The sequence below is a fragment of the Strigops habroptila genome, chromosome 2 (genome assembly GCF_004027225.2).
Source record: "Strigops habroptila isolate Jane chromosome 2, bStrHab1.2.pri, whole genome shotgun sequence".
Lineage (NCBI taxonomy): Eukaryota > Metazoa > Chordata > Aves > Psittaciformes > Psittacidae > Strigops > Strigops habroptila.
The window spans coordinates 80,895,062-81,129,493 of NC_044278.2; the positions used below are offsets into that span (position 1 = coordinate 80,895,062).

Genomic DNA, 234,432 nt, shown 5'->3' on the forward strand with positions numbered 1-234,432 from the left:
TGCCCTTGAACACTTATTTTACACTCGATCTTTATGCTGTTGGGTAGACAAAACTTAGAAATGTCCATGCATGCTGATACACAGATTTTTTCACTTTCAAATGTCTGAATGGCAAATGTAATTTTCTAAATCATCACCCTCTGTGTTTTATAGAGAAAAGCAAGGCCTCTTCCAAAAGTCCTCTGATAGTTTTCTTAGGATGACATGGAATGTCTTCTGGGAATATTTAACACAGGTCTTATGAACTGCCCTCTTAAAAAATTTGTTTCCCTAAACAGAAAGTAAAAGGAGCCAGCAGGATGTATAACTCACAGTGAGGTTTTCAACTCTAAGATCTGTGCACCCAGGGGGATGAATTCCAGCCACAAAAGCAAATGTTTACCAGAAGATTCAGTGCCACCACGACCTAACTAGGGTTTGTAGAACAAAAGGCATCCTTTAAATTCCATGAAGTTCTGTGGGTCTGTAGCCAAAAGCATGTACTGAGAATTTGCTGAGAAGACACTTTTTTTTTCCTGAAAACATTTTAAATGTTGGCAATACAGCACAGTGATGTCCTATCAGTTAAAAGGAGGAAGGAAAAGGACACCAGTACATATTTCAGTTATATACAATTAGTACCTGAAATATATGCCAGAATCCTCTTTATCTTCACCCATGTCTAGTTCACTCAACTCTCTTGATAAGGCAAGAAGGATTTAACCTTTACGTGCACTGGGTGATAAATCTGACGACAATCCTGCTAATGAATACAAGCAGGAACAAGCCCAGGTGCAATCTTTGGATCTGGATTGGAGTCTTAACCATATTGTTTCTGGCCTCCTAGCAAAACCTATTTTTTACTGCATACGTGCTGATCTTCACCAGCTGCTAATCCTGCCCACCAGGCAATTCAAGAGTGGGCATGGAGGGCAGCAGAAGGCAGTTGGACCAGCCCAGAGGTCTGTTCCCTGGGTAACTTTCTCACCCCTGACTGAACTGAACTGAACAGGCAGTACATCTGCTCATTACTTCAGCCGTGTTTTATTGGTGCCCCTGGCTGGTAAATCGCATAGTTCCCAGTGTCACAGAATTACAGCTATGACACATTCCTACTGCAGGTTTTTTAGCAGCTTTGCTCTAAATGTGCGTGAGTATGAACTGTATTTTCACACTTATTTAGACAGCACCTGGCAGTCAGGCTTATATCTGTGTGCTCTTCCAAACAAGTATTAAAAAACAGTGATAATTCTAATAGTAATATTCACTTTGAATAGAAAAATATGTAGTTATATTGGAGAGGCAGAAAGATATTCCTAGAGGACTGAATTCCAATGGTTCTTCCAATCTTATTCTTCATAACTCTTTTCTAGGCAATGTACCTAGATTTTTGAGAAAGAATAATTTTTTCTTAAAGCCAGCTAAAACATTTTTGCAGTGAGTGGTGTAATCTTGTTTTTGTCACATACAGAATTATTGAGAAATAGTAGCATGATTTCAGATCCCAAACTGAAAATATATGTCTTACATATATAAGATTAGCCATTGTACAACCATAACCACAGAAATCTTTCATTTATTTGAAACAAGATATGGTCAGTTATGTGACTACCACAGCCCTGGTATTAACATAGTCCTGGTGACAATGCCTCCGTTGCTAGGCTTGAAAAACCTGCATAAATTCTTCTGGAAAGAGCTACTTCTGCATGAATCCCCTCCCTCTATGCTTTTCTGGCTGGAATACCAATAAGGTCCATTAGCTAAATCTCCTTTTGACCAAAATATAGTGATGGGGTGAGTTTGTAAACCCTGAATATGCAAATACATCCAAGTATAATTTTAGTAACATTCAGATAATCACCCTTACACAGTGAATTAAAAAAAAAAAAGTAAAAAAATCTGTTTGCTTAGAGGTTTTAATTACTATTTATAGTCATTTGAGGTCATTTAGGAATTGTGTGATCTATCTTACAATTCTGAAATGTATTTTAAGGCTCTTCCTGAGCTAATAGTTCTAAGTTCACTGTATGTGGATTGTATATTTATAGGAAAAAGCTATTGTAATAAGGCCCTGATTAAGTTCAATTATTCCGGATTTGCATTTATTGAAACATCTCGTACTGTTCATTAAAAAAATTCATGAAGCTTTTTTTTATCTTTAGCAACAACAACAACAACAAAAAGGCAGAGCATTATCTAGAGTTAATCTCTGGAGGATTTGGTTTTACTTCATTGTGGTAAATTAGAGTTGTGGTTTGAATTGATGTACAAAACCAGGGGCTCAGGGCCTGAGTCTGTTTTTCACACAGTAGCTCCACCCATGTCAGAGAACACCACCTGGCTTAAGCTACTGAAGGGAAACCTGAGTTACTGCAGTGTAACTGAGAGGATAATCCAGTCAATTAACCAAAAGGATGTAAAGGAATTCTTACACCTTGGGCTAAACTTTCACTTTAATTTACATAGATTTGCATTAATTATACTTTTTCAAAGCTATTTATAGAAAATAAAAGGTATTTGGCCAGTGATCCCACTCCAGAAATAAGTAACACTTATAACATTTACAACCCATATCACCATCAGGCTGTATCCCCAAATTAAGATAGTCTCAGTCCACCTGAGACAAACATCTCCTCTGGTTTAGTCACTTAATATACAAACAAACAGTAACTAAGTCAAGCCCTTCCTCAGCCCACTATTTAGCAGGGTCCATTTACATTTAGTAGGGTCCATTTACATTTTGCATCTCTCCTTGACTTTGAAACAGTTTGCGGGTAACATCCATACAGCTAGAAACAGCTTTAACATATGGAAACATTAAATTGCTCTTAGGGAAATATAAGGACCTCAAAAGCTAAAAACACACATTTCATTCTCAGTTCAATAGACCAGATCAATTTCTACTGCTTGGAACATGAAGTCTCCTGCAGGTCTTTCTGTGGTTCTTATTAAACTGAGGACACGGTCAAGATCTGGATATCTCTTACTGCTGCTGTGCCGTGTGCCAGCTCTGATCGTAATCTAGCCACGACTGGTTTTTTATCCCCTCAGTGTCAAAAAAAGTATCAGGTCCTTGCTTACCAAAGCTGCTGTTTTTGTGACACTTGGACGAGCACACCCAGGAAGATCATATGGGCAATAGTCAGAAGTTTCAGAAACTAATTGGTGACTGAAGCTCAGTTTCACGCCACCTTCTCATGTGTGTGCAGGGTAAGTTTGTTTGGTGAACTAAGAAATGTAGCTTTCCCCATTCAAAGTGCAATCACTGTTCTTGTCCTGCAAATTCATCCCTGAGTCTGCATAATTCTAAAAAGCAACATGCAAGGTCAGTGATTGTGTAGAGAAAGAGGGGGTGATTTTTCATTTATGCTGCTGTTCCTTTTGTAGTAGTGTTTTAAAAAGAGTGATAGCTGGCATGCATTCTGCGTTTGACTAGCCTGTTTTCCACTTCCCTTCCCTACGTCTTCTTTCAAGCTACTACTTATTTTGTTTCTTTTCAGATACTTTCAGAGGTCCCTATTGAAAAACAAAACCAAAAAAAACCCTTCAACATACAGAAACCCAGCAACAAAAGAAATCTAGGAATGACAAAATGATAATGCCAGGGAACAAACAGTTACTATTTATGGTGTCTTAAATCTCCAAGGGAAAAGAACACATGGAGGAGCTCAAAAAAGGCAGGTGGGAGGGAGAGATGTTCTTGCTGAACAATAAAAAATTCATTATTGCTCCTTACTTGTGTGTTTGCACTTCATTTGGAAGAGTGGTATCCTACTGTTTTGATGCTGAGCTCAATTAGAAAAGAACAAATTCCAGGTTTCATTCAGAAGAATGGCACAGGCCATTAATATCCAACAGGCCACAGGCCAGAGCTGAGGTCCTTTGCTTTGCAGACAAGAGTAGATCTAGCCTTCCACTACAAAACTACTACTGCAAGCTAAAAAAAAACCACAAAACCACCAAAACCAGAAACTTGCACCTCCTGATTCTCAGTACTTCTACATGGAGTTTGTTCCAAAGACAACCAAATATCGTTGTTTGCACAATGTGGACATTAAAAATCACAGTTTGGGATCTCCGCCAGCAGAATCACTTTGTTGAAATGCAGCAGCCTTTGCCAAGTCTCATCAGGTAAGGATCTGATCATGTGTCTTCTCCTGGCTCACAACATGACTTTGCAGGCAATACAGTTGCGGCAGGTTGCCCCCGGCTGGCAGGTAGATGCCCACCCAGCTGCTCTCTCACTCCTCCTCCTCAATAGGACAGGGGGAGAAAATAAGATGAAAAAGCTCATGGGTTGAGATACAAACAGGGAGATCATTTACCAATTAACATCATGGCCAAAACATACTGGACTTGGGGAAGATTAATTTAATTTATTGCCAATTCAAATAGAATTGGATAATGAGAATCAAAGACAAAATTAAAAGAACACTTTCCCCTTCGCCCCCATTTTTCCCAAGCTAAACTTCATTTATTCATTTCAACTCCTCTACCTTTTCCTCCTCTCTGAGCAGCTCAAGGCAATGGAGAATGAGGTTTGAGGTCAGTCCGTAACAGCTCATCTCTGCTGCTCCTTTCTCCTCATACTTTTCCCCTGCTTCAGCCGGGGGTCCCTCCCTTGGGATACAGTCCGTCAAAAACTGCACAGGTGTGGGTCCTCTTGAACGGATGCATTCCTTCAGGATAAACCTGCTCCAGATTGGTCTCTCCACAGGCTGTAGGGGAATCTCTGCTCTGGCTCCCAAAGCACCCCCTCCTCCTCGGATTTTCTCCTTCCTCCAGTAGTCAACTACAATCAGGTGATGGTAATACTAAAAATGAAAAAATATTTTAGTTGATTGGTAACCATAATGGTCAAGAGTATAATAGCAACATGACACTTTTTTTCTCGTCCACTCCAGTACTTCTGTGTGTCTAACAAATACATTTTTTTCATTTGAAATTATTTTGTAGAGAGGTTCAGAAGGAAATTAATCATTGCAGATTAAAGCTATCTCTAATGCTGCAATTGTAAACAAAATGTACAGTATGACAAAAGCAAAATATGTACTCACTTTCATGTTCAATGTCACACAGTGATTCTAATGTTACTAAAAGTAACTTACTGAAAGACATTCCAGTCTAAAACCTCTGAAGTGATGGGTTTTTTCAGATAGTCAATAAATAAATAAATGTGTCCATCTGCTGTATATAATCATGATAAAGTTGGACCTTATTAGTGTGTTCCAGTGGAGTTTTCAAGCACAATAAGCTGAATTAAGATCTGTGAGTTACTAGGCATGTTTTCCTACTTTATTGTGCTTTATCAGGCTGGAAGGGTCTAGCCCTGCTCTGGGTGCTATGGGAGAGCACAAAAGAAAATTAAACCTATGCCCATTTATCCATTGTTAAGTTGCTGAACTTACATGAAAATTTGAGAAGTTAAAAAGAATGAAAAATAGTTTGTGTCTACATAACTAAACTGGTGATTAATAATATTAAGTTACTTTGCCTTGAGAGATAGCAATAACTGGAAGACAAAAAAATTGACATGTTCAAAGCACAGAAAGCGAGAGGCCAATTAGTGTTAGCAGAAGAGTGCCTTAGGGATATTTTAGGCATCAGATGAGTATGGTCTGGGAGATACAATGCTATAATACTTATAAATTATGTCCAGTCACTGTACTGTGGTACCAGAGATGTACCTGGCTCCAGGCTATGCCCAGATGCCTTTTGAGAAAACTGCCTAAACCAGTGCGTCAGTAGGTGGTTCATTATCTCCACTATTTGTCAATAATTACCCTGAAGTGTTAATTCTGTTTCTAACTAGAGTATGGTCTCAGGCCTGGGCAGAAAGGAAGGAAGGAGCTGCGCTGAAGGATAAAAATTTCCCTAAAATCTGTCATTTGTTGCTTTGTATCCCATTTTAGTGATTGTTCCACTTGTGTTGGTGGAATATTTTGTCTTCACAAGTGTATTACCAAAAATATATATAGAATCTTTCTTTTTGATTTATGAAATACTCAGACTGCTCAATGAAAACAGAGGAAGGAGAGGCTTTATGAACACTATTCACTGCACTACTTAGCAGTGTCAGAAATTAGGTCTGGGTTGCCTCCAGTGCCTCAGACATTGAAGTACACCTAGTCCTGCCTTCTCAAATGGTTCTGACTATAATTCTATTTTATTCTGAACAAACATTTAGCCCTCTGAACTCTCCTTTTCATTGCAAAGACATCACTTTCCTTATTCCTCTGTCAAGCAGGAGCCTAGTTGTTCTTTTCTCTCTTTCCCAGTGAAGTATTATCAAAATCTGAATTTCCTTTTTTTTTCCCTATTGGAGAAAATACTGAAATCCTGTGGTGGCTCCCCTTTCACTCTCATCTTGTCTGAACTGCTTTCTCCTCCAAACCTCCTTTATTCTACATCATCTCTGTCCTCGATTCTATGGGTTGTTGGCATTTGACTTCATTTATATCTTTTAATCTTCCCCTGTCACTCTTTTAAGCTGCTATTTCAGGCTTACCCCAGTCACCTGTCATTCACTCCAATCCACTTGCATTCTTTTATTTTAGTGAAGCAACTTAGACATGCGTCATGTTAGTTGTCTAACAAAATACCCCTAAAAAACCCTCAAAAAAACTTCAACTAATACACAAAGGACTAGACTGTGTTTTGCTGTGTCTATACATACTAAGTTACTTAAATGGAGAAAAGTTATTTTAAATGTGAGAAGGACTGAAATCCCAGTCTCAAGTGTACTTACTGGAGCACTTTGAAAAAGACAGATGAGATCAAAAAGCTGAGTGGAGAAGAATAAATAACTGGGTACCCAACCTCTTTTTTTTTAAATCTCAGCAGACAGTAATGTTTTTCAATGTAAACACAGAAAGAAAAAAAAAAAAAAAGCCTTCTTCAGCAACAGTTTTGAGATTGCATGAAACTTCATAATCTTGCCCTACTCTACACTGGGTTTGGAAGAAAACAATTTAAAAAATGGTTAAAAAAATAAACCACAGACAAATTTTGAAGCATCCCAAATCTCTCTTCGATGCTTTCCTGCCCACAGTTTAATGTAGACCAGTACATCATGATCACAGCAAGTATGTTACTCACATGTCAAAGAACTCACAGGCTTTAGCACCTAATTTGTTACATCTACTGTGAATTGGTTTAAATGCCATACTACTAACCATAAGCAGGTTAACAAATGAAATAGCTATATACTGAGCAAAATAGGTCAAAAGCAGTAAATAGTCTATCAATTTAGGTTAGCAGTACAAAGGTAGAAAATTATTCTTCCCGTTATTCTCATTCAGAGAACTATGATGAGTGCTGTGGTTCATCCTTACAAAGATCATGAGATGAACTCAATTTCACGAAAATAAATCATTTCATAAAAGAGCATTCAATCTTTTCTTGCTTGTCACCTCAAGGCCATAGCACTGATGTCTGTAGTATTTATGATGGCGGCTGAGACATAAAGACATTTAACAAATGGGCTTTCTCTACTCTGACAGCAGCTTTTCTAAGTGCTTTTGAGTTCTGCTGAAGGAAAAGGTGCACAACGATGATTTTGCTTTCCCAACTTCTCCTGCCTTTTGACCACATGCAGGAATAGCATCCCGCAGCGCAAAAGGAAAACATCCCTGATATGTTGTATTAAGAAGTGAAACAAAGCAATAGACGAGCCAACATGGCAGGACATCACATTTTTAGCACTAGGCTGTTGTCTGGCAGCCTAGTGAAGACCTTTTCTCACACATCTTTAGCTCACTGCAGACAGTGGTTCTGAGTTCCTGTCCTTCATGCACTATTTTTGTGGTTTTACTTGTTGCTGAATGGTCAGTGGCATGAATTACAACCCAGAAATTACAGTGTATCTATTACAAGAGCAGTTTAAAGTATCCTGTATACAAATTTCAGTAATAGCCAAGGTCACACCAGAAACCCAAACCATCCAAAAAATTTACAAGATAAAAGTATGCGAAACCTAACATCAGCATGAGTTTTACACATGAATTGAAGAGGTTCTGGAATTGTGCTTAGGGTTAGTGCTATGATGGTCAATTTATTATGTTCAATGCACAGCAATCAAATGGAGGTTCAGAAGGCCAAATATGAATTACATGTCTTGCAGCTGATGCTCAGAAAAACTGCCAGTGTACACTCAATGTCGTAAAAAAATACTATTATAAGAAGCCAGCATATGCTCTACAGGATCCTGTGTATCAGGATAGCTGTTTTTTATGTATACGTGCCACCCATTTCCTTCATACCTGTGGCTAGCAGATAAGAACCTGTGGCAATTACTTGGAACTAACTCTCTGCAGGTATGAATTGCTGAATGTCCACTTAGGACTGTAGGATGAGAGTCTAGATTTACATAGAAAAATTCAAAGCACAGGGGGTTACTTATTAGAATTTTTATGTCATACCTACCCATGTCAAAAATCATGGACGTAAGATGAGTATTGCAGTGAGCAGCGGTTTGAAATCTTCTTCAGTATACTGATGGTGAAGTTTGCAAAGGAGGGATGGATACTCATGGTCCAGATTTAAGCCCACTGTTTTTTCTTAGTTTCCTTTAGCAGAACCCTTGGAAATCAATAATAAAGGTCCCCCCCTTACCCTAAGGCACAGATTAAACCCTGCAGTTGTAAATCAAGTAAAAAGACTGGGGAAAATAAACACACCCTTTCTAAGGCTGGACAAAACCACAGAGACAAACCGATTCAATATCAGCATGAAAAAGCAGGACAGGGAAAAAGGCTCTGCTTTATTGTGAGCTTTCTTGAAAACAGCTCTGCAGTGGAAAGCAGAGAGACATCCCATTATTCTCCTGCAGCAGTCAGAAAGCTCACACATAGACAGCCATTTCCTAAACAAGATGTCATTATTAAAAATCAGGTTTGTTGAAAAAGAGACAGAGGTTGTTTAAGGAAGAGATTTAAAGGAACCTTTTCAACTCAAATTATCTTCCTCAGAATTTAGATTTTGTAAAATCAAACTTTTACAGAACTGCGCTTTTGGCTTTACTTTTAGACACCTATGGAAATAGATTGGTTTTAAACAAATAACATATTCCCCAGCACTGCTGGCACCTAAGCTTCCTCAAACACAGGGCCTGAAAACAAAACTGATATTAAACAAAAACGCAGGTAACCTTGATGTCTAAAATGAGTGAAATGAAGGAAAGGAAATAAAAAGGCTGTCCACGTTAGCTGTTTAATATCTTCAGTCTTACTGTTGATCTCATTATTACTCAAATCAGTGAAAAGATTTTGCAGGGACTTCTAGGGAGCTGTGTATTAAGCCTTCCATTATTACGACATAAAATCTAATGTGTGTTTAGCAATGATTAGTAGCTTATTTATTAATTATCAGATTCTGTAGGATATATCCATCTAAAAATGCAACAAAAAAAGTTAACTTCCAGTATCTTTCTAAAAGCTTTATGGTAACTGCTTTTTATAGTTTTGCCAGAGAAGTTTTTTTCAGGCTTCTTTTGCTGACAATCCAACACAATATTTAAATATAAACAATATTCAATACCATATTGATTTGCTTGTTCCAAACGTGAGGATCGAAGCTATTGATGGATAATATTACACGATTACTAATAAGTTATCTGGATTTTGGTTAACACATCACAATAAAAAAAAAAAAAAAACAGAGGAAATTTCTCCAGTCCCATCCCAAAGACATTAGCTAACGCCTGTTTCAAAGCATTGCCAAAGTAATGCACACATCTTCCTTTGGTCTGCTATCTCAGCATGTGTTGTATTTCAAAACTTAGGACCTAATATCATGACAGGAGAAATCAGGAAAGAAATGGGAGATGAGACAAACAAGGCATCCAGTAGCTTACAGCCAAAGCAACAATTAAGATCATGGTGCTTAGCACCGTGATGAGTATTTTATACTGGAAAGCTAAAAGCACAGTACAAGTACAACCTACTGCTGTAAGCAGAGCCCTCTGCATTCTCATAAAGAGAGCAAAACCTTTAATGCCCTGCATTCATTTTCAAGTTTCCTAACAGAAAGCAGTAACATCCAGTGACGCTCCTCACTTTGCTGCCAGGCTTTGCCATGACTGTGACTGCTTGAGGCCTTTTTCAATGCTCTGTACCAAAGGGAGAAATGAAATAGCAACAGAAAAGTTGCTTCTTAAGTTCTCATTTCCTTCAAGCATGTGTTGAAAGAAATTTTTCCAAGAAGAAAAGGCATTTCTCCCATATTCATTGTGAGGTGGAGTCTGATTAGTTTATTAAAAGAATTCCATGGTGTGGATTACCTGAAATGTCAGGACTCATTTTCCCTTCAGTCTAATTTTTCTATGGAATTACTTCCATGCATGCATAACTATATGCATACATACATATATTTTAAAAATCTAATTTTTAAAGCTTTATAAACACATTTTTTGTATTTGTACCTTTTTTCCCCTTTTTTATTTTTTCCAAGGGGCAGAAGGAGCAGTAGCAACCTGCACCAGTGACTCATGAGTGCAGAGATACCAAAACTAATAGTCCACTTTCCATCAGAAATGACTGCTGACATTATGTCATCTAACTTTAAAGGCATAGGTGGAGACTCTTTACTCCTTATGCAATCAATGAAGGAAGAAAAGCATCAGAAACGCATCTAAATAGGTAGGGAAAAGTGTATGTAATCTTACTGGTCCAAATTACTCTCCAGAGTTAATTCTTCCCATGGCTCTACAGGGAACTTCAGCTTTTAACCTAAAATGACTACCTAAAATGTTCTTACCCTAAATGTTGGGAATACACTCATAATATCCCAAACTTCAGTCCGCAGCTTTCTTTCCAGCTTATAGAGAAGATCAGATAAGCCAGTTAAATGACTCCCTTTTTTTATTCAGAAAAAAAGCACATTTATCCTCATGAATAGCCAGCTGTGAGTTAATGTGTATGACCACTCAGTACGTGTCATATTCAGAGAGTGATAAAACATATAATCCTTACTGCAAAAGTAACTGGATAGGCTTAAATGTTTGGGGGTCAAGGTTCTGTACTGTTTTGGGGTATTTTTAAAAAACTGATTAATATAGTCAAGGCCAGAAAACATCACTGCATATATTTAGTCTGCTTTCATGAGCAATAGAAGAAACAGCTACTATTCAGTGGTTCATACAGAAAAATCTGTACTTTCTGACACAGTCAGAAGATTGGAAGCAAATCTGTAGTCTGAGCCCATTTACATTGTGGAAGTCTGTATGTATAGATCTAAATACCAAATTAGGCTAATACATATTCAGGGATTTTTTAAAATCTGGTGCATTGATATGTTTTAACTTTTAGCATCTCCTCTAGACATACATTCCTAAGTTCATAAAATGTTTACTAACTAAACTGAGGAGAAGCAGAGTTCTTGCTCCATGCTGCACAGGTAAAATTCCATATTAAATATCATTTTGATATCATGTGGACCATAAAACACCAGTGAATTGTTTTTACATAGATAATATAAAAAGCACAGACTTCTGCCCAGAAAATCTCTGTTAAAAACAGAAACATGCTGAAGTTTAGCAGCTGACTTCAAATTGCAGGGCTGGGCCAGCTTTGAATTATTTTTAGCGTATCAGGGGAGGAAAGTATGAGACCACATTCAGACGTTAACAGCTAGACACAATGCCTGAGTTCAGTAAAAATACAGATCACCCCATCTTAACAGCCAAAGTCATCAACACTTGAAATGGTCTAAAAAACTTTCTCCCAGCACGGATAAGATACCATACACCAAACTAGAGAGATCTGTGTGGTTGAGCTAAACTGAAGAGAGCAAAACAGCTCTCAGGTTTCCTTATTGGTGTGCTTTTTGGATACAGCAGTCATCTCTCCGCCATTCCCCTTCAGACAGACTCGCTTTTCACAGAGGCTTCAGACCTCACCTCCAGCAAATTCTGAAGTTACATGGACCACCTGCATGTAAAACATCTCTGGTCGTGTCATTGTAATCGTGTTGTGATCCCCCAGTATCTTCTGCTTCGGTCAAGTACTGGTACATACTACATTACTTTCTCACCCAGCCCCGAGGAGTGGATCCCTCCAGCCTTTTTCCTGCAGAGGGAGCGGTTGCCCTGGCATTAGCTTGTTCTCCGCAGGATCTCTGTCTTGCCTGCGGAGGTGGAGAGAGGAGACGCTTCATACAACAGCTGCTAAAGGAAGAAAATAGCAGCAGGTCCCTTCATGCCTTTGGTCTCTTATTGATCACATCAATCAGTAATAGGGATGGGAACCCCCAGTTCCTCACGTGTCAGGATCAGTGGTCTTCACTTCTACAAGGTATTTCCAGCCAGTTTTTCTAAAGGGAAGAGGTTTGTGTTTTCAAAAGTAACCAGTGATATTAGAATCCTTGTACTTTGCCTAGCTTACTTAAAATGATTTTGTTTTGAAAGTAATCTGCTCCCATCCTTAGATTGTAAAGCCTATTATTTAAGGTATCTCACCCCTTGAGTACCAAAAAAAGTGTGGATGCAGCCAGACTCTAGTTCTTAACCAAAAGTCACGCTAACAATTTTAATAGCAAACATCAACTACCCTGTGTTACCCATGCAGACATGTGCCAGTTATTCTTTCCCTCTGCCTCGTGTAAGAAATAAAAATGTCAGAGCTAAAAGGAAAAGGGTGAAAACACTGAACAATCAATTGCTAGATGTGTCACTTAAATGTCTCAACTGTGAAACTTTCTGAGGATCGCCTGCCGACATTTGCTCACTGTGTTTAGTCCCAGATGCTGGGGGACTCCCTGTGCTTCGATTTCTTTGTAAGGCAGGTCTCTGCTTTGCTGGTGGCCCTATTACAAGCAGTTCATGCCAGAATTGCCCTGTGAAGAATTAGAAAACACAAAGCCTCCTAGGAAATACATGATACATAAAGGCCATGTCAGCAGGGTGCTGTCATGTTTTCTTTAAAAGTAAATGGCAAGATGCTCATTGGGTTTTCTGGTGACAGGATTTCATAGCATGTACACAAAGTCCGGGTTTGGGGGCTGCTGAGGTTTCAATTTCATTCCTCAGGAGTAAGAAAGATAGTAGGAATATTTAAAATCCTAAAACCAGCTTTGATACTTCAGTGCTATCTCATGTCCCTGCAAGAAAGCCTTGTGTATTCTTGTGGGGTTTTGAATAATTGTCATTAAAAGCTCATTCTCCTCATCCTCACTCCAACATAGTTTGCTGTAGCGTTACTTTTTAATCTTAGCTGAAATGGCTTAAGATGGCTATGTTATGCAGAGCATCTCCAGAATAACCAAGGAGAAAGCAAATTCTATGCTTGTGAGAAAAATGAGAACAAAACAAATGAGCTAATGCTAGAAAAAGGGCAGTTCCCTCAACAGCAGAGGCAGAAGATAAAAAGAAATTGCAATAAATTAGGGTTAAATCAACTAAGACCAGTAAAATAGTGCTTAAGTGCAAACTAGTTTCTGTTCAGAACTGATTCATCTAAAATGTTTTGAATTTGGCTTTTACCTTCATTGGCACAGTCTCTGAGTGCCTACATGGCAAAGTCATTAGCTGCTCAGTAGAGCTCTTCATTATGACCTTCATGTTATTTAATTTCTACAAACATCTGACTGCTACATAGGTATTGTTTAAAGTGTTGGGTTTGCAATATGGAGCCCCAGACAGTTTGAGACCTGCTCACTTGAGAGCATCTTTTGTAGTCATACAACAGCTGCCTCGACTATGGAGCAACTTCATCAAGCCCTGGGTTGGGGTGCTGGGGTTTGAATCTAGGGGGGAAAAAAATCATGTGTTTTCCATTTTTTCTGGTTTTGACCCTCTTGAGTTACACTGGGTTACCCACCTACTTTGTTAGCACACATTATACATATGGGATATATATACAGATACTTTTAACAAAGGTTAAAGTCACCTTAAAATTTGGAACACTGTCTTGAACACCTATTTAAATAAGTGTTCACATCCACAATTAAACATCTTTTCTATCCTCTCTGTCTGACATCAGCTGTGCTGTGACATTAGCCAGCTAGTCACTGATACTTTCCAGACACTCCCTCTCAGACTGTTTGGAAACAATTTCATTTGCTTTCCACATTATCTCATCTCTCTTCAAGACTGTTTAAGGTGAAGAATGCGGAAACAATGTTCCCAGTTTTAAACACAAACTCTGGTGAAAGGCAGGGAAAAAAAATTGGGGGTGGGGGGGTGTTAATCCAAGTGAGCAGCAAAACATAAACAATGTGACAAGACTTTTCAATACACTGCAAAGCTATTTCCATTTCTGTTCAAAAACGACTGCTTCCATGAGCAGCAGAAGGGTCGAACTGCTGGCTGCCTATGGGTTTGTGGCCTCTGTTCCAAAAACCTCTCCACTATCACACCTCTGCCTTCTCACAATCCCTGCAATATCTCCATGAAGAGCCTGGGATGCCTGAGAGCCACCCAACTGATGCATGTCAGCCAAGGCATGCAGCAGCCGAGCCTGGAACCATCTCTGTTTATTAAAAGCATCAGTGTGGGCACTGATTTGGGCCTTTTCCATCCAGTCAGCATTTTCACAGAACCCCCAGGAATGTAGTTATTTTGAGATTTCCACATCTTTGCCAGGTTAAGCAGATGTTAGCCCGCAAAAGCCTGACAGACAATCACAGAAGCCTTTTACTCATAGGAAAGCAGAAAAAAGCAGGATTCGAAAGTATTTCCCAAGACAATAGGGAACACCTTCTACTTCACTCACAGTGGAGGATGTGCGAATTGAAAGTGGTGTACTTCTTCAGGTGAAAATATTTAGCAAGCAAAATATTTAGAAGCAAAAATTATGTTTGATGGTGCACTGATGTCACAGAGGAAGAGTAAGAGCCATGCTAAAATAAACGGCCACAACATAAATGCTCTTTGTTGGGGTTTGTCTGCGGACATTACATAGAAAAGGTAAACCTTTATATTTCATCCAGAAGTTTCTGGGTTTTTCCATAGGGAACAGCAAAGAGCAGAGACCAAGCATACCTGCCTCTGGATTCAAAAAGAAAGAATTAAAAAAATCAGAAAGTGAACAGTAAAAAAATACAGAGAAGGAGAACTAGAGAGAAACCACTGTTTTCCTGTTGAAGGCACGCAGGTAAAATTTAAAGTGGATTCAGAACCAGTTAGGAGAAGTCAATGTTAACATCCAGTATTTCTTTACTTCTTTGCTACTTACTAGCAAATAAGATCAGAAAAAGCAGTTTCGCTGAACACAAAAGGAGTCAGACTGCAATAAGCCACAGCCTGGCTCATCAGAAAGCAATTCCTGACCATGGGAAAGTTTGTTTTCTCAGCAATTGTTCCTTTCTAAGGGAGAATAGTGCCATGACCTCTAAAAAAATTGCAAGACCCAGCAGCCTCCATGAATATGTAGTGGCTCTGTGACTATAGCGCTTGTGCTGGATGAAAAAAACTCAGGGATTGGTAGTACTCTCTGGGTTCCCTCATACTGCACCTCTGAGTCTACGTACTCTTTTGGGATTTGTCTCTGCATTTTTGCCCATTGATATAGACCTAAAATGCCCCTGTTTGAAGTTTCACTGAAAGCCCTTTGGAAATTTGCTTTAAATAATTTGTAATAATTTTCTGTTAAAATCTTTTCCCTTCCATTTCAGATTTTTAAAACATGGTGTTTTTCTACTTGCAGCTCCAGCCCTCTTTCTTCATTCAGAGGGACATTCTCTGGGCTTTTCTGGGCCTATGTCCCTGGGCCTGGGTTTGGCTTTAGGCTGTCCTTCCTGTTTTCAGATACATGCACATGTTTGCTCAATAACCCCAAACAGGACCTTTGTGTGTTACACTCTTTGACTCCTAAACAAAAGAGGTGGCAGCAGGGAAACAACCAAATGGAGTGGAAATGGAGGAAGAAGCAGTGTGAGGTAGATGCTTTTCCCCGTGCGAGTTAGAGATCCCTAAGCAAACACCATGAGCACCCTGATTTTTTACATAGAATTGCACACATTTTCAGCACAAGCAGCAATTTTAATCCATATAAACAATCTTTTGGTTTGGGTTTTTCTTTTCCCTTTCCTTTTGCCTGGAACAGGAAAACACGGCAGCTCTTCTCATAGTTTTTGAATACCCTAAATTAAAGTTTCACCACTTCTTTATCTGCACTCCTTATATGAACATGTCATGCAGTGATTTGCCTGTGTCAGATCTGAGGTAAAGCTAAAACAGACTTTTCCAAAGCAAAATTGGCAACAAGGAATTTTTGCAATTATGAACACATTTTCTCCTCTCTTCCCCTCAGGCAATGATGTATTGCGATGTATTATTACATGTAAAAAATTATTTGTTGGGATGACTATTGTTTTGTTATTTGTGAGATTTACAAAGGTCTTCCTGACAATGAGCTTTTAATGAAATCTTTAAGTAGAGAAGAAAAACAAATGAATTATCAAACTCTGGAATTACACTGCACAACAACCCACAAAACCATTTCAAGGAACAATCAGTCAAGATGTAGTGAGCGTTACTTACTAATGAGGTAATGGCTTTGCAAGCAGAGACATTCACTTTCAAGAGTGAGCAGACAACACTTTGGGAGCATATCAGCCATGAGTGGATATGCTTCCTTCAAGTTATTGTCGCAACTCATCTTTATATGAAGAGAAATGGGCAGCATTAAGTGGATATGACAGAGGTTAGCTGAATTAAATGTCTGTGTTCTTGCAAAGCTTTGTTTTTTTTCACGGTTAACCATGCGAGGGGATGTTGGCAGTGTCAGCTGTATCCAGGAATGTCTGGATTTGCACAGCAAAGAGCCATCGGGGCCTCTACAACAGGTAGATAAACACTGCAAAAATGCAGTTGTGAATAGATTAGTCAAGAAAAGACAGATGGCAATGAACAATCGGTGTTTTCTTTATTTTGTCAATTAAGACATTATAGATTTCTCCATTCCAGTCCCTCTGAGAGTTTCCCCCTTATACCGATGAAGACATCGCGACTCCTATTTTCTCTGTTCAGCAAAACCTGCATGAATCTGTGCTCAACAGCTGTAACCCACTTTCCAAACAGCTGGCAGAAGATTTCCACCAGCTGAGTGGCCGACCTAGATATTTAGTCTAGAGATTCTTTATAGTATTCTTTCATTACTCACTAAATATTTTATTGGAGTCAGGCATTTCTTCTCCAGAAAGACTGTCAAGTGGGTTTAACCTCTACTACTCTATGGAGAACACCATTGGGCCGTTAAGCAATGAATATTTTGAGAAAGGCACTTTACATAGCTCATGGACATTAACGGGGGAGTCCATACCTGAGCACAATTGTCATCTTTTCCTATGAACAGCTGCAGGATAAAAGAAAGCCCAGTAACATCTGATGGTACAAATCCCTAATGTTATCTGCACAGCAGTTACACATTGTAAAGCATGAACTGTCCTTTCCACAGGTGCAACCCTTCCACAAGACTTAGTGAGGTGCTAAGTGATAAATTTGGGCAGCACAGGTGTTTACTTTGCCTGAAAGTTAACGAGCCAAATAAACAGAAGTGTCCCATTAGCCAGTAGATTTGTTTTTATTATGGCTGTCTTCTCTACCTTGAGGGAGATTCCCAGTACCATGTGCTAGAGAGTGCTGACAAAAAGACTAGCAATGGTGAACCCTTACCACACAAAGGCTTTAAATAGCCAAGAATTGTCATCTTTTTATTTAGGGGGAAAAAAATAAAAAAATTAAAAAACCTACCACAATCAACATCTGCAGAAGCAGACTAGAAGAATTAAAATAATAATATTAATAATAATAATAACATTTATATACATTCTTAGTGAATTAAGTCTCTGTCTACCAAGTCCACTTGCAAAATTAGACACAAAGTTCATGAATGACTTAACATGCTACTCATAAAATAGCATAAAATACAGCACTATTTACTCATTAAGACACAGTAAACTACTTAACATATCATTCAGGTCATGGCAAATTGTTGTGGTTTAACTCCAGCCAGCAACTAAAGTACCATGTAGCTGCTCACTCACTTCCCCCCATCCCCTGCCGGGATGGGGAGGAGAATCAGAAAAGGCAAAACGCATGGAGAGAGGAATAAAACCCAACACGCCCAAGTGATGCACAGTACTATTGCTCACCACCCGCTGACTGAAACCCACCCCTTCCCCGAGCAGCGACCAGGGCCCCCTCAGCCAACTTCGTCCAGTTCATATACTGAACATGGTAGGGAATACCCCTTTGGCTAGTTTGGGCCGGGTGTCCTGTCTGTGATCCCTCCTGGCCTCTTGTGCCCCTGCTCACTGGTAGAGCATGAGAGACTGAAAAGTCCTTGACTTAGAGTAAGCACTATCAGCAATAACCAAAACACCAGTGTGTTATCAACATTATTCTCACATTAAATCCACATCCCAGCACTGTACCAGGTACTGGGAAGAAAATTAAATCTACCCTAGCTGAAACCAGGACACAAATTTAAAGGTATTTCTGGAAGAAAATTTTGCAGAATGTGTGGCCATGATAACTAATAAAAATCATTGTCTATTGTTAAACTTAGTACTTACCAACTTATTAAAAATGAAAGGAAAAACCATTTCAAGTAGCCAACGTGCTCTGTGATCAATAGCTGAAAAAATAAAATGCATGAGAAAATGACTATTTTTTCTTTCAATTCATAATCTGCTTCATGTTTGGAAGTAACAAGAGCAAAAGTTTTTTTAAAAAAGATAAGCTACTGTAGAGAGAAATTTTCACTTTTTCCAGGCTTTTTTCTAACTTTTGAAGAAATTGACTGATCTGGATTGATTTCCTCTTTCACCTCAAGCTGCTAAAGTTCAGAGCTCTTGGAAAATCATCGAGTATGTCCTTCAAAAGCTACTTTGTGTTGAAACTAATGAAAGATCAGATCCATTCTGATAAATACACATCCATCAATTTCTACAATAGGTGGTCTTATTGCATATGAAGAAAATGAAAGTAGTCTCATTTTTAGAAGTAGCCACTGCCCTTTAATGTGGGGCAATAGAGAACAGAAATACTTTCCTCTGTTCTTAATACAGAGCTCCCAACTTCTTTCTCTGTGATGTGCATGAAACAATTCTACAAGGGTGACTTTTTTAGGAAATGGCATTTAAGCATTCCCTGAAATTATTTCCAAGAAATAATATTTAAAGAATGAATCTCACAAAGAAAACTCTGAATTATTTTTAATGCCTAATTTGAAAAGCAAGTGATAAAATCAAAGAACAAGTATTTTATTTTTAATATATGTTCATTGTTACTTAACTCCAATATAGCAAATAAATACGTTTGAATTACTGGGTTAATTATCTGAAATTGAGAGACAGTCACTGCCCTTCAGTTTCAAAGGTGTCAGGAAGAAAGCTGAAGATTTGGTCCAGGCATTTCACTAATATTGCACAGGAAAAAGATAAAAGAGTATATTTGTGCACATATCCAGACTTTACAAACTTACAGCTCCTATGTAATTTACCACCTGGCTACATTCTGGGAAGAAAACATTGTTTGACATACAGAGATAGAAGTGACTATTAGAAGGCAGGTAGAGGGAATATAGGCTTCATAAGGTATCATTCTTTAATAAAACTCTAAGTACTGCTTCTTACAATCACATCTAAAAAATTAATTTATATTGGCTTTCTGTGTTACGAACTGAAAGACTAGAAGAACTTTAATAAGAGTCTAATTAATAATGTATGTCTCAGAATTTCCTTTTCAGACTATTTTGGGGCAATATCTTTAATGACCTGGAAAACAGAATATATTGAATCTGAGAATATATTCAGTATATATTTTGGAGAGGTATTCTTGTGACCACAGGTAACGAAGAGGAATAATGAGTGACTGTTCTTAGAAAACTCAGATCAGCACAGGACACATCTGTGCTACATAGAGGCCAGCAAACTGCAGCAGGAAGGGTGAGCTGTGAGAAAACTGAATACACGATGTTCATCTTAACTAGATAGGAATATGATAAGCACGCACCTGTAGTTATGCAGAGTGAAAAAGGCCTAATGCATAGGTAACTAACATCTAAATTCAGCCAGAAACTGGATTTTTATAACATGCCATAGAAATAGATCAAGAAAGTTCAAGACCATTGCTTCTGTCCTTAATCCTGCCAGCAACAGAATATTTGCGTTGTAAAGCTCCCTTTTTATCCTAACATGTCCCACATGTTAGCAGAACCCCAGTTGTCCTGCCTGGGAAGGACTCTGTCCCAGTCCCAAGAGTGGCGATCCAGTCAATCCTGAGAATGATCAAAGCACATAGGCCTGGGACCTGCAAAATATATAAATGCCATTAGAAGGACCAACACACCCTACTCATGCCAGTTGTTGTAGCCAAACTAGCATGCCCCAGAAATCATCAAGGGAGGGAAGAAATTAATTCTGGTCCTACTAAACAACCACTCCCTGACTCCCTACCCCACAGATAATCATATTAAGGCAAAATTCGTGTTAAAATCAACATTTCTTTCACCCCCTTGCAAGATGCAAACATATCGGACACAAAGGGATCTGGGCTGAAAGATTATTTTTTCTATGCCCAGGAACTGCTCAGTTTTCTGCCATACACGCTCCTCCATACATCTCTGAAAGCCCATCTGCTCTCTATTGCCCTGTTTGGAAGACTAGCTCAGAACTCATTCTTCAAATGGTCAGAAATCTAATTTCCAGTCTAAACTTATGACCAGTGTACAACTTTGAGCTCATGCCAGTACTTCCTCTTAACTCGAAAAGATCTAATCTTTTTACCCCCTTCCCTCTCCTGAACGCATTTATACATGAATCATCATGTTCTCTTTCAACCCTTTGCTAGGCCAAACAAATCTAGAAGCAATGGGACCACGCACACAGCATTCTGAATGATTAAAAAAAACTAATGTGACAGTCTGCCTCATATGGTGTGTACATGTATTATAACAACCACATAAGATCTATAACAACTTGCATTTTGAATATAATTTAGAAGACTTAGTCTTCTCCTCTTCCATTTATTAGAGTTCTAAGTGTATGCAAAGGAAATAAAATTGATCATTATCTGAATTCAATCTAAAAGCAAAACAAAACTCAATCTTAACAAATCAGACTGGTAGCAAATAAAACAGAAACTGGTATGTTCACCTAATTGAATATTATACTGAGCTATGAAATCAGTTCATTAACTCCAATAAAGTTTCTCAGCATAAAAAGGCAATTAAGTATAGTGTCATTTTAAATAAAAATCTTTAAACTCATTCACTAAATATATTTAAATGGCATTTATGGAAAAAAAACATGACCTTTTCTTAAATGAATCATAGAACCATTGAATACCAGATTGTAAGGGACCTCGAGGATCATGTGGTCCAACCTTTCTTGGCAAAAGCGTGGTCTAGACAAGATGGCCCAATGCCTTCTCCAGCTGAATTGTAAAAGTAGCCAATGTTGGGGAATCCACCACTTCCTTGGGGAGATTATTGCGATGGCTGATTGTTCTAACTGTAAAATTTTTCCTGAAGTGTCCAACAGGAATCTCCCCAGGAGCAACTTGTACCCATGACCCCTCGTCTTTTCCATGTGATTCCTTGTAAAAATGCAGTCTCCATCTTCTTTGCAGCCACCATAAGTACTGGAACATGGCAATAAGGTCTCCCCTGAGATATCTTTTCTCAAGGCTGAACCCAGTTCTCTCAGCTTTTCCTCATATAGCAGGCTTCCCAGTCCTTGGATCATTTTTGTGGCACTTCTGTGGACCCTCTCCAGCCTGTCCACATCTTTTTTGTATAGTGGGGACCAAGACCGAACATAGTATTTTAGGTATGACCTGACCAGCAGTGAGTAAAGTAGGATAATGACTTCTTTGTCTCTGCTGGTGATGCCCTTGTTGATGCAACCCACCATCCTGTCGGCATTCTTTGCCACAGCAGCACACTGTTCACTCATACTGAGGTTGTTGTCCACCATGCCTCCAGGCCCCTTTCAACAGAGCTTCTCCCAGCCGGGTAGATCCCAGCCTGTGCTGCACTCTTGGAATACGTTTTACCAGGAACAAGACACTACACTTATCTTTGCTGAACTTCCTAAGTTTCTTGTCAGCCCACTCTTCCAGCCCGTCCAGGTCATCCTGCAGAGTGGCTCTCCCTTCTGAAGTGTCCACTCCCCTACCCGGTTTGGTATCATTGGCAAACTTGGTCAGGGTACACTTGATCCCATCATCCTGATCATTTATGAAGATATTAAACAGTGTTTGGCCCAATATCGATCCCTGGGGGACTCCACTTGTGACAGGCCTCCTGATTGAAAAGGAGCTATTCACCACCAGCCACCCCAATTGTCAAGACCATAATGCATCAGCTTCTCTAAGAGGAAGCTGTGGGAAACCATATCGAAAGAAGCTTTGGAGGAATCTGGGTAGACACTGCTCACTCCACGTCAACTGAGTAGGTTACTTTATCATAGAAGGTGGTCAGACCTTCATGCTTGATTTGGCCTGGTGAACCCATGCTGGCTTTTCCCAATCACATGCTTCATTTGGCTCGTGATAGCCCCAAGCAGGGTTCATTCCAACACTTTCCTGGGGACTGAAGTATGACTGATGGACCTATAATTTCCTGGTCGTACTGCATTTAACCCGAGCAGATGAAATTCATGCTGGCTGACAAGATTTTTGAGGGTGAAGAAGAGGTGAAAAGAAGATAATTATGTTGCGGCAGAAAATACATAGCAGTTTGTGTTAATGGATGCAGTCTTGTAAAATCATTTTAGTATTAAATTTTTCCATAAGTGACCATTACACTCTGTGAGCCTCTTTGGGCTTTGATATCTGACTCATGGCTTCTGAGTTTAGGATCAGACCAGAGCACACATGGACAGCAGAGAACTCAAAGTTTGAATGCACTTTTAAAGAAAATGTCCATGTCCCTTGGCCAGACTTAACCAAACTAGAAAGACTGAATCAATTGTAGTTCTCAAACATAACAACAGCTGAAGCCAACTCAAAGCAGAACAAAGATTTCAGCTTTTTAGTATTGTCTCCTTTTTTCTTCTCCACTTCCTGCATTTTAATTAAAAATTAATTAAAAGGCATATCTAACTCTTTAATCATGTATGGGTCTGCAAAGCCAGAGGCATTGCCTCAAATGCCACAAGGGAAGCAAGGTCAAACCTACAAAGAGAATGGATATGAAACCTCAGAGAAAATATACCATCTAGGCAAGAAAGTGTCAATTACAGATAGTATAAAGCCAACATTGTTTTCATGAAACGTGGAATAACTGCTCAGTACTTTTCAGATAAAAATCTCCAAAATTCATCTCTTTCATTACTCTAGTGCTAGTGGATCAACCACACCTGTCGCTGAGTCAGTCCCAGCCAAATTCTTCAGAGAAAGGCCTGTAGAAAATATGTCTTTGATTGACATACAAAAGGAGGGGTTTATCACAGCCTAAAAATCCCTCAATAAATCTAACCTATGATACCTTCTGTGGATGTAGACAGTTTCACATCCAGTTGCCCACCCTGTTATGCAAGCCATATTTCCTCACGTAGTCCTCCAGTAGAATGAGGTTCTCATCATACTGGTTATAACCTCTTAGAAAGAGGAATTAATATGCATCTGTCAAAAAATGCAAAAAAATTGTTTTGCATCATGTCATTACCCTTTATGTTCTAATTTTGTTCTTTAATGATCAAAGGTACACCTCAAGGTATGATAAGGGAAATAGTTTTTAATGACTGCAATCAGTGAAGTTGAAAGCTGCCTTCCTCTATTCCGGGTCCAGCCCTTTCCTGCTGTGATCTTCCTTCATTCAAATTCCTGCAGTCAGCATCTGCCACCATACTCATCATATCACCTAAACCAACACACTCATCACAGTACCACCTGAAAACAGGAGGCAACTCTTCATACAGTTCCCCATATTTCTGCTCTTCCTGGGGATGGGATACAAGAGATGAGTATCTCCCCTGATAAACAGTTCATAGTTGTACTTTCTTTACTCTAAATTTATACTGTTCCTCCAGTACCTGATTTAGTCAAAGGGTCAAAATGTACTGCTCCCTGGGAGTTTCTGAGAGCAGAGGTGGCTCCTGCTGAAAATAAGCAACTACCATTGCATGGTGGCAGAGAGATATACAGCTGATAGAAATCGGGAAATTCCCTAAGCATTTCACATTTTAAACAGGTAATTTATAAAACCTACAACTTGACTTAATTACAAGGTCAATGGGGAAGAGCTCTTTTCAGCACACTGAATGCAGAAAAGGAACCCAACCCCCAGCTGAATCTATAAAGTGGTACTGAAGTAGGTCTGAAGGAAAGAAATAATAACTTAAGCATCAAGTCATGCACGGGCTAGCTGCCAAAGAGACAACACTCCTTCTTGCCAGCAACATGACCGTCAGCAGATAATCACTGAGCCAACCTGACAGTGCAGTAGGAGAGTAAGGAGATTGCGCTCTCCAGCGTGACTGCAAGAACCCCAAGGCTTGCTGTTTGGCAAGCAAAACACTTCAGTTAATTACTGACGTTACAGGAAGAGGTTGATAGAGGCTGAACATCAGGTTTCCTCCTGTTTCAGCTGTCAGGAATGCAACAATCTGACTTTAATGCTGGAATATGAGCACAGAGAAGATAAAACCAGCAGCCATGCTATCGGAGTGCATCCAACCCTCTTGGCCAGAGCCACCAGTGAAGAAAATGCACCAGAAAACACTGTTCTGCCCAGAAAAACGACTATGTAAATTGATCAAATTCTGCCCAATGCAACCCACAGGGCAAATCCTGTACTGGCAAAAAGAAGAGAGTCCATAGTCTAATGCCAGAGAAAGCAGGACGGAAGAACTTCCCAGCACTTACCTGTCCTGGATGTTATCTGCCCTGTCTTGTATTGATAAGCTGGTAGATGAAAGCCATTTCTACCCATTATGGTTTCTAAGTGTTCAATCAGGTCTCAGGGGTTTGGGGTTTAATATCTGGGCACAGAAAAGAAACAAACACCACTCCTTCTAATCTGACCCAAGGCAGTAGAGAGGGACTTGTCTGGCAAGAGATTTGAGTCTCAAAACCTTCTACCACTGCTGGAAATTATATATTGCTGTTCAATCTCCCCATCCCCACAGAGAGTGTTCTCCACACAGAGAAACGGAGTGCCAAAGAGGAAAAAGTTTAGATCTTGGCCAAACTTAGATCTAATATTGAACAGAAACATTTATCATCCTTCTAAGCATTCTCTTCACAGGTTGGTTAGTTGAATACTGAAGCTTACTAGCAGCTGATGGGTGCTACAAATATGTCTAGAAAATTTAAAACTTGAGTCCTTATGTGAAAAATAATAATCAGTACAGCTACACAGATCCATGTTATAAACATCTCACCAGAAAAAATAGAAAATACTGCCCAGAGACTCCTTTTAAAAGTAGTGGGGGACCACAAACCCATCACTCAAGAGTCCAGGACCAGCAGATTATCTGAGATTCATTTTATAATTTAAGAAAGAATTCAACATTGATATATCTTTTGGTAAAGCAATGATCTATCGAAGGCTCCTCACACTTTATTAGCTGATGAAACGCCAACAGAAGTTAATTTTTTCTTCAACTATCTGTTTCGCTCTCATTGTTTTCTTGCTTTAAGGAGAAAAAAAGATCACCTGATTCATAAAAATTACCATTTAATTAGTCAGTTTGAAATCACAGGCTTCAAGAATATCACAAAAGAGATTTATAATCCAACAAAACAGGTGAGCACTCAGCATTTTCACAAAATCACAGTATATTGTTTCCATCATTCTTTTAAATCTCCATCTACTCTCTTAAGCCCCCAACTCCCCTCTCCCCCAGTGATACTTGTATGCTTGTATAAGACCTATACAACACTTATACCAAAATTTAAAGTAGAGATGAGGATTACAAGGTAGTTGTAATTTCATCTGCACCATGCATATAGCCCCAGCTGAGGCAAACCAGTGCAGTTCTGTTCACAACAACGGAGCTAATTTTTCTAACACTGTCCAGCAATGTAGCCTTTTGTATTTAGCTCAGTCAAGGTTATCGCTTCCCAGCCTTACTAAGGGGCCTTACTGATCCAAGTCATATTTCTGTTCTAGCTGTCCGGTAATGCAGTAAATCTCCAGTGATGCAGGCTGTTGTTTCATGCAAGCCACTGGAGCTTATTGAACAGCAGAATGTACTCATGGGTTGAATGTGGAAATCTTTTTCCTAGGCTAGAGAACAGCAGTGTTGTTGCAAACAGCAACATGTTCCATCATGGGAGGCAAGACGCAGGCAGACAACTCCCAGGCTTACTTTCATTGAGCGCTCTGCTTAAAACCAATCAGGCTCTGTGGGAATCAGAGAGCTGTAGTCGATCTACATCCATGAGAACAGCATTATAAATGCAACTGTTTTGCTGCCTCAGCATGAAGCCTGATCAGAAGATAAATATATTTGCTGAACAGTATAACCATTGTTGTCATCATGGAAAAAAAACAGTGAAGTAGGACTTATGAGAGGAAAAAAATAATACTTTGACTATGAAAATCAGTCAGTGTAAATATCTGCTTCTTGGGACACTGACCCAGAAGCATTTTTGCCCTTGTCTATTGATACTTCTATGCATGCACATGGTTCCAAGGTCCTAGCCTTGAGACACCGCAGGAAATAATTCGAATGTTCTCTACTGCTAGGTGAAGGGATGCTGGTTTGACAAGCTTAACGAAATTAGCACCTTCAGTTAGTACTTTATACACAATTTGGCCTTATGAACAATTCATGATCTGGCAAGGTGATTAGGATTACAAGATTATGTAAACAGTGTTTCTGAATACGCAGGTTTCTTGGCTTCGAGTTCAAGATGTTGAAGAGAAATAGGATTCAAGAGAACATTAAGTGTGTATGATACCAAGAATATACTATGTGATAACACCGCGTACCTTCAAAGTGTTATAGGGCACAATTAAAGAAAGCATTAGTGTAATAAGGGTAAACGGACTGTGTAGCCTTTATATCCCCTCTTGTTTAGCATCTACCCATCTTTCCAGTACCAAACTGGTGTTTATATGCTTATTTTTTATTTCCTATTTAGCACTACATCACTAAAAGAAGCAGAAGAAATGAAAAAGATCAGGTGATGGTGAAACTAAGGTGGCGGGTGTAACACAGAATGTTCTGGACAACCTAAATACGTGTGTACATGGACAGGGATAACATTCAGTCCAGAATTGCCTTTCTTTTATTGATGAGTTGACACAGTACTGACGGAGAGGAAACGCAAAATTGCAAGGTTTGCAAGTGTTAGGCATGCCATGAACTGTCAATCATAGGCAACAGAAAACTCCAAAGAACACTGAATCCACCAGTAAAAACCCAAAACCATTCAGTTACCTGAATACCAAAGGGCAAAGAAGTGCTTTGTCAATTTTTTTGCTTGCTGAGGTCCAAAAGTACTTGTAAGCATTCAAATTACTGATAGAAATGCATGCTCATTTGAAACATGAATTTTGCATAAAACATGCTCACTGGCATAGCTCGTGACATGGAGTATGACACACATGCAAGTAAAAAATGTTTGTCTGCAGGAATTGTGTTTACATGGGCATCAAAAGACAGTACTTGTTATTTTTGCAGAACTAGAGACTGATGAAAGGTTGCAAGTTGGACACCTTCCTTCCCCCCAGTCAATACCTGCCAAACATAGCAGGAACTAATTGTATTTTGAGGCTGACACTTCATGCTGAGAAATAAAAATGGAATGTGCTTTTGTACCCTTGTCAATTGAGACATGTCAGAATGGGAATCTCTTACAGATGCTTCCCCAAGACAGGAAAATTAGCAGAACCACACAGGAATTCAGGCCTGGTCATTCCCACAAAGGTAATTCAATGCCTCACTAATTATACCAGAAAAATTTATGCAGCAAAATTCCCTTGTGGACATAAGCTCTAATTTGAACCTATGCATTACGCAAAGAAATTCTTATAGAGCTCAGATTTTTTTTAATGCTCTTAAAGATTATTTCCCCTTCATTCTAGATATGTTCCCAAGAGAGTTTCAGAGTTCACTGAGAGAGGGTCAGTCTATCCACAGTATCCTCCCAATGGAGTAATCTTGCATTTTCTGATTGATGTAAGAAATGAGGCTTTATGTACAAGCATAAGAAAGAAAACTTAAAAGAAAATGGGGACTGCATCAAAGTCACATGTACAGTGTAAGATAGAAAAAGGAGAAAAAGTTAATCAAGTTAAATGAATGAAAATAAAATTCTAATAAGCTAGAAAGCTCATTAAAATAACTAAAAATAAAATTAACATTTTTAAGTGTTAATTAACCACTGGAACAATTAATGTTGACATGTGGTTGATTCTTCACCATTTGCATACTTCAGATCTGCACAGGGCTTCTTTCCAACTGAGAACACTCTTGTTCATACAGAATTTGTGTGTTCAATACAGGAATTATTGGGTGAGAGATTCTGATCTTTGTACAGATATGGGCAGATCAAATGATTGCAGTAGCCTGATCTGACCGTGAAATCTGTGAACTTCCATCCTGGAAGGGCCATATGCAATTGATACACCAATAAACAGCCCTTCTGGTTGACTGCCGAAAGAAAATTCCAGTTCAGGGAATCAGAAACACTTGCTCTAGCACAGCTACTTGCAAAAGGCCATTTAAGATGGCTCGCTGAGCTGACCACAAGCCTGCTCTTGCTACATTGTGTTTATGAACTGTCCATTCAACAGCCCTAGCTTTTTCTTTCTTTCTTCTATTACAACTAATAAAGAGAATCTGTGTGTACACATACCCTTGTACATACTTTGTTTTGTTAAGTGCTTTGGTTCTTTGTACAATGTTGACTGCTAAGGTAAACCCATAGAAGCCATTAATTCACATTGCACGATGCACATCTTTTGAGTGTTTGTTGCCTAAAGCAGCTATTTAATTGTCAAGTTTGTTTCCAGTAGGTTGAACCAATTAAAGGAATTCTTCAAGCTTTAATAAACTGATAACCTACTGCTCATCCTAGAATTTTCCTTTGTGAGCAAGTGCTCTACATCATCCCTCTATGTTGTTTTACGTTGGTGCCCCCAGCTCCCAGGAAGCATGAAGCTAAAATGAAAATGCTGAAGATCTTCCAGCAGGAAGCTGCTCTGTCATGCAATTATGCCTGCTGCTAATAGCCTTCCATTACAGCCACGGCACAGGTTTTGCTAATCCATTATAAATGATTGGATGGAATTTAAAACACTGCTGCAAGTGCACTAGTTTTCTCAAGCTCAATTTGTCACATTTCAAACCCTTTTACCCTCTGTAAAGTGACAAGGTGGTCCATGTTACAACAGCTATTACCTAAGGGAAGTGTTGAACTTATCACTTGGACCTTCCCCAGGGTTCGTCTGTGAGGTACTTTCCTGAAAATAATGAGACTGGCTCTGCCCATTTCTGGCATCATGGAGCATGAGCTCCCAGTTCAGACACGGGGGTCCAACAAAGGGCTTGCTGCATAAATCTCGCCACTAACCAGCATTGCCTGCAGTGCTGCAGCTTGCCTGAAGAGATGAATGCATAGGTAATTGAGCTTAAAATTTCTGACCAATCTTCTATAAAAAGTTTCTTAAAGAAATCTCAACGTAATGAAGAGCATGTGCAATACCTTGAATTTCACTCAGAGATGCTCAATTTTTTTTTTTTTTTTTAACCTATTAGAGAAAACCCACAGTGAATTCACACTGAAAGAAAACATTTTCTATTTTTGAAGTGCCACTTTATTTAAACACTGCCCATGTGAGAGCCACTATCCTTAGACCACTCGGTTCCAAAGTTATATACAAATGTACATTGGAAGTAATTAACTGGCAGCCTACAAGCCTAAAGATATGGCATAGATGAAGGATTTAGCTGAATCAGTTTTCTCAGACATTTTGGAAGAATTCATTCAGCATTAAGATGGCTAAACATATGCATGTAAAAATGTAAGTGTCTATGCGCAAGCCAGGGTCAGTAAAGCTTAGACAAACACCTCACCTGACAGTGGACACCTACTCACTGGCCCATGAAATCAGACCTTTGCTCCACTGCCTGTAGGGAGTTGAGCTTGATTCTGTGCTGGCTCATCAATCTCTGCTGCCCTGTTCAGAAGCTCTAAAGCCTCCCATGAGACATGTGCTGGCAAGCTGCATGAGTATCTCCCACACTTGCACCACATCGTCCCCATCACCAGTCTAGATGTCCTGGACAGCTGACAACATCTCAAGCAGCACCAGACACTCTAGAGTACAGGACAGAGCACAGCTCTAAATCCATTCAGGTTTTAATAGCAATGCAGAGGCCTAGCTCACCTGTAGACACCTGCATCTATGGGTTTTAAGCTTAAAACAGAGTGCTTGAAGCTGATGAACAGAGGGAGAGTAATCGGTTCTTCTTCCTGAACAGCATCCTAAAAAAAAAAAAAAAAATCCAACAAATACAGCAAAACTCTCTATAGAAATCATCCAGTTTATTTTTCTGCGCGGTAAGTATTCCTTCACCTCTATCCCTGCTTAATACCGTTTTAAGTAGCAGTTGATTAATGAAATGGCAAACAAAATCTGAGACTGCTCAGATTCAGCTGCACGTCACGCCTCCACCATGCCAGATGGGGAGAAAGGCCCAAGATTAAGAGAAAGTTCTCTCTACAGCTCTCATTACTTTGCAACTTTAGTATCATTTAGCAAACGTGACCTTTTTTTATATACAATCACAGCAAAGGCTTTTTATTGCACGAGCTGCACTTACACACTGCCATCTTGTGTTGCAAACTGAGTATCGTTTTTGCTGAGCCAAACACACTCCAAATAGTTCAGCAAGGATCAAAATACACACATATTGCATTTGCAAAGTGGGTTTCTTTGCCTGTTCCTATCCAGGGGAAGGAGGGGAGGAAGGAGCTTTTATTGCTCACATTTGCCAACTTGAATTAGCAAATGCAGTTTAAAGGAACCTTGTTAAACCAGGCTTTTAACATGGGGGAGAGACTCAGCTTCAACTCTGCAAGAGTTTCGATTTTGGCTCTTTGAGCCCCATTAAATCTGAAATTCCACTCACTGTTTGCTCCCAGGCAAGCAGTATGGTGCAAGCTAATGTAATAATCCAGTTTTTCCGCAGACATTTTATGGGAAAATGAAATTGGAGCCTGCATGGAAACTCTTGACACTGTTTAGGAAAAGTGAGCCTGGCTCAGAGCATGTCACTCCAGGCTGCAGGAACACCAGTCAGGCAGTCTAGCAGCACTGGCGAACTGCAGCTTGCTGAGTTTTCTTTTCTCCTTCCATTCTTCACCCCAAAGTGATTTCTGTGCTCAAATGATTCCCAGGGACAGGGCAACATGACTAGGCTCAAAATGCAAAAGCTACCACAGCCATTCCTGTGTTTTCCCTCAGCTTTGCTGCATAACACACCACCAGGACAGGGGAAATCATGCATAGGCTAGGATAAATTCATTCATGCCTTGGAGGCTGAGAAACTTTGACTGTGACAAACAAATTTTCTCTCTCTATTTCAGGGCTGATGATGGGGATTTGTGGTATCTAGAATATATTTAGATGTATTCCACAAGCAGCAGAGAGGATGCCAGGCTCCCAGAGAACTGCGTGAGCAAGTAGTGTGAATATCCCTCCACAGTCTGTATTTGAGGTCTTTCTACATTTGAGGTACACTCTGTGGTATGAAGGTGTACAATGTCATTCCTTACCACAGTAGTGGAAACCAACTTAAATATCTTTACCTGTCCACTTTACAGGAGACACTTCAAGTGAATTGGGGGTTGGACTGGATGAGCTTTGAACTGAATTGGGGGTTACATTAGATGAGCTTTGAAGGTCCCCTTCAACCCATACTATTCCGTGATTCTGTGAATAGCAAAAGCCAAGGCCAAGTCACAAAGTTGGTTGAGCAAGGAGCTTGGCAACATTGGGTTGATGAGGCATTTTAGTTGTTTGGTTTGTTTTTATTTTTCCTTTTAAAGCAAAACTTGAAAAAAATATTTGGCACTTTGTAATTCAGCATGTATTAGCAGGAAGTTCCTTGGCGCAAAGCAGAACCCATATGTTCAGGGGAAAGATCAATCAACCAAAGCAAAACAGGAGATGGGTGGAGTTACAAGCAGAAGTTACAGGAGGCCCACACAGGTAAAGTTTCCCCACTTCATTAAATAACAGCATGATCTTGCTTGCTGCTCCCAGCTGTCACAACCATAACCTCTGCCCACAGTCTGCTAGCTCTCCTATCTGTCCCTGAGATCTCCTGAGAGGAACTAGCACTCTAAGTTCCTTTGGCACCCTTATCACGGCTCCTCTTGGTGGCATATACTAGCTCAAACTCAGAGCACCACCGCCCTTCCTACATCTCCTCTCCTTCCTACACTGTCCTCTTCCTGTTTCATCCACAAGATTCTCCCACAAATTCCTCTCATCCACATCCCATGTTTTCTTCACTGCTTCCAAGGAAGGGTATGTAACTGGGCTTGAAAGGATTTGGGGAAGCCACTAACCAAGCAATTTGGGAGCCATTGCTGAAAAACACATAGCACACATTCCATCTGCATTTGCAGAAGAAGCAGACCTAACCCAAAAAATTTTCAGCACCTCATTTCTAGCCACAGCAGAGAAGTTCTGGGGAACTTCTACCTCTTCCGAGTGTTGTGCTTCAGGGATGAGCATAAAGGACAAAGAATTTTCTCACCACTTGTATTAAACGCAAAAGGGAAAAAGCATGAGGAGCTTGACAAGAGAACTATATACAGACTTTGATGTCTGCTGAAAGGGAATGAGAGGAAGGTACATGTTCTTGCACATATTTAGGTGGACATCCTAATCCTTTCATAAAAAAATATTTTCCCAAGATGAAATTCAAACAATTTTGTATTTCAGCAAATCACATTTAGCTGGATAGAAAGAAAAAAAATAATCTCATAAATGCAACATCAGAAATTTTATTTACAAATATACTGTAATTCAACAACCATTCTCCACTCTGTTTGTGGAGGCAAAAGTGATAGTTACATTTTTCAACTGGGAAAAGAGAACTCTTCCCTTTAAATGGATTCCACAGAATATTATGCCAACACCACCGAGCAAACAGATTATTCTTTGTGTTTAAGTTCCAAAAAAGCACATAATTTTAGAAACCAGCATATGGAAAGCAAACACATTTGTGTGCATTTAAATGCAGCTTCATATTAACCTAGAGAATTCACTTTCAGTATATGTCAAAAATAAAGACAGCAATTGCAAATATATATTTATATTAAGCTATTTCTCTAATGCTCATTTCAAGAGCTTAGAAACAAAATACCCTCTTCATATACCATCGGAAAGTCAACTAGTTGATTATAAGCCTCAAAAATATTTTGCAGTTATTACTGAAAATATATTTATTTTCTCTTGTGCTCTCAGTATTTGAAGCTGAAAAAGTGAAAGCATTTTTCCAGATATTTCCTTACTGCAATTACTTTCTTATAAATAAAAATAGTTATAATAGAGAATACAATGCATTGCTATGAAGACTAGACAAGCGTTACTCTTAGAAAACACACACATACACACAATGTATATATTTATAGATCTACATCAGCAGCAATTGCCTCTTCTTTTATCTGCAACAGTGGTTTCATATCTTCATTTGCTTCACATGGAGGTTGGTTGTCCAGCTGTTTGAGAGAGACAGCAGAAACTGTAATTAAAGTCTCACTGCTAAAGAATCTTAATGACAAAAATTAAAATTTCCAGGTTAAAAATAGTCAGATAATGGTACTTCCAATATCTATTGAAAACAGTAACACAAAGGTATACATTCCGAATCTAGCAATCCAAATTTAATGAATAATACAAATTTGAATTTAATCCAATTATAGCACTGCAAGTATTTCAGGCCAAGTAATATTCCACAGAACATGCACCTTACCAAGTTTTTAAGAATTATTTTCAGTATTAGCATAGAGACAGGGTGACAGTTTTTCTAAATTTACCCTGCAAGAATTAAAATTTGTTAAATAACTGTAACAATATTTTTTAAAGAACTTTTTTATCCTCTCTGCATGTATTTGTGGGCATTTGCCAATAAACTGGTGTTTCGCTACAATGTTCCAAATTTAAACCACAAAATTAACATAAAAATGTGCAAAAATATCACACCATAAAATTACACTGTGAAAAATATCAATCCTAAAGTTTTTCAAACCTTTTAGCCAATATGTTCACATTCCAAACTAACAGATAATTAGCCAGGCTGATGTCAAATGCCAACTGCAAACAAAGTACTCTGCATCAAAGACCGGTGCTGTGCTGTCAATATATTTTCATTGCAGTAATTGCATAGCTGGTTTTTGTATTAATGCTAATTTCAATTACTAATCACTAATTTAAATACTTTTTTCTGTACTACAGGTTCCTCACAATTCCTGATTTACTCATCACATACAATTATGTTTTGAGGTACCCACTGCTCCGAGTAGATGCAGTCTGAAGGGAAGGAATAGAACCTTTCCTCACAGATCAGCTCTGCTTCTGAAACATACTGCTGTGACTTTATGGGCTCTAATGTCAAAAAGAAACTAAATAGCAACTTTTCCATGATAAAAGTTTTGGTTACTGCCATCACCAAATTCCTGAACATTGTCTTGGCAGAGAATAATAAAAAAAAAGATACTTCCCCCCCCCCCCCCCCCCCCCAGTACTTATCCAACTCATCCAGTACTTTTGCCCCCAAGAGAAAAAGATAAAATAACCATGAGCAAGCTTCAGATTGAACCTCCACACACTGGGGTGCTTCAAAAAGGAACACGGTCACTTTGGTGTAGTCTTGTTATCACCAAGGAGATAAATTCCCCAAACGTTATCTCAGAGAGAATGACCCAGTGCTCTGGATCACATCCAGATGGGAGTGATTCTCTTCCTCCTTCCCTTGATCACAGTGGCATCGCTACACCCAACATTAGCCTCTGTGAATGCAATGTTAGACTCAAGGAGAGGTGCAGAGTTTTCTGGGTTTAGTTTGGGCACCACAGAATCACTTCTGTGGTGCAGGCAGCTTTTCCTCTCCCTGGAAACCAAAGAGCCTGAAAACAGCAACAGCATCAGATGCAGAGCTTCTCTTTTTTTGAGCTTGGCTTATCAGCCAGCAGGTGCCCAAGTCCTGCCCAAGTGCTGTAGCAGGAGTATCCTGTTCCCTTCACTGCCTTCTGGTCCACCATGAGAAAAATGTGCCAGGTTCATGAAGAAACACGGACATGTTTCCCAGGAAGTAATTCAGAAATGCTTTCCCTTCACTGAATTTCATAATTCTAGAGAATTCTGTATTTGCTACATAAACACAGTCATATAAAACTCCTGAGACTTGTCAAAATCAGGAGATTGTCTACCATCATCTATGACAGCAGAAAAAAACCCTCAACACCATTATTCAAAGCCTTCACATCATGCTCCAGTAAATCAGAATTCTGCAAACCATAATAAAGGAAAAAAATTATACTGCACCTTTTAATTAAGATCTGTAAGTAAACCAATTCCTCCTGAACTTGAACCTAAATAAATAACCAATCACAGACCTATAATTCCAATAATAATAGCATCGCAAAAAGAAACCAGTATTTGTGCCACCTGCACAGGATAAACTAATAGCTTTCCAGGTATGTAATAGGATTGAGTTAAATACATATTCAGATTACTTTTTAAAAAATATAGACAACTTTTCAAAAAGACTTCTCTGTTATCAAGATAAGCCTGTTCAGCAGCTGACAACTCCTTGATACCACTTTCTCAGATCTATTAAGAAAGCAGGATGACTAGGTTGTCTGCTTGGAGCTGCTCAATAACAAGGTGGTAAAATCAGCTACAAACAAGTTACAAGTTAGAAACGACTACCCTACAAAAGACAGAAACTGGCAATCAAACCTTGCTGAACCCATTCAACCTAATATACAACTTAAAGCTAAACATGAAAGCTATCGAGTGGCTCAGCTGTGCGAACATTTGAGGTTGTAACAGCACAGAGAAGAACAACAATCATGCACACTGCAGTTTGATTGCCTTACTTTTAAATCTGATATAGCAGTCGTTGCAGAAGAGTTTGTCGTTTCGGATCCTAACTTCAGCTCCAGAGCGGGATCCTCCGAGGTCACATCCACAGGCAACACACTATATGACAGATGAATAAATTAGCAAACTCTTACAAAAATATCAAGAAACAAAAATGCTGTTCAAAAGCAGCTTGGATTAAGCTCAAAGCAGCTTGAATCATAAACCCACAATCACTAGAAGCAAATGTATAACAATTAGTTTGTAAAAAAGCAGCCAACCCTGAGAAAGTATTTTAAGGTGACGACTGGACAACGAATAGCAGAGATACACCAACTAAGCAAACATAAAGCAGACAATTTTTTAGAGATTAGTTCATTAAATCTAATTTGAACTTCAGTATCTCTGAAAACTAGAACTGGCTTGACACACACACAAAAAATTTGTTCTCTAGATGGCAACAGCAATTTTGGCACAGAACACCTGGGTGTCCTACTTGCAGATTTCCATGTGGCACTATCCACTGCTAGTGTCCTCAGCCCTTGGCACTCAAAGCAGCAAATACTCAGGCACGCCTAATTTCCTGGGTTTGCATCTTAGAAACAAGAGGGAAGGGGCTGATTTCATTTTTCTTGAGTAAACACATGAATAAGGGGCTTGGATGGCTTTCATGCTAACATTCAACTATGGTGGCTGAATATGTATTTGCTGTGAATACAAACCACCTCTGGAAGGAATGTAACCCAAACCATAACACAGTCCTTACTGAATTTATGAAGCAAAATACTCATAAATACTGACTACACAAGAACAGATAGTTTACCTGCTTAAACAAATAATGAATCTTTTGGATGGCAGTCTGTTCAACAGCTCATTAATCTTCAGAAATTTGAAAAACAGAAACTTGGTATTTTCTCACGTAGGCTAGGAGGTACAGGTGGACTACCTTGCACAGAATACATGTTCTGCGGAAAGGGAATGACAACTGGTCTCAATGGATCACTCCTGTCTCTCCTTCTCAGGCAGGCAAGACCAGGAAGAGCTTTGAATCAATGCCTTGTAATACTCCAGATGATGCATCTGAGCTGGGCACAGAAGTGTTCTGAACCAGATACAGAAGTCTCTTTCTTAAAGCCATGGAAGAAGTAGGGTCCCACAGCACCTCCAAATCAGTCTAATTCCTCATCTGGTGTTAAGGCAGATGTCTTAGTGTTTTTACATCTTCTGCAGGCAGGCATTTATTCTTTCAGCTCTGTGTATACCCCAAGCTGACTGAAAATCATGTTAACTATGTCTCAGTGGTGCAGCTTCTGACCAGGGTTGAGTAGCACTAAACACTGCTGCTGGTTTGGTGCCGGGTTTTATCCTGCCAGATTAATGCTGTCAACATGTCTTGTCCTGGGAAACACCACAGGAACGCTGTTTGCTAGGATTACCTTAGAAATGATGGGTCACCTTAAATGATTCAATTGCCAGGGTTGGTGTAGGCTGAGAATTTATCGATTTATTTTTATTTATTAATAAGGATCTGGTTTCTCTGGGAGAATTGCTTCAGCCACTTCTGATTTTTTGCTGTCTATTCAAAAAAGAAAGACCTTTGATCCCACTCTCAACATGCCCCTTTTACTTGTCAAAGTCCTACTTGTTAGCTCTGGCATTTAAGAAATACTTCTAGAGTTGAGTGCTAAATGCCTGTGGATAGGACTGCCTCATGGAAATATGCATGCACCACGCTGTCAAGAGTAGAAGGCAAAGCAGGTGATTAGTAGAGCCCCTGTGAGCATAACACCGAGTAGCCATGCGTGCTCCTGATTAGATCCTGTTCCTTCACGATGTGACTCTCAGCTCTCACCTTAAAGCAATGTAAATGATAACAAAGACCAAGAGACTCAATGATCATGGCTGCTCCTTTGCCCAGAACGTTATTACAGTATGAACAGATTTTCTTCCCACTGACTGACCTAAATATAGAATTAAAATCCTTAAAAACAGCTTGAAAAGGTTTAGAAGACAAAGAAAAGTTATCAAAAACCTTTTGAGATTAAAAATAAAAACGCACTGGTAAAAAAAGTGGACTAAAGGGAAAATAAACTGAAAATTAATATTATTTACAGTAGATCTGAAAGCTAGGGAAAGCTGAAGTGTTTTAATCTAGATCAAAGTTACTTAGGAACAAACAAAGAAATTCTGTCACATTCTTGGTATATTCACTGTATACAATACCTTCTACAAATAAACATAAGAAGCATATCGTTAAGCTTGGAAAGCGAGAACACAGGTTTTGCGCTCCTGCTTTATTTTTTATTTATTAATAAATTTATTAGCCCGAAGGCTAAGTTTTAGCAAGCACCCCTGCCAACTCCCACCATCTGCACCTTGTTAGATAACAGAAGGCTAGTCCTGCACATATTCTGTAACTCTTTGAACATAAGCCATACAGAGGTCAGATTCCAAAGATCTACCAAGATATTAGCAAATGGAAGTAAAAACAAGATAAGTAAACACGGTTAAGAAGGTAATTTTCTTACATTATAAAGCATGTAGGAGCCTAGCTTTAAAAAGAAAAAAAAGTCGATTTATCACAAACTGCCTGAGAATGTAAGAGCTAGTAAAGCAGTGTTCTGACTGTCGTTGTATGTAATATATGTGATTGTGCAGGGATGATTCTCTATAGTCTTATCCCAAGATATTTTTAAAATGTTTCAAGTACATAAACCAGCAGTTATCTACCCTACCACAATGGTGGGAATGGAACTGAATTCCATTTTTGTTTCAAAATATGTTGCAATTCTTGCTTTCTCCTCCTAAATTAAAAACAACATCCTACTCTCTAATTCTCTCGGGTCACGGGTTATGAGCATTCCTGAGTGCTCCTTGAGATGATATTGACCACATGCCAGAAAAGGGGGAGGAGAGACCAAGATGAGGGCCATAAAAAGCATGGGTTTCAGGAATCTTTTGTTAAAACAAACCTAAGAAAATAAATGTCAGAAATGCCATCTGGAGCAGGCTTTTACTAATCATTTTGGTAACCAACATACAGCTTGGAGACTGGAGATTTATTATTCCAGTTCCTTTATTTTTTTAACTGATGTTAAACAGTGATGACAAACCTGGGGAATTTTCTGAATGACTAGAGCAGGGAGGTAACACCAGCCCAGATTTCACCATCCTGCCCAGCCAGAAAATTCAGGTACTTTTCAGACTTGTTACTCAATATTATGGGCAAGAACACTCCTGTAGACCACCATATACAAGTCTGCTCATTATTGCAACCCAACATTTATACCTTCCCACCAGAAGGGCACCCACTCACCTGCTGCGTGTCTGGGAACCTGGCTGGGAAGCAGAGAGGGGAGACTGAGCCCGGGGGCCTGCCTGGGGCACAGAGGGGGCTCTCTGAGAGGTGGCCACTGGGGGTGCTTTGCTGGAAGGAGTGCACATGTAGGCTCGGTTTGAAGTGGACACTGGGCGACTGAAATCTTGAGTAGAGGATAGAGATGAAGAGGAGACAGACTGGTTCAGCCATGAGTGGTGCCTCCATGAACTTGTTCTTGAAGAATCAAGATTATCCAAAGATTCGCCTCTGTAACAGAGGTACACGTATAAATGTAAATGGCAGTACGGCTGGAACAGAAGTTATATTCTGATTTAAAAAAAAAAAAAAATCATTATCCTAGCATTTTTAAGATTTTCTAGCATGAATATGCTTCTCTGATCACCAAGGAATATTGTTCACATGCTGACTCAGAATGCTTGAGAAGCAAGTTATCCTTTGTGTACAGTCCTAGTCTCATGGGAAAAAAGCAGGCGAGGTGAAAGAGAGGTGGCACTTAACCACTACAGAATAAAGGCAAAACACTCCTCACTGCAGCCTTATCAAGGTGAACTGTATCCAAAGCCGTTGTACAGCAACGGTCCTCAGATACCAGGTTTGTTTTTGTTTTCTCCAAGGGATACCAGATCGAAAATAACAATCCACCCAGACTGGATAGCATCGTCTAGGTACAAGGTGTTGGCCCAATTGCCAAACACTCTCCTGACTGATAACTCTGCTGTTTCCTAAGTGACAAATCCAACATTCATACATTAGTTAAAGCAAGAAACAAACTCCAGACTGACATATTCCTATGTTAAAAAAAAAAACAAAACTATACTCTTTAGCCAGAATAATAATTTCCACAATAAATTGTCATGCTGAAATTCTTAAGCACATCTGTCAATGACAAGGCACACTATTGATTTCCATTGCTGGTATAGCAACCAAGAAATAAGCAGGTGAGTTATTTAGAGGTCACATCCACATTCCTTGCTTATAGCATCATAGAGTCAACTCAGTTTGAAAAGACTTTTAAAATCATAAAGTCCAACCATTACCCCAGGACTGCCAAGTCTACCACTAAACTGTGTCACTTGCAAAAAAAAAAAAACACATTTAATCCCAGCTGCAATACAGCTACTTTCTTCTGCCTGTGCTGCTGCGCAGTTCATTTTACAGCATTTCACAGACCTGATTTGTTTCTGTGCTCTGTAATACAAGCTGAAGTTTAGAATAACCAAACAAAAATATTTGATAAGAGACTAAGTTAACATTTAATGTGATTCCTACCTCCTCATACTACTGCTGTACAGACTAATGGGCTCCTTATGTATACTGGAGCTGCGCTGCCTAATCCAGCTGCTGTCTGTGTGTAGAGATGTTTTCTTTCTCATTTCCTGGAGGATTTGCTGTCTCTCCAGCTCTGCTGCAGACAGGTTGTGCTCCTTCTGAGACTTCTTCTGCGACTCACCCATGTTCCAGGACTTCTCTGAATACTTGCTCTGGGTACCTGTTTGGACAACAGGCACAAATTTCAGCTAGACACTTTAAGGCACAAAAGCAGTTATCACACATTCAGTACTCTGGCTAGAACTCCAAAAGCAGTCATTTACCATACTCGCAAGTTTCTCCAAGGAAGGAGACTCCCAAGTTTCCTTTTTACAGCTGGGTGACCAGTATCAAACACAGCAATACATCATTATGACACAATTCTTTTATTCATGTTGCATTAATGGGCCTTTTACATAATGCTTAACTTAAATACAAGTGGGTATTTTCCTTCACTTCCCAAGTGTATATGCATATACTTTTGTATGTACATATATATACACACACACAAAAGTGCATGATCTCTTTCAGTGCCACAATTTGGACTCTTCCTCCAATATGAACTAAAGCATTTATAAAATATATAGTTGAATGGTGGGATACCTTTTCCCCTTAAGAGTTCATATTCTTTTTTTCCGATAAGTCTTCAAGAATTCTTTCCTTATTCAAGGCACTAAACACATTGCGTTATCTTGCCTTATATAAACATATATGTAAGGGGGTGAGGAGAAGGAAATCTTACAGACGGTTTCTCCATTATTTGGATGTTGTGTTAACAAGTCAGTTTAAACAAGATTTATGGTATAGATGACTTTGAAATTTTGGAAGGGGAAAACAAACAAGCCATCCTTCTCCAATATGTGTTGACATGTTAGAAGGCAACAATTTTTTCTTTTTTTCCTAGATCCAGAAACTACTATTTACAGTCAGACTAATGAAGAAAATTACTCATCAATAAGTCATTCAATTGAAATTTCAATCCCTTTAAATACTGCTCTGACTATAGATTTGTTCTTGGGTTTATTGCTACAGATTACCATTATAAAATATTGTGGAAGTTTACTTGCTCATTAGTTTTAATGACCAAGCTTTAATGTGTGAGAAAACAACGTTGTTGATCTGCAACATATCCTCTAATACACCATTTACTTTTCTATGATTACTTGTGATTACTTTATTAAACCATATTTTAGACACAAGACCTTTTGGACATTTTCTACTGTAATATATTTATAAATTGGGTTTGTTTGCTTTGCACACATTCCTCTAAAAACACAGTAAGGTAACTGACGGATAACTCAAGACAGGCAGCAAGGAACTGGAGTCCAAGAAACAAGCCACTGTGATAGTATCAAGAGCTGACTGCAAGCTGTGTTACTCCTACACTAACTAAAGTTAAAAGAGCAAACATTTATATTAAATACATAAGCATCTTGGTATGTGTAGTTTTTTTTTTTTTCCCATTGACAGAGTTAACATATCACAAGCACATACATCTTCAACAATATACCTACATGACTGGTTTAACCTCATAATAAACATCAGTCATCTAAAATTTAGGCATCCAAGATCCGTTTGTAATCACAGCTATGGTCCTCAAGAGATCAGTTAATCATATTTGTCCTTATATGTTGACTGTATGAATCTCCTCTTGCTGTTGAAACTTCATTAAATTGTGGCATGGTATGAATTTTAATTGCAAAGCAGCTGTCATAAAGCCATTTGACAATTAATTTTCTTACCATTATTATATGCAATCCAGCTTTTGACAAAAAATGCATTTTAAAAAATAATGGAAATTGCATTGGTAAGCAGTCCTTACCATTTCTGATTGTGTTGAATTCATTCAGTTCTGAAGTTGACTTGGACTTATTCCTAAGGAAACAGAAAACATTCATGTTTCTTTCTCAACTAGGAGACCTTCTCATGCACAAAGACCTTATTGCAGAGCACAGATACACACTCCCTTTTTCACCATCCCTCCCATCAGCAACTTACGCTGTACTTAAAATAAGAGGCAAAAATACCCAAATAAAGACCAATAGGATATTAAGGGGAAAAAATATGCCAATATTTAGATGCCAATAGGTAACCACCAAAAGTATGTACTGAAAGTTCCCAGCGTCTCAGGTATAAGGGACCAATCATTGTGTTTGCTTCAATAAAGCCAGGTAAAAAACAAAGTCCTTCCTTGTGGAAACTTTGTGAAGACTATATTCAGTCAGTCAAAGATATAGTAACTTTCAAAGTAATTTTATAAAGGATTTAATGTCATAAGAAATTTCAATCGTGCTTCAGCACCATTACTACACCATAAGCAAAACACCTTCTCAAATACTTGCATGCAGATTGTTCTCGGGAAATCTATTATTCACTGATTACACCCAGCAGCATAATTTTTTAATGAGTTTTAGCCAAGAAATGTCATTCAATATATAGGAAGACAAATGTCAAAAAGCTGGTTTGCTGACAGTACAGAGCAGGAGCTTCAGTAACACCTCTGTGCTGTACGATCAGTGTCTAGTAACATAGACAGTTTCTTAGTTTAAAATATCTCAGAAAGGACCAGAAATCCTTCGCTGGGTCACAACCCAAAGCTGCTACATTCATATGTTTACAGGTAAAGCAATGGCTGCATGACAGTGTTTTGAGGGGATCTTGTCCTTTGTCTACAGGTAAATGATGCATAAACTGGGTCACATTTCTTGATCCCCCAAGTTGTGACTCTCTGCCCTACATTGCAGACCTATTTTATTATCTGTTTGAGAAGATGCAATGATTTCACTGATGCTTGTAGTAAACATGAGCTCCAAAGAGCAGGTCAGCCTTGCCTGGGATGTTTATAGCACCCTAATGTCCACCTCACGCATATACCCAAGATGTACTATGTAGCTCAGGAACCTTCTGAAGTTAGGTTTAGATCTTCCACTAGTAACAGATCTATTAGTTGTACGCTTTAAGTTTTGGTGTTCCTCTTAATATAAAAAAAGGTATGCTCACTCCAGCTATAGGAAAAAATGATTAAATACATAGCAGAGGTGACCTTTCAGAACTACTGTGGGATGCCATCTAAGGCAAAGGCTTGATACAAATGTTCTGGATTTAGGTGACCTCAGCATTTTTTAACCATAGCCCAGTGATTAAAAAGGAGAAGAAAAAGCTGTCTATTCAAAGTGCCCACATCTGCAGTGGCTAATACAGTCAATTGAAATAAAACAGAACAACCCCTGCCCCAAAACAATGATAAAACTCCCTAACAAGCCACCAAGCAAAACAAAACAGAAAATAGCTAAGAGAAGAGAGTGTAACTTAACAAGAGGCACATCTACTATCTTCCTGATAAATATGCTGCTGCTGTCTCTCACTTCCCTCCCTGTTTACTCTCTCTTAACTTGCATAATCCTGATTGGGATGACTGCACCTTAGTTTGTATAGAACATTATGACACAATCACAATATTATCTGAAATTGTTTTCCAGCCATATAAGTCTAGTACCACCCACATATTTACTTCCTTACAGTTCTGCTTCTCCCGGTAAAATCCTACTGACTAACTGTTGTTTACAGCACAGCATATAATTTGCCAGAAGTTTGGCTGGTTGTTTTCTCAATAGGAAAGCATGCCATAAAAACTGCAAAACACAGCAGCAATACAAAGAACACACTTAGCTACCATGGCTGAAGGTTATTGGAAGTTTCAAAGCTTTCTGACACAGAAACAGTGATGTTACAGTCTACACTGAGATACAATATCACACATACCTGTCAGCAAAAGACTGTCCAGGTTGCTCCTCAATGGTTTTAGAAACTTCATAACGCTCATGATGCCTATAGAAAGAAAAAGCATGCATTACGTTCATATACACAAAAAGACCTGCATAGACATAAATATCTCTTACTAAAAATATTTGAAACAGATCTTTAAAGGAAAAAAGGAAAAAAAAACCAACAAACTCAAGCATTTAAAGCTCTAAGGAGGCTTAATTTTGTCAGAAACACAACAAAATAAGGCAGGAAAGAAAAAAAGGTTGTCAGAAAAACTGCCTGAAATAACACTTTTGTAAGTGACAAGGAATCCAAACATGAGCATGCCAAAAAGGTTAATGTTTACTGCTGAAGATATTTCAAGCTGCCTATCAATTCAATTTCTTATTACCTGTCAATGACAGGATGGCCAGCCCGATCCTCTATTGTTTTAGATACTTCATAGCGCTCGTAATGTCTGGAAGCAAAATAGAGATAGAAGAAAACGTGTATTAAACAAAAAACATTTTCTAGAAATTGAGCAAATAGCAAACATATGTAGAGAAAATTCGGATGTGTTAGTAACATGAAAATACATGCACAAAAAAAAAAAACCAAACCAAAACCCAAAGACTTTTAAAGATGCTGCAAAAATTACTAGTTTTGGTATACGACAATGATTGTCTCACCTGTTTCAAAGCCAGGAGGTGAGCTTTGTCCAAACTCAGCAGTTCTCCAAGAGTTACATGTGTGTTTGTACATAAGTGCAGTTTGTAACCCCTAGAGAAACACCTTCCACAGACAAAGCTCTTCCAGCTGCCTGTTCCCAACCTCAGTGCTCTTTTCAGCAAGTACCATGCCTTCACAGATATTTATGTAACATTTCAGATCTCAAATAGTATCTTTGGATATCATCATAAAGCAGACATTTAACACCAGATATTTTAAATCCCAGCTTCAAATTCACTGAACTTGCTCCTTTACTATAAAGCAAAGCCATCCTTGTTTAGCTAAACGCATCCTTTGGCAACAACCTCAGAAGCAACGAAATCCAACTAAGACATGTATCAAGGATTTATATATGCAGATATTACAGCAGGTTAATAAGTTACTGCACAAAGTCCTATTATCTTGCAATTGGGGCAAGCTAAAACTGTAGAGATATGCTGGCACAGCTGCCAAGAAGAACCTGTTTAGCTATTGTAACAACTGTGCCTTTGCTTTGCTCAGCAGGGATCCCAAGCAGCAGTCATTTACAATGAGCTAAAGTAACTCTAAGTATCAATCTCCCCGCAAGTATATTCAATTTTATAATCATATTTTCTTCTCCTAAGACTTAACTTGATACTATACGTTATCTTCAGTCATATCTTACTACTTACGTAAGAACAGAGGAAAATCCTCATGATAAACAGCAAAGCTAGTAATACACAAGGCAGTAAGCTAAATGTACAAGAAGTAAGGAAAAGTTACTGGTTTAATCTGTATCAGACAGATTAATCTCCCATGATGCCTGCAACAGTAGTCTGAAAACTTCTGGGCAAGAACGTGAACATGTAAACTAATAGTTGGGGGGTTGCTGTTTGTTGGTTTTGTGGGGTTTTTTTATTCTAGTGTTTTGGGATGTTTTTTAAAACCACGCTGCTGAAGAAGGTAATGAAAGAAACTTCAATGTTCTAGAATAAACATATCCACAGTGGGTATTTCTAAGAGGCTACAATATCTAAGCCAGCATCTGTTCACTCACATACCATGATATCCCTCACTGGCAAATTAACCCAGCAGTGCAATTAAACTTTATTGTTGCACTGCCAAAGTAAAACGAGAGAGGAGTCTGGAAAAATCAGACATGCATTTGTTGCAAAAGAGTTAACTTGGTATTTCTTCTGAAAGCTCTGTATGTTGAGCCGCTGGCTCCCAATTTACAAGGCTTATCCAGGGTTCTTAGAAAAATCTTCAGACTAAGTGTTTCAGGTCATCTTTCATTTGGCTGTAATTACTGTATTTTTGCTTCCTATTTAAAAAACAAGCTAAAGTGGGTTAATAAAGCACTTGATTCATGGGGAAAGACTGTGTCTTATGCCTGATCCTTCTACCTTTAGAAAGAAAGGCTATCCTGTGGTATTTTGCACTGACTGATTACAGTACGCTCTTACATGAATACCTCTATACATTCAGGACATACACACTCCCCTTAGAAATGTATTCGAATTTTTAATGCAGAAGGAAGAGAGCACATCCCATCAGAACTGCACACCTTTGGTACTGAGGCACCTCCACTGACACCTCCTTCTGCCTTTCAGCCTGACGTCTCTGCTCCTCCATCTCTGCCTGCTGCCTCTGCTCCTCCATTTCTGCCCTTCGCCTCTGTTCTTCCATCTCTGCCCGCCGCCTCTGCTCGTCAGCATATTGCTGTTCCCTCTCTTTACGTTGTCTCTCAAGCTCCAGCTCTCGGAGCTCCCTTTCTTGCTCAAAACGCAGGGCTGCTTCTTCCTGGATCCTCCGTTCCTCCTGATGTCTCCTTCTTCCTTCTTCCTCACCCAACAAGCATGCTGCTACCTTGCTTCCTCCATCTTCTTCTGGCTCCTCAGGAGTATTTGCTTCTGAGCTTGCTCTCCAGCTGGACACAGATGGAGCTCGAGCAGGGACAGATGTGTTTAAGGTTAGAACAGACTGCTCCTGTAGCAAAGAAAAGAAAAAAAAAAACACCACAAAAAACACCGTAATGTTTTTAGGAAAGGGAGCTGTTGTTTAAACAGGTTACTCAGAAAGGTTCATTTATCCTACGAGAGAAGACTGTGTAAGAAGCATCCCAAACACTTGCCTTGCAAGACACAAAGGGCGTACTTTGGTTTCATGTTTTGAGTGCCTACTAGCACATTCTCCTAATGTAAGACCCTCATTCCACACAGCAGCCTTAGCAAGCGCCATGGGCAGCATGGCCACAACTATGTGAAATACTCTCCTTTCTAAAGGATCACATTTCAAGCCGTCACATTTCCACTTAAACACCCATGGAAAGCAAACTTCCATGATATCCAGAATTTCTCCCTACCATTTTGACTTAGAAACCTGAGACCTACCTAACAGTGTATACACAAAGATATACACTACAAGTGTACATGAGACCAATGAATTTCACATTTCTTCTCCACTCTCCTACCATTTGAATGTCAATCCTCAGACCTACCACTCTATGACTCTTCTCTCAAGTAGGAGAAAAGGTCTTTCAGTGGTCAAAAGATGTTTTAGTTGCAGAGAACAAATACTGCTTACAGGTCCACGAAAACCTCTAATAATAGAAAAAAAAAATAAAAATGGCTTACATTCTTGTACAGCAAAGTCCTCTAACAGCTCAAAGAGCTTTCTTATTGAAATCCTAAGCCTTAAATTACAGTCTACTTATTCATGACTGTATAAATGCAACTGATCTAGCTAGGATGCCTGAAGCAGCACTCGCATAGCAATAAAAAGGAGATATCTCAGACACCTCCCACACTCGGAAAAAACCTGGGCATTTTCCCATAAGCAACAGCCACAAAAGTCAGCCTCTACAGTGACTACATGCATTCAATGTTTTGAAACATATGTTGGCAAAGTTGATTTGATATGTAAATTTATCAGAGATAGGATGAACTGGTTGCCACTAACAAGCCAGGCATCTACAAACATGCCTCATGATGAAGTATTGAAGCAGAATTCCAACAAGTAGCATCAGGAGGTAAATATACAGCAAAGGCGACCATTTCAATCTGGTCACAATAACTAACACATGCTGTAACTTTTTGCCAGCATATTTCTGGTGTTAGTTACCTAAACAATCCATGCGGAAGTCAAATTCAACAGGTCTCAAAACATCCTGTTTACTCTTTCCTTCCCATTTTTGCAACCTCTTTTTACCAATTCACAGACAACAATGTATTTTACAGGGGTGAAGCCATACTCATAGCTTACCTCATCAAAATACTTGGAGCTCTCTTTTTCTGCTTCTTGCTTAGCTCGTAGCCATTCTTCCCTCAGTTTTTCTTGTTCCTGTTTGTACTTCTCCTGTTAGGTTAGATTGAAGTTAAACATGCAAATAAGAAACATGGTATTTTTTATTTGCATTGAAACGTACTACTGGTATTTAATACAGTTTTTAACAGACTAGTGTGGCAAAAACATGCTTGAGCTCCACAAGCCAATGAAATCCTGGCTGAAATATAATCCAAAGGAGTTCTGCAATTGATTTTGGAGAATCCAGGCTTTTTACACGCTACATCTCATAACAACTGACCTCAGGTTCGTTTTATTTCCTGTCACAGTTTAATTCCCATTTAAACAAAAATCAGCTAAGGTATTTCTTGAAAGATGGAGTGATCGTATTTAACTTGGAATCAGGCACATTAATACAGTATAAAGTGATCACTAAGTGAAATATGAGACAGTAATTTGGTTTGAGCAAGAACTCTTGGTCTTTTGGAATGTTATCTAAACAAAAACCAATTTCTGGACCTCCAAATTTGTCCTATGACTGGATTTCGTATGAAATCAATGTAATGCCTTAAAGCATTACTTAAGGTACACAATAAATGTTTTGGTGGTCTTGTCAGTCACCACTTACATCTTGGAAAAGGCAAAATATTTAATGATGTCAAAAGAATTCCTTCTAAGATATCGGAAATAAGAGAAAAGAAAGACTTCCTTTCTCTAATATTTAAAAAATCATTGCTAGGGTCATAGGGAAGAGAAAGAACGTTATTACTCTGGTCAAATTTACTACTTCAGGATTAGAAAAGGAGAAGCAAAGAAAAGAAAAGTGAAGGCAGAGGGCTGAGACTGCTCGCAAGAAAGGGGAGCCAAGGTTTACATTCTTTAAGGCCATCTTCAGGCATCAAATAGGGAACCCAAACCATAAGAGACCACAGATATGTTTAGGAAGGCACAGTTCTTGCCTTGCAGAGTTCATAAGCTAAAAGGAATGACAAAAGATAAAACATCCAAAAAGAAACAGAGTTGCTACACTGTACTTCCACATCACGGTTTCCAGCTGAATGCACCAAACTTAAGAAGGCTTGTGCAGAGTAAATAATGTTCACTGATGTCTCTTCTAACCAATGGACTTCAGATAACAAACTTTAACTTAATTTGCAGAGTTGTGTCTTGGTGAATGTGGTTGAATGGGCTTACGATTCACTGAAATGCGGTCTTTGTGTCTGTTTTTTGCTACCCTAAGATGACAAACATTGCCCCCTCCTCTGCAACACTTGCCCCCTCCTCTGCAACACTTCCTTCCATCTTCAGTAACTGCTTATCAAGGTGATTTTGGGTTAGCAGGTTCAGCTTCCTTACTTGGAGAGGTCCTGGGAACCAGGCTGATTCCAACTGATCAGCCAATTGCTAAACCAGAGGCAGGCATCTAACCATGGCACTGGCTGTCTTCTCTTCATCTCTGAATATAAGGCAGTATTGCTAATTGAAGGTAAAACTCATTCTAGAGACAATTTTCTTAACGGGGAAAAAATAAAACTCATATTCAAAAGTGAAAACTACTATCCCTTAGGTCTTTGCTTATCCTTTACATTTTGCTGCGAGTAAGAGCATACCAGCCTTGTAATGATTAAGCACTTCTGGCTGTAGTGAACACAGTCTTGACTTCATGAAGCTCATTAATGCATTGTTCTCTTTTTGCTGAGTTACTGCTAGTGTAAGTGTGCAGTTCAACAAATGTATCTGAAAGTCCTGTTAGGCCATCAGTAAGAAGAAATGTAGAAGTCACATTTTATTCTTCTTCCTTAACAGTTCCTGCACCCAAAGGATTACCAGCCTATGATCATGAAGATTAATTATACCTGCAGTAAACGGTCCTGCTCCTTTTGCCATTTTTCCTGTCGTTTTCGTTCTTCCTCTTGATCCCAAACCCGACGACTAGGAGCACTAATGGATGGGACTGGGAGCTAATACAGCACAGAAATGAAATAGCGTTAATCTTCTTCCATGTAATCAATGCTCTACATTTTAAAACATATTTTTTAAAGTGAGAAATAAAAGCTATTAAAAACACTACAGCTTTACTGTGACAAGGACCTAAATTAGCCTTTTCTTCAAAGGGACAGAAAGCAACCATTCCATTACACATTACAAGATCTTAGACAGTACTCCAGATTTGATCACAGTTTTAAGCAGTATAAAAAGCAATAGAAAGCAGTGGGCCTCTTGAAAAGACCAGGCTTATAGTACTTACTAGTAGTTTGTAAATAGTACTTACATCGGGCATTGCAGGTTCTGGGCCTCCTGTACATTTGGAAGGCAAAAACCAGAAATCATTAGAACCATACATACGCACTACTGCTAGACTTATGTAAATGGGGAAAATCTGAGCTTCAGACTAATTTTTGCATTCTTAGTAAGCCATGCTTGCATTTTGCCCTGCTGAACTTTCTTGAGGTCAGAATTCATTAAGGACTTTCAACTAATGTGCACAAGTGCTTAAAAGCTTTACATGCTTACAAGTGCCATCAGCAATTGCTTGAATAAGCAGTACATCTCCCACTGTGGCAATACAGAGGTTCTTTGCTACACCTCTCCTATTATTATTGTGAAATCAAACTGTTTAGCACGACTGACACCCATAACGCTGCTTCAGGTACAGCAGCTACTCACCTATTGCCCTAGACATGAATTAAGAGTTACAGACATCCACAGGCAACTTCTCTACCACAAACCCATGTATTTCCTTTCTCAACTGTCCTCCTTTCCTACTCCCAAAAGCACACTTGAATCCGGTGAGCTTGTCACCATTCACCACAAACTTTATGCTATTTGAGGCTACGTGGTCTTAGCTTGTGCCAAGATGATTATTAGAGATGTGTTATACTTTAATATTAAAGTTGAGAAAATGTGGAGAAGCACAGACTTAAGTATAATCATTTCCTAAGCATCATCACTAATTTTGTGATGGACGAATGGACACAATCTCCTGCAATTGTACCACGTGATGTTATCTTTGCTCCCTACTCCTCTCACCCCTGTAAGCTTATGCTGGCCTGTACAGCTTTAGAAAGAACAATCTTTTATACCATGGCGAAGCTAAAGTGTCAAAAGTTTAAAATTAACAAAACTGTGCTGAGTGCACACTCTAGAAACACACCTTTCTCCTCTCCCTCAAGCACAAGTGACATATTTCAAATACTGCTATGAAATGTATTAAAATAAAACCGAAAATTCATACTTCATAGCCAGCTTTAATAAAAAAACCCAAAAACCAAAAACCAACAAAACCAAAAAGCAAAAGAAAACAAAATAAACAAACAAAAAAACCCCACCAAAACCAGCCCCAACATCAAAATACCACCATATTGCAGATACAATGCAGCAGAAGTATTTCAAAGCAAACAGAACCACAAACACAGATATATGCTGTGGCACTTCACATATCACTTCTGGAAAAAATAGAAGCTATCACCACTGAAAGCAAAGTCCTGGCCCCACTAAAGTCACTGGCAAATTTCACACTGAACTTCCAGTGGGCCAGAATTTCACTCTTTCAGGAGACAGCAAAACAGCAAGGCATACATAGTCTGAAGACAGCATTAGACATACATTAGCGGAAGTGAGTTGTGACATGCAAAACACCAAAAAGCAACCTACAAAACCAAAATTGAGTGCCTTATTTTTTTGCCTTTAAAAGCTAGCATATGCAATTCAAAATTTATGTTGGTCTTCTTGAGATCTTGTGACATCACCACATAGTGGAAAGCCAGCAGCTGCCTTTTTCCACCAATTTAGATGAAAGCACAGAGCTGCAACTCAAGATAAACTCAAATCCAGAGTTAAGTATTTTATCAACAGCTCCAAGATATGTGCTAAGCCTCTGCTGGAATACTCAACGTTATTCTTGTTTTGTAGGTAGTAGCAAACCTGAACAAAGAGTGCTCTCTTTCTTACTCCTACCCAGTGAAAAAAAAATATGTATGAATAACATAGAAGAGATTTAAACAGCTACAGATGTAAGAGAACACAGAAAGACCCATTACCACAAAGGTAGACCCATGAATTGTAAGAATAACCTGATGACCCTGGGAAAAGAAAGGAAATTAATTATGTTGCTTTGTTGTAACTGCAACGAACAATGCTGAAGAGGTATAGTACCCAGCACCAGCCTTGTTAGCAAGAGTGTGCAGCAGGAATAATTTTGTGGAAGTACAGGAAATGTTAGCTCTTCGGTTTACCTTGCTCAAAAAATTGTGACCGTCTTATTAAGTTTTTCAAAGAAATAGGTTCAGATGCTATTTGAAAAATACAAATAATACAAACAAGTCAATGAGGTGCTTTTTTTAATTTTTTTAATTACTATCACCACTGGATAAGAAACTTCCGTTAGACCTCCAATCTACAGCAACATCTCTTCAGAAAAATAAGAAGCCCCTGAAACACAAAGGAAACCTCACCTTTCATAATAACAATACAATTTTTAGTAGGTTACATCATATACTGGTTAGTATTTCATTTTATCACTAACAATGTCCAACTATAAGAACAGCACAAGTGACAAACTTGGACTCAGATTCTCCCGGTCTAATTTAAGCCTCCTTGACTGAGATGCCAAACTGGATTGAAGAGACTAATCACCATTTAAGGTCATCAGAAAGGCATCTCCAGAGGGCAACTGATCTCTTGGGGGAACTCTTTTATAAATTGCCATGTGCATTCAAGATAAAATGAAATACCAAGTATCCATTTAAGGATTATTGTTCTACTGGAAACTATACATACCTGATTTCTCTCACTGTCATCTAGTAAGGCTATAACTGTTCATAGCATCATAAGTAATTATTATTCATACTGCAATCATCGATATCATTCTCCAGGAATAAAAGTAAAATTATAATAGCAAAACAACCACTAGCCCCAAAACCTCACAACTGAAATAGGGGGAAAGACAAAAACAAAAAGTTGAATACTCTTTAGACTCTTCCTGGGCAGTGAAATTAATCAATACTCATACTGAACCATTATCCACACAATGCAGTACCAATTCGAACAAATTGTGTGCCTGCTCCTTCTCTTTCACCCCTACCACACAGTAAATTTAAAACCACTAATGCAGGAGGAGGGTGGTGGGGAGTTGTCACTGCTTTGTTGTCAGTTTTCCAACTGCCTAACACATCGTGGAAGCAAACTACACTCAGTTTGAATGCAACTAGATCTCTGCAATACCTGTCTAGCTTTCAGTTCTTTAAGGTCTCACTTCACCCACTGTACAAAGCTTGTGATGATTACAGGTTTAGTGTCTGTGCTTCTTGCAAACCCACACAATTAGCAGATGAAAAGCAACAGTGGTTTACCTCTTTGTTCATTAGAGCCAAGATCTCCTTGCATTCCATTTATCAATTTTGTTTCTGTATCCTGAAAAACATAATAATAAAAAAACAAAAAAAAACAAAAAACCAACCAAAAAAACGCAACAAAACAAAAAGCAAAAAAAACAAAAAACAAAAAAACAAAAAAAACCCAAACAAAAAACAAAAAAAAACCAAACCAAAAAAAAAAAACAAACAAAAAAAAACCAAACCAAAAAAGCCAATGGGATTAGGCTCATTAAATTTGTGGAAGTTTATCCAATTACACGTCTCCCCTGACAGGAACTCTCTATCATGAAACACTTCAGAACACTTTCCACAGAAAGACACAAAACTATCTAAAACATCCTGAGTGTATTATATGGTAAAATTACTGCAGGCATTTGAGGGGATCAATAACCAGCTGGCTGAAATAAAAAACATTAGTTTGCAAGAAAATGCAAAAAGCTAAGATCTTTCTGTCTCATGGCAGGCAGGGTGTTATTTGCAAGTAATTTGGGGCTGCAATCTTCATTTATGCTAATAACAGAGATGAAAGTCTTTTCTAAAGAACAAGCACTCTATACATTCTAGTTAAAACTCAGTCTGCACGTATTTTAACATTTATCACCTAGTGTCCACTCATGAATGGGCACTAGCAAGTCTTTAAAACATCTTATTTACCTTAATATGTACATAGCTACATCTCCATATTTGCAATATCCTGTATGTTCCTTAAACAATACAAGTAAAAATAAGATTCCCAAGGTCTTTTCTCCATTCTCTCCCTATCAAGGCATTACATTTTACTTTATTCCTCACTCCAATCCCATGACCCTTCAAAAACATACTCACAGAACTTTGAAGGCTGCTGGATAAATCTCTTTTTGTCGATACGGTGGAAACATTTGAAATGTGTTCTCCAGAAGTTGCATCAATCCATTTATTTTCAGATGCACCTATAATGTCGGTAGCCATACTGGTGAGATTGAGGATTTTATGCCTTACATGTGGCAGGGAAGGCAGGTCTTTGCCCCAATCTTTTTGGTATGTGGAAGATCAAGAAATTAATGTAGACAGTAATGTCAAAGAACAGAACAAGAGTTAGTGAAAATACATTAAAATAACACACACAACACACACAGAAGAGGAAGAGACACAAATCAGGTGAAATTTGTGAAGACAGAAAAAAGGGCTTTTATGAGCTGACCGCCTTCCCCAAAAATGCAAGTGTTAGTCATAAGCCAGGTAAAAGTTTACCACATGTTTTGCTAACAAGGACCACAGCAGCTCAACATTACACAGCAATTAGTATTCATTGGAAACTATTGCATTAGCATTAGTAAGGATTGAGAAAATCTTCCAGCTTTACTCACTCAAGGTACAATTTGACTCATTATCCAGGGAAGTGTCCTTTTTATGCCTGTGCTCACCAGGAAGCACAGCATGGGGGAAAAAAGGCAGTCTAAACTAAACTACCAAAACTGATGAGGCAAAGACAAATTATAATCTTCTCTCAGATTCCATAATTTCTTCCCTCCCACTACCTAAGATTTATTCAGTGAGTTCTTCTCCACTAAACTCATTCTTTGTTTGTGTTAGGACCTGTAGAAGTGAATTGTTTCTTCTCTCTTCCTCACACCACTATTTTTCTCCCCACTTGCTGGTAGGTTATTCTACCTAGCTTCCCCCTAAAAGAATTTTTTGTATTTATACTGTGAAAGAAGTCATTGATTGCACCTTCAACTCTGGAAAAACTATTCTGCGACTTTGAAAGAGTATCCTGATTAAACCCATGGCAAGTCTAGAGATGCTACAAGGCTTTCAGACGGGATGGAAACCCTCACTAGCCAGAACAGGTAATACCATTCTGGAGAGATTACAGCATCACAATATCTGAGGCAATGGCCAAAATCATAGCACAATACATCACCCACAAGTTCATCCACTACCTGAAACACTCCCTGAAGAAAGGAACACAAGATCCTCCTTCCCTGAATAAAGGAAGGTTGAGGGAGAAAGGCCCTAAAAATTACTATCCTCTAGAGACCAGCCTCTCTTATTTTTGTGATGTGTCAGGAAAGAAAATGTTATATTCCCCCTTGTATGGTGGTTGCACACTTTTTTACCTGTGCATCCTCTCAAACAGGTCAGAGCACAAGAGAGGTCAGTAGTTCAGTGCTTTGCAGACTTGTTTGTCAAGACATTTCTAATGCACGAGTAGTTAAAAAAAAGCCAAGTGGTGTTAAAATGCAACAGACATGCTAGCAAACTACTTAGCTTAGATACGTATTACTACTGTAAGGCTAATAAGGACTCTCAGCTGTCAGGTACAGCACAGACAGAGCTTATTTGCCTTAAAGAGCATACTGTATCCGCCTCATGAAACAACTCACCATTCTTTCCATATCGTCTGACATCCATGAGCAGGTTTCCAGTTTCTAGCGCTTTGTTGATGGCTTCTTCCCACTGTCTATAGTCCATACATGAAACCTTTGTGCCATTGATAGCAATAATTTCATCATCTACATGCAGCTGACAAACTGATGCAGGGCTAACTACAGAAAACAAAAGAAAAATAAAATTAGGTCTCCATTCACCATTATTTTTCACCACAGTTGTGACTGGGGGTTGGGTAGGTGAAGAAATAACTCAAAGAAATTCTTATTGTTGGATATTCAGAAAGTCTTTGAAAAAAATCTATTACGCTGTAATGTAAGATCAGTAAACCTGGTATCAAAGTAGTGCTTCAATTTGAAACTTCTGAAAAAAGAACATCAGCCTTTTGGACTTGTAAACGTTCGTATTCTGGCTAGCCCATTTAATAAAACTCTGGGCCCTAGTGAATTAGAGAGGCAGCACCACAGTGTCTGGAGCCAATGATTAGCTGAAATTCAGCCAATGTTTAGGTAATCCTCTTACTTGTCAAAAAAAAAAAAAAAAAAAAAAAAAAAAAAAAAACCACCAAAAAAAACCCACTCCAAACAAAAAAACCAAACCCCAAAAAACCCAAAACAACCCAAACAAAAAAAAAACTACACACACACACAAAAAAACAAAAAAATCTAACCCAACCTCTCCCCCCCAAAAAACCAACCCCAACCTCCACCTTAATTCTAGTAGAAGCTGGCTTTCTCATGTTTTTATTTACATTTTCTGGGCTTTACTGACAAGAGCATGCTGCTTTGTTGTTTTGCTAAAATAGCTTGCTAGCTCCAATTTGACTGGTAATTGGACTCACAACATTGCTCTGTGCTGCCCCAGACTTCTCTGGATTCTACTTATTTTGACTATTAAGAGCAAATTTTACGGCAGATTGAACTTTGAATTCTACTGATATTTTGCAAGATAGGCTGCACTTTATACCCTTCTTCATCTACTACACACTGCCAGGTGATCTCACTAGCCTAAGGACAGAGAACATACAGGACCAGTTAATAAATTTTTTTCTATTTAATTCAGAAAATGTATGAGCTGAGAAACTCAAACTTCCCCAAGTAAGATTTTATGAATTACATCTGAATGGTTCTTCCATTAACAGTTATTCCCTCAGCAGAATAGAAAATGGAAAAAAGCCAAGTGAAATGAAGTTGAAGATTGTACAATAAATCCTCACGTTAATAAAATAAAACAAATTCGAATTACACAATGGAAGCATTTTCCAGAGTCAGTAGTGAAATTCAGACATCTTATTTAAATATACTGAGAACAATGCTATATTACATTATCAGAAACAGACGTGGACAAGCATGACAGAAGAATTTAGACATCATATGCTTCCTGACTCACTAGTAAAATGCTGCTATAAGTCTGGATCATCTGCTAAGGATTCAGATAGCTTTTAATATTCCTAGCACCCAAAGAAGTTAAGGAATGAAGAAAAACTATGCTTCCTAATACTGCACCAAACAGTGATCCATTAGTATTGTTTTTCTAGTGAACTCTAACTACTGTGTTAGAAGAGCATAGTTCCATATTCAATTCCTCTTCAAGTACACACTAAAGACTCCATTAGCAGTTACCAGTAAAATTTTCAAAACACACCAATTTCTTTTAAGCAATATTATAAAAACATGGGTGATAGTTAAACTGGAAAAAACATGCATCTCCTTACAGCCAGGAAGATGTTAAAGAATTAATGGGTTTTCTAATCTATTAGTGGAAGGTACTGTTAAGCATACTACTGATACACTACCACTGAAGTTACTATTTTCAACATCATCATTCAACATTTGGAATTGTGTCTGATTTAAAAATCTAAGATCTTTAATAACACATAGTTTGATCACATGTAGACTGAACATAGTACAGAGAATGCTTCAGGCTCAAGGGGAGACATCAGAACTGCTAATTTCCCTGCTTTGTGTTGTGACAGAAAGAGCTCTAGGAACCAAAAGAAGATTATGTTCATTTTACTCAAATAATTCGACAGGGATGAAACCTAGCTTACAGGTGAGAACAGTATACCTCAGCTCAGTTTTAGGAAAGGAAGGGAATTTAAGATTACATGGTTTCTCCTATAGTATCACCAGAAAGACATACCCAGACCATACTCCAACCATACAGATTTGAATGAATAGCAGCAGTCTCTAGATTGCATGTGTAGACCCAGCACAACCAGAACAACTTACGCTGCTCAATTTTTGGCACGTAACTTTGCCAGCTGCTCTTCCTCTATTGCCTCTGCAGTCTGTGAATAAAAGGGCTTCTCAAGTGTATAAACCAGGGTGCCTATGTTGGGCTTCTGCTCTGATTCATTTCCAGAGAAGCCTACAGCGACTATACAAAGCTGGCAATTCAGGTGCCAAAACAGGTTATGTTGCTAGTTGTCCTTCCCTGTCCAGCTCCTCCAAAACTATAGGAGACTGATAATTTATACTGCTGTAGAGGATTTAGTTTACATTACATAAAACAAGTACTGTTCTTTTTCATAAGTTTCCCTGAAGATAAAGGTAAAAGGTTTTTCTTTCTTACTACTCCTCAATGAAAATAAACCAACCAAATATTCACTCATTTTCCATATATATTTAGTTATCTCTAACATATCCTGACCTGTTGTTATTACAACAGATAAATACTAGTTCAGTCATACAAAAAAATTAAAACTTGAAGGAAGTGGGTCAAATTTACTTTGTACTGCATGCCTACAAGTGTTTGATCTCAGACACGTGCACTGCTACATCAACACAATCTCGAAAAATGGTTGCAAATAGGGTGGGTGGAAGGGAAAGGACTGAAAAAATAAAGATTATACGGCACTGGGGAAGTTGTCAGAACAATGTCTAGATTAATGACTACCTAATTTTTAGTATAAGGTTGAAAATCCCTGTAAAAAAAAATAAGAACTACCTTCCTTTATATGTAGCAAATGGATCTTGCTGTAACATGTATTACAAGCTTAACTCTTATTAAGCTTTTTGAGAACACTTATAAGACATTGCTTTTGCTTGCCAAGTAGTTTCCTTCACATTTTTTTGAAGGAAAAGCATATGTAGAATAGAGTCATAGTAGTAAAAAGATAAATGCAGGTTATCTATCGCCTGAAGAAAATCATATAGCTAGTTAGGATGACAAGTATGTCAAAACAATCAGAGAATGTCTTCCTGGAAGCTATTACTGGGCTCACAAAAAAGGTAACTGGGAACAGCTGGTGTGGATTTGCTAAGCCTAAATCATGTTGATCAACCCAGTTGTCTTCAATGATGAAATTACTAGATCTGTGGATGAAGAGAGAATGGTGGATACCATCCACCTTGTATTTAATGAGGCTGTTGGTGTGATCTTCCACAGTATTGTGGCATCAAAGTTGGGATGGTATTGTGTACAGGGCAGAACAACCAGATGGGTGAAAAACTTGCTGGGCTGTCAGGCTGTATGGGTAGCAGTTAATGGTTCATATTCTGCCTGGAGGCTGGTTACAAGTGAAGCTCCCCAGGGATGTATCCTGGGACCTGGCCTCTCTACCATGTTCACCAACAACAGGAAGTGGTAAAACACACCCTCAGCAAGTTTGCAAACCATGCAAACTTGCCAAAAAGGAGAGGGTGGAGAGCTGGGCTACTGTTTAAAGCAGGAACATGACATTCAACAAGGCCAAATACAGACAGTCCTGCTCCCGGGATGGACTAACCCCAGTGATGGTACAGGCTGGGGGCTGATGGGCTGGACAGCAGGGCTGGGGGGATCCTGGCAGTGGTGGGGCTATATGAACCAGCATGGTCGAGGGAAGTGCCTATCCCATTCAGCCAGCATTTGTTATACCACATCGACAATACTGTGTCCAGCTTTGGCTTCCCACTGTAAGAGAGACATTAATAAACTGGAAGGCCATGGGGATGGTCAGGGCTGGAGCACTTGCCCTGTGAGGAGAAGCTGAGGGGTATGGGCTTGTTCAGCCCAGAACAGAGAGACTGAAGAGGGACCTACAGCAGTCCCCCCCATTATCTATCAGGAGGTCACAGAGAAGGGAAAGCCTTCTCTATTGAAATTTATGGCAGGAGAACACAGCGCAGTGGTTATAAACAAAGGTCAGTCTGACTGGATATGCATAGAAAATTTTCTCCAAAAGGATAATTACAGAAGGCCCAGAGAGGCTGTGCAGTTTCCATCCTTCAAAGGTCTCAAACCCACCTGGGTAAGGCCCTAGGCAACTTAGTCCAAATTCAGTTTTGACACTTTTGAGCCAGGGTTTTCTCTAGGTGGTCTCTCAAGGCCCTTTCCAATCTGAATTATCCTTTAACTTATCCTTAAAAATATGAAACACAACATTCATAAGCACATAACAGACAGATCTTACTCTTTCAATGGGCTGTGCTTTAAAGGAAGCTGCAGCTATTGAATACAGATACAACATGAGCCAGTTGATGAAAAAAAGTGTTAAACACAAGCCATAAATGAGAATACCAAGAGACAGTCCATTCTCCATTCAATCTATACTTTGCACCCTTCCTTGTGAGAACTGTAATAAAGCATAACCAAGATAACAGCCACAAGGCCTTCATCTTCTCCTTGCCTACGGGGCTGGGGATAGAGCCCACATGGACCTTTGTGAATGACCAGCAGGAACACTCACCACCCTCAGACTTCTCATTTACAGCTGGCAATGCAAAGAGGCAGTTCTCTGCCTCCAAGTAACCAAATTAAACCAAAAGACTAGCAGCAAGAAAAGCAAACGGAAAGTTGCTCTTCACGCAAAGTGTATATTAGAGGTTACAATCTAATTATGAGAAGTATCCAGCTACAGCGAAGAGAGGTCTAAAAACTGTCTTTGAAATGGGGGGAAGGGGAAAATTAAGGCTGCTCAGTAAGTGCTGTTAAATGGTATTTTTTCCTCTCTGGAAAGCATAATGAAGGGCTAACTAAATGAGAAGTTTCCAGTTATTTCTCCTTTCTCAGGATGATCTTGTGTTAGCTGGAAGAAAGGGCACAATTAAATATTCTTGAAGTATTACTGGCAATGGGAAAGATCACTGTTCAGAAAACAAGTATTATATGTGATTTTCTTGGGTATTTGTGTGTTGGTATGCTTTTTTTTTTTAATGAAGAAAACAGAGCTTTTTCTCTGCAGAAGACTGTGAAAGCTTAGAAATAAACTTTATGTATGTTTCATTTCAAGACAAAAATGTTTGCTTTTCCTCAGTATCAAAACAGCTGGAAAAAAAAGAATCTGCACTAGAAATGAATTTAGAAGTCAAAACTGCTTAAAAGTATTAACTGTCTCCAAGATCTAACATGACTAAGAAAGGGAAATTTGAAATAAAAATACTAACTCCTAAGGTTCCTCTGCATGTGTTTACAAACCATATGAAGTGAAATCTTTTGAACTTAGCTGAAATATAATATATAGTATACTGGATTGCATCAAAAGAAGCGTGACCAGCAGGTCGAAGGAGGTGATCCTGCCCCTCTGCTCTCATGAGACCCCACTTGGACTACTGTGTACAGTTCTGGTGTCCTCAACATAAAAAGGACATGGAGCTGTTGGAGCAAGTCCAGAGGAGGGCCATGAGGGTGATAAGGGGGCTGGAGCACCTCCTGTATGAAGATGGGCTGAGAAAGTCGGGGCTGTTCAGCCTGGAGAAGAGAAGGCTGCGTGGAGACCTCATAGCAGCCTTCCAATATCTGAAGGGGGCCTACAGGGATGCTGGAGAGGGGCTCTTCATCAGGGACTGTAGCAATAGGACAAGGGGTAATAGGTTTAAACTTAATACAGGGGAAGTTTAGGTTAGATACCAGGAAGAAGTTCTTTACTGTGAGGGTGGTGAGGCACTGGAACAGGTTGCCCAAAGAAATGGTAAATGCTCCACCCCTGGCATTGTTCAAGGCCAGGCTGGACAGAGCCTTGGGCAACATGGTTTAGTGTGAGGTGTCCCTGCCCATGGTAAGGGGGATGGAACTAGATGATCTTAAGGTCCTTTCCAACCCTTACTATTCTATGATTCTATGAAAGGAACAATCTGGATATTGCCCCTTACTACTGTTCTCTAAGGAGCTTGGTGAATGTTTGAGTGCTCACATTTGTGCCTCTTCAGTGGTTATAGAAATATCCTTGATTAAGGAAATGCCTTTTAGACATTTGTGCATTCAATCAATTCCAAGAGATGAGGATTCACAGAAATACATTAATAAACTAAATACTGATTTTTCAGTTCTTCACCTGATATTTAAAAATATTAGCAGCATTCTTGACAGCAAATGCCTTCATTTAGAAGCCTCTGCAAACTAAACACAGGAACAAAAATTTGTGCAGTTAATACATATTTACCTTCTTCAACTGTCTTTACAAAGACCCCTGAAGAACTCCAATTTGTTGTAAACCCAAAGCTGCGACTGTGGCCAGGTCTCTGGTTTATACTGATTCTCATTTCACTGTACTGCTCCTGAAAAATAAAACATGACACTACAGTATCTGGTATCACAGGAATCTAAATGAGGGAAAGTTTATCCTCTAAATAGGTGAGGCTGGTCACAATGTACACTTTAATCATCTATTATTACCATCATAGACAAGGGAAACAGTGTTGAAGTCAGTTAACTAACTAACTCATCTGTTTTTTGTTCAAACAGGTACATTTTCAGTTTACATTCATATTTTCTTTACACATATATTTAGCTATGCATTTCTCTTATTTTAAATGTTTTGTAACACAATGCTACAAAATGTAAGGAGTTTGAGGACACTAAACCACTAAATGGGTCTTTACGGATAGATAGTCTTGTAAATTTGTGGAATGCGCTGCCTCCCGAGAGAACATGTCAGATGTGAAAAAGTCAAATAACAGGAATTCATCTGTACTTTTTGCACACCCTACAATGAGCATCATCACTTTCTTTTAGGTTCAATGCTGCAAGTAGATTTACTTGGGTGAACTATCATCTTTTTAATCTTGTGTGAAACACTACTAGTTTGATATGCATTTTGTAATGGAGGCCTCAGATAATAAAACTGATCCCAGAATTAGCTAGAATCCAGATCTTCTATTCTAGTGGACTTTCAAGATGCTTTTAAAATCAGAATAAAAACTTAACGTTACCATTTTAAACTACAGAAATATTTGATTGGGAAAACATTTTGGAACATTTGCTTTCAATCCCACACTATATTATGAACATGCGTTGCATACATAAACATTTTAATGCAAACTCATTAAAAAACAATTAAAATACTCAAATGCATGCTATTCACTTCATTATCATGGAACTGACACTGTTATAAAGGAAAAACAAAATAGACTTTTTTCTGTCAAACACAGTTAAAATAGATATATTCCAACCTATGCATGGAGGAAACTCCACATATTTATATGCGTACATTAAACATACAATTACATTTTAGTTGCCTAGTGAACCAGCCTTCCTGAAGGGTTAGGATTTAAAGCATTTATGTCTAGGTTTCTAAGCCAATTCCCCAAAGCTCCTATGTTGGTAGGATGCAGCAAGCAGCTATAGGGAGCACTGCACAAGCAGATGTAGCTAGCCAGAGAATGCTTCAGCAGTACCCGAGTGCTGGGTATGGAAGAAAACAACATTGCAAGGCAAAATCCTGAGGTTTCACCTTGTGTCACAGGAATGTTCCTGGCACAACATTCCCTGTTACAGCCCAGGGTAGAAAATAAGTCCTTTCTTCAAAACACAGCTACTAGCTTGCAAATGATCCCATACAACCCAAGTCCTTAGGTGAGTAACAGTATTTCATATTAGTTAGAAATGTGAATCTATGAATAGACAGGTTAGGTTTTTACACTGTGATAGAGCACATTTAAAGCTTCTGAATTTGAGAGTGTTGCTAGAAATTACTGTTGCTGTTGTTTTTACTTCCACCATCCCAACTCGGTGGGGTTCTTTAAACCTACCTCTTGTGAGAGGAGTAATACGACTTTGTGCACTGAACTTCATCATTTGGACAGGTCATCTCCAAATCACTTAGTACTCCATAAACCTGGTGTTATTGCCCTGATGACTATTGAACTGTATCAATCCCGCAACTCTGGCAATGATTTACAAACATGCCAAATAAAGCTTGCATTCCTTAAGTTATAGCTTGTTCGAAGCACAACACAAGCTTTTTTTAAACATTTCTATTTTTTAATTTTATTTTCAAACAAAACCAAAATACATAACTCATTTGCAGGAAGGATGATTTATAATCTTGTGACTAATGAAAAGAAGATAAAAAAAAAGTGGACCTAGTACACGTTGTTCTCATTTGGCTCCCTTAAAATGATACAAAGAACTCATATCTAATCTATGTTTTCACCGATTAGAACAGCAATTTCTCCGCCTGCTTTTGTAATAACACAGGAAAAAAAAGATCATGATCTCCTTCCTTATAAAACAATCAGAGTTTCAAAAAATTATGATAATTTCATTGCAATGCCCAAGGGGTATCAGAAGTATTAAGCTGAAATGTGTTCCTTTTCCACAAGTGATTAGGAAGAAGAATGGTTCAGTGTCTGAATTTATAAAAAGCTGGTGTGGGAAGTGATTTCATAAATCAGCATTTAAGGTCTTACCATTCTCACCCAAGCAACTGGCACAATTAACTTTTACAGCAGCATGAGGAATGCAAAGAATTCATCTCTAATCTGTCGAGCCATTTGAACAACCTCATTACATATTACAGAAAAGTATCAACAATTAAAGCTATTGCTCCGTTTTTTCCACATGTGAAACACGCGATCAATTAGAAGCAGCAGCCCTTGAGGATATATATTTCAAAAAAACCACTGAAAGACCCAACTCCTGGATCAGCACATACACAAAGAGATGGTGATTTGCTTTAAAATTTATTAATGTGAACATTAATTAGATTAATTTCAAGTGAATAACTAGAAGAAAAGGATGGGAGCTCAGGCCACAACAGATGGAAAAAAAGGATAGTTTGATAGTAATGTTTAAGGCTGGCCTTTAAAAAGATGATCTTTATTTTCCACCACCAGTTTAAAAGTGCAAATGAATGCTACAGCAGCTCAGATCATTCATCTAACTGACACACCTGATTGTGTGCACAATGTGCTACACTGGAGAATAAGAAAAACTTTGTAAGCATCACAGTGTTTAGAATAACTATTTTGAATTAGAATGACAAATAAAATTAAGCACACGACATAAAATGGGTAGGCAAAAAATGCCGCAAGAGCACCAATAATTTGCTTTCCAAATATTCTATTATTTCCCCTGAATTAAATCAAAGGAAATAGTAGTTCACAGAACTGTTTTCTTACTACCAAAAAATACTTGCATTAGATGTAATTTCACTTTTCTTTTACTCTACTGTAGCATTCAGTAACACTAAGTAATCACATTATTTCCACACTTACCTGGGATTTTGAATCCCCAGGCTCTGGCAGACTCACATTTTCTGCAGAAGATGCAAGTGAAAGAGAATCAGGAGGAGAGCAATACTCTGGTTTAAGAATACTGCTTCCAGCATCTTCGTCTTGGGATTTTACAGGTAATGCTGAACTAGGAGGAGGTGTTGACTGAACACCTTCTTTTTCCTCCTCCTCCTCCTCCTCACCTCTGCTTTTGAATGCACCAGCGGAGAGAGGGTGTGCAGAGTCTGGTTGTGAAAACGAACTGCTAGTGAACAAAGTTTGAGTTCTTTTAGGTTTTTCTACTTCTCCATTGTATTTCTGGGTATCATCCATCTAGGACAAAAATAACAGTTTAGTAAAAACATGCTTAAAGAACAACCCCAAACCGTAGTCTTTCAGGAATCTACACATTTGACAAAAAACTCCCTTTCATGCAAATTCTGGTTACTGTACCCATTATTAATTACCTACTTTAAAGAAAATACACTTTTTTTTTTCCTCCTGAAGTGCTTGCCGCATAGTGTAGACTTTTTAAAAGAAAAATGTTAAAGTCACCTGCTTAGAATGATTTGCATTCTTACCATTTTTAAAATTGAGACAAATAAGGAGTTAGGAGAAAGCTATGAATATCAACACAGTTAATCAGGGTGGAGGGAGAGTGTGGATATCAATTTCTCTGTTTCAGTGCTTTCCTGAGCAGGTAAATTTTAAGGTAGCATAAAACTTCAATTTCACCAGAAGTCAGCAGAGCAGGGGAAACTTATATCACCTGTAAAATTTGTCTTTAGCAGTTAATTATGTTAACTTAGTTTCAGGCAATTACATCTGACAAAAACAGGTTTTTGATAAGAAACATGAAGGAGACTTACTAAAAGTAATAAAAAGATTATTCTACCAAATATATTTATCAGCCTTATTTCTAGGAGTGCCTTTAAGTACAGAAACATGAGTAAAGATCTAAAGCCATGACAGAATTGCCTGCTCTATTAACACAGCCTTCATCAAACAGCAGATGATTTAAGAATAAATAAAATGTTAAAACTCTACTGTTCCCCCAGCTATCCAAGACCCCAAACTGCAGGAATGAAGCAGAATTTTACCGTGAATGACCGTGGAAGTGACGAGATTCCTCTTGAGTGGACACCAAAAGGTCTTGGTGTAACCACAGATGTTAACCTAGTGGTATCCGTTTTCTGGTAACTTCTCGGGAGAGAAGCTGAAACCTGAGCTGACCCAGTTTGAGCATTCGCTGTGTAGCGGGTAAACAAAAGAGCCGAGCTCTGCTCCTCTGCCAGGCTCTTTGGTGGAGAGGGAGCTTCATGAGCAGCCAAGTTCTCTCGCAGGTTCTCCTTGCGCTGTTGCGCGGCATTTGCACTTTTGCTGTCCTTAGTGATGTAGGTGGTATCTTCTTCCAAAAGGTAGTCTTTTGCTGCTGACAGTGTGGAAGGTGCTTTTTCTTCAGTAAACACATCATCGTTCAGTGAATATGTCCATCTGTGTTCGTATTTTCGCTGCCTGTAGGAGTCTTGATCTCTGTCCTCCCTATGGAGACAGAGCACATTAAAACACCAAAGCGACCAACAGGCAACCCCTAAGTCTTTCAACTACTGAATGTTTAAAGCAAAGCACAAACTGAGAAACACATCTCCAGTACGTGAAAATGAATGACATCATTCAATTCATAGTATTTTAATGTATTTTTAAATCTACCTTCTTCCCCTTCCTCCCCATTTCAATACTCCCATAACACTCAGGTGTACTACTGTCACATTATTAAGTTGCCACCATGACAGAAATCTCTTTGCCAAGAAAATGATATAGCTATTCAAGTTACATATCCTCAGAAATCCAGACTTTATTGAGGAAAAAATGAGAAGGTAGTCCCATAACACTGCTGAATTGTACAGTTCTGCTGATGTGCCTGCTCTGTGAAAATGCTAAATACTGAATTTTAGATAACAAAGATGGTGTCTTGAAGCTCAGTTGTTCAGGGTTTGTTTTCTGCTATTCATTCCTTTTGTCATAAAAGAACAACCACCACAGAGTTTATATTTACCCCATCATTTTTAAGATTCTGACAATTCTGGCCATTCAATACAACTAGCGTTTGTATTTTTATTCAAAAGACTAATTTTTGTACTCAGAAATAATTAAAAAAATCCCACCAGAAACACAAACCATTCTTAAATTTCTTTTATGAATACATGCCATGTCCATATTCCCTTCATCTCAGCCATACATGTATTTGAAAGACTGTTACCAGTAGAAGTGGTACTGTGCTACTCAGTTTACATTTTTGACTCTTTGGAGAGAATCTTGTTCTGTAAACACCCAGAGGAGCAACTGGGGACAGAAAGGAAATCAAGCAAAAGTCTACAGATCTGTGACATACATTACAATTCTGGCTGTATTCATCCACAGTGGCTAAAAGAATAGCAAATGCAGTGATAGAGGAAAGAGAAATAGTTAAGTTCATCTAGGAATAAAAAAGGCAGCTATTCAGTTCAATGCTATGGTTTTAATTTCTTCAAAGTGGGTGCAAATACTAACTTCTCAATACATTTATTTACGGATAGTAGAGTAAAACACCATTTATACAGCAAAACTGTATCACTTTCGGTGAAAACAATGCATTAGCGGACTATATTCCGTCCTTTGATTGCCTAGATTTCTGCGTTATGTTTTGAAACAAAAATTGTTGAAATGTCTGCAGAATCAATTGCAACTTGCCAGTAAAAGCTGCTCAAGAATTTAAGGGAATAGAAATGCTCAGAAATAAGTTCTTCAACATAATACTCCCATTAGGGTCATTACCTCTCCTGCTGCATTTCTTTCAGTGACTTGGTACTCCTTTCAGACACCTCAGAGGCTCTCCTTTCTATTTCTTCTCTCTCTTCCTTCTTCTTTTGCAATTCAGAAGTGAAGCTCTTTCTACGATTCTTCCATTTTGCTAGATCCTATAAGAATAACATGAACATATACAATCAGATTTTCTCAAGACTTCTTAGACCTACATCACACTACCTACTGCCCTGATTTTATTTGCATGCCTGCATTGCAGCACTATTTTCATGTACCTTCCCCTACTAAATGAGGAAGGGGCTCTTGTATTTCAGTTAGGGTTACAGGCTTGCTCACTGCCTGTTAAAATAAACAATTGTAATCACTGGACTACAAGTGGAAAAGTACATGTTTTGCCCTCCCCCCCATTAAAAAACAACACTTTCTAATTTATTCTAGAATATTTCACTCAGTGACACATAGTGGAAAACAAATGCAAATACCATTTGTATTTCTTTGTTGTAGGATCTGGAGTTTGGGATGATTCCCTCTGCCTCCCCCTCTCTGATCCCCCGAAATCACTACTATGTTAAACTGATACATTAGCTTGAGAACAAAAATGCTTTAAATTCTAAATTGAAAACATATACTTCTGTACTTTCTTCATTTCTGTAAAACCACAACGTGGACTGGCAATATTCTCCATGAAATACTAGAACTGAGTTAAAAGTAGTACTGAATATTAGAACTGAGATGGCTGAGGTGCTTTAAACAAACAACAGCGAACTTCTTGCTTGGTGTTCTGTTCTTAATTTCAGCTTCTTGTTGGTAATCATTGTCAAGCAGAGATTTTAATAAAAAAGAAAAGGTCTTCAGATACCATTATGATGCTGTGCAAAGCTATCACATCGGTTTACAATCTGGATTTTAGACAGAATTATTAAGGGATAGAAGCCTCGAAAATTTGCATGGGGAAATATTATTTCCCTCCCTTCTCCCAAAGGATCAAATGCTCAGACATTCAAATTGTTTCACTAAAAAAGTATTCACAAATTTCAGATAAGTCATGAAGCCCTAACTTTTATGTCCAGAGAAATCAAGCCTGAAGGCTTTATTACAATATGTACAAGTCTTAACCTGAAGCATTAATCAGATATTTATGATGATATTTAAAATAAGTTCAGTTCTGCATTAAACAGACATCCCTAGCAGTTGCACAAGACAGATCTTTTCAGAAGACAGCCCCATAAATTGCTGCACACATGCCAAAGCCTGTTTTCTAGGGACACTGAAGGTAGGCAGCACCCAGCCCTTCAGCAGGACACATGAGGAGGGGTAAAAAGTGCTTACTTCTTGCCATTTTAGATCTTGTTCTTGTAACTGTTCTTTGATCTTTTGTAGCTCTTCATAACGGATTTTGCGCAATGACTGCAGCTCCTCTGCACTGACATCATTCAAAGATTTGCTCCTAGAAAGAAAAAGAGTACTGGGCTTTATCACATCTTAGCCATCATCTACGCAAGTGAAACCTTTGAGAGAGAGAGACGTTGATATTAGTACAACTGAGTTCTCAAGTGTTATTTTGAACAGAGCAGGAAACACATGGGTAGCTGAATGAGCAAGGCTGGGATGTGCTCTATGGCCAGCATTTGAGTCACTAGTTGCATATTTGAGCAAATAAAATCAGGTTAAGGGAATAAGCAGCTCTGTAGCAGCTCCACGCGGATCGTTCACATCGAGCTCTTTGTATCCAACTGATTCCTTTGTTTCTCTCTTTATTGACCTTACTCTTTTCTTTGACTAAGAGGCACCCCGCTCCCAGAGTCCGAATTGCCATCCTTTCACTGCTTTCTCCAGTAACAGCTCTTGAATCACCTCCCATTCTTTCCTTCCTTAGGTTAATCATAAAATCAAGTCAGTCATTAAAGTTTCTAAAAAACCAAAAGTAATTAACTGCTCAATTCTCAGTTCATGCACATCACTAGCCTACTTTACTCCTCCCCAGGCCTCCCTGATGCTTTTCATCCAAGTCAGGATGGTTAACACAGCCATCTTCTCACTACTTCCTTCAACATGGCTACAAGTTTCTCCCCGTGAACTCCTACTCACTAGCTCCCCTTAATCAAAATTCCTCAAAGCTCACCTTTCATGCCTTCCCCCCTGCTTCTCAAATGCTATTTTCTCCTTTAGTCTTTCACACTGCAGTGATAAACAGAAGGACTTTTACTTTAGGCATAGGACAAGACTCCTGCTCAACTACAAGCCTCTGAGACACCAAGCAAAATGCAGGTGTTTCATCATAAGGTTCAATGCTGCAATATAAAAAGAAAGGTAGGCTTATGGGGCTTACCTTTTTTTTTTTTTTTTTTTTTTTTGCATTTATCCAAACAAAAACTGAATGATGAAGAGGTGTAACCAAGTTCTAAGAGGGCTTGGAAGTGTGTCGCTTCTCTGATACAACAGAAAATCAGGTTAAAACCAAAACTGATTCAGCACAGAGCCTTGCTCCAATCTGTTACATACCAAGAGAGCTCTGAACTAACAGATAAGACTCTCTCACCTCCTGCCAAGAGGCCCTGCTCACTTTCACTGGTAACATTAGACTTTGGCCTTCAGCCTCTAGAAACAGAGGCTAGAGCATTAACTCATTATACCTGTTTGCTTGTCTATTTTTTGACTAGGAGGAATGCCAAATTTAACACAAATCTCCTGGTCACTATTGCAGAAACTCTTTTCTTGTGCAGTTCTGGGTTTTTTTGTTTTTTAATTTGTTAAGTTGTATCATGTCTAGAAACAGTTTTGGGTAACCAAACTGTACATAAATATCAAAACTCTTTCCCAGGAGTTCAAGAAAACTTACATTACATGTCTAGGGTTTCCTTTTCTTTCTCTTGAGTTGCTACATCTGCCTGCAACAAAATAGGACAATCTAGTCCTAAATACAATATGCCTTAGTATATTCATACTAAGGAACAGGATGTTAGTTTCAATTCTAGTTTTAACTTTGAAAACTAACTAGTGATTTCAGCCTTCTGAGTCTCCCTCCCTTAACATCTAACTTCTTCCAAAATGTTTCTTGCTTCTTCTGGAAGTGTTTAGTCATTTACTAGGTTTTGCCTCAGGGTAAAAGACAAATAAGGAGATAAATAAATGTACAGTAAAAAAAAAAAAAAAAAGAAAAATAGAACATGCAGAACCAAATACTTAACATGCCATGACACTGTAAGTGGAAAAATATTTCTCTTTCAGTCACAGTACATCACAAACAAAGTCTAAGTTCACATGGCACTAACCAGTAAGTTTACCACTGAGGCTTCAACAACCTGAAGTATACAAAATAACCAAAGAACATTCATCAGTCCCATGATAAATACCATGTCATTAATTATCTTCAGATTATATCTGTACAGCCTTTGGAATAAAATATTTACTAATCTTCCTTTACATTTCTGAATGTTTTAAAGCCTAATTTAAATACCGAACACCAAGCACTTCAGCAGGAATAAAATACTAGAGCTGATTTTCAAAGTGCCTGATAACCCTAACTTGGATACCCTAGATGCCAGAGAGAACTTTTGATAGATGCATAGCTTTTAGTCTCTTACATTCGTCACATAAATTGCCCAAGCACAGAACAACAAAGCAGCATGCACAAGTTGTTTCCAGCATGAGTTTTTAGCTACTGTGCATGCACGAAAATATAGAGGCAAACATAGCATTATGATCTTTCAAGCTTTTATAAAACTTACCCTTGCTCATCAGAAAGCTTTTGAAACAGTCTGAGAAATCAGAAACCAAAAAAGAAAAGATTCAGTATCTTGATATTCGTAACATTAACACCACAAATATACCAGCACTCTCACTAAGTGAAGGGGAAACTGAAAGCCTGAGGACCAGTCAACATGGAACAGCACATCAGAGATCTGACACTAGTCAAAAGACAGATCAGGACTTGCGTGATGTGTAAGTCAGGCAGAAAACTGACAGAACAAGGCTGCCTACAACTTCTCAATTGTTCCAATTTAGCAATATTACATGGATAGAGCCTTGTATTAATTCTGCACCACTTACTCCAGTGCTGCTGAACAGCAAGATGCTCAGAAGATACTCGTTTCAAGAAATGAAAATTAGTGCTAACTTGAGTCCCAGCAAGGCTTACAGAGCCTGTTCTCTTGTTACTTCAACCACTTTTGATATTAAATGAAACTAAATCTTGGAATAGATAAAAGGCCTATTTAGAAGTTTAGCAGATTAAGTGAAGAACGAAATTAATCCAGTGTGATTCAAGTGGATTTTCAGTAGTCTTGAATATGAGTATTTTATTGTATTGAATGAATTCTTAAAACGTGAAATATTTTCAAGCACTTCAGAAATATTCCTCTGTGAAGCTCACACTTTGTTAACAGTATTAAGCTTAAAAACTAAACGCAGCAACATTAAATACCAACTGGAACATGGAAGTGTCTTAGTCACAAAATAATGATGCACAGCTGGGAGAAATGAAACTTGCAATGCCGTATTTTCTGAGCTAAGCAAATAGTTGATACCCTACTCTTCCCCAGGATGTACAAAATCCAAAAGAGACCTAGGAAGTAGTTAAAACCAGTATTCAGTCAGAGAAGTTTTGAGTATATCAGAAAAGGATTAGGGGAAAGTATTGATCAGGACTGTATGACAGCAGGAGAGAAACACTGGCAGAATAAAATATGTAACAGTGGAATTTAATATTACATGGACACACAACTTGCATGCACAGTGACTTAGAGTGGGCAAAACACTACTGATATTTTTTTCCACTCATCTAATTATCTCAGAACTGTGGCAGGACAGTTCACAAGCATTTTCAATTTAGGTGCAAGCAAGAACATCAGAATGCCTATTTCCGGAATCTGTCATCAAAGCATTCACATGTTTCAGAAGTGTTTTTACCATTTATATGGGGGAGAAAAAAGAAAATATTTCTAGCCTCCACAGTCTTTTGAATAATCACTATTTCTGTTGAACCATGGAAAGAAACTTATTCAGAACTTTGAGCCTGAAGGAATGCTAACATATTTTCCCTAAAATAGCAGCCTACAACTAGAAAACATTGTAAATTTTTTGTTGAAAATATGGTATTGCAGTCAGGAGCTTCTATTCAAAGCAAATAAAAAGCTTGTCCAGGACACCACGAACAAATAGCAGATTGGCACTCTACAAATGGCTCAGCACAAGACGATGCTTTTCTGAATGGAAAGGGTTCAGCTGCACTCAAGCACAATCCGTGCAGGACGCAACCTGACCTCTCCACCATCTGACGTTTCTTGTGTCTAACTTTGCTGGCCTCCCTGATTGCTTCCCACTTCTTCCAGTCATCTTCACTGCACGGACCCGGGATGAAATTTACTGGCTGGGCGTTGCTTCCCACCTTCCAAGATTCTAACTTGCGGGTCACCATATCATCCTTCTTATGGCGGGAAGATGGTGACAGCACTCTGCCGTTGCTCTTCCTTTCCTCCGGTGTAGTGTTTTTTTCAAGTAAACACAGAAATTTGGACCGTATCTCCTCTGGAAGACTCCATGGATCAGGAAAGAGTGCTGGATGATACTTGTCTGGAGCACCCGATAAAGGTACCTCTTTCCTCTGAGAGAGGATTTTACGGAAAATCATGTCATCCTTCTCCAAATCTGGAATCACAGGTTGGCCCTCTCTGGGTTGCAGAATTATCTCACCCTCTATGAGAGGCTCCTGCTCAGAGAAGTTTTTTAAATACCGGGGGTCTTGGAGAACAACTTGATTCACATGGAAAGCCCCGGTTTTCCGAATGAAAAAGTCATCATTTTCCAAATCTGGATACAGATACCCATTTTCTGCATCTCCTTGATTGCTTCCTGGTATAAAGGAAATATTCTTTCTACATTTTATGAGCCTAGGGCCAGAAGTAGGATCAATTTTGGTCTTCGTTTCGGAAGACAAGTAGTCAGAGTATTTTTGCAGAGCCTGAAGTAACGAAAACTGACTGAAGCATATAAAACAAAAGGAGGGAAGTAAAAATATCATTAAGTAGCAAGAGACAAACAGATCACAATGTACTGTGATATGCATTTGGTTTAGATTTGCAGCATCCCGAGCAGCACAACTACACCACTTGGCATTCACCATCACTAACTGTAGCACAGCACACATCAACCAACGTAAAGGTATCACGGCATACTAACCTGCTCAGAAACAGCACGCTTACATGCTCACACACAAAGCCAGTAACCCTATGCAGCATGTTACACTTTTGCATTTACACCTTCAAGAAGACCAGCAACTTATGGCTACATTTAAAAAAAAAAAAAAAAAAAAAAGGAGAAAAAGGTAACAACCAAAAAAGCGTAACATTACAGGATGTGGTTTAATTTCATTCAGCTGTTGCATATCCAGCCATTTCTTTTTGATGCAGCAAGAGTACAGTTCATGCAGCAATATCAACCTGGGCTGATCAGAAGCTTCCAAGATTTTTCCTTCTGCAATCTGTGACAATGAGCTTCCCATATAGTCAGCAGTTGGCTTATAGCTCTGATCTCTTCTGCAACTGCTGTTCCAGTCAAAACTTGGTCTTGGGTGATTAGCAACAATGGTAGAGCTTTGTTTGTAAGCAAATTCCTCCTCAGAATCCGATTTCTTTCTACTGTGTAGCAGCACAAAGAATGAGCAGAGGGAAAGAAAAATAAAACAAACACGAAGTGTACTCCTTGAGTAAAATGCACAGCAGCAACTGTGCAACAGTGTAACAGAGATAATATTTCAATTATTCTCCGGGGGTGGGGGAAAAAAAAAAACCAACAAAAAAACAACAAGAAAAGAAAAGGAGAAAACAAATCCTGCTGCTACACTGGCAATAAAAATGAAAAATAAAAATCAAGTCATACAACTACACTTTCTTTATAGGTTTCGCACACAGGAGAGAAACAGGGGCATGCATGAAAACGCACCTGAACCCTTGAATCTCTTTATACCAGGGTTTGAAAGAGGATTTCCTGATTTTTTTCCATAGCAATTCTTCTTCTGGAGTCCAAAACTTCGGAAGAAATTTGTCAAAAGCAACAACTGTATTTGCCGCTGAAGAACTTAGCTTGCGAAAATAGAGATCATCTTTCTCAATGTTTGGGATGCCTATTTCTTCATCCTCGTCCTCATCAAAATACCCAGATAATTCTGAAGGAATGTTAGCTCTTGGTTTGTTTTCCTCTTTAGTAGCCAACTGCCTCTGCCTCCTCTGGTTACTGTGCAAAATACCCAATCAGTTAAGATATTTCAGGAGCAACTTGACATAAAGAATGCAAAAAGACATGCTTTTTGGCTCAGGAGTTCAACCTCATGAATGAAGCAAATTAGTTCTCAATTCCACTGCAGCACCAGAAATAGTAAGATATATTAAAAAAAAAAAAAATAAAAAAAGTTAAATGGTTATATCAGCATCCTATCGCCTTTGACAAAAATATGAAGTTTGCCAGAAAAGCCATAACAAATTATCAGCTCTGTTAAAATGCCAATTAGACAGCTAACTTTATGGAGTTATTTATGGACTGCAATTTAGATAATGCAATAGTTACTGGATCTTGGATTAGTATCTCTGACCTCAGTGGTTCAAGCATTGCAGCTAGTGGACCAGCTGGATAACTTTCTTGTGAGCAAGATTTAGGAGAGTCATTGCGCAACATGAAATGATGTCCAGGTGTAGCAGAGCTTACAGGGCTCTTTTTGACTAGAAATCTACGATTTGCTAAGTCATCCATAACCAGGTCAGGCAGCCTTCTTTCATCTTCTGAATCAGAGCCACTGTCATACTCATAGATCATCTGGAAGGAAGCTGGATTTGTGAGCCCACACTCTGCTCTGCTATTTTGGCAGGAGGCTGCGGGATTCCTTTCATGTCCACTGAGGTTGACCAGAACAGGAACAGAATGAAGACAGTGAAGTCACGAAAGCAATGATGAAACCCAAAACTGCCCACTAATCTCATCCGTATGTACCAAGAAGCCGGACAACTGAAGTTCACCAGTGTATTTTGGAAGACTTTAATGAGAAACCGAAACTACCTCTCATGAACTTGCATTTAAGAGCATTAAAATCCCCTCTACCTAGAGTCTGACCAGTCTCAAAACATTACTTAAATGCCAGAAAACCAGTCAAGTTAAAAAAAAAAAAACACACAAAAAAAAAAAAAAAAAAACCAAACACCAAACCAAAACAACAAAACAAAATGCCAACCACGCCACCACACCAAAACATCCCCCCTGTTAAAACATGGAAACTCTAACACTTTACTTTGTATTGCAGCAACACCAGCTTTTCTTTAACTAATAAAGAAATAATTTATTTTTAAAGTCTTAAATCAAAGTCTACTTTACTAAGACTGCACACCAGTACCTTGAAAACGTTCCATCTGAGTCGGTAAAGACAGGACTTGCCCAGCTCCTCCTGTTGTCCTCATTCTTCTCTGTCCTTTTCTTCCTTAAGGGTGCTGGCACATATGCTGTCTGCTTGTTTTTGTTGGGTAAGAAGCGATTGAAATCAGTGGTAGGCTTCGGTTCAATCACAGAAATCCTGCGGTAAGACCTGTCATCTTTATGGGAGTCATGCATTTTGAAAGGCAGTTCTGAGTCTGTGTCACTGTCACAACCTTAGAAGAAAGGGGTAAAAAGGGAAGGCACAAACATTATTCTCTAGGTACAAGCTTCTAGCTAGAACATTGACCAAAATCTAAAATCAATTTAACTCTATATTTGGAGTGTCTCAGCCATGAATTTACTGATAGAACAGTAGGAGAGGTATTTTTAGAGGTTTGTGGCAAAGCTGTGATAAGGTCCATTAAGCTGAATGTAGCCCCTGCTACATTTGTTCCATTCTTTCGCTATCGCTGCTCCCTGCAGGAAACAAAGTGCTAACCTCTAGACATAAACCAGCATAGAAGTTTAATTAAATATACTTGACACTCAAATTTACTAACACAGACAAGCTACCAGCAAATAGCATAGCAACATGCTCATTTCACCAGATTAACACCTAATAGAAGCCCAGGTACATCACATATATAGCATGGCTACATATTGCTTTGCTCAGATCAGAATTTCTCTGTGTGACTTCAGCCCAATGATTTTGCGTCATTCACATGTAACAAATCCAAAAGCTCGTTATTTTTATAACTTTACGTTATACTACAAGTTTGTACTGAATTTTAAAACTGGGAGAGAAACACAGGTTAGAGTACAGCTGGAGGGATCCAGTGTCACAAACTTTCTCCTTGTTACCTTTCTTTCCATCACAAGCTATCAAAAGTAACATCTATCGTTCAGTTTTTAACTTAGGCGGGAAAAAAACCCTACTGAATATTGAATATTCACAAATAGAGTGAAGACATAGAGGTTTGACATATCCACACTAGGAACAAGGCAAGAGACTTTTGCAACTGTTTAGTTTTTAAGGCAATCCCATCAGGATGTGAACTATAACAATTTCCCTTCCTGAACTATGGGAAAATATCCTGCACGTTCACACACACTAACATGGCAGTGAAAGCAACAGTCCCAGCAACCCTTCCTAGGAAAAGTAATGCAAGCGTTGCTTTGTTTCTACCAACTGTTAAAGGTCAATATTTGCTGAAGCAGAACGCAACTGCAGCAGTTGCAAAACCAGAGTTGCCTTTCAAACCAATTTGAGTACCTGAAGTACTAGGTACATACATTGTCTTCTCCCACATTCATAATACATACGTCAACAAAAGATTTAAAAGAGGAAAACATACCTTCACTGCCACCTTTCAAGGTTATATCTGATGAAAAGCTTGTGGAAGATCTTGAACCAAGAGAGTCCAAGCTATCGAAGGAATCGTCTCTTTTATGGCTAGCTGAAGATGGAAAGGGCTCTCCCCGGTCAACGTACCAAATATCACCGTATCCACTATCCCTGCCACTTCTGTTCAGGTGGCTGGACTCTTCAAGTGCCTGTGAGAGTAAGTTTTGAAAGGTCTTTTTCGATAATTTAAGATGCAAATGCTAATATTGAGTTTTCAGTTTGAATTTTTAAAATGCATTTTGAGTGCACAAACTTTAAGACAGACTTTCAAACCCCTAAAAACAACATATACAACAGCTTGAATAGAAGATTCAACACAAGGTCTTAAATTTATCTTATCTTAGCCAAAGGGAAGCAAGAGTGGCCTCTTCACAATCTACTACATCAATCAGAGTATTCATCAATCTGAATTGTGGGATTATATGAGTAGCAGAAGAACCAGTGCAAGCTAAAAATCCTTCCTTTCACATGGACTTTGAGAGCAAGCAAAATAAACAAATCAAAGGGCTATGTTGTCCAAACTAAGAATAAAACTAAACCCCCAAGAAATTGTTTAGAGTTGATGCTGTAATGTATGGCAAACTATAAAATTCACGCTATTTGTTTGTTTATTTATTAATTCCTTACCTTAGTCAATGCTTGCCCTAATAACTTTTCAAATGCTTTAAGATTGAGGTATGGACCATTATAATGAGGGTTACTTTGAGCTTTTCTCCCAAGCCAGTATAATGTAATTAAAACCTAAAACCAAACAAAAAAACAAGTATAAGCTTAATTACTTTCCTCTTGTACCATATACCAGTATAAAAGAATCTCAATATGCTGTTAAAGATGTTTTCCCCAATGAGTTGTAAAATCTTGTTTACAATATTAGCTATGATCTCCACCAAAACCAATTAAAGAGTGTTATGATGCATCTCGTGTATCTCAAGCAAGCAGGTATAGCTCTTGTTTCTAATTATTACATTTATTTGGGAAAGTAAACGGCATAGAGACCATCCTAAGATGGAACTAATTTGTATCAGATAAAAGAACAGCTGAAGGATAACATGAGAGTGCAATAAAAAGAAGTGTTTTAAAAATATTTAGTCACAGTTAGTACGAACTTGTTTCAGAAAGCATTAAGGTACATGTCTTACATTTTTCACTCTTCTGTTGGTCTCCTCTGGTCTGAAGCAGGGCAGGAGGCAAGAAAAACAAAACAAAACAAAAAGGTTTAAAATATCTGACTTAAATTTAATTATTGTTCAAGATTTAAAAGTTTTCAAGCCAAATTAGAGGCAAATATAAAATATGCAACTATGGTTGTTCCAAAGAAAAGTATTTTGCTTTGAATTCCTAGTCATAACTATTTCAATTGTTACATGTTAAGCCAGAAACTAGCTGATCTATCATAGTTTCTGACTTGAGAGGTATTTGGAAAGGCTCTAGGCTTTTTTAATTATCTAAGGTTTTTAGTTACCAAAAAAATAAAAGTGGAAACAAGCTAATGACTTTGGGAAATACAGCCTCTATTAGCCAGGAAGATCTTCAGTTCCATATGAAAGCAGATGCAATTGTTTTTCCCTGATTTTATTATGTTTTCTAAAATATTTGCCTCAGACACAGAGAATGCTTCAACCTAGAGAGAACTTTTCAGACAAAAAAACCGAGCAACTCAAACTGGGACATCTAGAAAGAGCGTGCTTTTAATGCAAGATGTGTGTTTGTTGAAAAAATATTTAGTATGCTAACATCAGTAAGCTTCTTTTTATACATATAGACAATTTGTGGCACACCTCAGAAGCGCCGCAACACACACAGTGGTCCTGTTCTCGTCCTGCTCATATTAAGAACAAGAATAAGAAACTTCTTGGTTGAGAGCCTCCCAAAAGTGGGGCACCACAGATTCAGTCCCCAGGTGTAAATATTCATGGCTGGACTGCAGACAGAAGCTGAACACCACTCCTGCTTACACTGCCAGCTGTTATGGAAGGGCAAATGGCTTAAATACACCAAAATAACTTTTCACCTGCCCCAGACGCTGTTGGTTGGGGGCTGGTTCAGGGTCAAGCTTCATATGCAGCACAGTGAAGGGATTCAAACAAAAAAGTGGAGTACTAACATATGGTGTCAGAAAGACCTACACAGAGCCCGGCAACAGGTCAGATCAGTGATGTATTCGGATGCCTGTCCTGTTTCTGCCCGTTTAGGGGTACGTTAGTGAAAGGTTGCAGGGAAAAGGTAGAATAAACCATTCAGGGGATAGTTACGAGTTAGCAAAATGATGGCAGTGCCCAGTCAGCATAGGTGGCACTCATTGCAGAAATACAGTAATTTGATGCAATGTGACAACCAGCAGGGATGCAGGGACACAGACTGTCCCTGCTTCTTTCCTCCTAGTTTGAAAGCACTCACTCGACTCAGTGCAGCTATAACTTCCTTGCCTGTCCAGACACCATAACGACATCAGGCTGCCAGGAACACAAAGTCCTGAGCTGGATCTGACCTGCAAGTCCTCGATGCAGCTTCCACAATATCACACGCCAGAGATGCTGCTGCCTTTGTAGCCAGTAACCTCTTTCTCGTGGATAGGAAGGAACCTCTCTTTTAATGTGCAATATCTATAATTTTGTTCTAATATAATAATAATAATAATAATAAACATTTCTGAAACACATTGTTGTTCTTTTGTCACTTGAGACTATTTTGGAAAAAGAATTTCCTTTTCTTCAGTACATGGATTTCTTTACCCATGCCCATGCTGCAGAACACACCAAGTGCTGCCTAGAGACAGGTTGGTTTCCTAAAGCAGGGGATAGAAAATTATTCTTGTGCTGGTGTGTATCAACATTACGCTTCTCAAATCCAACAGAGAGCATTTTAAAAGGTTTAGATTCTTTAGATTTAAGGTCTAAAAGCCTTCTGCTAGCACAATTTCTGCTGTTATTTGCAATTATGAAAGCTGAGGCCCTTGCGAAGGATACCATCAAGTCTGCTTTCAAACTTCAACAGTTCTAGAAGGAGTGAAAAACTCCACTTTTAATCAGCTGGAGCCTGTATCCAAGAGGTTGCCAACCTTCACACAGAGCAAAGCTACATCACTGAACATTATGGTCACTTCTGCTTTCTATGAGTTCTCTGAGATCATTTAAGTTAACCATTTGCCCTGTGTACTTGGACTATAAACAGTGCAAAACTTAGGACAGTCAGATAAACCAGTGAGCACAGCTGAGACCCAAAATGCAGAGAGAGAGATATTTCACACACTTAAATGACAGACAGTGCTCCATTCACATGTTTGCTCAGCTAACAACAGAACCAAACGGACAAGATGCTTACTCTTTGTCAACAAAGTTTCTTCACTTGCATCTTTCTCTGAATTACACCTATTGGTCTCTAAACCTTTTTAGCAACCTGTAATGATAGACGTAGTCCAAGCAGAACAAAATAAGAACACCCCTGATAATCTAGAACAATCAGTTCCTCATTTATATGTGCATATATTAATTTTACAATGGCACTTAACCAAGGAAAAGGAGAATTCTGGATGAATGTACTGACCTAGAATCTGTGTAAAACAATAGGTATAATTTTAGAAGTTCTCCTTCATAAAGTGTTATAAAAATGTAAATATTGCACAGAACTGCAAAGAATTCAACTAGGGTCTTGTGTATAGCTCTGAACAACTACAGATCATAGCAGGGGACAAGACAGTCACCAACCTCAAACATAGCAAGTTCTTCGCTGCTGTGAAAGGAGGTGTGATTATGCCTTTGCTGTTGCTACCCAACAGCAAGCTCCTGCTCTCACCTCCACTCCCCTTCGCAAGTCTAGCTCTAAATACACAAGGCTGAAACACTCAGTTTCTCACACTGTATTTGAAGAAATCAGTTGGAAGATGGCATGCCAGAACTTCGGCAATGTAGCCCTTAAGCTTTTTAAATACTCCTGGACAATTATAACCTTATTTTGAATATGTCCCTAGCACTGAAGTGCTAACACAGCACTGGCTGTAGAAACGTTTGTCCTACAAAACCTATTCTAGTAACCGAAAAGGTAACCCACTTGCTGAATTATCTTCATCCATGCAAATAAACACCAATCCTACATTGGGCAATTGTGAAAGAAGTCTACTTTTTTGATGTTTTCATCCAAATCCATCAGAGAGCTCAGTTGGTGCAGACTATATTCTTTATGAAAATACTATTCTGTTTAACCTAATTCCTGGCTTGAATAGATGAATGAAAGTTATAAGCAGGCTGCTGCTTTGCTCAATAGGGCACAGCCAAGGCTGCATCTTAAAACAATCAGCTGAGAGAAGTGGGTTCCTCTCCAAGTGACAATGCAACACCACTTATTAAATCACTTTGTGTCATTTCAAACATTACCTTCTGTCTTCCCAGAGGTTTTCACATCTTCTTTCACTAACAATGCCACTTCACTACAGATGTCTGAACTAAGCAAAGGAAGCTGCTAAGGACAGTGGTTAAGATCTTGCAGAAATTATTTGATTACAAATCCTTCATCTGCTCCTGTCATAGTCTCAGCATTTTAACATTCATTCTGAAGCTTAAAAGAAAAGCAACGCCATCGTTCCACTTTACCTAACCTAACCCCAATGCCAAATCTCAGCTAACAAAGAGGTCTCAGAATTTTAGAAGTACAACTTTAATTCACACAGCATGAACCTTAATTGTTGGCAGTAGTTTCACAATAACAGTTTATGTACAACTTCAAGATTAGCCACCCTGGAAGGTATCTATGAAATGCAGCATGAAAGTCTAAAGGCCATGAGATAACAATACATGGGGGATATTATAATAATTGTGAAGCACAACTACACAAATCCAAGTTGCACACTGATGCAAAAATATGTGAAATAACCACCTGTGGAGAAATAATACCTTCTGTATAAATCATATAATCTACATTAATCCTTCAGCAAACAGAAAAAAGACAAATGGGATAGAGATAGCTCTCTCACTTGTTAGCAGGTGATACGTTTAGAGACCAAATAATTCCTCTGCCTTTGGACACAACACATTCACAGACATGACTTATGCCCAGCCAGCATGGACCAATGGATGTTTCTCTAACAAGGACCACTTCAACAGAAGAAAGCAAAGTGACACAGCAGATCAGCAGGCTGAGCCACAGCTCAAGGAATTTATTCTCAGCTCCACTGTTTGCTCAAGGTTAAATAGCAGAATTAGTCACCAAGGCCCTTGCCTGACAATACAAAGGCTTTGGCAGCAGCTCTAGCTTGATGATTTCCTGGTCTCCCTTTCCCTTCCAGCCGCTCGTCTTTGCTGCCCCTGTGGTTATGCCAACATAACTCTGAATTACGCTGCGGTTCCACACTGCCCATCAGGACCAGAGGGCTGTGCCTATTTCTTTGTTTGGGTTTTTCTTTATATACATTTTCAACCCCCAAATTAATTTGCTCATATGTTTTAGAGCACGCTTGTACAAGAGACCACATCAGCACCAGAGCAGAGCAAAGACACTGCTGCAGAGGAGCAGGCAGGGAGCTTGGTCAAGGAGTTCCTGTGTGATGGAACCCCAGCCAGAGGTGAGCTGTGCTTCCCGTTCATTCATCTGCTGACCCTTAGCTCCGAGGAGCAAGGAAATCTTGAAAGGATTATTTTAATGCACTTTGAGATATTTTAAAAATGAAAAGAAAAAAAAAAATCTCATACAAGACGTTCATGTATCTTACAGTAGCTAGCAGGCCACAGCACTTTAAGAAAGCATGAGCTAGACTTGAACCAATCATAAAATATATCCATTGGCAATACTGACACACAGACACCTCTCCAGTGCCTGCTTACAAAAGCACAATACCTTTTAAATAGCTTCCTTTAAGTTTGACTTATTTCAAAACTTGTAACAAATAAATTCAATAGTTAGGATTTTGTTTCTCTAATACATTATACAGTTTGGTTCCCCCACATCCTAATACATATTAAATTCCAGCAACTAGCAACTCATGATGTCAAATCTACTTTGACACTTTGCTTGGTTATTTTCCAGGGAGAACACCAACGCAGAGCTCAAGACCAAATCTGAGATACCAGAAGTCTGAGCAAAACTCTGGAAGATGATTTTACAGCACCTCATTCAAAAAGCATGGCTTCCCAAGGCTCTATTTCTCATATAGAAACATAGTTTAAATATAGATATGAATCTATAATTAAAAAAAAAAAACTGAACAAAAAAACATGCCACCAAAAAACCTGACTACATCAGAGTACCCTTCTCCCCTAAATGAGGGTTATCAGCTGAGAAGAGGCCATGTGGTCATGGCCAAAGAGATAAAACAAATCTAAATCCATTTACGGGGAGAAAGAAGGGACAGAGACACTCCCACTGATAGAAAGGAATGTGCCAGTGACAAATGCACCCTGCCCAGTGCCAAACCCTTCCCTTGCTGACGAATACTCCAGAAATCCCAACAGCTGCCAAAGCTATCTGTTTTCCACCCCTTCCTCTGTGTTACAGATCTCACGAACACAGGACCTGAACAGACTTCTGTTTAAAAAGAAGCATCCATGCTCTCCCTTTGAACTTCCATCCACGAAGGCAGCAGTTCCACCTCCCAGCTGCCCTTTTAAGGACTTAGAAGGGCCATGCCCCAGCCTGGAAGTTGGAGCGGATCAGCAGGCTGCAGAACAAGCCTGCTCCTGTGCTCCTTGCCAAGGTCCAGGTCTTCTAGCCCAACCCCAACCAGCTTCACTTACGCTTCCGAGGAGGACGTCAGAGGGTTTGAAGGATTCTCCACCCCCACCGAGGTATGCTGCGCAGGAGACAAATGCTGGCTGTTCAACTAGCAGCGGGCTTGTGCTAAATTTCAACCTCTTTGGCCACCTACTCAACTGCTATTAATATTGCCGTTATCGGATTTCACTGAATTCCCACGTGCTGCTGAGAATAGAAAAGCTCCAGTGGAAGATGGGGCTGCTGCATGGGTACAGAAACATGAGGACATTCTTCCAGCACTTAGATTCTTAGCGAACTGATATTCAACCCCACAAGCCACAGCTCACTGCTGAGATTACGGGAAATAAAAGAGTCAGATTATGGCCGCAGTGTTCAAGAACAACTTTTGCAAATGCACATTTCTATTTGACTATGAAAAGCACATGTCTTTTCCATAGCAGCACATCCACTGGACCCCATGACATACATATAAAAAATGATAGCAGAAAGCATTTCTCCATGCCCCTACAAAAAAACCTGGCTAAGAGCAAAAAGATCTGTGGGCCCTGATGACCAAGCAGCTTGTCCCCACCCCACACCCTCACCTACTAATGAAGAGCTGAGGGGTGGAGAAGAGATGCCCAAGAGGAAAAAGGCAGAGAAGGAACACAGCTGGCCAACATCCTCCGTGGGAAAGCATCCGCGTCCATCACTTCAGAGACTGTCCTCTTATAATGCCTCTTGAGCATTGTGCTTCCTTGCTGATCTCACCCATTATGCTTCCACACTATTCTGAAATCCCTTATCAAAACAAAAACAAGCACTTCTAGAAACGTGTATCAGCCCTGGCAAGTCACGAAACACATTATCCATTTCCTCACACTCTTTTCCGACCCCACCCTGGGTGGTCCATCTCTGCCAGCTTCCCAACATCCCAGTCTAATCTACGGGTTTCTCCTAACGAGAAAACAAATATTCGGGACAGTATAGGGCAGAAGACATGTCTGTCAAATAAGAAATAAACCCCCCAAAACCAACCCCAGAAGAACAAACCTGGGGAGTAGTCTGGCTGATAACCTGAGCACTCCTTGGCTCTCATCTCAGGGGTGGGCAAGGGAAGAGAGATGGAGCATTGCTTCAGCAGCAACTTGCAGAGCTGGAGGAAATTGATAGGATCCTGCAACTTCCTGCTCAAATATTAAGCTATATTAAATTAAAGTATTTATTATAAATAGAGTAGCTTTGTTAACTGGTCCCTTTTAGTGTTGTTTTCTTTCTCCATTCCTAAAAAGCCCTAAAAGTGAGCAGGTTCACTAATTACAGGCAATTAAACTGAGTATTCCTTATATTGTGTTGGTTGTTTGTTTTTTCCAGGACAAATATAGAATTTTTCTCCAGTCTGTTGCCTTAAATTCCAGGTACCTATGTACCTATGTACTAGTACCTATGCAAAAATAAATAGTGAGCATTCTATATCCTAAAGCTATGTGCCAGTCAAGTGCCATATACTTGTCCAAGAAACAGGAGGCCATCCATTGACTTTTATGAGAAATTATGATTTCTCCACACAAAGAATTAGAAGTTGTGGAGTTGACTCAAAGCTCATACAAAGTGTTTAAGAGTTCTCAAAGGAAATCAAGTTTGTTCACATTCAGAAGGACATTTGAATTTCAGAGGTGAAATTAATTGCCTCTCAAGGAAACAAAATGAAAAACCCATTTCAAAATAGTGTCTATTTGAAATGCGATTTATTATTTTGAAATGCGATTTAACTAGATTGATAGATAGATATCACTACTTACACACCCTATAGATTTTTATAACTACCAAAGAAGTTGCTGACAAGTCTTTAGACCTTGGAGCATATTACTTTGCTGAATCTCTCCTTCTTTTATCTCCCTGTTGCCCACCCCACCCCCTTTTTTTTACCTGTATATAATTCAGTTGACCCTTGCACCATGGTTATACTAAGTGTTACCACTTCTGCCTTTTTCATTCCTTGTAGCTTCTCAAAATTTTCAGATTTTACACTCCCCCCTCCCAAGAATAACTGACTTGAGCTCATCCTGTTGATCACCAGGATCATCATCTATGTTAATTTCTCTTGCATTTGGTTTTGAATATCCTTTTCCTTCAATCCCCTTCACCCCGAACTAGACCACATTGTGCAACTTTTGTAGATTAATTTGAAGAGACACCCATATGGAGAACACACAATCGTGCTAGCATTCTTTCCAAAAGGAATAGTTGGCATATCTGGGGAGTCACCTTGAAAAATAAGTATCAAAATAGACAATTAAGTGCAATCCTGTAAATATTTAGAAATATATATAAAACTACAGGAAGGTGCAGCTGTTAACTAGCACAGAAATAGTTCAACAGCATTTTGCAAAAAAATATTCTGTATAAAGTATTTATTTGCTTTAGCTAAGCTGCAGCAACCATGGCAACTCTCAGCATTTTTTCAAGACAGTACTGAAATTCACTTTCTCTATTGCCTGACACCTCTTTGCCATTATTAAATCAAATATTTCCAAAAATCGTCCTTTTTACTCCCACACTTACACCTTACTTAAGTATTTCAACATCCCCTCTTCCCACAGGCAGGTAGCAGAGGTAATTTTGTAGAATAGCCCTTGATACTGACTCATTTATTCCCTCTAAGCATCAGACATCTCTACGAACCAAGTCCGGGTACAGATAAACAAGTTACTGCAAGGTAAGTTAGGGTAAAAATTTTCCATCTACCAACTACTCCATAGCAACTGCCTGTGTGCACTCTTTTATCCTCAACCCCCAGGATTAATACAATTGTTCAATTTGGATAAAGCATCAAGAGGTGGTGCCTCGGGAAGAGCTAGGATTTGGCAAGTCATACAACTTTGCTTGCTCACAGAGATTTTTATAGCCTCTATAATCAGACAGAAGGAAAAACAAAAACAACAACAAAAACAACAAAAACAACAATACCTCCTGCATTCAATCTCCTCCCTTGGTCCATGCCACGGGAAAGATTCGGTAAATGTAATCCTTTGTTATTTTTGTGTCAAGCAAACAGGTGGTGATGTACAAGTCCTTGTGTATAAGCAAAACCACAGTTTACCATAGCTTGTAACACTCAATAGCGAGTTTTATTTAGTTTCTTGGTGTACGCAAACAAAAAAAAAAAAAAAAAAGATTAAAAAAACCCAACTCCAGTCTATACTGTAAAATTTATACCAACATTTGGCAATGAACGTATCTTCTGATAAAGAAAGGTGACTGACAGTAACTTACAGCGGGTATTACTATGTTCACACCTGTGCTAACATCAAGTTTCACCAGTCCAAAAAGCTAGCCACTCGGTTGCTGTTGTAACCATACACAGAAAACAACTCAGTCCAGAGGTGACTCAGAGAATAAACAGCAGAAACTACAGATGCCCTATCCATACTGTGTGAGCGGGAAGGAATCCAGACTTCAGTCCACTCACTCATCACCTCTTCAGGGGAGCCAAGAGCCATAAATGTCAGGTATACACAAGGATAGATACATCCTCCTAAGAGGAGACTGACATCCTGCATTTTCGGGGTACATGGGATATATCCCTGGGAGTACTCCCAGCAACTGGGAGTCACAGATTTCTGATGGCTCATTTTTCCCCTAGAGCAATTCCATCTTAGTCCTGGCAAAATTATTGCACAGGAAGGACAGAGAACTGTAGCGTTGTCTACCCCAGCCCCTCTTCTCAACTTCTGTCATATTATCAAAGAACAAATGCTTTAGCAGTTTAGAGGGGGGATTACTAAAAGCACAGCTTTTGGGAAAGTGTCATAGAGCTAGGATTTTGGAAAGAATTTAGATTTATTTATAGAGATCGAAAGAGCAAAGATGACAAAATGGAGGCACAAGGTAAGTACAGTTTATTCCATGATAAAGATTTTGGAAACAAGTTACAGTGATATTGGCATTTGTCCTTAAGTATAAATAAATCACTACTGCATGACTGCATCATTTAGTTTAGTCTCTACATCTGGAATAAAACCTTTAAAGGACTACTGGGTTTTCTCAGTAATATTTTGGCAAAATATTTCACAAGCAAAGAAGCAGCACCGAAGAAATTAGAATGCTTCCTCTTTGAAATTTTGCCATATTTTCTCTGTTTCTTTGGGTTACCCTAGCAACACAGAGCACAACATCATCACTCATCACACAGAGCACAGATGTATGAAACAGACTGAACCTGTCTTCTCTCTGCTGAAGTCGGTTCTCTATTAACTTAGGTTCATGCATATATGCCCGAAGAAGTAAGGTACACAGATAAAACCAAACTTTATTATTTCCTATGTTTTCTTGATCTGCCCTTCATTTGTGAAGACATATTTAAAGCCAGGAAACAGCACTTCAATGAATGCAAAGTCAGATGCTAATCAATTCATCCTTATCAGAAAAGAATACTGAAAGGGAATGTATTCCCTTGAACTAGCTATCCCAGAAGATATGCTGTGAAACAGCAACACAGTTTAAAACAAAAATGAGATACAAAAATCAAGCAAAATCCACAAAGTGTACTACTCTTAGCGAAAATGTATCCTTTTGTCTTGGGCAACAGACAAGATCTAAAATAAGCAGGTATTATTTTCCATATTTGCCACAATTCTCGCCTCTCATTCTCAGCTCTCAGCAACATCCACATGTAAGGGAGCTCCTTCAAGATGTAACTATTCTTATCCAGGTTCCTTAGGGCTTCAGGCTGATTTCTGTAATATCTGAAATTACTAAATTCAATTAGTTGCTATCAATACTACTGGATAAGTATTAGCTTTCTTTATTACTTTATTTTGGGGAAAGATGATTTGTCCGCCCCACTAGACAAGAGTGCTTTAAGGCTACTTAGAGCAGCCAAGTCAGAGGGTATTTTTAAACATTTGCTCAAAACATCAAGCTTTTTAGGCCAGGTTTTCTGGCCAAGTTTTTAATGTCGGAAAAATGAATGCTTCTTTGCTGCAAAGTGAAAGAACGGTAAAAGTCCAACTGCTTCCTTTGCCAGAATGTTAGAAAGCCTGTGTGGGAGGCAAAAGGGCTGGAGGGGGGAGGGAAGGGGAGGGAGAGTGAGCTAGTTTGACCATATACCTCTGAAGTTGAAGACTTTACATCTACAGCATCCCAACCTACTGAAACCAAATGTGCTATTACTCACTTAGGAGTTTCTGTCGTAAAGTTAGAGGAGTCTGAGAATAAAAACTTGAACAAAATTAATGATATGGGAAAACAATCCCAGCCAGGGAACTATAGATGATCTCACACCTCTCTTTCACTGGTACTCGTAAAGTATGTAATTCGTAACACAAAACTGATGACTGAGGGAAAAAAATAGCTTAATGCACCAATTAAGACTGCACCAAAATGCTCCAACAAGCTATTACAACTAAGTCTGGTGGTAAGGAGGGAGTGGAACAAAACGATCCGATTCTGCTCCAAGTGAGGCCATGGCAGTATTCCCAAAATCTTTAATGAGTGCATGAGTAAATGCTAAATTAGGAACCTTCCTTCTCATGAGAAAGAAGATACTATGTGCACCAACTCTTGGAAACTACAGTTAGCCATCTGCAGAATTTCACCAACTGTCTAGCCAGATGAAGCACTGGCGAAAAAGGCTCCTTAAAACACACATGGTGGTTGTAAGCTAACCTTCCCAGAAGTCGATCAAACTGCAGCACCAGGATAATATAGGTGTAACCCTTGGGCTCTGGAAGTGGTTAACAGAAACCTTGAGACTCTCATCTGGGAATCCACAGCTTCTGAAGACTAACGGTCTCTTGAAAACCCTGTGATTGGCAATTATTATTACATTTATCATTGCAAATAATCATTGCAAATATTAAAGCAAACTAATGGTCAAACTGCAAAGTATGTCAATGGCACCAGTTTCCTACAAGGCTCAGCTTCATAGGGGACAGTATGCATGTTACATTAGCAACTGTTAAATCCAGACCTGCTACCTTGGAAGCATCTATCTATGGAAGCTGCCATTTTGATCTCAAGTTTTTAGCTCTATTTGATTCAGAAATCCCAAGAACAGCAGCGCTGTCACTATATTCACTACTTTACAACTCAATGAAAAGCTAAGACCTTATCACCTCCCGATTAAGACTGATAATCTAGACAAGATAAGAAATGCAAAGGCAGTGTGATAAAACTAGTTGGATGTTTCTCCTCTTGATTACACTTAATTCTAGTGTAGCCCTACCCAAGACAAATTACAACTGGGAAAGAATCACAAAGGAAGCCATCTCAGAGGTCTCATCACCAAGATGCACATTGCAACAGTGAGACTCAGTAACTTTCAAGTTCTCCCCTCCTCCTTTTTGTTTGGTTGCCAGATGGCAAACTGTTGACCACATTATCACAACACTCAAAGGTTTTTGCAATATGCTTTGACTTTCTTGCTGCATAGCATTAGATAGGTCGAGAAGGACATGAAAAAAAATATTGGAGTGCTCTTAACTTATTATCCTATCTACATTTCTGTGTAGGTGCAGTTAGTAGCCCAATTAACCTGTTAGAGTATACATGTTAAAAATTAATTTAATAAAGGTCACTGTTGTAGATTTTTTTTTTTAGCATGTGAAGGTACAAAAACATACAACAGTCTTCATCATCAAGGAAATACATTTATGTCATAGTACAGTGTACAAGTTTTCTAAGATACTTGAAAATAGCCTATACTTCAGCGTAAGTTATGCAAGCCTTATCTTTAATAACATAAATCAGTACTATCAAAACCAGCTTGTGATATAACAAACCAGCCATCTGTTTGATGCTAATTTATTGGAAAACACTGATTCAGAACCACTGTAGTAGTCAGATATTTATTGCTTAAAAAGAAACAAAATGAATGTGAAGTCTTCTGCTACACCACATCAAAAGCTCTTCACTTGGAAAACACCACATTGAGTACCTGTAGAAGTATGCACCTCAAATTTTTTTTCAGGTAGGAAAGCATCTGTGGAAGTGTTTGCTAGGGAACAAAATCCAGAACTGCTGCATTAACTCTGGACAGAATGTCAAGTATGTAATTATTTGAACTATTATTAAAAGTAGCATAGTTATTACTTAAGCCCCTGAAGGAAAAATCCTAAACAGACACAGGATAGGCACACAGGTGAATATATTTTAACATTTTTGTATAATAGAGTTACCAACAAAAATCAGGCAATGCTTCAAATAGAAAAGCCACCAGGAAAAGAATAATAAATTAAAAGCACTGAGGTACCATTGTTTGCCAAGACAAAAAACTCCTATCAAAATTACTCCCAAATCACTTCTCTTTTAAGCAGTGACATTGAAATTTTAGCATTGATGCATGCTGTTACGATAGAAATCAGCAGCTTGGATGTGAAGTAAACAGGCCTTTTAAAATACATAAATGCACATTTAAATTCACGCTGTGCTGATTTACAATGCGTAAAATCTCAAATACACTCATTCTGAGTGACATACAAGTTCCCTTCAAAAATATGTTCACTAACACGCTCATGATTCCAGAGCAACTTACAGAAATAAAAACTGTTTTGAAATTCTGCTTTCTTCAAAAAGGCTTCTATTTTTGCTAATTTTGGCTTGCATACAGGACCCTGTGTTTCACGTGTACAACTGAGCCTTGCCAAAGTGTTTTCACAAGACTGGCCAGAGTACCACCAGTGGTGAGAGAGCTTTAGTCAAACAAAAACCCCAATTATCTATGAAAAATTAAACATATAATTATCCAATTATTTAATACTTACTCTCTTAAATAATCACTAATTTTATTTCCGGTACAAAGATTAGAATGGACTGCAACTTGCTTTGTTTAATGAGCCAAGTTCTTTTTCTGCTGTCTCTCTTCTACAAGGCTTTTAAGTTGACCGTCTATATCCAGTTTGTCTTATACTCGTCTCTGTCCCTGTATCTTGACGTGTTGACCAGTACTTAAAAAGTCACACACTTTCAAATCCTGGCTATAAACTAATTTCTGCTATATCGTTCACCACCAACAAAAGTACAAGGTAATTTTTTTCTAATAATTAGCCACTAATTATTTTTGTATGCAAGGATCAGGGCGTTACACACTTTTAATATGCAAATGCATGGAAATCTCTACAGCCACCTCCTGTAATATCATTAAATACTAAGCTCTTATAACTGCCACCTGCCCTCTACTTCAAAGTGTGCACTCTTTGAGGCTAACCCAGTGTTACTGTTTGTTTTGTGAGTTGCCTGGCAGAGACATCTGAGCAATGGAGAATGAAAACAGTGAGAAAGCATCTTCACTGCGTATCCCAGATTAGCTGGAGAGTTATCTGAAGGCTGTTCTGAATGACAACAGTGGTGGCACACAGACCACCTACAGCCAAGGAACTAGAAACTGAGAAGATGCTACCCATCTTCATTTACAGTAAAAGCAGATTCTAGATTATACAGGTAAAAATTAATACATTTGCTTTGAAACTGAAGGGAGTCTTCATAATTAAACATTTATAGTATTTAACATAATATAGCATTAACAAAGAAGTCACAGTACCAAGAGCTGAAATAACCTAAAGTAATTAGCTGGAGTACTCTCTCATGGAGAGAAAAAACACTGTTTAGTAGTTTTCTTCCACTGTTTTCACTGCTCCTTATTTCAGCTTATAAGGAGCCTAGTCTGTCCTGTGACTACAGATGCACAAACAACAAGAACACGTTCCACTAAGCGTTGCATGCCAAAACCTACATGCAATTAAGCTTGACCAAACAGTTTCTAGGAGCTTGAACATATTTGCTTTCCTGAAAAAAATTCTGCAAACAAAAGCTCTTTCTGTAAGTACGGTATGCGTGTCCTTGGTACATGTCCATCAAAAAGATTCCTTCGCCAGGAGATAAAAGCGAGCCTGCCTTTCTCTCTCTCCTCTGACTGATCAGACAGCAATACATCAGTTTTACATGATGGAAGCCACACAAACACATTCCTGGGCAACAAGAGACAAGAAAAAGTTTTCAGTGTTCACTGCTTTCCTACCTGTCCTGAAACAGAATTAAGCCAAGAAAGAAACTTTCATAGAATCACAGAATCATTTAGGTTGGAAAAGACCTTCAAGATCCTGGAGCCCAACTGTTAACCCAGGACTGCCAAGTCCACTACTAAACCACGTCCCTAAGCACCACATCTACACGTCTTTTAAATAACTCCAGGGATGGTCACTCCACCAATCCCTTGGAGCAGCCTGTTCCAGTGCTTGACAACCTTCCTGGGGAAGAAATTTTTCCTAATTGTCAATCTAAACCTCCCCTGGCACAACATGCGGCCATTTCTCCTTATCACTTGGGAGAAGAGACTGACCCCCACCTCACTACAACCCCCTTTCAAGGTAGTCGTAGAGAGCGATAAGGTCCCCCCTGAGCCTTCTCTTCTTCAGACTAAACAACCCCAGTTCCCTCAGTTGTTCCTCATAAGGCTTATTCTCCAGATCCTTCAACAGCTTCGTTGCCCTTCTCTGGACTCACTCCAGCACCTCAATGTCTTTCTTGCAGTGAGAGGCCCAGAACTGAACACAGTATTTGAGGTGTGACCTCACCAGTGCCCAGTACAGGGGGATGATCACTGCCCTGGCCCTGCTGGCCACACTATTGCTGATACAGGCCAGGATGCTGTTTGGCCTTCTTGGCTCCCTGGGCACAAGCTGGCTCATGTTCAGAGGCTGCCAATCAGCATCCCCAGGACCTTTTCCAAGAGCAGCTTTCCAGCCACGCTTCCCCAAGCCTGTAGCACTGCATAGGGTTGTTGTAGCCCAAGTGCAGGACCTCATAAAACCTCATACAATTGACCTTGGCCCATCGATCCAGCCTGTCCAGATCCCTCTGCAGAGCCTTCCTAACCTCCAGCAGGTAAATACTCCCACTCAACTTAGTGTCTTCTGCAAATTTACTGAGGGTGCACCTTGCCCAGCTTCCCTTGTTCTCTGCTGTTTCACTGCAGAGCCCTATCATGTAAATACACTTTCTGAGAAAACCAGTAAGCACCAGTGCTTCATTCCAGCTTTCCTCCTGATAAAACTCATGCTGCCCATTAAAGAAAGGAAGTTTATCAAGCAACTTTGGCAGACACCTCACACAGCACAAGCATGGAGTACTTGCCTTAGTTTATTTTGAGAGTCTGAACCAGCACATTCTTCCAAAGTGGTGCTGGCAAGCCAGGTGATGAGCTGATGTGTCCTCCAGTGCTAGCAGCCTGGTGCACAGCTGAGAGCAGCTACTGTGCACCCATTGCTCAGGTGGTACCCAAGCTCAGACATACAGACTCACGCTGTTGGATACCATCTGTCCCTGGATTCATAGATTTGAAATCTTATCTGATCAATGAAAAAGAATACCAAACAGAAAGGAGAAGTAGTAATCTATAAATGCAGTCACATCATTTTGGTGATGATCACCACCCTAGACTGACTACACCACCTGGATAACTGGAGATTTTTGTACTGGTTATTAAATAAACTAACATGTTGGCTGCATTCACAGGCAGTATTTGAGAAGACCGAATTAAACTAAGGAACTTGGTTGCAGCTCAAAGAGGAAAATGCTTCAGAAAGAAAATGTTGTTTATAAAAAGGAAAGTATCCTTTTTCCAAGACTTTTTTTTTTTTTTTTTCCTCTTGATGGAATAAAAGCATCAGAATGAAATGGCAAATACTAGTGAATCAGTCCTAAGTGAATTTTGTATGATTTCTCAACTGCACTCAACATTCAATATAAGAGGCAAGCTCAGATTTCAAAGAATAACATGTTCTGCACAGAGAAAGAGCATTTTGCAGGACGAGCATAGCAGAGGAGTATCATTACTGATGCATTTTATTCTGCGCTTATTCAATCTGGGTGGGTGTGCCTTCTGCATAACCATCTGATGTGTGATCTTACAGTTACGTTACCCATGCCACAATCAGTAACAAAACCTCTTAAATTAACTGATCTTTTTAGAACGAAAGTAGCTTTTAAGTAATGATGCTGAATATAGTATATGCAAATAGATGTGCCAGCTTATTTCAAGAGAATTCCAGCCATTCTTATTTATTCTTATGAAGCTTTTCCTAAAATTTCAAATGGCTTTGAAGAATGTTAAATAAAATGTTAAATTTCTAAAAATCCATAATAATATTTTACCTGTTATTACAAAACCTGGTCACATATAACAGTAGTCAGACACTGGTCTATATTAAGAGACCTACCATTATTTTATTTATCTTTTCAGGCACCTCTGCATACAATGTTCCATACTTGCTAACACTTAACAATGATAGACTGATTAATTGATTTAGCAAATCAAATTAATTGCTTCCACAAAATTTGCATTTGATTTTTTCCTTAATTTTGCTTCTAACAGGAGGTTATCATAGTTAAAAGCAGCTTTCATTGGATGTGACCTTTTCAAAACCACACACAAGAGAATCCAAAAGGGGCCAGATCAAAACTCTATCTAGCCCAGGATCCCATCCTCCCATGCAAACCCAAGTGGTTGCCCAAGGCAAGGTAAAAATGGAGCAGGCAAGATGCTTCTCCCTCAGGGACTTCCCAAGCTATATGTGGTTTTCCCATATTAAGTAATTCTTAAGAGATCTCCCTTCTGTGAACTTCTCCAGTACCCCTTAGACTCAAGTAAACTTTTATCACCCACAGCATCTGTTGACAAGGAAGTCAACTGCCCCTTCATCTGGTTCATTGATCACTCATATAAGATGGGACAGAGTGACTAGTTGATCCACTTCACCCATGCCACTTGCTGGGGGGCATGTTGTTTATTTGTTTTAAGCTTACTGCTTTGCCCACCTCTCCTCTTCATCCATCATCTCTCTCTCAGACTTAAGACTCCTAGCGTGTTTAACTAAATGTGCAACAGAAGCTATACCTACTTTTGGTCAGAGAAATGCCATGAGGATGAAGATATTCCAGTTCTGCAGATTTAATTTTGAAGGAATCTGGGGAGGTGAAGTGAGAGAGTGAAGAAAGGAAAAGTGATCAAAGTCCAAAGCTTCAGATGGTATTTACACCACCACCCAATTTCAGATTAATCACAGCAGCACAATGATGTGTCATTGTTTTTCCAATTCCTAATACTTCTTAACAACGCTTGGGATTTGTTTCTGGGTGGATATTGGGGGTGGATTTGTTTGTTTTGCTGTTGTTGTTGATTGTTTTCTTTTTTCTTTGCACTGGCACTGAACACTGAATAGGTGCCTTCACAAATCTCTCAGAAAACTCCCCAGGTCTGAGCAGCAGACCTCAGATCTGAGCAGCATCAGCTGTTCCAGACCTCAGAATTTTATACACAAAGTTAAAGTTGTTCTGATTTTCCTGTTCTTGCTTAAGTAACCCAAGGTTTTCTTCTATTTTATACATAGAAAAAGAACAGTTTCTGAAAGATTAACTGACAAGCTACTATTAAAAGCTTTTTACTAGAGTAATTAATGCTGGTAAATTTGGACAGATTAGGATTAGCTTGTGGAGTTGTACAGTAATTCCCTAACTGCACAGATCTGTGATGAAAATACATCATAACTTCAAGTCAAACCATACATAAATATACTGTGCCTTCTGTTAACTCAGGTATTTTTAGCTAGCGCTTTGCCAAATACATCACTCACCCCAGAAAACCACCACAGCTGAGAGCATCTTACAAACACCGGGTCACAGAGTTAAAAAGAATATATTACTGCACCATCAATCTGACAAGCATATTTCAGCATTTATTCACAGGGCACAAGTGGCTGTCTGTAATTTAATAGCCTTTGCAAAAGCAGAAGTATTTTGAACTTAGCCTCCCTTTCCCCGCCCCAGTTAAATATTTTATCATATAATGCATTGGAATCCACGTCAGTTGATGCATATCTGTACGTACTGGGTTCAAAGGTGTGTACATGTTTACATTTGCAGGATGTTTTTTCTAAAAGGGAAAGGAAAGAGGAAATATCATCCACATTAGTCAACCTTCTCACTCTAGTCCCAGCAACCAGCTGCAGAAACCTCCAGAATTTTTCTTCCTGAGTCAGTTTCTGATACTGCACTCCCTCCCCAAGCAGACAGGAGCGCGGCGAGGGTGCAGTCGATACGGCGAGGGTGCAGTCGATACTCCTGTAGAGTACTGGCTCTACAGGAACCTCATGACATTCAACAAGGACAAAGTCCTAGTCCTACCCCTGGGTGGACTTAACTTCTGCAGTGGCGGAGTGGGGTGGGGAGCTGGACTTGGGGGTCCTACCAGGCTGAATATCAGCCAGCAGCAACCCCAGCAACAGGCCAACAGCACCCAGAGCTGTATGAAATAGAGCACGGCCAGAAGGCTGATGGACCTGATCATGCCCTCTTTCCCCAGTGCTCATTACACCATGTTCATAATGCTGCCATCTCCAGTTTGGTGTCACCCAGTACAGGAAAGCCATTGATAAACTGGTTGAGGTCATGGGTATGGTCAGGGCTGGAGATCCTGAGCTTGATCATCCAGCTTCTTCAGCCTAGAGAGGAGTTCTCTGCTTGTGTTTTCTTTAGTTGTTGGTGTTTTTTTCCCCCCTTCTGTTTCTTAAAGACAACAGATCTCTATCTTTTAAAAAACACATGAAAAGATCATGTGTGGTTAAGCTTGGCAGCTATCTAGCAGTCTTCATTCCCCCCAACCCATCTCTTTTGTCTTCTATGGTGAGACATTGTTTCATTTAACCGGTTTCAGTGACAAGATGAAAAAGACCCTGCAACCCTCTTTAGATGGTCACGCGCTTTATAAAGACATTTTAATTTGTTAATACATTACCAATTACATTCTGCAGTATCCACAGTAGGAAACCTGTTAATGCCACTTTGAAGAATACTATGAGAGTTCCGATTAAGCAGTATTAACAATTAGAACTGAAATCTCTGAAAGCAATGTAACAATCACATCTCAGGAATAGAAATGTCCAAAAGTAGAGTTTCAGATGAAGTAGGATCCACTGTTCAGCTTTACCTTCTCTATTTACAGACTATAGTTAAATGACAAACTCCCGTATCCATGGAAAACTTCAAGAAGTCAGCTTCCCCCAGTATTTAAATATAGGAGCTCTTCCTATTGAGTTGTCTGCCTACAGAAAAGCTAACTGAACTTCAACAATTTAGATGTAAAGTGGAATGAAAAATAATACAATAGTGAACTTGCATACATGTTTCCATACAATTGATATTAACGTAATAAAAGCTTATTCTTTTTAGAAGTCCTTCAACTTCCAACCTCAGATACCAGCACTATTTTTTCGTATGGAATAAAAAAAATAAAAAGTCACCACAAAAAAAAAAGAAAAAAAAAAAAGGACGCATGCTGTGCATGCTTAAAATGCATATGAGTGCCTAAGGTTCAGATGGATTCCCATGGGACTCCTAAAAGGTTAGAGACACTTAACACAAAGCAAAAGAGCATTAAAAAAAACATGGCAAAGGCTTTTAGTAATAATGGTTTTTGTAACACAACCCCCCCCCCCCCAAAAAAAAAAGTTATTCCAGAGATACTTCTAAAATCTAATAGGATCAAAAACGAGGACTCTGAACAAACCAACACCTTTCAGCAGAAAGCTGCTGTAACCTTCTTCAGCAGACCATTCAGTTTTGTAGCTTAACTATTTGAATTCTAACATAGCGCTATGGATCTGTGCCACTAGAGTTACCTGAATTGCTCTCAGTGCAACTAACAGACACTATATGTGTTTTTTTCCCAAATTACTTCAGACTCCTCATGTACACTTGCAGGTACTGGTATACAATTCCAGAAGTTTTTTATTCTTGAAGCAGAATCATCTTCACAAAATAAATAAATGGTAAATCAAATATTAGCAAAGGAATAATCCCATAAAGGAAATGTAACTGCTAAATCACTCAACAGAAAAACAAAATTAACAATCTCAACATTTCTGGTAATGATCAGAAACTTCAGAAAATAGAAGGATTAAATAGCACCACACCCAACACTTTATAGACTTTACACTGAAGAGTTGGAAGAAAGTTTCTAGCAGGTATAGTCCAAAGTCTGGAACATGTTTTATTGCCTACAACGGTTTTACTGGAATGATTAAAAGCTTATGCAAATTAATGACATGAGCATGAATACTTTACATTAAGTACAAGTTTTACAAGTCTGAAAAAATATGCTCTATTTTCATTTTCTTTACCTCTGCCTAATTGTCATCAGTATTAACGAGTTAAGTGTGTGAAATAAATTATCCTTAAATTAGTTATACCATAAATAGGATAAATAGAGCATTTTCGATTTTTAGAATATGGCTATGCCTGGGAAGTATTACCCATTTCTACGAATATGTCGGGGGGGGGGAGGGGGGAAGAGAATTTCCACACTTATGTAGTCATAGGAACATTTCTAGAGTCATTCTAAAGTGAGGGTGCTGCAATTTTCCATTTCAAGGAAAGTGTCACTAGGAAACTCAGTTACCACAATAAAAGCCTATTACAACCACATGTGTAAGAAATGTTATTTCCCTGGATATAAGTGGAAGCAGCATTCATTGTTCTAATTAAATTTTGGTTAAGTGGCTTGCATTTCAGTTTTCAAGACCCACAAAACAGCCTTATTTCTTTCATCTCAACTTGAATTCAAAGACAGTTTTTCTTATACCTTTATGCTCAAGCCTTTGTGGTGATTGACTCTTCAGTCGCCTAGGTATAAGCTGGAGACCTTACACAGGTACAAGTTTTGGGCTAACTACTACCATACTTCTTGTATTGAGGCACTTGGCTTTTATCCAGTACACAACTTTCTATTCTACAGAAAATAAAAAGGCAGGAAAGGGTGGTTCTGTGTTGGGTGTTTTGGCTTTTGGTTTGTTTGAGTTTTCTTTACAGCCAAATGAGAAGTAGGGTCTTCAACTTATTAAAAATGTATGTTTCTTGGAAAAAATCAGTACAGAAAATTCAGGTTCAGCTCCATCATGTACTCTTATTATAAGCATGAAACTCTTAAGGAAAAAAAAAAAAAAATCAATAAGATCATACAACCATAGAATGGTTTGGGTTGGAAGGGACCTTAAAGATCGGCTAGTTCCAACCCCCTGCCACAGGCAGGGACACCTTCCACTAGGACAGGTTGCCTAAAGCATAACTCTGCAAATATAATAAATATAGAAGAAGGCCCAAGTATGAAATTAGTATTATCAACAGCAAACACCAGCTCTGAGCTACCTGTCCACAAATTGATTTGTACTCTCTCTCTTCCCACCCCCCCACCCCCCCGCCAAGTATCCATTTTCAGGGTATTTGACTCTGTCTCCCTTGAGCAAAACATGGCAGTTATTCCTGAAGGACAAAATGGGATACAAGTCCCAAAAGAGTTTCTCATAATTATACCTCAAGTTTCCAGGTGAGTCACTTGTCAGTTTAAAGAGTTGAGTGTTACTGGCAGAGCAACCCTAAAAAATTCTTCCAAAGACTGACATGTATTACTGCTTTCACAATTAGAAATGTGTATTTTTGGAGAGCTTTAAGAGTACTGACAACAACCCTCTACTCAAAAGACCATCTCTTCTATCCAACAGTTGTAGTATTCATCCCATAGAACAGAAATTTCAGTTTGCCTTTGTTGACCCTGCAGAGGCAAGCATCCTGAGTAGGAAACAACTGGAATCAGGAAATTCGGCATATTCCCCAAGACGAGACAGGAAGAACATTAAAGTAATGAGAAACATCAACTTATAAACCAAACTAGAACAAACCCCAAAACCAACAACAAAACAACCCTTTTTTCTAATTAGAAACTAAAATTTACTAAACAGCATGCAGTTACTTTCCACATGAAGAACAGGAATTTACTGACTGAATGTAGCACTGGAGGAACTACACCTGGATTCAACTGTTCTCTGCTACTGATTCACTGCCATTTTCAGGAACCCTACTATACCTGCACATTTAGTGGTTGCACCCAAAAAGACAAGTGAGGCACCTTTGTCACTGAAAGTTGGCACTGGGACCATTGTAACCTGAATTATGGGGTAAAGAAGGTGGGTACTAGAGAATGTTTCGTGTTTTGCTTAACTAGTCAGTGCTAGAAGGCTTCCCTTTTGACAGTCCCTAAATGAAGAGAGTTGTGTAGTAAGGGACAATAGTTATGATATGGCAGGTAGTGATTCTGTATATATGCTTAAAATTGTCAATGTTTGTATAATAGGTATAATCGCTTATTCTTATTTAATCAGAAGGAAATCCCATGAAATGTATCCTACTCCAGATGGATGAAGAGATGCAGAATATGTTCTTACAGCTGCATCACACAGCAACTATTTCATTTTCTCAGGCTTTATCTTAAAAGCATCTAATTTCTGAACTTTTGTGGTATTTTAAATTCAGAAAGTATTATCTCTGAAGTGAAATAGAGAGCCTGTCTCAAAAAAAAAACCTCAAAACCCAAATCAGCTGAAATGCATGAACATAAGGATGAACATGCCAGATAACAGTTGTTACTTGTCTCCAGTTGGCTCTGGTTATATAGAGCTTTATGCAACACAAAGCACGGCATTCAAATTTTTCCAAGGTTGCTTTTTGCTTTAGGAAATAATGAAACATAATTGTATCAAAGAAACATTAAAATGATAAGTTTAAACTATCCAAAAGTTAGAAATGCCAGGGCCAGAGTCAGAGCTCCATTATTTCATCTCATGTATGCACTTAATCCCAACTTCAGCAAGACTTGTATGACAGGGTTTTCTGTTCTCTTAATAGGACTTACACTTCATTTAATGAACAGGATTGATAATGAATACTTAAAAAAGTACAGAGCAGCAACAAGGCCTTATTCAAATCCCAAGTTCTGCAAGGTGCAGAGATACTTCTGGCTACCTTGGGAGACAGTTTGAGCCTCATTCTAAATATAACCCTGTAGTAAAAACATTAATAGAAGCCAAATATTTTAATCTGCTATTTTATTGAGGAATAAAATTGATATTGTAAAACAAACTTCAACATTAGGACTCAGGGGCTTGTGGTAGCTTTAAAAAAAGTTTGTTGGATTTATTAGTAGTATTTAATGAGACTCTTAAAGCGGATACCTCATTTTCCAGAATTATATATATTTTTTTCAGACAGAAGAATTAATTTGCTTGAAAGACAAGACAAATTTTAGTTTACACTCTCAGTCTGATTGTTCAGGCTGCCTCCTTTAAAACTGATAATTAGGATAACAAATTCCACCAGAATTGAAGTTTGGCATCTGCCTAAGAAAACTTGCCCTTTTAACTCCACGAATTGATTTTAAAAAGAACCCTTCCACAGCTGGGAACAGCTGGGTGTGTCACCTCTAAAGAGCTGGGTAGGGAAGTGCTTACATTTTTAAATAGTGACTGACAACTGAGAGTCACTAAGCTCATATTGCATTCTTACTTTGACAGGACTAAAAAAGAATCAAAAGAAGTGTGTTAAGACAACCTCACATTCATTTAAATTTAAAAAAACCTCTCAAGCTGCTGGGTTTTAAAATAACACCTCTTCCGATTAAAACTAATAAAATCCTAGGCTAAATAAAAATAAAATCAAATATACTGAGAGAATTGAAGAGGGACACCTAGGCATACACGTAAATAACTAGCCACAAAACAGTATGATGTGCACGACTGCCAAACATGGTATGTGAGGAATAAATCCATCTGGATAATCTTTATTGGAACACATGACACATTGCTGTACTATACCATTGAGCAATAACTTCTGCAGATTTACAGAAAGACTGAACTATAAATCTCAGACATTAATCCACACTCCCATTTTCATTGGCAGAAAAGAAACCATCCATGCCAGTATATTTTTTCCACATCACCCAACTACTAATCTCATTGCTGATCTGGCAAAGCATAAAGTTTGCAAGGCTTTGAAGAGCAACCAGTAATTTTAACCAACCCTCTTCACACAACCTTCTAAACAATGAAAATTTAAGGAGCTTTTTCTTTGCAAAAAGGATAATCACATAATCACTTGGAACCAAGAGTCTGGATATTTAAGAGGATTCTTGCCTCTCCCGTCCCAGATACTAGGAATAATTACAGAGGAGTTTCTCATTATCCCTATGCATCATCTCAGTTGCAACAGAAAACAACACACAAGTGAAAGTTGTAACCTCCTTACCAGATACGAAGACTATTTGCTTAGCACAGCTTCTGGCAAGCCATGAGCAACAGAGAGTCTTCACCTTAACTCAGGTGACAAAAGAACATCACCCCACACACAAATACAAAGTTCAGTATCTCTGAATGGCATTGTGGTGGTGTTGATGAGACAGAAAGACCAAGCACTTATCAGCAAAGGTACAGTGAAAGGTACAAGGAGAACTTAACTTTTCCTTCTGGGAAGAGAGCCTGCCCAGGTGGACAGGACCACAGTCTAAGATGCCAGTGGCCTTAGGGCATATGATTTCCCACAAGGTAAGGAGAAGGAGGTACCACACACAACTGCCAGGCAGCAGAGGCAGGAAGAACAGAAGGAAGGAACACCTCTCCACAGAGCACATCATCCTCAGAGGGCAGGCGGTCCTCCTCCAGGACCATCCCAGCACCAGAGGCATTGGAGCAATCAGAGAAGCCTACAGAAATCTACAGAAGGCCCAGCATGGCAGGGATGGAGACGCAACCTCCCAGCCAGCGTCAGAAACTGGTTTTGCTCTGACATAATATGACAACTCTCATGCCTGCCTTTGGCTACAGGAGCAGACCCACACTTTTAATAGTACCTTCCTCTTATCTCCTTTCCACATGTAAGGCAAATCAGGCATCTTCTTGTGCCTGGCAGTACATATGTGTATCCCGCCAGCATGCTGTTCTCAGCCTGAAAAGCTGATTGTTTCAGCAACAGTTTATTTAATCTATTTTGGGTAGATAAGCATGCTCTAATGGTGGTGCAACAGCGAACACAGCCGTACTGCTGAGGTGTCAAAATACACACCGCTTCAGGCACACGTAAATGTTATCCTGTACAACCTATCGCAGATGGTTTAAGATGCGGGCAATTAGCCTCAGGTGACAGCAGCAAAATGGATTTGCTTAGGAATGCTAGAAAGCCAAACATTAAATGTAATCTTTTATAAAAATCAGCATATAAAAAAAAGTTTTCCCTCTTTGGGACAAGAAATTGTTTACTTCTAATGCTGAAACTAAGGTTAACAGAGGATAATATGAAAGCAAGACACGAAATAGTATCCCTTTTCTGAGGTCTGGCATCTTACAAGTTTTGAAGAAATTGGTAATTCAGCTTGAATGTGTGAAGTTATTTATTTCTATTAAATAACAAAAAAACCTTATCAGATAAAGCTCCTGATCAGATAGCATTTCTCTCCTGACACACATATGACTCTCTCTGGAAACCCTCTGAAGACTAGCTTGCTCTCTGGGTAATTGAATGACTCATAATAAACTTTTCAATGGGCAGAGTTCTCTTCATATAACTTATTTACTGCATTTCCTGCACTAAAACTTCCCAGCCCCCTCCAAACTCCTAAACACATCAAAATGTGCTAGTATAGTTTAGGTTACCACTTTACAGCATGCTCAGATACAGAAGTTTTGAATTACTTTAAGTATTTTACACACACTGTGGGATTGTCATATGACAGTGTGGAAAAATCAAACTTATATTGAAACAAATTAAAAGAGCATGGCTATACCACTGGCAGCTTCTCAACTGTAACTCAGACCCCTTGCATTGCTCTCAGTAAGAAGTGCTCAATGGTTAAAGCTGCTTTTCTGAAAATCACTAATTAACCTGTTGCCAAGTAGCTATGATGTAAAACTCCTACTGCCTTATGACAACTTCAAATTCCAGCCTTACTCTCTGCTCCCAGAGCTGGGAGGGGAACCAGAAGAGCTGAAAGAATAAAACAAAACTAAACAAAAAACACCACCAACAAAACCTGGTTACAGACCCACTGGATGAATTTCATGGCTGACCTCACTTGGGAACTGCTGTTAAAGTAGGGACAAGTTGGACAACATACCTTGCACAACAGTTTGCTAACTCGACCTCCCCGGCGTTTCAGCTTGTCACTATTGACATTGCTGAAGACCAGCTCCTGACTGCCTCTAACCCTTCCTGGTGATACCCTTTGAAGCCAACCTCCACCAAAATAACTTTAGCAAGGGTTTTGTGGATAATTAAAGCATGTTAGAACCTACGAACCCTCCAGCTTTTGGCATGATGTAGGAACCAGCAGCAAGAATATCGGCATCCTGGTAAAGTGCCAAATCCCTAAATATGTTTTGGGTAAGAGTCAAAGATTGGAAAATGCATTGCCCTCTCAAGTATCAGACCTCAAAACAGTATGAACTTTCATTCTGAAACCAGGCAGAGAGCATGTCAACATGTGCTACCGCCCGATCCACCTACACAGAGATTTCTTTCCAATTAAAGCAATTGTGTCATTTCACAATATTTTTTCCTTGTATTTACAGAAGGATTACTGCCTATTTCTCTTTGATAAAACCAGCAATTTAAGACAGGAATCAATTCTTAACATTTAACCTGACAGGTTTCCAGCAAAAAAATCACTGAAGCTTCCCTCTCTTTTTTGGAGACAAATCCACCCTTTGTACTAGCACAATAAAAACAGCTAATACTGTAAGAAAGCAAGACGCCCCAGGACAATATTTTTCCATGACACATTTATCTTAAAACACCTGTTAAGTGTCTATACAGTAAAAATGCACCTTAATCTCCCAGAAACTAGTAATAGGACTCCTAATAAGAGACACAGCAGTCCTGAAATTTGAGAATTCATCAATTATATTTCTGAACCAAATCACTGCTATTTCACAGGAAAACTCTTTTCTCTGTAAACACGACAATTTCCCTTTGTGCAATTCAGTACTTGATTTCTACTCATGCACACACACCCCCATTGACAGGAGATGTGACATTTGGTAACAAACACCTGATTAATACCTGGAGTGGCGAGACCCGTGGTCCTTGAGGAACACTGTACCCGAGCCTCGGAGCCATTCAGGTAAGTATCAGAAGTATCACCTCAGCCTTTCAGATTTTACATCAGTAATCTCAAAGCATAAAGGGAAGCAACGCTTGTGATATCATTTAACAGTTAATTTTGCTCCAAGTTTAAAATAACCTGAACAGTTTCTCTCTCATATATTAAATGCTGTAAATATTCATTAACAATTAGTTTGCTTGTAAGGCATAATACTACTTCATTTTTCCTAAATTAATTTTGTGCAAATTGTATCTATCAGTCTCAACAAGGCTTAAACCCTCAGCACAGTATTCAGAACTGCTCGTACCAGATTAAAAGAATTTTCCATAGGCAACCATTAAAAAAAAAAAAAAAAAAAAAGAGAGAGAGAGAGAGACACACCGTGAAACAGCTTAGAAGGAGAAGGGGAGGGAGAAAACAAAACCACAAAACTCACTTGACTGTAACTCGATTGGACAAATCCTGAAGATCTCCTGGATGAAAAAGCTGAGCTTCTTTCAGTCCAATATTTTCGCACGCTTTCAGAAAAACATTTATATTATCCTGCGAAGAGAAGTAGAAAGCAGTTGCTTAGTTAAAAGCACTAAGCAGGTTTTGCAAGATGATTAGCAAGAGCCTTTGAATGTCAAAGTCCAGCTCACGTAAATAATACTGAAAAAGCAAGCTTCTGGATCATAGACGCAGGTCGTTCCTCATGCACACAGGCAGGCTGGGTTGCGATCTCGGTGACTGGGGGGTACGTTAAAGATTACCTGGCATAAGGCAGCAGTGAGCCAGTAGGCAGCAATCTCCACTTTGATGTCAGCTCTGCTCAGCAAACAAACGCCCTCTTCCTTGCTTTGCACGACAAGCCTCACCTCTTGCCTTTAAAAATAACTCCAGCTACTGACATTCACCACCCAGAAACTCTTGGCAGGGGAGGAAGAAGAGGAGGGACGCACTGTTTCTATGCTCACAGACCACTGAGGGAATACTGCACCTGGAGTCTGGGTTTGGTTGCTGAGCAAAGCTCCGGAGAGACAGAAACGAAACTGTATTCAGTGCTGCTGCTTCCTTACATCGGGGGGTTTTGCTCTCCTTTGTATTCCTTCCCCCCCCCCCCCCCGCCCCCAGCTCACACCAATATTACAGAATATAGGTGCAGGGTATTAGGGTATTACAGCACCACTCACTGCACCTGCTGCAGATCAACCCACCTGCAAGAGCAAGGTTAAACAAAAATAATAAATAAATCAAGCAATAGTGAGAGAGAGATTATACAACTTGTGATCTCTTTCCACTTCATAAACAATAGGCAATAGGCAAGAAATTCCTTCTCGTTAAGGCGGAATGCTATCAACAACAAAAGAATGTGCCCTCTTGCGCACTTGCTCCCTTCAGCTGGAAGCCACAGGAAAAGGTACACAAAGTTACTTAATTCAGAAGCTAGGCACAGCCCTGTCATTTAAAGAGTTCCTAAATCAAGGTCCTGGTAACAGAGTTTCACAATATGGAAAAGCTCCACTTCAGCAATTTAATACACTTTAAACTTTTTTTTCTTTTTGACACATAGTCACTGGCTGTAACAATTATACCATCATTTAAAATTTCTTTACAAACAAGAACCATAAAGAAAACAACCACTGCCTCTAATACAGGCTTTAAAAAGTAAAAGAAACCCAAGAATACCCACAACCTTCTGTTTTGAATGTCCTTAGGATTCTAGTATTTATCAGTCTGTAAACACAGCTTCATTCAAGGAAAATATTTGAACAAGGTATTCCCTGTGCAGGCTGCAGGCTCTGTGTTAACACATCCAAAAGATCCCAAGTGTCTCACACTGGAAAGGTTTTGCCTCAAAGCCTGACGTGTGATGTGCCACAGTGGGAGCTGCTCTGCTTTAGGAGGATGTGACATGACAACAATGAGGGGGAACATGATGTGGTGGCAAATGAAAGGAAGTGGCTTGGAAGCATGGAGAACAGGCAACCTCACCTCTGCCTGTGCATTAGCCTCTGCAGTGCCCAGGGGGCTGCCTGCTCAAGTGGCCAAGGAGATTGATGATGGGGGGGTATAACCTCAGGAGGTACATTTACTTTTCCTTTCCATGCAATGCCCCTTTTTCCTTTCCATGCAGCATAGGGAAATCTGACTAGATGTGTCAGTTTTATTCAAATAATATTTGAGTGCTGGTGAGGCACTGGCACAGGCTGCCCAGAGAAGTTGTGGTTGCTCCATCCCTGGAAGTTTTCAAGGCCCGGTTGGATGGGGCTTTGAACAACCTGGTCTAGTGGAAGGTGTCCCTGCCTGTGTTAGACGTGTGGGAACGAGGTGATCTTTAAGGTCTCTTCCAATACAAGCCATCCTATGATTAGTACCAAAATCCCAAAGACTTGAAAAGGCACAGCTTCTTCTGTATGGAAGAGGCCACAGACTACAGTCCCATTGCAAGAAGGGGAGCTACTTGGTAAACAACAGACATGCAACTCTCAGATCAGTGTTCAGGGGTCTGAGGAGTCCAAGAAACTTCTGCAGAGCAGAAGGAACAAGTAGTTGCAAGAGAGTGAACTGAAGTGACACTGACGCTGATCAAGGCAACATGCCCTGATTGTTCTGACCAATCACCCAAACTCAGAGTCAACTCCCAAAGCAATGGGTTACGTCAACTGAACTGCAGAAAATGAGCACATTGTCCAGGTAAACAAGGAAGAAAGTCAGAGATTTAGAGAAATGGATGATGCCTACACCCCTAGCACTAGGAAAACAAAGCCGAGGAGTTGCTCATCAGTGGCTGCTTGGCTGCACAACCACTGAACCGTTGGCACACGAGAAAATTAATTTTGAAGGTGTCACAGCAATTAAACCTACCAAACATCAACCTCCTGATATAGAACACTTACAGCCCCTGAGAACATCCATGCCAACATGAGTCGAGACCTTCAGAAACTGGTCAGAGGCAGGGGAAGACAACTCAAGAGGCAAACACAGCTAGCCACAGCACTTGCATGCAGGATAAAACATGGTTCAAAATCTGCCTCCCCCAGCTCCCAAGCTAGCAGTTTGATCACACCTACTATCTCACAGGTGACTGCCCCAATACCAGCTCTCCTCCAGTCAGGGTCTGGAACTGACCCCCCAAAAGCATCAGGAGATGGCACCCAAAAGGTTAGCAAATTGACTCAGGTTAGCAAATTGACATAAAAAGATATCATTTCAACAAATCAGCACTTGTAAATACTGTCCTTGCCAAGTTATTCTTGACCATCCCTAATCATCATAAATCACCAAAGCTACAGGTGTCAAAATAGCTAACAGCAGTTTTAAACTCTACCAGAATAATGAACCTTAAAATTAATTTTAAATAGCACCACAGAAATAAGCAGGGGAAAAAAGACAAGCTATCAACCTTGCAATTAGATTTAACATTAGAAATGCGAACAGGAACATTGTTCAGTGATTAATGCATTCAAATATAGAAGCCATCATGCTATTCCTTTTAGCAATATAAGTGCACTTTGAATAAGGCTAATTGAAGTTACAACTTCAGCTTCAAAGCGTATACTGCAATCTGAATCTCATCATACTTCCCAAAAATGATTCTTAAGCATTTGGAACTCAAAAGCCTGAAGAAGCACATCACACCAGATCTACCTCCTGGTGACTGCAAGTCACGGAAGTGGCATGCTTGAGGGTAAAAAAGGGCTCATGCCTATGTCCACAACTGCCCTCTACCACTGAGTTGTTCCAAATCTCTGTAAATGAGGGCAGGCCATATAAGTTTAGGAAAGATTCAAATTAGTAGAGTTGCAGAGAGAGGAGTATGATGACGAGAGAAGACAAGGGACCTATAAAATGAGAACTGGAGAGCTTGGTTCCGTTATACCCATAAAATGGGGCACGAAAGGCAATACTGCTGCCATCTACCAGCACGAGGGAAGCGAAACCAGAAAGGGAGAGAAGAGATGCCGAGTCCAAAGGCAAGGCTCCATGGTGAGGCAGATCAAATACATTTATGTAGAAAACATAAGGTTTCTGACCATTAAAAAAGAAATCTCCTGAACTAACAGGCACTATATGGACAAAAATCAACTCCATGATTTTAATACAGAGCTCCAGCAGTGCATTTCCATAAGCACCTGAAGTTGGAATTAGCATCATAGAATTACAGAGTTTAAATCACAACAAAAATAAAGCCTTAAGTCTTAACCACAAAATTCAAGTGCAATTTATTTCTGGTGTGTTATTACTACTTCCAAGTGTTTTGGTGAGAGGGGGTAGGGAGGTTGGAAGGAGCTTTGAAGGGGCAGTTTCTTTTTCCCCAGACAGTGTGCATGATGAAAGCGCAGAGCATTTCAGATGCTCCCAGCATGACTTGAGTTTCCCACATGCAGTACAGACTTACATTAAATGCACAGCGCAGAATGCTGAGTAGGTATAGCTATTACCGTTCAGCATTTCATTTTTGTCTCAAACTTCAAAGTAAACCGCACCCAAAAACTCTGAGAAGTCGTAACACAAGAGAGACGGAGCCAGCAGTGGGAAGCAGGTCAGCCACGAGCACGCATTTAAATACCACTGTTTGGGGGGAATGACAAATGATACCACATGCTTTCAGGCATGCACCTGCCTTTCTGGTCCCATGGGGCATCACTAGCCACAAACCCTTCCCTCTGCCTGTTGCTAAAGCATCCCTCTCTAACCAGCATTGAGGAGCCAAGATAACAAGCCCATATTGAAAGTGAGACTGTGGTCCATTCCCTCCCCCTCTCCAATATCCTAGCAAAGCATACAGAGTGCCTTTCTCACTCTTTATGGGCACAGCCTTATGGACATGAGGAGAGCAAAGAGCTGAGTTTCCCCTGTTCTTCCTTGCCAGACCTCAGTGCTGCTCCTGCTCCCAGGCAAGGGGCAGGGGGGCTGCACCAGAGCTCTGCACTCCCAGCAGGGCTGCCACAACAGGGCTGCTCATTCCCACCACTATCCTCCAGACTGCAAAGAAGAAAGAAGCCAGTCACTCTATGGGAGAACATGAGAATACGGACACCTTCCTTTAAAAATAATTTAAAAAGTAATTTAAAAAACTGAAATAAAATTTGAGGGATTGCAACTGGCAGTGGTGTCATGTTTGCACCTGTCATCAACTCCTAATATATGCCACCATGGCAAGAACTTGAGACAAAGGTGAACAGCACTATGAAAAGGAAGACAAATATACAGGACTGGTGAGGTAGTGGTGGGAAATATATAGGTTCCTCAACACCTATAAAACCCAGAAAATACAGTGATAACTTCTAAAACAGGAAGAAGGAAAAAAAAAAAATATGGAAAATGCAAAAGTAGAGATACAAAAAGGATGGAGAAAGAGTTGATGTTAAATAGGAAAACCACAACCACACACTAACCTAAGAAGAGACATACAGTGTGTAAAATACATAAAGAGTCTCAGAAATCTCTAAAGTGAAAGAGCATAAAGTGAAAGGCAATTAAGAAGAGAGGTCTCCATGTAAGCATGTGTAAATACCATCTTATTTTGACTACTTCTGTGCAATGCAACATCACAGTAAATTCATCTTCTATATTTGAGATGCAATTTAATTAAAAAATAAATCCCTCATTATCATTATTATCTGGGTGGGGCAGGAATATTAAACAAGCGTGTAAATACATTTGCTTTCTTTAAGGTGCAGTCATGCTGTGTGGTAAGCGTGTCTTCTCCCTGGTTAACTGTTTCTCTGAAGCCTGACACATGCACTGAAACACAGCGAGCTCTCGTAGGCATACAAGTTATGGCACATTTTTCAATTCACTTGGCACCTGGGAGAAAAACAATTTAATTAACATGGTGTTTTTCTGTTTTTCCTGGCTGCATCTGCAACAGATGAAGACAGTCCTCCAGGTTGTCTCTTACTTTTATGCAAACACCCACTGTTTCAGTTAAAAACCTTACTTCTACTGCAATATAAAACTCTGTTTTGTTTTGGGTTTGGCTATTTGTTTTGTTTTGGGTTGGTTGGTTGGGTTTTTTTGTTCTGATTGGTTTGAGTTTGTTGCTTGTTTTTTCTGGTTTGGGTTTAGTTTTTTTGGGGGGTGGGATTTTAGGGGTTTTTTTGTTTGTTTGTTTGGGTTTTTTTGCAGAGTATCAAGGTGAAGAATGGAAACTGAATTTCATAATGGCACCCTATGCTTGCAGGGCCATGAAGCACATTCACATGGAAGTATTACAGCATCACCCAGACCATGACTTAGTGCCAGAAGTTGTTTTCATTTTCCAGGCTCCCAGTGGGGGGGGGAGAAAAAAAAAAAAAAAAAAAAAAAACAACCCACAAAACCAAAACCAACCCCAAAAATCTCCACACAACAACAAGCTTCTGACATTTTAGGAACAGAAACCGATGCATTTTTTCAGCTACAGAATTCTGAAAATCATCTGAGTAGATCACATTTAAGAGACATTTTCCGAAGTACGTTTATGGAGACATTTGGAGTCCTCTCGAAAGCTTACACTGTGTCTCCTTCAGCTCTGCGTTTGTGACAAACCCTCTTTATTGGTACCCTTAAATAAGGGCATATTTCCATTACAAAGAGAGGTATTTTTTTAAAAAGTAGGATAGAGGCAGCACTATACTGACCACTAAGGCTGGCTCAAATTGGCTAAATGCAGACTTCAGAGCTGCATTTTGCAGCAGCATCACTGTGCAGCTACATGTTGTTTATATTTGGAGGTGGGGTAAGGGAAGAAACGTACAGCAGGAGCTCGTTGAACAAGTTGGGTAACTTGCTCTTCCTCCGAGGTACGTTTCGGTTATTAGCGCTGGCTGTGGGTGCGGGTGGGGGCAGAAGGGGTGATGGGGAGAGCAAGGAATGGGGCTGAGCCAACCTTGTGGTCTGACCACAAGCCTGGAAGCCAGGAACTCACAGTTACCACCGTGGCCTTGCACACTGGGGTGCTCAGTGCCCATCACCCACTTATCTCATCTGCAGACTGTGGTCCCCGCTCCTACAGCTCTTCTTGTTTCTCCTAAGGCTGCTAATGGATTGGACCCTGAACTGAAAGGAGAAGGAGGAGCAGGTGGAATAGCTAAACTACTTTTCCCTCCCTTTTTGGGCCCAAAACTAAAAATAATGATTAAAGCGATCATCCTGCAGGGGTAATTTGACTGAAGACTGACCTCAGGGCTTCAGTACGTTATCCCACATATAAGAGTGTACAGAGCACCATGTTGGCCAAAGATGAGAAATGGTGCTAACTGCGTTGCCACTCCCCTCTGTGTGCCCTTCGCTGTTTTTCCACCTTAGGTGAAATAATAAATTACTGTGATCCTTGATACAGGGATTCCCTGCCCCTGCTCTACGCATGATTACAGACACCAACTCTTTTAACGATTCACTTCCCAATTTCCTCTCAAAAAACAGGTGTTCCTTCTGCCAGACTGCAGGAATGAAACTTTATGCATAAACTTTCTTATTACCTCAGTGCTCGCAATATCGATAACTGTAAGTCACCCAAGAAGAGGAATATTCCCCTTCACCACTGCAATTCATGAGTAGCAGAGCTCAACCATTATGGAAACCACATTCTGAAGCAGCCTTAGATAAGAACTACTCTGGTTTTGAGCAAAAAGGGCCATCCATCCCCCAAACCCCAATTCCACCTGCAATGACAGGAGCCAGTTATGGACCTCTGTACGGCCAAAGTGTGTACTGAAGGATCTTCCCCAGAGTTTGTTCCTCAGCTCCCAGCACTGCCCACCACCATATGTAATGGCCAGCAGAAGACCTCTCTCCTCAGCTGACCTCATTGCTGCAACCTCTTGCAGCACTGAGCTCCGCAGTTTCCTTCCAACAGGAGTAATGGGATTAAGGGAAACACACAACAGAAATTAATGGGGTATTTTTGCAGCAAGACTTCCAAGTTGACGACTTTCAAGGTGCTCAACAGAGGAAGGGACCAACTGTCATCAATGACTTGACATTCCTCCCAGGCCTGTGTCTTTTACCCAGCTACAGCATAACCTTTGCTATGACATTACAGCTGTATATTACAGCAACAACATGCACCAAATAAGGCTTTTATTGGTAAGAGAGTGAATATCAGGTTGTAAACCACAGGTGTGTTTCTGGGATGTTAGTGCTACCAAATAAGGCCAGCTGGAAAGGACAAGGGCAAAAGTACAGCACGCGAGCACTATGGGCAGACATGCCTTGTCGGTAAGGATAGCTCTCTGTACTTCACAACTTCATCTTATTTTGGGCCAGACAAAGAGCCTAGCTCATGCCTTGCAGGCATTCTTACTGTAACGAACATACAGGCTTGGAAAGTCAATATGGAATAACCATCCCAGGCTATTTCTGTATTTAGACAGGCCTTAACTTTCCCACCAGTTAGCTGCATTCCAGTCAAAGGCAAGGAAAAAAAAAAAAAAAAAATTAACTCAAGTGATGTGCTTTTCACCTCAAATGGTTTATACAAAACAGACTTTACAAGCAAAGTGTGTTAAATACTCCAGTGCCAAGTCACCCCACTACACAGAACAGGAATGACAGTAATCCACTTAAAGGTGAAACTCCCCTGAAGCCTAATGAGTAATGAAAGAAGTAAAGACCTCTTGTTCTTGAAATACAAATTTTTGGCACCCTCTCTCTCTTTTTTTTTTTTTTTTTTTTTTTTTTAAGTTGCATACACAAGTTTTTCTGTTTTCCTCACACAGGTCAACAATTTGATATAGATGAAATTCAGTCCCTCCACATACAGGGCTTGAAACAGAGCAAGTTGCCTCAGATCCTCAAGTCACATAGTCCCTGAATTTTAGACTATGATTTAGTACTTGTCTTCCTGAAAGAGAATTTGGAAGTTTCTTCTAACTTTGCTTCCTTCAAGAGCCAGAAATCTTTTGCATCTCAAGAAGAGTAGCCTCCTACTACTATATTTAATCCTTGCTACAATCCTACTACCATATTTAATCCTTGCTGCCCTATGCAGGCTTATCCTATGCTGAAAGAAAGCTCTGCCAGCACGCCTAGATCAATGCTCAGGTTCAGAGATGATCTGCCTTGAAGCCCATCTGAACTCCTGCATTAGTGCCAGGCTTCCTTGTGTCACTCCCTGTCCTCATGCCCCGCAGAAAACAGCAACTCAGCACCCTGTATTTGGCAGCGTGTGGTGTTGGCATTGTATTTAATTGCTTTTTTACATACATCACTGGAGGAGGGCGATTCACCACAGGCACGCGGGCGTGGAAGTGTTCAGATGGGCGTTAAAAGACGTTGTGTAAGTATTTTATACCAAACAGAAGAGCCAGTAGCATAGCTGTACAGCTCCAGCACTCAAAGCACAAAGTTATCACTGCTGCAATTAACATTTACTTTCTTTGGAAATTGCTGCAAAATTTAAACACTACACATCAACAAATATCTGACAAACCAGTCACTGTAGCATCCAGCTCAGGAAGATTTAACACACATAAAGACCAACTGCCACAAGAAATCTCAAAACTGCACTTCCTTGGCAAAGGAAGGAGCAATCAGATTATAAATGTCACAAGTATGATTTAAGGTGTGTACCTGTTCTACGTGGTTGACATTTTTTTTTCCAGTTAGGAAGGAATGTTTCTTTACAAACACAGAAAGAGTCATCAGTTATTTAAGGAAATAAAAATAGCGTACAGACTACAGCTGATGGAGTTTAGAAATGGAAATTTTTTGTAGTTTGTTTGGCAACCATATTTATGTATTTTGTTAAGTGCTGGCAAGTTAAGGCAAAAAAGGTCACACTTTTTCAGAGCTTTGGTTCAGAGCAGAAGGAGAGATGAAAAATTTCCACATTAGAAAGTTCTCGCTGCCCATCGTATTGCTTTACAGTTAGTTTACAAGAATTTTTAAATTACTTAATTAGCATTTTGACATCTCATCCCAGTAACATGCTGGAAGCATCAATTTGGAAGAAATTCTCTCATTTAAAGCCTCCCCAAAATACTACTTTTGATTCATGGACATCAAACAACAGGCACAGTACTGACTGTCCCCTGACAAGAGACCAGGGTAAGTAGTTGAACCTTCATTTCTTGGGGTCTGTACCAATATAATTTCTTCCCACTTGTGTCTCCTCAACATATTTCATTTCATCATCTCCCACCCAAAACCTGCCAAGTTCAATCCAGTGTCTGGGTTTCATTCTGCCTGATCGAAGTCTTGAGCAGCTACTAAAAATGTCACAAAGAGTTTGCATCAACCTCCTCTTTCCCCACACCCTACATTTCAAAGTGTTTAGGCAGCAACAGAAAACAATTAACGGAAATTGAGAGCTAAGGCTGAAATGTACCATATGTTTTCAAGCAGAAGGCCACAAAACATCAGTAAACCACTGCTGAGATTACATACTCCCACTATCAGGCACTGAAAGACTACAGAACAATGTCATCTCTAACTATTAATAACCATACTTCCTTTCTAGCACACAATCCTCTTTTCTTAATTGTCTAACAGAGGTATTTCCATACAAGCCACATTCCTCTTTCCCATAAGACAGTAGAAAAGGTATTAGAAGTGATTTATAGTTCCACATACATTCCTATCAGGTCTTGCATCACTCCTGACATTTGCTAATTTATAGCTTTAGGTTCTCGTAACTAAAGTCAGACTTTTTTGGTTGGTTGTTTTTTGGGGTTTTTTTTTTTTTTTTTTTTGTTTGCAGTATAGTTTGTGAGTACACTGGACTGAGACTCAACCCCTACTATACTCTGACTTACTGACTGAACTCGGGAAAGCCACTAAAACTCCCTCTACCCATGCTCTGCTGTTTTCAAGTGTAGAACTGAAACCATGGTAAAAGCGCTCTTTGCAAAGTACTCCAAGATATATAAAAAGTTCTTACAATGTTACAAAAAGGTAAGACTTTTCTTATTTTTTTAACCATAATTATCAGGTTTCTGAAATGCTCCATAACTTTACAAAGACCAAAAAAAGTCATAACATTGTTTGGGTTTTGTGTTTGGTTGGTTTTTTTGTTTGTTTGTTTTTTTAAAACCGGATTTTCATCCCACAGTTTGTGTGCCCATAGTGTTCCCAAATTTGAAGCAACATTTGCTTGGCAGTATGAAGTAACATCAACTGAAACTTCTAAATTTTACCAAAGAAACACACATGCTAATTTCCAATTATATTTTTTGTATCACTAACAAAATCTCATTAAAATCCATAAAGTAAGAAAAACATAGTCTTCCTTACATCCAGCCTGAATCTCCCCTCTTTTAGCTTAAAACCACCACCTCTTGTCCTATTGCAACAGACCCTGCTAAAAAGTCTGTCCCCATCTTTCATGTGTTCTGGTACACTTCAAAACCTTCAGAAGGTTTACATCGCTCAGCATTACCCCCTCATTGCTGCAAAAAGAGAACAGACAAGCAAAAAGAGTACGTCAAATGGTTATGAGCTCATTAGTCAGCTCTTGACCAAAATTTATGAGCATTTATGGGCTATTTCTTATGAGCATTTTTGGACACTGTTAGTTGCTGCACAACCAGCAATTCCATCCAGGTTTGAGCCTTTGTTTTTTGGTGTTTCATAGCAAAGCAAGCGACTGTAGCTTTTATGTAAATTTGTCCATGTATTTGTGCTTCCTCATTTTTCATGAGGGATAGAAAGGAGATGTTCTCCCATACTTACTTTTCCATACCAGAGAAGCTACTGTTAATATTACTAATGTAGCCTATACTAGTCAAATTCACAGAGCAGAAGTTTAATACTTAGAAATTCAAATCATTTAAAAAATACAAAATGCAAGAAGACAGAAAGCATGCACCAATATAACAGCTACACTAAGCAGAAGGAGGTGAATAGCAGGAGAAAATATACAGTCAGGATTTTCAGCATGAGGAAATGAACTTCACAACTAGATATACTTTCAAGAGCAGAATTTTTTTTTTTATTAAAATAAAACCTCTCATATTAATATTGCCATATTTTTAAATTTAAGTGGAAAACACATCTAATTTTATTCTAAGTAACCTAGAGAAGGAACTTTGCAGCCAAGTCCTAAATAAAACATAAAATCTTCACTTTGCAAGTGTGGATTTTACCTGAAAAATTGTTTTACAAGTGTCCTACAATAAAGTCAAAATGTCATCTGCATGCCATTCTCCTGCAACACAAAAAAAACAACCCTGTCAAGAAAACTTTCCCACAGAAAAGAAAATTTTGGCCAGCTCCACTTGATGACAAGAGATAAGGAAGTACCAGGGCGGTTCCACGGTTTGCAAAGTGTTAGGCATAAAGGCTCAGAAAAATATTTTTAATGGCAACATTTTCATCTTATCCACCCATCTTTATCTCCCTTTTCATTTTGGTATAGCTTTCTTCCATATGTCCCTTCTTACCTTTATTATTCCCTACTTCCCTGGTTTAGGAGGCACACACCGATGACCTCTGTAACAAAGTAGCTCTCCCACACTGTCTGAAGTGGCTGTCTTGGTGCAAGTGGAATTAATACCTTCTGATACGTCAAATAAGTAAATTATAGAATGTAGTGATGTTACATTAGATTGCATTAAAGAGAGGGAATGATGCTTGAATAGCACTTGTCAGAAGGGCATGTTGAGCCTTGGTGAACCAGAAAAATAAGTGTCTGAAAAATCCTGCCTGGAAAACTATCAAGACATTCTTCACCCTAAAGGAACCTTAATTCCCCACTAGAACAAAACAAAACAACAACATCCCAATTCTACAGTATTTCAGATGCACATGTTCAAACCTGGGACTGCCTAGAAATGTGCAGTTTTATTCTCTTGTGTGAAGGGGAACCAAAAGTTCACCAAAAAAAACCCTCTGGCAAAGCTGAAGAACTTGATGAATATGACATTTGGTGCTAATATTCATCCAGCACTCACACCGCGACAGTTAGCAACATCTCTGCTCATTTGAAGTCTAGGACCAACTTTAAAAAAAAAAAAAAATTAAAAAAAAAAAAAAAAAATCACTAATGGCATTTAACTTACAATTCTAAAAACCCAAGAGCTTTCTGCTCTGTCCTGTGGTTTGACCTCAGCCCTCTGATGTGATGAAATGTTTCCCAACCACAGAGCAAAGCATTGCACTTCCACCTTACCGGAGATGCGAGGAAAGATAGATGGTCTTAGAAGACCAAATTGGTACACTGCAAGGCAAGACTCCCATCAGCTACCACTCTCCAAAGGAGATACTGATTCTAACTCCAAATTTGCTTCCCCCCCAGCCTCAGCTGGAAACTTACATTAACTAAAGTTTTGCCTTGCTACAGAGCATAAAGTTATTCCTCCTGAGCAATAAGCAATATATTGTTCTGACAGATATGTTGAGCTTGCATATACTATACAAAACTCATTCATCTTCCCACTGTCTCGTGATGTCTTATAACTTCCATCACAGTTTGTGATTCTTCGTGTTCAGACAACTGAGTTGGAAACATGAGGTTTCTGGGGAAGAAAGGCGCTGCAGCCAGAGATGCACCTACAAAAATGGTCAGCAGAGCCTTGTTGGAAAATACATTGTCAGACCACAAAGTCCAGCCCCTCATGTGATTACATCCAAACCATCTAACCATCTCACATGCTGGGACTCAAGCTGAAAAGCCCATATTTATTGAGAACCAGGTTTTCTTTGGGTTTACTTTTGCTAAACAATCATTTTATTTCCACCACCCCCAAAGAACTTTAAGCAAAATCATGATTTAAGCTGTAGAAAGAACATGACCAAAAGATGTTCGGAGTACACAATTTTCCTTTAGAAAAAAAAAAAAAAAGAAAGAAAAAAAAAAGAATCCCCCTACCAACAGTCATTTCTAAATCTCATAAAGGCTTTGTGAGGAGCAATAATTACTGCAATACTGAAAGACACTGAAATCAGCAGAAGTGAGAGCCACAAAATTATACATATGAAGCGACACAAAACACTCTAGAAGCAGATCTGTGGGAGAAGCAACTTATAAGCCATGAAAATATTTCCAGAACATGGCAAGCAAGCCTCCTGGATAACTCCTTAGCAAGCTCTTTCCATGTCAAAATCCTATGGTTCATCAGCTGCTTTTCTATAAATGCAAAAGCCCATCATTTTTAGTTTAAATGACAGGATCAAAGCTGGGCTTTTCAAATCTGGTGTAACTGAGCGTGTTCCTCTCAAGTCTGGGAAAACACATTTCCCCTCCCACTATTGCCACTGTAAGCACCATCTTCTGAAACCCTCCCATTATGGCCTCACAATCATGATCTTCTGAAACTGAAGTACTTATCAGAAACCTTTTCCACGGGTTAACGCAAAACATCGGCACTCTCAATGACTATATTCAAGTGGTATTTTAACAAAAGTATTACTGGATGATCTTGGTTTATGAGAATCATTCACCTTTCTTTCCCTTTATTTTTGAAGACTTGTGGGACAAGAAACAACTTGAAGGAAGAGTAATACACTACAAGTAAGAGATAAACTACACACCTAATGAATACTCCGCATTTTTCATGTGGAAATAAACAAAAAAAAGGCATTAAACCCAAGAGTTCTTAGAGTTATGATTCAAGACAACACTTAAGTCACCACAAAAATGAAATCTAGCCTATGGATTTCTGGGTTGGATCAAATGGCTACTTCAGAAGCCATTTAGGCAATCAAACTGCTGATAGAATAAACTGCGCTGTCCACCCAGAATGATTTTGGTTTCATTTGAATTCTTTTTACAATACCTCATGGGAAAAGAATGTGCAGCACTCGTTATTCACAAGCCTAATACCCTGAGCTTTTCTGGGACAAAAGCAACTAGCACTTTCTACATTCATTTGATGTGGAAATGCACATTTTCAGCTTGTGCAATGACATATGGCAAGTTAACCCAATCTTACAACCTCCAGCCAAGTTAACTACACTTCTCTAATGAGAAGTTGACCAGCAAAAACAGATGTTTTGTTGGCTCAACCTGTCAGAACATATAAATACAAGTATCCAGAGATGTTTTGCATTCTACTTATATTAAGACATCAAGTAACTTTCCCTAATGTTAAGACTGCATGTTTACCATAAAGTGGGATCTTCCACTCGTTACAGGATTCAGGTATGTCTCTGTTCACCTCGGGTCTTTTAAGATGGGACCAATTGTTCTCATAAAAGGACTAAATGGCCTAGATATCCTAGTGACACGAATAGCCAACAAGGCTTTCTTAGTAGGGGGGAGAAAAAAAAATTCTTTGCATTATTTATGCACAGAAAGGTTTCTGATGCTAAATGGTTACAAAATTTCTCCTACAGCCTCTAACCAGCAAATTTGCCAAACAGCGTACAGGAAACCTGAATTTCCTGTGAAAATGGTTACATGTATCTCCTCCCTCTCCCTCGACAATGTGATTTATAGCCAAAACACTGGCAATTCCCTCAAATGAAGCCTGAAGTGAGATCTTTGCATCATGCAGTTATTTTAATGCAACCTAAGCTTTGCTGTGGGTAGGGAGAAGCAGATTCTAAAAATACCCCAGTTACACAGAACATCTCCTAGTCTGACCATTCCGTAATAAAGGGACATCTGAAGTGGCTTGTGAACATAAAACAGGAGGGTGGCCTTTCAAGAGAGACAAGTAAAGGCTAGATAGGTTTGTGCACAGGAGCCATCAGTGCTTGATACATCTGGGGATGATGAAGCTTCACACAGCAACAAGCTGATTAAAGTTACGGATCCAAATCACAGAATCTGCAGTCTAAGACAACATATTAATGATACGATTTTAAACAAAAAAAATGGAAATGAAGCTAAAACTTTGAAAACTTAGTAGGTTTTTGTAACAAGACCATGTAAGAACAATAGGCAAGCGAGTGCTCATTAAAAACAAACTTGGCACCATACCCTAGATATTAGATTTGATGTCAATACTTACCAAGCCAGCTATTGGAGTTGACAGGCGATTGATCTTCTTAACAATGCCAGGTTTGATCTTGTTAATCAAACTAAAAAAAGAAGTCATATGATTTTCTGTTACATAAATCAACTTTATTCGAGCATGAGCATCAATGCTTATTAAGAAATACTTTGCATATAGTCCTAAGTTACATTATTTAAACCAAATAAATCTGAACCTATTAATGCCCCCTAGGTTGGGTTTTGTTTTTTTTTCTTTGGGTTTTTTTTTTGGTTTGTTTTTTTTAAATCAGTTTTCCAAAAAGTGACAAGGAACAGCAGACTGCAGAAGCAAAAATGGGACATGCCATACACACACAAAAACCCCAGAGTGGCAAAGTGAGAAAGAAAAGAAAATGCCTGGGTTGGCGTAGGCAGAAATGGATCTGTGTTTCTACTGCATGGGTGGTGATGTTAATCAGACTCAGATTTCCCATTTAAAGATTTTCTTCACATAAAAGTTCTGATGCAGATGATATCAAAAATATATCAGAATATTAATTTTCAGAGTTCAGTGTGAAAGCACTGATATTCCTGTACATGTAAGAAATCATTTCAGTTTTCATAATGCTATCAAGCCCAGTGTGTGTGCAACAATCATTTTGGGCACATACAATTTACACATGCAAGTCATTTTCAGTCTCAGGCAGAAGAGATTGTGCCTCATATAATTCTTACTTTATCTAAAATCCATACTTAAACTGAGAAGATAGGACAGACTAATGCCTCACTTTTGAATACACAAGCCCAAATGCACACCTTGTCCTGAAATGAGGATGAGGCACAGGATTCCTTGCGCCTTTATACCCAGGTTTTCAGTCATGCAGGTAGGGAAATACTGTGGTTCCTCAAACTACATGCTAGACCACAGGACCAACAGAGAACAGGGACCTCAGGACACCCTGGAGACTTCATCTTCCTGTAAACCTTTAAGGATTTTGGACTTGCTTGCTCTTCTTGTTGCTGCTTGTCTGGCCAGACCCTTTAGCCCACAAAGCTTCAGTAGGGTTTTGTGATCTACCCACATCAATGAGGAGCCAGGACCTAGCATTTATAACTTTACACAGGGGAAAAAGCATTTTTTGCTCAAGCAGCAAATGTATTTGGAAAGTAAACACAAAGAACACAGTTTACCTACATACATTGGAATGGAGGATAGAAGTGTCTGCAGAAGAAGAATAATGGCTACAGGTCCTGAGATTTTTCAACTGCATTGACTGAGTTATTTAGTAAGCAAAATATAATTAATGATTTATTAAAAAAGTGATCTGTTGAGGTGAAATTAAAAAATTATGGGGGAGGGTGTCCCCCTTTTTTTTCCATCTTCAAAATGCGTATTAGCTCCATTGCATTTAAGAACATGAAGTCGCATGTGATCAGGAAAATTTTACTGCATTTCCTCTGCTTATGTATACACAGGAGATCTGCTAAAATGTAAAAGGTTTTCTTTAGTCAACTATTGATCAGTCAGTCACCATGTGCACTTCATCACGTAGGCCAAACAAACCAACTGCACTGCTACAGGAATGTGCAATGCAAGTATAGACTTTATCTGCTATTTAAGTCAAATATACCACCTCCATAGATAGTATATCTATAGACACTAAATTAGCCATGTCACAGGTGAGCCAAGGAAAAATGGACAATGTCATGTCTAGTTGTCGCAATGATGATGTACTCTATTGACTTTGGTGAAAGCTGGACATCTGAAAACCTTTCCCATCTTGCGTTTTCTGTTTCCACAGAATTTCTATGAAAATCACTTCTCTTTGTACTTCAAGTACATCAAATTTAAAATTATGATACAGGAGGACAGCTATATGATTTAGTGCAACATAATGAGGCATCTTTTGCTTTAAAAAAAGTTACATGTCTCCTAAGGCAAGCTGCTCAGCTGAAGAAATTACAGGATGTTTTTCTTGCATATGGCTATTAATTACAGATAAATTTAACTGATTTGCATTTGGCAGATGGAGGCTTTTATTCTTTTGCCAAATAAGTGTCAACAATGAAGTTATCAGAGGATTAGAATGTATCAGTTCACTGCCAATTCTTAAAGACACTGTTTAAAAGTTACAGCTGAATACAATACACACATCCCACTGAATACATACCTGAAGAAATACCTTCTTATTAAAAGTATAAATTATTTTTATTACCACATCCAGTCTAGTTAACATTTAATTACATAAGTAATGAAAATACAGAGTTCATTTCTGCAACATCAGCCAAAATTATCATTGTGATATAGGGACTTGATTAACTAGGAGAGGCAACTAGCAAGATAGACTAGATGGAGAAAGGGCCCAAAGCAAAAAATAAAGTCAAGGACAGAAAACACAATAATATTCACAATAGGGAAAATGCAGGAATGTTGCCTTTTTGCATTTGCTTTGGTTATTTTAATAGATAGTAAAAAAAGTCTGAACTGAACTGATTTAAGAGTTGCTCTGAGATTTGAGATTTTTTAAATGACCCAGGTAGTGCTCTAACAAGATTTCTCTCGCACTGGTGTTCTAAATGACATTTACACCTGCCATTCCTTAAAACACTAAGGGATTAGCACCACTTTGAGTCCTGGAAAACAGTTCCAGTAAGTGCAAAACCAATTACAGATATATGGAAGAGACCTGACAAGTGGACATACTACACCTCTGACTCAATCTAGGAACGAAACCAGACAAGTCCCATTATTGCCAAGCCTAAAAAAGAAGCTTTTTAGAGAACGCACTCAAAAAACAGCTGAAGTCAGAGTTTGTTGCTGAAAGCAATAGGTAAGTCAGTCCAGAAAGTACCAAAATGTGGACTGCATGTGCACATACGTGACAACATATTTCTATGTTATGCTGAGACCAAATCCCTTTACTTTTATCATCCTAAAGTGTTTGGTTTGGTTTGTTTTTTGCATTGGTTTTGGTTTTTTTTAAGTATGTTTTTTATTAAGTATGCCAAATGACATCTAATAGTTTCTACATTATTGAAATACTTGGATGGAACCATAAGAGCAATATTAGTAAGTAACAGACATATGAAATCAAATGCCTGCTTGTTATCTTTAACTTACAGTTTTGTAAGGTTCACATCTGAAATGTAAAGAAAAAAGATAATTTCTATAAGTGTAAAAAGACCTCTAGTAGGAATAGATAGTTTTCAGAATTTGAGAACCAGAACATAAGAGTTTACAATTATTTATTTCAAGGGGGTGGAGACTGAGGACAAAAACCCAAACCAAAACAACAATAGTGGGTATATAGGGGTAAATGAGTGCTTTGATCCCAGCCACAGCCACGTCACCTTGCACAAGCTGATCGTAAAGCCCAGTGATACCATGAGAATTATGACCAATAATACCAATCAACTGGCCAGGGGATCAGCATGATCCTCGCAGTAACACATGAAGGAGTGTGTGGGACAATGCATGGAACATGTACATATAGAAAGAGAACGTGTAAAAACTGTTCTTCCTTCCCAGGGCAAACAACAGGTATTAAAAGAAAAAATAAATTACGTATTACAAAACACTTTTGGTACCTAAAAGAAAAAAAAAAAATGAGGCCAGCAAGGAAAGCGGACAACTCATGTTAGCCTCAAGGATTTTTATATAGGTAAGTCAATACTCACTCGCACAACAGGACTCCATTTTCTAGAGCTGCTCGAAAGTCTTTGGTTCCAAAGCTTTTCCCAGTAACTGTCTATAAAAATAAGAATTGAGAGTTAATTGGACATGCACACAAAATCAGGACTAGCCAGAGTATCCAAGTACTTAAAGCAAAACAAAAAAACCCCCAACAAACCAACAAAACTTTTCAATTCAACACTTAGTTCATACTATTATTTTCTCATACTAATTTCAAAAGAAAGAAGAATTAAAAACATAGTTCTTAATGCCTCAAAAGAATTCAGGTCAAACATCTTCAAGTAGTTTTCTCCAGTGTAAATCAATCTTCAGCTACATTCTGTGGGAATACTTATCATTTCCTAAAGCAATAGCAGCCAAACTGAAAAGCATACAATGAATTTCAAGCTTAAGTGCAAAAGAGGGAAGAGTCTTTTATCTCCTACCTCATGTTACAGCATGTATACGCATATCCAGCACAAAAGTATTTTAATAGGGGTTTTTTTGTTTGGTTTGGGTTTTTTTCCTGTGACTTGCACCTAAGGCAATGTGACTAAGGAACCACTCTGGCAAGTCTGTATTACCACGCGCACATCAATTCCCATTACCTGGCAAGTGCTAGGACTATACTAATGGGACTACTTTTTATATTCAAAGTGAAAAGCAGTGAACAAGAATAATATCTTATAAAAGACTTAAGGTACCCAATATCAAAAGCATTGCCTACATGTATTCAGCAAAGTTGCCCTCCACCAAGAAAAAAATTTTGCTCGTGGTATTAACTCCATCTCTAACAAGATCATCAACACAGCACCCCGCTCACGCCTAAACTCACTTGGATTCTTCCTACTAGATCCCCCCTGGGCCCATATCCCTTGAAGGGACCAAATTTGGCAGTTTTCTTCTAAACACCCAGATTAGTAACCCAGAGGCAAGTTAGAAAAAGAACCAATATTCCTAAAAGAGTCCAAAAGAGGGTTTTATCCCAGTTGGGTACAGAAACCAAACACTAGAAAGGGCATTTATTCAAACTTAGAAGTCACCAGGTTCAGTCACCAACTAATTGCAAACTTCCCTTTGGGGATCTTAACCGTCCCTGACACTGCACAGGACTACAGGCACACAATTTAAGGTGCTGTGGAACCTGCATGCATCCAGACCAAAGCTACTGATTACCACAGTAATTAAAGAAATAAGTAGTGAAACAAATGAGCTGTGTGCCTGGTAAAGGAGCAAAAGGAGAGGATGTAGCTCTTTAAGGACCTATTACATTTCCAGCCTATTATTTTTTATAAATTGCAAAAGGAATGTATACTAACACCACAAATCCTGTAACTTCATAGTTTTAAGGTAGGTTGTCTTTTAATTCAAAAGCTGTAACTGCCATCTCCCTATTGAGGGCAAAATTAGATGTTACAAAAATCTTTTGTTGGCTTTAAGGTTTGGATTTAACAAATACAGAAAGAAGGATAGCACACCAACTCAAGGTAAGAAAAAATTCAAAATTCGGGGAGAGAAAAGAAAACAAACCACCTTTAAAAAACAAAGGCTGATACTGATTCCCCTGGGAGAACTGTGTTTTATACAATATTCCTATAACACTCTGTTCTAACAGAAGAGTAGATGTTGCATCTTAGTGATACGATTTTCAAGAATCACTTAAAAATGTAGCATCTGAAAATTACCCTCATTTCAAAATATGGCCTTTTGCTTTTAAATTCATATATTCAGTGATAACAATTTTGAGGAAACTAGCCAGTGTAACATAACAGCTCTGAAAGTTTAAACATAAATATTTGTGTTTCCTAGGTAATATGGAATACAGGTTATAAATTAAACCCTTCATTCTACAAGCTAGAAGCTTGAAGTTTGCATGTCATACAGCAGAACTGTACTGTAATAGGAGCTGTAGGAGTGGGGTCTAGTTTTATGGCTACATTTCAAACTCCAACCAATTCTCAGAGTCCAAAAGTTATTCTCATTCTGGAGTTGTTGCTGACACCTGCAGGACTACACAGTCAGTGTTTGTGTTTATATAGACAGTTTACTTGTAAGTCATGCGTGCAACAGATAGCAAGATGTTTCCTTCACATACAGTTGGGCCCATCCCAAACCTGCAATGTCTTATGTATCTGCAAACAACCTTCATGCTGAAATTCCTTAAAAAAACCAAACAAACGAAAAACCAACAACAACAGGAAAAAAAAAAACCACCAACAAAAACTAGAACTGCAGCATGTAGCTAAGGAGCTCACTCCTCAAAAATTATTCTCAAGCAGTCAAGAAGCATGTGCCACTGAAGACACGTTAAACTTCAGTGTAGCCCTTCCAGAACACCAGAGTGCCCCACTACAGTGCATAATCACATTATCACACTTTCATGGTGCACCTTGTGGTCTTTTCCACCAAAAAAAAAAAAAAAAAAAAAAAGAAAACAAAAAACCAACCCAAAACAACCCAACACATCAGCCTCCAAAGCGGTGTGTGGAACATTTCTGACTGCTACAAAGTCTTCCAGCACATGACCTCAGGTAACTAGAAGCCATCCTTGAACCAAAAGAGAATCCAAGTGGAGTACAAGGTTGTAAATGCTACTATTACACTTGCAGACCTCTTAAAATAAGATTAAAGGACATTACACTGGAAGCATTTTGACTAAGTTATTTGTGCAGCCACTGTGGCAATCAACACTGATTTGACATAAAGGATGAAGCTGGCAGACCAATCTTGTGACCCACAGATTTTGGCGACTACATGGTTTGTTGACACTAAAATAAAAGCGTTGGTACTGCCAAGTTAGGTTTCATTAACATTGACTTTTAAAGGATAACTAATAATTAAGTAGTTAAGAAGTATTCTCAAGGAACCATTTAACACTGGTGGCTTGAAACCGAAACATTTCCCAAGTTGCACAACACCTTGAATTTGTTGATGTCATTTGAAACCTGCTTTTGTACAGAGAGAGAGGACTTTTCTCAGCATGTACTTTTATCCAGCTCATACTCACTGCAAGGCATCAAGCTCAGCTGTACCTATTATAGCCTGCATAGGATCTAGGTATCAAAAAGCCATGGACTGGCTCAGAGTTCCCTGACTTTTAAGAACCTGACTAAGACAAAGTGAATCCCACCCAGAGATATTACATCTTCAAACAATGTCTACAATTTGTGAGTCACTGTTTATTCATTAAAACTAGTTATACTGGGTGTGGTACTCTTATGTAAAAGGCATATTTGATTTTGGACAATTTTTCAAACCACTTAGGCAATGCGTCAAATAATAAAGGAAATAGCTTGAAAAATCAGTTTTTATCCATGTTTGAATGACATCTCTTTTCAAACTATGTCTCTTTTCTCTCCTTCATTCAGCTGAAAGTATTTTGCTTCTTTCTCTGTTTTTTGATAGAAAGAGAGCAATGACATAATTAAAGGCTATATCATAAAATCATATTTAATTGCTGCTATAAAACAGTTTGATTTTATTTTTGTAAGACAGCGTCCCCTAATACTTTGGTAACTTGCAATTGCCAAGTCCGAGCAATTTACTTCAAACAGCATTCAAATCCAGTCTTCACTTAAATTTAGACATTTAAAAAATGCTTACACACACGGAGGACTAGTTTAATTTCAGGTTTGCTGTGATTCCTGTAGGAAGAGGCAAATCAAGAAGAAATAACCAAAGATCAACCATTCTGAGGATGGCATGACATCAAAATAATGGACTGAACAAAAAGCACATGGCACAGAAGAATACGCTGATTACATGCCTCAGTACCAAAATTAACACTGAGTACATTTCTTTGACTTGTCCTACTAGAGGCCAAATACAACTGATCATAATAGGCCTTCTTTGCCTTAAAAGCTAGTCACAGCTGAAAGATTTTTTAGTGTTAATAAAAAATACTAAGGGAGTTCACATCAAGTTGCTTATCTGGTTCACACTGGTTTGAATGGCTTTAGCAGAAAGACAGCACTACCACAGGACAGAAGGTTCTTCAAAAGTGGGTTTCCTATAAATACCACCACATGAAACTCAAAATGCAAGCGACTGGCAGGTTTCTCAGTTTTACTTTGCTGTGGAATAAATACCAAAGCTAGAATCTCCCCATCCAATACAATACACCATACAAACAGGCGCACTGGCTAACTGATTCTCCATCACAAAAGCATTAGGTCCTCAGAAACAAGGAGGCAGCACTGCATCATGCCCAACCTGTGACCTGAACAGTGTCTTGCTGCAGAGGAACCAGGTACTTGCCATCCAGCTGGCTCTACAGGTCATGCTGGCGTGCACTGCACTCTCCATCTCACTCAGAGCTCCTCTGCCACAACTCCACATAGGCTACACCATCTTAAACTATGCAAGAACCCCCCACACCAATTTGAGAGAAATGCTAGCTGCACCAGCGTGAAGGTGCAGTTCCCTGATGTAAGGTCATAGGTTTGAGATGGAAGATTCAAGAAACCATGCATGACAGCAACAGCCTTAATGCAGGCTCACGCAAGGATCACTCAGGGCAAGCAATTAGTCAGATAGGAACCTCAAGGATACTACACTGATTCATGAGCTTCAGGTCCCCAGCTCAGTCTACAGCAAGAAAAGCCAACTTTATCATGCTGCAGAGAGGGCTGCTTGTGTGCTGTAAGGAACTGGGACAATGATATGGATCTAACGCTGCAGTACCATTCCCACTACAGAATTTCAGCTAAGCCTGCCAGTTTGTGTCACAGTGCCTGCCTTGGCAGATCTCCTTAGGTACACACCAATGTCTGAATTACTACCTGACTAATAAGCCTTTCTTTCTCCTATCAATTACCAAAACCCTGAATCAGGCTAAATGGCAAATGGCTCCATTCTTACATAATTCCAGCATTACATATCTCCGCTCATAGCACTTGTTTGGCTTTAACTGCCCTCATCCAATATACCACTCCAGAACAGTACTGTTACTGTAAGATGCACAAGGAGATATATTGGCTACAGCCACCACCAACATGAAAGTGTTCAAGTAACTCCCAATGCTGTGGCATTTGTATGGTTTGGAAGGGCCGGGAAGTAGATTCATTTTCCCAAGGTATTTAGAGAGCCCCTGCATTTTATATACATTTGTCAGTAACATGCTCTACCTCAGCTTGAGAGATTTTATGATTTAGGGTCTGTTACAAAGGAAGAGTAACACCAAAACACTAGGGATTTTTCCCTCTCCTGAGTTCCTGTAGGAACTGGTGGTTCTTCTGGACTGTGACAATGAGTAGCTTGGTGGGACATTTCAGATGCACTACCCAAAGTCCTCCCTCCCTCTTTCATGGCTATGTGTAGTCCTGTTTAAATGCTATGCAAGATATGAGCTGCTGCTTGAATGGCATATGTGGTAGCTGTCAAAAATGCTGCCATTATGTTTTGCAGTAAGAAGCTTGTGGTGTTTGCCCTTTGCAGACTTCCCATCCAGTTTTCTCCACCCTACTGCTTCTCTCTCTCTCTGAATTTCTTCTTAAAAAAAAAAAAAAAAAAAAAAAAAAAAAAAAAACACCCCAAAAAAACCAACCCAAAAACAAACAAAAAAAACCCACCAAAAAAGAAAAAAAAAAAAACCACAAAAAGCCAAAAAACAAAAAACCAAAAAAATCCAAACCGAAACCCCCTAACATTCCCACAATTTGCTCTAGTCATCAATTGATTTATCCAAATCCTTCCCAAAAGGCAGATGATAGGAACCATATTCAGAGGGTTGCTGCACACAATTTGAATACACAAATGGCAAAAATCAGCTATTTGGGTAGAAAGCCTTTGATGTTGCAGCAAACAGCCCAGTGACAGTGATTACTCAATTTCTCAAGGTCGAGCAGTAGAAAAGGAGTGGCTCATTTTTGAGGCAAGGAGAATCTGTATCCCTGAATTTTGAGCCCCAGGAAGATGCACAGAAAGCGTGGGCATTCCTGTCTTCCACTCAGGGGAGAACACTTCTGGCATTTCACCTCTAGTAGGAGGAGGGACACCAGGTTCAAAGCAGCCAAGGTCATAGAGGGAAGCATGCTGCTATCTTTCCTTCTCATCACAATTTAATCCATGGTCCAACAAACTCCTGAGAGGTCAACAAGTGCTCAAGAAGCTGGTACCCCCAGAGGCTTTCCAGGTCAGCTGTCCAGCAATCAGCTTATGACACTCCCCAGCCAAACAACTTCATAGGAGTCAAGAGCAAGGCCTGGATTTCTACAGAAGGAAGCTCCCCATTTCAAGTCCTCACACATCATTGCTAAAATCCAGACAGGCACAGCTCCACTGAGGAAAAGAGCTGGGGTGGCTAGAAATAAGAAAAGTATCTACCAAGAATTCTGCTTATAAGCTATCTGCACAGCTAAAGTAAGAAGGCTGAAGGAGATGGATGCTTTTGCCACTAATCAGTTCTGCTGGACCATGTGAATGTTGCCCTTTATAGCCATAACAATAATGTTTTTCAGTTGGAATAATTCTTACTCTATTGCTCAATGCAAACCTGAACTCTCCTGTTTAACCCCATACCCCAAATCCCTGGGCATCATTTTGTTTCAGAGGATGTGGAAATTTTTCATTTTTCAGCCAAAATTGCCTTTGATAACAAACCATAACAGACATTTATAAAAGGAAATAGTTGATTATTGAAAAAGCCTGACTGTTATTTTCTATCATCAACATAATGATGAGGTTTTATTGTGGTATGCCTTCTGGACAGACATGCCAAGACTCCTGAATTAACATACAACTACATTTTTACAAACAATGAAGAAAAACGATGAATAAAGGACAAGCAAGAAGGGACATGATTACTGGTGTGGTAGGCGCGAGAAACAGATCTCTGCTCATCAGCTGTTTACGCCCTTTTTGTTTCAGCTCTTCTCTCAAATTGCATATAGGAACACAGTCTGAAGGACTGAAGTGAAGTTTCTCTTCCAGTACTTAAGGGAACCCCTGACTTAGGGGAATGATACTGCAGAAAGAGCAAGGATAAACTTTTGGGATCAATCAATTCAGTCAAGCTTTTTTCCCCACACACAAACAAGATCATCCCACAAACCAGCAAAATGAATAAGCTTACTGTTGGCTACACTGCTGACTGTACTGACAGGTGTCAAACTACGAAAACCAACATACATTACTTTGTGTGACAAAAAAGTCTCACTGTATATGCAGAGATGGGCAGCATAAATTAGATGGAGCTAGGTGTTTCAGTAGGACATAAAACTTGCAAAAACAAAGTGAATTTTGAGTGACTAGGAATCATTGACAATTTATTGTCATTACACAGGTTTATTCAGAAACTATTCCAATCTATTTGAAAACTATTAATTCCATAAATAGTTTAAATGCACACAACTTCTACAGCTGCTCTTAAGAGATGCATGCTTTAACGTATAACCTAACTTTAACCATGCATTTACTTTCTCACATGTATTGCAATTAACTTCAGTTAAATAAAAGTGGATATTGATGCACCTTCCCAAGACAATAGAAGAATAATATTGTTTTAAAATTTCCAACTGAGCTCCATACTAGCTCAGTGGTTGGTGGTAAAAGAAGGGTGGCATTAAGCCTCTTAACCATGAATGTTCCTAATTAAACAAAGAGAAGGATAAAGTAGTCATGAGAAAACTCCAAACATTCAGTTCACCCCTGAGGCAACCAGAAAGCAACAACTGAATTCCATAAACATGCAAAAAACTGGTTTACAGAAAGTGGTCTTTCCCAAGTAATTCACAGTATAAAGGTGCTGCACTAGACTTGAGCATTTCTTTCTGCCGTAGAGGGAAAAAAAAAAAAAAAAAAGTTAAACATACTCTGGGAACAAGAATTATGAAAGAACAGTCTCTAGAAAAGCAATTGACAGAGATAACAGAAGAAGTGGCAAGCAGAGATACCAGTTTCACTTCTTCAATATCTTTTAATGATCATGTTTCATAACATATGTGCTCTCATGCTAGCCAAATTTTGAACTTGCCCATTGTGAAAGTCAGTCACTCCATATACCATTTCTTAATCTTTTTTCTGAAACCTCTAATATCTACCTCTTCAACACTGCATTGGTTGTTACCTGAGCTCAAGTTGTTAACACCTTTCCAAGGTGGAGAATAGTGATCAAGGGATAAACTATCCCCTGAATAGCTGTGTCTCAACTGGGCACCTACGTAGTGTCCACCTGAGGCATACAAAAAGCTTGCTCTGAATAGAAAATCAGTATGTTCAACATCTCCCTCAGGATGTTGAAAAAAGGAGACTAGAAGAGTATCAGCAACAACACAGCTGGGGGTGGGGGGGGAGAGGGGAAGAGAGAGAAATGGGCTGGCTGAACAACCCAGTCACAGGAGAAAACCGTGATCTTCCTGCTGTCCAGAAACGGCACCAGAGCCTTCTTTCCCACTCTCTTCCTCATGCTCATGTGAAGGGCCTGAGTTTAGAAAGCGTCCTGCAATCACTCACACTATTTTGTGCTTTAATATAGTGCTAAAAATTCACAGAACATTCATAGAATGGTTTGGGTTGGAAGGGACATTAAAGATTATCTAGTTGCAACCCCCCTACCATGGACAGGGACACATTCCACTAGACCAGGTTGCTCAAAGCCCTGTCCAACCTGGTCTTGAACACTGCCAGGGATGGGGCAGCCACAGCTTCTCTGGGCAACCCGTGTCAGTGTCTCACCATCCTCATAGTAAAGAATTTCTTCCTAATGTCTAATCTGAATCTACCCTCTTTCAGCCTAAAACCATTTTCCCTTATCCTGTTACTACATGCCCTTGTAAAAAGTCCCTCTCCAGATTTTTTGTAGGCCCCCTTTAGGCACTGGAAGGCTCCTCTAAGGTCTCCCCAGAGCCTTCTCTTCTCCAAGCTGAACAAGCCCACTGAAAAAAATTAAGAACCCCATCCCCATACAGCTCCCTCACACATCCCACCACCTCTCTCCCACCCCAAAATGACCACAGCAATTGAGCCAGGTGTTCCAATCACCGGAGAAGGGCACCACAGCACACTGGAGATGAGAGAATAACATCTAGACTTAGTGAAGATTCTTGAAAGGCTTAGCATACCCAAAGATCCAGTGATTCAGCACCATGACAGGCAGTATGTGTCCAATGGGATGGAAGGCCGTGTGCCTTCACAAAGAACTTCAAGTTCAGATAATAATCATAATGTCACCCTGAAAACCTCTATGCAAAAATCTGTTTATATCATTGCTTTTACTAAAAGAGGAATACAAAGGTTATGACAATTGCAGGACTTTGGTTTCAGATGAACAAGAAAAAAAAAATGGGGTTATTTTCAAGCTTCACTTAAAATAGAGGCATTACTTGAAATATTAACAGACAAAGTGTTAGTGATACTAAAAATCACATTTTTCTAGGGCAAATGTAAAGATAGGATTAAAACAAATACAAACTTGGACATTTTTGCTGTAGAGGTACTAAAAATCATGTTTATCATTTTAATCTATTATATTTAGTATTTTAAGTAATGTCTCACTTCACTGTAATTGAATCCTTAAATATTTTGTTCTTGTTCGTTTAGAACAAAAGACAAATGCAAGCTATAAAAAGCCTTCTGATGTTTGTATTTCCTAAGTTTATAGCTCAGTTTTACTACTACTGTCATTCCAGGTCAGAGAGTATATGCTGCAAGTTTCAATACAGGCTGTCAGTTCACTAGTATTTATTTTTATAGGAAGGACCTTAAGGAAAACATTATCTCTGCTTACACTGATTAAGAAAAATATGCTTAAACTCTGCTGCTGTTTGCAAGTGGGTCCCTGTTGGGATTATTTATGTAAGTGGCAGAGAAATGCAGAGATATCAAATGAAATGGCCAAAACCAGAGCACACTTCTGCCCTAGATTACAGCTATCTCTTACAAATTGACTGCCTTGATCCTGGGTGTATTTAATACTTTGATTTTTCATATATTTTAAATACTCAAGGTTCTCTGAAGGGCAGTGCCGGTGCCACAAGCAAACCAGGAATCTAACCACAAGGTCCTGGAACTACATTCAGCAGGAGGAGGAAAAAGGCATCAGATAAAAGAATATGCACACAAGAAAGAAACGCTTCAGATACAATTGCTTTTGCGTGTTTAGTGAGGTTATTCATGCGTGGAAGTAATTTCTTGTTGTTACTGGAGATTTGTCAATCTTCTCAAACTGTTCAACCATTACTGGAAGCAGCACTTTGAGGAGCATACCTACTGAGATGCGGTCTGAGTCAGCTTCAGCCAAAAACATTCACCAACCCCCCTTTCCTCATGCATACACTCCTGTGTCCACACATAAATGTTTGGGGAACCAACAGCCTTCTCACCGCATCCCCTCTCCTATCCTCACATCCCCTGACTTTTATATCTCGTTCTACACCCACAGGCTTCCGACCCATTTCACCAGGTTTACTTAGCTCATTAACAAGGCAACAGATGGACAGGAAGCAAAGAAATTGTGTGGAAACGAACATTTAACAGGGTCAAAAGACACCATAAAGGCAATTAGCATCATGTACAGAGTCTGGAAAAAACAGTCACGACACCACTATGACATTTGGCATTAACTGTAGTGCTTAAACAATGTCATTTAGGAATTTCAATAATATCTAGCAACAGTTATGTAGAAATAAACCATCAGGTGGAATTAACTGAAATAAATGTTGATTTCAGCTGTAGAAATATTATTCCTTTCCCGCAGTTAGAATAATTTAGGGGAAGGATTAGCTTAAGAGAACTCCACTGATATGACCTGTTCAACCAAAATAAAAGCAAGACTGCAAAGCTCTTGGATACTATTGTGTTCAATAGTTGGGGGCTTTTTAAATTGCATTTAAGTTTCAAGAGAGGAGAGTGAGTAAGCAGAAGGAGAAGCTATACAGAACAGTAACATCAAGAAAATTGGTATTTTGAGGGGTTTGTGGTTTGTTGTTTGTGTTTTGGGTTTGGTTTTTTTGGAATTTTTAAAATCCAAAATTTAAAAGAATATAAACACATAATTATATTGGGATATTTGAAATGCACTATGCATGCACCAAGTTACTAAGCTGGAAGTGAGACTTCTGAAGGCTTCATTTCCCAAGGCTCATAGCCATATATTGCATTACAAGTAATGAGCTCCTACATTATAGCATTGGACAGCACAGGACATTGCCACTGCTTCTCAGCACTGTCTAATGAGAGACGCTGGGTACGACGTATGACCAGAAGCTCTGTGCTTATATGTAGACCCCTCCTTGACAGGAAATGAAAGAAATTGCCTCTGGCAAAGAAATTAAATAATTGCAGTCAGAGAAGGAAGGATAGCTACAGAGGAAATTGAAGTCCAAGGGAGCTGCAAAAGGATGGTATGCATTTGAAAAGATGACAGAAGCACAACTCGAGGAGGTGAATGTCAGTCTGGGCAAAGGAATAAGGAAGTTTAGGCTCAGTAAGTTTTGCTGACCAACTCTGTGTCTCTGATTAGGTTTTTAAGGAGTTATAAAATATGAATGCTGTCTTTTTAAAGGACTTTAATATAAAGGAATATTTGATGAACACATAGCAAGTTACTGAAGTGTCTTTATACTTTGAGACCTCCAAAAAAATTAACATGGTCTTGTGCTTGATCACACAGCTTTCACTTTTCAGGTTATCCTATTCCAGCTACACCTCCTCCAAGACCCTTCCATCATCTCACAGCAGACATGGTTTCACCCTAAAGAGTAGCCTACACTACCCACCCATTATTCATGACCATATGTATAATTTTCTCCTAAGATGTAAGTCCTTCACTGTTTGAGATGCATTTGCCTTTACAAAAACAAAGCATCATTGCTAGCATAAATCAGGCATCAGGCTACCATCGACCTTAAAATTAGGAGTTCGCCCCACTTAAAGATTAAAGATGACATAAAAAGTTCCTTCTTTATGCAGCACACTGCCCTGCTATCTGTCTTTCCTAACTGAACACTTTTGGTCTAGTAATTTGAGTATTTATTAAGCCAAATATACCACTAGCAAACTCCTATTCTCCATGGGATTCTTCTCCTTGGTTTGAAAAACCAGAGACAGAAGAAGCATTAGCAGCTCTCAAAGTCATAGGTGGCCCTGTGCAAAGATAACTGCTGCACTCCAATTAAAGAGTTACGATGAAGAGCATGGAGGAGAGATTGTGGTCCAGAAGGGAAGCCACAAGTGACAACTGCCACTCTTCCAAACTCTCCCAATGCTTCCCCCTTGCTCTTCAACACCATCACTCACCACTCCACTTCTGATCCAGGCTTAGCATTGACACAATCCAACTCAGCCACCTCTAACTTGACACTTCCTCCAACCATTTTATTGCTCCTCTGCAAATGCAGCTTTATTTAATTATTTAAGGAGCCAGACTGGTTTGACAGAGTTCTTGCTTCCTCAGCTGGGTGTGTTAAGAGGAGCCCAAGATAAGATTGACTGTCATAGAAGCTACACAAGGTTGTTGTGTACACTGCCCAGAGGTAGGATTTAATTACTAGTCAAAAGCAGCCAATCTCCCCCCTTATTACAGAAGACAATTATAATTTGCTTATATTTATTATGACATCCTTGCAGAAATGCTCATGACTCCTTGTAAACAATTTCATACCCTGCAAGGGAGAGGCAGACATTTACCTCACAGTTTCCATATTCAACCCATTTAGCATTTAAAATGTGAATCTTCAATACCTCAATTTTTTGCTGGAAAAAAGAATTTATTTTTCTCTGGGAAAATAAAAGACAATGGTATATTAAAGAATTATCTGCATGTGGCTGATACAACCTTTCTCAAAAGGGAGACACTGACCTTAAGTCCTGTGTAGAAAAAACAGAGAGGGCTGGTTCACATACATTCACATAATCTCCCCTAATGATACAGCCACAGTGATTAAAAAAGCCCCACAAAATGCACACAAGAAAAGCACTGAGATGTAAGCAGGCAAATTGCACTACAAAATGTTCTACCCAGAGGTATAAAAACAGTCTGGGAAGATTATTCTGTTCTGTTCATTTAGTATGATTATGCTTGTACCTTGCAAATAAAGAAAAGACGCACTTTTTGGATTACAAACAGATGCTTGTACCTTGGGCAATTTTTGTCTCTAGTTTAGCTTTTGTCTTTAAAAATAACAATGCATGAAATGGAGAGATATTATCACTAATCCATACTGTTTTTCATAGACAGAATATCTGTGTCCTGGAACACTGAGATTTTCTTCTACTGTAGGCAAGATGCCTCAAGCATTTCGGGTTTGAGCCACAATGGCTTCTATGACCAACTGCCTTCCAGGGCATGCAGACTTCAAGAATGTCTGAAGTTTTGCCTAGCAACTGAGACAAAGCATAGACTGCCCCTAATTTAAACATTTTCCTGCATACATATTGCATGAAGTTATGCCAATTTCTGCTGCTTGATCTGGTACGTGATTATCATCTCCACATGAAAATTCTTACCATTTTATTTGCAGCTGAAGCAATTTTTCCTACCATAACAAAAACAAAATTGGGAAGTGCTTTTAACATTAGGTCACTGCTTTATCAAAGCAGAATGATGTCTGTGTTTTGTTTTTTTTTTTTTTTTATATTTGAAATTCCAGAGAGAAAGGAATGGTACTTTGTATCATTGATGTTATTTCCGATGCAAGATTTAATTTTGTTTGAGGGCATCACAAAATTATGCATTTTATTGGATACACATCCTCTTAAGTACTTTCTGCTAGAACAAAAAGTTGGATGTAACTTCAGCTTGAAGCATTCCAACACCACTTGCACAATGTTTACAGACTAACAAAGGAATTAGCCCATGAGTTAAACTGGTTGTCCATCTCACCCGGCATCCTTGGTCTGACAGTGACCTGCACCAGATATGTCAGCACGTTCGCAGGGTGGGGAGGGAGGATACCAGTGCTTTCATATTTAGAGGAGTTTTAGCCTTCTCTATAATTAACTGGTAAAAACTACACGGATAGGGAGAGCAACGCATCTTTTCACAAAGAGTTCTCTTGCATCAGAAATCATTACAGAAAGGAAAAATATCACCCACCACTTCCTCCTGCCCTATATACCATGATTTATTTATTTTTTTTTTTTACTGTTTGCTTGCTCACAAACTTCTTTGTAATATACAGTAAGATAGGGAAATGTGTATCCAGAAAAAGCTGGACAGAAGTCTAACTTGTTTTCATTACAAAGTGTTAAATCCATACAATGCCCTTTTAAATAAGGCATGTAACCATGAATATGCTATTAAAAACTCCCATATTTTATGCCAGCCAATGTTCTCCAAGAGTGGTACCTCAGTCTGACAGCCCACTTTGATAGAGGGTGTGAATTCACACAGAACCTGCGTGCCACTGCAATCTCCTTCTTGCTTATCTCCTGACATATTCTGACCTCTGCTGTTAAAAAGTGGAATTTATTTTGACAATCTTTTTTTTTTTTTTTCCTTTAAAACACTGCCTTCAGCTGAAGAAGAATTTTCAATATCTGAAACTATATAAGGTAAAGAAATGATGGGAAAAATCACTTATTTTACATCGCAAAGCACAAGAAGTGCCCGAGATCTTCTTTTCCCTTCATGTCCTCTTAATCATTGTAAGCTGCATTTTTTACTATTACATAAACATGTATATCCTGTTCTTTTAGCATCTGGACTCTTCATATGATATCAAACTGTCCAAACATCATCTTTCTCTAAAAATGCATTGGTTTAGGCTTTTTTCTGACAGACACCAGCAAAACTACCAAGCACACCAATATACAGACTATAACTAATCTGAAACTATTCAAACAACTAGTTTTAGGCACCACTCTGAGGTGTTTTGTTTGTTTGTTTGGGTTCTTTTCAGCTGAAGTTGCACTTTTCACTACAAAAATATTCTACAATAGACTAGCAAGCTCTCAATTATGTACAAGTCTAGAACTTTATAAGGAATTTTTACTGGTTAGTAAAGAAATTATACTCTTAATATCCGGTATATTAGCATCAGTATAAGTGTAAATTTGAATGATTATGACTATATTGGTTGTCAAGATTTTGAAGGCAGCAGAACACCACATTTTAAGTGACAAGTACACCCAAAGGGGAAGAGAAGAAACAAGGAGGTTTCTATCGTGATGCTCTACTTCGAAACTTTTCTTTCCCTCCTGGATAAGTTGTCTCCTCTCAGACCTTGAACTTGAGAAGTAAGGCATAGGCCTTTACTGTACTTATCACAAACGCTCAAAGAACATTTGTGCTTCCTTTCCCATCATGATGCCTGACACACTTCAAACTGAAACTGCACCTACAGCTTGCATTATTTCTGCCAGACTGGCTGATTTCCCATGGCTTGGGAGATAATAAAGTATTTGATCAAATATTTATAAACAGTATGAATTTAAGTCTGCATCTCCAAGTCAGATAATACTTTTGGAAGGAATAGAAGGACAGCAGCACAGTTCCCAATGAGTGTTATAGCACCAAATGTTCTTTTTATTCTCACATTTAACTAGGAAAAAAGACCCTACTAATCTGCAAGTTCAGCTTTATGCCAAGAACCTATGTGTTTTAGAGCTACAGGTAGGAAATAGTCTTGTTCAGTTATTTGGCAATGTTTTCTTCATTAAAAAAGTCTGTTTTCACCAATAACTGTGTTCTTTACCAGCAATAGTATTTTTATTTTTTATTGTCTGCATGTAGCAGCTACATGCGTGAAGGTGAATATAAGTTGGGGTTTTTTTTGTTTGTTTTGCTTCTGCTGGAATAAACATAAGGAAGTTTGCTATAACACTTCTACTGGAGTAAAAGTAGGATATGCAGCCTAATATGAATAAACTACTGAATCTTAAAGGATCGTCACTATAACTACAAAACAAGTAGTCACTAAACTCAGCACAGCACCTTACTCCATCACACAGATGTTCAGGGAACACCATTCTAATAACCATCCTCACATGTTTTCTTTTGCCTTCAGTTGCAACCAGCATCTGCTGGGAACTAAGACAGAAAGGCCCCCCAAAATGTTACTGCAACTCCAGTAACAAGTACACCTGTCAGCAAGGATGTCAAGCCATGGGTTATACAGACTACCACGACCTTCCTGTAGGTTTTAACATTACGATTGATATTTTAAAATACAGAACTACTTCAAGTAAGTCATGTCAGGGCACCTCAGTTTCTCACCCAAAATTCTTCTTATTAAAGACAACAGTTTTGCATGATATAAAGAGGAAGCCTCAGTCTGCTGTGTGTCAAGACTACCCAGCAATACCTTGCAAGTGGGCTCAAAACTTTATTATTTTAAAGGCTAATACTGAATCTGGTAGGTGTTCAATCAAATCAATAGAGTACTATGGCTAGTTTAATTTTGTATTCTTTCAAAAATATGATGAGAAACTGAATAGCCTAAACCAGACGGTAGTATGATTAGACATGAACTCTGAGAAACCAATTAGAAAAAAATGTAGGTGAACAAAACTCACACAACTAGCATAATACAGAGAGTCAGGCAAGTTAAAGTGAAAAGTAACTAAAGGTAAAATGTAGAAGACATTCTCTGGCCAAGCTAGAAGAAAAAGAGGACATATCAGGTATGATGAAGGTGAATAAATAGTTAATGACACGATGCCTCTGATGTTCTGATGAGAGCTGTCAGATTCCTCAGAGAAGCATGGGACTGGGAAAACAACCACTGAGAGTGGAAAAAAGTATTGAAGATGGCAAAGCCTGGAAGAATTCGCTTAATTAAAGTTGTTCTGTGTTCTAGAGCGTGCTCTGAGCCACTAGCAATTATCTTCAACTCAAAGAGCTGGAAAGGTCTCGTTGAGTGAAAAATTAAAAATAAAGATCCCCTTCAGGGGTGTGACGACACAAGAAGAAAGCAGAGTAAGAGTTAGAAGGACAGGACAGCTATTCTCCCCAACTTAAGTTTTTAGAAGGGTATTAAATATTGCTGATTCTTCACAACCACCAAGCCATAGCTGTTTGGAAGGGAGATAACACTTTGGTTTGAAAAGTCACATATAAATATTCTTTTTTTTTTTTCTTCCCTCCTTTGGCAAATTAACTGGTCTGATACACAAGAAAAGCAGTAAGTGGGCTATAGATGGACTTCAGTTATGCAACTGGCAAAAAGCCTTGCTATTTTATTTAAAGACAGAGAGACTGTGGAAATACAGTCTAGTCAAGGAGATTTAAAAGACCATTACATGACAGTAGGAAAAAGACCACACATGTAAAAAGTAGGTTTCTAAGACGCAACATCAGACTGAGATAAGGTACTGAACTGGACCCAAGAAAAGTTATTTCGAATTCCAGGACACTCTAGTGTGTTCTTTACAGAATTAGGTGACAGACTACAACCGTATTATTTATAAACCCAAAATGAGACGTTGCATTAGCATTATGGGGGCAGATGAGATTTCACTGTTCTAGTCCCAAATCAGAGCTTTGGTTCAGAGTTCATCAAGAAAAAAATCCAGCAGAGTTCAGTTATGAAGTCTTATTCTTAAAACAGAGCAACTGAACACAAAAATAGGATATTCCTGTACATCTCAAAACAATGTTAACTTTTTTATTTACAACAGACTTGACCTCAGTTTGTAGTCAGCCACCCTCACACCCTTTTACGCAATGCCACTGCCTTAAGTGGTTATTTACCAGGTTATATTGGTGCAGTAGTTGTCCTATTCAGTTTGGTAAGTGCTATTGCATGTGTTGCACTTCAAGACAAGACAGAAAAGAGACTTAAGAGCATGAGGACTACTTATTATAAAGAAGAGATGAGATTGAGAGGGAAAACTTGAGAGTTTTGCTGTGAAAAAGTTATTATAGCTGGTTTAACTTGCAGAAAAAAAAAAATTGTTGGGTATTAGGGAAGAAAAACTAACCATGAAAGTTATGTATCATCGACCAGTTTGCCTGTTTTTAAGAGGTTAAAAAAATAAAAATGCCAGGAATGGTCTAGGTGTAAGAATATCCAGTCTTACAAGAGACTAGTCATGAACTACGTGACCTCTGAGCTCCTTCGAGCCATATATGCAATTTCCACATGAAAGAGCTTATTACCCATTCAGTCTCATCATCTGAATACCAAACCAAGAGAAAATTCTTAGTTAAGCATGTATGCATCTGCAGGATTTAAGGCATAAGACAGAACAAAGTGAGTTTTGGGGGGGAGAGGGGGTTTGGTGTTGTTTTGGAAATGAGGTACTTTACAGCAACTGCTCAAAATACACGATAACCTAGACACAAAAAATGCCTACGCATAGATCAGTTTATTTTAGGATGTACGCTCCAAACATCAAGTCAGAAATTCAAACCTATAATGCCTACTATGACCTGACATTGTTAAAAGGACAAAAAAAGAACTGTATACCCATGGTAGGAGGACGGACACAAGTACTCCCCCTTCAAGTAACTATAACTACTCAGGATAATTATCAGCTCTGAAGAGACAGAATTTAAGTAGCACTTACACTATCATATATAACCCCAACACCAGACTCTAATGTTATGGTAAAAGTTGCATAGGTAACTACGATTTATTAGAATGTAAAAGCTAAGGTACTGGTCTCATCCAATTTATGCTCTAATGAATTCTGTTCCAAAAATAAGTTCCTCTGTACAGCCTGTTTCTTCTAACCATTTGCTGCAGTTGGAGAGGAAGGAACTGACTGGTCTTTATGTGCATGGTTATTAGCATTACATTGCTTAGAGAGGCTCTTGGTGGTCCAGCTGCGCTCCTCCAGTGGCCTGCTGCCCTAGAACCACTGGAGGTGACTGTAGAGAGATGGGAGAGCGCAAGCTGGCAGTGCTGAGGATGCCTATGCACCACTGGCACTTTCCGCATTTCCACAGAGATTATGTGACTGTGCCAAACAACAACAAAACCGGGTTTCCCTTTCCTTGAGGGAGGATTGTCTTGATGTAATAGAAGTGACTGACCTACAAGCTCTGAAGGACAACAGGCTCCTCCTGGGCACCTCCAACGACAAAGCTATGTGGGAATGGGGCAGGTACCAGTGAAGAGAATAGCTACAGCTATTGCAGTGTTTTCTTTGAAGAACCTCCAGAAACCACATAAGAAAAATAACAGAAGCATATTTTTTGGAAGGGCACATTCAAAGTACAAGCAGGTCTGGACTTCATTACACAGCTTTTGGTCACAGGTGCTACATGAATCCACCTGCTCCAGGCATCATTTTAGACACACACATGAAAAGGGAAAAAAAAAAAAAAAAAAAAAGGAATGAAAAGGAAAAAAAATTTTTTGCTGCCAAGAGGAAGGACTGGAAGAAACACGGGACAAAAATGAAGAACCCTGGAAAATGTGCTGTTTGTGTTTGCATTTGAGAAACATGGGGCTGGAAAGATGAGAATGGCCAGTGTTGTTGTCTGCTCCATTTGCTCCAGTGTGCACTGACAGAGTGTCCAGCACAGCCCTTGTACAACTCTGCCTCAGGCTGGCAGTGGGGACCTGACTTTCACCACACCTTGGCCTCCTGCCTTCACCTATACCCAGCGCCGGAGAAGGCACAAGTCTGGATAATTCCACAGTTCCACTGCTGCTTCCAGAAGTCCTGTGCAATGCTACCACTGAATTCAGGAAGAATTCACAGAAAGCCAGCAAGGCAAGACAACCCTGAGGCCCAGTGACCAAACATTTCATGGTAATGGCAGCTGGGACAAGAACCTCAAAAAAAAATCCCAAATATTAAAGCCAAAAGCTGGTAGATCAGAGGTAGCCCTCCAAGGTTTTGTTTGGACAAGATTTGTAGTAGTCAAGGCTACATACACTTTTAACATGTATCTTTTGACAGACACACATATCAGTACGAATTTGGCACATCTATGAAAAGTGACTGTAAGTCTTTGTATTAAATTTATCAGTAGAGATCAAAGGACAGATTTGGGGTTAATAAAGTGAATGGCCCATCTTTCCTTCAATGGCCTTTAAGAAGCAAACTAAAATTAAAGCTTGTTAATATTCTTGCCTACATGAAGGAGTATGTCTACAATATAACTCTCCAAAACATTTTACCAAAACAAAAAAATAGGTACAATAAAACAGTTCTGAAAAATACATTTAGCATTCTTTGAAAATAGCTTATTCTGGAATGAAAGATTTCCCTTATAAACACTGCAATGCCAAGCTGAGAATTCCTGCAAAATACCTTCCGATTCCTTGGAAAGGTACATTGCAATGTAAGACATTGTTATTTTAATCAAATCTGAAAACTTTGCACAAAGATAAACTGGATTAAGTGGGAAATATTTTGCTGGCTAATGAAAGTTTTTGTGAGCAAACCTGTGATGCCAACATTTCTGGTGACAAAAAATCCCCATAAACTACATATGAAAAATACTATGGCAGCAAAGTTTTTGTAGCTCTTCGCATTGAAGTAATTTTGCAAACATTGTCAAGACTTCTGTGCTACTCAAAAACACACAGCAGTGTTCGGATTAACAGAAAATAACTGACACAAAACATCAACTCAACTCCTTTCTGTGTCTTGATCCTATTTTTTCACATAAATGAAACATTTGTGAAATTCGTAGCATCTGAAGGCCGAATAGACATTTTTTCAGTATGACAGTGAGGGCTATTTTAAGACACTGGAATGTCATTAATTTGTGCCCCTTAGCTCAGCAATTTGTAAATGATTAGCTCTAGAGCACCAAAACAAAGTAAGGCCTGTCTAAGCCTATTTTATACTACTACTAATAGAGTAAATTAAAACACTATTTCAAGATCTAATGCTAAAACCCAATATACACTAGTTATCATAAAATTGAAAAAGAATCCTTATGTATGATATACACCTACAGGAAGACAGGAACAACTCTTTTGTTTTAAGCCTAAAGCTTGGCCTTTTCAGTTTCTCAGGATTTCAAACTAGTATGTACATTTCTTCTGGTAATGAAGCCCCTGAGGAGCAAGTTTAGCTTGAGATAGTATCAATAGGATAGGCAAAGAAGAATATGATTAAGCATAATGCTATTTAAATATCTATTTTTCTTTTTACAAGAGATTCCTGTATTTAACAGCAGCCTCGCACCTTGAAGAGGGAAGAGGTTTGAAGTGTCAGATTCCTGTTGAGTTTTATGGGAAATAGCAAGTCCTTGGCTGTCATGCTCCATAACAGCAGGGGCAGCTCTGATCTCTGGAAAAGCCTTCAACTTTCAAGATGTTATAAGACTCCCCAAAGGAGGCTAATAATGAAATTATATGAGGATAAGTGGGGAGCTCCAGAAAGTTTATGAAAGTTAGGCTCTAGGAGAGAAGCTCTCCTAACAGCAAACTGCTCTGAATGGAGCTGCAGACCGTACTTTGTGTTTGTTTGGTTTTTAAATCCAAGAAACAGAACACACCTATTACTTCTCTTCTCATCCCCAGCAATTAATTCAAAGTCAAAGCTTTGATCTGAAGCTTAAGGTCTTTCATTTTACTTAGTTCTGGGGTAGCCTTAAAAGGAGCAGTGAGAGAGGTTTAAAACTGGCAACATAATTCACCAGGAAGGGCAAGTTATCTGCTCTTAGGTACCTACAGACTACACTTGTTTCAAGTTCTTCAAGTCTGAGAAAGAAATCTGGACTTCAAAAATTCCATACTTTAATTAGTGACTTGCTCCAACTTGACTTTAAATGAGTTTAATCACTATGAAGAAACAGTAAAAAACAAAAACAAACCACAACAACAAGAGTTCAGCCTCACATGATATTTTTAAGTAACAGCTTTAAAATGGTACTTTACTGTTTAACCAACCCCCACTCTGAGCCACAGGACCTTCATACTAGCCTTCAAGGGAAAAAAACAAGCAGTGACCACACCGACACAACTCTGAGACCTGCCTAACAAGAGAGGCTGAAGATTCACAAGTGGCCGTGAATGGTCCTGCAACATCGTCCCACTCCTGGCCAGCTCCTCTCTGTTGGGGGTATGTCCTCACAGCAGGAGAGAACAGAGGGCTCTTGTGACCCTCTTCTTCCCCAAGCCAAACATTTAAATCAGATACTTTCAATTCACATGTATGACAATTATTTTTATAGTTCTAACAGATGCATTCAAAGGATGCAGAAGCTGAAGGAACATACTGTGGAAGAGAAAGGATCATCTAGAATCCTTTCTAGATCCTTTTGAGAAAGGATGATCTAGAATCTTCCACACTGAAGACAAAGAAATAAAATCTAAGCATCCAAATCGTAACCTAAAAAAAAAAACAAAAAAACCACCCCCCCCCCAAAAAAAAACCAAACCAAAAAACCACACCAAAAAAAACCCCTAAGAGAGCTCATTTTCATTTTTGCCACTGATCTGGAAGTCCATATCCACCTGAAAGAAATTTTAACAAGGAAGGTATGACACCAAAGCACTGAAACCCAAGCTAAATCATTTCTATAACCTCAGAAAAGATATTTCAAGTTTATTTCCCTAGCAACTGTTTTTACCCCTGGTTAGAAATATCTTCTCTCTTTTTCATGCTTAAAGAAAAGAAGTTCAAATACACAGGCAGGCTGCTGAAGCAGTTCTGAGTTGAGACGTTCCTGTTCACCTCAGCTGGGCAATTTGCAAACTCTGATGTGTGCCACTGAGGCAATCAGACTGTTCAGCATCCTATGCAAATTACTGGAGATGAATGCTCAAATCCATCAGCACACATACAAATGGAAATTAGCAAAAAGCAGCAATATGGTAATTCAGCATGGTGCTGAACTTAAGACAAATATCACTAAAGGAAATCCACAGGAGATAGGAAGCAAGACAAATTTTGGAACTGCAGTTTGAGTTGCAGCAGAAGGTCCACATGATGATATTCAAAACAGAAAATCCCACTCCATAGACTGGTTTTTGATCTGGAACAAAGAATCTTTACCTGCTCCTAAAACAACCTCAAAACAAAACAAAAAACCCACAGAAAACCTCCTCCAGCCATGAGTGCATCTTAAAGATGTTGTGGCAGACATTCAGTACTAACCACCTTGAACCTTCTCCCCCACAAACTTAATCTCTGTGTAGTTAAACAAATACTAATAATTGAAAAGTATACAAAGTTATTTTACTAAGGGAGTAATTAACAACTTCATTTCAGTTTAGCAGCTGATTCTTACTTGGCATTAAACCAGCAGGAGCTTAAAAGAACCTACTGCACACAGATAAGATTTTGAACAACCTCGTGAGTTACTAGTTAGTAGTTTGATGTGGCCCTCAGACTTCAAAGGCCCCTTTCATAAGAAAACAGGACAAAGGCAGAGAAGTCTTTATCGTCATTTATGGTGAATAAGATAGACAAATCCACTACATACTAGAAAGGTGATGTAAGGAAAAGACTGAACTTTGCATGAGCTTCATCAACTTTTTAGAAGCCCTAAATTACGCAGTAGCTTTTTTGATTAGAAGATGACAGTAATTTGGAAAGGCAACAGCAAGTAGTCCAGTAGCACAGAAGTACCCAAATACAAAGTTTCTGCTACTTTGCCTTCAGCAGATGCTTGGGAAGACACATCACCAGATCGCAGCAAACCATGTGCCCAAGCATTTCCTGTCACTTGAAGTGAAGTCAGAGCCTCTCACCCTGGGCACACAAAGCTCAAACTCTCTTCGTTTTCTTCTGCTCAACCTTAATGATTCCTATCACCCTCATCATGTATATACAGGCAGACAGGCAAAACTGACAATCCCTGGTGTCAGCGTTAGAGGAATTGCATGTTAAGGTCTAATAGCTAAATACACACACTACTAATAATTAGCCTATGTAGAAACACAACGATCTCTCCCTTACCAGGATTCAATGATGAAAAAACTGCAAGGACACAGGGCTTAAAATTAACGTAGTGTGAGATGAAAAATACAAACCTTTAAGTGGAAAGCTGCCTAATGTAATTTTCACAATTACCATTTAATTTAAGAAGCAGATCAAAGAAGTGCATCATTTACATTTTCAAACATTAAGTTTCAAAGATCAAAGACCTCTAGTATTTCCAGACTGCATATATGTGAGTAACTTGGCTAGAGTAATGAATCTATGCAGAGGGAGTATGAGCTGCTTGTTTGCTCCATGCAGCAGTTTCCTCATCAGCTGAGCCTGTGCAAGTGGTACCTGCAACAAGCATCATCAACAAGCACCCACTGACACTACATATAAATAGAAGCAAGGGACTTGCAGTCTAAAATAGGATTATACTAATTTTCTGACTGCTGGAGAACTCTTTCCCTGAAACCAGCCACTGCGTCTGAGATCCTTTTTGCAACTCCAGCCTGACAGCTGCGATTTAACAGTGCTTATATGATGTTCCAGAGGTCATTAAAGACTGCACTTCATTGTAGTGTTTCACCAAACTCTGTTTTCACGGCAGTGCTGTAGCCTAATTATGCCAAAATGTTAAATAGAGAGAAGTACATTATGTCACAAGTGCACTATGTTCAAAAACATGTCAGTTTAATTCTATGTATGAATGAAATACCAGCAGCAGAGGTGATATTTTAATGGCCAGTGGGAGTTGCTGTAACAGACCCTGGTCAAATTTAGTGTAAAGTAGAAAGTGTCCTGGCACTTATACCCAGGAAACAATTAAACTTTTAGTTCATACTGAAGACTCATGCCTACTCCTAAGTGCTTCCCAAAAAAATGCAGCTTAGAATTCAAGATTAAAACCAGATTTTTCTCAGCAGAAAACCAAAGCATCACAGCCATAAAAATATATGATTTAAAAAAAAAAAAAAGATAATTTAAACTGAACCAGTAAAAAGGAGTTACTCATAGAACTCAAGAAGATGGCCAAAGCTTCTCTTACTAAGTTGAGGAATGTGACAACACCACATGTGTCACATGCAACGATACTTGGTACCTGATTGCTGGTGTTACAATAACATTTGATCCCCAGAGTTCTTTTCTGTATGCCAAGATCCTCAATGCACCACACTGCCCATCAGACTGGTCCCAAACACAGCATGGATTTCGCTTCCAAATAACAGAATTAAAACCAATTTAAAAGTAGATGGGAGGGGATATGTAATGCTAACATTTACACAGAGACTTTAGTTCTTATACCATGGTATTACACATCTAATACAAGAAAGAAGGAGCATAGGAAATCCATATACCTTCCTCTAGGCACAAGAGGATTTAAAGCAGCTTTCCCAAGAGAAGCTTCTCCAACAGACACTTTTCATGGTAATGATGCTGTATCCTATAACAAAGGCTATCAAGCTTCTAAAAAGATGAACAGCTATTATATATTTACAACACTTGAAGAACCTATGTATTATTAGTACTCTGGGAAACAGTCTTCCCAACAGACAAAAGTTACATAGACACAAGTTTCATACTTTAAATCTTCTCCCACAAAATAAAAAGGTGAGCAACACCCAAGCTCTTTAGAGGAAGAAAACAATGAGCTGTGTCCAGCTGCAATTAGCACATAGCATCCTAATCTCAAAGGATATTTATTTTGCATAACACTGTGGCTATTCCTGCCAGACCTAAACTGACTCACGTGGATTTCTGCATCAATAGTCACACTGCTTCTAATTCCCAGCCTACATCAGGTAGGCAGACACAGTCAAAGCACTTAAAGGTCTTAGCCTGCATCTCTGCCAAAAATTAAAACCACTATGTGCAATCTAAGCAACAATGCATGCATTGGTAAAGGTAAAATTGGTGAATGAAACATTTACCTCTGCTAGCAGTCTGCAGAAGAGTGCCCCTTCCCAAAGGGGAACATATATTCCCTACCTCAAGAAGAAACAAAGACATGTATTCTTCTTTACTTGAATGGAGAAGCATATGCTGAGGTTGGGATGAGAAAGATCCAGATCTCTTCTCCATCTCCCCCTTCCCACCCTGAGGACCAATGTCTATTAAACAGAGCCTGCACCAGGTTCATCCATTCCCAGACTGTACAAGAGCACAAGAATAAAGGCAAGACACGGCTTAGCTACAGGGATAGCACCCTAAGGAAACAAGCACAGTAAGACTGAGGTGAGGAAGGCTGCCATACCTTTAAAAACAGCAGAGACACACCAACATCCTTTCCATATTTCACTCCCTCGTATCTGAAAGGTAGTGTGACATTAGAGATGTCTTCTACTGCCTGAGAGACTCCCTTCTCTATCCTACCTCCTCCACTGATCAAAGAGGAAAGAGAAAACAATCAGATGAGTCACCACTGGAAATCTGCACGGCTGGATCGCATCTAACAGATCTATGCACCAGACAGGAAACCGAATTGCTGCCAGCCTCCCAACCATGTCTGCTGAGATGCTGGAAAACACTGCTCCAACCTTATGCTTTGTTACCAGTAGATATGGCTCTTGCAAGAGACTTGCCCGCATGCAAAGGCCACATCTTGTTGCCGAAACATGCATGTTAAGTATTTTGTATTGACAAAATTAACCATTATATTGAGAACCAGACATAATTTAACAGCACTATTCTTCTTAACTACAGTATATCCAAATACTTTTAGGAAAAGAACATTCACCTTTTACTGTAATTTTCAAGGAGAGACAGTTTTCACAAGAAAAGATCAAAGATTTCACTGGAAAATGGAATGATACAATATTTTAGTTGCCACATGAAATACATACATACTAAATATATATAAATAATATAAAAATATATATATTTAAAATATATATATACACATACATATTTTAGAAATTCTTAGCTGGGGAGGTAAGAAAGTGAAGAACAAAAAAGGAACCACTGGTACACACATACACACATTTTTCAGCCAGGTCTAACAGTAGGCTTCCATGGCCCATGGTAGGTAAAGCAGATGAGATACTGATTTTACAAATACATAAGTGAAAAAAAAATAAAATAAAAGAAGTGTAGTAATACATTCAGAAATTTAGAACAGTGAGACTGTATTCCCCCAATCTTTCAAATGACCAAAATGCAAAACAAATGCAAAACCCCCAGATTTAAAAAGCCAGCACGTTCTACAAAATTTTGTAATTCAAATACTTAAGAAATTCACTCCAGTAAGAAGGAAAAAGTAGTTAGTTACAAATAACCCTGGGTGCACATCTCTCCCCTTGCCTTTCCAAGCCCCTGTCCTCTGTCATTTCTCCACAGCGCACAGCTCCCCACCCCATCCACTGACACTTTGACATACAGAACTTCCCAGAGTCTTCAACAATGTTCTCAAATGAGATTACAGCCAGTGTCTGCAAGACCTACTCCAGCGTCAGAGAGGGCTTTTGGATTTTATCAGGTGCATGAAAGCTATGTCATTAGTGAGGAACCCAGTCTGTGCATCTTAATGGGAATTTGCCTTTGAAAACATTCATCAACACGTAACACTCGTAGTAGTGAGGCAATACCCTCCTGAATAATCATCGAGTCAATGTTTATTACACCAGGGGGGTTTTCCCTTCCACAGCATCAGGCAAATGTCTGTAAGAGATATCTATCTGTACCTGGAGCTCATGCCTTCATCTTCAGCCCAAATAAAAGCAAATCCATGCAACCCAACATAAGAGTGATGTGGACCTGCTCAATTGAGTCCAGAGGAGGCCACAGAGATGCTCCAAGGGCTGGAGCACCGCTGCTATGGAGACAGGCTGAGAGAGCTGGGCTTGTTCAACCTGGAGAAGGCTCTGGAGACCTTAGAGTAGAGTAGCTTCCTACTTGTTGGCCTAAAGGGGCCAACAAGAAATCTGGAGAGGGGTTTTTGACAAGGGCATGCAGGGATAGGACAAGCAGGAGCATCTTTAAACTGACAGAGGGTCAATTTAGATTAGATATTAGGAAAAAATTCTTCACTGTGAGGGTGGTGAGGCACTGGCACAGGGTGCCCAGAGAAGCTGTGGCTGCCCCATCCCTGGCAGTGTTCAAGGCCAGGCTGGATGGGACTTTGAGCAACCTGGTCTAGCAGATGGTGTCCCTGCCCATGGGAGGGGGGTTAGAACTAGATGATTTCAGGCCCCTTCCAACCCAAGCCAGTCCATGAATGTTGAGAATTCTCATTCTCACAATGCAAATGCCCACCTGACATCTAAAACAAAAACAAAACAAAACAAGAAAAAAAAAAAAAAAAAAGGAAAAAAATGATACAACCTTTGTAGTTAGTCAAGACAGTTGATGTCACTTGGTTACAGCCCCTTCTATTTGCAAAAAGAACCTGCAGTCAAAGTCTGGCCCATTTTTGCTCGGGGTTACATCTTCAGGTTCATTAAAAAGGTACATTTTGACAGTGGTGCCTTTTAGGCAAGCAGAGTATGGTGACACAAAGAAGAAAAGCTTTTTTCCCTTAGAGTGTAAATGCAGTAAAACCTAGCTTTGTTCCCAGCTTCACCTAACCTGAAATATTATCCAAGGAAGCATTTCAAGGCAGTGTAACAGCTGTTGATACAGAGCCCTCCACCCCTGTAGTGTCAAACCTGGATCTTAATTTTCCTTCTTCTTCTCCACCAGCCACTTTGACATCTGGCTTCGTTTGCTTCCATTCTTTATCACACTGTGATTTACTAGCTGACATGGTCATTTGACCACATAGAAAGTCTCAGATCAAGCTCCACAAGCTAGATTTTTCAAATTCCTTCCTGAAGGAAAAAATAACAAATAGCGGGGACAGTAAAGTACTTCCAGGGAAGAATCTGCAAATAACACTGGAGATTAGATCTAGGATTACATCTTCCCCTTGAAGGGTGGGTGATGATCACAGCAGAACTGCTAGGCCAGATGGCCCAACACCTCTGAAGGACCATCTCCCAACCAACAAAACTCCGATACGACCCAAGGGCTGCTTCCACCATAGCAGAAGTCAGCGTATAAGCATATCACACATTTTCAAATGCTTTGGCCCAGAGACTCCTGGCAGAGTTTCTATTTAAAACAGCTTCAATTGTCTTTATAAGCCTTATGAAATTCATCCTGAAGAAGTTATTTATGGCTGGAAGCCAGCCTCTCTAATTCAGATGTCTCGCTTATACCTCGACCCCAGGCATCTAGCGAATGGCTCAGGAGTCATGTAAGGAAGAGAGACAGGCAATGAGGAGGATCAGATGACTTGAGAAGCCTCCAGGGAAAGAGATAGCTTGTCTAAATTCAGGTGTCTGCCTCTCCATCCCACTAACTCAGCTGCAACCCAACAGCAAGCTGGCACCAAAAGGCCAACTCCACCAACACCACCTCTTCCTTGGCATGAGCGCTGATGCCCATCTTGCCTCCCAGGAGCCAAGCAAGTACCAAATAACACAAAACAGGCTGAGTTTCCATCATCGGATGAACTCCCCGAGCCAAACCACCAGAAGGTTAAACAAATGCTACTGCCACCACAAAAGGAGTCAGAAGAACATGCCAAGCATGTGAGTTTCAATGATACCTTGCTATGATAACATCCCAGCACTAACACAAAATCATGTTCTTGTGGGACCTACCCTAGGAAGACAGCTTGGCCCAACCAACAGTTTTCACTAGTTGAATTGATCCCAACCCAGATATTCCTTTAAAGCTATGTTACATGGCCAAAGTAGTCAAAATCACTGTCAACATAGTAACAGCTATTTCCCAAGGTTAGTATATCAGGTTTCTTTTCTAATAGTAATGACCAAAAGCTGAATCATGTCCAGAAATGAAAGTTTGAACTTTCACATGAGCTGATGAAAAAAACAAAAACCAATTGTGCCAACACACCCAGCACTGGCAAAAAACCCAAAGCAATCCTTCTAATCCCAGATGTTTTGTACCACAAATGCAAAACACTGTTGAAATTAAGTTTCTCCATTCAGTGTAACACAAATGAAAGTTTTACAGCTAAATATCGAACCGGAAGCTAACACGCTGTGAGTCAGATCCATACAGCTTTCTTTTCATTGGAAAAAAATAAAAATTTAGCGCTATTCATAAATGCTAAATTTACAGCTGCTTGCAAAAGCTCACAGCATGAAGAGCCAAAGAGCCCATTTTAAAGTAGCTTATTCACTACATTCCTTTAAAGTTAGATTTTCACTTGGATTGACAGTATTCAAATATGAAAAACAGCAAAACCAAAACACTCCTAAGACAATTTGGATAATAAGTTAGGCGTGTCAAGCACACCTCAGACCAGCAGAAGCATTTCTAGTACACTGTATCCGAGAGCATGTGCTGGTTTTCATTAAGTTGCTGAACGTGGAAAGCCCATTTAAAAAAATGATAGTTGAGTTATGTTAGTCTTGTTAAGCAGAAAAGGTTGGTTGTTTTGTTTTCCTTTTTAAAAGAGGAAACTTCTTAAAAAAAAAAAAAAAAAAAAACCCAACAAACTCCTCCAGGAGTGGATAAAGGAACTTTAAAGAGGAGGAGTGGTAGGTACAAGAAACAGCTGGAATGTATCTGGTTCTTACAACACCATAAAAAACCCAAGTGTTTTCCAAAGCTCAGCAAGGTCACTGTCTAATGTAATACAGCCAAGTGCTCATTAAAAACTTCAAAATTTGGACCCCAAAAAAAGTATTTGACAAAGAAAGGTGCTAGAAGGGAGTCCATAGTAGAGGAGGAGCACGCTAAATGTAGAAATAATCATCTCACCTCCTCCCCAAACACTGGGTGCGAAAAGAAAATGCATTACCTCACAAAACTGGAGAAAGGATCAGGAACAGTTCAAAGAAACAGAAAGACAGGAGGAAAAGAACAAAAGTAACACCATGACTAACTGTAGTTGGTAACCACAGAATACAGAACAGAAGAAAACAAACGTCCAGTCAGAATAGTCTGTAGATCCCCTTGAGCTGCAATGTATTTCCCCATTATAGAAGACATAGCCATTTCTATAGTTAACAAGTTAATTCTTCCTCTTAAAGTGCCTGCAGATGCTGCTTTTATGTGAATTTTAAAACAACGCTCAAAACTACAAAGAGAAGCCATCCACAAAGGAAACTGCACTGTGAACTCAGCTCAAAGCTATGCATGCCCATCGCACAGGACTACGTAAAGACAGACTTCGAGCATCTCCGAGAAATCCAAATATAGACTTAACTTGATAATGTAGAAACCCACATTGCAGAAACCAGGAAATAGATTTTACTCTCTAGCAAGAATTGGTCCAATTTTTCTCCCAAACACATCACCAAATACACCATGGATACCTTTACCGAGGTCCAGAAGGAAGGGGACAAGGTAAGAGAATGACGTTCAGGCAGATGAAACAGTATCACTGTCACCTTCTCCCTCTAAAACATTATTCCTGGCCCTGTTATATGACATTTTGCCAGAGCACTTTCATAGTTTGCAGCCAATGGAGAATATTGTTTTAGGATTTGCATTCCCCCAGTATTTACTGAACAGCATGTATTATTTATGTGTTAATTCATATTTATATATTAATTGGATACACTTAGATTTACTCCATGCAAGAGCTCGCTGCCAAGAATCTACACATAATAATGAAATATTGATGCATCCACCTAAAGGAGGGTTAAATAATCCCTTATGTAGACATGAACCAGGACTTTGGCAGCTGTGCTGTAAGAAGTTCTCCAGAAACCAGCCCACCCAGGTTTTATGACTTGACAGAATTACCCAGTATTAGACATGGTTTAGGCAACACGATATATAGATTTTTGCCTTTTCATTCACACATTTTTCACTTTGACACCATCCAGGACATTGACTGGCTCTCTGCACACTATCCGAGAGTTCCTTACTCAGAACTGAGAAAAACCCATTCATAATGATTAGTTCAACTGAAATAAAGGGTCCTGTGAGAAGAGGATTTGAACAGTAAGATGAGTCTTCTATCTCTACAGTTATTCCTCCCATCTGCCATACCAGACTGTATGCATTAGATTCATGCTTGGGTCAAAAACAAAACAAAATCACTGAGGTAAGATCCCTATGCAAATACAGGCAAAACGTCACTGCTAGACCTCTTGCTGCATTTGAAGAAGCCATAAAAATATACAGTAGAAATGCAGACTTCGAACAGTTTCAACAAATAGAAACATTTGGTGACCACATGTCAGAGACCATTCACTGGATTTGATTGCTGTACTGTTGGTCCAAACCAAAAGATTTCAGTAAGTAGTCACGGCTCTCAAGTTTTATCCTCAAGCTGACTCTCTCTACCAAGCTACTCTGCCAATCTGCTTTTTCAATCTTCTGAGCAGGCAAGGGAGTCGGGTGAAGGGGAGCAGTGTCTGTATACACATATTTGTTCCTTCCTGGAAAAAAAAATATTTTCCAACATCCAAAATGTAATGGATACTTTCAAATCACAAAGGAAGATAGTTTTGGACTCTGAAAAGCACTCTGTAATGCAGTAATGAATGAAGTTGTTAGCACACACAACAGCATTCAGATAAATCAGGGTATTTCACTACCTATTTCACAGCCATGGCAGATATAAGCAGGAGAGGTATCTTTAGTTACCGTCCAGCCATGCTGGGCTCTCTCTCTCTCTAATGCTGCCTATTGAAAATGATAAAAACCTTATCTTGCTACAGAAATCCTAATGGTGAAACAACTCTCTCCATCAGCACCGGGTAGTGTTCACACAAGAAAAAAAGGACAGACTTCTGTTCTGCTGCAGCATCCCTGGGTGAGGAACAGCCCCATGACTACAGGATCCTGCTCGTGACTCTTAAACCAACGCTCACATTGACAGTATCAGATGAAATGAGTTACTCTCAGAATATCTGACTTTAACAACTCTAGATGAGTTATTAGGGGAAGAAATTCAGCTCGCATGAGGCCTCGTAATAGCTAGCAGTTTTAAGAGTTACTTGGCCAAACACCTACTTTTCACTCCAGTGAACTTGTCAAGGTTGCTCCATGTGCTTTCCTACAGCTCTGCTGCTCACTCCAACAATTCATTCAGGCACACGCTCACTGCCCACCCTCCCTCAGACAGGAACTGTACATTTGACTACTGCATGGAGGGGGGGAATAAGTAATTCAAGCATTATTTGCCTCAGGGCACTCTAAGTAAAGATTTACAGACTTTGTGGGTCAGGTTTCAAGTTGCTTTAGCAAACAATTTCAAGACATAGACATTTACCTGAAGGTTAGGGTTCATTTAAGACACAGAACAGGAATCAAAAGCTGAAACATTTTACAAGAAAAAAGCACACACTCTTCTTTCCTCTTGAACTCTTAGAGAAGCATCACCCCTAAAACTACGAAGGGTGTTTTGGGGGAGAGAGACCATGTCTCCCCTTCATTCATAAGGATGAACTTTGTGGTGGACTGCAGAGAGGAAGAGGCAGACCGCCCTCCCACATCTTGAAGCAGGAAAACAGACTCGGCAGTCTGGGATATTTAATAGCTGGGGGAAGAATGCTTTGGTTTGGAGGAACAGCTTTTGGCTTGCTTAAGTTATAATATGGAACAGGACACAGTAAAACAATTTTAACCCAGCTATTTCTAGCTTTGGCAAACACAGCTCTACCTTAGGGAAACTATTTCTAAGCTGTGGTGTTTCAGTGTTTTATTCTGGTCCCAGCAGGCACCATCTGCCCAGCTGAGGTACTAAGTGAAGCCTGGGCTGCACGTGAATTTGACCAACACCACTTGTTACAGGCAGAGCTCAGGACACTCCAACAGTCCGAGATGCGAGAACCCAACACCACTAACCAGTGCTGGTTCTGGTTAAGGGACACATGAGAAGAGCTTGGATTTTACAGAAAATGACTACTTTTTCCCCCAAAAGAAGTAGATGTCCTTGACAGCCAGCTCTCCCAGGGTGACCAACCAGCTGGAGTAATCCATACCGGGAAAAGCAACATAGTCTCCCCTCCCAGTTCACCAGAGCACAGAAAACACAAGAGGTTGGGGACTACGCTTGAAGAGCTCTTTGCACTGTGAAGACTACAGACCTGCCTTGCCTGCATTATCACAAACTGCACCTCAACATGAATCTGAATTAAAGAACAAAGTCTTTCAGTAACTAACACCAGAGATCACATGCAATTTTTTATTGTTACTCTCAGTCAAGTTTCTCGTGAGGTTTTTTGTTGTTGTTGGGGTTTTGTTTGTTTGTTTGTTTTTTGGTTTGTTTTTTTGGTTGGTTGGTTGGTTTGTTGGTTTTTTTTTAAACAGCATAAGCACTAGGATCAAATGATTGAGCTCCCACCAGCCAGTGGTGGTCATACAGCTGGGACCAAGTGGAAGAGAGACCTGACCAGGATACAATTTTCTGTCCACAAAAGCTTTAACAACAAATGAGGTGAAAATGTTTGATGTTTCAGGGTGGGTTTCCCCGTCAAGATCTAACAAATACAGCTGCTCATTCCCATTACAAAAAGCCCTCAGCTTCAAGGTTTGAAAAAGCCTCAGAAGGCCTGAGCTCTAATCGCAGAGCCCAAAAGGCTCTGTACTGAAATACAGAAATACGCTAACACAGACCGCATTAGCAAAGGTTTACATGGAGATTTTTGCTTGTTCTTTTAAATACATAGTAGCTAGCGTTTGTATGCTTTCATCTTCCTCTAATGTTAGGGGGAAGCTGACACACAAAACCTTACTAAAACATAAGAACTTCAAGTTCGTAAATATTTGGAAGTCCACCTCCTCTTCAAAACTAACTGCTTAATCATTAGGACTCACCAAGCTTCAATCATGTATACACCACTGTGTTTCACCAAGGCTCACAAAAGCTTGGGACATGCCTCATTACTCCAAAAATATCTTTACTCTTCTCAAACAACGACAGAAATGGTTGGTCTTGGCTTTTTAATCCATCTGGATTCAAAGAGTAGAGAAAACCAACGGGCTCTCTGAAATGCAAACCTCATTTCATAAGGAAATAAATATTTACATTTCCTTCAGCATTACGGAATTCTTAACATCCTGTTTATCAATACCTTCAGGTTTTTAAGTTGTTTGATTTACAATAAAATGTTTCTCCAAGGGGTAAGTTTAAAAGTTACTTTAAAATGAGACCAGCTTTCACATATCAGAAAAGTGTAGCCACACAAATTAGATGGTGAAGAGGAGAAGCTTTTTTCCCCTTTTTACACAAACAGGGCACACATTACACTTACATCGCATTGCTAGTGCTCCTATGTGCTACTGGCAGGCAAAGAGGAAGCCTTTTGTAGGAATGGTACAACCAGACAGCATCAAACGAAAATTAATAACAACTAAAATAAATCCCCAAACCCTTGAAATAGGATTTTCAAAGACAACATTACGACATCTTAATGATTACTTATTCAAAGTAAGCTTTGCCAATTTAAAGAAAGCAATGCAACAAAGGTATACGCAAGAGGGGAATGCTTTAATTTCCTGAAATCACAGCTACTCTTACAAAATGGACATTTGGGGAAGCCAGGACTGCTTTAATTACCCACATTCATGGATAGTACTTACAAAATTGACACTTGTGGAAGTCACTTATGATACCCTTGCCCATGGTGCTCTTGGTTCAGAATTCTCAATGGATTTTAAGCACTAGATGTCATTGTTTTAGAGAGGAAACAAAGAAGTCTCAACTTGGGTCTTGACAAGCTTACAAAGATAGAGGGTAAAAAGTATGAAACACCCTTCTCTGAATATTCACTGCTTCCAAAGTTACTGAGATAGCATTTCTGACAACAGAAGTTTCATCTCAAGCGAATGGGTGCAAAGCAATAAGCTTCATGTGCCAAAATTCACATCACCCAGCCGGCTAAAGCTCATTTTAAGAGCAAATGACTCTTAAGTGAGGCTGCCCAATACTTCTAACACTTCTCAGGACACCTTCAAGGCCACTGGTCTCTCTCACCCAGCCAGCCACACGCTGCCCTCACTGTGCTCACACATAGGCACAGAGGTATACCCAGGAGCAACCTCTTTTCCCATGCATTAGCATGTACCGCACCTGTGTGACTCTGTGCAACGACAGAGAAACACAGATATTTATGTCAAGGGCTATGTGCAGTCAGACACTCAAGCTTAAAAATAGGAGAGAAGAAAATGACTGTAATTTCAGGTTACTCTCTGTCCCAAACTCTTTTAAGACAGGAAGAAGACGATTGCCTTTAATTCAGGCTGTCTCAGAGCAAGCACTGGAGAAGTAATTTACAAGATAGCAAGAAATCATAAGCCTTAATGACAGGGGGGCTGCCACACCGGCCTTTAATTTGGATTTTGGGGAGGGGGGTCTCGGCGACACTGCAAGTACAGATCTCCACGACACCTTCTAAAAATAGCAGCCAGCCCGCAGCCTCTGACAAAGGAGTAAAGTTTGAGAGCCGCGTCCCCGCTGCTCCTGACCGACGACGGGGGCAGCCCCGCGGCTGCGTGCCCCTGTCCCACCCCCCGAACCCGGCCGTGCCCAGGGCGCGGCGGGACCCCGGACCTCCCCATGGGGGAACTGGGGCGACCCGCGGGCAGGGGCCAGGGGTGCCTCCCGACAGACGCCTCACCTCTACCCATCGCCGAGCTTCGGCAAACGCCGCCCGGCAGTCGCACTCCACGTCCTCTCTCCCCTCCATGGCCGGCAGCGAGTGGGGCACGGGGGTGCAGTGAAAGGGGGGTCAGCAGAGAAGCGGCCGGTGCTCGGCGGGGCGGGGGCGCGGGGAGCAGCCGCTATCATTCAGCTGCTTCCTTTTAACGCTCCCCGCGCCGTCTCCTCCCCCTCCGCCTCCTCCCCGTGGAGCTCCCCCCCCGGGAGCTCGCCGCCGCTCAGCCACCGCAGGAATCCGAGGGAGCCGGGGGCAGCCGGACGCCCGGGAGTGGCTGCACCGCCCCACACCCCCCGCGGCGGCGGCTCCTCCGCCCCGCCGGGCCGCGGCGCCCCTCGCCCTCCCGCCCGGTGGAGGCCGCCCCCAGCGGCTCCCGCCCCGGCGCATACCAGGAATAGCTGGGGACAATCGCACCTTTCAGCGCCGGCCACCTCCAACCCGGGCCCCGCCACCTGCCGCCCGGCCGGGCCTGCCCCGCGGGCCGGCGCCTCCCGCCGGCGGGGCAGAGAGCGCCCGGCTCCCTCCTCAGCGGCGGCTCTGCCCTTGCGGCCGTGATCCGTGAGGGGGGACACGGCTCCGCGCTCTTCTGCAGCGTTGGGGGACCAGTTAGGAGCCTGTCCCCGTGCTTCTTGGGACGTGAGAGACCCACGCTTCGTTCTGAGCTCTTTTCGCACACAATGACCGAAGCTGGGATGCCTGGGGCAGGGCTGGTGCCCATGGTTGTTTCCATACTGCCCCCCTGCCCTCAGCACTGCTTGCCTCAACTCTGGCTTTCCTCACAGTGCCCCCACTAGTGCCCGGTGCTTTATTCCACTCGTGTCTCTGCCCCCCACACGCTGCAATGGCTTCTCTGTGACCACTCCGCGCACCATCCCGTGCTGGGCTCAGAGCTAAAGCCCTGTCTTTAGCTAAAACCCTTACCAAGCCATGGTAAGGCCATGCTTGACTCCTGAGCCTGGGTGGACACCATGCTGGGCCTCGGGCTCTCTGGCAACCACAAACATTGGGCAAGCTGGCATCATGCTGCGCCACAGCGAAGTTCCTTCCACCCTGACGTAGGCACCGGAGCTGGAGGGAGCAGGTGTGCTGACGACACAGCAAAACCCTTTCTTCCCATATGAGAGCGGACACATGCTAAGCAGAAAAGTTAATGAAACATCAGGAAAAAGAGCCATTTTCTGGAATTATACGGAATGTATAGCAACAGTTTGGTTTTGGTTCTTTTTTTAAGCACCTGATTGCATTTTTACATTGTATTTAAGATGCTTTTTTCCTACTGGAACTCTTGATAATACTTTTCTTTCTGTATCTTTTCTGTAAGCAAAACTGAGTTGCCACACCCATCTTTTGCATATGTGTTCCATGGCAGAACATATGTCATTTTTAAGGACTACTGAGAAAAGATAATATTTGTACTGCACAAAATTAGCTTCCTTTGCTTGGGAGCACATGTTATTTCTGCTCTGTAAACAGCCTTAGAATAGGAAAGAAGATTTTCGGAGATCAATTTAACATACCAAGAAGCTATTGGCCATCAGTTTCTGCAGTACATGGAAATTAGTGTTACTGGTGATACACGCAGGAAAGAAAACTGACTGACAGTGACTTATTTCAGTAACTTTGGCTGCAATGAGTTCCACAGGAGATGCTGACATTTATTGAAGTTACAAATGCACAGAAATGATGCAGTTAGCTCCTCACAGTGGTATGAGATGAGACATCTATGCTATTAGAGCCCGTGATGAATGAAACAATCATCAAAGCTATAATTTGGATATTTTTCCCCGCTCCTTTTTCCTGTTCCAAGCCAGATCAGCCACGAGACCAAACACAAATGAAGAATCTGCATTTTTCTCAAGTGGGAGGCCTGAACATCAGAAAATAACCCTCTCGTCTCATTATTTAATATTCATGACTACAAAAGGCTAAAGCCCCAGTCTAAATAAAGCATGTATGTGCTGCTGGCTGACATCAGTTTGTGTTAGCTGTCATTACTGAACATTTTTCTGGAGAACTACTGCAGCATTTCACAGACTTTTAAGGTCTGCCTTTCAGTTCATACAAAAATACACTGCTTGCCCCTAAGGAGGGGAAACTCTGAATACTATGAAATTTTAGGTTTATTTGAGAATAGAATTCTATGAAACAGGTTTCAAAACAGGTCATGTTTAAAAAAAAACAGTTTCCAAGTTCTCACTTACTTCCGGTTGTTTTCATAGAATGGTTTGGGGTAGAAGGGACCTTAAAGATCATCTATTTCCAAATCCCCTGCTATGGGCAGGGACACTTTTATTTTTGCCATTTAATAACAAATCAAATCACTTTTCTTATGTATCAAGTGTTTAACATTTTAGATCAAATAATTTGAGTAGTCAAGTAATTTGATCAAGTCCTCGTTTTAGCAAGCTGCATGGACCACAGCAGTTTTCAAGACAAAGTTATTAATAAAATAAAGTCCCAGCATGCGAATTTCCTCCTCAAAGTGAATTTTAAATCAGCTGTCACAGATAATTTATCTATGTAAGGCTTAGCAACCAAAATAGTTCAATATTCCTTTGCACTACCAAGGTAAGTCACCAGACTCCTAGATCACAAAAAGCCTACATACAGTAGGTTTGACTGCTGACTGTTGGTGTCAAAAGTAGCAAACAAGATTGTTTTACTTGGCAAAAAAACCCCCTTTCAATTCGTGTGCTCCTAGGGATCAGTCAAGCAACAGACGCTTGTTGTTAGTGGACTCTCCAGGTGACATCATATTCTTTTCATAGAGTGTTCTACAAATATTGAATACAATAATGACCTTATTTATTTTCTAAATGTGGGCTGTTAAGTACGTTTATTTTCTAAAACTTACATTTCAGTGACAGAAAACATTTCTTTCTCTCCTTAACTGAATCATGCAGCCATGACTGAAAGGAATGGGCACTGCACTGGTTATTAAATTCTTACGGTTTCTCAACAAAATGCACGTAGTAATAACATGGGAAACTTACACCAATATACTTAAAAGAGCTTGAACAATCCTTAGCGCTTAATAGCACACCAGCTCCACTCAGCTAAAATTAATGTAAGCGCTGAGCATGCACCATTTCCGTGAGATGATGTGTACAGCCAGCCTGGACTGCGGGAGCCGAAGAGGGATTTCCTGGCAGCCGCTGGTGCTGTGTGCCTGCAGCCAAGCCATGCTCCACACAAAGGTGATGAGGCTCTGGCAGGGCTGCTGCACAAGTTGGAAATTACAGTGTTGTTCTCCCACAGAGCTTGAGCTAATAAGCACAGATTGGGCAACGCTGGCACAGGCATTGAAGAGACAAAAGCACCCCGTGGTTCTGAGCCCCTGTTCAGGACCTTGCTGGACTATACAAGTCAGCCAACCGTTCATACCTCACTCCTTATACCAAGTTACATGGGTTCTGTCAATGCCAAAGGCATTCCAGCATCTTGTAGATCCCTTTATTTCCTGTGCTCCTCAAGATGGTCACCAATGCCTGTGCCAAAGCATGGTCTGACAAGCACTGGATGCGTTGCACCGTACGTCAGTGCAGTCTTTCAAAATCTCAATCTAGCGAGGGAATGTGCAGTGAGCAAGTACAGTTCAGCATAAAAGCTGGTGTGCTGCTCTTCGTTTGCCACCTCAAACTTTTGAGAACCTTTCCAAAAGCAGTGTTCACTAAAAAGTACCATCTTACATGTTAATAAACTGGAAATTATCACTAAAAGTAAAACAAAATAGAAGGAAACCTTATGCTGCAGGACAACTGATTTGAAGGCTAGGTAAAAACCACTGACAAAAACTATCGTATTGCCAAAATTGCTAAGAATTCTTATTTGTAAGTTTTTACTTGAGATTCAAGATGTATTTTCCCATCGTGGCCACGAAAAAATCCCACCCCAAGTTGACTATTCTAACCTTGATTTCCTTTGTCATTAATTCATTTAATCAGTCCTCACACTCAATTAAAACTCTATTTCTAAGGTGATTTTGCAATAAATAACTGCACAAAAAGAGCCCCTCCACTTATTACCTAAACCCACCAAAATCTCTTGAGCATTGAAGAGCGTATATGGTGTGAATATTTCCCTGAAGCAGACAACTTTGTAGCTAGTTTAACAGCTTAAAACTGCATTTCCTCTTCCTCTCTTTCCTCATCCTCCTCCCTTCCCTAAAAGCACCTTGTCTATATTAACTATGGCTTACTTTAAATGTGGTCCTCCGAGTCACCTTTAGTATAAAATATGTGACATCCCAATTCAATTATGAGAACTTTTGTTTGATTTTTCTGATATTAGCAGGAAAACAATGCAGCTGCTTTGGTTACTAAAGCCTTTGATTTTTATTTAGAAGCAAGTTTCAGGGCTTTACTAATGAGCACGGCAACATAAAGCATGTCTTAAAGATACTGCATTTTATTGGGGTGAAAAAATGCTCAAAAATAGAAGCTTGTTAGTGGTGTTCTTCCCCCTCGCTTTCCCAACCAGCTCACGTATAGGAAACAGACTCTTGTTGTTCGTGGACTCTCCAAGTGACATGTTTTAGACAGACACTCCGACTTTTTCTTTAGAGCGCAAAAGATGTTCTTAAGTGATAAGACAGACTCCCAGGCCTCTTTTCTATAAAGAAGGAAAACTCTGCCAGATTGCTCTGGCATAACCCCATTCGTTTTTCCTGCAATGACAATTGGTAGAGAACGAAAGCACCCTCTGGGACATGGAGGGTTCAGTTTCCTTTGGCAGCAGTCTTCAGTGGAAGCAAACCTGAATTATTTCACTTCAAAGCAACAAATAAGGATTTATTCTTTTTTCTTGGAATGTAAAAAACATGCACATTAACCAAAACCAACCTTTGCAAGAATGCTACAGCATAAGATTGCTTAGCCAAAACCAAACCAAAACCAAACCAAACCCCAACAAAGCTGTTACTAATTCAAGTGTAGAAATCGGTCAACAGTACCTTAAGATCCAGTGGGTGGGGTGGGAGGGATGGCACAGGGGAAGGGTATCACATAGCATTCAGTAATGCCAACTGACAAACTTACAATAGACATTCCTAAAGGGAAAAAAAGCATATGACCATCATGGCTATCTATCTTAAAATCTATAACCTGTTTCTGTTCTTGTTACAGCAAACTTCACTAGAACAATCCTTATTTTTCTATCCTTTATTTCAGCTAGGTGAGATAAATACATTGCTGTATTCACCTGGGTGTGCCCTTCCCAGTCCTACCATTTGAACTAGCATAAATTACTAGTGTGGCTTTTCTGGGACAAAACATTCATATTGGTTTTCCATATATACAAACAGCAAACACTGGTTTAACTAAAGCTTTTTGACAGTTTATTAACATCATCAGGCTTGAGAAACAAAATTAAGTTTTATTCAAAATGTAGATTAAGATAATTTTAAAATTATGTCAGTGCTCACCAACAGTAAGAAGAAACAGTCCTTTTTCTGCCTTTTTTCTTCCATATATTTATTTATAAATAATGCACTGAAAAAAAATGCCTTTGAGTCACCTGTAAAAGTTTTTTATAATATTCTTTTATCATTATAATTAAAAGATCGAGATAACCTCACATTTCAAGTTTTTACCCATTAACATACCACATACTCCACTCCGAATGTTATCTGTGAATGATACAAAAGATAATCCTGCTCTGAACTAGCTCATCATTATTATGATGAAATATCACAGACGGTAATTCCCAAAATTTTAAGAGGGTGGAAGGGGGAAAAACCCACCACACAGAAGTCTTGCACAAAATGCATGCGTGTATATGAATACCCAAAGTTGCTTTAGGAACAAGCAGCAAGAAATAGCAAGGACAAATGCAAAGTTTATTCCATGTATGCTACAATTAATCAACATGTTAGGGAAGTATCAAAATTTGTACTATTAACATATGGCAACGGTTTTATTGTTACAATGCATTGCATTAGCCCCACTGGAAAAGGCTTTTAAGCTGCAGACAGCGCAATTGCATTAAATCTTAATTCTTCAGGGTCACGTTCCATGAATTTCTTGCAAACTTCTATTGCATCCTAGGAAAAAAAGTAAAAAACAGAAAAACAAAACAAAACCCACAATAAATCATACTTACTATAAAAAGCCCCACAACCGAAATATAAAGATATGCTTCATACAACCTATGCTCAAAATGGGTTTTTCCATAAAGGATTACTAAATAGTGGAGCAAATCTATATAATCTGTACTTCTGATGTGTTACCATTATTCAAGATTATTTACAGTGCTCACATGGGCAGCATAAGAGCAAAGGTTTTACATGGAACCTTAGTAACAATGACTTTTTGTGACTGCGTATTACTTTGTGTCACAGATATGTTGCTTGTCTGACTTTCTAAATGCATCTCAGAAGTTTGCCTTTACTAGTACTGCTGTATTCAGAAATGTTCCCTTTGTCTCAAGATGCATCTAAGCTGTGTGGGGTAAGTGAAAGATTGTAAGTTAATTCCTTCATCTAGCTTTAGGGTGCAATCTGGAGAACACGTTATCAGTAAAGCAGAAAAAAGCCACATATGAAAAAAGGAAAACTTTATTCAGCTTTTCCCCCTGCCCAAACAAGCACAAACTGTATGGAAGCTTTACAGATGTTAGTCTATGCTACTTAACTATAAAAGGTTTTGCTTGGTTGGTTTTTAGTTTCTCTGGTTTCTTCCTTTTGTAAAGCTAATCCGGTCTGGATACCATATAAGTCAGATCTATGCACTGCCTTCTCTCAGCTTAAACTTCGCATCATTCTGTGGGGATGACAGTTCATCCTCCAAATTCAGTATATTCCTTTCCAATTCATTTCTCAACTCCAGAGCTCCGAACACAAAAAAGCACCCAAAAGAAGTCATGAAACTGGAGAAGAATGATTGTCAGCAAGCGCCAGACAGGAAATCAAACTTGTGTCTAGCATGACACCTATCAAACTATAACTAAACTAAAGAGAATGAAAAATTATCCTAAGTTTTCAACCTGATGATTTCATCTCATGTACAGTTTGAAAGGATCAGGGGTATATGAAAGTCTCAGCACAGAAGAAAAGTCAGTCTGGTCTTCCGTTATGGTCAACCCTTCTGACATTTCTTCTTATCATGTTATGATACTTTGTCATCCAGAGTTAGAACATCAGCGTTCTGAAATACTTGTTTTAAAACTAAGTAAACCTAATTTCATCTCACCATCCCACTCGCTCCATTCCTCATTCAACCATAAATGTAGCAAGACTGTTGTACAAATATTTTTATAATTTTTAAAAATAAATTTTGTGGAAATTAACAAGAATTCTGTATGACAGCATTTAAGAAGGTTTTCTATTCCTACCTCTAAAAAAGAATCGTCGCTAGTTTCCCCATGGTTTATTGGAAATGGCTTGCGCCCATCTGTTGAAAGACAAAGCAAGATTGAACAACAAATTTATAAAATTAGAAAAGCTTCATTTTTCCAGTTAAAACTATTTGGACAGATTTTTTGTTCTTCACTTACAAAAATGCTACCTCATTTTTCATAAGAGAATCGCACATGCCGCTAGCTATTCCCTGGTCTCTCCTCCACTGCTGACTGCTTCAACAGGTATCATTATGTATCATCAGTCTGCTACATTAGAAAAACATAATCCAATCAAAACCACTTTTTCATATTTCATTTGAAAACTCTAAGGCTGTAAGTTGCGATTGTTTTAGTGCTGGTGTAGTACTTGGGTTTTTTCAAGTAAAGAAGAACAATTTCAACTACACTTCATGGCTGTACCCTGACATACAGCTGTACATCTGTGGTCCCTGACAGCTGCGATCAGGCACTCCACGACGGAACAGAATACCAAACCCATCAGTTTGATGAGTCTGGCATAACTGAAATGTTACTCTCATTTAAAAAAAATAAGCACACAAACCCAGTAACTTCAAGTATTAAGGACTTTCACATCATTTAAAAATGGTTACCATAATGAATTATATTTTCTGCCATTTGCACTGTAACAATGTTATTCTCAGCATTTTAAAAATAATTTCATTCGCAGAAATATGTTTCAGGTTACTTGTGAAGAGCTAACAGTTTGAGAACATCTGTCAGGATATTCTAAGTATTTGCTAGACCGAATTCCCTTTTGGTTCTGTCCTCCCTTCTAAAGACTTTTCCTTGCCCAAAGATTCCATCGAAGTTGACAACACCTCCAAATTACATTTTCCGTAACTAAAAATAGATTCAATGTTGAAAGACTCTTGGATTTACATGAACAAGAGGTTGTTCATTATTGTAACGACCATGATTGAAGCTACGACCACGCAAAATCTTCAGAACATGCCAGGGAAACAGAACTGAATGACCTTTACTATTGCAAGTGAAGTTTGAATAGAATTTTCTTTTATTTTTTTCCCTAAACATGTATCTTGGCAGAACGGCATTTTAATTTCATGTGCCTATAAATAACGTGTTTTCTATGGCAAACACATAAGCATTTAGCATCCATGTGCTTTCTTAGCATTTTCTGCCTGCCAAAGCCCACATGCTGGCCACAGTGACTGAAGCCGCTAAATCAATTTAAAAGCCTTCTCCCGTCTTCCTATTTTTAAGTATTTTTTGCTTTCTTCCGCTGGTACATACAGAAGTTATTTTAAGAACAAAAGGAAACTGTAGTATTGTCATGCCACTACCTTACAGTGGAGTTAAATGCCTCTTTTTTTTTAATTTAATAAAAATAATTAAAAAAAAGGTGGGTTTTATCTTGCGTCATACTTATGGAAAATAGTTAAACATGATACTCATAGTTTGTAGTGTGCTTCTTAAGCAGAGTAAATTAATGCATTGCACAATGGAAAGGTAACATGCAAATCATAAAGTCATAATAGTAGCACATAACTAAAAGAAGACCAAGCCATCCATAACACCTTGAAATTCAGAGTAATAAAATATTTATATTGCATCCTACAGTAGTTGCCTCACTATTTGATCTAATTCACTGGCAGACAGCCTCATAAAAATACAGAAATGTGTGCCTGTTGTTCATGATTTACCACTGATAATACTCTTTAGATCAACTTAATATTAACATAAACACCTCTTACATACTGCTTATACCTCAGGTTATGAATAGTTGTCACCTGTTAAGGGCATTGCTTAATTACATTCTGATTTTCAAAAGATGAAAATGTTCTCAGCAGAAAACACTGCAAAAATTGTGTTAGGAAAGACCAGTGACTTGCAGTTTTCAAATCTAGATCTACTTGATAGTTTTCTAAAGAGCCTGCAGCAAAATCTAGTTGCCCAGCAACATGTTTAAGATTGGAGTCATTAGAGAATATCTGGGCAGAACTTGGTGCTACACAATCTCAATAGAGGAAAAAAAATAGCCGTAATTCAGAAAACAGAGACTACTGTTCTACAGTTAACTGTCTAGTAACCACAAAAAGGTAGAAAAAAAAAATAACAGAGGAGTTGCAGAGTATTTGTATCTGCTAGTATCCTGACTAGTACTCTGCTCTCATGAGACCCCACTTGGGAGTACTGTGTGCACTTCTGGTGCCCTCAACATAAGAAGGACATGGAGCTGTTGGAGCAAGTCCAGAGGAGGGCCACGAGCGTGATAAGAGGGCTGGAGCACCTCCCGTAGGAAGACGGGTTTTGAGAGTTGAGGCTGCTCAGCCTGGAGAAAAGAAGGCTGCGTGGAGACCTCATAGCAGCCTTCCAGTATCTGAAGGGGGCCTACAGGGATGCTGGAGAGGGACTCTTCATTAGGGGCTGTAGCGATAGGACAAGGGGTAATGGGTTAGAACTTAAACAGGGGAAGTTAGGTTAGATACCAGGAAGAAGTTCTTTACTGTGAGGGAGGTGAGGCACTGGAACAGGTTGCCCAAAGAAGTGGTAAATGCTCCATCCCTGGCAACATGGAAGGCCAGGCTGGACAGAGCCTTGAGCAACATGGTCTAGTGTGAGGCATTCCTGCCCATGGCAGGGTGGTTGGAACTAGATGATCTTAAGGTCCTTTCCAACCCTAACCATTCTAAGATTCTATGACTACATCCTTTCAGTTTAAACTGCATCAAGCTATTTAATTATGTAGTTAACACTTCTAAAGTGGCATACAGTTCATTTATTAATGCCACAAGCAATCTGGGGACAGAAATATAACAGTAGTTTCCTCTCTGAAACTTTTGAGTGTCTGTCAATTCTTTCTTTGTCCTTGTAAATCATAAAGGAAACTTAGAGGCAGTCTAGTATTCTGTACCATTTTATCTTAATAGGATGGAGCTGAGGGAAGGAGAATCCAAAAAAGCAATGCGAAGAAGGCTGCAACTGTTTGACAGAACACCCCCACAGACCCTATGATGCATCTGAAAAGAACCAAAGCCCTACCTTACATCAAGCAATCTCTCCCAAGCATTGATAGTTAACAACATTACTACTTGTATTTGTTTCAAACAAATGGAGAGAGCAGATAAAAAGTGTTCTTACCCAACTCATAGAGATGACCACCTACGTTAACTAATGCAATAAAATGAAGATCTACTTTTTCATCTATACTTGGTGCCTGCAAGACAAAACAAAATAAAAAGAAATTGTGTTCACTAAAATTCTTATCACAATATGATTAATGTGAACATATCATCATAATATGCAACTGGCCAAGACAAACGACAAGTGAGAAGCACATTCTGGATCTACACAGAATGGCAGAAGTCACGCTGCAGAACATTTTGGAATATAAAGAAGCTTTCTGCAATGCACAGGTTAGTAAGAATCCTTTCAGCAAAGTATCTAGAAGTATCTCAAATTATAGCTCTACATAAAAGCTTTATTTTTCATTATTGAATTAGAAGTGTTATCAGCTCAAATACATTAACGTTAAAAATAGATATTCATATAAATAGCAACTCCTTCATTAAATCATCTCCCATAACAAAGCGATGCAGGGCTGAACTCTGAACCTCTAGTATTTTAAACCTGAAAATATTCACTTGGTCAAAATAGTCTTTTTCTTATATGGTTAGCCACATATAGCACAGTTAATGTTCCCTCTTCACAAGTGGTCAAGAGAAACAGTTCACACATCTTAGGTGGGGAGGAAGGAAAATAACTAGAGGTTCCTAGACTGAAATTTCAAAGTGGCATTACAGCCATCATACCAAGAAAGGACTCAAGTGCAGTGACAGCACCAAGTGACATGACACGAAGAACGGTTACACTTGATAAAGAGCTATCTAGCCCAGTACTGTGTTGCTAACTACAGCAAGCAAAAGCTTCTTCAGAAGAAACACATCACCACTGTTGTGTTCAATAGAAATTGATGGTTTATTTCCTCATCAATCTTTCCAGTCTGCAGCTGAGCCTTGAGCCACAATTTAAGAAGATACTGTTTGAAGGAATGGGAAAAAGCACCTCAGTTTTTCTTAAACCATCAAGAATCTGACTTCTGTGACAATATATTTCACGCAATTTTTCTACCATCTTGCAATTACTGTTAGCCTTATGTGAATTTCTTGAAGCATCCCAAAAACCTAAGAATTTGCCAGAAACAGATTAAAATGAGTTGTAGAACCTTATAGTCATATCACGGTTTCAAGGCTGGATTTAAAGTTTCCTTTGTCCTTACGGTCATGAGAAAAGACTTCAAAAAGATGATCTAAAATGCAGAAACGTAGCAAACAACCAGAACACAATATAGCAAAGGACAAGAAGTCGCCATAAGCCCTTCAATACATCAAGAACGCTAAAGAACAGTGTTACAGCAAGCCACTAGCTTACTGAAATTCTATGTAGCAAGCTCAAAAATGAGAGAAAGAAAAACAAAACAAAAACACCACAAAACATCCCATTGCCCTCATTTGAGATGCACTCCATGACCAGCTAAAGTGTGACAAGCATAAATACCCTGTTTCCTCTTTGTTTCAGAGCGCCTAGAGTGGAGAAAGCGCATTCCTGCCTCTGAGAGGAGGCAGCTATCATTGGGACAAGAGGACCTTTCCACCGAAACTCCAAGGAGTCTTTCCCCTATGGCATAAATGAATTGCCTTTGAGAATTTCATTTTACAGAAGGCCAAATAGAACCAGGGCTAAGAAAAAAACAAGCAGAACAAGCAGCCTCAGGGTTTGGCTACCCTAGTTGTAAACTTCCAAGGACCACAGGTTTCCATAACTTCCTGACAACCACACAAGACAGTAGCTGACAACCAATGTTACCTTGTTGTTATTCCTGTCAATCAACTAACTTTTTACAAGGCATCTAAACTGTGGTGCTACAGAAGTGTGCAGTCAAGCGTAACTGAGAGTCCTTGTCACATCCCACATTGCCGCTTAATTCCCTTTGTAGGTATGACTTCATGGCTGGTCACTTATCAATTAAACATACCAACTGGGCTCAAGGAATTTCAGGGTTAGGGGAAAGACCACTGCTAGTTAGTCTCACTTTAGGAAGGAAACGGCTTAGCATTTAAAAGCTTTGAACATATGCTACCTGGGCTCAAACTGACATTAGCTAGAAGAGCTCAAAGTATCACTATTTCAGGGGACTTTAAGATAGGGTAAATGCTCCATCCCTGGCAGTGGTTCAAGGCCAGGTTGGACAGCTTTGGGTAACATGGTCTAGGGTGAGGCATCCCTGCCCATGGCAGGGCGGTTGGAATTAGATAATCTTAAGGTCCTTTCCAACCCTAGCCATTCTATGATTCTATAATTCTGTGTTCAGGATTTGGTTTTGATCATATTTAGAACAAAATACAGTTGCCCTTTTGACCATTTTGAAGATTGGATTGTGTTCTTTGCCAGCTTCTAATAAACAGCTTTTCTATAGGAAGCAATACTTGGCATGCTTGGAATGTCAAGCTTATATACAGCTAGAAGATAGATAGGGAAGCCATCAAAAAAAGCATGATTAACTTTTCATGGAGTTTGCTTGGAGACAGACTCCTATAGAATCCTGCTGAGTTTTTGTACATGCATAATCTAAATAACATGCTCTCATGGTGCCATTGCCCCAACCCGTGAGAAATGTTGTGTTTTAACATTTTTAATTCCCCAACCTCAGAGAACGAAAGTGCCATGCCATTATTAAAGCTTCTACCACATGGTGTAATGCAGACAGTCTCTGTCCCTTGTGACTTCTTTTCATATAATGCACAAAGCAGATCTATTATGCTGCTTGAAAATTTGGATTTCAATAATTTTTTACAATTATTTGCATAATCATAAGCACAGAGACTCAATAGGGTCTGGATAGTCAAGATGACCTAAAACTTTGTTAAAAAAATATTAAAAATATGTATTATAAATAAAAACTTTTTTCCCTGTGATGAATCTGATTCAAAATCCCCACACCACTCTTAGGGGAAAAACAATCAAAAAAAGGACATCCATTGCACATGTGTGCATGCACGTGCACACACAAACATACACATGAAAAGAAGCCTAGTCAGGCCAATTCTTGCTTCACTAGGAAGCTCTAGAAATTCTAATACCTGAAACAGAAGATTTTAAATTTCAAAGGAATGGAAAGAAGAGGGAATGGCAGCTTCAGAGAGATGTCTTTTGTGGTTTCCTTGAAAAGCTACACCTTTGGCCAAGTTTTCAGCTCCTAATAAACAGTCTGTATGAATGCTTAAAATTAGAAGAGAGAACATAGCTTTAAGAAGGCTGCTTGCATGTTCATCACTAGGTAGTATTTTCAGCACAATTACAGAGGATTTTCTCTTGATTGTCCTTCTTGTCAAAGGCCACAGTAACATGAACATCAGTCAAGCGTTGGGGATGACCTGTTCCTTTAGGTTTCTTCTTTTAGAAGATCACTCAATGTGCAAAAGGAGACAGCAGATCTAAATGACTGCACATCCAAACAACAAGGGAAGGAAAAGACAGTTCCAAATCAGGATTTGGAACTAAGCTAGGGGATTCAAGACTCATTTTTCCAGTCTTCTGAAGAGCTGCAGCACACAGTGAAGAAAATTTCTATTTCTTTCCCATCCAGAAAAGACAGAATGAGGACAAATACCAAGTATTTTTGGGAGCTTACGTAAGTTTATGTTATGGTTTCAACCTTAGCATAAGGAACAAATTTTGGTAGTAGGGTTAGCGGACATCACCTTTCCTACTTATCTCTTCAAAAGAAAAAAAAAAAGGTAATAATGATCAGCAGACTTGAAACTGATTTGAAGAGGAAAAACGCAAAAAGTTTAGTGCTCACGTGACGGTTCTGAGAATATCTCACCTGTAATTTGTGGTATCAAGGTATTAAGATAATGCTTAATGGTAATAATATAGCGTATTCCCAGTTTCACATACAAAACTAACAGCCAAGGTTGCTGTGCCCTCTAATTTTGGATACAACAATAAAAGCACCTAAATGACCAAGCCCTGATTTTTCACAGGATTTGATTGCCCTCTCTACTAACCTGGACATTCAAATTAAATATTAAACAACTGCTGACTGCTCTGAGAAGTAAATTTTAGTTGACTTGTCTCAGGTCAATACCCATTAGTTCATGTTATCACAAAAGCACCTCTACCTTTCTTCCTCTATTCTTCACTAGCAGATTTCCAATCAGTAACTTTTAAAATGGCGCTTCCCAAAGTTTTAACTATACAAATAACCCTTCCTACTCCCTCTTGTTGTACTAAGAAATGCCTTAATTTTACTTTTCAGCACTGCACGCTGCCCTCTCTACACCTGTACTCTTTCCTGTTGTTGCACTGAGCTGCAGAAACTTAGTGGTAGCTCCCTATACCACTGTTTCCCCAATCATATCAGCTGGTCTAATAAGGTACATTTCATTACCTACACAGTTTATCTTGCTAATGCACTTAGACCATTATCCCAATCTAGAAGTCAGTATTCAATTTTCATGCATTTCAAATCTTTTGATCTTGAAATTTTGCTAACCTAGAACAAAACTGTTCATCAAATTTGATGTGCAACTGGTTCCTTTTCTCCAAAACCACATTTCTGGGAGGAACACGCAATTGGAAAAGACAAACTGTCTTACTCTTATGGACACACTGAACAAGTCCTCACTGCATCCTGCTTAAAACTCATTTTTGGAAGACGGTATTATAAAAACAGGTTCAATGTTATATGAAAGATTTCAGACAACTTCTTCCAATTAAATCTTGTATTTTTACTGTTTCCTTACACTTGCTCTTGGGAGAAAGGAGTAAAGCAAGAACCGATTCAGTAGAATGCTTTGCATTACAGGTAGTGACTGGGAAAGGAAAAAGCACCACTTGTCTTAAGTCAAGAAATTGGCATCGAGAGTCTCCTGGGTTCTGGAAGAAGAGCAGTAATGACTGATAAGGAAAAGACAATTGTGCAGAACCCTGAGGAATAAAAAGTTTCATATGCATCCAACTGAAAGATCATGACAAAAGTAACGGAAATCCAAAAGAAAAAACCTTAGGGGATTACCTATACAATTCCACTCACAAGGAGTTACAAGAAGCCAAAGAAAAACATATTCAAAAATGAAGTTTACACAACAGAATGTTAGGTTTAGATTCAGTAAATTTTGAAGGGGAAAAAGTGATGCAATTGCTATTGGGTAGATTAGGCATCTCTAATTTCCATTGTGAAGCATAGAACATGCTTGGACAAGTGTACTGTGGAGGCCTGTAAAAGGCATTTGAATTCTGGTTAAAATACTTCAGTTAAAACAAAGACCACTGGAATGATGATCACAGGTTTCAGCAAGATGATTTCTGGCTCTTTCTCAGAGAACAGCAACATCTCAGTTCATGCTCAATATATTGCAGTGAGTTTCACACTTGAACATACTTAGCTTAATGTAGATCAAGGTATCCTTTGTCCAGAATAATGAAAAAGAATTTCTATTGGAAAGATGCTGAGGGACTGTCTTGAGTGCTGACCCAAGAACGGACAAGAAGATCCACTGCTAAGCACTGCCTTATGTATTTTTCTACCATGCTGTCACCGTAGACAAGCTGTCTCAAGTTTACTCTGGGTCCCCAACTACAGCTAGAAATATGCAAGTGTCAAATGAGGTACAATTCCAAGATGCAGGACAGTAGCATCTGATTTTGAATGAGAGGATGTCAAGCAAGAAGGTGAAATTCAGAGATGAGCTCTATCGGTGACAAGAGCATCTGGATACAGAATGTTTATAAAAACACAACTCTCCCTTTAGATCCATAAGCAAGAGGGATTATTTAGCAGTGTGCTACTCTAAGTAAGTATTCCTGTTTTGTTTTTTAAAGAGTGGGAACTTTAGTCTGACAGAGAAAGTAAATGAGAGAAAACAAAGAGCATGTTTTCCAATTTGAGAAGTGCAGGAAAGAAAAAAGAATTAGTAGAATAGCTTGACATATAAAAGCCAGCAAAATGATCCTAAGGCAAACAGAGACACTAAAAGAGGAGAAGAGCTGGAAGAGATCATTACAAGGACTGAGGAAAATTCAACATTAGTAATCAAGCATGTTGTTACCTATAGTTTAAAATTTTGCTACATGTACTGTACTGCAATTTATCAGTTTGTTTTGTTGTTGCAGGTTTTTGTTTTCTTTTTTTCCCCATTATATAAAAAGTTGTATTGGGTCTGGCTGAGATGGAGTTGATTTTCCCCATAGCAGCTCTCTCAGTGCTGTGCTTTGTACTTGTAGCAAGAAAGACGTTGATAACACACCACTGTGTTGGCTACTACTGAGCAGTACTCGCACTGCATCAAGCTGTATCTACAATATTCCCCCATCTCACCCAGCAGGCTGGGGATGGGCAGATCTTGGGAGGGGTGGAAGGGGACACAGCCAGGACAGCTGACCCAAACTGACCAAAGGAATATTCCATACTGTACGATGTCTGCTCAGCAATAAAAGCTAAGAGAAGGCAGGGGCAGGAAGGGGGCATTCATTATTACAACACAACCACAGGGTGTACTGAAGCCCTGCCTCCCAGGAAATGACTGGACATTACCTGCTGATGGGAAGTAAAGTAGAGAAGAAACCTTTTGTTTTCCTTTGTTTCCACACGTGACCTTTACTTTTGCTTTAATAAATTGATTTTATCTTGACTCCAGAGTTTTTTTCCATCTTACAGTCTCCCCCCTGTCCTGCTGATGAGAGGAGTGATAGAGCGGCTTGGTGGGCATCTAGTGTCCAGCCAAGGTCAACCCACGACAAAAGTCAAAGAAAGTTTTCAAGTGGGGACAGTACTTTTACTTACAGAGCATAAACACTGTCTCCCATAATTAAAACTTTTGTTCTGAATCTTGAAACAATCTATTTTTTGTTTCTCAATGTTTACGCAGTAGAAACGTATCTGCAAGAAAATTCAACTGTATTTTAAACAAAATATACAGGATGTTTCTTCCCCTCCTTTAAATTTAAGTGCATAGATTTCTTAATAAAAGCAATACTAGCACATTTTCATACAATGCTGAGACAAGTTCAGCCTCTTTATACATCTTCTGTACACAGAACGATCAGCGGTATACTAATAAGACTTGTTGACAGGCGTTGACAGGACAAAACTTGAAAGACAAGGTAGCATTTATTATCAAGCCAACTGAGACAGCTTTAATGCCAAAAATGCTGTCTTCTTTTTTGCATATTAAACTAATTTACATATAGTTTGTGGGTTCTTGAGTCTTTTTGGAAAGGTGTGTTATACAAAAGTGTAAAGACAAGAACAACATTTTAGTTACCAATAAATATCAGACTATATTGTATTCAGTGATAAGTCTTTGCACACAGGACTTAAAATTACAATGTAGGATGGAGAAAGTAAAGATCTCAGGGGAGTTACCAAGTAATATTTAAAACCATTTTTAGTGGAAAGCTTCAATTTTGCCAGATAAGAGTTGTATCAAAGGCCACTTATTTTTTAATTAATTTTTTGAACATTTTCAAAGCAAATGCTCACTGCTAACGATGAGGAGTTAATTTTAGAAATTTTTTTGAATAAAACCCTCAACTTGCCGACAGTGGTTTTCAAGTATAATCACAACAGATTATGCTGTAATGGCCATCCTTGGATAAGTCATGATCTATTTAGCACTGAAGTAAACTCGTGGTCAATTAATGTTTTTGTTCTAGGCAGGCACACTCAAGCTCAAGTCTTCCTCAATAAGTCTTTTGTTACCAACAAGCTTATATAGGTCAAATTCAAACAAGATCCCAGTGTCAAACTACAGAAGTGTCGTGGTTTAAGCAGACAAGAAATGACATAGAATTTTCCAAGTTCTGCTAAACAAACAAAAATAATACCCATGCAAAATGTCAGAGTTTGCCAATGTTAATGACATAAATGAGGGGGTAGGAAGCATGAGTTGGGGAGAACTTAACTCAGTGCTAAACTCCATGCCTCCTCAATCTCAAGATATTTAAATCGCTCCAAATGGTAACATCAAGAATGTTCCTTAGTTCTAAAGATTACAAGAGAGCTAGATATTTAATAATAGCAATTATTATTCACATAAAGAGAAAGGAATCTGGGAAAAGGTCTCATATTGAGATACTTATCGGGATAAAAATATAAAAGCTATAAAGGAATGGAAGCATTTGGACACTAATTTTTAATAGCAGTAAAACATTAAGAAAGATTTCCACATCTGGAAAGACAGCTCTGTATGAAAAAGGAAAATATTTGGACCACAGTCAGAATACTTATTTCACCTCAGTAAAAAATCCACATACCTCAAATAAGAATTTCTAGTAACACAGGTGAAATGTGGTCATTGCCAAAGAATGATAAAAAGGAAAACACTGTCCCAATTTTATTTAAGACTATTCACTTCTATGTATCAAGATTTTTTTCTTTTGTGAGTGTACTAGAAGTGCGATCACTCCTTAAAAGCAGGATGAAGTTAACACTAAACCATTCTTTCAGTTTAGCGTTTCTGATGGTGGTCATACGACAGTTTAGAAATATTGGCTGTTGTGTGCATATAATGTTTTTCAGTGTTTTCAAGATATAGTTGTGCCCTGTGAGTGAAGAAGGAAAGTATGCTACTTGATGACAAGCTTTTCTTATTAGAATGTCTTCACCTTCAACTATAATGTACGTCTACAAACTGGATAAAGAAACAGATGTCAAGTGACAAAATAAGCCAGCCCCTTGGACTTACAGGAAACATTTCATCTTTACTGAAATACACAGGGACCATTAAGCAAGACTTAGAATGAAAGAAAAGGAGACTAGGTTTAGGATATGAGAACATAAACCAGGTCTCAAACACAGAAGAAATAATATCATGTGACAAAGAATTAGAAGCCCCTTGGTTTAGCACATCCAAATGAAAGCTCATGAAGATGAGGTGAAAAGAAGAGGCTGGATGTAGAGCCTATGGCGAAAAAAAAAGCCACTTCATGAAAGGCAAATTTCACCTGTGCTTTGAAAATGATTTGGCACATGTACTGAATAAAAAATACCTGGACAGCAAAGCATGGAGTGATGTACTTTTGCTGTCTGACATGGGGTAAATAAAAAAAAAAAAAGGAAAAAAAAAAAAAAAAAGGAAGAAAGAAAGCCTAAGAATGGTTGAGAAAAGACCCCAACAAAAAATGATGCCTTGAAGACTGAAGTTACATGGCTGAAGGCCAGTCGTGTCAGAGTAAGAAAAGACTGAAGATGGACTACACTTACAACAGAATGAAGCCCAACAGATGGAAGGCGTATCAAGGGCCGCCAACGACGAAGACGGATTGACGGACTGGTAGCCTTTGCAGGACCTACATGATTACGTTTGGCCCAGGAGAGGGATGCAGAGTGACACAATGGTGAAGCCTTCGTTCTGCTGTGGCTAACCTGAGGCTGCGATGAGGATGGTGGTGAAGACAGCGAGGACGATGACGACTACATAAACATTAAAAAAGAACATACTTAGCCCACTTAAACTTGAAGTAACATACCTAAAAAGGCAACTGCAGAGGTGTCCACTGCTTATTGTACTGTCCTTTAACTGATCAAATCACATAGATAATAATCAAGAATGTGTTGAGTTTGAATGAGAAGATAAAAGAACAATGAAAATAAGCAAAGACATGGTCCAAATCTGAAGTTTATCACCAGATAAGCTAGAGGTTATTCACACCCAGTGAACTTCATAATATGAACACAAATTAACTGACTCATTCAAGAGACAGACTGTTGGGAAGTGTGGAGGGAGGGGATTTAAGTATCATCTCATGGAAGGAATAGTTGAGAACAGCGTGTGATCAGTTTTGTCTACAGCTACAAAAACTGTGAGCAACAGTTCTTTGGTAATTTAGGAAAACTAGGTGGTGCTACTCTGGGATTTAAAATGAATCAAGCAACTACTGTAACAGAACCCAGAGTTTCTTTACTGTTCCATGTCTAACATAAAAGGAAAGCAAAGGAAAAGGGAAGCTTACCGTGGTGAGGTATGCAACTTCCTAAGTTTTTCACCTATTCTTCTAAAATAGCAGGCCACTGGCAGTATTGCCATTAACACTCAGGATCCCTTTAGTATCCGTGGGAGCAGTAGGACTATGTTAAACCATTCAAATTGTTACTATTAGGAGAAAGACCACAGAAGTATTAAAAATGACTCTCAGCTGCAGCTGACAAAGTTACAGTAAATATATTAAGACCAGAAAGGACCATTGTGATGATTTAGTTTTGATCTTCTGTCCCACACAGGCCACAGGACCAATCAAGTTGAAGTTTTGTTTGGATCAGAACATACCCACAGAACAAAAAACAAACGTTCAAGCTTAACAATTTAATTTTTTTTTTTTACTACTGAAATAAACCAGAACAAATCAAAATTCAAATCAATCCTGTCTGTACCTATAGAGACAGTAAGTAACATATTCATACAGTTTACTAAATACATCAGTGCTAAATGAAAAGGCAACCTTCTTAGTCCTGCTTAATGATGATATGAACATGGATCGATGGATTACATTAGTTAATCTGGCCATGATGGCAAACCAGGGGCTCACCTTCAGCTTATCGCCCACCATTCTTTTCCCCTGTCAGCATATATAAAACCCTGCAGTGTAATCTTCAGTCTTTCAGAGAACCTCTCACCTTCTGTCATGAAATAAACTTTACCTTTTGTGCTAACTACACAGCTTTCATCTGGCCTCAGAACTCTTATGTTTGAAGCTAACCTAAAGGGCAATCCAGATTGTCCTGTGTTGATGTCTTGTGCTTTACTATCTCTTGATCTTTTTACACTGCCTGCAGGTTTGGCAGTATATTTTTTATGTTTTCTTCCATGTCACTGATATAAGCTGTTCAACAGTATAGTTCTTAGAAGCAAGCAATCCCTGCAGAACTGCACTAGCAAACATACTTACTCATCAGTGATACTCCACTCATCTGCACTGAGACCTGCCAGCTCCTTGTGAATCCATTAAAGTTATGCAAGCAGAACAGAAACTGCAGTTCCTTAAGCTATGCCCCACATTATGCATTCAACGGAATGATTACAGTAGATTGCAAAAACTGAGCATTAGATAGCTTCTCTGGAAAAAAAATATTTTCACTTTTTAATCAATGCATAAGTGCTAGTCAAAACCATTTACTTTCTTTGTATTATTTATCTTCTTTCCCGTTCAATTCCTCCCCCCCCCCCGCCTTTTCCTACCAAGAGTGGTAGGAAATCGGTTCTTTCTGCTCCCATATTGCTGACCTTAAAGACAAAGACAGGGATAGAAATTCTTCATGAAGAGCAAGCATCAAGTACAGTAGAAACTGTAGAGCTCAGAAATAAGCATGGAAAGTTATCAAGTCTCATAACCTGCCCAGAGGATAGTTTTCCACAGATTTGTCACAGGTGTTATTTTTCCAATTAGCTTCTGACTTTCAAGCATTCTGATCCACCCCTAAATCTCAGCAGCTCCACACAAAAAAGGATGAATCCAGAAAACCTCCAGCCCCAAAATGTAACTATATAAAGAAAGAGGAATTTAGCAATGACAATATTTCTGAGTCAGAGATGCTTACAAGAGTTTAATGGCTATTACAGTTTATCTGTCATACTAACTTTATTTTTTTTTTCAAATTCTTCACTTGAAGAACCAATTTAAAATGAGACATTTTACATTTAGATAATATATCAGATGGCTTTAAAAACAATTTATTCTCCATTTGCCTAAGAAAATTCCAAAAGATGACTGATAAAACACTTCTGCTTAAAGTCCTCACAGTCCACAGACCTCCCTATGGAGGGAGTAACCTCTAAGATCAGAACCTGCTGTGGGGCAGAAATTTAAGAGCTTTGCAAACCAGACAGTTCATGATAAAAGGCAAGACAGACTATATTATGTTTTACAATTTTGTGAGCTGCTACTGTCAGAACAGACCAGACTGTTGGTCTTCCTGGAATGTGCATTATAGTAACTGCTTACTTAGAAATAGTTATAAAACTGAAACTAAAAAACTTGTTGAGATTAGGAATTTAGTCTGGCTTTGGTGCATTCCATTATCTGGAAGATGTTAAACTGTGTACTTCTCGTCTTTAAAAACCCTCCTAGTGTAATTATTATGAAACCATTAATAAGACTTTGAATATTATCAAATTCAATATTTAACAGTATAGGGATGACCAGAATATTGGAAGATGTAAAGCCTTTTTTACTTTTGTTACTGTATTTACCACAATTCTTGACTTTTACCATTCTTAATGATTGCACTCACTTGTTTTCTGGCTAATATTTCTAAAATTGTAACAATATATTAAAAACACCCCCTGTATGAATGTAATGAGACCAGAAAAGACTTTAAGTTATCAAAACTGAATTTATAATCTAGAATGCAGTTTAACGCAAGTAATATTTTAGTATTTCTAGGTGAGTATTTGTCCTCATTTTAAATTCCATTCATTAAATTCTTTATCTTTTATTTCCTGTACTAGTAGGTCCCCTAGTGAGATCAAAGACAAAGATGAATTTCCTCCACACTGAAAATATACTTTTGCATTTGTATGGGTGAAATTTCAACAGACTGTATATAGGAATTCTGGAAAAGCAAAGTTAATACTGGATTATGTCTAATTAACAAGGTTGCAATCAATAGCCATAAAATTCCATGGATTGCTTTGATAATAAGCACGAATTAAGCAGTGTCAATTGAAGCTGTTTTTAACTAAATATTAAAAAAATAAAAACATAATTACATGTCAATATTAATATGAAATTAATGTTGAATACACATGTCCAAATAAAGGATACAAAGTCATACATTTCACATTTAACTTAAAATGTGGAAGTCAAATCATGAGAGACTTGAGACACTATTTAAACAAGACTTATTAACAACTAGAAACTCCAGAGAAGAGACAATTAGACTAAATCCACATGAAGAAAAGATCACAGGAACATATTTCTGTGCTGAAAATTGCAGCAGGTCAAGTATCTGAAGTGATAAAACAAAATCCCTGAAATAGAATTGAATATTATTGTCCTATAAACCAGCAAGCACATTAAGTTTATGGTTTGTAATGCAAAAAATAGTTTATAAACAAGTTAAAAGCTTCATGGAATAGGTCCAAAAAAATGTTCAAGCAATTATCATCTGCCCCAATCCAAAACTCATCCTATATATAGCTGTTATTAAGGTCTAGAGCCATTTAAGTCTAAGATCTAAAAGAAACACCTATAAAGTTTGTCAGGCACCAAGAGCTGTGCTTTTGCACATACCTAGAAGTGCAGAAGTTTGATAGTGCTGAGTAGTTCATGATTTGGCTCATGCCCAAACCTGTCAGGTTCTAGAAACAGGGATCTGTCTGCTCATCTTGCGTGGGGAACCCAATCCAGCAAAGTACCTTAGTCCATGTCTAATGCATTGAAGACCTGACAGGACAAAGCAGTGTCTGGTATTGCACGACCATTTCTTCCTAAGACAAAATATTTATTACCGATTAACTTGTTAGTGGTTACAAAAATTTATCTATCTGGAAGCTCCAGTTCAGGACTTTTTTTTTCAATGGAAAGTTCAAGCCCATGCTCCTTTCTCAAAGGAAGCTTCCCTGTCTATCAGCTGACAAACTATGCTGGGACTGTTGGTTTCTTCGTTCCTCCATTTTGAGGTTGTGTCACTGTGCAGAAAGAAATGCTAGTTGGACTGGGACAGAGATCAAAGGAGCTTTAACTGTACACCAACACCACTGGAAACTTGGGAAACAGAAGGAGACACAATACTTTTAGGTCTGTCTGTTTCATATGCACAACGCTGGGATCAGAGGCCCTGCCACATGTTCTGCATCTGCTCAGTTGAGTCAATCCATGAGTGTGCAGTAACTCCTCTCAACAAAGTGTTTGTGGCCTCATTATACAGTTCCCATACAGTAAGCCCTGTACTAGAGATGGGAGAGGGTTGAAGTGACAATAAAAGGTGCAACTTTTCCAGACAAATGGGCAATAAGAGTTATTATGTTTAAGATTATATTCAGAGAGGATGTACTTAATATCTATCATTTTTCCCTGCCACCTTTTGAGGCTTTTTTGTTTTGCTGAAGTAATTGATCTTTATTGAATTAAACACAGTGTTTCAAAGGGTCTGTATTACAGTTCAAAGTGTAATAGTGTTTTTCTTCCTTAGAAGTCATTATCCTTAGTGGGTTTTTTACATGCAAATTAAATCTATGCATCATGTCTGAAAAAATTTCTCTCCTTCCTTCACAAGTGTTTTTAATCTTTTAACAGCATTGGAAGCCTGTTTTGGTGGTGGTGGTAAAATCTTCAGACACTAAGTTCCCTCAAGATTTTAGAAGAAGATAAGCAGCCAGACAAAGGAAGTATTCCGCAGAGGCAGAAGCTGCTTCACGAGCTCATCTCCAACACCACAGAATTCACACTGATGAGACACATTAGGAATATTTCAACTGCAAGAAGAGCCTTGTTCCTAACCAGAACTTCCTTACATGCAACAAAAGCCTGCACAACATGCACATTCTTATGAAGTTAAGGTTCATAAACTCCACTCCTCACAGAGCTACTTCGTCAACATTACAATTATCAGCATTAGTATGTATTGAAACAGAGATTACAGTTTTTAAACTGAATTGGGCTACAGCTGCTAGCTGATCAACTGGTGCACCAGTAAGTTTAATTAGTGCTTCTGCAGCTGGTAAAAAGAAAAGCTTTATAGTATTCTCCATGTCGGTTTAATCCACAATTAAGAACGGACAGTATCCCGAGAGTATTACTTTGCTAGACATATAGGTAAAGACAGAGCTTAGGACGAGAAAAATGGTGAGATCAGAGCACCCAAAAAAAAAAAAAAAAATCTTTTCAAAATTAATGATAACTTATCTCTCTCTGACGACCTAAATTTCAGTTCTATGGCCTATGTTAGGCAAAAGTCAAGCTAGATTATCACAATGGCAACTTCTGTGATCAAAGATTAGTGAAATTACAAAAAAGAGAGAAGTTCCAAAGGTCAGGGAGCTCTGCAAAACCTAAATTAACCGGATTGTTTCCAAATAGCTTTTCCTCTGCAAGATTTTTTTTCTTGAATAAATTGAACAGCATTGTTGCACATTCAATTTAGTGGGAGATGTCCCTGTCCATGGCAGGTGGTAGGAACTAGATGATCTTAAGGTCCTTTCCAACCCAAATAACTCTATGTGTGTATATTTTTAGAATGCTTCCTTGAGCCAAGTCTGTTGATGCAACATCAATGCTCCAAGTAGTTTTAGCCCACTGTCTAGCTTCAGCTTTAGTGGTAAAATGTTGGGGCAGTCTTAAGATTGTAAATTCTTATAATTTTTATTCTCTCAAATCAGTGGTTGGATAAAGAATAAAACAGAGAGCCAAATCAGTTTCTCTTCTGCCTGAGGGAAAGAGGGTGAGTGTGAACTCAACCATCGCCTGTCATGCTCAGCCTGCTAAAATGCGAGTGAGCAAACAGATGGTTAGAGCCTACTGCTCGCGGTCTCTTACACAGATAGTGCAAGAACAGCACTGGAGGTGTTATGGATTGGAGAGATGCAAAACAAAAAAAAACAAACAAAAAAAAACCAAACCCAAAACTTATGGCAGTTGGTTGGTAGAGATGTTGGATGCAAAACTGCAGAAACATTTTGTTACTTTCACTTCTTATTTCTTATATACTTGTTATTTAAATTCATGGGCTGCTTTATGGGTGCGAATATCCTCTATAGTTATGTTCCATCCTAGGAATCAGAGTTACTTCATACAGATTTTACAGTTAAGCATAAGACCCAGAATAACAATTCAGAGCAATACTGTATTAATACCTTATTAGTTATTTGCTCAGTAAACTTGCTTATAAATCAGATTGATGTATGTCTCAAACACTGATGCATTAAATAACATAGCAATGCAATGAGTTAAAAACTAATCAAATATCATTTCCAAAATGCTGTGCATGATTCTAGTAAGTCCGTTTTTACACTTCTACTGTGTAGGCTGTAAAGGAGAAAAAGCTATAGCTAACATTTTTAGGCAACTTCATTGCCTTTAGAGGACAGATTACATGCTTGTTCTGTAATGCTAAGCTAAACAAAAATCAGAAACAGTTATATAACTCATTTGACATTCTCCTGAGATGCAAATGTTTCTTTACAAGACTACGGGTTATTCAGAAGAAACACTGAGGAATATGGGATGTTTTAGAAAAAAAATCCCACCATATGTTCTTGGCAGGAGTGAAAAGGAAGCTCCTTTATGCTTCTTCTCTAACAATAAATTGTAATGCCCCAGGGAACCAGGGATCTTTGAAAGTTCAGGTTTTATAGCAGTTGAGAACAGAGTGCATTGACTCTACTTAGTTCTTGCCAATGTTAACGACTGTTACTGTGATCAAAGTCTAACTTAGTGCATTCCAAGGAAGATTATAGTTCTCAAGACACACTAAACAAGTTTACAGACTACAGTTTGCAGTTATGGTTTGAGTTAAGGAAGGAATCAAGCTGTGGTAGCTTTTTTTAGTGGCTGCCAACTTCGATCCATGTTAATAATATTCCTGATCATAGTTGTGAACAAAAAGTTTATCTAAGTAAACATAGTGATGTGCACAAGTACTTCAGGTTTTTGTGAACATCTGAGACCAGTTCTTTCTTGTGACTTTTATACTGCCAGAGTCAAACACCAATTTTGATTTTCAAGGGCCAATTTTTCCACCATAAATATTTTTGACAGAGGTCTAATGAGGTGCAAGAATGTTGTTTCAATTTAAGTGGCAGCTCAGATGGAGCACCTCAGTCTGCTCAGTTCTGAGCCTCATTTAGCCCAACATACACTTCTAGTAGTCAAAGCCGTCAGTTGGTAAATAGATGTATTAAAAAACCCCCAAACAACCCAAACCACATAAACAAAAAACCCCAGGAGAAGTCACAGAATCAAAGGCAGTATTTTCTGTGCTCCCTGAAATAGTTGATATATTTTATATTGCAGTTCTCTCTTCCATAATAACTAGTAACTGAAATACTGTAGGTTAAACTTCATTTAGTTGGACAATCTCAATAGCCTCTAAGGAAAAGAAAGGAAAACCAGGAACCTGAGAGCTCCTAATTTTCTCCTGCAAATTTAGGCCATGAACAAAATTGAACTCTTATTATTCTTCTAACCAATATCTAACACAGGTATTTCAAGTCACCATTTCACTTTTATTTATCTGCTTGATTGAAACATTATTTTGAGCCATGTTGCAGTAACATTTAAAAGAAGTAAACTTCCAAAAGACCACAAATCATATTCTGCTAAGCAGTAATGCATAAACCATGCTAAAACTCCCCTGTCCAAAAATATTTCAACCTCTAACACAAAAGTGGTTCCATATGCCACAAGTACCACAAGACATAATAAAAAGTTCACTCTATCATTTGAACTTTATAACAAAAAGTGATACAGAAAGCCATTTGTCAGCAGTTAGTGATATCTTGATGTTGCACAAACAGCCTGCCAATTACTTAACACCACAACTATTTGAGTATTTGCTGTGCACAGAAGCAAAAGCTGATCTAAGTATAGTCTGCTAAGCCTTCTCCTCTCTTCCCAGGAGTGTGCTTCTAACACATCTGTGCCACCATTAGCTCCTACAAGTCTATAAGATGAGCTGTTTCAGGAAGCTGTTTGGGAAGCTGATAGAAGACAGAAGGTACTGTAGGTAGTCTGACAATCCAGAATGATTTCAACAACCACAGACACATGCACACCTGGCTAAAACTTCAGATACTATTACCAGGATAGTACTTGAGTAAGACTTAAGCATGTCAAAGCCATTAGAAATGCAGAAATTAAATACAGATTATTCTCTAGATGTAATTGCTTGACTAAAGGCCAATAAAATACTTTCTAAAAGACTAATATGGTATAGCTCACTATTCTCCTTACTGTAGAATTGAACTGTAATGAAGCATAGTTGCAAAGTAGTAAATATGGATGTCAGTAATACGAGAGCAGAACAAAAATCTTGCTACTCACATTATTATATTCACATACTAAAAAGGTCATTTATTTCAAGAATCAGTACAGATAATATTTTCTAACTGGAATAACTTCCCTCAAGCTATCAAAGCGTATCATTGCTTAACTGAGTTAAACAATTTCTACCGATTTCTGGTTTATTTCTCTAACAACTGTGCCTTTGCATTTTCCTCCTTTCCAATTCTCTCAAGAAACAATACAGTAGCTTTTTATAATTAATGAAAATTGCCAGGCAGGATGCAAAATAAGTTTCTTTCCCAACTCCAAATTCTAAAGGGCTATTTGCTTTGCAAAAGACTCTAAGCCTGGAAGTCTCTCACGTAATGACATGTTTTCCTGTTTTCAGAAAACTCAACCCTCAGATTTTCTCACCTGTTACTTGAAAACAGTTACTATGATTGTTCTGATAGAAAGCAACCCAAGAGAGAAATAAAATAAAAATAAAATAAAAATAAAATAAAAATAAAATAAAAATAAAATAAAAATAAAATAAAAATAAAATAAAAATAAAATAAAAATAAAATAAAAATAAAATAAAAATAAAATAAAAATAAAATAAAAATAAAATAAAATAAAAATAAAATAAAAATAAAATAAAAATAAAATAAAAATAAAATATAAAAAAGCAAGATGAACCTAACCCTGGTCAATGCTATGAAATAAAGAGGATCTTGAGTAGCTGACAACTATTCTAGTCTCAGCAATAGCTGCCTTTCAGGAGCTATCACACAGTAAGGAGAGCAAGCTGGATTCACAAAGCTTTATTGTAAAGACCTAGATCCTTTTTTTGGCAACTTTGGATATGAAATACCTGTCACTTGAGAAAGTGTAAGCTTCGGCAGCATAAAATTTAACAGAAAGACTGTTATAAGCGTCTTAGATTAATTGCCCTCATTATGATACTCAAATATGGGACCAGAATCAACCTACCCTTGAAACTAACACCACACTTCTGTGGAATTAGTCCCAGATCTTAGTGCTTGCTACTACAGTAATTTTAAACAGACCTACATTTTTTACATATAGAAGTACCCATAGGACTGCTTTATCTATTTATTTGCTTTACTGTAGCAAAAAAAGTGGGCCATGGAGCCACAGAATCTAGGAGTCTTAACATAGAAACTGAATCAAACCTGGTCCAAAACCTAGCCTCCAGCAGAAGCCCAAATTTACAATCCTTAATTAAAAGGAAATGAATTATCTGAAATGAAATAGCAAAATTAGAACTGCTTAACTGTTCCTAAAATTCAAACTCTTTGAATGAACAAAAAACTTCTCTATTTTTAAGAAAATATTTTAAGTAATTTAATAAAAGTTCAGTAAACTTCATTAAAAACCTCACATATTTTAATACAAAAAAACCCTCCCCAAAATACTCAGTTCTAATCCAGCCTATAGATGGCCCGTAAAAGGGGGGTTGGGTTGGGTTTTTTTTGTGGGGTGTGAGTTGTTTTGCTTTTTGAAACTAGGCAAATTAATCACAGCTATCAAACTTAGGAAGCCTGTTAAAGCACCCATCAAGGCAGAACACGCCATAACTCTCATCTTCAATCTATTTGCTTAGCAATTCATCTTAATGCTTCATCTAAATAGATTGCACATTAATGATAAATCCCAGAAGCAAACTGATCACTCTAACTCTTCTCTTCCAGCAATGACTTACTGAAATGCAGAATCTAGCAGCCCACTAATATTAAAGTTAAAGTAATACCCTGTTAAAGACTTTTTAAAAATATAACTCTTTTTCAAAACATAATTAAAAAAAAATGATTACAGATTATCCTAAAATAGAAAAAAATCCTACACACCAGACAACACGAAAAGATGAAATACAGAGATACTAGAAAGATAGCATTGCTTTACTGTATTGCTTCTAACCTTTTATTTCTAGATAAACTTGCTTTATTTCGAGGTTTGAAATACTCACATACATGGAGCGAAACAAAGGCAGAAAATCCACTAGTATATTATACAAACCAAGTACCCCCGAGATGATAAAAAAAAAAAAAAAATAAATTGAGAAGACTTAGCAGGACTGCCAGGAGCAATCAACCAATAAAGGCTTTACTTAGAAGCACTGAAGGCTGAACCCTCAGATATCTGAGAAACCAGAGCCAAGAAAAAAAAGCATCAGAAGAGAACTATCTGCATTCTTTGCTATTTTTAAACCTTCTACATCTCAAGATTCCGCAAGATTTTACTTTTACCTTGGTGGTCTGATGACGTGTTTTGCATGGTGGAAGGAAAGAATAAAATCTTGAAAGCAGTTACAAAGTTTCTTCGCCAAATCAGCAAGGCTGACTGCCATACATTCCACTTTTGGAAGTCACTCTAACACACTTGAGCTTAAGCAATATCTTCAGAAGACTTTGAGTGGACAGCACTATGCAATACCTACCCAAGGGACAGAACTATCCACAGAGCAGGCTATTCTTAGGAAGCACACAAGCCAAGTTAATTATCCTAAAAGAGTAGGCTGCACATTTTCTTAATCTTTAATTTTGTAAGAGACCTGCAAAGGACTTTTTGCTCACAAAGATACAGCGCTTACTATCATTAAGCAACTACATAACCAACTGTATTCAAAGGAAAGATCTCTATCCAAAATGCCCTGGCTGTTCTAGGAGGAGAGGAGTCAAGGATGAGGTGGGAGAACAACAACCCAATAGAGTCATAGAAGGGCAAACACGCTCCATCTCAGCTCTGAAAGGAAGTTGAAATTCTTAGCAAAGTAACCCTAGCAATAACAGATATGCAGGAGGAATGGGATTCTCTTATCTCTTGCTCCAAAGGTACTAGAAATTATCAACTTAGCCTGTAGGACAAGTCCATATCTTTGTATGACCTGCATATGCTAACTTCAGCATCTTCAAGTGCATGCTGTTCATCTTTACCACTACATAAAGATGCATACAGCAACATTTAAAGTGTACTATTAGAAGGAAAAAGACTAGGAGATTAACTCACTCCAACTGTCAATTACACTTCTCAGCATATTTACATTTCAGATTTTGTTTTGCTTAAAAAGAACTGTACTTTAAATTAAAGCAATTCCTCCTACACAGATGAAAGGGGAGGCCTTGATGCCAATTTAACCACAGTGTAGTAGGACAGGATCTTCAGGCAATTAGATGCTCCAGGGAGATAACTTGTTTATTTCTTCCCTCCTTGGTTGATAGATCAGAACTATTCTGAAAAATGGTCCTAGGACATGTATTCAGCCATTGTGCTATTTCAAATTTGAAAACAGAACGACAGGAAAAAGTTATTTTACCAGTGTAAGGAATACCCGTGTTGAATTACTTCCAGACTCAACTATGCAAAATGGAATAATAAATGTCTGGCAGGGAAACTACCTATTCAATATTTGTGTTTAGACATGGTTGCTAAAACAATCTTATAAATTTTTATTATTAAAAAAAAGTCTTCACCTTTCCATACAATTATTAGTCTTTTGTATTGTGGTTATCTTGATCAGGAAACAAATTAATCTGTGGAAGTTCAAGAAGTTAACTATCCCTTACTAGGACATGCCATCACCACTTAGATGCTTCCTGAATCTTTATGAAGACTCTCGAGAACTACAAAGTCCTTGCATTTTCTTTCCCAATCATTCCATAATTTCTGCCAAAGGAACACATACACAAACCATTCCATGGATGAATGTCACAGTACATGAAAACAACTAAAGAAATTTTTCTCTTTCACAAAGATCTTAGGAAGAGATTCAGTCTTCAGCAACTTGTGGGAATAATCTCCATAGCCTCTCTCTTACTGAGCTTGCCAAGAATAGCTAGAAAAGGACTCATTTATAAAGAAAACAGACCAGATTTTCTTTTTGAGTCTCTCCCTTAGAAAAGAAAGAGAAATAAGAATTTGTTCTGATGTTTCTTCTTGAAATTGCAGAACTTTTGATTAATTTGGAGAAAAAGTTAAGAAGAGTTGTGGTTTTTTTGAAGAAAACATCACACACGAAGTGGAGTATTTGTAACAGAAATGGTTAAAACAATTTTCATTTCATGATGGTGAGGCAAGAGTGAACAGAAAGGACTGCTTTGCTTTCTCCTGCATTGTTTAGAAGACACTGCACAAGCCATACGAAGAAAGAAAACCTCATCTCCTGTACTACAAGAAAAAAAAAATTAAAAAGAAAGTGGATGAGCCACCGGAGTCTCAGCCAAACAGAGGAGGGCTCCTCTCTTTGTCAAATAAAGCACTGCAAGCAACAGTCTAATCAATTTTCTTTTTGTGGAACAAATACCAAGATCTGAACCAGAAAGATGGAAAACTGCCTTAGTATGACTGAAGCAGAACAATACTGACTGTTAAGTTTATATTTATTTTACATTTTTTCATTGTTTCTGGGGTGGTGGTTTCTTTTTTGTTGTTGTTTTGTGGGGATTGGGGGTTTTTATCCCCCAGTCTGTTGGGGGATAAAAGTTTATAAAGATATGTATTAGTGAGAATTTACCTGAATTAGTATTTGTACACAAACAGCACACACACAGTGGCAAACCAAGTATTGTACTATTTCTTTTCCTTAATAAAAACTTTTCAGACCCTCAGAAAATATTTGTTCCCCCTGTATGATTACTATGGCTCTTACAGTTTTACCTACAGATTTACCACACCAAAACCTCAGCTTTCCTTAAAAATACTATTACTGGCTGTTTGAAATGAAGGTTGAAAAGATCATTCATGTTATGTAAAATCTTAAAAAATATCCCAAAGCACACAAACCCCAAACCAAAAAACCCCAACAAAACATATAAACAAGCTTCAAGTTCGGTTTCTCCCCCAGCTATGCCATTTGATTTTGTGCCCTCATTTTTGACTAATGACACAATACTGCAAACCAAGCAATGATCTCCATTTCAGTGTAAACCTTTAATGCAAGATTATTTTCATTTCAATTATATTCAACTCAAAGTAGTTATTAACAAAGATTTCTTTAAAAAATGAATACCTCAGTCTGACCTTCATGGGCACTGGATTCATGAGTGACACGAATAGCCTAAAATTAAAACATATTTCAATCAGACTTTAAATGAGAGACTTTCAGTGTTTTAAGAATCACCATATGCTATTCATTTGAGCAAATGTCACAGATGTAACTATTTTGTTCAGTGCTTGTAATAAATAAAATAATTAATTTAATAAACAATTAAACTCCACTTCCAAGGATCTCAGAAGACCAATATTTCAGTTTCATCACAATCAATTACCTAACAGTTTGTAATAGCACTTTTACACACAGAAAACACTACACGCAAGTGGTTTTGGTATGTATTACTTCTTGAGCAGACAAAATACTTGAGACAGAAGCTCTGCTCAGATATCTCGTGTCCAGCATTTCTACAGAAAATGTCATCGAATCTCTGCTGTTTCTGTTTGTTAGTACTTCCCTCAGCCGTATGGTAACATCCATATTCCTAAGCGCTTCACAATAAGCTTAAATGGAACTCAGACTCAAAAATTGTTAAGATTTTAATTTTGAGAGAGGATCATCATTACTATCAGGAGCAACACTAGCATTCTGCCCTTTCATTACTGGCCAGATAATTCTGCTGCTTCCTTTCAAACAGCACTGATGATCTGGCTAACCACACTATCAGCTAGCTCATCTAATTGTTTGGGATGGTGGGGGAAAGAGATTGTATTTCAACCAGATCAGCTCTTTGTGTGCCCGAAATTGCTATAGCCAGAGAGATGATAGAAGTACAAACGAAGGGAGGTGGCAGAAGGACCATTCTTTCAGCCCCAGATCAGCCTAAACTGACCATTAAACTGCATCCTGAACCTCCAAAAAGATTATACACACATTTCTCATCCATTTCAAAGTAATTTTAAACTAAGCCAGTGAATTAATATGTATGAGGAACATTGACAAAATCCATTCTGCTGACTGAGCTATGGGCAGGCAGGAACACTATAAACTACCAAAGCAGGGTTTGCTTTGTAGCAACTGATCAGAAGCTCATATGTAAAATTGAATTGTTTAAGTGCTTCACTGGATCAAGTCCTAAGGACAGTATCTGCTAATGCGAGTAATTCTTACACCATTTTAAATAAAAGTAAAAACACATGATACTAACTTCGTAAGTTTCTAGATATTTGGCCCTCTCTTCAGGAGTCATAGATAATGAATCTTCTAGGAACTTTTTCAGTGAAGAATTGGTTTCTTGAAAAAATATGAGAAAGACATAATTATGAGTCATGCTTTAACTCCAACTTCATTGAAAGCTTACAGAATGCTTATATCCAACAAAAGAGGTAAAGATATAATTACATCGTATCTTTAAGACACTGAAGGCTGACTGCGTGAGGAATTGCTACCAGCTGTGGTTTGCAATGTTTTGAGTGCTTTAGTTCTTGGATTAGCATGAAATACTGTTTTTATAATTATAGGCAGAAACACTCTTTGAATAGAGATTGTCCTTTTTGAATGGTTATATTCAGAGAAAACACTACAAAATGTCTCCTTCCCTCCATGCCTCCCCACAGGTAACAGAAAAAACCAGGGAAAAGCCAGCAAAGAAAAAAAACTCAACCAACCAACAATCCCAACTCAAACTTACCAAAATTCATTTTATCTCTATTGTTTGCAATAGCATGAATTAGCCCAATTGTTCCACAAGCATTGTTAATGGTCTGCTTCATGAAATACACTGATGATTTGACATCTTGCCCCTTAGCTTTTATTCTCTCTTCTTCTTCTGTTCTGAAGGTTTCATACTAGAAAGAAAGTTACAGACATTTCACAAATACTGCGAACAGATACTGGCTACATTATTCAAGCAAAAATAAATTAAACAAAGCACCAGCTAACTAATAAAATCAAAACTCAACCTGTAACTTGAAACACTTAATGCGGTCTGACAAGTTTACATAAACTTATTCAACTGAACAGCTCTATACTGTTTCTTAAACCAGTGCCTTGTCACTAGCCAAAAACTAGTCACACTTGAAACATAATTTTTAAACACTTGTTATCTAACATAATTTCAAAAATGTCCAAAATATTTCTTTGATCTGAGCACTTGTCATTGCCTATCTTCAATCCAACAAAAAGCTTTTAAGGACAGAGGTCTCAAAGTACTATCAAGCAAACCATAACACTTCAGGTGTTTAATCAGCATGAAGCATTCTTACAACTTCCATTTTCACATTTCATTTTTTCCAGGAATATAAAATAAAACTTATATAAAGCTCATGGCCCCAAAACAGGCCCTTCAAAAGCCACATTCATAAAGTGAATGTTTATAATCTTAGTAAAAGAATTTATTTTGAACAATATAAAGTACCTGTTTTGTAAAGATCATAACTGACTAAAATCTGTTCTACTGTAGGACAGTGTGTTGGTTTTGTGGAGTTTTTTGTTGACTGTAGTTCTTGGGGGAGGGGCAGTTTGGGGGTTTTTTGCTTGTTTGATTGTTTTTCGTTATTATTTACAGATTTTCATCTCAAACAAAAAAAAACGAAAAAAAAAAAGAAAGAAAACTGCAAATGTTCCAGCCAATGCTGTTCTTTCTTCCTCCTTTACCTCTTACTAGGTACTTTTGGAGACAAAAAAAAATACTGAAGTAGATGTGCTTTTTATATAAGTATGACAAAAGCAAACCTTGAATGCACAAGGTTATCAAGGAATTCTCCCTGAAAACCCATGAGAATTTTTTTCTCAGACTTTGTGTACCATAGTGACAAACAGAAACAAGAAATTTTTCCCGTGTCATGATTCCACGCCTGCAGCCTGTCTGAATGGTCTATGGAATAGTAAGAGCACTTACAAAGCATTTTAATTTGACACCACTTAACTACAAGTTAAACAGCCTTAATTGAGAAAAAAATTCTGATGTCTATGAAATCGGACCGAAGTTCAGATTAGAGACTGTAAACGATATATACAATCTAGCTGTCATTTACTCCCTGCCAACCAAAATAAACTCCATGGCAAAAACAAACATGTAAGTGTTGAGAATACTGAAAACATGTTTCTGAGCAAGGGTTAGATCAGATCACCTCAAGAGGTCCCTCCTAACCTAAACTATCCCATCGTACGTGTATTCATTGGACCATGCCCAAAATGCCCAATGCTCACAGTATTCACTTTGTATAGAACCTACAATGCAGGCTAAGAAAGTCATTGACCTTTAATCTGGACAATAACCCTAAGACCATCTGTATGCTAAGAAGAGTATCTTGCCCTAAAAGCAAGTTTTAAGCAAATCCATTTATAAGAATCATAAAAGAAATGAACTTGTAGACAGACCAACAAAGACATGATAGAAAAGTGTTTAAAAGGCAGCAAAATTAATTGAGGCACACTTTCATAAATGTAGACACAGCCAAGAAAAAAAAATAATATATTAAAGCAGAATGTACAGGCTATATTGAAAGGGAGACTGAGGAGGGGAAAAGTCCTCCAGAAATACAGTAACACTCAAGAGTCTTGTGGAGTTCATACTGAACAATAGAAGCTTCAGAACACTGGGGCTTCGCATGAAAGATTTGGCCTTCACACACTCAGGCTGCACAGTTGATAGAGACGTGTCCTTTATGTCTCTACTGGATTAACATGCTGGAGAAAATCTCAAAGATTTGGCTGGTGGTCAAATTTGATTGACCAACACAACAGAGCATATGCTGTTCCTCTGTTTCTGTTTGACATATGCTTCTCCAGGATGAAATCAGATACACCTTCTGGAACAAGAGGAAGGTTGTTCTTTCCAATGGGATGATGGTCCCATGGTGTGATCCAAGAAAGGAAGTTTGCAAGGCAGCGAGGCAAAAGTGACAGTCACAGAAGGAGCTTAGACCTGTAGCTCAAAGAGTCAGACAGAAACAACAGCACACAGAAGACACCACCTCAGAGGTGACAGAAATTAAATTTCCTGAGGATAGGTGAGGACAGTTAAGAGTTTGCTTAAATTTAAAACTACCAGGGTGGCTGAAATCAAGCCTGAAAAGGACTGCCTGCTATTTTGGAGAAACTGAGAACGCAAAGGTTTATAGGAGCTAAAGAGCAAGAGTCACTCTTCTCTCTGTTTAAATGGGGTTTGTTATAGAAGTTCAGCTTTAATTGCTAACTGCTTTGTCCTTATAAACCCTACAGTCTTTTTGAGATACCCATTCAAAGGAAGAAGTTTGGGCAGTTTCACCTCTTTGGCAGACCTTATTACAATCAGGTAAGAGTTTTATAAATTGAAATATCAATATAAATCACACATTTCAACCTATGTAATACTTGAAGGAGATATGCAAGACAGATGTCTTCTCTTTGTAGAAGCATATAACAAGACAAAACAAACAGACCTGATTTACCCAAATCAAGTATTTCAAAATCTAACATAGAGGAAGAAGGGAGAAGACAATTCTCTTTCATCTTAGAAATATGCCTCATGTGCCCAAGAAGCAAAAGTCATATTGGTAATGATGACTGAACTGAAAGTGAATTGAAGTTTGGTCAGTGCAACAGCACAAAACCTCAAAACACAGTTGCATTTTATACAGGTAGGTACATCCTACCTCTTACTTTCCCCATGCTATTGTAGCTTTCTGCTAGCAGTAGCCGAACTGAGCCATCTCACAGTGCATATTTAGCAAAAAAGAGTCTTTAACTGACTGTAATAGAAATATGTGAAGCATATTTTTCTGTGCTTCTATATCAGCTTTTCCTATTCCAACTTGAAAAGAAATTGGAAACATACATGCAAGATTATCAAAAGAAGGTTCTGAAGGAAGCATTTTGTTGTTTTTAATTAAGAAGTCTCTTGAATAAGGTTTGAGTCTCATCTTGATTCTATTATGACACCAAAAGTACAAGATTTGAACTGTTCATGTCCATTTCATTTACAACAAAAGTGATTAGCTGATTATAAATAAACATTTACCTTTTCTGTTATTGGAAAGAGAAGTAGCACTGCGCAGACAGGTCTTGGCACCATACTAAGCAGTTCTGGTTCCATACCATAAACATCTACAAATTGCCAGTCAGGATGTATACCTAACTGTTTGAGAAACTGGAAAAGGAAAAAAAATAAGAATATTAAATGAGTACCCTCATATACATATGTTTTTAAAAGCATAACAGAGTATTTATAATATGAAACACAATGCAACAACCCGTACTTTCCAAAATTTAAGGAGAATAAACAAGGTTCCAGTTTTAATAAACAAAACTGAATAAACTATAGGGCTAAAAAAGACACACAAATCCCCATGTTTTATTTATAAATGCTAGGTTTCAGCAACTCAAAAAAATTATGATCTTCTCTGGCCTTCTGAGCAGAGAGACACAAGTAGGTGTACCTCTTCAGGTGTTTTTTTAAATTTAAAAAAAAAAAAAGAAATCCTTTCAAACTGTGATAGAGTAACATATTTTGAAGTAGAAAAAGGTTAAGGGCCAGACAACAATCATAAATCTTCAAGTAATTCTTACTTGCCTCTTTAGAACTTCTGAATGGCGTCTAAGCCAAAAGTTTTCTGATTATGTTTCCTATACTACAGCTATGCCTACAAAGATACTCGAGAGGGACTCTTCATCAGGGACTGTAGCAATAGGACAAGCGGTAATGGGTTCAAACTTAAACAGGGGAAGTTCAGGTTAGATATCAGGAAGAAGGTCTTTACTGTGAGGGTGGTGAGGCACTGGAACAGGTTGCCCAAAGTAAATGGGCAACCTTGGCAGTGTTCAAGGCCGGGTTGGACAGAGCCTTGGGTGACCTTTGGTTTAGGGTGAGGCTTCCCTGCCCCTGGCAGGGGAGGTGGAACTAGATGATCTTAAGGTCCTTTCCAACCCTAACTATTCTATGATTCTATGATTTTACCTAACACTAAGCCACTTAAGAAAAAGAGAAATAGTAGTACCTAATAAGCTTTGACAAACTTAGCCTAGAATTGGGTGCTGTCTTTTTAGTTAGGTATTCTTCTTTTACTCCAAGAAGATTTATTAATTCCTCAACTGTTGTTGCGGTACATCAATATGTGATCTAAAATAATTTGAAATATTTGTGTTATCAGAGCCCAGAACCACTTAACTGAAATTACAAACTATTGTTACTATACACACACTGACCACTCACAACTGTAAGAAAATGCTAATTGTACACTGTGGCATATACAAATCCTATTTTGAAACACTACTTCTACTGGTAAAACTTAAAGATGTGGGAACCCTGTGTATTGTCCAAAAAGGTAACATTTCACAACTTCCTATATTTCTGCTGGGAAGAATACATGGGAAATCTATAGGAAAGTCTTATTCAGTCACCTGTGCTCTCAAGTTTAAAATAAGGAAAGTCTGCTGATGAACAGCTACAAATTTAAATGCCTGGAAAAAATAATGCAGCAAGTAATATTCTTCTACCCTCTCTAGTGGAAAACCAATGAACTCCTAAAGCATTTCTTCAGCCAGCTCTTAACAAAACTTAACTCTGCAGTTCCTAATAGTGATGCTATAGAAGACCAGAGAAATTTCCCCATTATATTTCTTAGAGGTGAAAGATTACTTTAAAAGCTTCATCATACTTCCTGCCAAATGCTATTTGAGGAAATCTATTTATTGATACATTTGCAGTAAAGATACTTAAGAATCATGTAAGATAAGCCTAAATGAAAGGCATAGATGACTCCCTCTTCTTTGCATAATCCACCTAGTGAGCAGGTTTACACATCCACAGAAGATTTCAGTAACGGTTACGCCATGTTTCAGTAGATTCATACCTACATAGATGTAACTGTAAGAAATACTCAACAGGAATATTTTATTAACACACAACATGGAGAATATACAAAAAAAATACAAGTGTGTTGGTCTAACGTGAGATCCCTTCAAATACCGATTTCAACTTGTTCTGGGCAAAAGGCAAGGTGGTTGTCTTTCAAGAGACACAGGCGAGGGGCTGACTCTCAGTATTTAGAGATATAAAGGAGACAGTTTCTACAGAAGCCAAATGCATGGAAAAAGGTATTTTATAAAGAGTATGGAAGATTTTTACTAGTAACACTTCAGAATATCTTCTACAAGGGGCAAAACCATAGAAAATATACATACCCTTAAGTTTATTAGGAGAATGAAGCTGCAGTTTGCAGCCAGTGTTGGGGATGGGGGGCAGGGGATGGGATGGACATGACATGGGGATGACACAACCTATTATTGTCTATTTTATACTACAAGATATGAAATCAAAACTAAGGGCAAATAAAGGCAATTTAAGTTTTAACCTCCTCTTTTTGACTAGTTTAAGAACAAAGGTAACAGTTCTGAAGTACAGTAAGAAAATTCATTCAGAAGATTGATTATGCGATACACCAAGCTCTTTTGGTTCTGTACCACATTTAAGTATTGCCAAGATTGGGAAGAAGGCCAAATTATTATCTTTTAATGAAAATGAGGAAAAGGGGAACTCTTAAGTATTTACTAGCTGATGAAACAGAAGACAGTACATTTTTAACTCCTAACCCTCTAGGTTGTGGATTACTATATTGTGAGAAACAAAAAAAAAAATTCTGAAGGGGAAGGGAGTACCTGTATGGGTGAATTAAAATATTCATTATACTTCTAGTACTTTTTTTTTTTTATGAAGCCAATTACTAGTCTTCCAATCATTTTTATTGCTGTTATTCAAAACTGAGGGAAAAGTATGGCAACTAAAAAAAAACAAACACCCAAAACCATTATTTTGCAAGAATACATGAAATAAGGGTACAAAGCCCCAAGAAAATAAAAGCAACACTCACCTAGAAAAAGACCCCATAACCAGAAGAGGCAATGCTACAAGGATCACATTCAGCTACCAGAAAAATAAGTGATTTAGGTTTTCCTGACCTGTTCTACATCACTAGGGAAAAAAACCACCAACCAACCAAGCAAAACAAACAAACAAAACCCACAAATTCCCTAAACCCAAGAATAGCTACTCAAACTTCTGAATTAGATATTCAACATAACTAAATCACCACAGATATAGGGTGCCTTTCATTTCTCACAGTACTACACTGCTAGAAACTTCACAATCTAAGAAATTAAAAATTTTGGTATATGAGAGCGATGACTAGAAGTGATGGAACAGCAAGAGCACAGGCTTAGTATGACAGACAGTGATCCTAACACACAGGGAGCCTAACAATAGCAGTTTGTTAGGGTTTTTTAAATTATAATTATGGAATCATCATTTAAAAAAAAATTAAAAACCAAAAAACTAAGGAGAGACCTAAAACAGGCAAAGAAGAAATCTCTGTGTATCAAGAGGGTTTCATTCAGGCCTAGGGAAAAAATGAGAGAGATCCTTCAGAAAATTTAGTAAGTAGATGATAAAAACTGGCAGCATAAGCCTCTGTGTAAAAGAGACTGACAGATGGGTAGCAGATGAATATAGATGGCAGGATGGGAAGAACCCTTGAAACAAATATCTGGAATTTATTTTTAATGTGGAGACATGAAAAGAGGGAGAAAAAAAAAAAAACCCACACCAAGAGAAAAACCCCGAGCTCAATCAATGACACAGCCAGATAAGTAATCTTTTGCAACTGTGTTCTGAACAGATAAAAGCAAGGCAAGGCTGTATTTAGCAAGGTCAGGGAGAAGAAATTTTGTGGGAATAAAAACAAGTTGTTAGGAACCAGGGAAAGTTGTTTAAAGGGACAAAAATCCATATTAGATGTGACACAGGAAGGTCAGAAAAAGAGATGTCACAAGCAACAGCTTTAATTTTAGGAAGTTACACAAATACCTTCATAATAACTAAATTAAACCTCCTTTTTTTCCTCCCTCAGTCTTTTTCTAGCTCTTTCCTAGAGCAGGCAAAGATTCCGGCACAAAAAGGAGCCAGTTATGCACCATAAGGTGAAGCAATCCCTTCCCCACTGACAAAAGCATTCCTGTTTTAGGACAGCAGGCAGTTCTGTATGCTTTTTAGATACTGTCATCCACCGGGAGGGACCTCTGCTACTTTGCATTCCAGTTATTTACAATTACCCACTGATTTTATTCTACAGATACCTGCTGGACAGAGCAGTTAGGGTACTTTACACTGTATTTGAGGGCTCACTTGCTTTCAGCTGTTTATTTTCTCTTAGCTTACTGATACTACATACTCAGTGAACGTAAAATAGTCGCTTTATGTTTCTCTAGATCCGCACAAGAGTGTTAGATTTTCAGTTACTGCTTATCACACTGCTGCCTAGTCTTAATTTATATGTCTTTGAACATTTACCTTAAAAAGACACTTTGCTACATCACAGCAGTCTTACGGGGCCGCAGGAAGAACAGCAGCAGCAGCAGCAAACACCACCACACATCTGTATCCAGCTCATTAACTTTTTCAGAACTTGGTTTTTACTGATTGTTGTCATATTTTCAGTTGTCTTTTATTAAAATACCTTTCTGAAAAAGACTTCTTGTTTTTCCACCAGTACAACTAACCGTTACACACAAAGTCACTTTTGGAAATTACTTTACATACACACCCCTTCTCTGCACCGGTCATGAACTTCTCCTTCCAGCTCCCCAGTACTCCAGAAGGCCCCTCCTTCTCACCTGATTACTACTCTTTTCAACTAGCTAAGGGAGAGTGCAGGGAAGAGAGAAACAGACTCATCTCAGCAGTGCACAGTAGAACAATAGAACAATGAGAAACAATGAGGAACAATGGACAGAGGTTAGAACACAGGAAATTCGAATCTGATAAGGAAAGTGTTTAAAAATAAATCTAAAAAATAATGATCATGGTCAACTAGCACAGGTTGCCCAGGAGCCTGGAGAGTCTCATCGTTTCAGGAATTCAGGACTGGACAAGTTTCTGAGCAACCTGTTTTCAACAGAACATGGTTGGACTACAGAATTCTGGAGGTCTCTTCCAGCCTACCTGACTCCATTCTAAATCTCCACAAACTGTAAATCTGTACATCTAAATGTTAGTAAACAGGAAAAACATTACAATAAGCACATTTAGTCATGCTACCTATGAAAACCTATGCTGTTTTCATTTTCAGTACAACTACTTTAACCTACCATTAGGCACTGAAAGAAGCAGAGAGTGGTTATCTTTAAAATATGATTCTATTCTGATACACACTGCCTACCTTTAAGGTTCATGAAATTTATTTAATAAAAAAAACCCTCACGCCTACTTACTTATTTTTAAATGAGCCTCAAAAGTAGAATGGAAACTCAGAAAGGCAACCTAGCAACATCCTGACCCAGGGGACTTGACTTCAGCAGTTTAAAATAGTACTTCTGCCAACTGCTACACAGTCAGAAGGAAGATTTGATTTATGGGGTTGATGGAGATGTGGAAAGGGTAAGTGGGGTAAGAAGAAGTACGGATGCGACTTATTTTAATGGAAAACTTCCGAAGTAGTTTGTAAGTAGAAGTAAAATGCACAATTTTAATATTGTCTAAAGCAGCAATGCTCTTTTCCACTTTGTCACTCGCATGTAAAAAACAAAGTGAGGACAAACACTGAAACAAAATGGCCTTTGAAATTTAGGTGCAATTAAAGTTGGATGGCATTCACAAATATTTCAAGAACGCCACATTCTAAATACTAAGGCATTATAGTCAAGACTGAGTTTTCCACATTTTACTGTGGTATTTGTATACCAGTTAGAACCATGAAAACATAAAACTGGCAAAACGCACAAACAGTTCCAGACACTCAGATGCAAAAGTCAAAGAGCTTTTGTGGGAAGAACCAATTGTTGTAATCCTCTTCTAAATGCAAACCAAGACACCAACAGTCTATATTTTATTGTACTTGTGCTCAGTGGATTAGAGCATCACTGTATCACAGCAAAACCACAGTTAAGACTTTCTTCTGCAAAAACGAAATATACTTATGGCTTTAGAAACTGGATGGGCTACACCTAAATAAGCCAATTAAGATGATCAATATTTTGTGTTTCACTAAAGCATAAGATTTTCTGGCATTTTGTTAAATTGAAGCTTATTTTTTCCCTAGAAAGTAGCAAGACACTGCATAAGATATGTCTGATGAAATTATCACCAAAAAAAAAAAACACAACGGAAAAACATTTACATCACAATTTATACAAATCCACAAATAGATGCTTGTATTCAACCCTTTAAGCATCCACTTCTTATTAAACTAATCTATATTACAAATATAACTGCATAATAATTCGCTTTCAATTCTTTATACATAATTTCTAGATGCATATTACAAAAACCTGTTTGTTTCGGAAGTGAAATTCCTTTATTGTTTGGGCATTATAAGGATATATTTCTTAATGCTTTCATTATTACATTCATGGATTTAAAACGAAGAGATCATCTTTCAATACATTTTAGAGAAGGCATTTTTCAGACCATTAAATCAAAATTACTGATGTGACAAGATAGCAGCAGCTGTAGAAACTTTTGTTCTATACAGCAGATCAAAAAGCATACCAGAAGCAAGTAATATGGCTGTAAATTACATAAGGTGCATAATTCTTCCTATACCAACTACTCCTCACTTAGAGTAGCTGTAACATGGTCTTGCTCAACAAGAGATGCTCATTATAATAAACTTCATTTCGAAATTCAAGATTTATTACAAATTCGTTAATATCCTCAAGCACTGTACTTCAGGACCTCATAATAAAGTTCAAGGAATGCAGCCTATTTAGCATCACAATTTTCTTTAATTTGGAATGAAGGAGGACAAAAGAAAAGACTTTCAACATCATTAAAAAAAAAAGGTGAGAAATCTTACACTCACAAAACTCTTATCCTTCCAGTTGTGTTAAGTTTCTTCAGGGTGTCTAGAAAAGCAACACTGACTTGCAGTTAGTGCTCCTTATCTTCACAATGAGAGGTATATATTTTTAACATATCCATCAAGCAGTTTCAAAACTTAATACTTAGTATGCCCAGGCACTGGAGATATATATATATATATTGAACCCAGGCAGCAACGCAAAGCACACAGAGAGCTAGACTAACCATCTGAGCCAGGCTTCCTCAAAAACTGCCCCAGTGAGAGAGTGCTTTAGAATGCTCCAAATGAGCATGATGCCTATGAATGCTCCAGAGTCCTGACATGCAGTTACGGAGCCACTGGTTCAAAACAGGATACCACATTATGCTGTGAAAAACACTTACAGACCTGTTTCTATGACTTAAACAATTATTCATAATGGGTACAAGCCAATCAATCTACTCTTTGAAATATTCTGTCATACGTATTACTTCTACAGTGTACTAAAATAATTGGATTCTACCAATTTTGCTGGTCCTTTAAGCTAAAGGAAAACTCAAGCAGGGAACAGCATCTTCAGCGCAACAAGATAACCTATCACATGAACCACTAACACTTGTTTTCCAAACAGTAGTACCCCATTCACTTCAGCAGCATTTGAGACAGTGTTTCCTTGTTACAATTTTTAGTTTACGTCACTGAAACAGAAATAAGAAACTGAGCAAAAAAGAGCATAATAAAAGGACAGAAGTGGCAAGTTCAAGCACAGAAATTAAATACATGGGTTTCTCATCTTTCAATTACTGAGGATCCGTACAAAGACGGATCTAAGTCAGTCGTTCAACTATTCATATAAATAATGCTCTAAAACCCAAAATAAGTTATAGTTTTCTCTTTGCAACAGATCTACCTACCTAAACTCAGTAAGAGGTCTAGATAGCCTGACATATTTTAAACTAGAAGAAGCCAGTCAACAAGTGATCTCATAGTGGGTGTCTAAAATCCCTTCATATTTGTCCTTGTGCTTATTCTTTGCTATGGTGTGTCACAGCCTCAACACTTCCCCTTTGTTGGCTCTGTGGAAGGCTTTCCCGTGTATTCTCATTACAGAAAGAGACAAACTAAGTCCTGGTCTTCCACTTTCTGAGGCTACACTCATAACAACAGGCTGTTTTTCAAGCATACACACTGTCTCTGCTGTTTCCAGTCTGCTTACAACAGAACAGTTAAACTTCACTCCCCCATCCCCAACTAAAAAAATAAGCAAGCTTAGCTGAGCATTTTCAGAAGGACATCTCCAATTCTTCATATTCAACATCCTTCCATTCCACCACAGTAGCTCATCTAGGAGTACTACAACCCAAAGCATTTCAGGAATTGTGGGAACTGCCTTTTCAATGATGCTGATGAGGAAGGTTTTCTTTTTGGGAAAGTTGTGAGATAGTGTTGCAGAGTTCATAAAACCGAAAGAGCATTTAGGAAGAGTCCAGTTTGTTTCCTTGAGATACTTAATTAATCTCTGTATCTGCCTGACAGCATTAAAAAATGTGTTCCCGATTGGGCGAAAACTGACTATCCATATCCAGTTTCTGCCATTTGTTCTATGTTTTGTGATCTTTACTGTTCCTGTGACTTTAAAGTCACAGCTGTCAGGGGCATCCATGGACTAAAATTAATTTCTTTCTGTAGCTGACTCTCAGTACCTTAATGGCTTAAAACAAACAAATAAATAAAAATAGTAGGATCAAAGGTGTGAAAATGCTGGGAGGCAACTAAGAACCAGCAAGTAAGCCCTATGTGGCAAGAGAAACCCAAGCCTGCTCTCAGTACTTTAACTCTGAACTACCTGAAGCCAGTGCTTGAACTTCATAATCCAATACAGTCAATTACCTCTTTCTGGATATTACAAAGGCATGAGTTGAAATTGTACCTTAGCTAGGAAGTAAGGTTATTTCCTAGAACACGTGACATGAAGAAAGGTAAGAAAGAATGAAGAAAGGTGACAGATCAAGAAAGATATCCACCAATACCACTTTTCTGTTTATCTATGCTTGCTAGGGAATCAGTCGTGGGTTGCAAGCTAGACTGAAGCAATTATCATGATGAAGAACAAGCAGCTTATGTCTGATCTTTTAACTCCAAAAATTTATATGCAATCTGACTTTTTTTTTTTTTGTGGTAGAAGAAATTGAGAACAAGATAAACAGCCAAACATCATCAGCGAACAGACAAAACCCGTTTTCTTGTTTTCTCTCTCCCATTAGCAAGGTAAGTCTCATAAGAGATTGAGGAAGAAGAGTAGCACTGGTCATGTAACCCAAAACCAGCAGAAGGTCAAAGAGAAGAAACCATTCCCTGCCATCACTGTACACAAAGTAGAGCTTTTTAAATGCTGAATCATCAAATCTTTCAATATCAGCAGTGGACTAACAACTCATTTTATAAGACTGTACAAGTGGAAGGAAGAAAAAAAAAAGTATTGTGACAAATTAGCACTGTATAGTACGTTTAGCTACCCTGACTTCTCTCTTAAAAACATCACTACAGGTACGTGCCTGCAGTATTCAGAGTGAGTCACTGCCATTGGAAATCTTTAATGCCAAGAAAGAACATTCCTGTTTATCCTCACCGGTTTCTGAGCCTTTAAATAATTCTAACACATATGCATAAAGAAAGGCCCAATATACACTATGGATTTAGAAATTCCTAGACCTGTATTATAACATAAATACTTTCACACAGAGAAAAACTTTCAAGGTATTTTGCAAAGATTTCACATACCCTGTAACTGGAAAACACCACTTCTTCTCCATTATCACCTGAATTTCTACCACAAAGGTTGAAAGAGTCTAAAATTTACAACATACATACATTTCAAAACTAGAGAGCACACAGTATGGTAAGAACATAGGAAAAGCAAAAGACAATGCAGTTAGTACATTTCCTTTCTACTTACTATTAAATAATGGAATCAAATTATTAGTAAAAAAGCCAAATTAGGCTAAGCATTTGTTACATTGCAATGACAGTTCTCATTAGAATCTAATACTTAAAATCTACCCATCTTACAGGTGCATGGAATTTTTGGGGGTTTAGGAGCTCACTACCACACCTACCAATAACAGTAACACTTAACAGAAATAGTATACCCCAATACACAAGTTAGAGAAATAAAACACAATTAAAGAATAGAAAAAAAACCAACATGAAACACATAGCAAGATGTCTGTGTAAAGAGATACATGTATTAAACTCCTACTGGACATATATATTGTAGATGTTAGGGGCACAACACTGTTTGGGTTTTTTTCCCCCTGAAGAATTCTACGTATTTTACAGAGCACAGCACAAAGTACCACAGAAAAGTCTGTCCTTGCAATTAACTCCACAAGATTTTTTAAAAACACTTCTGCAACTTCATCTGAATCTTAATTACTATTATGGTTGTTTTAAACAGGATATGAAGAACTAGTGACTAACAGCCCTGTTGTTACACAGTTTACCACTGTACTGATGAGATTAAAAGAACAATGACTAAATAATGTCAGGTGTATTCATATTCAACACTGATCACACCCCCTTCTTTTTAAACATACACCTCAGTCTACATAATGACAACAACCACTGCTTGTTAAGACTGGCAAAATACAGTGCAGAAGGAAGTTCAACTGGTCTAAAGTGGCCTTTTCTGTACAGAAATATTAACAAAAAAATCCTTGTGGAGTAAAAATTCCTATAATCCATGATCAACCACAACTGACAGATACCATCCATCATCAGTGCAAAGCCAATGGGCAACAGAGATAGATTTTGACCACAAATTGTTCATTTAACATTATTCTAGGATTTTCTCCATACAACATAAACATGTAGGGATACAAGATAACTCAGATTTAAAAAGTCAGTCACTAGTTTTTCCACCTCAATTTTACTTTGCAGCTGACAGGACTTCATTAGGACCATGATGAACTCACCTCAACATCTGGAATGTGAGAAGAAGTTGAAGAATTTGAAATTCTACTAGTGTTTATTCACATTTCCTTTCTTCTAAATTGGAATTTAGCCTCTGAATTTCAAAAATTAAATTAAAAAAAAAAAAAAATCTAAACCATAAGGAAATCATAGCACACATTCAAGAAAAGCTCCCAGGAATGGTTGTCAATTTTAACTCAGGACTGGGATTAGAAACTTCTCAAATTGCTCCAAGCAGCAATACTGTAAGAACTATAATATTACAGGAAACTATAAACCCAAGTACAAAATGACCCAGTATCAAAAAAACCCTTCACCCTCCTGCAGACTCAGTCAGTACATTACAGCAACAACAACAACAAAAAATTACATTCTTCACACAAAGAAATTTCTAATTTGCAAAATATTTCAAAAATAAATTTAAGAATGTCATCTTACTACTGGAAGCTTCAGAGTCTTTTGGCTTAAACACCATTCTTAACATTATCAACAGGCCTGCCGGGACCAACATCTGACCTCCAATGCTTGTTAAAGATACTCAAGATTATCACGGAGAACGTGAGGCAGGGTTGAAGCATGTGTGATTTCCTTTCAGCTAGAATTTTTTCAGTACTTATACTATCTTGTGGACTAGAACAGGCTTCCTTTCTCTAGTGTCGATTCTACTATGCTAACAAAAACAGCAACAACAAATCATGCAGATACTGTCATGCACAGGTGGTAAAGTGCCAATACAGTAAAATGACATTATTTTTTATGGTCAGCCAAAAAAAAGAGATTGTGACAGGGTGATGTAAGTAGATCCATACAAGTGCACAAAGCCATCACATACAGGTCCAGAACTGGCACACATTATATATAAATATATAATAACGTTTTAACAATTCATTAATGAATTGAAACCCGCTCTGAAACACAGAGCTTACATCAATAGCCAGACCACAACTATTCTCTTTTCCTTTACTGTTTTTTTTCTTTCATATAGTATCTTTACATGACACTATGTAGTCGGAGGATTCAGAAGTCCAATACTAAAAGACTGAGCGCAGACTCCAGCATGGCAGGAAGGGGTTACTCTCGTTGGAGAAGCAGACGCCTTTACTACATGAAAACGAAAGAAGATGGGCCTAAAGCTGCGGAGACACTAAAGATTACCTCAAGTAAAAGCTGCTCACCTGATTCGTGACCTGAAAAGCAAGCAGAAAACAGGGGAGTTAAGACCCCGTCTAGATCCGCGGGCGAAGACCTTCCCCACTCCTTGCCACCACCAACCACCCCTCACCCCGCGATGCCGAGCGCGAAGCGGCCCCAGGCTCTCTCCCCTCCGCCATCCTCCTTCCCTCCCGCCGGCAGGCAGGCAGGCAGCCCGCCGTCCCGCGCACCCAGCAGCTCTTCACCACCCCCAAGCCGGGCACTCACGTCGGGATTGGCCTCGAGGGGCAGCCAGCGATGGGGCTCCATGGCGGCGGCGATGGCGGTGTGGCAGCTCCCGGTACCGGCACTGGGCTGAACCTCGCAGCGCGGCTCTGACAGCGCTTCACGCCGCCACGCCTCAGACCTGACCCGGGACCGCACCACCGCGCCGCGCGGGGAAGGGGTGGATAGGAGGAAGAAGAAACCCACCCTCCAGCGCCGCAACGCACAACTCTCCCCCACTCTGGAGCGGCGAGTTGCGGCGGCGCACAGGGCGGCGAACGCCGTCCCCTTGGGTACTCCAAGGCAACGACGGCGGGAAGATTCCCCACTCTTTCTCCTCTCGGCTCCCCCCGGCAATGGGCTCTCCCAACGGGGCACGGGGTGGTGCCTCGGCCGCCCCGCCCCGCGCTTGCTCCAAGCCGTCGGAGCCTGCGTGGCGCGGAGAAGCCGTGTGGGGGCGCCGTGCCGCCCCGGCCGGTCTGACACGAGCGCCGGGCCCCCTGCAGCCGGCCGAGGGAGCGCGGCGGGGACCGGGCTGGAGGGGAGGCAGGCGCACAGGGCCCCTCGGGAGCGGCTCTCAGCGGCGCACCGCCACCACAGGCGTTCCCCAGCGGTGAGGTGACCAATGGCGTGACGAGGGAATGCACCCGTGGAAACGGGACACGGCACGGAGCGAGACCAAAGAGCTGTGGCAGTGAGCCGCCTGCACGGCGCCTGAGAGACTTCAGTGCGTCTAGCAGCAAGGACACGGGTGGTGAGGCCCCTATGTGATCTACCCAAAATTACTGATACGTGTCAAATCTCATTAACAAAAAAAAAAAAAAAAAAAAAAAGGCATTTCTCTTCTAAAGCCGTGAATCCCCTCATGTACTGGGCACAGGTGAGGCCACACCTCGGATACGGTGCTCAGTTCTGGGTGCCTCACTACAAGAGACATTGAGGTGCTGGAGCAGGGTCAGAAAAGGGCAGCAAAGCTGGTGAAGGGTTTGGAGAATAAGTCTGATGAGGAGCGGCTGAGGGACCTGGGAGGGTTTAGTCTGGAGAAAAGGAGGCTCAGGGGGAACCTTATGGCGTTCTACAACTACCTGCCAAGGAGGTTGCAGTGAGGTGGGGTCGGTCTCTTCTCCCAAGTAACAAGAGATAGGACAAGATATAACATCCTCAAGCTGCACCAGGGGAGGTAGAGATTGGATATTAGGAAAAATTTCTTCACTGAGAGGGTGGTCAGGCATTGGAACAGGCTGCCCAGGGAAGTGGTGGAATCACCATCCCTGGAAGTGTTTAAAAACCGTGTAGGTGAGGCCCTCAGTGATACAGTTTAGTGGTGGTCTTGGCAGTCCTGGGGTAATGGTTGGACTTGATGATCTTAAAGGTCTTTTCCAACCTAGTTGGTTCTATAATTATATGACTCTATGCTTTCCCACCTCAGGAGCATATACATACCTTTCTTGGCCTTCTGGCTAAGATCAAGCAATGTGTAATATGTACATTTCACATACAGTATAATACACATTTTATATATTTACATACTAGATTTAGTGTTATGCCTTCTTTCTAGTTAATACGGAACAGCTAAACATGAAGGAACCCACCACCAACTGGAAGAGGGTAGTTTTAGATTAGATACAAGGAAGAAGCTCTTCGCTGTGAGGGTGGTGAGACACCGGAACAAGTTGCCCAGAGAAGCTGTGGCTGCCCCATCCCTGGCAGTGTTCAAGGCCAGGTTGGATGGGGCTTTGAGCAACCTGGTCTAGTGGAAAGTGTCCCCGCCTATGGCAGGGGATTGGAACTAGATGATCTTTAAGGTCCCTTTCAACACAAACCATTCTATGAAATGGTGTTTCTAGATTCTTAGAGATGGGCTTACGAAGGTGCCAGACAGCCAGAAGGGTATGGAGTCAGGGTACCATATGGTTGAGGACCCAGGCACCAGAGAAACCCAGCTAACAGACACACTTTCTCCTCTCTGCCTGAAGAACTTTTTGAAGAACTTGGTATAGTTCTTCAGAGAGTGTCAATGCAAATTATACCCCATTCTTGTAAATGTTAAGTTTATGAAATGGAGTAAATTCCCTCTGTATTTTACCCCCTGTAATTACTTAACAGGACTTTGGTCATGCCACATGCCTGTACCTGAAGCTTCTGTATTGACCTACCAACAATATTGGAGCGTATCTCTTTAGCAATTCTGTCCACTTGTAGCTCATGAGGTTTGTCTTCTAGTTTCTATACCAAATGTCCCCTCAATTTAAGTTCTCAGTCCTTGTCTAGCCAAAAGATGGGCCTGTAGTGTCAGAATACCACCACAGCCTGCATCTACCTTCCCCTGTCACAGAATGCTTAGAGAAGGCAGAATCTTCTAAAGATACATAATTTAACTCTGTGGATGAGCAGACATGCCAAAATCATTCCATACTTCACCACCTCCTGTTCAAATTCAAAGAACTAAAAAGCGTGCTTACACGCCGACAAAAATAACCCCAAAATAATTCCAAATTTGAGAAAATGATTCTGTAATTGCCAAACCATATTCAACTTCACATCTTGGAGAAAGAATGAAAAGTAACATAACGAATATTAGTCATAGCACTAAAGGCACTTTTAGGAGACTTGATGAAAATGTAATATAAAATAATATGTAAAGTTCTCTAGATAACAACATGTGTAATAGTTACCCAAGTTAAAAACAAAGAGTTTGTTAAGTCTTTACTATCAGAGACAGATCTTACCAGTACGTACTTTGCTAGTGTTTTGACAACCATGAGGTCATAAAAACACATACTAGGCAAAAACATTTGCACACTTTAATTAGATACTTTAAAAGGGAGAGGCCAAGATCAGACAGGCCATAAATGTCTAAAGCTCATAAACACATACTGTGTTGCATAATAATTACCCTTTTCCTGAAACACATTCTCAATTCTTTCATTAACATTTATTGAAAATACATGATTTTAAACTAGCCAGCACTACTGCATGAAAAGTTGCTTTACTTCTCAATCACAATTTTACAATAGATCATAGAATTATGGAATGGTTAGGGTTGGAAAGGACCTTAAGATCATCTAGTTCCAACCCCCTGCCATGGGCAGGGACGCCTCATACTGAACTCCAAGGTTTAGTCACCCAAGGCTGTCCACCCTGGCCTTCAACACTGCCAGGGATGGGGCATTTACCACTTCTTTGGACAACCTGTGCCAGTGCCTCACCACCCTCACAGTAAAGAACTTCTTCCTTATATCTAACCTAACTTCCCCTGTTTAAGTTTGAAGCCATTACCCCTTGTGCTATCACTACAGTCCCTGATGAAGAGTCCCTTCCCAGCATCCTTATAGGCCCCCTTCAGATACTGGAAGGCTGCTATGAGGTCTCCACGCAGCCTTCTCTTCTCCAGCCTGAACAGCCCCAACTCTCTCAGCCTGTCTTCATACGGGAGGTGCTGAGATTATAACAGCATAAAAAAAAAAAAAAAAAAAAAGCTCAGAACACATGTGAGACTGATTAATACACAAATCTAAGAATATTTGCCTTTTTTTTTTTTTTTTGAAGGTGAAACTGGTAAAGGATCAGTGCTGTTTTAGGGCTCTAGCAACACCCCAAACTAAATTTAACCAAGTTCTGTCTGGAAAGTTTATTGAACATGGTTCTAGCTGTAGTTTTATTAAAAAAAAAAAAAAAAAGCTATTTCTCCATAGAAAGTGAAGACATAGTTTATCAACACAAATCACCCCCGTGAACTGCAGTTTATTTGCAGGTGTACAGGCTGGTTCCACCATCTACCTGTACCGAGTACGGTTACTGTATGTGTCCGTACAAGTTCAGTATACCATACATGCTGTGTGCCCACAGCACAGCACGATTTACGTACCCAAGACTACAGCGGGCACCAAGGGAACTCTGGCACCGATTAACAATAAACCACACCCAGTAATCAACTTGTTGCGCAAACCAGGCGCGATTTGAACCGGCGCTTCCAGAAGCCTCTCACGGAGGATTCTTCCACCAGCACCGCTTCCCAACTACGGCCCCCTAAGGGCCACCATCTGCGGTTAGCCCTTTCCGTCCCACGGGTGCAGGCTCAGTAATCTCTTTCAAGTCAGTGTCGATTTCACTTGTATCTACTGAACAAGCGTTCTAACGTCGAAAAGGACGAGACCCGCCACCACTCACACCCACCCAGCGCTGAGGCGGCGGACGCGGGGAGAACGGCGCATGCTCCCCCCCGGCAGCCAATAAGGGCGAAGCCACCGCCTCTGCCTCGCTCTGGTATGCCTGGGAGCCAATCAGAGCGGCCAGCGTTGTGTGGCGGAAGTCGGGCCTCGGCGGCTGCGCCGCGCCATGGCTGCGGGTTCCGCTGTGGTGCGGGCGCTGGAGACGCTGGGTGAGGGGGCCCTGGCGTGGGGGCCCTGGCGTGAGGCGGGGAAGCTGGCCCCGCACGGTGTGGCGTGTGAGAGGAGGGCAGTGCGGCCCGCCGGGTGTGCGGCGTTCCGGTGTGCCGGCCCTCCCTTCTCCGGAAGGCTTAGCCGCGGAGCCGCCTCGCTCAGGGCATGCGCCAGCCGTTCCCCGGGGGTCCTGGCGAAAGCTTGTGGGTGATCGGGGAGGGCTTCCCGGGCTGTCCCCTGGCGCCGGGGGGCTTCGCCGCCGAGAGGTGGCGTAGATGTAGCAGCGTATCTTTTGGGAGAGCGGCGGTCTCGTGCTGCGAGTGTCAGAGGGCAAGCTGAGGAGCTTGGTGCAGATACTGCTCCACGGGGTCGGGAGAGTTATCGGGGCTGTCAAACCATGCGGTGCATGGGACTGTGAAGGCTTTAAGGAGACACTCCTCTTAGTCTTGACTTGGGACGCTGAGCAGGCTGTGTTAACGTAATTCATGACAAACTCCCTTAAAGAAAGCTTTGCTGTAAAAGTAAATGCATGCACCATGACCCAGGAATTCTTCAGAGATAGATTAGATTCATTACTATAACACTTCAAGGATTTATTTCTGATCGCTGCTGCTTGTGTTTTTTAGATGGTGGTGGTGCAGCAGATAAGATTAATTTAATACCTCAAGACTTTTTTGCAGAACTGGTAAGTGGGGCAACAAATGGGATGTGGAAAGAAACCTTTTTGTTTAAGCTCTTCTGGTTTTTGCCTGTTGCAAAGGGAATCTTATGTATGGGGTAGTTCAGATTTATGTAACTCATGAAATGGACCAGTTCTGATAAGAGCGATGGGATTGCTTTACATTTATTTTTTTTATCATGGAAGACCTTTAAAAATGTATTTTTGCCTTTCATCTAAATGAGACATCAAGCTAGTTTGTCTAGAGAACATTCAGCTTGTTTACTGTAGTGTGCACTTGAACAGAATGCCTGTTCAATTGATATGAAAATGGCGTGTTAAGTAGGAATAGCTAGTGAGGCAGTAACTGAAGTCTTGACTGAATTTATTTGCTTTTCTTGATTTTGATACAATTTTAATATCAGTCATTTCAGCGACTTTTTTTCTTGAGTACACATTTAAAGCAACCTCCTGTTGTCCGTCTATGCATTAACCAGTTTTATTTTTGATTTGTAGTCTCCAAGTAGTCGAGCTAGCTTTGTCCTGTATATTAAAATATGCATTAAGAATGTTTTCAAACTTTCTTTACAGTGTGAACAAATAATTCAACATCTGAACCATAAGATCCCTGGTGTAAATACAGCTGAACTGTGTCAGGTAAGTTTGGATGCTAGCACTTGCAAGTATATTAGCTATATACGCTGTAAAGGATAGATTCCCCAAGTCTTGTCTTTGTGTGTGTGTATATACAAAGAGATTTTTATTAATGTATAATTTACTCGTAATTGTTTGAACATTCTGTTTCTAGAGAATTCAAACATCTGGGATTGAGATTGGTGTTGGTGACCTGGCAAAAATAGCTAACATTGTTTCATTTCTATTTAGGTAAGCACAACATAATTTACTTTGCCTCATATCTTTTTTTCCTTCCACCCCAACTTAATAGTGGTATTAAAAAGTGGCATCAAATATGGGTATAAACAAACTGATTTGGGAAAAGGGCAAACATTTGTAGTTCTCAGTACACAAAGAAAGAACTGGCCTTAGTTTATGTTCCCCAAAATATATAGTGACTTAATATATTGTCTCACTTCTTTTAAAGAGAATTGAAGAGAGGAAATTGTTCTGTGATCCTGTCTGCAAGCTTTAGGGCTGCTGGCAAAACAAAAGAGGAAGCTAAGCTCTGTTCAAAAGCTAAGTCAGCTAGGCCTTTGCCTGGAAGAAGTGTGTCCTAAAGACTTCTTGTTTCTCAGAGATTAGAACTATAGAATCAACTAGGTTGGAAAAGACCTTTAAGATCATCAAGTCCAACCATTACCCCAGGACTGCCAAGTCCACCACTAAACCATATCACTGAGAGCCTCATCTACATGGTTTTTAAACACTTCCAGGGATGGTGATTCCACCACTTCCCTGGGCAGCCTCTTGCAATACCTGGTTACCCTCTCAGTGAAGAAATTTTTCCTAATATCCAATCTCTACCTCCCCTGGTGCAGCTTGAGGGCATTTCCTCTTTTCCTATCTCCTGTTACTTGGGAAAAGAGACTGACCTCCATCTCACTACAACCTCCTTTCAGGTAGTTGTAGAGAGCGATAAGGTCCCCCCTGAGCCTCCTTTTCTCCAGACTAAACCCTCCCAGGTCCCTCAGCCGCTCCTCATCAGACTTGTTCTCCAGACCCTTCACCAGCTTTGCTGCCCTTTTCTGGACCTGCTCCAGTACCTCAATGTCTCTCATGTAGTGAGGGGCCCAGAACTGAACACAGTGTGGCCTCACCAGTGCTGAGTACAGAGGGATGATCACTTCCCTAGTCCTGCTGGCTACACTGTTTCAGCATTTTTGCCTGTTTGAAGGGCACACAGTTTTATAACAATTGGACTCTGCTGTGATAAAGGTAAAGCTTTTAGGTGGTATTTTTAGTTGTTGTTTTGTTCTGAGTTTTTCTGTTTTCAGAAAGAAAACGTTTTCATGATCTTGCTGCTTGTTTTAATATCTAGTATCTAAATATGACTGAAGAAACCATACCAGTAGAAATTCAACATATTACTTTTTTTTCCTCTATAAAATACAAAGTCTTAAATTATATTAGACCATGCTATTGGAAGGACCAACTCTTTTCCTCTTTTATTAATGCCTTTTGAAGAGGAGTGGATCTGCGTGAACAAACCCTGGCTGGGAATTTTTTGGGTTGTTTAACCTGTTTCTGTAGAGGTAATTGAGTAGCAATTTTCCTCTAGATGTGCTGCCTTTTCAGTTGATGGTTTATTGTGTAATTTGACTTCTGTTAGTACCCATTATACCATTACCTAGAGGTTCTTACTTGCCTTTGATACTTAAATTACCTCTCCTAAATGTTTAATTAAAAAGTGCCTTATTTCTAAAGTAATAACATTTTTTTAACTGCTCTATGCACACACCTTTCACTAAATTATGCCTTTTCTCAGTTGCAACAGCACTTGGAGGTTGTGATCATTTTTGTTTTAATGTTGCATATTGTGCAAGCCCTGCAAAGCTTGGTCTCTGCGTATTAAGACATACTAAAAGTCAAGTTGTGTTGTTTTTTGCATGTGGATACATAAGATTAGTAAAATATTCTGGGGAAAAAATATGACAGGCTACCCAATAATTGTAAGGTATATAGACACATAAACCAGAAATAAATTGCCTATTTGGCGTGAAGTGAGACGTTTTATTAAATTTGTGGAGAGTGAAATTGATGTGGTGTTCTCTGGATATGCCTTATAGCACAGCAGCCAGAAACAATCTCTCTACGGAAGAACTCATCGCCACCTTGGGCAATGCAGTCAGCGCGCTGCCGAAACATGCACTTCAGGTCATTCGTCATGTGTGGAATGAGCAGGGCAAATCCATTAGTGTGTCAGAAGATGCAGGAAATATGGCCACGGTGGGGCAGGTAACTACATGACACAGTGCAGCTGAGCTATTAACTTTTCAGATATGTCAGTGCTTCATTGTGTGTGTTGTGTTGTCAAGGACGTGGTGGTATCTTGACTGCTGAAAGCTTTCATATATATATATATATTTACACACACACATATGTATATGTTCATATATGTTGCCAAATGCCTACTCAGATAAAGGAGCTTATAAAATAAAGGTTGACTAAATGCTGAACAGTTTTCTAATATTGTTGCTTGGACAATAAAGTTACATTTTATACCTCTTTAAAAATCAGCATTTCATAGTACTATTAGGGAATATTACTGTGGGAATAGTACTATAGGGAATAGCGAGTGGCAGTCAGTTGTATTGGCTGTTTGTGTGAATCTGTTCTAGATTTAATTGTTCTTTTGAGTTGATAACATCAGCACTTAATTGTTTTATTCTTTGTCTCCTTAAGTAAGTTTAAATTTTTTTAAAGATAACCTGTCAAATTCCAGCATTCCTTTTTTCCCCTTTTTAAAAAAAATAGAGTGTATTTGCACTTTAAAATCTTTTTTTCTAAGAACAATTAAAAGTGTGGAATTAGGGGAAAAAAAAAATTTTGTCTGAGGCTTGGTAGTAAGCTTCTCTGAAGGCTCTCTTCTTTATGCAAGTTCTGCCTACCATAAAAGGCTAAAAATGATAACTTACCTGTCTGAAATGTTTTTATGATGTACTTTGATTTATCTAAAATCAACTTATGAAATGCCTTAATTTTTTTTCTCCATTAGTTCTATTATGAAAATTTTCGAGCACTGTCCGAGGTTTTGCTCATGTTGCCACTTGATTTAGAAACCTCTTAAAAAAAAAAAAACAATGACCAAAGCATGCATGGTATACAAACCAGGTGAACTCTATGGCTCAAACTCCTCTTACTAGAACTTAAACCAGACTGTACTTGACTACTGACAGTACTTGAATAAGGAAAACAGATTAAGTGAAGTAACTTACTGCTTGTTTCATCACTATTAAAAGGATGATTTTTGTATTTGCAGTAATATCTGAATGTGTATGTTTCCCATTTGTATATGAGCTCTAGATGTTCTATATTGTCTGGAAAACATCCATCTGACAGAACGGTGATGGTAGACTAGGTCTTTCTTTAACTTGTTTTTCTTTGTAGTTTGTAGATATTAAATGGAAACTGGGAGTTGCAATGAGCTCTGACACATGCAGATCTCTGAAGTACCCTTACGTTACGGTGACACTAACAGTCGCAGACCCTTCAGGACAAATAACAGACAAAACTTTTGAAATGACGATCCCACAGTTCAAGGTCTGTGATCAGTGTTATCTGAATCAATCTCTTCAAAACAGTGACATTGTTGTGAATGAGCAACTGTATACCTTCATGCATACGTTTGTGTTGCTGATTTACTAACACAGTCGTTCAAAGATGAAGCATTAAATAATTATCTAAAACACTGAAGCTGAATACTTATTTCATAGCATTTAGTTCTATGTCACTTATCCAAAAATATTAATTTAGCAATAATTAATCTGTTAGTTTATGAATAAGCTAACAACTGAAGATGTAAAGACGGTTGGATCTTTCTTGTCATCTGTCACTCTGCCTTATTAAAAATAGATGGAACATTTTAAATCTAGGGAACTGTTCCCCAGGCTCAAAATCCAAAACTTGGGTTAAGTCTAACACTTACTCATGATGAGGAATAGAGAGGTCAGTCTGCTTTGTCACCACTGGCTCTTAACTGCTATGCCTTTGTCTATTAACTTATGTAACTTTGTTTAATTTTGCATAAATGTGGCACTTCGGTTTAAAGGACAAATACGAAATATAGAATATTGCATAATCTTACAAATAAATAAATCCTTGGAGTTGGACTGGCAGAAATTTGAGACGGATATTCTGAATCCTTAGATGTTGTGAAATATTAATTCTGGTTGAAACCTATTCAGTAATTTGCTGTTCAGTTACTATAAGAAATGGGCACTATACTCGATAATCCTGGATTATTTCAGCAGTTAATAGAAACATCTGTGAGAGAAGTCTTTTTTTATGGTGGTGGTCTTGTTGTTGGGATATTTTTTGTGGGGTTTTGTTTGTTGTGGGTTTTTTTTTGTGGTTTTGGTTGGTTTTTTGTTTTTTGTTTGTGGTGAGAGAGCTACTTTGTGTTTTTCTTTCACAGCCTATTTTCCTATTAATGGGCAAACCCATGTAAATAAGGCATCACCTGCATAGATTTAATAGCGAATGTACCCCAATGCCAACCAGGACACAAAAAGAAAAGCAGAAACTTTCAGTTCAATCTGCAAATTGTAACTGGAGGAAAGAGGGAATGTGAGAAATATGGATTGTGATTTTTGTCTAACATGCTAGTTCGAAGTACAGTTCGAGCTTTTCTTCAAGCAACTGAAATTTGTCTTAAATCTTGCTTTTTAGAACTTCTTCAGACAGTTCAAGGAAATGGCGGCTGTTCTTGAAACAGTTTGAAGAGAACTTTTATTTACACTGAAATTTCGGACAGGCTTCAATCAAATATACTTTCTGTTCTGCACAGGGAATAAAGTGCCATTGTTCAGCAAGGTATGTATCCTTGTGTTTTTCAACAGGTATTTGTCAGCATCATCCTTACATTGCTGTGAAGATTTCTTCACTTTTGAATACTTGAAGCAACTCTGCAGTGTTTGTGAAAATGTTTTCACCTTTGTTCATCCTGGTAGACAAAAGATCAGGATGTGTACGGAGAAGACTGTAGACTTTCTAATATCCAACAATAAGAAACTACACATTGAACTCTGGAGTGTGGAAAGACACCTGAAAATGTTGGCTGGGAAGAATCTGAGAGAAGCGTAAACCGCATGTTAACACTTTCATCTGTAAAATTGAGATGCACTTGGACTCAATGATAATATTAAGTATAAGGAGTATATGAAGTTACATGTAACAAGCATACAGTTATTCTTGAAGAATCGCAATGTCAAGTAGATAGTTGCAGGTATTTGCAGACCTGGATTTCAGTCTTCATTTAATAACTGGAGTAGTTGTCTTAATAGCTTGTTTATTTCAAATACTTATTTCCCATCACCTAGGCTTATAAAAACTGAGTTAATGCATTAAGCTTTTCTGGAGACCCAAAATTTATTCTCTGGAATGAAGCCCAGAGGCTAATTTTAAATAAAGGTAGAAAGGTGAGTTTAATTCAAAAGCATTTTAGTATATTTTTGCCTTTGCATTTAATCCAACCCAAATCTGTGGCACTCTGCTTGATGTTTTGATTACCAGTCTGCCTTCTAATTAAATTAGAATATTGATGTAGTTGCTTCACTTCAGGCTCTGAACTAGGAAAGTCAAGAGGAAAGTTGAAAATTCAGACTGGAGTGTTAGCCAAGCATGTCAGAGAAAGGTCCTTGCTAAAAGTCAGCAAGATTTCTTTCCTTCTTCTGGTGTGTGGCAGGAGTCCATTGGACTGTGGTGTTCTCAGAGAATGTCCTAACCAACAACATTTTTACTTTGATTCTGAAGAATGGGGATATTTCCAAAGGGGGAGTGATAAATCCAGTGTGCTTGCAGGTCTCTTGGTGGTTGTTGTTGTTGTTCTGGTCTTTTTTTTTTCTTTTCTTTCCTGCCCTTGTTTCCCATCTACAAAACACAAATTGCAAACATAGTGGGATGTAATAAAAACAATCCTTCCGCATTTTGAGACGTGGTGGTGGTGTAGAGCAGAGCGGGTAACTATGAAGAGAGGCAATTCATACTGATAAGCAGACTGAAATTTATGCTGCAGCTTCAGAGTGGTAGAGACTGGGAACCAGTTTTGCTAGGACATCTCCTCAAGGGATTTCAGGCTCCCTTAAAGGAGAGCATGTACTTCTCTAACCACTTTTTTTTTTTTTTTTTAATTAACTTTCTCTAGAAGCTGGCTCAAACTCATTGGCACAGGTTATGTCTGTCTTTGTGTCATGAAAATAAACAGCACACTGCATGCTGCACACTGCAGTTCTTTCAACAGAGATACACTGCCACTGTCTGGGCATTCTGCATGGTGCATAAAAACAGTACTTGGAGTTGCTTGAAAGCCCAAATCAGTGAAAAAGTGATGGCTTTAACAAGAGAGAGTGAAAGTTGTGGGCTGTGGCCGTTGGTCTGGATGATACCTCCTTTGTGCTGCTGAAGTCGGATGTGTTTGCTTTGTGGCTGGAGAGAACAGATTGCTCTTTTCTGGGACCTTCTCAGTGGAATGTCACAAAATGGTCTCAGGAACAGGCTTCCCATTTACCTTTTCTCTTTTCTGTCTGCAAGGGCTCAGGGCTGAACACAGTGCTAAAAAAGCCTGTGTGTATATGGAAAAGTGATATGAGCAGCTCATTTATTTTTTATCGTTAATTTGCAGAAGTTGGAGTGTCAGGCTGCTGTAACTGGAAAACGTTGTCATGCTTGGGCCTAGTGAATTAATTGGTTTACATTAATGCAAGAGTTCCAGAAAAAGAATACTTCTATTTTTTTATCTTTTTTTTTTTTTTTTTTAGTAAAGCTGGAGCCTTAAAAATACTTCCCATTTGTTCTAATGCACCTAAGTTCTTCATATAGCTGGAAATACTTGTGCCTTCATTGGAACTGGATGGAAGAGAAGATTTGTGTCTTAACTTCTAGAAACAGCAATTTAGTAGATGGTAGAAGGTAATGAGGAAACTTCCAGTTACCATTTTACCTTGGTCCATCACCAAGAGGAGAAAGTTGGCAGCCTTTCAAAAATCTAACTTATATTTTGTCAAGTCAAATGTTCTAGAAACATTAATGAATATTTTTGAAATGTCCCTGAGCTCTGGCATGTTGTAACTCTGTCTGGAAGATGCCTGGACATGTGTGCTATACTGGTTTACTGCCTGGGAATTTTCAGAGGTGTTTATGGACATCTAGGAGATGTGATTAAAAGTTGGCTATGTACTCAAACTTCTGAGATTTGTCCTGATCACTATCAGTCGGAATTCCTATACTGAGTAATGGAAGAATTAAGTACTTTATTAAAAAAACCTAACTAAAACCCTAACAGTTTTCAGGGTAGCAATATTAACATGTTCAAACAAGCTGTTAAACTGTTTGTTTGCCTATACGTGCAGAAACCAGACCTCTTCAGAGAGAATCAGGAGTCCTTGTGTGTTTCTAATTCTACTTGTTGATTGATACAAAGTTGTATAACATGAATATTTTTGTAAGCCCATTAAACATACAGGTAACAAAGGTAAAGATGGTCCGTATTTTGTTTTAAGCTGACTTCATGAAAGTGTCTCATAAATACTATAATGGGTAAAGTTCAGGACTATGCTATGACTAAACTTCTTTCCTTACTAAATTAGGATGAAGTTCAGACAGCTGCAGTCTTTCTTTGTGCTGGGGTACCAAGGAACTGAGGAATAATTGCAGGCTGCAAGGAGTATTTGTAGCAATTACAGCTAGACAAAATGTTGTACTGAACTAGGAAAAGACAGGACAGAAGAGATTCATGACATTTTGCAGGAAACTACATACAAGTGCTTTTCTTTCCTTTGCTGTATTTAGGGGACAAGTAAAAAATTCTTCATTTTCAACATTTGCCTGGAACAGAGCAAGAGGAATGAAGGCGGAGGGGGGTCTTGAACAGTAAACAGACCCAACGGAGGGAATAATGAAGGAATCTCCTGGCAATGGCAATCTGTCATCTTCATCACATGACCTTCTTTATTCTGCTTTTTTTACATTCATTTCAAACATATAGGCCCACTTGCAGAGAGCTATTTTGTAGAAAAATGGAGAGAAGTCCAGAGGAAGAGTGCAAAAATGGCTGTAGTCATGTTTGTGCGCTAGTGTTTTACATATTTAGCTTCTGCACACTGTGGCCTAGTCCTGGCCACGGTGTGAAAGTCTGTCTCTGTTCCTGCTTCCACAAAATTGTACTGCCTTTCTTTAGCAACATTTTAAAGGTATATAACCTGTAAGCTCATCCCCTTTTTATTTTTTACCCTCCTCTTTTCAAGGCTTTGAACTCTATCTTAACTATGGGTATAATGAGAGGGTAATTGCCACTCCTTTGCAGAGGCATGCAGGGTTCTTCTGCTTAGCCCTTGGGGGTACTAAAATAACACACAAGGTGCCACAGTCATTTCATCTACCTGCAGCAAAAACTGCCCTGGCTCTGAAGAACCTTTGCAACACGGGGAGGAACTTCAAATTCAGCAGCCTGTGGCCTATCCCATACCCTGTGGTATTCTGTACCCTGTGGTCGATCACGGTGGTGCTTGTTTCTGAGACAGATTTTTAGTCAAGTGCTACACGGCTGTTGGACGGCTGCTAGCTTGTTGGGCATTCACTCAATTAGGAAGTTGGATCTGTGCAGGTCAGTACATGACATAACAAATGCCTCGATGTGGTTTGAGCTTGTATAGTATGCTGCTACAGTCCTCCCTTCCTAAGGCTTGGTCACCTCATAAATGACTGCATTTGCTTGTCACTGCAATTTTCGCCAAATGTTTCCTTTACGTTTTGGTTCTACCATACAGCACTATCCATACATACTCATCTAGTTCCGCTTTTGGTGCTTGAGTGCATGAGGAAGCGTGCATGTTAAGGGGATGGTGCCCAGCACTCCCCATACCTAGTGCTGGATGCTTTGAAAGACTTTCTAACTCTTGTTTCTGAGGCTTTTCTGAGGGAAGGTAGAGAAAAGCACCTACCATTTGAACTGAGTTACTGGGTATGTCTGTTAATTATTTATAAGACTGTGTCATTGAGAAAGAAAGGAAGCTTAGATTCCTGATCTCTGTAAAGGCTAATTTTAGTGTTTCTGGGTTCCCGCTACTGCATTTTCTTTCTATGGCTAATGAACGGTCTGGCTGCCCTAACTTAAGAACCATTTCAGTTCAGTATGTGTAGGTGCCATACTTTCCAAATACTCTGTTAGTGTTTCCATTACAAATATTGTTTTATTTATGAACTGGAAATTTCAGCATCAGTTTCAGAATCGTAGAACTATAGACTCTTAGAATGGTTAGAGTTGGAAGGGACCTTAAAGATCATCTAGTTCCAACCCCCCTGCCATGGGCAGGGACACCATCTGCTAGACCAGGTTGCTCAAAGACCCATCCAGCCTGGCCTTGAACACCGCCAGGGATGGGGCAGTGTTCTCAGGGCAACCTGTTCCAGTGTCTCACCACCTGCACAGTAAAGAACTTCTTCCTAGTATCTAATCTAAATCTACCTTCTTTCAGTTTAAAGCCATTCCGTCTTGTCCTATCACTACATGCCCTTGTAAAAAGTCCCTCTCCAGATTTCTCTCAGGTCCTGTTTAGGTACTGAAGCTGCTGTAAGGTCTCCCTGAGCCTTTTCTTCTCCAGGCTGAACAAGCCCATCTCTTAGCCTGTCTTCATACAGGAGATGCTCCAGCGCTCTGATCATCTTCACATACTGAGCTTTGGGACAGTAAGCTTGAATATAGATATTAAAAAAGAAGGTAATTTTTTTTAATTTCATATATTAAATTTCTGTGCTAGATAGTATTTTGACAGGAATTTGTCATAGCTTCGGTCACCAGGTGGCACTGCTACATACAGCCTTGATACAGGGTAATCTTTGAGAGCATGTCTGACAATAGGATAAGGACTTTTGGTTTTCTCCCCTAGGTAGCTTGTATCTAGAACTGTACACATTTGTGTAGCCATAACTTCCATCTTCTTACATTGTAAGGAAACACTAACTTCTGAGTTAATTATTAAAAAGATGATGACATTAACATTCAGCATTTTAATGATAACGTATCGTACGCTGTATATTTACAGTAGCTTAAAATAGTTACTTAATTATACCAAGATTTCTGCATTATGACTTGCTGTTTAAATAGTATCATGTTACAGTTCTATTGGGGCCTGTTCTCACTTTACTTCCCCCTCTTCCCCCCCCATTTATACATCTTTCAAGTAGGTTTTTCTAAATCTGAATCTTTTTCACAGAATAAGCATTTGCATTTCTCTATCCAAGATTTTCATGCATTTTAACCGCTCTAAAATCCTTCTTCCATATTTTGTTATGCAGCCTAGTTTTCAGTGGTTTTATGTCACACTTAGGAATACACTTCTCTGCCACTGAAAGCGGCCCAGTTGCTTAATTCCCCTGTGAAGTACCTCTGAATCTGAAAAATAATGTTCCAGTGTTTTTGGTACTACTTAAGTTGCAAAGAATTTTTCTGTTCCCCATGAATGTCATCACTGCTGTGTCTTAGGCCATTTACAGGTGTTTTAAAATAAAATATTAATCTGGGAGCTTGGCCAAATGAAAGCAAGGCAGGCTTCCTTCCCAGTGATGCTTCTGAACTGGCAAGTACTGGATGCTGCAAGCAGACATGAAGCTTGAGAGGAATGCTGAAGTATACATTTAAAATGAGTAGAGGAATATGAGTGTGGTGCACAAAACACGGGTGTGCTGTGTGATGCTTCTTGCAGATGGCAATGTTGGAAGACAAGAGATGCTCGGTAGTCGGCAGAGTCAAGACAACAGATGTTGGTTTACCTAGGAGAGAGTCAAGGACGATGAGACAGATGATTATGGGGTTCCCATCTGTTCTTTTCTTTAGTTGGGTTTTTTTTTTTTCTTTTTTGGCAGCTACACTGGCACCATTCCTGGTATTGTGTTGGGACAAGTGCCCTGTTATTCATGGTAAGCTGTACCTTCTCCTACCAGACATACAGTACTGAGTGGTGAAGTTGCAATAACATTTTAATAGTGATACACCGTCAAAGTCTAATAGCATTTTCCTATTCCTCTTGAACAGATAGAGTTTGTTACTTTGAAGTACTCTTTCTTTCCAAAGCATCTCTCTTCCATGTTATTTCTGCACTCCACTACAGATCTGCTAACCTTTGTAGCCTGTGGTTCATCCTTTGTAATAATGTATTTGTGGAATAATGTAAAGGTGTTCCTTTTAGCTTTGGCAATGACTAAAACTTCTGTCCTAACTTCCACTGCTGGAGGGTTGGAAGGGACCAGGATCCTTTCCAAATCACAAAATGAAGCAGAGATAGTGGGCACTGTCAGAGAGAGAGGAGTAGGCTCCAGCAGCTGCGGTACTCTCTTCTTTTTTTTGGTATGTTACTGCAGCGGTCAGGGAATAGTAGGGAAGTAAATGTTTCCTTTATGTAAAAGGAGAACTAATTGGGAATGTAGAAATTCTTGAGGAAGAAGTTGTTCTATCTCCTGCAAAAACTAGCTTTGCAACTCGCCTAAGCTGCTAACAGCCACCAAACCCTATTACCTCAGCAATAGGGATTTTAGTGAGCTGATCTGATGTCTTTCTTTTGGGGAGAAACCTTAAAAAAACAGGACTGGAGATTACAACTTGGTTTTAAACAAAAAGCATTGTTGTTCTTCACTGGATTCAAAGTCTCCTGTGCCAGAAAGTTTGATGGGATGATTGTTACATGTCAAAATAACAAAAAAGAATTTTTCCACAATCAAATGCTGCTTTGAAGAGAAATATAAGAATTCAATACATTGTCTCTCTTAATCAGTGCTACATTAAGTTGAATAATGATACATTGAACAGAGACGTAAAATGTGGTGGGTTGCCTTAAGTTCTAGAGATGTTTATGAAATTTCTAGCTAGGGATTATTCTCTTACAAACTTTGCTCACTCCAGTTCCCCTAAACCTGTTTTGGAGTGGTTCTTATTTGGCAGAACAAATTCTAATCTGTCATTATGATCAAAAAAGATTAGTGCTGTTTGAGAAGAAAAAAAGCCCCAAACCACCCAGCCCCCATCAGATTAATTTTTCATCATTTTTATTGTGGACAAATTGCAGTGAGTGTCTCCTGCTATTGGTGTGTCTCTACAAAACTGATATGTCTTACTCAAACCTTTGGCATTACATTTTAAACTATAATAACCTCTATACATCCCACGAAAGATAAAATTTTCATTCTTTCTAGCGGTGTTTTTACATACTTAATAGAGGAGGCACCAGAGTTTCTCTAGCAGCTAAACTTTAAAGCCTTGGTAATATGCCTGGTCTACTGAACTTCCTTTCTAATACTTCAATTATAATTCCAAAAGTTAATTCATTAGTCTTCAAATGAGACTGGGTAGTTTAATAAAATGTTTTCTAAAGTAAAAATGCCTGTATCTCAGACCTTACTAAAAGGCAATCTGAGAGTAAAGTAAAATTTGATTAGTTAAATTTAATGCAAATACAGTACTGGACCTTGAAATCCCAGAGTTGAGTGACAGCATTCTTAGAAAAACAATAGGAAGAGAAACAATTCCAGCTATATATTACTGAAATAAAGCTCTCTAGTCCAAGGTGATTAAAGTTATGCACAAATTATGGGATTGTAAAGTCAAGTCTACAGCTCCTCTAATAACTTAATATTTTTTTCTGCAATTAAAATTGTGGTTAGAAAGCTTAAGGGGGTGGATAATTACTAGCCATTAACAGTCCGATAATGTGAGATACTGAGGTCTCTCTGCTCCTTAAGAAATTACTGAGAACTGTGGTTTGCAGGTTTAAACCCTTTAACACTGAATATGAACTGATGATCCAGATATGATACATGAAATGGCTGCTATGGTGCAGCATTTATTATCAGTATACATCATCAAGGCATTCTCTTAATGAACAAAACATACTTCCTTTAATAAACAGGAGGAAAAAAAAATCTTTACATGTAGTACTTCATTGACAAGCATATTGAATCCAAAATGTTCAGAGGCATTTACTTATATTTAGTTAACTAAATGTCACTTGGTCACTTCAATAATATACCTTATTTTAATTAGATTTTGCACCTAATAGCTGTTTAGTCAACAGAAATCAATGGAAGGTTATCAACAACTCAAAAAAGCCTGACTGGGAATGCGGTTGGTTTTATTTGATCAGCTGAGCATGTATTTGCTGCACATGGCACGGCAATTATTGAGCAGAGTACTTTATGTACTTCAGATCTTCCAATATAGTTTGCACTTTGAATTTTACAATTTGTTTCAAGAAGCTTGGCTAGTAATTAAAAAAAAAAGGATTTTTAAAATAATTGTGTCGTCTCATCAGAGGCTTTGTCTGTCATGTCTCTGCATGGGTGCTGCATTTATACTTGATTTGAGATGACCTGGAGAGAAACCACTCTTTCATCAAGAACAGACATGTATTTTCAAAGCTCTCTGGATAAGGACTATGGAAAGTTGCTTTCTTTTCTATCCCAAAGTTTCTGCTTCCCATTAACTGAGCTATTAGGATTATATAGTTCAGTCTAATTCCTAACTATACTGTGCAAAGAAATAGAGGATGACATTTTTGTTACCATCATAGTTTTAAACACTGGGGGAGAAATCGCATGAGGAGCATGTCAAAGGTCACAGGCAAAAGAATACTGTGCTCAATATGAGAGAAATTAGGATGCATGAAATCTTACAACTAAAAAGAAGTGAGACAAGGGCACTGACATCAAGAAGAAAAGTTTTCTAACTAAAGGACTGAGTTTCTAATGAAGCAATATTAATGAGATAGGGAGATAAAAGGTGGTAGGCAGATTAAAGGATAAGAAAGAAATGATGAACGAAGTGGATAATGGACAGCTAAGAGGGATTACTATGCAGAATTGGTTCAGCGAGATGTAAAAAGCTGAAGCAAGAAGAGTAACTTTGGATGAACATTTGAGAATTTGATTTTGAAGGTGATTAAAATATTAATGGTAGAGTTTATATGGATTAATTTTGTCTTACAAGAGATTTGTATAAAGAGTAATGAGGTCAAAATAACCAGATCTCATACCATATTAAACAAATCACCCAACTGATGGAGAAACCAAACAGCTTTACGTAACTGGCACAAAAGTGGCAACGTAAGAATTTCAGATTCATTTAACGCACTTTGTTCTTTGCAGTTCTACCCGCCAAAATAATTTTCAAAAGTTGAAGTGCATCCTTAGCCGCTGAAAACAGAGCTCTGTAGCATCTTCAAGTGAAGGCTTCTTGTTCTGTCTGAACAATGTGAGAACATCAGTGGGTCTGTGGTTGCTTAAAAGAATTAATGGGGTTTTGGGCAACCTGGTCTAGTGGAAGGTGCCCCTGCCCATGGCAGGGGGGTTGGAACTAGACGATCTTTAAGGAACCTTCCAACCCAAACCATTCTATGATTCTATGAGTTTCAGCCTCTTTTTGCTATTTTTTAAAATGTATTCACATGAATGCCTTCACATTTTCTGATTATTATTAATTATTTGTATTGCCACAGCACCTAAAAACGTAGGTAGTTGTCTGCAACCTGGTTTTGGTAGGTGGTATAAAACATAATACAAAACAATCGAATAGTCTCTGAGAGGGCATTTGTAAGCAGGTGAAGCACTTCAGGATGTTGCAGCCTCCCCCTTAGGCTGCTTCGTTAGAGCCATTTCATGATCAGCCTGTCTAAAATCATCACAACAGAATGTCTGAGGAGTTTTTGCCGCTGCTTTAGTGCAAGCCCAGTATTCAGTTCACTTCCCTGGTAGTTTACATCAGTCTTTGCGCTCAAGTCACTGAATTTAAGCTTCACGCTCTGGATGAATCATCTAACCAACCGTTCCTAAAAGCAGTGAGCAGTCTCGCTGCCCTTTTCACCCGCTTCCTTCGTGCCAGCAGCGGTATCTGTGTGAGTGCTGTCACTTCCATGAGAGGCAGCTTGCAGAACTGAACTGGCAGAAAACGAGCAGTCCATTGCAGCATTAAACAGTGCAGTGCCACTGCTGCAGTGCCAGCACACAAAGTGTCAAGTAACGTTCCCAGCTAAAGGGTTAATGCTCACTGTGCAGACTGAGGGATGAGAAAGTTTTAGATTTGTTATCAGAAAAAATCGGGCCTTTATTATTCTGACTAACCTAGTCGTAAACTCTACTGTACAACACCTCAGTTCAGATGTTAAAGTGGGTGAAAACAGCTCAGGAAAGCAATTGCATTCTGACTTTGACTTGTGTGGTTGTAGCAAGTATGAAAGCTGGTGTTCAGCCTACATGAGACTTCCTGTGTTAGCTGCCCCATTCTAACAACAGATCATCATAGGATGCTGTGGGAGGAGGTGAGCTTGAGACCTTTCCAAGTCAGAATGTGAAAACTGAAGATTACAACCGATAACCAAAATGCATAGACCAGATGATTGAACTGGGAAAAAGAAGAGCAAAACACTTTGCTCAGGAAGTGAGCATAGTTGCTTGTAACACTATTAAAATATTGATAACAGGTTTTATGTCAGTTCAGACTACCGGGGGTTGATACCTGCTGTGCCCCCCTATGCCGGGATAAAACAGGCTTGACATAATAGCATGTTACTGGGAATTACCACCGCTGTTGCTACAGATGTAAACACAAGGACAGTCACCAAACCGGACAATTATAAAATGGATACAGCTGCTATGTGAGTGTGAAAAACCTTGTCCAG

At 39.0% G+C, this 234,432-nt stretch overlaps 3 protein-coding genes across 21 annotated transcripts; 1 reads left to right on the plus strand and 2 right to left on the minus strand.

The window, feature by feature from the left end:
* Positions 1 to 32,879: 32,879 nt before the first annotated feature.
* LMO7 (LIM domain 7) lies at positions 32,880 to 162,885 on the minus strand. 13 transcript variants are annotated; one of them, XM_030476619.1, is made up of 34 exons: positions 162,572 to 162,675; positions 126,275 to 126,345; positions 122,634 to 122,703; positions 107,207 to 107,313; positions 79,253 to 79,283; positions 78,741 to 78,854; positions 78,064 to 78,262; positions 76,689 to 76,941; positions 75,897 to 76,196; positions 75,251 to 75,541; positions 74,749 to 74,946; positions 73,573 to 74,289; positions 72,040 to 72,069; positions 69,641 to 69,758; positions 68,324 to 68,466; positions 66,610 to 67,051; positions 65,513 to 65,842; positions 62,458 to 62,572; positions 56,090 to 56,251; positions 54,549 to 54,733; positions 53,700 to 53,760; positions 52,584 to 52,640; positions 50,621 to 50,646; positions 50,205 to 50,309; positions 48,328 to 48,420; positions 46,631 to 47,052; positions 44,786 to 44,851; positions 44,392 to 44,457; positions 42,452 to 42,504; positions 40,591 to 40,810; positions 39,298 to 39,567; positions 37,834 to 37,942; positions 35,999 to 36,101; positions 32,880 to 33,616 (listed from the first exon to the last, which is right to left on the minus strand). In XM_030476619.1, the coding sequence occupies exons 1-34, from the start codon at positions 162,638 to 162,640 to the stop codon at positions 33,594 to 33,596; spliced, it is 5,619 nt and encodes a 1,872-aa protein (XP_030332479.1). In that variant the 5' UTR covers positions 162,641 to 162,675; the 3' UTR covers positions 32,880 to 33,593. The 13 variants fall into 13 exon arrangements, with proteins under 13 accessions (XP_030332479.1, XP_030332476.1, XP_030332478.1 ...); XM_030476616.1 differs by lacking the exons at positions 73,573 to 74,289; positions 74,749 to 74,946; positions 75,251 to 75,541; positions 75,897 to 76,196 and having other exon boundaries at positions 65,513 to 65,553; positions 65,713 to 65,842; positions 162,572 to 162,771; XM_030476618.1 differs by lacking the exons at positions 72,040 to 72,069; positions 73,573 to 74,289; positions 74,749 to 74,946; positions 75,251 to 75,541; positions 75,897 to 76,196 and having other exon boundaries at positions 65,513 to 65,553; positions 65,713 to 65,842; positions 162,572 to 162,885.
* Positions 162,886 to 166,995: 4,110 nt separating this feature from the next.
* On the minus strand, positions 166,996 to 213,291 carry UCHL3 (ubiquitin C-terminal hydrolase L3). 3 transcript variants are annotated; one of them, XM_030476452.2, is made up of 9 exons: positions 213,062 to 213,291; positions 212,818 to 212,829; positions 200,860 to 200,988; positions 197,548 to 197,704; positions 197,065 to 197,150; positions 195,936 to 195,983; positions 173,066 to 173,141; positions 169,940 to 169,998; positions 166,996 to 167,657 (listed from the first exon to the last, which is right to left on the minus strand). In XM_030476452.2, the coding sequence occupies exons 1-9, from the start codon at positions 213,101 to 213,103 to the stop codon at positions 167,643 to 167,645; spliced, it is 624 nt and encodes a 207-aa protein (XP_030332312.1). In that variant the 5' UTR covers positions 213,104 to 213,291; the 3' UTR covers positions 166,996 to 167,642. The 3 variants fall into 3 exon arrangements, with proteins under 3 accessions (XP_030332312.1, XP_030332311.1, XP_030332313.1); XM_030476451.2 differs by having other exon boundaries at positions 166,996 to 168,650; XM_030476453.2 differs by having other exon boundaries at positions 166,996 to 168,650; positions 212,798 to 212,829; positions 213,062 to 213,186.
* A 4,054-nt stretch (positions 213,292 to 217,345) lies between these two features.
* On the plus strand, positions 217,346 to 226,576 carry COMMD6 (COMM domain containing 6). Of its 5 annotated transcripts, none has more exons than XR_003990140.1 (8): positions 217,346 to 217,439; positions 218,067 to 218,125; positions 218,690 to 218,755; positions 218,907 to 218,983; positions 220,843 to 221,011; positions 222,164 to 222,316; positions 223,445 to 223,588; positions 225,532 to 226,576. XR_003990140.1 is itself a non-coding variant. In XM_030476978.1 (7 exons), the coding sequence occupies exons 1-7, from the start codon at positions 217,397 to 217,399 to the stop codon at positions 223,493 to 223,495; spliced, it is 618 nt and encodes a 205-aa protein (XP_030332838.1). In that variant the 5' UTR covers positions 217,346 to 217,396; the 3' UTR covers positions 223,496 to 224,425. The 5 variants fall into 5 exon arrangements, 3 of the variants coding, with proteins under 3 accessions (XP_030332838.1, XP_030332839.1, XP_030332840.1); XR_003990141.1 differs by lacking the exon at positions 225,532 to 226,576 and adding an exon at positions 223,726 to 224,425; XM_030476978.1 differs by lacking the exon at positions 225,532 to 226,576 and having other exon boundaries at positions 223,445 to 224,425.
* Positions 226,577 to 234,432: the final 7,856 nt, after the last annotated feature.

Bases quoted from the DNA above. Each gene is read 5' to 3' on its own strand.
- COMMD6 (XM_030476978.1), top strand. From the start codon at position 217,397: ATGGCTGCGGGTTCCGCTGTGGTGCGGGCGCTGGAGACGCTGG. The intron at 217,440-218,066 runs GTGAGGGGGCCC...TGTGTTTTTTAG, and splicing joins GCGGGCGCTGGAGACGCTGG to ATGGTGGTGGTGCAGCAGAT. The intron at 218,984-220,842 runs GTAAGCACAACA...TATGCCTTATAG, and splicing joins ATTGTTTCATTTCTATTTAG to CACAGCAGCCAGAAACAATC.
- UCHL3 (XM_030476451.2), bottom strand. From the start codon at position 213,103: ATGGAGCCCCATCGCTGGCTGCCCCTCGAGGCCAATCCCGAC. The intron at 195,984-197,064 runs GTTAGTATCATG...TTTTAATTTTAG, and splicing joins AATATCTAGAAACTTACGAA to GCTATTCGTGTCACTCATGA. The intron at 173,142-195,935 runs GTATTCATTTTT...TTTGTCTTGCAG, and splicing joins CCCATGAAGGTCAGACTGAG to GCACCAAGTATAGATGAAAA.
- LMO7 (XM_030476619.1), bottom strand. From the start codon at position 162,640: ATGGAGGGGAGAGAGGACGTGGAGTGCGACTGCCGGGCGGCGTTTGCC. The intron at 78,263-78,740 runs GTAAGGAATTAA...TTACTCTCACAG, and splicing joins TAGGGCAAGCATTGACTAAG to GCACTTGAAGAGTCCAGCCA. The intron at 75,542-75,896 runs GTCAGAGATACT...TATTTTGCACAG, and splicing joins GCAATGCTTGAACCACTGAG to TAACCAGAGGAGGCAGAGGC.